Here is a 288,358-nt window from a genome sequence, read left to right on the forward strand (position 1 = left end):
CCTCGGGTTTCAAGTGTGCGACTTCTGTGCAGCGATTTGCTTCCCCCAGACTCTCTCCTTTGTCCTCCTTGGAGCCCAGGGGCTTTTCCCGTTTCCTTCTTCCTCTCCGCATTCTCTTGCAAAGGCTCCGTGCCTCCCTCCCCCTCCAGCCTCATGCTTCCTGCCCCTGTTGAGCTATTGCTGGGCTCTGGCGGATGAAGCTTCTTCCCTTCCCCGGGACTAAAGGCTGGGTCCGGTCCTGCAAAATCACGCTCTGCTCCTTCGTGACCTGCCTGTCTTTGGAGATGATCCCTTTTCACTCGGGAAGAAACGCATGCTGCTGCTTCCAGAGACTGAACCCCCCCCCCACTCCCCCCAAAGAGGGGTTTGGTTTTTTTACAGTGAAAAGAAGCCCCCATATACAGAAAGACCAGCCTTTAAAGCTGGGGGGCAGAGCAACGCTGATCTCCAGGAGTTTGAGCAGCTGCATTTCAAAGGGGGGGGGGTTGTTCTTGTTCCTGCTGGGCCACTGGCAGGGGAGGGGGGGAGAGGGGGGCCAGTAAGGGTTGCCATCCTCCAGGTGGGGCCTGGAGATATCCCCGAATTACAACCCAGAGGTCAGTTCCCCTGGAGAAAAGGGATGCTTTGGAAGGTGGACTTTATGGCATTATCCCCTCCAGAGGCCCCTTCCCAAACCCTCCCCTCCCTCGGCTCCATCCCCACATTGCCAGGAATTTCACAACCAAAAGTTGGCAACTCTCGTGCCAGGTTCAGATTGGGGAACTCCTGGAGATCTGGGGAGGGCAGGGACCTCAGCGAGGTGCAGTGCCACAGAAACCCACCCTCCAGAGCATCGATTTCGCTCAGGGGAGATGATCTCTGTAGCCTGGAGAGGAGAGGAGCTGTAGCTCTGGGGGATCTCCAGGTCCCACTTCCAGGCTGGCATCTCCAGTTCCTTTATTAACTTTCAGGAGGGTTTCCTATTTACTCAGTATTATGCCATCCCTTTGCTTTCTCATCTCACTTGCTAAAGGTAAAAGTAGTCCCCTGTGAAAGCACTGAGTTGTTACTGACCCCTGGGGTGATGTCACATCATGACGTTTTCTTGGCAGACTTTTTACGGGGTGATTTGCCATTGCCTTCCCCAGTCTACACTTCTCCCCCCAGCAAGCTGGGTACTCATTTGACCGACCTTGGAAGGATGGAAGGTGGAGTCAACCTTCAGCCAGCGACATAAGAACATAAGAGAAGCCATGTTGGATCAGGCCAATGGCCCATCCAGTCCAACACTCTGTGTCACATAAGAACATAAGAGAAGCCATGTTGGATCAGGCCAATGGCCCATCCAGTCCAACACTCTGTGTCACACAGTGGCCAATATGTGTGTGTGTGTGTGTACACACACACACACACACACACACATATATATATACTGTGGCTAATAGCCACATATTTTTATCCAATCCAAGCTGTTTATGCTTGTAGCCGCCACCACCTCCTGTGGCAGTGAATTCCACATGTTAATCACCCTTTGGTTGAAGAAGTACTTCCTTTTATCCATTTTAACCTGACTGTTCAGCAGTTTCATTGAATGCCCACGAGTTCTTGTATTGTGAGAAAGGGAGAAAAGGACTTCTTTCTCTACTTTCTCCGTCCCATGCATAATCTTGTAAACCTCTATCATGTCACCCCGCAGTCGACGTTTCTCCAAGCTAAAGAGCCCCAAGCGTTTTAACCTTTCTTCATAGGGAAAGTGTTCCAACCCTTTAATCATTCTAGTTGCCCTTTTCTGGACTTTTTCCAATGCTATAATATCCTTTTTGAGATAAGGTGACCAGAATTGTACACAGTATTCCAAATGAGACCGCACCATCGATTTACAGAGGGGCATTATGATACTGGCTGATTTGTTTTCAGTTCCCTTCCTAATAATTCCCAGCATGGCGTTGGCCTTTTTTATTGCAATCACACACTGTCTTGACATTTTCAGTGAGTTATCTACCACGACCCCAAGATCTCTCTCTTGGTCAGTCTCCGCCAGTTCACAACCCATCAACTTGTATTTGTAGCTGGGATTCTTCGCCCCAATGTGCATTACTTTGCACTTGGCCACATTGAACCTCATCTGCCATGTTGACACCCACTCACCCAGCCTCAACAGATCCCTTTGGAGTGCCTCACAATCCTCTCTGGTTCTTGTTACGGGGAAACCCTGAACAATTTACTGTCATCTGCAAACTTGGCCACTTCACTGCTCACTCCCAACTCATTAATGAACAAGTTAAAGAGCATGGGACCCAGTACTGAGCCCTGCGGCACTCCACTGCTTACCGTCCTCCACTGCGAAGACTGCCCATTTATACTCACTCTCTGCTTCCTATTAATTAGCCAGTTTTTGATCCACAAGAGGACCTGTCCTTTTACTCCATGACTCTCAAGCTTACTAAGGAGCCTTTGATGAGAAACTTTATCAAAAGCTTTCTGGAAGTCAAGGTAAACAACATCTATTGGGTCCCCTTTGTCCACATGTTTGTTCACCCCCTCAAAGAACTGCAACAGGTTAGTGAGGCAAGATCTTCCCTTACAGAACCCATGCTGAGTATTCCTCAATAACTTGTGTTCATCAATGTGCCTACTCATTCTGTCCTTGATAATGGTTTCTACCAACTTTCCCGGTGAAGTCAGACTGATTGGCCTGTAATTTCCCGGATCTCCTCTGGAACCCTTTTTAAAGATGGGGGTGATATTTGCTACCTTCCAGTCCTCAGGAACGGAGGCAGATTTCAATGAAAGATTACATATTTTTGTAAGGAGATCTACAAGTTCAATTTTGAGTTCTTTCAGAACTCTTGGATGTATGCCATCCAGGCCTGGTGACTTATTAGTTTTTAATTCGTCAATCAGTTATAGGACCTCCTCTCTTGTCACCTCAATCTGACTCAGGTCTTTCAATACCCCTTCCAAATTAGTGGTTCTGGAGCGGGCAAGCCCTTCTCATCTTCCACAGTGAAGACTGAGGCAAAAAATGCATTCAGCTTCTCAGCCATTTCCCTATCCTCCTTCAGTAATCCTTTTACCCCTTGGTCATCCCAGGGCCCCACTGCCTCCCTGGCTGGTTTCCTGCTTCTAATGTATTTGAAGAAATTTTTATTGTTGGCCTTTATGTTTTTTGCAATATGCTCTTCATATTCCTTTTTCTCTGCCTGATCACAGTCTTGCATTTGATTTGCCATAGCCTGTGTTCCCTTTTATTAATCTCACTTGGACTAGCTTTCCACCGCTTAAAGGAGTCCTTCTTACCTTTTACAGCTTCCATTACTTTGTTTGTTAACAATGCAGGCCTTTTCTTATACCTGTTTGTGCCTTTCTTAACTTGTGGTATATATTTTATCTGGGCTTCTAGGATTGTAGTTTTAAATAGCCTCCAAGCTTCCCCAAGGGTTTTGACTGTATTTACCTTTCCTTTCAGTTTCCTCTTACATGCCTCCTCATCTCAGAGAATTTACCCCTTTTAAAGTTAAACGTGGTTGTGCTGGTCTTTTGGGGCAACTCCCTATTTATACAAATGGTGAAATCAATGATGTTATGGTCACTGCTCCCAAGTGGTGCGATCACTTTTACATCTCTCACCAAGTCTTGGGCAATACTTAGGACCAAATCCAGGATCGCCCCACCCCTGGTAGGTTCTGTGACCATCTGCTCCATAGCACAATCACTGAGAGCATCTAGAAACTCAATCTCTTTCTCTCGATCTGAACACATATTGACCCAATCAATCTGCGGGTAGTTAAAATCACCTATTACGACACAGTTTTTACATTTAGCCGCTATCTTTAATCCTTCCATCATATTATAATCATCCTCTATCTTTTGATTTGGTGGGCGATAGCAAACTCCCATAGTTCAATTTCCTTTTGGACCCTCTGTTTCTACCCAAAGCATTTCTAGAAGGGAATCTAATTCTTTGACCTCAGTCTTACTGGACTGCATACCCTCTCTGACATACAGAGCCACCCCACCTCCGACCCTTCCCTCCCTATCTGAACCCAGCTTCTGCTGGGAGGCCACTACAAATGTTCTTCTTGGTTTTTCCCAATCCATCCCTTCGTCAGGTAAGATGGCGCCCTCATTCCACAGCTGCCCAGGACAAAGTCCATCTTCCTGGGAAGAGAACAGGAACTCTTCAAAGATGGTGGCTGGGAGCACAGGCGGATGCTTCCCCACACCCCTCATTCCTTCCAAGCACCAGTTGGGGGTTAGTGGGAGTCAGGAAGGAGCCAGGAGTCCCATTAACTTTCAAGCCTATGCACGAGATCTCTGGGCACTGGAATCCAAGACTCCTAACTACCCACCAGACCCTGAAAACCTTGGAAGGTTAGGAAGGTGTTGTGTAAGTTCCACAACTGTGGCCTGCTCTGCCTTGTGTCTTAAACAGCAGCTGCCTTATGTGCAGCCGCCATAGAGAAGAAAGAAGGCCCCGTGAGTCAGAGAATGGCACAGATCTTGCTAATGGGTGAGTGCTGGGATAAACCAGGGAGCCTGGCTGGAGAAAAGCAGAGAGGGGTTAGGGAGGAGCTCCTGCTGAAAGTTCTGAAGAGTTGGTTGAAGGAGGGCTGCCAAAGCCAGGTTGGGAAATCCGCAGAGATGAGGGTAGAACTTGGGAATGGGAGGGACCTACAGTGCCGTAGAGTCCCCCTTCCAAGGCTTCCATTTCCTCCAGGAGATCTGATCTCTGTCATCTGAAGATCAGTCGAAATTCCAGAACTCTAGGTCCTGCCTGGAAGTTGGCAACCGTAGTCTCCAGCCAAATTGCCCTGGCTGTGGGTCTTGGTTCTGGAAGCTTAGGCGAGAGACATGGCATTTGTTAAGTGACCTCAGAAAAATGTCCACCATCTCAGTGCCATGAGCAGGAGAAAACAAAGGCTGGAGCGGAGAGGCAAAGAGAGGGAAAGAGAAGATGGCCGGGTATCACCACCTCAGCAGAGATAGACAGAGGAGAGATGCCATCCACCACGATTCTGGCTCTTAAACTTCCAACCATCTTGGGTGCCCATGCCAGCTTTGAGGATCCTCCAAAATTACAGTACCTCTGCAGACTGCAGAGATCAGTTCTCTTGGAGAACATGGATTTGCAGGGTAAACTCTGTGGCACCGTGCCCCACTGCGGTCCCTGTCCTCCCCAGGCGTCATCCCAAATCTCCAGGAGTTTTCCAACCCTAGATCTGGCAAACTTACCCCCACCAGTGGCCAAAAGGGACCTGGCAACCCTAATCTCGCCCCCCCCCCCCCATCTCCTTTTCGGTCTAAGTAGGGGGCAGCACAACCAACAGCAGGAAGAATACATTGTAGGTAGTTCCTGTTGGATATTGTAACTCTATCTCAGTTGGCCCCACCCTCTCATCAGCTAGATGTTGAGCCTCTTTGGCCCTTGCTTGCCTTCTGCGTTTCATCTTATATAGGACACCTCTTCTTCTTTTCTTACATGGTCTTGGAGCTGTAGCAAGTTAGCCTTTTTGAAGTTAATCTGTTCACAGCAAGTTAAAGGTATCTACATGAATATATCATGGAAGTCGTGCTTCTATTTTCGTAAATAAATTTCTTTCTCTTTTTACCATTGGAGGTAGATCATCTTTGTAATTTGTTTGAACAGCATTTTCCCTAAATGGAGAAATGGGGAGGATTGGGGGATACTGAGTAAAGCTTTTGTGCCGTCAAGAAAAATGATGTTTTTACATTTAACACAATAGTTCCCAGATTCTCCCCCCTCCCCTCCATTCTCCGCCACACCCCGGATTGCATCTGTGCAGGGTGTAATTTAAAGTAGTATTAACCCCCGCCCCCCAATCTTTTCTCCACTGAAAATCACCACTGCCCGGCTGTTTTTACTCCTGTTTCATTTCCTTTTGGATGAGACCGCTTATGATGCCTTTCAAAGACATGCTTTATTTATAGATGTAAAAGTAGAGCATAGTGGAGGCAAACTGGCACTCCTTCTGCAAAGGGCACATGCATCAGATCCTCCCAGCGCCACAGGTCATCCGCCCACCTAGCTCCCCCTGGGCCTTTCGAAACGGGAGCAGAGACTTTATACTCGGAGACCTTCACAATTTTAAAAACAAATTTTCCTGGCAAGCGGGGTGTGGGGTGTGGGGGGGGGGGTCCAGCACAAAAATTAAATTTTTCAAAATAGCTGGGAACTCCAAACACAGATTGATCTGGGAAAAGCCTTCTATCTGATTTCAAATTGGCATGTGAGCATTTCTCTCCTCCTTGCGCCTCCCGGCCCCAGTTGCAAGCCTGACTTCTACGGCTTTAGTGCCAGTGGCCTTTCAGTTCTACAGAGGACCATCTGGCAGCAGCCCCAACTTCATCTGACTGCAGCTGCTTCACAGGGACTTGGACCACTGGTCTGCCTAGCTCAGCCCTGTCCCTCTGCGTGGCTGTGGTGCTCCAAGGGCCGGCCCAGATCCTTCCCTTTCGACTAGAGATGGAAGGTGGAGTCTCATGCAGGCCCAACAAATACTAGTTCATAAATAAATGACAGCCTAGAGAGCAGAGCTGCGCTGCCATCTTTGTACCTGGCTTGCAGACCGGCCCGGCGCTAGGGTTGCCAATCCCCAGGTGGGGGCAGGGGATCCCCCGGTTTGGAGGCTCTCCCCCCGCTTCAGGGTCGTCAGAAAGCGGGGGGAGGGGAGGGAAATGTCTGCTGGGAACTCTGTTATTTCCTATGGAGATTTATTCCCATAGAAAATCATGGAGAATTGATCCGCGGGTATCTGGGGCTCTGGGGGGGGGCTGTTTTTTGGGGTAGAGGCACCAAATTTTCAGTATAGCATCTAGTGCCTCTCCCCAAAATACCCCCCAAGTTTCAAAAAGATTGGACTAGCGGGTCCAATTCTATGAGCCCCAAAAGAAGGTGCTGTTATCCTTCATTATTTCCTATGGAAGGAAGGAATTGAAAAGGTGTGCCATCCCTTTAAATGTGTTGGCCAGAACTCCCTTTGTTTAATTATGCTTGTCACAGCCTTGATCTTGGCTCCACCCCTAATGTCTCCTGGCTCCACCCCCAAAGTCTCCTGGCTCCACCCCCAAAGTCCCCAGATATTTCTTGAATTGGACTTGGCAACCCTACCCGGCGCTGAGGTTTCCAGGGCCCCAGGCCGAAATTTGCCCCCCCCCTCTCCTTTTTTTTCTTTATAAACTTTCACACGCAAGAGCACGCGCAGCCCGACAATGTCATGATGATGTCATCAGGCTGTGCGCAGCGCCTGTGGGCCCCCCTATTTTCGGCCCTCTCCCACTTTGAAGCGGGAGAGAGCCGGGCACTCCCCCTCCCTTGCTGAGGCTTGCCACTGGCTCTGAGCCTGTTTGCTCCCTGCCCCCCATCTTGCTGAGGCTGATCCTTACCCCCCCCCCCCGACAGGGCACACCCCCCGCCTGCTGCCACCCTCCTCCCTCCCTCCCTTCACGGCGCTGGAAGCCAGTGCCATGCTCTGCTTGCCTGGCTTCCCCACCCTGCTGTTGCCGTGGCGCCTAGGCTGGGCCTTACCAGCTTCAATGTGGCTGCGCGTGGCTTCTAAGTCTTTGAAGGGCCTGCGGGAGGAGAGTTCACTTCCCCTCCTTCCTGGAACCGGAAGTGAGGGGGATCACGAGCTCCTCAAAGGCTTAGAAGCCGCGCGCAGCCACATTGAAGCTGGTAAGGCCCAGCCTAGGCGCCACGGCAACAGCAGGGGGGGAGGCGAGCGGAGTGCTGCACTGGCTTCCAGTACCACGAAGGGAGGGAGGAGGGTGGCGGTAGGGGGGGTAGGCACCCCAGTGGGAGCTGGTGCCCTAGGCCATTGCCTAGTTCGCCAACTCCCACACACCGGCCCTGCTTGCAGACAGAAGAAGACTGCAGATTTATACTCTGCCCTTCTCCCTGAATCAGAGACTCAGAGTGGCTTACAATTTCCTATATCTTCTCTCCCCACAACAGACACCTTGTGAAGTGGGTGCGGTGAGAGAGCTCTCACAGCAGCTGCCCTTTCAAGGACAACTCCTGCGAGAGTTATGGCTAACCCAAGGCCATTCCAGCAGCTGCAAGTGGAGGAGTGAGGAATCAAACCCGGTTCTCCCAGATAAGGGTTCTCTGCACACTTAACCACTACACCAAACTGGCTCTGGTGAAGGGAGGGTGCAAATGGCAGCGTCACCAGCTCTGGGCCTTCAGGGTACCACTTTTCATTCCTTTCTCTTCAGCCTGAAGGGCAGCCTGTATTGTCCAGTGATCTTCCCAAGGTGTTTTCCCCCTGCCTGAATGCCATCGTCCCTGCTCTGCCACTCTGTTACTGACTGCGTTGAGAACAGACAGCTGATGCCACCTCGGAACAGTGTGGGGAGGGGAGTGTTGGATCTGCCTCTGTGTCCCACAGTGGAGGACGTTAGCCAAGCATTTGCCCCCAAGTGGCATCTAGTGCCGTGGGGGAGGCAAGGTCACTAGTACCTCCTCCTTCATTTGCACTATGCATCATTTGGCCAGCTATGCCAGCCAAGCGTTTGCCCCTAAGCATGGCAGCCGCAGCAGTGGAGAAAAGCACTATCGAAGAGAAGCTACTCACGATTTTGAATCAAAGCAACGGAAGCCAGCAATGCAATTGGTCAAAACGCTTTGGAAAGATGGCTCTATCACAGTGCAATTCTCTGGGAACATTTTTTTTTATTATTAACGTCAGTCATTTTAACCTGTCTTGCTCACCAAAAGCAGCTTACATCATTCTTCTCTCTTCTGCTTAATCCTCACAACAACCTGTAAGGTAGGCCAGACTGAGCATGTATGGCTGGCCCGAGGTCACCTAGTAGGCTTCCATGGCAGAGAGGGGATTTGAACCCGGGTCTCCTGAATCTAGTCTGACAACTATGGCACATTGGCTCTCTCTGGATAATTCTGTTGATTGGCAAGACAAACATCCCTATCAGAGCGATGGAGCCAGTGTCTCCCCCAACCCCTCTTTTGGCGTTCCTCTAGCTCTAAACCAGACAGGCAGGTTCCGGAATAACAGGGAGATCAAAGAGTTTTGAATATTGCTGAAAGCTGCTAACTTTTCAGGTCTGGCCAGCGGACCCAGCAGAAAACCTCCGCTGAAGTAAAGAGCTGTCTTTCAGCAGAGCAGGCCTTCCCGGGTTCTCCCTCCTGCTGTGGCCCCAAATGCTCTCCAAATGAGGGGGTGTAAGGTTCTGGCACTTATCAACCCAACAAACCCCTGCTCAGAGGAATGTGGTTAGGATTTATTAAAGTCAGATTACGAGAGCTCACCTTCTGCTAGGAAGCCATTGCCAGGAATGACCCAACAGGTGAAATGGTTACAATTATAAGCATCAAAAAGTGCAAGCTAACATCATCCCCCACCCCCATTGTCCACTGGTTCCCATAAAGGTTGGTACTTCAAGGTGCCAGGCATCTTCTGAGGCTCCCCGCCTCCAAAGTCACAGCTACATTCCCAGGCCAAATGGGCCCCCTCCATCCCGCTTAGAACACAAAATATATGGCTACATACAAGTATTAGAGAAACAAAACTTAGCATCGTTCACATGGCAGGCCCAACCTGACAGTGGGGGTGTTTCCTGGGTGAGCATGAGAGGAGAGTCAAAGGTCTGCAGCGAGAGGGAAAACTTGTTGAAACCCTCCCTTTTCTTCCCTTAGCAGCTAATTTCTGCAGGATCCAACCCAGTAATGTTTATTAATAGAGGGTTTTTTTTTCCAGATAGCATTTTTAAGAGTTACTGTATGCTAGGGGGGGCATTCAGAAGTCTGGGGGGCAAGTGGGGTGCTTGGGATTGTAGACAGCCCTTTCTCCCCATGTGCAATGGATTGATGCCCAGGGCTTTATTTGTAAAAAAAGCCCTGCAGGAACTCATTTGCATATTAGCCACACACCCCTGATGCCAAGCCAGCTGGAACTTCATTCCTGTGCATTCCTGCTAAAAAAAACCCCGTTGATGCCTAAGGAGAAGCATTGTTGTATACTTTGCACAAAGCACTATCTTTGCATCTTGCAGCAGTCAGGTTGGGTGTTTTTAAATTAAAAATGCTAGATGTGTAGACAGCAGGAAGCAATCAGCCTTGAACAGACAGAGAAAAAAAGTGTTAAAAATTTCAATATGATGCAGGTAACGGGAGGAGGGTTTCACTAGTCTCAGAAACTAGCAGTCACAGATACTAGCCAATAAGTGCTTGCAGTGCTGGAATAACCTCCCAGGCAGGGACAGGAAGTTCAAATGGCTCTGGAGGAAGCCAGGCAGAGTGGTCCCTGCCGGGTTCAGTGGAGCTACTGGGCTTGGTTTCAGGGCAGTGTAAGTGAAATGGCCTAGAAAGGCAATGACAACAGCTGATGTGAAATGTGGTTGGTTCTGACTGGCAGTGGCTCTCAGGGCTTCAGACAAAGAAGGGACCTCCCAGATCCTTTTAAATTAAGTTAGGGATGCCAGCCTCCAGGTGGGGCCTGGGATTCCCAGAATTATAGCTCATCTCCAGGCTACAGAGCTCAGTTCCCCTGAAGAAAATGGCTACTTTGGAGAGTGTGGCACTGTCCCTCACCCCCGACTGAGGTCCTTGTCCTCTCCAGGCTGCACCCCCAAATCTCTAGGGCAGGGGTGGCCAACGGTAGCTCGCCAGATGTTTTTGCCTACAAGTCCCATCAGCCCCAGCCAGCATGGCCAATGGCTGGGGCTGATAGGAGCTGTAGGCAAAAAACATCTGGAGAGCTACCGTTGGCCACCCCTGCTCTAGGGATTGGAGCTGGAGCCCCTCCCCCATCCCCTACTGGTGGCCAGTGGGACCTGGAAGCCCCTTTTAACTGGAGATTCCAGGAACTGAACTTGGACGTCCCCATAGCCAGGAACTTTTTCAGGAGGGGGTGCGGGGGGGGCACTGATTAACTTAAAATTAAATTGAAGAAGCAGGGGAGGGAGATTTAACCCATTTCTCCCCCCCCCCCCCACGGAATATACTCAAGTGTCTGTTGAACTCTGGAGGAGCCTTGCGCAGGGCCAGCCTGGGAGGCGGCAGGGTGTGAAAAGGTGGGTATGGCGGCCCAGGAGTGCAGAGCAGAGGGCGAGGCCTTTGGTGACGCTCTGCATGGCTCCTTGTGCTGAAGCGCCTGTGTGGCTGAATCCTGGGCAGGAATTCTTCGCATGGAAGGGAGATGGGGGGGGGAGGGGCTGAGAGGCTTTGAAGCTACTGGGTGGAAGGCGAGTGGGCGCTGCCTGAGGACAGCTGCTGAGCCGCTTGGCTTTCCCACGAGGCCCCTCAGAGATGTCTTGGAGGAGGGAGGGGAGGAGGACAGCAGGCTGTTTGCCCCAGACTCCCTCCCCCTCCCAGTCCTGGGTGAATCGTGGGGAATCAAGGCTACGGTGCTGGGTTAGTTGCAGACCCTTTGGGCCGGCCTGGTGGCACAGCTGCTACTGAATTAGGAATTAAAGGGGGAGATTAGGGAGGGGGCATTGGACGTTTGATAAACTGCCCCATGCACCCCTCTGCTGGCTATGGCCCTCACCTGGGACCTACTGTATGCAAAGCACAGGCCATAGACCCACCTCCCAAATTTCCAGGTATTTCCTAACCAAGAGCCAGCAACCCTCAGCTGTAATTCTGGGGAGGTCTCCAGCCCCCCCACCTGGAGGATGGCAACTGTACCTCAGAAGTGGAGAAAACCTGCTTAAATCTAAGTATTGGGCTTGTTTGGATCTGCTAGACTAGCTGGATATACAGGTAACAAATCCCCACCTTTTGTTTTAAAATGAAAAGCTACAGCTGAGTGGGGGCTCCTTCACCATTTCCGTTAGTAATTTTTAAACTCAAAATTGACCCCCCCCTGCTTTTCCAGGTGAGAAGGGTCAGCAAGGCCCCAACAGCTGAAATAAGGGAAACCTGGATTCTGAATAGGGGGGAAAAAGACACTTTTGGATCAAAGGTTAAGTATCCAGTCCCTCCACTCACAGTTGCAACTTCCTAAAGCTGCTTTTGTTCAAAAGTTGGGCTTTTGCGGCAAGCTTCCGTGCATCCAATGCAAAAATCCCTTCAGAGTAGGTCGGCATATAAATAATAGAATCATAGAGTTGGAAGGGACCTCCAGAGTCATCTAGTCCAACCCCCTGCACAATGCAGGAAACTCACAAACACTCCCCCTAAATTCACAGCATCTTCATTGCTGTCAGATGGCCATCTAGCCTCTATTTAAAAACCTCCAAGGAAGGAGAGCCCACCACCTCCCGAGGAAGCCTCTTCCACTGAGGAATTGCTCTAACGGTCAGGAAGTTCTTCCTAATGTTGAGCCGGAAACTCTTTTGATTTAATTTCAATCCATTGGTTCTGGTCCTACCTTCTGGGGCCACAGAAAACAATTCCACACCATCCTCTTCAAGTACTTGAAGATGGAGATCATATCACCTCTCAGCAACCTCCTCTCCAGGCTACACATGCCCAGCTCCTTCAACTTTCTTCATAGGACTTGGTCTCCAGACCCCTCACCATCTTTGTCGCCCTCCTCTGGGCCCATTCCAGCTTGTCTATATGCTTCTTAAAATGTGGTGCCCAAAACAGAACACAAGACTCCGGGCGAGGTCCAGAGCAAAGCGATACCATCACTTCATGTGATCTGGACACTATACTTCTGTTGATACAGCCCAAAATTGCATTTGCCTTTAGCCACCACATCACACTGTTGACTCATGTTCAGTATACGGTCCACTAAGACCCCTAGATCCTTTTTGCACATACTACTGCTAAGACAAGTCTAAATGTAGTTTTCTGAATTTTTTAACCCAGTGGAACAGTGTTACCACCCTCCAGGAGGCAACTGGAGATTTCCAGCTATTACAATGGGTCTCCTCCAGACTAGTGAGACCGATTCCCCTGAAGAAAATGGCTGCTTGTTTGGAGGGTGGACTCTGTTGGAACTGGAGGACTTTGTGCTGTCTCCTGTCTCAGACCCGAGAGATGGCACCAAAGAGTTTAGGCAGATAGAGGGGTCAGGACACATAGAACATCCTTTCCTTCCTGCTGTCTGATCCTTTCCTTTGAAGTAGGGGCTATTCTTAAGGCAATTTCCTCTTGTTTCCACTGCCTCACACTTCTCTCTCTCTCTCTCTCTCTCAGGCACACACGAGAAGGTGCTGAGCTCTCCCTCTTGCACCACGGCAGGCCGGACATGCGTCCAGCATCCACCACCATCGAGTTAGCTACAATACGTAGTCTATCCCTATCTCTTAGGGGCACTTTCCAGCATGGATTTCCTTTAATAAAAAATTGCTTATAAGTTTTAAATCTGATTGCTGACTCTGTGTAATTCTGTAAGTCCGCTGCCACACCTGGTCCTGGCTCTGCTGTGCTAAAGGTACTTTTTTGTGCCCCCCACCCCTGGGCAGTACCAAGTCCAGAACAGCCCACAAGCTCTAGGGCTGAGGCCCCTCCCCTCCTCAAACCGTGCCCTCCTCAGGCTCCACCCCTAAAGTCTCCGGCTATTTCCCAATCCACAGCTGGCAACCCTATTGTGGAAGAGGTGCCCTCGAGCAGCGGTCCCCAATCCTTTTTGCACCAGGGACATTTTGTGGAAGGTGATGAAGATATTGGATTTATATCCTGCCCTCCACTCCAAAGAGTCTCAGAGCGGCTCACAATCTCCTTTACCTTCCTCCCCCACAACAGACACCCTGTGAGGTAGATGAAGATATTGGATTTATATCCCACCCTCCACTCCGAAGAGTCTCAGAGCGGCTCACAATCTCCTTTACCTTCCTCCCCCACAACAGACACCCTGTGAGGTAGATGAAGATATTGGATTTATATCCCGCCCTCCACTCCAAAGAGTCTCAGAGCAGCTCACAATCTCCTTTCCCTTCCTCCCCCACAACAGACACCCTGTGAGGTAGATGAAGAGATTGGATTTATATCCCGCCCTCCACTCCAAAGAGTCTCAGAGCGGCTCACAATCTCCTTTCCCTTCCTCCCCCACAACAGACACCCTGTGAGGTAGATGAAGATGTTGGATTTATATCCCGCCCTCCACTCCGAAGAGTCTCAGAGCGGCTCACAATCTCCTTTCCCTTCCTCCCCCACAACAGACACCCTGTGAGGTAGATGAAGATATTGGATTTATATCCCGCCCTCCACTCCGAAGAGTCTCAGAGCGGCTCACAATCTCCTTTCCCTTCCTCCCCCACAACAGACACCCTGTGAGGTAGATGAAGATATTGGATTTATATCCCGCCCTCCACTCTGAAGAGTCTCAGAGCGGCTCACAATCTCCTTTACCTTCCTCCCCCACAACAGACACCCTGTGAGGTAGATGAAGATATTGGATTTATATCCCGCCCTCCACTCTGAAGAGTCTCAGAGCGGCTCACAATCTCCTTTCCCTTCCTCCCCCACAACAGACACCCTGTGAGGTAGATGAAGATATTGGATTTATATCCCGCCCTCCACTCTGAAGAGTCTCAGAGTGGCTCACAATCTCCTTTCCCTTCCTCCCCCACAACAGACACCCTGTGAGGTAGATGAAGATATTGGATTTATATCCCGCCCTCCACTCTGAAGAGTCTCAGAGCGGCTCACAATCTCCTTTCCCTTCCTCCCCCACAACAGACACCCTGTGAGGTAGATGAAGATATTGGATTTATATCCCGCCCTCCACTCTGAAGAGTCTCAGAGTGGCTCACAATCTCCTTTCCCTTCCTCCCCCCAACAGACACCCTGTGAGGTAGATGAAGATATTGGATTTATATCCCGCCCTCCACTCCGGAGAGTCTCAGAGCGGCTCACAATCTCCTTTACCTTCCTCCCCCACCACAGACACCCTGTGAGGTGGGTGGGGCTGGAGAGGGCTCTCACAGCAGCTGCCCTTTCAAGGACAACCTCTGCCAGAGCTCTGGCTGACCCAAGGCCATTCCAGCAGGTGCAAGTGGAGGAGTGGGGAAGCAAACCCGGTTCTCCCAGATAAGAGTCCGCACACTTAACCACTACACCAAACTGGCTCTGAAGACAATTTCTCCAAGGCAGAGGCGGCCGGGGGTGGGGGGGGTGCACACGATGGTTTCAGGATGATACAGTTGTGCACTTATTTCTATTAGTTTGGTGTGGTGGTTAAGTGTGCTGACTGTTATCTGGGAGAACTGGGTCTGATTCCCCACTCCTCCGCTTGCAGCTACTGGCATTGCCTTGGGTCAGCCATAGCTCTGGCAGAGGTTGTCCTTGAAAGGGCAGCTGCTGTGAGAGCTCTCTCAGCCCCACCCACCTCACAGGGTGTCTGTTGTGGGGGAGGAAGGTAAAGGAGATTGTGAGCCGCTCTGAGACTCTGAAATTCAGAATGGAGGACAGGATATAAATCCAATGTCATCTTATTATTGTTATTACTACATTGTAATATATAATGAAATAATTATACAACTCAGGGCCTGGCTGCTAACATGCCATGGACCGGCACTGGTCCAGGTATTGGGGGCTGGGGACCCCTGCACTAGAGGGGGAAAAGTGGGGGGGGGGGCGGGAGGTGTATCCTAAGCCTGTTCTCAAAATCAGGAGTAACTCGATCGAACCTCTATGTCTGCTTGATTTGGGCTGGATCCTCCCCAGGGATACCAAGCGGCTCTGTTTGTATGCGGGTGTGTGTGCGTGCTTGTAAGCTTTTGACTGTTGCCTTGAATGGGAATGGGGGGGGGGGGACGAGTTGGCGGCAAGCAGGCGGCCTTTCTTCTTCTTCTTCTTCGGGGCCTCTGGTCCGCTTCTCCCTTGGCGAGCTGGAGGAAAAACCCACTCAGCTGCCCAGGCCTGGAGGGGCTCGAGCCAGCGAGCAGCCGCGGAATAAAGGCAGGCAGGCCGGGCCTTGGGCCGAGAGGGAGGGAGAGGCGGGCGGGTTTCCGGGCCGGCTACAGCAGCAGCAGCCAGCGGCGGCGCGTCCCCAGAAACTCCCCCGACGGCGCGTTCGCGTCCAGGCTGCAGCGGCCGCGCCTCTAGACTTCCTCTCTCTTCCCGCCGCCATTGCTAGTCGGGAAGGTGCCGGAGCGGGGGGGGGGGGGCTCCCGAGGTTCGTGCGAAGGGCAGGCTAGTGGCCCGGCGCCTCCAAGGCGCGCCCCCGGTGCTGCAGGGCGTCGGTCATGTCGTCTCCCCGCCGTTGCAGGCCGGGCTGGAAGGAACAGGTGCGCTGGCAGCCCGCCCCGCCTCGCCTCGCCTCCTGCTGCCCCTGCCTTCCAGGCGCCGGGCCAGCGGAAGGAACTGAGCGGAGCGGGCCAGAGGGGGGCTGGGCTTGCTCCAGGGGCCCGGCAAAGGCCGCAAGCGGGGCCGGAATCCAAGCCGACGGGGCGGGCTGGGCAAGCGCCTTGCAAAGTCTGGGACTGAGTTCCGACGCCGGGCGGGGTGAGGCGGCCTGACCTTCCCGGGCTGGGCCTGGCCTGGCCGGGCTAATGAGACAGCCGGAGCCGTCCGCCGCCTGGCTGCGCCTGACCTCGTTCTCCGACGGGGGGGGGGGGGGGTTGTGCGTGGCCGCCGCCGCCTCCACGAACCGCCCTCCCGCCAGTTGCCGCTCGGCTAAGCCGGTCGAGGGGAGCGGCTGCGGCTGCTGTTAGCCCCGCGGGGGGCTTCTGGCGGCGGGGGCGGCTCCGCCTGGTATTTGAGGCCTCTCCAGACGTGCGCTGCGGCTTCCGTGTTCGGGGCGCCTTAACGGACGAAGGGCGTCTGAAAATGGCAAGGTTTGGTTAAAGCGCACGGCCGGTGGACCCACCGCGGGAGAAGCGCCGCCGAACACGGAACTCCCCGCCGCCCGCGCACGTCTGAAAAGGTGAAGCTGGAAGGCGCCGCCCTTGAACTCCTGCCCGCAACAAGAGGCTGCTTTGCGCATTTAGGTCCCCCCCCCCCCCCCGCCGAGCCAGCGGCTGATGGTAACCGAGGAGCCGGCAGGGACCAAGCGCTCTCCCTGCGGGCGGGCAGGCGTCTTTGCACGTGTGAGTGAGTCATCGCGCTGCAAAGCCCACTCGGGTTTCCAAGCCGATTAAGTTTCCTTTGTTGGAAACCCCGGAAAGGGAGAAAGCCGAGGCGCCTCCGCGACGCCCCCCCCCCCCTCCTGCAAAGCATCTTCCAAAGTTTGCGTCCTTCGCAGCAGCAGCCGCCGCCGCCTCGCTTGAACTGTGACTTCCAAGAAGGCAAAAAGCGAGGAAGGAGGAGAGAGGCTTGAAGCCGGAGGAGAGGCGATTAAAATCTCTCTCTCTCTCTCCCCGGTGCGCGCGCGTGTGTGTGTGGATGGATGTGTGTGACTGCGTGCTGGTGTTGCTGTGTTATTTTCCCCGGCCCTGCGCCTCGTCTGAGCAGCTCGATCGATTCTCATTGATTGTCCCTGACGAGCTGCTCCACTTTCCAGCCAATGTCAGCCTGTCTGCATTCGGGAAAGAGAGAAATTAAGGAAAATCTCTGCCGCCCTGGCGGTGTCATTTCCACACACTTCAGCTGGCGGGCTGCCAGGTGCTCGGCGGAAGCCAAGAGCTGGACCGGACTCCGCGGAGCCGGGGATTGGGATTCGCAAGGGAACAGGAGAGGAGCCGAAACCGACCGGGTTGCGGCAGCAACCGGCTGGGAGAACCTCCGGAACGTTTTAAACACTCGGCGAGGTTTTATCCCAGTTTGGCTGGACCGCAGCCGGCTTCTTGTCCTCTTAAAAACCTAGTACCTCTGTACCCCGCTTTGCCAGAGTGGACCTCTCAGGATGCTGTTGTTTTATGGAGGAAGTCTGAACACATGCCAGGTAGCTAGGGTTGCCAACATCCAGGCGGTGGCTGGAGATTCCCCACAATTAAAGCTGGTCTGCAGCAGACAGAGATCAGTGCCCCTGGAGAAAATGGCTACCTTGGATGGTGGACTGTCTGTATGGCATCATATCCCTCTGAGCCCCCCCCCTCCTGACACCCCACCCTCCCCAGGCTGTGCCACACAAATCTCCAGGAATTTCCAAGGTCTGGCAACCCTACAAGGGAGTCCCGGGGTCAGGAAATGCAGGAAGAACAGAGGGAACGGGTGTGTGTTTCTGTTGTGCCCTCAAGTTGCTTCTGACATACGGTGACCAAAGTTCCCGCTAAGCTGCGGAGTCTTGTGAGCAAAAATTTTACTTCGTGAGCTTCTGGCATGAAAATTGTGGGCTGCTGCATAAATTAGCTTGCTCTGGCGCCATTTTTCCTGAGCTGAGACACAAAATGTGTGAGCCAGAGGCTAAGAAACTGCGAGCTAGCTCACACTAACTCAGCCTAGAGGGAACACTGATGACTGGTGACTGTTCTCTAATCTCTCCCCCCTGCTGAGCAGACCACATCCTGAGCAGAGTATCACTGCTGTAGCCTTCAGGTGGGCCATCCGTAGCGCAAGGCCGTGCGCAGCTCCAGACTGCTGCTGAGCGGGGCTTCTGGCGTTAAGAAGCGGCTGCTCACAGAGGGAGCCCTGAATTGTGACTCTAGGAACAAATGCCTAGAGTGTCCTGTCATTAACAGCCATTCTCGGGGCTTGCAAACTGAGGGCCACTGTGGCTTCCCTGATGGAGTCCATCCATCTCATGTTAGGTCTTCACTTCTCCCTGCTGCCTTCAGCTTTTCCTAGCATTATTGTCTTTTCCAGGGACTCTTGTTCTCTCATTATGTGACCAAAGTACGATAACCTCAGTTGAATCATTTTAGCTTCTAGGGAGAGTTCAGGGCCCTTCCCTACCCACAGAAAAGCACCTCCAGGGAAGGACTGCGTTTGAAAAATAAAAACAAACATCTCTTAAAATGGTTCTCTGTAGTAGTTACTCGGCTGGGCACCTTCTCCCAGCATGGCAGAATGTGTTTGACCAGATGCCAGATTCCTACAGGGAAGGGGGAAATTTTCCCCAGACTGCTTCATGTCTCTTCAAAACCATTGTCTGTCTCCAAACGTAGAAACCCACCTGTGGGAGGAGGGGAAGTTCTCTTTTGAGCAAATTCAGGTGTGTTCACGCAAGAAACCTTGACCAGGTTCCCTGAGAATGTGCCAGCTTCACCAGAGCAGTTTTGCGGAAGACCTCTTGCCTCAGCCTGGATCCCACAAGGGAATAAATGGCCCCCCTCTCCCTCCTTGGCATGTCAACACATTATATTTTTATCCCTCTTTCCTTCCAGGGAGCTCAGAGCAGGGGTCCTGGTTCTCCGTTCCTCCATTTTGTCTGCCGAGTAGCTGACCCAAAGTCACCCTGGAAGCTTCCTGGCAAAGTTGGGATTTGAACCTGGGTTATCATCTGACACTGTAGCCCAGGGGTCTCCCACATGATGCCCAGGCACACCCTGCCTGACAACACCTTGCCTGGCATTCGTTTAGTGTTTTTAGAAAGGGGGTAGGGCTGTTGCCCAGCAGGGCTTCTGATGGGCCCCTGGAGATCCAGTTGGCTGGCAGATAAACATATTGTCATTTCTGCAGCAGCAGGCGCCACCACGGTGTTCTGTTCTCTTTCACTCTTCTTTTCCGATGTATTTTTTCTCTCTTTTCCCCTTAGGCCTCTTGCAGCTGGCATTGACCCTGTGTCAACATCCCAAAGGTGCCCAGAGGCCCCAAAAAGTTGGGGAACCCCCCCCCTGCTCTAACCTCTGAACCACACGAGATTCCCTCAGAGAAGTGGTAGATCCTCTCCTTTCTCGTATGGTTCCAGTGGTCCAGGTTGCAATGCCAAAACTAAAACTGTGGAATTCCCTGCGACAGGTGGTGGTGGCGGCCACAAGCATGGCCACCTTCAAGAGGGGGTTAGATAAAAATATGGAGCAGAGGTCCATCAGTGGCTATGAGCCACAGTATGTGTGTGTGTGTATATAAATGTGGGTTTTTTTGCCCCTGTGTGACAGAGTGTTGGACTGGATGGGCCATTTTGGTGTAGTGGAGAGCCAGTTTGGTGTAGTGGTTAAGTGTGCGGACTCTTATCTGTGAGAACTGGGTTTGATTCCCCACTCCTCCACTTGCACCTGCTGGCATGGCCTTGGGTCAGCCATAGCTCTGGCAGAGGTTGTCCTTGAAAGGACAGCTGCTGTGAGAGCCCTCTCAGCCCCACCCACCTCACAGGGTGTCTATTGTGGGGGAGGAAGGTAAAAGAGATTGTGAGCCGCTCTGAGACTCTTTGGAGTGGAGGGTGGGATATAAATCGAATATCTTCTGATCTAACATGGCTTCTCTTATTTTCTTATGTTCTTAAATGCAGCCTGAGTATTTTCAGAATTCATTGGAGTAGCTCCAGAGACACCTTTCCCCACCCAGGCTTTTGTCACAGAGGCCTGTGGACTTCCATGCAAAGCAGCAACTGGATCTCTTGGGCCCCTCCCCTCCCCAGTCCAGCCTCACCTGATCTCTCTCGCAGGGCCAGACAGTCGGCGGGCGTCCGATTCAATTAGGTCAGTCTGCTCCCTGCTCTAGCCTCCTGCTCTTTGTGTGGAGAGGAGACCACTCAGCTGTTCAGCCGCCACCTAACGTGACTGCCTTTTCCTTGTTGTGAACGTAGGAGGCGGCAGACCAAAGGTCCAGGTGGCCCTCTGCTATCAACTCCAACTGGCAGCGGAGCTCCAGTTTCTCAGGAAGCAGATGCCACCCCCCCCAGCAAGTCTGGAAGCCTCTCTGATTTGATCCAAGGAGTGCCAGATGGGGAACTTTGTTCGTCTGTAGCAGCAGAATAAAATGGGAGCAGGGGTCCTCCAGCGTTTTTTGAGACTGTGGGCCCCTTTGGAATCCTGACACAGTGGTGTAGGCACAGCTGCAACATGGCTGCCGCAAGAGGTGATGCCAACCACGAGATGGCTGCCCCAGCTTACCTTCAGTCACACAGCAAAGACCCTTGTGCTCTGGTGGCAGCAGCTGCCAAAGCTATCTTTTAAAAAAAATCTCCACAGCCAATCAGATCTTCAATGGCCAGTCAGCAGCCTTGCGGGGCAAAAGCCCCAACTCTCCCTGCCCACTTAATGAAAATGCCTGGCAGGCACCAGGGTGGGAATCATGGTCACCATGTTGGAGACCCCTGCCATAGAAACTAACAGAATTATCCCACCATAAGATTTTGGGATGCAAAGCTTGCCTCCTCAATTCAGTGATGTGTCTATCCATTAGGTGGATACATTTTTATGCATAACATAAGGATGGGGAGGGGGATGTTACAAAGAAAAACTAGTTTACAACAAGGCCTGATTAAACATTGGGCGTTTTCGCACTGACCTTCAAGTGGCGCGACCACCCTCTTCACACCGGAGGATCTGCGCGGATTTCGCACAAGAAGCGCCGGAGCACCCAAAAGAGCCGGCGACCTCCGTCGCAAAAGCCGCTCAAACGTTTTCCTGCTTCTTGGCGGTTTCCATTTGAGCGGGTTTTGCGACGGAAGTCGCCGGCTCTTTTGGGTGCTCCGGCTCTTCTTGTGCGAAATCCACACAGATCCTCCGGTGTGAAGAGGGTGGTCGCGCCACTTGAAGGTCAGTGCGAAAACGCCCATTTAAAATACTTGAATTTAAAATACGTGAGCCTCTGCTCACGACTTGAGTTCGATCCCAGCAGAAGCTGGTTCAGGTAGCCGGCTTCAGGTTGACTCAGCCTTCCATCCTTCTGAGGTCGGTAAAATGAATACCCAGCTTGCTGCGGGGGAAGTGTGGATGACTGGGAAGGCAATGGCAAACCACCCCGTAAAAAGCCTGCCATGAAAACGTGAAAGCAATGTCACCCCAGAGTTGGAAACGACTGGTGCTTGCACAGGGGTCTACCTTTACCTTAAAATACTTGAAGGCTGACTTGTCAAGATAAGTAGAACTTGTCTTAAGATACAGTGATTTGAATGTGTATATATCTCAGCTCCCTCTCCAAGGGGCATAGATGTATTCAGAAGATGCTTGGTTCAATCCCTGGCATCTCCCATGAAAGGGGTCTCACCAAGGCTGGTAAACGCCTCTCCTGAGACTTTGGAGAGCAACTACAAAGAGGCAGGAGAGGGCTAAGGGAGGCCTTCATATAGCATGGCCTGTTCATAAATTTTGGTAATTGGAAAAGATAAATGAGTCTTTTAAAATGAAGCTGGGCACAGGTAGCCGGCTCCAGGTTGACTCAGCCTTCCATCCTTCCGAGGTTGGTAAAATGAGTCCCCAGCTTGCTGGGGGGAAAGTATAGATGACTGGGGAAGGCAATGGCAAACCACCCGTGAAAACATGATGTGATGTCACCCCAGAATCAGAAATGTCTTGTGCTTGCACAGGGGACTACCTTTACTTTGACCAAGGTAAATGAACGGCCCAAGTGGTCTCCAGACAAAGAACAGGGGAGCCAGTTAACTGGACTTTGGGTTGGGAATGGGATCCAATGGCTCTTTGCCTAGAAATAAATTGCTGAAAATATTAGCAAGAAGAGGAGGGGAATACAGCATGGATAGAAAGGCAGAGTCGCTGGAGGAATGAGTTATAAAGGTTAACACTTTTATCCATGCATTTACAAACACTTGCCTACAAACTCATAAATTTTGCGTTGATGGCTTCATCTGAGGCCTGCTAAGGTCCCCAGTTTATATGCAGCAGTGGCCAGTGAGACGTTTCATGAAGCTTAGAAGCAGGTCATGAGGGTGAAGAGCAATCCATCACAGCTCCTCCCATAGCAAAGGTATGCAGCCTGCAGCCATAATACGAGCTGTCATAGGCATTGTCTTACAAAGCAGCATTTTGGATCCTGCGGGTCTGTTCCACTAGCCAAGGAGCTTTCCACCAGTGGATGGAGCCTTCTGATGCAAGAGGAAAGTGCCCCCATTTGCAGAACATACCTATGGAATCAAATCCCATGCTTTTTGATAGTAAGTTATGAAAATCTAAGTCCTTGTGTCTGTCTAGGGTTGCCAATCCCCAGGTGGGGGCAGGGGATCCCCCGGTTTGGAGACCCTCCCCCCGCTTCAGGGTCGTCAGAAAGCGGGGAGAGGGGAGGGAAATGTCTGCTGAGAACTCTTATTATTCCCTATGGAGATTTATTCCCATAGAAAATCATGGAGAATTGATCCGTGGCTCTCTGGGGGGGCTGTTTTTTGGGGTAGAGGCACCAAAGTTTCAGTATAGCATCTAGTGCCTCTCCCCAAATTATCCCCCAAGTTTCAAAAAAGTTGGAGCAGGGGGTCCAATTCTATGAGCCCCAAAAGAAGGTGCCCCTATCCATTATTTCCTATGGAAGGAAGGCATTGAAAAGGTGTGCCGTCCCTTTAAATGTGAGGGCCAGAACTCCCTTCGGAGTTCAATGATGCTTGTCACAGCCTTGATCTTGGCTCCGCCCCTAATGTCTCCTGGTTCCACCCCCAAAGTCTCCTGGCTCCACCCCCAAACTCCCCAGATATTTCTTGAATTGGACTTGGCAACCCTATGTCTGTCTATCCTGCACAGGGCTGGCCCTGGCACTAGGCAAGCTAGGTGATTGCCTAGGGCGCTAGCCTTCTGGGGGTGACAAATTGGGCAACCTCACGCAACTCGGTGATATTATCACTGCAGGGGGGGAGTGCCAGAAGTTAGCCTTGATGAGGGTGCCATTCAGTCTAGGGCTGGCCCTGATCCTGCAGTGACTGTCCATCATTTTCGTTGGGAGACTTCATATCCCATTCTGGAATGGAAACAGAAAAATCATGGTCACACCACTCACAATTTCCTAAATTCCCTGCCAATCTTTTTTTCTTTGCAAAAAGTGTTAATCTCTCCACTATTTGTGGGTAGGGAAAGTGTCGGAACACATTCCTAATCTTAGTTGCCCTTCTCTGTACTTTTTTTTTTTTAGCTCTCTAGATGAGCAAACAGAACAGTCCAGAGTATTCAAAATGCCCCTTATTGTGAATTTTGCTCCTTGGGAGGACAGCTATGGTGAACTTGGGCAGTATAATAAAAAGCAGAGACATCACCCTGCCAACAAAAGTCCGTATAGTCAAAGCGATGGTATTCCCAGTTGTAATGTATGGCTGTGAGAGCTGGACCATAAGGAAGGCCGAATGCAGAAGAATAGATGCTTTTGAGATGTGGTGCTGGAGAAGAATCTTGAGAGTCCCTTGGACTGCAAGAAGATCACATCAGTCAGTCCTAAGGGAAATCAACCCAGACTGTACCCTGGAAGGTCAGATGCTGAAGCTGAAGCTCAAATCCTTTGGCCACCAAATGAGAAGGGAGCACTCACCGGAGAAGATCCTGATGCTGGGAAAGACAGAAGGCAAAAGAAGAAGGGGACAGCAAAAGATGAGATGGCTGGACAGCATTACTGATGTAACTAACATGAATTTGGGCAGACTTCGGAGGATGGTGGAAGACAGGAGGGCCTGGCGTGACTTTGTCCATGGGGTTGCAAAGAGTCAGATTCAACTGTGTGACTGAACAACAACAAAAAATAGCATAACACTTGCTCTTTTGTTAATCCCTTTCATAATCACCACCACAATTTGCCTTTTACTTCGACACTTGGAGTTCTTGTTTTTAATGACCTTTCAACGCAGACCATTTAGGTTGGATTTTTTTTTGTCCACATGCATGCCACTTTGTACTTGTTTACATTGAATGTCATCTGCCCTTTCCCCCCTCATTCACCCAGTCTGGAGGGATCTATGAATATCTTTTTAGGATTTGACCATACTCAGTATTTGGGCTAAACTTGGCTACCACAGACTCTTAAATCCCATCAGCCAGTGTCACATTTAAATTAGGCCTCATCCTCTTGCATACAAAGAGGGAAGCAGAAAACTGTACTGTGCCTTTTACCTCAAGACACTCCTCCACCCCATCTCTCCCACGGCAGTGACTCAGCCACTTTGCAGGGGGAGTTTAAAAGGCAGGAGGACAAAAAAGAATCTCTTAACCAGTGCTTTTATTTAATTTGTGCACAAACACAGTAGAGATGGCGCCACACAAAATATAGTTCCAGTCTACAGACATTCACAGCTACCTACAGCTACATCTTCCTTCCTCCTTATAAGAAGCAGCTTACAAGAAACAGGGTGGGAATGGCCATCCTTAGGCAAGAGCAAGGAGGAAGAGGGGGCAGCTTGCCCCACCTTCCCCATTCCCTTTTCATTTATTTGGTCACCAATAGTGCATGGGCTGCATATGTAGTGAAGCTTTGCCTGGCAATGCAAGGGACCTCTAGAAACCATCAACAGGTTCTGTTTGAAGGCAGAAAAGGAGACTAGGATTTATGGGAAACAGTCATCTCTCCCCCACCCCGTTCCAGAGTTAACAGCAGTGTGTGTGTGTGTGTAGGAGAGTTGTAGTGAGATTGGTTTAGACCAGGGGTCCTCAAACTTTTTAAAGAGGGGGCCAGTTCACTGTCCCTCAGACTGTTGGAGGGCCGGACTGCCGTTACGTACAAGGCCGCGGGCCGTCAGTTCTCCGTCTTCTGCATCTCTCTCCCTTCCCCACACCACACACCCCGGCCTGGCAACTCACCTCACCTCGGTATCGCCTCACACTCTGTCTCCGCCGCCTCAGCCCAGTGCCGGAAGTGTGCATTGCTAACGCGAGTTTAGGTCGAATGTCACTTCCAGTCTGATTTTGCCATAACCCGGCGGGCCGCATAAACGTCCTCAGCGGGCCGCATCTAGCCCGCGGGCCGTAGTTTGAGGACCCCTGGTTTAGACTGATGAACAAGCTGGTTGGGAAAGGGCCCTGTGAGACTCTACTTAACAACAATACTGTGGAAATTCATTTGTGTGGTACCTTGTTTAGCATGGTCCTCAGTGTGCAACACACAAATACATGAAAACAATCCTATATTAATAGGGCTACAAGCCCTTTCCTTCCCAACCTCATTTCCTGGGAGAAGGAAGTGCCTGGTACTGCATCTTCAAATATCAATCTGAGGAAGTCTGGCCTGGTCACCAAGACTCGATTGGGCAGGCGGAAGGACTTGCTCTCTTTCGGCTCTTCCCATCAGCATCAGCCTAGACTAGACAGTTGGGGAACAGCCACAGCCAGGCATCACCACGACCTCAGGGACTGAAATAATTACTATCTCCAGCAAGATTACCATTTTTAGAAATCTGCTGTTGAGGGTCGGGGGTTGTTGTTTTGGAAATCTGATATATATTACCTGACTTTGAGGATGGATGAGGGATGTTGTGATATACTAACCATCTTGCTTGCTACGTGAGCTATTAGAAGTAGGCTTGGGCCTGGTATTGAGGTCTCACAGGTTTCTCCCTGCTTCTGCCCCCACCGCCTTAGGGACTTCACCATGAATGGAAGGACCCTCAAGCTGGAGCTGCTCAGGACTTCTTAATGCCCCCATGACAATCATGGTGCTGTCCAGAAGCTTTTTGGCCTCCCGACACATGCTTAATCTGGTTTTCAGTACTGACCAATTACAACATGCTTTGAGAGTGGAGGAACTTCCATTGACTCCTTGCCAGCCATTACCTGATAAGGATTAGATTTAGAAAAACGTGGAACAGCTGCATGGGTGTGGCACCAGTTAGGATGACTTGCCCCTGAAAGTCAGGTGAAAATGGGTTCTTTTCCTAAGGTTTTATGTCATCCCCATGATTTTTGTTTCAACTGCACTCTTCTTGGTTCATCTTTCCTGGCCGGTAGCTGTATTTTAAGACGGTTTCCCGTTATTAAGACTTCTCCTTTTCAGATAGTCTTCTCTTTGAGGCTGCTTTTTAGCTTTCACCATTCAATCTGTTCAGGGTGTTAATCTACTCAATTTTATTTTGCTCTTTCCTTATATTTTAGCTGCACTGTTTAAACCTGGGTAAACCTGAGCCTGTGTGGTGTCATAGCCGCTGTTTCAAGAGTCTGGCAGACTCGGGTTGGAATCCCCTCTAGGCCAGCCTCTCCTGCATCCCAAGTTTGTGGTTGTGAAGATGTGGAGAATGATTGTATAAACCACTTGGGGGCCCCGCTGGAAAGAAAACTGGAATGCAGGTATCTAAATAAGTAAACCACCTCAAGCACAGCCTTACAGAAATAGAGAGTATTGTATTTATGTAAGTGCCATCAAGTTGCAACACACTTATGGAGACCCCAGCAAGGAGCTTCAAGGCAAGTGAGAAGCAGAGGTGGTTTCCCATGGCCTTCCTCCGCAGAGTTTTCCTTGGTGGTCTCCCTTCCAAGAGCTGGACTGGTCGTGCTTAGTTTTTGAGATCTGATGAGATCAGGCTATACTATGCTGCCTTCCCTTCTGGAAGGCAGAAATAGTTAAAACAAATAAATGTTTGGCCATTTTTTTGTAGGAAGTCAGGATATTGAGGCCTGACCTGGACGGCCCAGGCTGGTCCAATCTCATCAGATCTTGGAATCTAAGCAGAGTCATCTGTGGTTAGTACTTGGATGGGAAACCACCAAGGAAGTCCAAGGGTGCTACACCGAGGCAGACAATGGCAAAACACCTCTGGACGTCTCTTGCCCTAGAGACGTCAGCTGTGACTTGAAACAGCACTTCACACACACACACACAGACCCCTGGGAGAGGCAGCTGTGGAGGGGGCAGGAACAAATAGCAAAGGGAACATTAGGAGACAGCTGACACAACCGGTGGATAATCACAATTGTCTTTCTTTCTCTGACCCACCCCCTTTCAGTTCTCTACATGAATGTAATCAGACTGGGCATCTCTACATGAATGTAATCAGACTGGGTCAGTGGATATGTCATAGATTCTCATGTAGCACCGATCCTGGTCCTATAAAGAATTGCGTCAATCAGCCCTGTCAGCCTTGAATTGCCACAATTTTTCACTCCTATCAGTGTTTGCAGGATGGGATACCTCTGACAAGTCTTTGAGTTCAGCGTCTGTACTGACCTTTTTCTCTTTAATCCTAACCTTTCCCTTCCTAAGCAGTCGTTGGGAAAATTGGCCAAACGGCAGAGTTTTAGGGTTTAGTGATGTCATACAGGCAGGGGTTTTGTGTCAGTTTTGCAAAAATTAAAAATAAATTGGATAATGAATGTTCATTAGTTTCATTGTTTCCAGTTGAGGGATTTTGTTTTAGCCGAGTGAGGAAATGGAAAATTGAGAGCAGAACAGGCTAGATATAAACCACCCACCCACCCCAGACAAACAAGGCGTTGCATCATATGGGGTCCATTCTGCTAATGACAAGACTTCTTCCAGTCCACACGGTGCCTTTCCCTGATGTAAGAACAAACAGTCTCTTGCACTGGGAAGGAGCCATAGACCAGAGAAAGATGCTGCAGTTGGTGGAATAGATTGGTAGGGCTTAACCCCCCAAAAAGGTCTTTTTTGACTTCAATTTCTATCCTGTTAACCTGGAGGAATAAACTGGAAATTCCTTTATGTTTCGTTGGGGGCAATGACATTTGTGTCTTTTATGGAGGGAGTCTAACAAAAGATTAATAATAATAATCCTCAGAAAGTTCCATACAGAAAAACTCTTAAGGGTAATTGTCACACTTTTTTGGTTATATTATGCCACAGATAGGAAAGAATTACAAAACTGGTTGAGATCCAAACATGAGCAGCGTCTGTTTGGCAAAGCTGCCTTATAATCAGGGGACTTTGGAATAAAACAGTATATAATATGTAATGAAATTTTAATAACTCTAGATCATCCCACTGAACCTGTATAAATGCATTCTTGGATCACTTGGATGGGCTAATGAAAAAGTGCAGGTTGGAGCCAGCACTACAGTCGAGCTTCCTTGCATCGCAGTGTCAGAATGTGCCTGAGAAGCAAGTGCGACCTTTAGCTTGTCCATCTGCACTTTGCTGTTGAAAGGGGATGTGCCCAAGCTGGACAGGTGAGTGGAAGAAGGTTTTTGTGGGGAAACTGTGGGCCAATCCCACATTCTCAGCCTAACCTACCTCACAAGGATGTGGTGAAGATGAAGTGGAAGGGAGGAGGAGAAGGATGTAAGCTGCTTTGTGTCCTCATTGGGGGAAAAGGTGGGTTATAAATGATGAAAATAAATACATAAAGAAATGAATTGATAACCATCTTAAGCCCAGAGGAAAGGCAGGTATATACTGTTTTCGCACACAGCTTAACTTGCAGTCACAATCCTGTTCCCTCCACAGCATCCGGTCGGATTTCCCAACATCTGTGCCGAAATTACAGGAAGTGCCGCAGCTTCTGCGTAGCAAACGTAAACTGGGTTTTAGCGGTTTACGTTTGCTACGCAAAAGCTGCGGCACTTCCTGTAACTCCGCGCAGATGGTGCGAAATCCGACCGGACGCTGCGGAGGGAACAGGATTGTGACTGCGAGGTTAGCTGTGTGCAAAAACGGTATTAAATATTTTAACAACTGAATAGAAAATGATCCTTCCATAAATGACATCCAGGCATTGTCCTTAATTTTTATGGTTCTCACATGAGATCCAAGTCCAGCCTTGGTCACAGCATATACTACAAGTGTGTGTATTGGTGTAAGTGGAAGGGATTACAAATTGCATTCTCTTGTTGTTATCTGGTAGCTGGTAGACATATTACTCCTCAAACACAGGTAATATCTTGTGGCATAAGAATTTAAGAACAGCCCTGCCGGATCAGACCAGTAGTGCCTCTAGTCCAGAATCCTGTCTCATACAGTGGCCAACCAGTTCCTCTGGAGCAGTGGTTCCCAACCTTTTTAGCACCAGGGACCGGTTTTGTGGAAGACAATTCTTCCACGGACCGGTGTGTGTGGGGGTGCTGGTTTTTTTGTCCCCCCCAGGCTGCCCCCCCCGTCCCCCATGGGGATCTTTAAAATTGGGGTAGGTGAAGGTCACTGTCCCAATACCCCTTCCGCTCACCCGGGACCCGGGCAGATGAAAGAGGTGGTGCTTTGGAGCTAGGTCACGCTGCTTCTTTAGTCTGCCCAGGTTCCAGGCGGGCAAAAGGGGTGACAAGGCTGTTCTGCCTCTTTTGGGAAAAGGGTTGGCAGGCTGCTCTGCCTCGCTCCATGGCCCGGTTGCTAACAGGCCACGGACTGGTACTGGTCCATGGACTGGGGGTTGGGGACCCCTGCTCTGGAGGACCAACAGGGCAGAGAGGCTGAGGCCTTCCCCTGAGGTTGCCTCCTGGCTTTGGGATTCAGAGGTTTAATGGCTCTGAATGTGGAAGTTCCCCTCAGTCACCATGGCCTTTGATAGACTTTTCCTCCATGGATCCATCTGATTCTGTGGCCATCACTATATCCTCTGGCAGTGTATTCTACATTTTAATCACTCTCTGTGTAAAGCAGTTCTTTCCTTTTGTCCATCCTAATAGTGGTCTTCCTAGAAGAGCCCTTTTGGGTCTCAGTATAAGGCCACATACCAGACCTGCTGATGGCGAGCCCCAACAAGCATGTTCTTGACAATGGGGATTTGACACGTACAGATATCTGCATCAGGTATCCTGTTCTGCCATTTTGGATTACAGGTGAACATTCGGCAGTGATGCTGGATGTAGTCCAGTTCATCCAATGGCTTCAGCATTGTGCCCAAGTCTCTCAGTTCCAAACAAGCAACCTACAGATGACAGCACGGCCTATTTTAATCTTGGCCCTAAGTAGCACTCCGTGCTCCTTCCAGAGCCTGTGGCTGAACCTGCCAAAAGCAGAACAGTCTTCTGCCAGACGTCACAGATGCTTACAATCCATCAGGGTATTGTTAGAATATATACTATCCAGACTGTGCAATTCCCTCATTGGATTATGGAGTTTGTTGTCAGTTGTGATGGAAGTATGATTGTGGTATTGGTGGCATAGTGCGTGTTGGTGCACTGCTGTGTCTTTGGCACACTGATTGCAAAGCTGAAGCATTTCGCAGCAAAAGCACACTTACTCACAATGAACTGGACATCCTCAAGTGTGTGAGCATTGAGGACAACCACCTGAGCAAACGGGAGCTCTCCCAAAACCGTTGTTGGGATGGGCCTTTGTCAACATCTTAGAGAAGACGTCAGCAAAGAGAACCTGCAAGATAATGCACAATGAGCCCAGTATTATTGTAGACAGGAAATGCTCTTGAGAAATCACAGCATGGCATAACTCCAGCCATTTATGAAACAAATGAATAACAGAAATCATCTTGTCTAGATAGGAAGATTTATGGAGAAGTCTCCATAGACCCTCTTGGTTCACTATGTCAAAGGCATCCTTGCCTCTCTAGGTCCTGTCATAAGAACATAAGAGAAGCCATGTTGGATCAGGCCAATGGCCCATCCAGTCCAACACTCTTGTGTCACATAAGAACATAAGAGAAGCCCTGTTGGATCAGGCCAGTGGCCCATCCAGTCCAACACTCTTGTGTCACATAAGAACATAAGAGAAGCCCTGTTGGATCAGGCCAGTGGCCCATCCAGTCCAACACTCTGTGTCACAGAAGAACATAAGAGAAGCCATGTTGGATCAGGCCAATGGCCCCTCCAGTCCAACACTCTGAGTCACATAAGAACATAAGAGAAGCCATGTTGGATCAGGCTAATGGCCCATCCAGTCCAACACTCTGAGTCACATAAGAACATAAGAGAAGCCATGTTGGATCAGGCCAATGGCCCCTCCAGTCCAACACTCTGTGTCACAGAAGAACATAAGAGAAGCCATGTTGGATCAGGCCAATGGCCCCTCCAGTCCAACACTCTGCATCACATAAGAACATAAGAGAAGCCCTGTTGGATCAGGCCAGTGGCCCCTACAGTCCAACACTCTGTGTCACATAAGAACACAAGAGAAGCCCTGTTGGATCAGGCCAGTGGCCCCTCCAGCCCAACACTCTGTGTCACACAGTGTCCTTTGCATCTTCCCAGCATGGCTGATCCCACCCTGGCTTGGAGATGAAAGCCAACCATAATGCTCCCATATTGCCCAGCTACATCCCTAAATGGGAGCGGCAAAGGGGCCCAGCCATAAATCCCAGAGCTTTAAGTTTCCAAGTCAATGACAGGAGAGTCTTCATCGGAGTCCCACTGGACTGGACTGAAACAGTTCCTCTGTCTTCTGGGAAGCTCACCAATAAGCCCTGTTCTCCTTGTCCTGCCACATCCATGCAACTGCCGTTGTCCATCATCAATTACCCAAGTAGCCAGGGGATACTTCCAGCAGCCCTTCCTCAGCTTTCCATATATGTAGGAAAGGAGAAACTGAGTAAGAAGCAAAAGCTCTGTCCGTTGCCAAGCCAATTTAGCTGGCCCTTTTCTTCCATGCCAAGCTTCAGAAGGGTCCGTGCGTAGGTCACAAAAGGCTTGGTGCGCCTAGACTAATCTCCCTCCTGGTGCTGGTGCAGGCAGCAGGCCGTCCTGCAGGGTGGGTGCAAGGTCACAGGCACAGCCTCTCCACCCCAGGCAGTTTTTGTCAAAGGGCAGGACGGCAGCCAAAAGGACATTTGCGTGGAGGCGCTGTGATTAGACGGGCAAAGCTGCCGAGCACCCAAACAAGGGATGGAGCAGATGTCCAGTGTCTGCTTCATGTCACGATTAGGAGAAACGAAGCTAAGCTCAACTAAGCCGATTGTGGAGCATCAGGTTCAGCGAGCGTTTGCTCTGTCAGGGGACCGCCCAACGGAATGAAGGGGCTTCACACCCTTGGGTGTCCTCTGTAGGTCTTGCTAGCTGCTGCCTTCATTCCCACTGTGAGGGAAAGTTCACTCGTCCTTTTCCAGGGTTGTGACCAACAGGTGTACAGCAAAGTGGAGAAGTGGCTGCTGCTGCTGGTGGTGGTGGGGCTGAAGGCTTCCTCTGCCTGTATTTTATCCCCCCCCCCCCATCTGTTTTTCTCCTGTTTTGGAGCCTAGCCAAGAGAGGAGCAGATGAGGGAATGGCATGGCAGGAGAATGGTTCAGCGCAGAGCCACTTCCAGATTTTGGGCAGCTCTGGGCAGAGAGTTTCCAGGGCCCTCTCCCCTTCTCTGCCCACCACCAGGCCCTCGTCATGCTACCCTCATTCCCACATCCTCATGTCTCCCACTTGCCTGACTCACTTCCCCTTGCCTGCCTGTGAGACCTCCCGCACCCACAGACCCCTGCACCACCCGCACCCCTTCCTGGTGGCACCAGGAGGTATATGCAGCTGGGAACACAGGTGGTAGGGCACTAGGAGGTGAGGAAGAGGGGAGGTTGGCAGCTATGGGCTCTCCCAGAAGCCCTGGCAGCTGCCCCACCTCAGGGTCTGCTGATGCCAGTTCTGGTTCAGCACCTTCTCCTGCCTGAGTGTCCATCTAAAATGACCCCTGGTCTACCTGCTCAGCTAACAGCCAACAGAGGCATAAATGGGCTTTGGCTTCCACTAGTCCAAATGAAGGGGGGGGGGGAAGACTTTTATCCTCCTTGTGTGTATCTAGCATCTGCACCGATTCTCTGTTGTGGCTCCCATCTTGCGGAATGGCCTGCCTGAGGAGGTCCGGAAAGCTCCCCTCTCCTGGCTTTCCGCAAACTGCGCAAAACTGAACTCTTCGAGAGGGTTTTTCTGCGCAGGGAAGAAGGTTGCACTGCACAAAATGGGTCTACAACTTGCTTGGATCAGTGATGAGGGACTTTGGCTAACACTGATGTGTTTAGCGTATTGCAGGGAGCATCCTATTTAGGTAATTTCTCAGTCACTGAATGTGTCATGTGAATCCTTCTGCTCTGCTTCAATTCTGTCTGGTGGTTCCAGACTTCAAAAATCCTAATGCACAGGTTGTTGAATGCCCCACTTGTTGTGATCGTACTGGCTCAGTACGCATCTGCCTTGAGTCTCTGCAGCCCAAAGGCAGACTATTCATAATGTAAATAAAAACAAATAAGTAGAAGGTACATATTTATGACCAGGTTCACCCAATCTCATCAGATCTCAGAAGCTAAGCAGGGTTGACCCTGGTAAGTATTTAGATGGGAGACCTCCCAGGAAGACCAGGGTCATGACACGGAGGCTGGCAATGGCAAACCACCTCTGAACATCTCTTGCCTTGAAAACTATATGAGGTCACCATAAGCCAGCTGATGGCACCTTCCACCACACAGCAGAGGGCATCTGACCAATACCGGCCGCTATGGATTTAGTTGACCTCTTTATTTCAGCCTTTCATCCTTGCTTTGCTTTTTCTTCACCCTCGCTTCCCCCCCCCCCAACCCCAACCCTCCCAATCTCTGTCTCATTTTGGAACATTTCAGACAGGTCCTGTCCTCCATTTTGTCTTATGGTATGTCATTTTCCAGAATGCTATCATATAAACATTTGCAATTATTTCAGCACTCGTCTAGAATGGGAAAAAAATGTGACCTCTCCTGGCTCAAGATCAGCCCCCTCCCAGTTCTAAAAGCAGCTGTGAGATTGGCAGGAATTATTTGCACCTCGTAAAGCACATGAAGCTGAATCAGACAGCTGGCCTAGTGAGTTCAGCCTTGTCTACTCTGTGTGGCTCTCAAAGGTCTCAGGTAGAGGCCTTTCACATCATGCACCACTGGTTCCTTTTAATTGGAGATGCAAAACAGATGCTTTGCCGCTAAGCCATAACCCCTCCTTCAGTGAAATTGCCTTCTACAGAGTCAAAGGAATGGTCTGTCAATGGTCAACACTGTCCACTCTGCCTCCATGCTTTCAGGTCAAGCTCTTTCATCACCTTCTACCTGATCCTTTGTTTAGGAAATGCTGTTGATTGCACCTGGGACCTTCTGTAGACAACACTGGGGCTTTTCTGCCTCTGAGCTAGTTGTCATTTTGTGGCATGTGTGTCTTTGTACACACTTGAGGAGAGAATAGATGCAGACCAAATCTTGGTGTGGGTCATTCAGCTCCTTCCTTCCCTTCTGAGAAGTGCCATACGCTGATGTTCCATGTCCATTCCACCACTTAGCCATTGTTTGCAGTGACAGATGAGTTGTCCTGTGGTTCTCCTTAAGTATTTAAGACACCCATCCTCCTGGTGCTGCGGATTTTTATCTGTTAGCTTTAAACTTTCCCTCTGAGGGCAGGTGGTAAAAGAGCAGTTCTAGAGAGACGGGAAGATCACAAAACTCACCAGAACGTTCCAATCCATTTTGGGCTGCAGAAACGCCGACGACTTTGGTGATGGATGACTCTCAGGGAATGGGGGGGCAGACAGCTTTTCTGCGCTGGCGAGATTAGATCTATCAGCCATTCCAATAACATTGATCACAAGCACAGCTGATTCAGCTCCTTGGTGTGCAGTGGTGTGCAGTAGGGACTGTGGGTATCCTGGCTGCTCACAGGTAAGTTGCTGCTTGAGGACATTCGAATCTCTAGTAGAGAAAGTGCCCAGGTGGAGGAATGGGGATTTCGTTACTATTGATATATGAATATGTATGAGTATATATTTCAAGGTCTTCCTTAAAGAAAATCTACATATATGTAAAAATACCGCGCCCGCCTTGCTAACCTTCCTTGGCCCACACTCTAAATCAGGCACTTTCAATGCACTTTGCAACTGGATTTTATGGTATGGAATGGCAAAAGCTACTTGCAAAAGGTTGCTGAAGTAGATTGAAACAGCATTATTTAGCATGTGTGAAAGTGCCCCCTCCTGTGTAACCAGGCCTCTCCAGGGATCCAGCAGGAATTGCCATGTGAGTGTGCAGAGTAGCCCAGGAAATCATTGCCTCTTAGCCCTAGAGGGGAGGAGCCATAGCTCAGCAGTAGAGCATCTACTCGGCATGCCACAGGTCCCAGGTTCAATCCTTGGCATTTCCAGTGAAAGGATGAACATGAACATATGAAGCTGCCTTATACTGAATCAGACCCTTGGTCCATCAAAGTCAGTATTGTCTACTCAGACTGGCAGCGGCTCTCCAGGGTCTCAAGCGGAGGTTTTTCACACCTATTTGCCTGGGCCCTTTTTTGGAGATGCCGGGGATTGAACCTGGGACCTTCTGCTTACCAAGCAGATGCTCTACCACTGAGCCACCATCCCTCCCCGTGGCAGTAGGTGGCGTGAAAGACCTTCCTCTGCCTGAGACCCTGGAAAGCCACTGCCACTCTGAGTAGACAGTACTGACTTTGATGGACCGAGGGTCTGATTGGCCGTTTTCCCACTCACGTTTTACTGGCGCCACGACCATCCTGACGCCGGCGAATCTGCCTGGATTTCGCATCAGAAGCTCCGGCGCTCCCAGAAGCGCCGGCTACTTCCGTCGCTAAGCCAGCGCAAACGGAAATCGCAAAGATGCAGGAAAACGTTTGCGCTGGCTTAGCGACGGAAAGCGCCGGCGCTTCTGGGAGCGCCGGCGCTTCTGTTGCGAAATCCAGGCAGATTCGCCGGCGTCAGGATGGTCGTGGCGCCAGTAAAACGTGAGTGGGAAAACGGCCATTGAGTAGAAGGGAGCTCCATGTGTGCACAAGAGTCCTTACAGCCTATGAGCCTAATAACAGGGAAAGGAGGGGAGTTATTGTACAGGAGATTCAGCAGGGGGATGCTGATGCCCTCTGTTTTCTTCATACACCTACTGCTGCTGTAACAGTTTTCAGCCCATTCCCCCACTCCTGGGCTGGTCTGGCTCAGCCACTAGGCAAACAAGGCAACCGCCTAGGGCGCTGGCCTTTTGGAGGCACCATATTGGGCGCCCTCCCATGTGACTCAGTGAAGGAGGTCTCCCATCCAAATACTTGACCCTGCTCAGCTTCTGAGATGTGACGAGATCAGGCGTGCTTGGCCTATCCAGGCCAGGGAGAAATGTCAAGTTTTGTGCTTTTCAATTTTCTCACCATTCATCTCTTTTTGAAAATTGGCTATCATTGGGGGGGGGGGGGGCGCCAGAAGTCAGCCTTGCCGAGGTGCCAGAGAGAAGAAGAAGAAGAAGAAGATATTGGATTTATATCCTGCCCTCCACTCCGAAGAGTCTCAGAGAGGCTCACAATCTCCTTTCCCTTCCTCCCCCACAACAGACACCCTGTGAGGTGGATGAAGATGTTGGATTTATATCCTGCCCTCCACTCCGAAGAGTCTCAGAGAGGCTCACAATCTCCTTTCCCTTCCTCCCCCACAACAGACACCCTGTGAGGTAGATGAAGATGTTGGATTTATATCCCGCCCTCCACTCCGAAGAGTCTCAGAGTGGCTCACAATCTCCTCTCCCTTCCTCCCCCACAACAGACACCTTGTGAGGTGGATGAAGATATTGGATTTATATCCCGCCCTCCACTCCGAAGAGTCTCAGAGTGGCTCACAATCTACTTTATCTTCCTCCCCCACAACAGACATGCTGTGAGGTAGATGAAGATATTAGATTTATATCCTGCCCTCCACTCTGAAGAGTCTCAGAGCGGCTCACAATCTCCTTTCCCTTCCTCCTCCACAACAGACACCCTGTGAGGTAGATGAAGATATTGGATTTATATCCTGCCCTCCACTCCGAAGAGTCTCAGAGTGGCTCACAATCTCCTTTATCTTCCTCCCCCAACAGACACCCTGTGAGGTGGGTGGGGCTCAAAGGGCTCTCACAGCAGCTGCCCTTTCAAGGACAACCTCTGCCAGAGCTATGGCTGACCCAAGGCCATGCTAGCAGGTGCAAGTGGAAGAATGGGGAATCAAACCCGGTTCTCCCAGATAAGAGTCCGCACACTTAATCACTACACCAAACTGGCTCTCCACACCAAACTGGCTCTCCGTCTAGGGCTGGCCCTGCCTGAAGGGGGTGATCTGGGGGGAGGCGGTTGCTTGGGGGAATCTACAGATGGGGGAAGAATTAAATGCCTTTTCCAGTCTGCTAGTTCTCCCCTGCAAACCCCTTGCTTCATTGGTGCTGCCTTTGCAAACATAGAGCTGAGCCCCCCCTATTTGCAGGAGTGACATAATTCTTTTAATAACAATAATTTGAAAAACGAAGGATTTCCCCCTGGTGCTGTGCCAAGTTATCAGATCTTAATACTCTTTAGCCTGAATGTGATAACAATGACGTGTTTTGCATGCATCCTTTCCTTTGCTGCGTCAAGCAAAAAAACCAACATTCCTGAACTGGGTGTCTCAGGTGAGCCTGATCTCATCAGATTTCCGGAGCCAAGTAGGGTCGGCCCTGGTTAGTATTGGATGGGAGACCACCAAGAAAGTCCAGGATTGCAATACAGGGGCAGGCAATGGCAAACCACCTCCGAACGTCTCTTTGCCTTGAAAACTTTACACGGTTGCCATAAGTCAGCTTTGACTTGATGGCACTTTCCAACATTGGCACCCTCTCCAACCTAGCCATGAACCCATGAGCAGATAGACATTTTGGATCTTTCCGTTCAGCACTGAGGATATTGATCCACAATCATTTGTAGTACTTGATCAACTACTTTGGGCCTCGAATTTCTTTTAAAATATGCAGTGTTTAGCACCTCTTTTTGTCCCTCCAAATGCACGTAGTAGTGTGCGGGATCAAATTTTGATTAGTGAAAGTAAGCAGAAGGTAAAGAGTTAAACTCCTCTCACTTCCCTGCATGGTCCCTAGGCAAACTGGGGCTGCACAAGCCTGCAGTTTTCATTTTACAGACAGAGATGCAGGATCTTCAAGGTGTTTCTTTTTTGGCCTGAGAACCTAACTTGTGACTAGAAGAAGAAGATGAAGATATTGGATTTATATCCTGCCCTCCACTCCGAAGAGTCTCAGAGCGGCTCACAATCTCCTTTCCCTTCCTCCCCCACAACAGACACCCTGTGAGGTAGATGAAGATATTGGATTTATATCCCGCCCTCCACTCCGAAGAGTCTCAGAGTGGCTCACAATCTCCTTTCCCTTCCTCCCCCACAACAGACACCCTTTGAGGTAGATGAAGATATTGGATTTATATCCTGCCCTCCACTCCGAAGAGTCTCAGAGCGGCTCACAATCTCCTTTCCCTTCCCCCCACCTAGGGTTCCCAAATCCCCCGCTAGGCCTGGAGACTTCCGATTTGGAGCCTCCTCCCCCCGCTGGCCATAAAAGGGAAAGCGGGGGGGAGGGGAGGGGGGAGAACGGCAGCCCTTCCCACCCAGCCCCGATCGGGGGGGGGGGTGGAGAGGGAAATGTCTTCTCATAGGGTATAATGGGGAATTGATCTGGAGGTTTCGGTGGCTCTGGGGGAGCTGTTTTTTGAGGTAGAGGCACCAAATTTTCAATATAGTAGCTAGAGCCTCTTCCCAAAGTATACCCCAAATTTCAAAACGATTGGACCAGGGGGTCCAATTCTATGAGCCCCAAAAGAAGGTGCCCTTATCCTTCATTATTTCCTATGGAAGGAAGACATTTAAAAAGGTGTGCTGTCCCTTTAAATGTGATGGCCAGTACTCTCTTGGAGTTCAGTTATGCTTGTCATACTCTTGTTCCTGGCTCCGCCCCAATGTCTCCTGGCTCCACCCCCAAAGTCTCCTGGCTCCACCCCCAAAGTCCCCAGATATTTCTTGAATTGGACTTGGCAACCCTACCCCCACCCCACAACAGACACCCTGTGAGGTAGATGAAGATATTGGATTTATATCCCGCCCTCCACTCCGAAGAGTCTCAGAGCGGCTCACAATCTCCTTTCCCTTCCTCCCCCACGACAGACACCCTGTTAGGTGGGTGGGGCTGGAGAGGGCTCTCACAGCAGCTGCCCTTTCAAGGACAGAGTCTCAGAGCGGCTCACAATCTCCTTTCCCTTCCTCCCCACAACAGGCACCCTGTGAGGCGGGTGGAGCTGGAGAGGGCTCTCACAGCAGCTGCCCTTTCAAGGACAACCTCTGCCAGAGCTATGGCTGACCCAAGGCCATGCTAGCAGGTGCAAGTGGAGGAGTGGGGAATCAAACCCAGTTCTCCCAGATAAGAGTCTGCACACTTAACCACTACACCAAACTGGCTTGTAGCCTTGTAGCTAGGAATTTTTTTCAGAGGGGGTGCCAGGGGTTGCCAATTAAATTGAATTAACATTAAATTAATGGAAACAACCCCTTCCTTCTCCTCCCCCAGTGGGATATATTCAAGTGTCTCCATTTAACTCTCAAGGTGCCTTGTGCAGGACCAGCCTGGGAGGTGGCAAGGTGAGAAAAGGTGTGCGTTGGCAGCCCAGGCAAGCAGAGTGGTTGAAGGCCTTTGATGCCATCCTGTGCAGATTATCCTGTTGAAGCTGCCAGGCAGAATGGAGAATGGGTGCTGCCTGAGGACAGTTGCCAAGCGCTTGACTTTTCTGCATGGCCCCTCCGAGATGGACATATGAAGCTGCCTTATACTGAATCAGACCCTCCTTGTGTTGGAGATGCCGGGGATTGAACCTGGGACCTTCGGCTTCCCAAGCAGATGCTCTACCACTAGGCCACAGCCCCTCCCTGTGTCTCTCCAGGGTCTCAAGATGAGGTTTTTCACACCTATTTGCCCGGACCCTTTTTTGGAGATGCCGGGGATTGAACCTGGGACCTTCGGCTTACCAAGCAGATGCTCTACCACTGAGCCACTATCCCTCCCCTCCCAGATGTCTGGGAGGAGGGCAGCACACTGCTTGCCCCAGGCTTCACCCCACTCCCAGCCATGGGGGAGTCACGGTGAATCAAGGCCATGGCCCTGGGTGAGTCAAGTGCTTTGGGTTGGCATGGTTGCGGCATAGGTGCTGCTAAGTTAGGAATTAAAGGGGGAGATTGGGGTTTGGCTTTGAAAATTTGATAGGGGCCCACTGCCCTGTATGCCCCACTGCTGGTTATGGCCCTGCTTGTGACGTTGGCTTACAGGCACTTACCTTTACTGTAATGTTAAGTTTGACTCCAGAGGCACCTTTAAGACCGACAAGTTTAATTCTGGATAGAAGCTTTCATGTTCTTAAAGGTGCCACTGGACTCAAACTTTGTTCTACTGCTTCAGACCAGCAGAGTTACCCACCTGAATCTATAATATTGACGAGTGTGTACAATAAAGGATGTGCGCCCTTTCTCTTCGGAGGTGGCTGCTACGCTATAACATTATGTGAGTTTCCTTACCCTGGTAGCCGCAGAGAATGATTCTGGGGAAATCACATCACACGAAGAGTTTCTCTGAATGTTACTGGAATTAGACACTGGCTTGTAGCCTTGTAGAAGAAGAAGAAGAAGAAGAAGAAGATATTGGATTTATATCCTGCCCTCCACTCCGAAGAGTCTCAGAACGGCTCACAATCTCCTTCACCTCCCCCCCGCCAACAACAGACACCCTGTGAGGTAGATGAAGATATTGGATTTATATCCCGCCCTCCACTCCGAAGAGTCTCAGAGCGGCTCACAACCTCCTTTACCTTCCTCCCCCACAACAGACACCCTGTGAGGTAGATGAAGATATTGGATTTATATCCCGCCCTCCACTCCGAAGAGTCTCAGAGCGGCTCACAATCTCCTTTACCTTCCTCCCCCACAACAGACACCCTGTGAGGTAGATGAAGATATTGGATTTATATCCTGCCCTCCACTCCGAAGAGTCTCAGAGCGGCTCACAACCTCCTCTACCTTCCTCCCCCACAACAAACACCCTGTGAGGTGGGTGGGGCTGGAGAGGGCTCTCACAGCAGCTGCCCTTTCAAGGACAACCTCTGCCAGAGCTATGGCTGACCCAAGGCCATGCTAGCAGGTGCAAGTGGAGGAGTGGGGAATCAAACCCGGTTCTCCCAGATAAGAGTTCGCACACTTAACTGCTACACCAAACTGGCTCTCCTTATAGCCAGGAATTTTTTTCCGAGGGGGTGCCAGGGGTTGCCAATTAAATTAAATTAACATTAAATTAATGGAAACAACCATTCCTTCTCCTCCCCCAGTGGGATATATTCAAGTGTCTCCATTTAACTCTTTTTGAAAATTTTCAGAAACAGCCTCATGTCTACCATAACATCTCACTCATTTGAAGTCGGTCTCTTTCTTACAGGCTTTTCCAAATGTCGCTACCAGATCCTCTGACATCCTGTCCATCTCTTTTAAAACGCTGATTTCTAGCCCCGTTTCGTTTCCATCGCTTTTTGCTATCCAGTGGAGTGTGCGGATTATTACCACCTGCCACAACGTTTCTGTTGAGTCTCTATCAATGCAACACCCTTCCTGTTGCTCATGCTTTCCCAGTTATGGCGCTTGAGAAACTGATCGATATTATTGCCTACCTGACCACAACCAAACCTTTTGGGGGCTGATCTTTCAAGGCAGGTTGCGACAACTCTTTACTCCCACCTAGCACTCATCCTATAAAAGAACAGATGGGTTGACTTGCAGGTTGTCCAGAGTTGAAAGAAGCTTCTGTGTGCTGGCAACACCGGCTGATTACAACAATTACGTGCTGAGCTCTGTTCCCTTGGCTTGGTTCCCCTCACGGTCCCCTTCCCACCTCACTATTCATTAGCTACTTAGTAGATGTTTCAGAGGCCTCTGTAAGTTGAGGCTTGCTTCATTCAAATAGTAAAGCAACTAATATTAAAAAGCTGCTGGATTTGAATGAATGACACAGCCAAGGAGATAAAATGTGTGGATTTTGCTAGCCCAGGAGCAAGGAGAACATCGGAATGCCCAGTTGGAAACTGGTGTGTGTCTAAAAGTGGAACCAAAAGTGAAAGATTTTTTTAAAAGAATAAACAGATTCTTTAGCACAGGAGTGACCTTAGTGGGTCTTTCTGTTGTCAAAAGAACAGGTGGTGGGGGAGAGAAGAAATATGTGTTCTCTTTGGACTGTGTGCTTTCCTGTTCCTCAGAAGGACCCTGGAATAAATATAGAAGCAGAGAGCTGGAGGGAACCTAGGAGGGTCATCTAGTTCAACTTCCTGCACAATGCAGGAAATTCACAACTACCCCCCCTCCCCCCAGTGTTCCCTCTAAGCTGTGGAGTCTTGTGAGCAAAAATTCTACTCTGTGAGCTACTGGCATTAAAGTTGCGGTGCAGAGTGGTAAAGCTGCAGTACTGCAGTCCGAGCTCTGCTCACGACCTGAGTTCGATCCCCGGCGGAAGCTGGGTTCAGGTAGCCGGCTCAAGGTTGACTCAGCCTTCCATCCTTCTGAGGTGGGTAAAATGAGTACCCAGCTTGCTGGGGGTAAAGTGTAGATGGCTGGGGAAGGCAATGGCAAACCACCCCGTAAAAAAGTCTGCCGTGAAAATGTGATGTAATGTCACCCCAGAGTCAGAAACGACTGGTGCTTGCACAGGGGACTAACGTTACCTTTTACTGGCATTAAAGTTGTAAGATGCTGCATAAATTAGTTTGCTCTGGGGCCTTTTTCCTGAACTGAGACAAAAATGTGCGAGCTGTGGGCTAAAAAGTTGTGAGCTAGCTCACACTAACTCAGTTTAGAGGGAACACTGCCCCCCTCCAGTAACTTCTGCTCTATGCCCAGAGTGGGAAAAAATGGTGTTGAGCTTTCAAGCCCTCGGTGGTCTGGGACTCACCTGCCTGCAGGTGGGGATAGGCGTGCCTCCTGCTTGTTCACATTCTGTCGTGGCGGCAGCCCCCATTTTATGGAACAGCCTTCCTGAGGACCTGCGGAAGCTCCTTTGCTTTTAGCATAGAGGAAAAGACACAAAGAGCTGCTTGATTTGTTTAGGATACAGTAGGAAATGCAGATTATTGTTGTGCTTTTAATATATGGTATTCATATTAATAGTATAAATTATGGTTTTATGTTATCTGACTTTTTATTTTTGCCTTGACTGCCTATATTTAGGGAGAAATGTCAGCAGGGAGACATGTGAGCCTGCATGGTGTAGTGGTGATAAGTAGTGAACTCTAATCTGGAGACCTGGGTTTGATTCCCCACTTGTCCACCTGAAGCCTGATGAGTGACTTTGGGCCAACCATGGTTTTCTCAGAACTCTCTCAGACCAACTGACCCCACAAGGTGCCTGTGGGGTGGCTAAAGGAAGGGAATATGATTGTATGCCACTTTGGGACTTCCTAAGGTAGATAAAAGCGGAGTATAAAAACTTCTTCTTCTTCTCTTAAATAACATTAAAAAGATCTGAAGGTCCTGTATGAGCCCATGTGACAACTCCATTCCTTCCAGCAGCTGCTAGGGTTGTCAGGTATGGTCTGGTAACCAATAGGAGACTGGGGTAGGGACGGGGTGGGTGGGTAACAGTGATGGTGTGACATCACTTAAAGGGGAATTCAGAAGTGATATTATGCCTCTCTAGGAATCACTGGGAGCTCTGTGGTTTTACCACAGGGTTTCTGGCAATTTTCTCAGAAGTGACATCATGCCACAGACCTGACAACCCTCGTCTATGCCCTCCCAGATACAGCACCTGTTATGGTCCCTTGTAGGACCTTTTCAGTAGGCTACTTTGTCTGTTTTTAGTAGAGCATGGGAGACTGTACTATTTTAAAGAGCCTTTTCTTGATCTTGCTGCTCTTTGTCTTGAATAAGACGGAGAGTGGATTACTGTGAAATTCTGGGAGATTCCAAGGCTCCACCTGGAAGTTGACATCCCTTAAAGGTTCTTAACAAATAAGGAGTATCTACTCAGCTGCTTGTGGCTGGGGGTGGCGGGTGGCGGCGGGGTGAGGTAGAATTAAAATGGAGAATGTAAGAATTTAAGAAGAGTCCTGCTGTATCCGACCAGCAGTCCATTGAGTCTAGCATCTTGTCTCACACAGTGGCCAACCAGTTCCTCTGGACAGCCAGTAACAGGGCATAGAGGCCGAGGCCTTCTCCTGATGTCCATACTGGTTCCATGAGAATTGGGGGTACAGTGGGCGAGCAGTTGTCTGTGTTGAAGAAAATGGACACAGTGGTGATTTAACTGTGAGGAAAAAGACGGGGCAGAGGAATCATTCATGTGCTGTGTTATTCCCACTGTTAGAACATGGGCCTCAGCAAACAAACGGGCAGAGTTCCCTGTCCTGGACATGATTAAGAACTCGGTCTGCGGTATCTTCAGCATATAAATATGTTCTAGTCCCACAAAGGTGGGATTTATCGGCCTGCCCAGGCACTGCTGTATTCCTTCCTCCTTGCAATGATTTATGGGAAAGAGAGCTGGTTCCCGGGGAAGCTGGCGTTTGACCTTTGTGTGTTCCTATTCGGTCTAGCCAGAATGTGCTGCTGCAGCTTTGTGCTACCAAGTTGGAGGCGGGCAGCTGGGGTTAAAAATTAACTGCTTCTTGTGCACCTTTTTACGGAATGGAATGTTTTGAGGCACAGACATATTTAAGAGCTCATTTACCCTGGCCAGATTCTGATGTGAACATTGTACTGCATAAAGATCACCACTTCGGAAACATGTACCTAATGTTACTGGGACATGCTAAAACAGGGATGTGTCACTTCAAATTAGGGTTGCCAATCCCCAGGTGGGGGCAGGGGATCCCCCGGTTTGGAGACCCTCCCCCCGCTTCAGGGTCATCAGAAAACGGGGGGAGGGGAGGGAAATGTCTGCTGGGAACTCTGTTATTCCCTATGGAGATTTATTCCCATAGAAAATCATAGAGAATTGATCCACGGGAATCTGGGCTCTAGGGGGCTGTTTTTTGGGTAGAGGCACCAAATTTCCAGTATAGCATCTAGTGCCTCTCCCCCAAATACCCCCCAAGTTTCAAAAAGATTGGACCAGGGGGTCCAATTCTATGAGCCCCAAAAGAAGGTGCCCTTATCCTTCATTATTTCCTATGGAAGGAAGGAATTGAAAGTTGTGCTGTCCCTTTAAATGTGATGGCCAGAACTCCCTTAGAGTTCAATTATGCTTGTCACAGCCTTGATCTTGGCTCCACGCCTAATGTCTCCTGGCTCCACCCCCAAAGTCTCCTGGCTCCACCCCCAAAGTCTCCTGGGTCCCACCCCCAAAGTCCCCAGATATTTCTTGAATTGGACTTGGCAACCCTACTTCAATGAATAACTTTCAGTGTAACCACTTCCCATGTGAAATGGGGGTAATGGAATGGGCAAACAAGCCCAGTTGGAACCAGTTTCTGTTCTCCTTGCACTTGAGTAAAGTGAGAATACCCCATGGCCTTCTGGGATTCTGTGACTATAGCTGGTGGCTGCATTAAAAACCCTCATTGTTTTGCATTTTCCTCAATCACCTACTTCCTAGTTTTTAAAGAAAGTTTCCCCATAGTATATATATTCATATTTTTATCATTTATCATATAACTGTAAATGATCAGTACGAAGAATATCTCACATACTTTTACAGCATCCATTTTATACTCTCTAATCAAAAGCAAGAAGTTGGAAAGAGATGTTCTGGATTCATCCCCCTTCCTGGTGACCCGATTTGAAATGCTACAAGGCCGATCAGAAGCCCTTCTGAGCAAGAGCCCCGCCTGGTTCTGCCCCCTTTCTAAACCCACTTGGTGGGTACCTGGCAGTCACAGACACCATGTATTGTGGAGGAGTCTCCTCTAGCAGAAGCGGTTCTTGTTCCAGAAAAAGGCCCCTCCGCTGATTTGAGCAGAGACAAGTGTAGCTGCGCAGAGACTGAGTGATCTCATTTCCAAGGCCCCTCCCCTCTTTTGGGCCATGCCTGTGGGGCAAATGAGGTGTTGTGGTGGGGGATACCGTGTCTTGTCTGCTGCTGCCCTAATCACATATAAAATGAGACATGGGTGTGTGTTTGTGTGTGCATCTTACCTATAAAAGGAACACGGGAGAGGACTATATCAGTGCCTCCTTTCTAGGGTTGCCAATCCCCAGGTGGGGGCAGGGGATCTCCCGGTTTGGAGCCCCTCCCCTGCTTCAGGGTCATCAGAAAGCGGGGGGGAGGGGGATGTCTGCTGGGAACTCCATTATTCCTTATGGAGAATGATTCCCATAGGGTATAATGAAGAATTGATCTGTGGGTGTCTGAGGCTCGGGGGGGGGCTTTTATTTGAGGTAGAGTACCAAATTTTCAACATAGCACCCAGTGCCTCTCCTCAAAACACCCCCCACGTTTCAAAAAGACTGGACCAGGGGGGTCCAATTCTATGAGCCCCCAAAAGAAGGTGCCCCTATCCTTCATTATTTCCAATGGAGGGAAGGCATTTAAAAGGCGTGCGGTCCCTTTAAATGTGATAGCCAGAACTCCCCTTGGAGTTCAATGATGCTTGCCACAACCTTGCTCGTGGCTCCACCCCCCAATGTCTCCTGGCTCCACCCCCAAAGTCCCCAGATATTTCTTGAATTGGACTTGGCAAGCCTACTCCTTTGTACCCTCAGTCTGTGGCTTTTCTCCATTCCTGGGTCACTTGTAATGCCAGAGTGAGTGGGAGCAACAGACGGAGGGGAGAGAAGAGATAGGAAGGGGAAAGGGTTCATCACCCTTCTTCCCCTGTGAAAGCACAGCACCACTTGCCCTGTGTGTGGATCAGGCAGACAAGTGAATATGAATAACAGCTCCACTACATCCAATTTCTCTCTCCAGTTGCTTTATTCCTAATCAATTTGAGTAGGTTCTTGACAATACTTACTTTTGATCTTACCCTTATCTCCCCAAGATGCTTAATTTGGAAATACTAAAAGAAGAGAGGGGCTCACGCTTGGTAATGTCTGCACAGCTAGTAATGGGGAGAACGGCCCCGAGCTTGCATTTGATTGCAGATGGGCGTGGCACCCTTCAGCAGTTCTGTTCCCCCCCTCACTTATTTAGAATGCTTGTAAGTGTTCCAAATGGTATCAAAAATGGCTGGCAAATGCGCATCCTCACGTCCCTCCTTTACGTCCTACTCGTCCCCAGTTTGACTGGCTCCACTAGGGTTGCCAAGTCCAATTCAAGAAATATCTGGGGACTTTGGGGGTGGAGCCAGGAGACTTTGGGGGTGGAGCCAGGAGACATTGGGGTGGAGCCAAGATCAAGGCTGTGACAAGCATAATTGAACTCCAAAGGGAGTTCTGGCCATCACATTTAAAGGGACGGCACACCTTTTCAAATCCTTCCTTCCATAGGAAATAATGAAGGATAGGGACACCTTCTTTTGGGGCTCATAGAATTGGACCCCCTGGTCCAATCTTTTTGAAACTTGGGGGGTACTTTGGGGAGAGGCACTAGATGCTATACTGAAAATCTGGTGCCTCTACCCCCAAAAAACAGCCCCCCCCCCAGAGCCCCAGATACCCGTGGATCAATTCTCCATGATCTTCTATGGGAATAAATCTCCATAGGGAATAATAAAATTCCCAGCAGACATTTCCTTCCCTCCCCCCGCTTTCTGATGACCCTGAAGCGGGGGGAGGGCCGCCAATCCGGGGGATCCCCTGCCCCCACCTGGGGATTGGCAACCCTAGGCTCCACACACTGAACATGTTTATATTAACTCACACTCTAAATTGGACTGAAACACTCTTATGTCTTATGTCTTGTGTCGCCATTTGGGAACTAGAGTCCCTGTCTAGTAAATTCTTAGCTTTTGCCAACATGATTTTTTTTTTGGCCATCAAGTCTAAGCCGGCTTATGGTGACATCGTGGGTTTTTCAAGGCGGGAGACGTTCAGAGGTGGGTCATGACCCTGCCATTCCTTGCTGGGTTCCCTTCTGAATGCTGACCGGGGCCAACTTTGCTTAGCTTCTGCAATCTGACAAGATGGGGCTAGCCAGGTCAGGGGACATGACAAATTCTACTAACTGATTAATAGAACTGTACAGCCCCGTGGGGCAGAGTGGTAAAGCTGCAGTACTGCAGTCTGAACTCTCTGCTCACGACCTGAGTTCGATCCCAGTGGAAGCTGGGTTCAGGTAACCGGCTCACGTTGACTCAGCCTTCCATCCTTCTGAGGTTGGTAAAATGAGGGCCCAGCTTGCTGGGGGGAAAGTGTAGACGACTGAGGAAGGCAATGGCAAACCACCCCGTAAAAATGTCTGCTGTGAAAACATCGCGATGCAACGTCACCCCAGAGTCGGAAACGACTGGTGCTTGCATAGGGTGCTTGCACCTTTACCCTTTTTTAAAAAATAGAACTGCCTGTGCATGTGCGAAATTGGTACATATACTGATATTGGTACATATACTTGAAGTGCAGCAATTTTCATGACCTGGGGGCAAGTGTTATCTAAGGAAGCCAGAGGATTGTGAGCATTAGACTTGTGCATGGGCGCGGGTTCAATTGCTTTAGTTTTTGTTATTAATTCCAAAAGGGGCTGCTCCGTTATTGAGTTCTTCCATATGGTTTTGCTTTGTTTTTTGTTTCTTTCATTCTGATTGTTTCATCTGCATAATTCTGTTCTGTTAGTATTTCCTGTAGGTTTCAGCAGAAAATACCCGTCCCCCCTTCTCAGGTCTGAACGTTCAGGGTTTTCCACCCAAGCTGTACAAACCTGTGGGAGATTGTAGCACTTCCCTGGGATACCTACATTGCCAAATTTAAGAGAGACAGGACAAAGAAGGCTCCTCCTGGAGACGATTAAAGGCACCCATGTTTAACATTAAAGCTCACGGGATCATTGACAGGAAAGGTTCCAAACAGTAACAGACAGTGCTGCATCCACTTAGCTTGAAGGACAGTAGCAACAAGGACAGGCAGGCTGTCAAAATAAGGTCATTTGGTGGCACATGGAGGGTGAGGCATCTTGGCAGGCAGCAGCGGGAGGACCTTAAGGCAGATTTGATTGGATGGGGGAGAAGGTTTTGAGTCTACAGGACCCTCCTCCGCTATGTCCCTGGAAGGGCGTTACGCTCCACTGGTCGAAACATGCCGGTGATCCTTGGCCCAAAAAAGGTCCAGCTGTCCTCAACAAGGGCCAGAGCTTTTTCAGTCCTGGCCCCAACTTGGTGGAATGCTCCGCCAGAAGACATCAGGGCCCTGCAGGGCCCTGTAAGGCAGAGATGTTCCGCCAAACCTTTGTATGAGGACAGCGATGGTTGTCGTGCTGGCACCTTTTCCTCTCCACCCCCTCTTGGAGGGAGGCGATGTCACAACTGAATAAGAGCACTTTAAAGATGTCATCAGGGTTTGCAATTTTTAATGTAACTGATTTTACATATATATGTATTTTTTAATGTTGTACATAGGGCGATTCATCAAATAATAATAATAATAATAATAATAATAATAATAATAATAATAATAATAATAATAATAATAATAATAATAATAATAATAATAGTCTGGAAAAACAGCAGGCAAGCAGACTGCAAGGGGAATTTTGGCACAGCAGGGCAGGCACGGGGAGGAGAGAGGAAGGTGAAAATCCACTCCATATCCTTCAGGACTAGAATACCTTACAAAGGGGTCATTTTGTAGAAAGAGGTGCCAGGGCTCATTAACATAACGCATTTGCATATGCCACACACCCCTGACATCACCAGAAGGTGTACTAAATTTTATCAGCATCTACCTTCAAATGCTTCTTGAATTATAATCGTCATCACAAAACCTTACTCCCATCATACTTTTAAAATTACTTTCTCCTATGTGGCCACAGTGGCATGATGAAGATTTCCATCTGTCTGCTTTATATGTTTTGGTTAATTTCTCCATTTTTTGTGGGGGAAAATGTTAGAAAGTTTGTCATGGTAAGTCAACTGTGGCTTGATGGCACTTTACACACACACACACACACACACACACAAATTGCAGTCAGTGAAGAAAACCCAGGACCTTTATCCCCACTCCCCTTAAGGAATGCAATGGTCTTGCTGTGCTCTTAGTAAAAAAATGCTGGTTGCTAATTAAAAGTGAAACTAATGCAGGCAGAAACTGCAATAATGAAAGAAACCAGAACAACGACAAAAAAGGCTCCTCTCTATAGGCTGCACAGATGAGAAATTTGTTTCATTTTCTTAATTACAATCATGTTAATTACAAGGCATCCTACTTCGTAATTATTTTAATTAATAACTAAAGAAATCTAGAAGTATACTGATTGTCCATCCAAGAGTCATTCTCTGTCCAGCTACCACAGAGATAGATCAGGATGGGTCACTGTGGTGGTCCATCTGTAGCAGTAGAAAAGAGCAAGAGTCAGGTAGTGCCTTCAAGACTAACAAAATCTGGGGCAGGAGAGGAGCTTTTGTGTGTGAGCAGCGACTTGTGAAAGCTCACCTGTGCCACTGATTTTGTTCGTCTTGAAGGTGCTACTGGACTCTTGCTCTTTTCTACAGCTACCATGGGGGAAATCCCATCAAACGACAAGTGCAGAACACAACTTGAATTGCAAAGAAACGATCAATTCAAGCACATCACGGGCTTGATTCATGAGGAAACGGATGTTGTGAGCAAGCCAAGTTCACTCTTCAAGTACCTGATTTGCCAATGTTAAATCATCTGTGTGTTCAATATTTTCATAAGAAACCATCTCATCATCTTGGAAGCATATTTTTAAACTTATGAAGCTTACAAATGATCAGTAGTGTGAAAAAGCCAAAGGTTGTTCAGTGTGGATGACTGAAACACAAACATGCCGACAAGACATATATCAAATTTCACCCAAGTTTTCAAAATCTGCATAAGAATCAGCTTCTTTCTGTTCATCTATAATCCTTTTGACTCTCAGGGCAATAATTCAGGTGTCCCAGAAATGAATTGTTATTCCAAGATCAACCAAGGTCTTATTATTTCAACATAAGAGCCATCTTGTCATCCATTTTACTGGGGCTGCCTCAGTGCGTTGCATAGGAGTACTAAACCACATCCTCACATTTATCTCCTGTTAAGGGGGGTGGGAAACCACCCATGCTTTCCTGTTTAAACAAATAACATCTATTATTGTTCTTTGCCAAGATTTTAAACAACATTTCCAAGGACTGCTAAAGGAATTAAGCCAAATGCAAATAAAAGTCTGGGTACAATATGACCCTTGATTGCCAAGATTCTACTAAACTATAATAGGTAAAAATGTTGGCATTTCTTAACATCTTCTCTGAGGGAACCACAATTCATAAGATTTTTGTTGTTCATACCATTAAAAATAGTGATTCATAACTGAATAAATTTTCTTTCAACTTCACCTTAAAGACCTACTTTTGAAAAATACATCCTTAAACCCCTCAATAGTTTGGGCAACATGTATCCCTGGGAAACTTCCTTCCGTGTTAGCCACATTGTCATCAGATGTGGCCCTGGTTTAAGTTATTTTCGCTGGCACAAAGCACACGGTATTATTGTCAAGGGTGTTTTATTTTCTGATTAAGGATGCCAACCTCCATGTGGATCTCCTGGAATTACAGTACATCTCCAGGCCGCAAAACTCAGTTCCCCTGGAGAAAATGACTGTTTTAGAGGATGGACTCTACGGCATTGTACTCCACGGAGGTCTCTGTCCTCCCCAGGCTCCATCCCCAAATCTCCAGGAATTTCCCAACCTGGATCCGGCGACTCTGCTCTCCACTGGTGGCCAGGTGGGGGACCTGGAAACCCTACAAAATTATGATTGATGAGTCTTCAGGAAACTACTTTAAAAAAACCCTCCAGGACTTATATGGAAGGTCTAGCTCATTCATTGCCCCCCTTGGTTTTCCTTATGATCAGTCTGCTGTTCCTGCTTTTCGTTTGGAATTCAGATTCTTCTCCGAAATATTATTTCATACCTTATTAACTTTATTGCTATCAGTCACTCCATTTTTTTTAAAGCTCCAACAGGATATCAAGCTCAAAAATAGATAAATATTTACCTTTACTTCTTTCTAGTTTTACAACCTAAGTCATAAACAGCAAACCCTCATCCCATGGGAAGAGAACCTAAAAGTTAGTTATCGTGTAACTTAACAGCTGCCAAAAATTTCATCACACACAGAATAATAGATAAACATTAACAAGGTGTCCTGAATACTGTTTTAAGTTCTTATTTCAAATTCTAATTAAAATATCAGTACTATTTTATTTTTCTGTTATAACATGATATCTTTTTTGTATTCTTCAATAATCTTGGGTTCTTTCAGTAGGTCAACCTGATTTTGTCATTAGATCAATATTATCTGCATATAACTTAGTTTTACTATTATTCACAGAAACTGCTGCTAATTCAAAGAACACACAGGGAAAACAGCCTTTCCAAGTACCAGCTGTTAAAAAAATCCTGAAGCGGAATTGATACATAGCTAAAATGGAATGATAAATCAGTTACCAGATCAATGTGTTAAAGTTACCACCATTCCAAGCCATTCAAGTGTTTTTAGCATGAAGAGCAACTCAACTCTGTCAAATGCCTCTTCAGAATCAATAAAATAAAACTTTTCCAACATATAACAAAAGTACTCACTGCTCATTTTATATTGCTATGCAGATTAATGAATCTAGACTGTTTCTAAACAAGTGACCAAAATTTTAGTCCATCTGTGTGCAAAAAAAAATCTCAGCCAAACTTTCATAATCTGAGCTTCAATTTGAGTAACTCCAGGCGTATTTCATTGCAGTTTCCTTTCGCGCCCTCTACACCTGCATGACCTGGTTTTGTCACTTGGAATGCAAAGCAAATGGCCTCTGTATTGCAATCAGTTCTGTACATGTGCTATTATAATACATACCATCAACTATGCATGCACAAAAAGCAATCTTCAGGAAATTTAAAAGATGCCTCTCACTGCATGAACACAAAGATGAGGCAAACAGCAAGTGATTCTGCACTTCCCTGACCATGATCCTGGCAAATATGTACCTTCTCTGAGAATTAAGAAGGTTTAGTCCACCATCTGCACAAATGTAAAAGAGGCCTGAAGGGACAGCAGTACACGAGCTGCAATGTATCTTTCTACCAAGCCATAACCTGACTATGGTCCTGTGGCAGAAGCAGCAACTGCCCAGGTTCAAAGCTGCGTACTGCAGTATTGAAACGGATCTTAGAGAAAGCCCATGGAGGCAGACTGGTGCAGGGGCTCAGCTTGTATGTACATGAGTGGCAGCGAGTTCAAATGGCAGGCATGCTTGCATCCCCTAAACTAAACTAGGAAGTTAACGCTTTTTAGATTTCCTCATTAAATTCTTGCATTTCAGTAACTGAACGAAAGAATATTTCCATTTTGCTATGAGATCCTATTAATAGATTGTTTAATGCTTCTTTGATGGCTTGTCAGAGTTATAATTACTGACAGTTTACAGTATTTTTAAAAATACTCTTTCTGTTGTCATAATTTCTTCACTGTGTTTTTCACTGGGTGGTATGATATATTTTATTATTAATTGACACAGATTCCAATAGCTTATCTGGCCTATTACCTTTTTAAAGGTAATTTTGTCTAGAATAAGAATCTCTGTGAAGTATGTTTTAATATCCAATTTTCCTTTGCTAATAGAGTGGTAAAGCTGCAGTACTGCAGTCTAAACTCTGCTCACGACCTGAGTTTGATCTCAGCAGAAGCTGGGTTCAGGAAGCCAACTCAAGGTTCACTCAACCTTCCATCCTTCCGAGGTTGGTAAAATGAGTAACCAGCTTGCTGGGGGGAAAGTGTAGATGACTGGGGAAGGCAATGGCAAACCACCCCATAAAAAGTCTGCTGTGAAAACATTGCGAAAGCAACGTCACCCCAGAGTTGGAAACGACTGGTGCTTGCACAGGATACTACCTTTAATAGCAGCTGATCATCTATTTCCTCAGCCTTTTTTCCTCCTTCTAAACTTTCACTTCTTTCAGGAGGAATGTAGGAGGATGGGAAGTGAAGAAAGAAGGATCCTGGGAAGGCAGAATCAACACTAAAGCAGGATGAGACAGTGGACAACAGGCAAAATGAACTGAAAAGGGGATGGATCCCCTTTGGAGATAGTGGTTATAGGACAGAAAGCAAGGGAAAGCAGAAAGTAGGGAAAGGGAAAAGTAGAGAACTCAAGAAAAAGGCAGAATGAATTTGAAGCTCTTGAGGGCCGGGGGATGTGTTAGATCACAACAACAGCTGCATAAATGTTAAAAGGTGTATAAATATTTTCTCATAATGTCACCAAAGTATGATAGCCTCAGTTTAGTTGTTTTCGCTTCTAAGGAGAATTAAGGTTTGATTTGATCTAGAGCCCACTTGTTTGTCTTTTAGGAGGTCCATGGTATCCATAAAACTCTCCTCCAACACCACATTTCAAATGAATCAACTTTCTTCCTGTCAGTTTTCTTCACTGTCCAACTTCCACACCCATAACATAGTCATGGGGAGTACTATGGTATGAATTATCTTGATCTTGGTTGCCAGTGACACATCTTTACTCTAAAGAATCCTTTCTAGCTCCTCAATGGAACTAGAGAGCCAGCATGGTGCTTGGTCAAGAGCAGTGGACTCTAATCTGGAGAACTAGGTTTGATTCTCCACTCCTCCACGTGAAGCCTGCTGGGGGACCTGAGTCACAGTTCTCATAGTTCTCGCAGAACTTATTCAGCCCCACCTACCTGACAAGTTGCCTTACAATGCAATTGTAAGCCAGTTTGATATTCCTTAAGGTAGACAAAAGGTAGACCCAGCCTCAATGTCTTGGTTGCTGTATCCCCCCAAAGAGGCACCAAGATCAGAAAAGGAATGGGGAGGAGAAAGCTGCAGTGAGAAAAAGAAGACAGCTAAATCCTCCTACATGAGTGATGTTAGGAGCTCTGTCCACAGAGTAAGATCTCATTTAAAATCCAGCCATGATTTAAGTAAGGAGGAAAAGGGTGTTTTGTTTTAAAATTTCCCCAAAGAACGAGAAAAAAGGGGGGGGGGGGGAGGACTCAACCCAAATCTAAACTGTAATAGAGGGTCAAGCTACCTATAACACAATGCATTAAAATGTATAACATTTATTATGAAGTGTACACAAAAATTAATTTTAAAACACTATATCTGACTATCTCACTGCATAAAATTTGCAAACCATATACAGTTTAACATATGCGTTTGATGGACTTCCAATAACCACAATAACCATATGCGTTTTGGCCCCTAAGGGCCTTCCTCAGTGATCAATTGATAAAATAGTACAAAGACACACATCCAGGAATAAAAATGATAGAAAGCCAGGTGTTGCTTCTTGTGTGGTTACTTAAAATTGTATAAAGTAAGACATAGCTGAGCAATCCTGAAACTTCACACACACACATCAGAATTTTCACCTTTATGGTTGTCTGGTGTAGAGTATCTAATATCACTGGATGTGAGGTAACACCATCAAAAGTTGCTTACTCAACTTAACATCCTTAAAAGATGCCTGCCTAAAATGGAAAGGTGGGGGGATAGTGGGATTTGGCAATGCAACTTTAAAAAAAAATCAAGAATCACATCACTAGGATCACATCAGAAACTAAAAATATAAAATGCTCTGAGCCTAGGAAAACATGAAAGGGCTGGGCATCACAAACTTCTCTCCTCACACCAGATCTACTCAGAGTGGCAGTGGCTCTCCAGTATAATATCCCTCTTTGGCTGTGGGTTCCCAGGTTAGAGTACTCACTCATGCACCTGTTCTCAGGTTTATTCAGCAGAGACAAGCTGGCTCAAAACACCAACCGTTTATTTACGAGACAACTCCAACAAGCAACAATTTCCGCTGGCATACAAGCACTGAAAACTGAAACTACTTGAGCTCTACTCCATTGAAATACATTGCAGCACAGACAAAGTTGCGAAGAAAATGTGAAATGGATTTTCCATTAAGGTCTCTGGGCCCAGACAGACTACTCTGGGACTGGAATGATGGTCCCTGGGAGTAGCAGAAGTGTACTGGGAATGGAAGGAGGGCCCCCAGAGTGGAATTCCATTCCCAGAACACTGCTAATACTCTCAGGGACCTGCCATTCCAGTCCCAGAACACAGATTCTATTGCTAAGGAACGTCATTCCTCTCCGGGGCTGTTATTCCAGTCCCAGAGCACTGTTTTTATGTGGGCCCAGAGACCTTAATGGAAAACCAATTCCACATTTTCTTTGCAATGTTGTAATCCCAGAAGAGGGAGCTGGGAATTTTGGCAGCCTGGAGCTTTGAAGTGTTAGGACTGGTGGGGAAGGAAGAGGCGGTGAGAAAAGTGCCATGGGCTGGATTAAAGCCTGTGGGCTGTACATTTGACACCTTTGGTCAAGTGGCATCTTGAAGACCAACAAATTTAATTCTGTATTGCTCACTGAAATTATCCAGGTGTGCGGGGCCAGCCCTAGACTATCCGGCACCCTAAGCAAGGCTGACTTCTGGCTCCCCTCCCTGCACGGATAACATCACTGAGTCACATGGAGGCACCCAATTCATCGCACCCAGATGGACAGCACCCTAGGCATAGGGTTGCCAAGTCCAATTCAAGAAATATCTGGGGACTTTGGGGGTGGGGCCAGGAGACTTTGGGGGTGGAGCCAGGAGACATTGGGGGAGGAGCCAGGAGCACGGGTGTGACAAGCAGAATTGAACTCCAAGGGAGTTCTGGCCATCACATTTAAAGGGACAACACACCTTTTAAAATGCCTTCCTTCCATAGAAAATAATGAAGGATAGGGGCACCTTCTTTTGGGGCTCGTAGAATTGGACCCCCTGGTCCAATACTTTTGAAACTTGGGGGGTATTTTGGAAAGAAACACTAGATGCTATACTGAAAATTTGGCACCTCTACCTCAAAAAACAGCCCCCCCGGAGCCCCCGATACCCGCGGATCAATTCCCCATCATTCCTTATGGGAATTGTTCATGGAGGTGCATAATGGCTGTGGGGGTGGGGCTTCCCCCGCCGGCCAGCTGGCTGGGGGAGGGGGGAAGCCTGTAAAACCGGGGGATCCCCCGCTCGGACCTGGGGATTGGGAAGCCTACCTAGGCAGTTGTCTAGTTTGCCTAGCGGCAGGGCTGGGCCTGCAGGTGTGAATAGCAGGGTAAGCAGCAGGGTAATTGGTGTCCGGGGAACGCACCGCTCTCGGCTGACTGCCACATGTGAAGGAAGAGAGAGAATGCAGAAGACGATGGAAGGACAAATAGCCTAAACTATGGTGGGCAAAAAGAAAAAGAAGAGGCGGAGAGAGACTGTGAAAGAATGCAGGTTGGAGTCCACTTGAGGAGCTCCACAGCTAGACAGCAAGAATACGTGAGCTGCTGAGACGGAGAGCAAAGTCATCCTGATGCTGATGAGGGCCGTAATCAATGCCGAAAGCCAGTGATTATCAAGTAGGCCTCGAGTGAGTGAGGTCTGCTTTGCAGCTCCCTGAAGTGACTGGCTGATGCTGGCACGATCTCTCTCGTCCACCTTGATGCCGTGGAATAGCAGGGCACGGAGTTGCGCACCGGCTGCAAACCTCCTTTGTCTCTCTGCACAACAGCAGCGTTTTGAGAATGTGGCCCCAAGCAGGCTTCATTCGCTCATTCATTGGAAGCAGTCACAAGTACCCCCTCTATGAAAATGCAGCTAACAATCCTCAATTAAAACACCGATGATAAAACAAACTGAAATGAACATAGTTTCAGTTTAATGGAAAAGTAAAACTAGCCGTACAATAGTCCTAGTCAGTAGCAACTATAATAACGTATCATGAGCTGTAAAGAACCATTACGGGTATTCTTCACTGACCTTGCTTTGATTGGATTCTCATGGAGTAACATAATAGCTTTGTCATGCTACCTTTGGTGCTTTTATGTGGTAATGAATCCATCCATCCATCTGGTTGAGTTGGAAAGGATCCCCAGAAATTCATCTTCAATTGGGCACCAAGGGTTTCTGACAAAGGCGCAGGAAGGAACTGGATTACAGCGAGAGAGTCAGCAAACCCTCAACCGAGCCACTAGGGTTGCCAAGTCCCCCCTGGCCAATGGGGGGCAGATGTGGGGTAGGGTTGCCAGATCCAGATTGGGAAATTCTTGGAGATTTGAGGATGGAACCTGAGGAGGACAGGGACCTCGGTGGGGCACAGTGCCATAGAGTCCACTCTCCAAAGCAGCCCTTTTCTCTAAGGGAACTGAGGTCTGTAGTCTGGAGATTATATGTAAGGGGATATCCAGGTCCCACCTGAAGGCTGGCATCCCTGCAATCCACTGGTTGAGGCTGGTTTCTCTGTGTAGCACAGGCCTCTGTCTGCATGGCTCCGGCAGTGGTTTTTCCACCTGCTGGAGGTATTTTCTGGAGAGAAGCAAGAAAGACTCAGGGAAAGAGGCTTGTGTAGAACCATGTATCTCATCAGTACACCTATAGCCCCCCAAGAGGACAAATAGTGTCCCTCACAGCCATTTTGGGTTGGGAAAACAGCATGGCTCTTTGTCCTGCTCCATGGCCTAATTTGAATTGGAGCCCTGCATGCTTAGGAAACAAGTTTCCTTGTGGCTGCTGGGTGACTGTATGAGTCAAACTCACATAGGAGGAGCTCGGATGTAGCATGTTAAAAATCATAACGTGTCGTTTTGGCCTGATGTCGTTTGCAGCCAAACTCACAAGCAACAACTTCTGTTTACCATTTTTCAGCCTTCAGTCTGACTGAAAAATAGTGAGACCATGGCAAATCATGCAGGGAGAAGAACCACAATTCCTGGGAGGGCATAAACAGAATGCCATGTTGACTTAAGCAAGTATATTATCTCACTCAGGCCAAAAAACCCAGACATTTATTACTTGTTGGAGGGCATGCCGACATTCTGGCCACCAAATGATGACACCCACTAAAGGGTTTTTTTTTGGGGGGGGGGAGGTTGGGGCACTCTTTCACATGTATTTGTCTTAAGTATAGATGGCCACCGTAGTCAGTCTTGACTTTTTCTATGGGGGTCTGTGCCAGAGAGGAATTACTTTTGCATAAAAAGAAAAGGAACATATTAAATCCCATCCCTGTAATTCCACTCAATGCTTTTCGGGCATTACTTTCAAAAGGGGTTTGCAAGACTGTGTAGCTCCTTTGTAGGAAAAAAAAAATCCTACGTTTCCTCTCTTCCCCTCACTTCCGTGACATCAGTCAATTTAGTTTAACAAACCTTGGTTAAGTGATGCAGTAAAAATTATCTTTAGACCACTAATCAACTTTTTTTTTAGTTACAGATGCTCTGGACATGATTCAGCTGCCCTTTGCATCTTCCCCAACCCATGAAATTCTCCAGCCATCAGCCCCCTTCTCCCAAGGGCAGACTTCCTGTGAACAGAGAGTTGTGCTTGAGTGACCACTGCATGAAGGATCATAAAGGACAATAAATGATGGTCTAAAGGACACTGGACCAGAGCTTTTAATACGTTTTGTTAACAATCTTTGCCATAACTTTAATTTAGACATTTCCGTTCTTACTGATATTGTTGGAAAGTGAAGAAACGTTGCGGGAATAAAACAATTTTGGCCGCTGAAGCTTGGCCCCAATCGATACAATTTTAACCACAAAGGGACTTGCTACTAGTTGGTGAAGTAGCAAAAAGGGCTTTTTTCAAAGCATGGAATTTAGCCTGGTTTAAGACTTTATGATTTACACTTCGGTAACTAACAGCGCTACAGTTCGTCCAGCGCTAGGCGCCTTCCTCTGATGCAAGAGGCTCATCTTCAAGCGCAGTTTCCCAACCTGTGGGTCATGAAGCCTCTGAAAGGGGTTCATGGGCCAGCCCTCCCTGCCCTTTCCATTGGTCTCTTCTGTATTTTCAAAACTAGGATCTGACCCTGGAACAGAATCTTCCGTGTCGTTTATTAGTTGGTGTTTTTTCTTCACTGCATCTGCATGTTGATCCTGTAAAATGTGTCCTGATGGTCACTAAAGTGAGTTTAATACAGTGCCACCCTGAACAGAGTTGCACTCTTCTAAGCCCATTGAAGTCTTCTAAACCCATTGAAGTCAATGGGCTTAGAAGAACATAACTGTGCTTAGGATCGCACGGTTAGAATTTTAGGGGGAGATTCTAGGAAGTGATGGAGAAGGAGAAGGTGGTCAAAGACTGGAATGGAACCTCCGCAGGCAAAGGCTGTGTGTGTCAGAATGCCACTTGCTTGGGGTTCACCAAGGTGGGGACAATTGCACCTTTTGTGCAGTGTCCATTGGTTTCTCAAAAACATCTGGTTGGCCACTGTAGAAAATGGAATGCGGAACTAGACAGGTACTAAGGTCATAGTTTGCCTGGGGCGTCCCAAAATCTTGGGTCACCTTTGGACAGGTGACTGTGCCAAGTCGGGTCACTATGGCAAGTTCAATCTGGGCTCATACTGAAAAGGCTGGGTACTGCTGTTCTAATGGAACAAATCTAATGGATTTGACCCAATATGCCTGTTTAATTTAGGAGCCCCGTGGCTCAGAGTGTTAAAGCTGCAGTACTGCAGTCCTAAGCTCTGCTCACGACCTGAGTTCGATCCCAGCGGAAGCTGGTTTCAGGTAGCCGCCGGCTCAGGTTGACTCCAGCCTTCCATCCTTCCGAGGTTGGTCAAATGAGTACCCAGCTTAATTGTGTTAGCAAAATAGAAAGAAAAACAATTTCTGCCTATACAAAGCTGCATCAATAGGGTGGCCAGACCGTCCCGGTCTCCCGGGACATTCCCGGATCTGGCCACCCAATCCCGGATCCCGGGCTGCCTATACCGGGACCATTAAAGGTCCCGGTTTAGGCAGCCCCGGAGCCGGTGGGCCGCGGGCGCGGGCGGGGAAGGCGGGGAGTGAGGGAGGGAGCGTCCCTGCGCCTGCGCAGGGCCCCTGCGCACGCGCAGGGACGCTCCCACCCTCACTCCCCGCCTTCCCCGCCCGCGCGCGGGGCCCGGCGGCAGTGGTGGAGGCCTCTCCGTGGCCTCCGCTGGTCGCTGGAAGCCCTCCAGAGACTCTGGAGGGCCTCCAGCGACCAGCGGAGGCCGCGGAGAGGCCGCGGGGCACCCGGCGCTGGTCCCGGAAGGCCTTCCAGAGCCTCTGGAAGGCCTTCGGGGACCAGCGCCGGCCAGCGAAGGCTTCCCCGCGGCCTCCGCTGGTCCCTGGAGGCCCTCCAGAGTCTCTGGAGGGCCTCCAGGGACCAGCGGAGGCCGCGGGGAAGCCGCGGGGCACCCGGCGCTGGTCCCGGAAGGCCTTCCAGAGCCTCTGGAAGGCCTTCGGGGACCAGCGCCGGCCAGTGAGGGCTTCCCCGCGGCCTCCGCTGGTCCCTGGAGGCCCTCCAGAGTCTCTGGAGGGCCTCCAGGGACCAGCGGAGGCCGCGGGGAAGCCGCGGGGCACCCGGCGCTGGTCCCGGAAGGCCTTCCAGAGGCTCTGGAAGGCCTTCCGGGACCAGCGCCGGCCAGCGAAGGCTTCCCCGCGGCCTCCGCTGGTCCCTGGAGGCCCTCCAGAGTCTCTGGAGGGCCTCCAGGGACCAGCGGAGGCCGCGGGGAAGCCGCGGGGCACCCGGCGCTGGTCCCGGAAGGCCTTCCAGAGCCTCTGGAAGGCCTTCGGGGACCAGCGCCGGCCAGCGAAGGCTTCCCCGCGGCCTCCGCTGGTCCCTGGAGGCCCTCCAGAGTCTCTGGAGGGCCTCCAGGGACCAGCGGAGGCCGCGGGGAAGCCGCGGAGCAGCCGGCGCTGGTCCCTGGAGGCCTCCAGAGGCCAGCGCCGGTAGCGGAGAGGCCCGGCGCTGGTCCCTGGAGGCCTCCAGAGGCCAGCCCCGGCAGCTCCCTCCCTCCCTCGCCGCGAGGCCGCCGCCCGAGGACTCCCCGCCGCCGCTGGATCCGCCGCCCTGGAATAAGGTAAGGGGGCCGAAAGCGGGGGGGGGGGGGCGGGGCGGCCTTCCTTTCTTCCCTCCCTCCTCCCTCCCTCCCTTCCTTCCTTCCTTCCTTCCTTCCTTCCTTCCTTCCTTCCTTCCTTCCTTCCTTCCTTCCTTCCTTCCTTCCTTCCCTCACTCCCTTCCCTTCCTTCCCTCCCTCCCTCCCTCCTCCCTTTCTTCCTTTCTTCCTTCCTTCCCTCACTCCCTTCCCTTCCTTCCTTCCCTCCCTCCTCCCTCCCTTCCTTTCTTCCTTCCTTCCCTCCCTCCCTTGCCTCCCTTCCTTCCCTCCCTCCTCCCTTCCTTTCTTCCTTCCTTCCTTCCCTCCCTCCCCCCTTCCTTCCTTCCTTCCTTCCCTCCCTCCCTCCCTCCCCCTTCCTTCCTTCCTTCCCTCCCTCCCTCCCCCTTCCTTCCTTCCTTCCTTCCTTCCTTCCTTCCTTCCTTCCTTCCTTCCTTCCTTCCTTCCTTCCTTCCTTCCTTCCTTCCTTCCTTCCTTCCTTCCTTCCCTCCCTTCCTTCCCTCCCTCCCTCCCTTCTTCCTTTCTTCCCTTCTTCCCTTCCTCCCTTTCTCCCTTCCTTCCTTCCTTCCCTCCCTCCCTCCTTATGTTGTTATGTGATGCAGAGTGTTGGACTGGATGGGCCACTGGCCTGATCCAACAGGGCTTCTCTTATGTTCTTATGTGACGCAGAGTGTTGGACTGGATGGGCCACTGGCCTGATCCAACAGGGCTTCTCTTATGTTCTTATGTGATGCAGAGTGTTGGACTGGATGGGCCACTGGCCTGATCCAACAGGGCTTCTCTTATGTTGTTATGTGATGCAGAGTGTTGGACTGGATGGGCCACTGGCCTGATCCAACAGGGCTTCTCTTATGTTGTTATGTGATGCAGAGTGTTGGACTGGATGGGCCACTGGCCTGATCCAACAGGGCTTCTCTTATGTTGTTATGTGATGCAGAGTGTTGGACTGGATGGGCCACTGGCCTGATCCAACAGGGCTTCTCTTATGTTATTATGTGACGCAGAGTGTTGGACTGGAGGGGCCACTGGCCTGATCCAACAGGGCTTCTCTTATGTGACAATACTGACTTTGGTGGACCCAAGCACTGATTCAGTGTAAGGGAGCTTTGTGTTTGTGTCTTCTAGTGCAATTTTGTTCTCAGATCCTGTATTTACTTCATCAGTATATGGGATAAGGCACTTTCTCAACTGTGCTGCATAATGCAGCCTATTTATTTTGTCCTGTTGGCTCTGTTGGCTCTATCTGCGCCACCTTCATCACTTTCGGGGTGTGGATCCCCCAGTGGAGTGGTCTCCCGACTCCCTCCGCCGGCTGTTTCTGATAGCCCTGCGCCCCCTCTTTCATTTGATATGTGTCCCGTGCGGGTGCCATCCTCCCGCCGGGAGATGCCGCAAAATGAGCCCCCTTGAGGCTTATGGCGGCAGGGCTCGGGGGAAGCGAGCTAGACTGCTGTTCTTTTGAGGGGTTATAGAGTGTTTCGAGCCCGTCCCTGTGGCATCGGTCCCATCATTGTGGGGCCCAGGGGGCCGGCGCAGCGGCACGCTGAAGCAGCCTGTCGGTCACTTCCAGGTTCCTGTCCTGCATCTTGACCGGTGTTATTAGTGACAGGCTGCTTCGGCGTGCCGCTGCGCCGGCCCCCTTGGTCCCACAACGATGGGACCGATGCCACAGGGACGGGCTCGAAACACTCTATAACCCCTCAAAAGAACAGCAGTCTAGCTCGCTTCCCCCGAGCCCTGCCGCCATAAGCCTCAAGGGGGCTCATTTTGCGGCATCTCCCGGCGGGAGGGTGGCACCCGCACGGGACACATATCAAATGAAAGAGGGGGCGCAGGGCTATCAGAAACAGTCAGCGGAGGGAGTCGGGAGACCACCCCACTGGGGGATCCACACCCCGAAAGTGATGAAGGTGGCGCAGATAGAGCCAACAGAGCCAACAGGACAAAATAAATAGGCTGCATTATGCAGCACAGTTGAGAAAGTGCCTTATCCCATATACTGATGAAGTATATACAGGATTTGAGAACAAAATTGTTTCCGGCGGTGATATTTGGGGGATTTTTGGGGACGTCACAGGAAGTGCTGTGAAGTCACTTCCTGTTTCCGGCAGGTGACGCGGGGGAAATGATGTCACAGGAAGTGATGCCTTCAGACATTATGGTCACCCTATGCATCAATGAGATTAAGAATGGACATTAAGAATAAGGGACCAAATATACTTCTTATCTGCCACAGAATGGAATAATTCCAGTATTTAACTAACGATAGTTTGCTGCTCCCAGACGCAGCAAATGAAACCCCATGTGTTGGATCCTACAAACCATGAGTGCAAGGAACTTATGGGGCTGGCTGTCCCTCAGCTACCACTGCTGACACTCCACAAAACAATGCTGAGCATTTGGAGAGAAGCAATGCCATGTGGCAAGGAGACTGCAACAAGATGAAACTGGGTGAAATCCCCCCCTTTTCCAGCAGGAGAGGATGCTTTCCTCTAGCACAAGTGGGGGTGTGTGTGCTTTTGCCCAATTCCCTCTCTGCATCACATGGCTTTTTGTCAGCTGGAGACCCTGGATCCTCAGCAGACTTCTGGGGAAAGGGAAGGTAGGGAAGATCCATTGCCACAAACTCTTACTGCTTGTAGTTTATAGGATCCCGCCCAATATATGCATATTCTTGTTTTATGTAATCCAGAAAGTTCTAAATGACCACCGGTCAATCCAGTAGCAATTAAAGGTCAAAAACCGTTTTTTTGTTTTTTGGCTAAAGGATTCTAGACTCCCTTAGTGATGAAAAAGTCAAGTGTTCATTGAAAATGGTGCTTATTAGCATGGCTGTTCATTTCAACTTTACAGCCTGAAATTTCAGAGTTTAAATGTTACAGGTGTGAACTGGCAGAGACTGACCAAGAGAGAGATCTTGGGGTCATGGTAGATAACTCACTGAAAATGTCAAGACAGTGTGCGATTGCAATAAAAACGGCCAACGCCATGCTGGGTATTATTAGGAAGGGAATTGAAAACAAATCAGCCAGGATCATACAGCCCCTGTATAAATCGATGGTGCGGTCTCATTTGGAATACTGTGTGCAATTCTGGTCACCGCACCTCAAAAAGGATATTATAGCATTGGAAAAAGTGCAGAAAAGGGCAACTGGAATGATTATAGGTTTGGAACACTTTCCCTATGAAGAAAGGTTAAAACGCTTGGGGCTCTTTAGCTTGGAGAAACGTTGACTGCGGGGTGACACGATAGAGGTTTACAAGGTTATGCATGGGATGGAGAAGGTAGAGAAAGAAGTACTTTTCTCCCTTTCTCACAATACAAGAACTCGTGGGCATTCAACGAAATTGCTGAGCAGTCGGGTTAGAACAGATAAAAGGAGGTACTTCTTCACCCAATGGGTGATTAACATGTGGAATTCACTGCCACAGGAGGTGGTGGCGGCTACAAGCATAGCCAGCTTCAAGAGGGGGTTAGATAAAAATATGGAGCAGAGGTCCATCAGTGGCTATTAGCCACAGTGTGTATATATATAAATTTCTGGCCACTGTGTGATACAGAGTGTTGGACTGGATGGGCCATTGGCCTGATCCAACATGGCTTCTCTTATGTTCTTATGTTAGGTGTAGATTAGAAGCAAACAAGCAGGGGACCAGCAAGGACTTGTGGGTGGGAAATCTCCTTTCCTCTCCCCCACTATTTCCCCCTTCCCTGAAAGCCCCCATACCTTCTCCCTTTCTTTGCCTGCTTCTCTCCTTCCCATCAACCCACTAGCCAACTTACCTTTTATCTTTCCCCCATCTTTATCTACATTTATTTACTTAATGTATCCCCTGCCTTTCCCCACAATGAGGACCCAAAGCAACGACATCATTCTCCTCCACGCTGTCTTCACAACAGATAGGACAGTGTGAAAGCATGTGACTGGCTCAAGGTCATCCAGTGAGCATCCACAGCAGACTGGGAATTTGAACCTAAGTCTCCTGCATCCTCGTCTGACACTCTAATCCCTACACCACATTGGCTTTCATAAGGTACCTGTTGAGCAGTAGCAAGCAGCTGGGCCTGAATGATTCAGGCAAGTCATGTGGTGGTGTGTTGCCTGGAGGTTGCAACCAGGCTGGACCCCAGGGAGTCCTCCCTTAAAGGCTAACCCCCTCCCCCTTGGATTGGATTATAAAAGTTATGCCATGGAGTGAAATGGACAAATTAACAAGAACATTAAAAGACTATGATTTAGAAGTTTTTAAGACGGAGTGGAAAAAGTTTAGAAGATATGTAGAAAAAGAGTGGAAAATAAAAGGACATCGGATAATTTTTGATAATGATTAAGTTTTCATTGTCTCTAAGCAGGACCCTTTCCAGTTCTGTTTGCTCGCGTCTAATTCCATCCGATTTAATATCATTTTCCATCAAGCTTTTAATTTGTTGCATTTGGACTTGTGAAAAAGCGAAAGAGTATTGGAAGATGATACAAAGAGAAATCTCCAAAATTTTGGGTTATGACTTCAAGAAAACTGCAGAGACTTTTTTGCTTGAATTACAATTAGAAACATTTCCAAAGGAAGACAGGACTTTAATTTGGTACTTGCTCTCAGCTGCTAGGACATTGTATGTGTAGCTGTGGAAACAGGGAAAAATACCAGAGAAATGGGACTGGATTGTGAAAGTTTTATCGTGGAGTGAGATGGACAAATTAACTAAAACTTTAAAAGACTATGATTTAGATATATTCAAAAAGGAGTGGAAGAAATTTAAAAGATATATGGAGAAAGAATGGAATATAAAAAGTCATTGGACAATTTTTTAGTAGTAATGAGAGAAGAAAAATATTGAACTTTGATTGGTATCTTTATAATTAAATTTAAATTTTCAACTTTGGGGAAGTCAAATATTGGAGGGAGGGGGGATTGAAATATCATATGGGTTAGTATAGAAAAGAGACAATTAATTACTGTAACCATATGTTATTAATAAATTGTTAAAACACGATAATGATTAAGTTTTAGGAAGAAGAAGAATATACGGTAAATGTTTGTTTTAATAGTTAAGGGTATCTTTAAATATTAGCATTTTAAGTAAATAACACCGGCAGGGGTCAAGTAACGGGGGGAGGGGTGGGTAGAAAGTAATATATGGGGTAGATAAAAGAAGTTGTTAAAGATGTAAGAAATAGATTTATTACCATATGTTACCAATAAAAATTGTTTTAACCGAAGGCTAAACCCTCTCAAAATGGTGCTCCCCTCCCCCACCTTCCCTGACAGAAACCAAGACTTGAATGCTGGCAGCAGTGTTGTAATTGCCTAGCAATAGCCACAGAAAACACTTGTTTCTAAAGCTACAAGTGCTGCTTCTATAATTTTGATGGGTTATAGCAGGGGTGGCCAACAGTAGCTCTCCAGATGTTTTTTGCCTACAACTCCCACCAGCCCCAGCCACTGGCCATGCTGGCTGGGGTTGATGGGAGTTGTAGGCAAAAAACATCTGTTGGTCACCCCTGGTTTATAAGAAAGGAAAGGTCCCCTGTGCAAGCACCAGCCGTTTCTGACTCTGAGATGAAGTTGCTTTCACATTTTCACAGCAGACTTTTTTTTACGGGGTGGTTTGCCATTGCCTTCCCCAGTCTAATTTTACACTCCCCCCCCCCCCCCAGCAATCTTGGTATTCATTTTACCAACCTCAGAAGGATGGAAGGCTGAATCAACCTTGGGCTGGCTACCTGAATCCAGCTTCTGCCGGAATCGAAATCAGGTCATGAGCAGAGAGTTCAGACCACAGTACTTCAGTACTGCTGCTTTACCACTCTGCGCCATGGGGCCAATGGGTTACAACCCTGCATTTAAAAAAAGATTTCAGACTTTTCTGCTGACCTGGGCATTTTTCATGTTTGTAGAAAGATCTGTCTAGTCCAGGGGTGGGGAACAGTGGCTCTCCAGATGTTTTTTGCCAACAACTCCCATCCGCCCCAGCCAGTGTGACCAAAACATCTGGAGGGAAAAAATTTGGAGATCCACTTTTCCCCACCCCTGGTCTAGTCCATACATGGCCCCAGTCTCTGGATTCATGTGTCCACAGATGGACTCATGTTGAGAATTAGATATATTGATCAAGAGAATCTTACAATTAACAAGGTTTGCCATGTGAAGTTGTAAACTTTTGCATTTTTATTATGGTACCACTCATGATGTGGGACATGTAGCCTCCAATGTTATTTTCACATCAGTCAGAGAATCTGTTTGAATATTGGTGAAAATGGATCTTCAATAGCCACACATTTCTGATCCCAATGCTTTATTTTTTTTATTACATCTCCTTTTCATTCCACATACTATCTCTGCTTATACAAATTCATCTGGAGTTTTCCCGTCTACATCTGATTACTTCTCCTAGGGTGAAGCTTGGTATTCACGATGTGGTGATATATTTGTTAGTCTTTAAAGTGAAATAACGCTCTTGTGTTGTTTTTCTCGCTGCAGCAGACTGATATAGATACCTCTTTGGAATGAATATCGATGGACAGTTTGTTGAGCATAAAAGCTTAACATATTTCTCAGGCTCTGAAAGAATTTCTCTGGTATCAACGGCATAAACTCCCCTGTTTTTCTTCTCAGAGAAACGGAACGTACTGATGATAATCCTTGATGTATTAAACTTATTGGGTTGGATCCTACCATTCCATTCTGCCAGTGAGGATATTTACTGCTAAGGGGGTCCCCCTTGTAGTGCTTATTCCTCTTGATACCATCCTTTTTTAATTTAAAGGAATTTATTTTCTGATAAAAGAAGTCTCCTTCAAAGTTATTTCAAGTGAAAGTGTTCAGCTTATCAAGGATTTCAGTTAGCTGTTCATTTCATGCTTGCCTTCAGTTTTACCTGTTTAATTCACCAAGAGCACAGTCCTAAGCCCCTTTCCCAAAGGACTCAGTATGGTGATTAAACTCTGCATTGGCATATCCTGGAGATACACAGGCAGCAGCGCCTGCTCACGTCATGCCAGTGGAACTATTATATTGGTGTAGAACAGGGTGGCATCTAGGGTGGCCATAATAGCTGGAGGCCAGGCAGGGACACCTTGAGGGGGGAATGATGTGAGAAACAGGAAGTGACGTCACTTCCAGTGACGTCATGCCACCGCCGAAGACAGGAAGTGACATCACTTCCTGTGACATCATTTCCCCCAAATGACATCATTTCCCTCCGCCGGCTGTTTCTGATAGCCCTGCGCCCCCTCTTTCACTTGATATGTGTCCCGAGCGGGTGCCACCCTCCTGCCGGGAGATGCCGCAAAATGAGCCCCCTTGAGGCTTATGGCAGCAGGGCTCGGGGGAAGTGAGCTAGACTGCTGTTCTTTTGAGGGGTTATAGAGTGTTTCGAGCCCGTCCCTATGGCATCGGTCCCATCGTTGTGGGACCCAGGGGGCCGGCGCAGCGGCCTGCCGAAGCAGCCTGTCACTAATAACACAGGTCGAGATGCAGGACAGGAACCCTGAAGTGACCGATAGGCTGCTTCAGCGGGCCGCTGCGCCGGCCCCCTGGGTCCCACAACTGGCCAGGAGGCGCAGCGGCGGCTGCTGCTGGTGGCGGCGCTGCTGGCGGGGCTGGCGGCGGCTGAGGAGGAGGCGGCCGAGCCCACCAACCCGGGGCCTCCCACCACGCTGCCGCCGCCGCAGGCGGCGCTGGCCCGCCTCCCGCTCCGGCCACGGCCTCCGCCGCCTCCTCCTCCGCCGCCTCCTCCGCCGCCTCCTCCGCCGCCTCCGCCGCCTCCTCCGTCGCCTCCTCCTCCGCCTCCTCCTCCGCCACGGCCCTACGCCAGCGAGAGGAGCCGGCAGGCCGCGCGGGCGGGGAAGGCGGCGAGTGAGGGAGCCAGTGTCCCTGCGCATGTGCAGAGCCCGCCACGCTAGCTCCCTCACTCGCCGCCTTCCCCGCCCGCGCGCGCGGCCCGCCGGCTCCCCGCTGGCTAAACCGGGACTTCTAATGGTCCCGGTATAGCCAGCCCGGGAGGCGGGAATTGGGGGCCAGAATCGGGACTTTCCCGGGTGACCGGGACGGTCTGGCCACCCTAGTGGCATCGAGAGTGTGCCATGGAAAGAGGAGGACTTAGGCTGTGGTCACATGAGCAGTTCACGTTGATATCACCATACTGCTTTTGCAGATTTAAAGAGGACCGACGTGTTTGCAGAATCATCTCCTCCATTATGCCCCTGGTAGAGAATTACGCTCCACTGGTAGCAATTTGCTGGTGATCCCTGGTCCTAAAGAGATTCAGCTGCCCTCGCCCAGGGTCAGGACTTTTTCAGTCCTGACTTCAACCTGGTGGGACTCTCCGCCTAATAACATCCGGGTCCTGCAGGACCGTATGTAATTCCACAGGGCCTGTAAGGCAAAGATGTTCCGCCAGGCTTTTGATAGAGGGCAGCAACAGCTGGTACCTTTCCCTTTTCCTTTCCCCCTCCTCCCTGTATCCTCTGGCGATCTGGATGAAAAACATTAATTAGTAAGATGCCATCAAGGGTTTCTGAAATTTTATTGCTTTAATCTATATTACTATGGTGTTTTAATATACGTATTTTTATCTGATGTATGTTTCCCAGAGCCTGGTTTGGGCCGCGATGGGGCAATTCAGTAAATGATGATGATGATGATGATGATGATAGAAGGAAGAAGAAGAGATTGGATTTATACTCCGCCTTTCACACGGAGTCTCAGAGTGGTGTACAATCTCCTTCCTTCCCCTCCCCACAACAGACACCCTATGAGATAGGTGGGGCTGAGAGAGCTCTTTCGAGAACTGCACTTGAGAGAACAGGTCTGAGAGTTTTGGCTGACTCAAGGTCACTCCAGTAGCTGCATGTGGAGGAGTGGGGAATCAAATCTGGTTTGCCCAGATAAGAGTCCGCACACGTAACTTTTACACCAAACTGGCTCTCACAACAGGTAGAGTTTTGTTGCTTTGGTGGACAATTTAGCAGAGCGGGGGAAAGGCTTCCTTGATACTTTGGGAAGTTGAAAGTTCCTGATTCACTGAGAAAGCATACATGGAACTGTCTTGAACTGAATCAGTCCATCAGTCTATCAAGGTCAGTTTCATTAACTTAAGGCTGGCAGTGGCTCTCCAGGGTCTCGGCAGAGAAAGGTCTTTCACATCGCCTTTTAATGGGAGATGCCGGGGACTGAACCTTGGACATTATGCATGCAAAGCTGAGGCTTTTCCACCGAGTGAGCCACAGTCATTCCCCAAAGCAGCAACATAGAAAATGTGAAATTTGCTTTCTTCCACGAGGTTGCTAAGTTTTCTTTTAAAAATGTATCCTTGGTGCTAGCAGAAAGGGAAGAGAACTGAGGAGGAAGAAAAAGCTAAACACAAGGCTGCTGGGGAAGGGGGAGGGGATCGCAGGCCCAACTATTCTCTATGGAAGCCCTGCTTGCCCTTATCCCCCAAGGCCACCCGCTTCTGCATTCCAGATGTGGTGGAAGTCTAGAGTTGCTGAGCGAGGAGGTACTCTGCACAGCCTCAGAAATATTCAGATGAGTTAAGTCCTTTTTCTTAGAAAGCTTGCTGTGTTTCCCTGTGAACTCATGAACTCCGCCCATTGGGGACAGCCACTCTCTTTTATATGATCATTCATCATGGGGTGAAATGGAGGGCAAGTCCAAGTTGCTGACATTCAGCTTTACAAGGTCAGTTTCTGGAATGACCCCCCTGCCCTGAGCCTGGGGGTGCTGTGGCACCTGCTGACACCTTTCTTCGTGTCCACCAAGAGGTTTTAGAAAGTGGATGAATTGAGGGGGGGCAGGACCAGATTAACAATTCGGCCAAGTAGGTATTGGCCTATGGGCCCCCATGCCTTTAGGGGCCCCGGGCTGCCCCCCCCAGTTTTCCCTCTGCTTGCAGCCCTCCCAGCCTGCATGCGCAATCAGCAATTGAGCCACTCTTTGCCCGACTTGCCTGGTGCGGCTACTGCTGGCATTGTTGCCAAATTTGCCTCTCTCTGCCTCTCCCCTGCAGCTTTGTCAAAGGGGCTTTTGAGAAGGTGCCTGCAGGGGTTGCAGGTGATGGGTAGGCACTCTGACTCTGAGATAATTTGCGAGGGGGCCCCCACAGAGTTTAATCCAGCACTGAGAGGGGATATTGGCCCCTGGAGATCTGATTGGCTGTGCAGATTTTTAAAGACACTTCTTTGGCAGCAATTGCCACCACAGCACTAGGTTCTTCATGGTCAGACTGAGGGTGAACTGTGGCAGCCATTTTGTGGCTGACTCTGCTTCCCTTGGCAGCCATTTTGCAGCTGTGCTACCACACTGTGTCATAATGCCAAAGGTGCCCACAGGCTAAAAAATCCGGAGACCCCTGGTGTAAGCAAAGATGACTAATACTGGATAAATGATCTTATGAAGCGCCAAGTGTTCCCTCGCTTGCTGGCTGGCCTGGGTTCAAAATTTGTTTGACTCAATTTTTTCCATGTTACCTCAGTTTACTTCTTCACTTCATTTATATTCAGCCTTTCTCCACAGTGGGGTCCGAAGTGGCTTACATCATTTTCCTCTTCTTCATTGTATCCTTACAACAATCCTGTGTGGTAGGTGAAGTGGAGAGCATTTGACTGGCCCAAAGTCACCCAGCAAAGTTTCATAGCAGAGTGGAGATTCAACTCTAGGTCTCCTAGGCTGTGGTTTGACACTCTTTCAAAACATCAGGGGTGTATCTGTTCAAATATTTGGCTGAGTTTTAGATAATGCCAATTAACAAGATAGGATTCTTTTACCTTGGGTAGTAAAATTACTCTCATTAATACTATGCCTGCCGATAGAACCAACACTCATTCCAATTTAAAATATAGGTGAGGTTTATTTACAAAGAGGTTAAAAAGTAAAAACATCATGTAAGGGAAAATGGAGTGTAAAGGATACAGAGGAACACACAAAATCACAAACCTCTCTAAACTACTCTCACCAACACTTGTTTTCAGCCCTCTCCTAGCTCAAGGTTGCAATAAAGACAACAGTAACTCAGCAATACTGTCTTCAGAGCCAGTTTGGTGTAGTGGTTAAGGGCATAGACTCTTATCTGGGAGAAACGGGTTTGATTCCCCACTCCTCCACTTGCAGCTGCTGGAATGGTCTTGGGTCAGCCATAGCTTTCACGGGAATTGTCCTTGAAAGGGCAGCTGCTGTAAAAGCTCTCTCAGCCCCACCCACCTCCCAGGGTGTCTGTGGGGGGGGGGAGGGAGGTAAAGGCGATTGTGACCACTCTGAGACTCTGAAATTCAGAGTAGAGGGTGGGATATAAATCCAATATCATCATCATCTTCTTTTGCTGCAATCAGCTTTGTAGAAGTTTGGGAGGAATTAAAGAAAAACCTCCCTTCGAAGCATTCAGATCCGGAGCTTCTAGTGTTGTCCCCTGGCAGAGCAGAGCTTCAGGATCTCTCTTCTCCCTGCTTTTAGATAAATGGATGATGATTCTGGATGGCGCTGACTGGGCTTCCTTTATACAAAGCTGGCTGTCATTTCATTAATTGAACAACCTATCACTGTGCCCAGCTAATTAAACAATTGATCTAAGGTGATCTAGATCTTGAACTGCCAAAGTTTGATGGCCAACTGTCAGATAGTTAACTGGACAGCTCCCAGGTGAACATAGTCCCAGGTGGATGCTATACAAAGCTGTTACTACCTAACCACTTACTATGTCCTGGATAAACATCCAGAAAATACTTACAGGGTGCGGTCACACGTACCATTAAAAGCGTGTGTGTAGCGCTCCAATCTGAACTGCTGAATATTGATTTGATGCAGGGCAGTTCAGACGAGCATCCGAGAATGCGATTCATTCTGTTGTGCGCGATCAGACATCCAATACTATCATGCTCCTTTCTTGGAGCATGCGTAATCAGATGGTGATTTCTGGGAGGGGAGGGGGTCCATTGAACATGCGCCCAACTGTTTGGAGCTGGGAAATCAAAACTTTCTTCAGAGGAAGGGGGGAAGGGCGAAAGTTTCCAGAATTAACGTTGCCGATCCAAACCACGGAACTGCCAGGAATTGTTTTTCTAGAAATCGGCAGTGACAATGATATCTTGAAATCCTCCACATTGAAAAAAAAAAAGATTTTTTTCCTGTTCTGAATAGTGGGATAACGTTTTCATCCCCCCCTCCGATCCTGTGTTGATTGGAGAAGCAGAAGCGTCACCTCAGATTCCCGGATGATCTGCCAATGCGCATGTCTGCTGGGGCTTTTTTTTTTTTTTAAAGGTGAGAGGCAGTATCGCGCGTGAGCTGTCCAAACAACAAAAAGCCGATCTTGTGCCGCTGTTTTGAAAAAGGGCCGGACTTTATGTGCTGTCAAATTAACGCGGCACTGATTCGCAGCAAGTCGGAATGACCCCGGATGATGCTCGATTGCCAGATGTGCATGTCTGAACGAACACATTTAATCCATCAGCCAGACGGAGCTGTGTCGTCACTAATGGTACGTGTGACCACACCCACAGAGGGTGTTACTCTTTACAGAATTAAAGTCCAGGGTACAAACAAACACTTACATACAAACAGTATGATGGAAGGTCATACTTGACACACTCTAACAATTTCACCACTAAAATGGTGGGGCTCATGTGATCTATAAATCTGGTTTATCGCAGTGGCTTTGTGTGATTTGCAGAGTCCCTAACTCCAATCTCAGTTGCCTGTGAACTCACAAGATGGTCTATAATATGGACTTTGTATCCCAAGAAAGTCCTCACAAAGGAATTTCAAAGGAAGATTAGAAAGAGAGGCTGCTGAATTGCAACTGATAATGAAGCTCAGGACAATGCATTCTCCTGGACTGAATCAAGACCTAGGTTTCCTGTCTCTTTACCAATGCTGATTTCTCCATGCCTACCCCCGCTCTGTATATCATACCTAATCCAATCACACCTGCTGTTGTCATTTAACTGCTATTGTCACTTGGCACCTGAAATCACTCCACTCTCCAATATAAAGGGCAGATGGATTCACATTCTAGCTGCATCTGAAGAAGTGACGAAAGCTCATTCTCTGCCACAAATTTTGTTAGTCTTTAAAGTGCTTCTGGACTCTCTTTTCTACTGCTACCAACGTGGCTACCTATCTCAATCTATCCCAAGAAAGGAGATTATCTTTCAAGAGTTCTTGGATAACAAAAGTCCTTACAATGCTTCTGATTCTGGCCCAGTTTAAGGCACTTTAAATGAAAGAAATCTTTAATGCTCTACATGCCTATATTAAGCACCCTCTCTCTGACCCTCTCTCCAAGTAGGGATGGGAGGTCTGCTTCTGAATTCCATCCATATAAGAAATTGGATTCCTTTCAGGGGGAAATGGGGCTATTTCCTTTGTAGCCCAGAAGGTGTGGAATGAGCATCTCCCTAAATGTGTTACTGCACCATTTTTTTTATGTGCGCAAGTTTTTTCAGACCGTCTTTTTTGGGGAGAGGGGGGATGCCACTTCTTTGCATCTTGCATTTTTATCTTGGATTCAGGGGGATGACAAACGCTTTTCTTATTTTGCATTTTGAATCTTGCTGTTATATTGTTTGGAAAAGGGGCATTCTTAGGTCCCCAACTGATTTAATATTTCCTGTTTTTGTCAGAAGCCTTTGGAGGAACCAAGATAAACAAATAAAAAAGAAAATCTACGTTGCAGTGAAAGATTTTAGCCATGTTGGATAACATCATTAATGATCAACAATTTTACATTTGACTTCTCAGATGAACACCATCCAGGCCTGGTGCCTTTACTTTTTTTTCAGTTTTAAAGCTTCATTGTCTTTCACATAGTTAACAAATGTTCCCCAGTTCATATTCCCTAGTATCCTTAATATCTTCAGTAATGAATTTGTGTGTGTGTTGGTTTGGATTTCTTCATGTACTCTCTCCAACTTTTAGAAGAAATTGCTCCTCAAATTCTTTTTTGGGCGTATTTTGTAATTGTTTGCTAGAATTTGAGCCGGCTTGAGATTGACTCAGCCTTCCATCCTTCTGAGGTTGGTAAAATGAGCCCCCAGCTTGCTGGGGGGAAAGCGTAGATGACTGGGGAAGGCAATGGCAAACCACCCCATAAAAAGTCTGCTGTGAAAACGTTGTGAAAACAACATCACCCCAGAGTCGAAAACGACTGGTACTTGCACAGGGGACTACCTTTACCTTTTGTAAGAGTCCCATGGTGCAGAGTGCTAAAGCTGCAGTACTGCAGTCTGAACTCTCTGCTCATGACCTGAGTTCAATCCCAGCGGAAGCTGGGTTCAGGTAGCCGGCTCCAGGTTGACTCAGCCTTCCATCCTTCCAAGATCGGTTAAATGAGTCCCCAGCTTGCTGGGGGGAAAGTGTAGATGACTGGGGAAGGCACCGGCAAACCACCACGTAAAAATTCTGCCATGAAAACATTGCGAAAGCAACGTCACCCCAGAGTCGAAAATGACTGGTGCGTGCACAGGGGACTACCTTGACCTTTTTAAAGATTCTAAGCAATTGGGGACATTTTGGATGTGCAGTTTCAAAGGCTCTCCATTAATGTGACTGTCCAGAAAACCACAGACTTTGCGCTGTGCATTGTAGGGACTTTCTAGAGACTAGATGGGCTCCTGAGGCTCCCATCTGGCCAGGGGTTCTTCTTGTTGTTTTGGACCTATGACCTTCTGCTGGAGGAGGAGGTAACTGGGCAGCAGAGAGAGGTTTGTATGACCTGGAAAGAATTTCTCCAGTGGCTTTTTCCAGCCTAGTCGATAATTTCTGGCACCAGCAATTATCGACTGGCTGCACATTTGCTGAGAGGAGGTCATGTGACCTTTTGACCTAAAACAAGAGAAGGAGAAGGGTGGAAATGTGGCGCTGCAAGCAAAACGTAAGGATTGGTGGGACCAGGTGAAACCTCTCATAATGCCCAAACTTGGGAGGCATCCAAGGAATTTGAATGGTAGGACAAAGGAAGCCCTTTTCTACCACATCACCACCTCAAGATTTGGAGATAAATGGAGATGGATTAAGATAGGGTTGTGTTTTGGGGTTATATTTGAAAAAAAGAGGTAACATTCAATTAATGAAGGATACATTCTTCAATTGTCATTTGCTGCAATGGTTAAATTGTACCTTTAAGTACAGAGGTGTACAATGGGGTCTAGTAACATGGCTTTTGTGCCTTTCTTGGGTTGGCTGTTACTTGGTCGACAGACCAAACATTTATTTATTTAATTTCTATCCTGCCCTCCCTGCTAAAGTGGGTTCAGGATGGGTTACATGGCCTTGGTTAGGTTTTTCTTGTGTTCCAGTGACTGCGTGTTGAACTTGGTGGTTTTTCATCATAGTTGCAAATATTGATATAGGATTAGGGGGAGTAGACAGATCAGCATGGGGGATACAGGTCTTCTTGGCAATTTTTGGTCAGTTCTGGCCCACACGGCTTCAGTTTAGCCCCTAATTTCCTCACACCTTTAGTTTTCACTTCACTTGTTTTGTTTTCCCTGTCCATTCCCCCCAGCTCTTTTGAGGCCATTTTTACCCCAATCTTTTTGGAATCTGATTTTGTGCCAGCTTTCCCCTAGTAGCACATAATTTTTCTATCTTTTCTTTGCCCCACCCACCTCTAGCCACTTTTCAACGACTGGAACTGTCATCAGGGCATTTTTTGGGAGGGATGTGGCAGAATGGAGTTCTGGAACCTCTTTGTGGAAAGATCTTGAGGCGCACCCATGTGTTTCTTCTTTATGTCCCTCTTGAGAGTTCCAGCACCTCTTTTTCAAAAACAAACCAACCCTATCATCATTATTAAACCCCTCCTCCAAGATAAATTTCAGTTTTTAAAAGTCCTCAAATATTGATACGCTACTGTGGTGTTGTAATGAGCTTAAGCAGGTTCTTTAAATTCCCAGCTTTTAAAAAAAGTAAGTCTCTATCATGTTCCCTTATGAAGATAAGTCCTTTCCATTATATCGCGACATGTTTACGGGATGGAGACTTACTTTTCAAAAATAAAAGCTGGGAATTCGGAGAACCTGCTTAACCTACCATTACAACACTACAGTGATGTATCAGTATTTGGGGGCTATTTTAAAAAAGTGTAAGGGGGAAATGCTCCGATACCACCAATAATGACATCACACTGAGCTGAAAATCCTCATTATTTAAGCCAGAAGAAAATGAACTGACTCCACAACTGTGCAGGGAAGGCAGATGTGCAGAAGAACCCTGCCCAAACCAATTCCAATGCTTGCGGACTGACTCCCAATAAAATTAGGAGTAGCCAAGGCATGCGGAAAAGTTCCCAGATGGAAAAACAACAAAAAGTATACTTAAAAAAAAAAATCCGGCCTGAACTGCAATACCAAGAGGGGCCGGAGGAGGGAGCATCAAGGATGGAGACTTCCAGCCCTCGGGTCTCCCGGGGTGGGCGCTGCCACGCCAAACAGCTCCCCCCCTTTCCCGAGAGTAAAGGATCCATCATTGAACTAAATCGTCAATGCATTTGTTTTATTAAAAATGTTTTCCCCGTGCTTAGACATTTCCGTTTTCTAAAAAAGGCACAAATAAATCTTTTAAAGGCGTCATCATCATTTATCGTCCTTCTGAATGCACCAGTCTTTGGAAAAGTTGTGGCCCTCGAGGTTGTTGCATGACATCCCTGAGGAGTCAACGCGGGTCAATCCCAAAGCCGAGTTCTTTGCAACCAGCGGAGCTGTAAAATGCTCCACCATCTCGCGCCCTTGCTAGGCTCTGGGCCTTTTGGATCTGCCCGGGAACACCCGACACAGGTGCTCTTAGCGCGTTTTTGGCCTCAGAAGAAGGCCTCCCGCCCCCCCCTCCCGGTCTCTTGTGCGTGGGGCTCTGCTGCGGGCAGGGCGAGGGAGGAGAGCGCGGGGAAAGTGGCGCAGGAGAGGGTCGCAGCCCGGAGACTTCAGTCTTCTTCTTCGGTTAGCCCGGCGGCGCGCCCCTTCGAGGAATCCGGGCAAGAGTAGCAGCCAGCCCCCCTTTTCCTCCTTGCAAGCGCAGCTCAGGGCCTGGCGGGTCGTGTGGCTTTGCTTGTTTCCACGCCGCCCCCCCCCTTCCCCAGCCCGGGGCCTCCACGAGTGTCCAGAGGGCCGCCCAGCCTCCCCCTCCCCGCAGCACCGCGCGCGGCTCCCAAGTTTTGTTGCTGGCTGGCTGGGGGGGGGGGGGGCGCGTTTAAAGGGGAAGTTGCCGCCCGAGACCAAGTTTTGGGGCGTGCGAAGCAGGCGCGCGTGGAGCGGCGGCCCCCGTCCCCGAGAAGCAGGCAAGCGGCGGGGATGGGCGGGCAGGCTTCTTCCCGGCGGGAGGGCGCCGAACACGGGTCTCTCCGGGCACGTCTGGAAGGCGCGGCCGGGCTGGAGGCTGTGGTGCGTAGGCGGCTCGGGCCGGCCGGCCTCCTCGGGGTGGAAGGGGAAGCGCCGGGGAAGGGCCAGCGGCAGCCCGAGAGCGCGGCGGCGGGCTGCGGGGTCCGGCGGCGCGCCGAGTCCGGTCCGGGTTTTGCCTGCAGCCGCGCTGGGCGCTGCGGTCCGCCCGTCTGGGTCCTCGCCGCCGCCGCCGCGCTCGGCTCTAGAGGTGGGTTCGCTGGCGAGGCGAGCGGAAGAGCCGCCGCTCCAACTTCGCTCCCGGCTCGCCCTTCGCGGCTGCTCGGCGGAGGTGCTGGGCGGGGCGGCGGCCGCCCGCGGGGGGCCTTTCTGCGCGGGGAGCCCTCGGGGGCAGGTGCTGCGGAGCCGTCGGCGGCAGCGCCATCGCCACTACGGCGCAGGCTCGTCCGGCGGCTGCTGCTGGGGAGCTTTAATCCGGCTGGCGACAGCGCGCGCGTAACACGCACAGCCCGGCTGCCCGCCCGGAGTGGCGGCGCCTCCTCGCCTCGCCTCGCCGCTCCGTCGCCGGTAGGTTGCCCCGGCTGCCCCCCCCCCCCCGCCCAGCCCAGCCTCGCCTCTTCCGTGGGGAGGGGAGGAAAGTCGGGCGGAAAAGTTTGCTGCTGCTGCTGCGTGGAGAAGGAGAGCAGAGGCTCGCCTGGCGCTTGCGGGGCGGGCGAGTGGCGCAGGTCCCCGGCCGGCCTCCCCCGCCCCCGCCGCCTTGGGGGCTGCCCCCCTCCGCTGGGCTCCCCTTCCCTCGCCGGCGCCTCCCGCCCTCCCTTCCTCCCTTCCTTCCGGGGAGGTGTTGCCGCCGCCGCCGCCGCCGCAGCCACGCTGGTCTCAGCTCAGTGGCTCCAGACAAAAAGCGAAGGCGAGCGGGCAGCGGGGGCCGAGCGCCGCGTGGGAGGCTCCCCAGCGCCGGCCGCGGAAAGGGCAGCAGCCGCCTCTGCCTCCTCCTCCTCCTCCTCCGGGGGACGCGGCTCGGGCTCTTCGGCCGCCGAGCGAAGCTGCCGCCTGGGCGGGTAAGTGGAGCCGGGCAGAGCTCGCCCCGGAGGGAGGGAAGGGCGGGGAGTTGCGGAGCAAAGTTTTGCGGGGCCGGTTGGGGGGCGACCCCCGGGGCTCCCCCCGGCCCCTGCGGCTTCCCAGCGCCCCCCCCCCCGCCCCGCTCGCCGTCCGGGCCGCCGGCTGCCCGCTCCGTCGCCCGGGTTACAGCAGCGCCGCGCTGCTGGCGGGGAGGCGGCTGGCTCGGGCTGCCCCTCGGCGGCGGATTAGCCCGCCGGGAGAGGAGCTGGAGCCGCCGCCGCCCGGAGCTGGGAAGGGACAAGACAGGGGGGGGGGGGGGGCGGCAGCCGGGAAGACTTTCTTTTTTGGGGGGGGGGGGTGGAGTTCTCTTTCACTTGGGCGCTTCTCGGTTCTGGAGCAACCCGACGGCAGCGGGCCGGGGCTTTGCCGGGGCGGAGTCTTTCGTGTCTTCCTGGTGGTGGGGTGTGTGTGTGTGTTGGGGGGGGGGCGAATTACTTTTTGCTGCTTCGCGGTCAACCATTTTTCGAGCCTGAGATCCCCCCCCCCATATATGACTTCTCCCCCCCCCCTGCAATGCTCAGTCTCCCCCCCCCCCGGCAGGGGGCTTCCGCTGGCCGCGGGGAAGGTCATGGGACAAGAGGGCGACGCCTTCCGGGCACCTGTGGAATTGCATGGCTAGGGCTGTCCTGGGGCCAGGGGCGGTGGGGGCAGAGCGGCAGATGTGGGGCCCCCCCAATGGCCTTTCCCTGAATCTTCCCCCCCCCTCCCGGCTTTGAGTTGGCTTTGCCTTCACGAAGCTCACATCCTGCCCTTGTCTGCTTCTAGCTCCCTGGTGTGTGATTTGTTCCTTGCCGGAGCCTCGCTGCCTGCTGAGACCAGTGGGAAGCTACAAGATGGGAAGAGAGGAGATCAGAGAATCTGGCGGAAATGGGCTTCTTTTAGAAAGCAGGAAATGGGAAACGGGTTGTTTGGGAAGGAGCATGTTGCAAATATTTGTATGCAAGCAAGGTGTGGACGGGAGGGGTGAGCATGGATGGGCGCAGTGTAGGTGGAGAGCTGTGGGGGTGGGAGGTTTCTGTTGCCTCTCTGAATGCTCTTGTGCTGCAGATTTTCCGCAGACCCTTTTGGGATGCAGGAACTTGCCCTTGCTGTGAGTGACCCCAAAGTGTGGGCCCCCGGCTTTCTGTCCTAGGAATGAATGGCTTTCATTTGCTCCTGCAGGGCAAGGTGACGCTGGGGAACGACGTTGGAGTGGTTCGGAATCAATTCCCTGGCTGCCCCTGGTGACCCCAAGCAATTAAAAACCAGGCCCATTTATCTCTGCGTGGCGTTGCTGGCTTATCTGCAGGGCCGCATCCTGCTTTCTGTTGCTGCGGACTGTGGCAGAATTTGGGAAGTTGTCTTTTTTGTATGTGTGTCTTCAGAATAATCTGATCCCTGCTCCTTTAAGACTGAGGCTTGAGATGACTTTTTTTGGCTGTTCCATAAAAAAGAGGAAGAGTCCGGTAGCACCTTAAAAACTAGCAAAATTTGTGGCGGGGGAGGAGCTTTTATGAGTCACCTAAAGAAGCAGTGAGCAGTGACTCCCGAAAGCTACATACCTTGCCATGAATGTTGTTAGTCTTTAAGGTGCTACCGGACTGTTGCTCTTTTCTACTGCTGCAGACGGGCTCCGCGTCTTGGCTTTTCTGGTTTACTTCATTGGGTGCCTTATTTCCCCTTCTTTGATCTGGTGATCTGTTTTTAAAAAATGTCAACAAAGCTGTATGCATCCACTGTTTGTGATGTTGATCTGTCTTGACCCTTCCCCCCCCCCCCCAGGTGATTTTTGGAATTCAAGGGAATTGGTCCTGGTTGTGGAAACACTACTATAGGGTTTGGGGACCAGCAAGCTTTGGATCAAAGTCAGAGCAGATCTTCATGTAAGTCAGAAGTCCTGATGTCTTCAGCAGTGAAGGCTCTGTTCTGTCCTCCACCAGAGTGAGTCGACCTGTTGCTTTTTTATATTCAGATCCCTTTAAGGATTGCTGTTCTGTGGGCGAAGCAGCAAGTTTGAAATGTAACTGTAAGAGCCTGTCTTCTAGATCAGGGGTGTCAGACTCATTTGGTATGAGGGCCAGATCTGACATAAAGGAGACCTTGCTGGGCCGGGCCATGTTGGACCACGCTATGTGTATACCTATTTAAGATTAGATAGTAGAGATACAAACTTTATAACAGACACAGACAAACACAATTGCAGATTTTTTTTTTTAAACTTAAAACATGCTTAAAACATTAGCACTTATTGGTCTTAAAGGTGCTTTCTTTCTCCCATTGGATCCAAGGAACTGAGCAAAGGAAGCTCTGGCTCTCTCCTGCCTTCCCCAGGGGATGAGGAGGGGGAGGAGCCTCAGCCAATAGGAAGAGAGGCTTGGCTCAGTAGCTCCGCTGTGTGATTGTGATAGCCTGGCAAAGCAAGCTCTTCCTTCTTCCGCTTCCTCCCAAAGGGAGTGGGGAGGGACGGTGGCTCAGTGGTAGAGCATCTGCTTGGGAAGCAGAAGGTCCCAGGTTCAATCCCTGGCATCTCCAACTAAAAAGGGTCCAGGCAAATAGGTGTGAAAAACCTCAGCTTGAGACCCTGGAGAGCCGCTTCCAGTCTGAGAAGACGATACTGACTTTGATGGACCAAAGGTCTGATTCAGTATAAGGCAGCTTCATATGTTCATATGTTCAAGGGAGGGGCCTCAGCCAGTGGAGAAAATAGAGGCTTTGCTCTAGCTCCTGTGCGATTGAGCAAGCCTGGCAAAGCAAGCTGTTACACAGAAGGAAGCAAGAGAGAGGCAGAAGGAAGCAGATGACAGTCAGTTGCTTGGGGGCCTGGTTTGGCCCCCAGGCCAGGTGTTGGACACCCCTGTTCTAGATGGTTTGTTGGCTTCTGCAGGCTCCTCAGTCTTCATCTAGGTGATGTTCCCCAACTCAGTGGTTACAGTTTTTAAACATTGGGGCTGTGGCTCAGTGGGAGAGCCTCTGCTTGGCACGCAGAAGACCCCCAGTTCTGTCCCCGGCAACTCCAGTTCAAAGGAGCAGGCAGCAGGTGATGGGAAAGGCCTTTCTCTGCCTGAGACTCTGGAAGAGTTGCTGCCTGCCACAGTAGGCAAGACTGACCTTGATGGACTGAGGGTCTGATTCAGTAGAAGGCAGCTTCATTTAGGGGGAGTTATTTGTGAGTTTTCTGCGTTGTGCAGGGGGTTGGACTAGATGACCCTGGAGGTCCCTTCCAGCTCTAGGATTCATATTTATATATGTATCAACAAAACATAATAGGGGAATATCATTTGTTAAATGGCCCGGATTTGCCAGATCAATGTGAAGAACTTGGTGGTGTGGTCTTTTTTGCAGTGGCTCCGAAATGAAATATCCATTATAGTGTATATGGGGAGGGGGAGACAAGGGATAGTCCCTTTAAAAAGCCCTTATCTAAGGGTTACCTGTGATATTTACATAGAGGAGTGCAAAATGAATGTCACTTTGTTGTGTACAGAAGTCCCTCCTGGAGAAGGTCAGGTCTCACTGCCCAGTTTGCCAGCCAGAATGCAGGCAGTGTGCTTTGTGTTTTTGTCTGACTACTCAAGCGTGCTTTGTGTTTTTGTCTGACTACTTCCCCCCCCCCCCCCTTTTTCAAGGGATTTACCAAACTACAACCATCTCAGAGGAACGGATACCTCACTCTTCCTGGGGCACTGTGTACTACAGTGCTAAATTGGTCACACAGGAAGGATATCCGTGGGTGCCCTGGAAAGTGCAGATGGGGAAGGGTCTCTGCTCTGGCAGCATTTGCATGACTTGGGCATCTTTATAAGACATTGGTTCCGGAATACAAAATGCATACAACCCTGCAGCAGTGGTGACGGCTGTCCACATGTGTCATCTGTTGCTGCTTTTTTTCCCATGCAGGGGATGCGTTTTCCCTCCCTCTGCCTTCCCCCACCCCACCCAGCAGCAAAAGGAGTGTGGCCATCAGTTAACTGTGTGTTTGGGCTGCTCCTTGTATCTTCCATTGGTTTCTGCTGGCCTGGGCTTGCAAACTAGAGTTCAGCCTTGGCTTGGGTAGCCGGAAGTGCCAGGCCAGACTGAAAGTCACCTGAGTGGGAAGTGCAATTCTGGCTGCTCTTTCCTTTTCTGCTCCAAGGAATCTCCAGGCACTGGACACTTTGTTTTTTATGCTTTGAAAAAAAAATCAAGTTGTAGGAAACATGAAAGAGAATCTTAAGAGGTCTTTCCTGCCTGCTTCTGTGTGTGGAGTAACCTTCAGGGGGCCGCAGGAAGCAGCCTCCCAGTAACCTTGCCTTTTCTTTCTCCAAGAACTGAATTCCTCTCTTAGAGGAAATCGTTCTGTGCATAAGAATATGGGGGATTATGCAGCCTCCCCCCACCCTTTTTCAAGGGATTTACCAAACTAGAACAATTTGCTAAAGAGAAAAAGAAAAAAGGCCCCAGGTGTTCCCCTGAAAACAGAGGTGTGAATGAAATCTGAGCTCATGGGACATTTGGTTGCTCCAAAACAGAGAGCTTCTTCATCAAAGGTTGCAGAAAGCCTTAGCGGTGAAGAGAGTGGAGCTGCAATTCAGCCCTTCTCTCCCCTGTTGTTCTAGTTAGAATTTGAATTTACCATAAACTTTATTTAGCAATTTGCTAAATTGCTAGTTTCCTTGTTACAGAAAGAAAGCTGTTTTCTTACCATAATCCAAAATGACCTGATTTTTTTTTTTAAAAAAAACTGTGCCATGATGGATACATTTAACTCAGTGGTCTGCAGTACTGTAAAGTTACAATTACAAAGAAAAACACTTAGAATCTGTTTGCCTAAAAGAGTCGAGTGCTGCAATCTGTCCATGGATTCCACGTGCTCGATGTGCTGCCTCAGTACAGTAAAGCTGGTACAGTACATTGCATGAGAAAATGATTGTTCGGAGTGCTGGATGAATGAAAGCAATGTCGCAAATGGGAGGAATGATTTAAACATAGCAGTCACATGAATGGGGGGAAAACCCCGCTCTTTGAATGAATGAACTTGCCTCAGAATGTAGTTGATATTCTGTAAATACAAAGCACGTGTGATAAAATATGAACGTTGTAACTGTTTGCATTTGCGCTGAAGAGCACATTTCAGACTCGCAGACAATATTGAAAATGAGGAGACCTCCCTCATAGAGAATACTTTATGTCTAGATGTCCTTTCTGCCTAAAAGCTTTATGGGAAAAAGAAAGCTCGCTATTGGGAGTTGATGGCTGCTTGGTTGGAGCAACTATAGCTATTTATTGTGAGTTGGAAGAAAGTCACTGCTCTCCGCTGGTCCGGGCTACCGCTGCTCCATCGATTCCACTGCTGTCTTCTCTGTCTGCTGGTGGCAGCTCTCTGGGGTTGGGGGTGTGACTTTGGGGCTCTTGGCATGCATCATGCATGCTCTGCCGATGGACCGTCGTCCCCATGTTGCACTCACTTATGCCAGAGGGAGCTGGGGGAGCACATATTTCGTTTGGAGCCCTGCCTTTGACTGGTAGCTCACTTCTGTGTTTCTTGGGGTGAGCTTCTGAAACCAGCAATAACTTCTCCATAGTGTATCTCAGCACAGTGTTTGGGCAAGCATTGTGGAGCACTCCTCTTTCTGGAACTACATTGTGGTCCCTCCTGCACTGTGACAATATTGGGTAGAACTATTTTTCTTTTAAAAAAAATGAATCCAGTTATACTTGGTAGTCCCTAGTAGGGTTGGGCATGGAATGTGAAAATGGTGGTTTGTTTCATTTCATGGTTTGTTGGGCTGCCCGATTTGGTGGCTCGGTTCATGTTCTTTTTTTTCAATTTCCTGAATATTTGTGGTTCGTTGGTTTGTTCGGTTCGGGAAGACGTACAATGGCCTCCAAGTGGGCTAGAAACGCCAAACTTAAGGCAAACTCTTCAGTGGACTCTTCCTCTGCCAGCTCTCCAAGTTTGATGTGAATTGGATTTTTTGAGGTGGGGGGGGTCAAGTTACATCTCCCCCAAAGCAGGTGCCCCCTGTCTAGTCCAGTTTCATTGGAAACTGACTAGAAGCACGGGACTGGAGAATCATGGCAGCTGTCTGGAAAGATGAACCAAACAGGAAGGACATGTCAAGAGAAAAATCCAGTTCATTTTCATGTCCGGGTGTGGGGGGATCAGATAAACCAGTTCAGAATGAACCACAAACTGGCTGTTTTTAGCATGAATCATGATATGTGGTTTGGTTCGTGTCCATTTTTAGTTGCTAGCATCTGAAGTGTAATTCTTTGTTCCTCAGCCCTTCTTTGTACACCTGTGTCTATGGCCTCAGGCTTCCCTAGCTGTTTTTCCTCCCCCTACTTTTTGTAGCCTCCAACAGTTATTAGTATGTATGTGCACATGATGGTATTCAGTTTGTGTGTCTATGGGTGTATAGCTATGTGCGCATTACTATATTTTTTAAAAGAAAGATAGATCATTCTCTGTTCCACGGAGGAGGGTACTACAGGCAGGAAATATATGCCACAGAGCAGTGGTACTCCCTCCATGGCTCAGAGGGCCACATTCACAATTACCATCGATTAAGGGAGCCACATCCACTAACATCCCTGGAATGAGGCTTGTACCTCATGGGGCTCACAGCTTACCTGTTCCTCTTGTGACGGCTGTTTCAAGGTGGGAGCCGATGACCAACCAAAAGCTGTTTTGGTTAATGGCCTTCTCTGCTTTCCTGAGATGCAGGGCAGGTGCCACGTTGGGGAACACAGCTCAGAAGAGCCAGAAGTCACTTGTCAGAGAGCCACATGTGGCTCCTGAGCCGCTTGAGAGCCACTGCCCTAGAGGGAAGCTGAGAACAGAGGTGGCAGGAAGTTTCTGACTGGCCCCAGACCATGTTACTGCTGTCGTCCTCATAAAACTGTGACAACGAAATAGTCACCCTTTTTGTGACCCTTCTTGTAGATCCAGGTGTGTGTTGGGCCCAGGTATGTCCACCCAGCATTTCTCCAGCAAGGAACAGCAGCTGCTTGATGAAGATAGAAGCCTCAACATTGGTCCAGCTGCAGTTTGGCAGCCAAACCTGTGATGGGAGCAAGCTTAGAAGCAGAAGAAAGTTTCCGTTTCCAACGCTTTCCCCCTCCCAAGTTCTGTCATTGTGAAAGGATGCCACTGTGGTGGGATATATGATTGGAGGGGGGGCAATGGCAGGAACACCAAAGACAGTAATTGGAGGTGTATATGCTGGTCTCTCACCAGATGGGTCACCCAGTGCTTCTGTTGTGTATGTTTTGGGGTGCAGGAAGAGCTCCTCTCTATGCTCTGGAAGACCAATAATTTGCAAGTTCATGTGCATGAAGTTATTGCCATTGCTTTTTTTTTTTTTAACCTAGTCACTTCGCAGCATTTATTGGTGGCAGCTGAATTCTTAACCAGTCACTTCCTACCCTGGCTCTGATAGTTAAATAGGGGAGCAGTTAAGCTAATGCTAGGGATTAGATTTTCAATTTCACAATGACAACCAAGGCTATCCCTGTGTTTGTATACAACGCTTATGTCATAACTTTGATAAAATTACAAGAGGATAGGTTGAGGCTGTGCGGTAGCAACAATTAGAAACTCTGGTAATTAATGTACAAAACTCTGGAGACTGAAAAACAAGCCTGGTGCCTGAATTTTTGGGCTGGCTCCTAGCAACGCGGCCAATTTGTCAGGCCCTGGGCTAAAAGTTCATCTGAGGATTATTTCTTTCCCCCAATGAAATATGTAATAAAAAATTCAGCAACTATCATCCCTGAACTTGAGATACAAACAAATGTTCATTTCCAACAATATTTGATAAGAGTATTTTATCTGTTTTTAATTGCTTTACCATTTGTGGTGAGCCACCCTGAGCCCTGCGTGCAGGTTAGGGTAGGATAAAAACCTAACAAAATAAAGAAATAAAAATGTAATGGCTATCAGTTGACATTTACTGCTGTAATACCTTTCGAGTTCCAGAACAGAATATGGCGAAGTCTACCCATGTTTGGAGCCTTCCAGGAACGGCTGAATGGATGTCTTTTCATTGGATAGGTTTTCTTGGGTCTTCCATCTGGATGTTCTGAAATATATAGGAAAGGTGGGGATTAGTAGAGTTTTTGGAAGTGTGACCGAAAAATATGGACCATTGCTTAGGGCATGAAAGGTATAGGGCAGTGGTCCCCAATGTGGTGTCTGTGGTGCCCACTGATGCCTTTCCTGGCATCTGCCAGGTGTTCCTAGAAAATATGCTGTGCCTGGTGTTGGTGCTGAGGGGGCGGGGCTTTGCCCAACACAGCTTCTGATTGGCCACTGAAGAGCTGATTGGCTCTGCGGATTAAAATAAAGCTGCCTTGGCGGCCGCTACTAACACACTGTTGGTTCTGTTCTGTCTCTCGCTTCTGTTTCCCAGTGTATCGATTAAATTATCTCTTTTCTTCCCTGCGCTTGGACTTTCTTTGGGTATGCGTGTGAGTCCACCTCCTGCAGCATCCATTTTGTGACTGTGCCCACCATTCTGGGTCAGAATTCCCAACAAGCCCACAGAGGCGGGGGATCCCTGGGTGAGGGTGGTGGTTTGCTTTTGTGACAACTCCACAGAAGTTTGCAGGCAGATATTCTGAGAACAAAACAAAAAGGATGTTGTGGCTTTAAATAGAGAATATCTTATTTATTTTTAAGTTTAGCCATTAAAATGAGAAGAATTGCTATTGAATTGCAGTGACATCCAGTCTGGAGGGGGTGAACCTTTAGATTTTACAGTACTGCAAGCACTGCTTATTTTATTTATTAAAATACCCATACCCCACCTTTCCTCCTGGCTCAGGGAATCTTGTGGGTTCAAGGCTTGCATGGACTTGGATCTGCGTTGTTTGTGATAATGTTCTTGTGTTCCTTAGGTCTTAAAGGTGCTTGCTTGAAAGCACTTTGCAACGAATGCATCATTTTGAGTTTATATTTTTCAAGCTGGACTTGAAGGACTGAGATATGGTGTGTTGAGGAAGATTGCAGGAATCTGTGGACATGTAGAAATGGCTGGAGCTTCATCTTGAAAGGGAGCAGAGACGGGACTCGAGAGTTGACTTGGTAGCTGTTGTTGGTTGTGGCGGAAGGATGGTGGCTCAGTGGTAGAGCATCTGCTTGGGAAGCAGAAGGTCCCAGGTTCAATCCCTGGCATCTCCAAAAAAGGGTCCAGGCAAATAGGTGTGAAAAACCTCAGCTTGAGACCCTGGAGAGCCGCTGCCAATCACGTGAGGGACGGTGGCTCAGTGATAGAGCATCTGCTTGGGAAGCAGAAGGTCCCAGGTTCAATCCCTGGCATCTCCAAAAAAGGGTCCAGGCAAATAGGTGTGGAAAACCTCAGCTTGAGACCCTGGAGAAAGAGCCGCTGCCAATCTGAGAAGACAATACTGACTTTGATGGACCGAGGGTATGATTCAGTAGAAGGCAGCTTCATATGTTCATATGATAAGTGAGAGAAAAGAACAATTGCCTCTGGAAGGTATGAGAGGGACACCTGGGACCTCTAGTTCGTGTGACGGATGCTTGGAAACACAATCAAATGTTGGTACAGGGGCAAATGAATGGCAGAAGCAAGATAGCCAGAAAGCAGGACTATGGCCATGAGGGCAGCCCGGTCCGGTCTCTCCTTACCTGGTGGCAGGATTCCAGTTACATCATAACATGTGTTGATGGGCCAGTCCAGCAGAGTCAGTGCTGGCTCATACACTTATTTCTGACGTGGTACTGCCTCAAAGTCTGCCATATTGGAGCATTTGTGTCAAAACATTGTTTTTGTACTTGAAGGTGCCAGAAACCATGGCACAACCTTTTTTGTGTACTTATTGTCAAGCATACCTCACCGTGCTGCTTCCAGGACAATAGGATATTCTTAATTTTGGGTGCTATGGAATGGCAGCTTGGCTTGTTTCTGTCATCTCACTGTTGTTTATTGTGGGTAGATGAATTGAGGACAAAGTAGGATGTTGGTAGATGCTGCTGTTGAAATAGCACAGGTGTGAAGTTGACCCGCATCATTTTCAGTTTTGACTTAAGGCTTGTGCAAGAAGCAACATATAGTGCTGTGGAATTCCTTATGCACATTTTAGTGGATTTCTGAAATCTGGTGAATTCACATGCAAAAGCTGGCAATCCAAAGTGAGTTATTAAAACTCCCGAGATATATTTAAGTTTTCTTTCAAACTTTCTGAAGCTGGACTCAATTGTAAACTTACTTTGCTAGCGGGTCTTGAAAAATACGGCAACTCCATGCTAGTTATAGTTAGTTCCTGTTTGCTGCCATAAAATGCAAGAGTCTCACATCAGTTGCTGCCAAACAAGTTAATATCTTCTCCCCCGTACCCTATGAGTAGTGTTTGTATTGCATTTCTGAGCCATAGGCTTCATTTCCTAGCCAGTTACCACGTTATGCAGAAGTGAATCTGTGTTTGCTGTTGTTTAGCCTCCTCTCCCAGCTCATCTATTTCCTTCCCTCTGATTTTGTGGCCCACAAGGGAGAGAAATGTGACCCTCTGATGGGGGACTGGCTTACAGTTTGAGAACCACCGGTTGAGGTGACTGTTTAGCATTCTCCAGTTTATGCCTGAAAAATGGGAATATCTTTTTTGGGAGGGAAATCATCGTGAACTGTAAGCATTCACAAATGAAGACTGACCTTTGTAAAATTTCAGACAACCGCTATAATATAATCATGGACATAAGAGCAATTTTGACAGGTTTCTAAACAGTGGAAGGTAGAATGGGGCTAGCAATATGGGGCTGTTGATGATTAGGCACATGGTTCATTGCATTGTTTCGAAAGACCAGTAGGAAGCCGAAGAAGGCTTCTTGAAGTTGCAGTGCATTCTGGAGGATGTTTTCATGTTCCACTTTTGTGGGGTGCTGGGCAGACGAGACGCAGGAGTGTGCCTGCTGACAGCATCTCCAGCAAATGGCATGAGCTAGAAGCGCCCTCCAGGTTGCTCTTCAGCATGGCTGGAGATGTGTGGTGTTCAGAGGCACATTTCAGAGTTTGTATTGGGCTGTGTGAGGGCTCAGTTCAGTTGCACTGGTTTGCTTGAAACCCAAGGTCCTTGCCGAAGGAGCACCGAGGCCCACAAGTTATTTCAGGCATGGTTGACCCCCTCCCCTCCCCAAGCTGGAACTGTTGAGTCCACACCAGAACTCTTTGTGGCATTGCATGCCTTTGATTCTGGCATGCTTTTGTGTCTGGAGGTCAAATTGTGGAGACTGAAAGAGGACTGATCAGGGATAAATAATTTTCATTTCTTATTGTGCACCAAAGTCTGTTTACAATCTGGAATTCACTGTAGGATTTGCATTTCTGATCACTGCTGAGCAAAGTTCGATGTTGGATGGCGAATGAGGGGTTCCCAGTCCTGCATATACTTCCAGTCTGCAAAGTATGCATGTAACACCATTGGCATGGAAGAAACAGTTGATAGTAAGCTGCAAAAAAGACTTTCTTCTAGGCCAGCCTTGCTCAAAAAATGGCCTCTGACCTCAGTGTAGCTGATCCGGCTACCTGGATCTATGACATGGTAACACTGAGACTAGACTACTGTAATGCACTGTGTGTTGGTCTCCCTTAAAAATGAATTTGGAAACCAGTTGATGCAGAATGCCATGGCACAGCTGTTATCACGAGCTAGATGGGGCATGCATATCACTCCCATTGTGCAGGCCCACTGCCTGAACATCAGTTACCAGGCTTGATTCAAGGTTATTAGCTATCACCCACCTACAAAGCCCTTCATGGGCTTGGATGCTCATACCCTGCCTTGAGACCATTTGCAGGAAGGAAGGAAGGGCTAAGAATCAAATCAAATATGTGTGAGACTGCCTCTTTCTCTATGCCTCTCCATGACGGCTTCTCTTGTCTGAGCAGGACCTTTTGCAGGTGCCAACCTGCAAAGGGGCAAAATCAGCAACTGTCTGTCCGTGTCCCTTCTCTGTTGTGGCCCCCACCAGGTGAAATGGGTCTGCCTGAGGAGGTCAGGAAGGCTCCCAACTCTCCCGGATGTCTGCAAACTATGCAAAATTGAATTATTCAAGAAGGTAATAGAGTTGTACTGTACTAAATGATTTGCAGAGCTATTTGGCTAAACAGTCAGGGATTGTGGCCTGTACGACTGCGGAGCTTGCTGTAAGTGGGGTCCTACTGTGTAATTTTGCTTCATTTAATGTGTCATGTTAATACTTGTGCTTTGCTTCGATTCTGTTTTTAGGCTTCTGATTGGTTCTCTGACCCTAATCTCAGGGCACTGTTTATTGAATGCCCCATGCAGTCAGTTGGATTGATTCACTCTGCATAATCCAACTCGAGTCCAAGTGAGAAGGAGGACTATAAATAATGTAGATCAAATAATGTAAATAAATAAGGGGGTGCAGAACCTTTCCCCTCCCCTTTTCCTGTTTTACCTCAAGCTTCATTCCAAAACCAAACTTTGTACTCTCAAGAAAAGACCCATTCAGTGGTCACTTCCAGGCTTGGTTACTGTAACTCGCTCTGCATGGGCTTGCTCTTGTCGTTGATCCGGAAACTCCAGCCGGTGCAAAATGTGGCGGCACACCTGCTGACGGCACTGCCGGTGTGGGTGCGCATTCAGCCGGTGTTACGCCAATTGCACCGGCTGCTGTTTGAGAACTGGAGCATTTCAAGGTCCTGCTATTGACCTTTAAAGCGTTGCGCTGCCTGGGGCTGACATACCTGAGGGGCCACCGCTTTCCATATTTGCCCCGGAGAGCCCTGCACTTTGCTGATCAAGATCTGCTTGCTGTCTCTGGCCCGAGGGACATCCGTTTAGCCTCGACCAGGACCAGGCCCTTTTCTGCCCCGGCCTGATGGAACATGCTCCCCCAAGAGGTCAGGCCCCTGCAGTATTGTTCCACAGGGCCTGTAAGATGGAGCTGTTTCACCAGGCCTTTGGCTGAGGCGGCAGGCATCCAATGAAAAAGTCTGCCCCCACAGCTGAAGGCACCACTCCTATATGGCCCGGAGTAAATAAATGAATTCCAGAGTCCAGCAGCACCAGTATCTGAGAATGTGCATACAACAAATTGTGCCAACTGTTTTTAATTATGTAATGTATTTTAATTAGAATCATAGAGTTGGAAGGGACCTCCAGGGTCATCTAGTCCAACCCCCTGCACAATGCAGGAAACCCACATATATCTACCTCAAATTCACAGGATCTTCATTGCTGTCAGATGGCCATCTAGCCTCTGTTTAAAAAACTCCAAGAAAGGAGAGTCCACTACCTCCTGAGGAAGCCTGTTCCACTGTGGAGCCACTCTAACGGTCAGGAAATTTTTCCTAATGTTGTTCCGGAAACTCTTTTGATTTAATTTCAACCCATTGGTTCTGGTCCTACCTTCTGGGGCCACAGAAAACAATTCCACACCATCCTCTATAGGACAGCCCTTCAAGTACTTGAAGATGGTGATCAGATCACCTCTCAGCCGCCTCCTCTCCAGGCTGAACATCCCCAGCTCCTTCAGCCTTTCCTCAGAGGACGCGGTCTCCAGACCCCTCACCATCTTCATCCCCCTCCTTTGGACCTGTTCCAGCTTGTCTGTATCCTTCTTAAAAAGTGGTGCCCAAAACTGAACACAATACTCCAGGTAAAGTCTTACCAGAGCCGAGTATTAATTGCTTATGTTTGCCAAATGGCCTCATTATGATCTGTGATCTGCCCTGAGCTCGCTTGCTGGGAGGGTGGAATATAAATCTGGAAAATAAAATAAAGGGGGGGGGGTGGATTGCAATACTTCCTCTGGAGAGTCTTGTGAGCAAAAATTCTTCTTGGTGAGCTACTGGCATAAAAGTTGTGAGCTGCTGCGTACATTAGTTTGCTCTGGGGCCATCCTTCTTGAACTGAGACAAAAAATGCGAGCTGGAGGCTAAAAACTGTGAGCTAGCTCACACTAACTCAGCCTAGAGGGAACACTGTTGGGTTGTAGAAGAGAAGTGGCAGCGAGGGACGAAAGGGCCGCAACCCCCTTCTTCCTGCTCCTTCTGCTCTGCAAAAGGCTCCGCACTTTGTGTGGTGCAGACAAAAACAGGTGTGGGGATGCTGGGAGCACGATCCCAAAGTGTGGGGCCGCGCAACGCTCTCGAAGTAAAGCAAGTCTCAGTTGGCTGTAACCACTTTTTATATTTAGGAGAATTTTTTAAGAAGAGCCTGACTCTTCATTACTTGGAGCTGCTGCAGTGAAAATGCCGAGGGAACCCAGAGCATAGTCTCCCTTTCTCCTAAGCGGTTGACTTTTCTGGATCCGGGCCATTGTGTGTCCCCCTCTCATTCAGTCCTCTTGCCTTTTTACTGCATCTGCTGGTGGAAAACAAAAGTTCCAAGCTACGCAAGGCTCGACGTGCCTTGAAAGAAAGTGCCTCGCAAAATTAGATTTGTGTAACTTTGGAGCAAAAACGGTCAAGTTTTCTGGGGGGGGGGAAGGGTGTTGTTTTCTCTTTGCAAAACGAATAAATGACCCTGGCTACAACCTTGCCTGTACTGCAAGCTCTGAGCGCAGCCCTTGGGTCCCTGACATTTGGAACTGAAAACCCTGTTTCCATCTTAAAATGGCTTTGTTTGGAAGAGCCCCCCCCCCACGCCCCTCCTCTGCCGCCCTTGGTGCTTACAGATTGCGCTGCGTTTCTGCTCTGCCTTTTTGGCCTCTAGCGTGGATCCCCTTCAGCATTCTCCTGCCGTTGCTATTCAAATGGCTTCTGTGTTGGGAAGAATCTGAATTTCCTGTCAGCAGTAGGTTTCCACGCTTTGTCTGGCTGCCACTTCGTCACATGCTTTAATCGCCACAGCCAGCCTTGCGACGGCGAGTAAGCTGGAGCCAGCCCCCCTCCCCCCTCAGTCCCCAGGGCCTGCGCCAGCCACCTCTTCGCCAGGGTGGGGTGGTCAGTCAAGCTGGCTTTGTTACCTGGTGGCTGCTCTCCTCTTATCTGCCTGCTCCCCTTTTGCTTGTTTTTGACCAACCTGGGGAGCAAGAGCAGCCTGGTGGTGGAGCAGGCACCCAGATGCGCATGGAAGCACACTTCCTGTTTTCAGGCCAGATGTTTTGATTTTGCTCCAGGATTTGGGTCCGGGCAGTCTGGTTCTGTGGGTCTGCGGGAGAAGGCAGGCTGTGCTCATCACGGATTGGCTAGTGTCCTGTCCCAATTCAGGTCTTTTCTGTCACCCCTCCCAGTGATTCTATGATCTTTTTTTTGGGGGGGGGGGAATTGATTACACTTTCTTTCCCTATTTCAGAAGGGTGTTAACAGAAGGGTGAAATTTGCAGGCTGTACTTAAAAATAGAAAAAGAGAGTTCGCCTGAAATGTTGGGGCAGGGAGGGTGAGTAAGTGGAGGAATTGCTGGTGGGAGTGACCATCTTCACAACAGCAGAAGTGGAAAGAAGCTGGGAAGAGGAGAAAGAAAGGTGCCGACTGCTCTTTTGATGTACGTTTGTGCGCACACCCTAAGTACATTAACAGTTAAACTTTCAGCTCATAGCTTAAACTCACCAGACCACGAAAAGCCTCCATTACTTACTTATGCTCCGTTGCTCAGCTAGAATATAATGCTGAAGGGTTCCCCCCCTCAACTTCAGAGGTGGGGGTTTTTTTGGACGCCTGAACTTCTGAGAAGTGGATTTGATGGCTGGGTGCTTCAGGCAGGCTTCTCTTTAGATCTTTCTTTGTACTCCCCCGCAGAAGGACAGTCTTTCTTCACATGGGCAGAAGCTAAATGTCTTCCTCGGTCGAGCTGAAACTCTCCCCTCTGAGGAGTTGTCTGAAGGCTGCTGTTTCAGAATGTAAGTGCAGGCAGAGCACAATCCTAAATGCAGTGGCTTTGCCACTGTCCCAGGATCGGGGGGAGGGGATGTTGTGTTGTTGTGCCCGATAGGCAGACGTGCCAGCGCACATGTTGCGATGGAGGCGATGGCAACTCCCCCCCCCTCCTTTGAGGGGATCCAGAGGGGGAGCTTCTGATGAAACCTCCTGCCGTGACCAGCAACATTCCTTAGTTCTTTGCCCATGGCAGCCATTGGGGTGGAGTGGGGGAGGGGATTTGGAGAGCACTGTGATTGCCTCCTGCAAGGTATGTCTCCCTGGGCACTCCCTGACCCCAGGCACACTGCCATCTTTTGCAGCGACCAGGATTTGTGTTGCATTTAATTTGGTTTTGTGCTGTAACCCTTTTTAGGATGCAAAAAAGCAGGATGTGGCGGTGGGGGGTGGGGGGTGGGGTGGGGAGGAGGAATAACTAAAAGGAATATAAAACCTCCTGAAATATGTGTCTCTTTCAAGCTTGTCAGGAGCTCATTTGCCAGGTAAAAACCGATTCTGGGCCCCAAGGCTTGTGTGGACTGGAAGGGAGTCGGTGTTTGTTTTTTTCTTTTCATCCTTTGAGGTCACCAACAGGAATAATTGTGCACATCGTTGACTAGTAAAACTGCGTTTGGGTGGTCAGCAACTTTGGAGGATTTGGGGCAGAAGTCCTTGCTTGTCTTTTTTAAAAAAATATATCTTGCCCCTTCAGCCCGTGAAAGGCATTCACAAAGGAAGAAACACTCTAGACAAATGGACAACTTGAGAGAGGCCTTGTTTTCCGTGTTGTCCTACAGTGTATTTTGCATGTTGTCCTCTCCCTTTCTTGTTCAATAGGGGCATATGGAGTCAGGTGGGTATTTGAATTTGAATTGATGGGGACTGTGTTGTAAGAAGGACAGGTGCCCCAGGAGAAGGAGAAGTTTGTGTTGCAGAGGGTTAAAAGGCTTGGACTAGGAGTCTGGGAGCCCCAGGTTGAATCCCCCCCTGCCATGGAAGCCTGCTGGGTGTTCTTGGGCTGGTCACATACTCTCAGCCTAACCTGCCTCACAGGGTTGTTGTGAGAACAAAATGGTGAAAGGAGAAGGATGCAAGGACACTTTGCGTCCTCATTGGGGAGAAAGGTGGGGTATAAAGAGAGTTTTTAAAATGGGTGTGAATGTTGAACTGGTGCTTTGAAGGAAGGTGGAATGTAGATCTGTGCCCTGAATGGGATGTTCTAAGGTTCCTTCTGGGTTCCAAGGGCGATGGTGCATTGCATTGTATTTTGTGTTTTCCTTTGCTGCCCCAGGAGCATGTGGTGTAGATCTGGAGCTGGCGTTTGGACTTGCAACATAGATTTGTCTCCTGAATGTGAGCACCACATTTTCATTTTGCTCTCTCCATGTTTAGTGGTGTCACAGGATCTATAAGAGGGTTTAGTTGGGTCTCCTGACCTTGCCTGCCCCTGGTCTAGGACTGTGGACAAAGCAAGCTTTCTGCAGATCTGAAGGCCCCCGGTGGGACCTGCAGAGAAGCCGCTCCCTACTCAACTGTGAGCCCCAGGCTGTGGGGGGTTTAAAAGACAAACTAGAAACTAGATTGGGTGTGTGTGTGTGTGTGGGGGGTGTCGCCGTTTTGGTCTGAAGCGAGAGAACAAAGTTTGAGTACAGTGGCCCCTTTTAGACCAACAAAGGATAATTCTGGTGTAAGCTTTTGTGTGCATGCACACGCAAGCTTATACCCAGAACTGAACTGTGTTAAAGCTAGAAACTGCAATCGAAATGGGATTTTAAAATCACATTGGCTGCTGAGGTGGGAAGGGGAGACACTGCATCCAGGGGAAAACCTAGACTTGGGGTCAAAGAAAAGTTGGGGTGCTTTTGGTGTTGGAGAGGTCATGAGGAAATCAGTCTGTAGCCTGCTAGTGACTCTGGGCCGGGCTGTCCAAGGCTCATGTCAGTGGGTGGCCCCTTGTTTTGGCTTGAAAAGCTGCTTCAGGAGGGGCTGATTGAGAGCAGTGAAGCAGTTGAGGGGAGCTGGGGCTGCTGGCTCTGGGTTGGGAAATATCCGGGGGTGGAGCATGAGGAGGCAGGGTTTGGGGAGAAGAAGGACCTCAGCTGGGTGTAAAACCATAGAGTCCACCTTCCAGAGGGGCCATTTTCTCCAGGTGATCTCAGTACTCTGGAGATCCATTGTAATCTCATAGAATTGTATAGTTCAGGGGTGGCCAGCGGTAGCTCTCCAGATGTTTTCCCCTATAACTCCCATCAGCCCCAACCATTGGCCATGCTGGCTGGGGCTGATGGGAGTTGTAGGCAAAAAAACATCTTGAGAGTTACCGTTGGCCACCCCTGTTATATTTGGAAGGGATCTCCAGGGTCATCTAGTCCAACCCCCTGCACAGTGCAGGAAATTCACCAATACCTCCCAGTGACACCTGCTCCATGCCCAGAAGAGGCCAAAAACCCTCAAGGACCCCTGGCTAAACTGGACTGAAGAAAATTGCTTCCTGACCCCAAAGTGGTGATCAGCATTTCCATGGGTGTGTAAGAAAGGGCCATGAGAACAGATGCAACCCTTCCTCCCCTTCTTCTCATGATCTGCCTGATTCACAGGCTCTTCATTGCAGTCAGATGGCCATCTAGCCTCTGTTTAAAATCCTCCAAGGAAGGCGAGCCCACCACCTCCCGAGGAAGCCTCTTCCACTGAGGTCAGGAAGTTCTTCCTAATGTTGAGCTGGAAACTCTTTTGACTTAATTTCAACCCATTGGTTTTGTTCTACCTTCTGGGGCCACAGAAAACAAATCTGCATCATCCTCTATTTGACAGCCCTTCAGGTACTTCAAGATGGTTAAATTATCTCTCAGGAAGAAGATGAAGAAGAAGATATTGGATTTATATCCCGCTCTCCACTCTGAAGAGTCTCAGAGCAGCTCACAATCTCCTTTATCTTCCTCCCCCACAATAGACACCCTGTGAGGTAGATGAAGATATTGGATTTATATCCCGCCCTCCACTCCGAAGAGTCTCAGAGCTGCTCACAATCTCCTTTCCCTTCCTCCCCCACAACAGACACCCTGTGAGGTGGGTGGGGCTGGAGAGGGCTCTCACAGCAGCTGCCCTTTCAAGGACAACCTCTGCCAGAGCTATGGCTGACCCAAGGCCATTCCAGCAGGTGCAAGTGGAGGAGTGGGGAATCAAACCCAGTTCTCCCAGATAAGAGTCCGCACACTTAACCACTACACCAAACTGGCTCTCCAGCCAACCCTTGGAGGTTAGTAGCCCTTGGGGGAGCTCACTGAACCATCTTTCCCATTCCAGAATGGTCCCTCAGTGGTGTTTTGCAGAATGCCATAAGTGGACATGGATAGCATTATATAGACATTGAGGAAAGCAAGGGGAACCAGGAGGGGATGGAGGTGGGCCAGTGGGAATCCAAGATGGTTTACATCCCCTCCATTTTATCTTCACAACAACCCTGTGAGGTAGGTTAGGCTAAGAGCATGTGACTGGCCATAGGTCACCCAGCAAACTTCCTTAGCAGAATCGGATTCGAATCCAGTTCTACCAGGTCCTAGTCCAACCCTCTAACCATGATACCACACTGGTTCTCTCCACACTGTACTTAAATTTCAATTTGGGGTGAGAATTAAGGGCCTTGGCCAGAGATTGTGCCAAAGAGGCGAGCCTAACTAAGAAGTTCTTGTAGAAAGAGTGAGCGGTGACCTTAGGAAACCTCCTCACTTGGTTTTTCCTGATGATATGTGGGGGTAGGGAGACAAAATATAGCTGTCTTTTTTGAGTTTAGAGTTTTAGTCTGCAAACGAAATGGAATCTTCTGAAAATGCTCACACTTTTTCTTTCTCACTTGTCATGTTAACATCAGTGTGGGATTCATCCCAGGGATTTTGGCCTCTGTGCATCAGCCAGAAGGGTAGTGAAGAACAGAAGAAACACCCTCCTGGATCAGACCAGTGGTGCGTCTAGTGCAGCATCCTGTTTCCCTGCAGCCAGACAAGCAGGACATAGAGGCTGAGTGAGGCCCTCTCCTGCTGTTGCCTCCCGCTACTGGTCATCAGAGGTTTATTGCCTCTGGAGTTTCCCTCAAGCCCTCAGGAGTAGTAGCCACTGATGGACACCTCCCCCTCCATGAATCTGCCCAGTCCCCCTTTTTTAAAAAAACTCTTTACTTTGAGTGTGGAAGTTAGTTCATGAGCATAACAATTGCCTTCTGCCAGTGAGAGCAATTCCCTTCTTCATACTACCCCCCAGCCTTGTTGGAAAGGGGTCTTTCTCTGCCTCCTCCTGGCTGTGTTTTATGCCAATAAAGGATTTCACGGCAGAAATTTGTGTTGGGGCAATCAAAAGTAAAAAGGGATACTTGCAGATGTTTGGAATAGTTAACTTGCTGTAAAGATTTCAAGTGTTAGGGGGTGGGATCTGGAGGGAAACGCCGTCTTTTACAGATGATGAGCAAAACAAGTGGGCTGCTGTGGATGAGAACCGAATGACGACATATCCCAATATATTTCAATAATTGTAATATTAATACCTATAATCACATAAGAAATGCTGTGTCAGCCATTCCCAAATAACATTCGTGTTACATCAATATCACATTGCACAAAATTGTTCCAAAGTAGAATCGCTTACAAAGCGTCACTTTAGTAGCTAAAGAGTCCGTATACAGTCCAAATTTCTAGTGTGTTGCTACCAGAGAAGACTTGCTGTCATATCAACACCAGATGACCAGCAATCAATATAAGAGCCAGTTTCGGCATCTTTTTTCTGAAGTTGATTAAGAAGTGGAGTAGTGTTCTCTCGACCTGTAAATCAGTTATTTATACAATGAATCCTTTTAGAATGGAACACCTTAGCCTCTTCAGTCTCTTAATGCAGTTCTTTGTTAACTTCAGCTGGGTGTGGCTCATTCAAATATATTCAGATACATGAGATATATTTGGTCATTACACTGGGTTTTGTTGTCATTTAGATCTTTACAGACGATGGCGGAAAAGCAAAAGGAGTCTTGTGGTTCGTTAAAGGTCACCACACTTACTTGTGTAGCTTTTATAGGCATGAGTCCATTTTATCAGATGCCTATGCTGAGGGATTTTGAGGGTTAGAGTTTGGGTACTTTGTGGTACTCTAGAAATTTCCCCTAGTCTCTCTGGTAAAGACCACTGAGACATGGTGGGAGTAAAATGGAATATATAAAAAAAAAAGCAGTCAGTGATAGCATTTCCTGGGAAAACCCACAGGTTACATCCTTCTTTCCTAGGAATTACTGGAAATTCTGTAGTTTACCATAGTGTTTCTGGTGATTCCTGGAGAGGAGTGACATCACTTCTGGTTTCCCCTGGAAGTGATGTCCCACCAGCGCCCACACCCCAGTCTCGTGCAGGTGGTCATGCCATGCCTGGCAACACTGCTTGGCAGGTTTTAGCCTTGGCATGGCCAGAGGTGAGAGCTGAAGGGCTGGAGCTGAAGGGGTCATAGTGCCTCCCATGTTGCTTGTGGCCTTGAGCGAACCTGCCCGGGACTTGCACAGAATGTGGCTATTGTGCTATTTCTTTTCTTTTTTGTTTCAGATGTTATGACTTCTTAATCTTTTGTGATTTCTGTAGTTAGTGATAAAACTGACTCTAGTTATGCTGAGCAATTTAACACACATAGAAGCTGAGAAAATTGTTAGACCTGTGGAGTCCCTGGCTAATACCTATTCAGGCTGCTTGCTGAATTCTGTCTTCGCAGTTTCCTGTTCGTGTCCCTTTGAAGTTCTTTTGAAGAATGTGGACATTCAGGTTTGCAGCAGCATGTGCTGCTAGGTTAAAATGCGCCCCCCCCCCCCGTTTCTGAATGTTTCGGCTTTTATGACCAGCTTGAGCCTACTTCTCCTTTTATGTAGTGACTGACCAGTTTTCCCAGTGCAGGACGTAACTGTTGGCAGAGGATATGTTGGTGGATAACAATGGCGTGGCAGCCATTAGCAGGACTTGTAATAGTTCTGGTCTGAGTGGACAGAGATTGTTCCTGGGCTTCTTGCAGGGTTTGATGTCTATTCCAGTGCTCTCTGTTGGACAGTGTGTTGTTTGTGGTGAAGATGAGGAAGCTGGCTGGAAGCAAATAAAACCTGTCTCCCTAAAACCACAGGAAGTGGTGGTGGCTACAAGCATAGACAGATTCAAGAGGGGATTGGATAAATATATGGAGCAGAGGTCCATCAGTGGCTATCGGCCACAAGGTATAGGTGGAAGATTATGTCTTGGGCAGTGATGCTCTGTATTCTTGGTGCTTGGGAGGTAACAGTAGGAAGGCTTCTGACGTTCTGGCCCTGCTAGTGGACCTCCTGATAGCACCTGGGTTTTGGCCACCATGTGAGTGTTGGACTGGATGGGCCATTGGCCTGATCCAACATGGCTTCTCTTATGTTCTTATGTGACACAGAGTGTTGGACTGGAGGGGCCATTGGCCTGATCCAACATGGCTTCTCTTATGTTCTTATGTGACACAGAGTGTTGGACTGGATGGGCCATTGGCCTGATCCAACATGGCTTCTCTTATGTTCTTAAGACGAACAGTTCTCCAGAATGTACTAGACTGTTTTTTGCTGGAAACCGTTGGTGACCATCCGTGGTGGTCTGTGGCTTTGGGACCTGTCTTGTAGTGGTCTATCCCATTTGAGACACAATATTCCTTTCCTTTCCTTTATTTGTTAGCTTCTTTGACCAATAGTCTTTGGTTCAGCATAATAAACAGGACGTTGAATGAAACTGCAAACAAAGGCAAATTTACAGAAACAAAATTCCACAACAGTTTAAAAATCAAGTTAAAATAAAAAATTACATCGCATAGTTATTAAATTTCTAAAACCCCTTGGAATTTAAAATTTTATTATAAATTTATAATGCGTAATATTGATGAGGACGGTTTCAGGAATGTTTTAAGGAAAGCACTATCTACAGGTATTTTGCCACCAATCGAGTTATTTCAGAGTTCATATCTGCCAGTATTCTAGGAGAAGTTGAAATCTCTGTAGTACAGACTGTCTTATGAACCCTCAGACTTCTGCCATTAATTCCATTTAATGTGAAGCACCCTTAAGCTTGATTTAGATGTGATGGTGGGTGAGCCAAAAACTCACCTCTGTGGGATTCTACATGTGTGTGTGTGCGCACACCCACCCACTATCTTGTTTAAGGAGCACTCCTGCCTGTTCAGAGTTTTGCCTGGCAGGCAGACCAGTTAAAACAAGATGCCTCTGTGCACGTGCAGAATGCCGCATAAGTATTCTTATTGCCTCACCCACCATAACATCTGAATCAGGCTACAGTTCCCATCAGTTTCAGTGAGAGACAGTCAATCATTTAGATTTTAGTGTTAACGTGGGCTAAATTATACCCATTATGGATAATTTAACAAAGCAATTGGCACATAGATCAATACATGCAGGGTATTTTAAATAGGGCATTTCAAATGGTTTTTAAAATTGCATTTTTAAACTCATTCAGTCAGGAATTACAAAAAAAATATGCTCAGTAGTAAGGGTGGAGCAGTAAGCTGCTCAGTGACCCCCCCCGGATTTTTTTCTCAGTTGGAGAATTGTGGGGAGGGGGGGCAGTTGAAAACAGAAATTACTACCATTCAAAACAAAAAGTGGCTATATTATTAGAAATATAATCTAGAACCAGGAAAAAACCCTTATCTCAAAAATCTCAAAAAAAATCTCTAAAATAATCTTGCTTATTTCCATTTTTCTCTTTGAAAAGGTTAATAAGAGGTCTTTGTGACTTCCCCTCCCAACGTGCAGTATTTCCATGCTTAGCCCTGGGGTTACCTGCTCTAGGTTGGGAAGTGCCTGGAGATTTAGGGGGTGGAGTCTCGGGAGGGCGGGGTTTGGGGAGGGGAGGGACTTCAGTAGGGTATAGTGCCATGGAGTCCACCCTCCAATGCAGCCATTTTCCCCAGGGGAGCTGATCTCTGTCCAGTGTTCAACCAGGCCTCACATGGAGGTTGTGCCTAATCAAAAACCAATTACTGTAATAGCGCCAAAATAATTCAGAAAACAGAACTCACAGGAATATATAACTGCCACAAAATACATAATTCCAGGTGTAGTACATCGGATTCAGTCACCATTTCACAGAAATCTTCTGATAATCAAGTCCCAATTACGCACTGCACAAGTTACGTCTCTGAATTCTTGCCGAAGTTCAAAAAAGTCTAAAGTTCATTCCAAAGTTCATAGAATCGTAGAATCATGAAGTTGGAAGGGACCTCCAGGGTCATCTAGTCCAACCCCCCGCACAATGTGGGAAACCCACAAATACCTACCCCAGATTCACAGGATCTTCATCGCTGTTCACACAAGAAATCCTGGGTAAGAGTCTCATTCCGGTCACCTTCATCAGTGAACCCACTTGGATGTGGTAGACAATTAATGACCACCAATACAATGCTGAATTCTGTGTAGTTATTCCACAGGAACCATCAATTTACTTTCTTATGGGCACCATCACAATTTTTAGAGCATAACTGAAGAAATTTCTTCCACCGTGGTATAGCGCCCCCCCCCCCCCCCAATACCTTCACATCACTGAGTGTGTTCAGTAAGAATTTATTGAGAACATTTCCCAACTCTCTGGAAGGTTTCGGGCCTAATCTTTACAACTCTGCAATGAGTCAACAAACAAGCACTTATCTCAAGTTGGGTTTTATTTCAGGCTCTTCTGCCACAGGGCCTTCCTGTGTTCCTGAGGCAATGAGGCAGCCAGCTTGGGACTGTGCTGGCCAGAGCGTCTGAAAGTTCGTCAAAGAACAGTAAAATAGTTGCAGAGCTGCCTGAGGTTCTTTTGTGGTGCAAACAAGGGAGGGTTGCCAATCCACAGTTGGGGGTAGGGGATCTCCCTGTTTGGAGGCCCTCCCCCCACTTCAGGGCCATCAGAAAGCAGGCGGGGGTGGGGGGAGGGAAATGTCTGCTGGGTACTCCATTATACCCTGTGGAGACCGGTTTTCATAGGACGTAACAGAGAATAGATCCATGAGTATCCGAGGCTTTGGGGCTGTTTCTTGAGGCAGAGGCACCAAATTTGCAGCACCATCTGGTGCCTCTCCTCAAAACACCCCCCCCAAAGTTTCAAAAAGATTGGACCCTTGGGTCCAGTTCTATGAACCCCCAAATAAGGTGCCCGTATCCTTCATCATTTTGAAACTGAGGGGAGGCTTTTAAAAGGCATGCAGTTCCTTTTAACTGTGATGGCCAGATGTTTGTCACACCCTTGCTCCTGGCTCCACCCCCAAAGTCTCCTGGCTCCCCCCCCCCCAGAGTCCCCAGATATTTCTTGAGTTGGACCTGGCAACCCTAAAAACAAGGTCATAATAATTTTTCAAAACATCAATCAAGAGACAACAGTGAGATATCCGAAAGATATGGCCAGAGTATAATAAAAAGGTAAAGGTAGTCCCCTGTGCAAGCACCAGTCGTTTTAGACTCTGGGGTGACGTTGCTTTCACAACATTTTCACGGCAGACTTTTTACGGGGTGGTTTGCCATTGCCTTTGCCAGTCATCTACACTTTCCCCCCAGCAAGCTGGGGACTCATTTTACCGACCTCGGAAGGATGGAAGGCTGAGTCAACCTGGAGCTGGCTACCTGAACCCAGCTTCCGCTGGAATTGAACTCAGGTCATGAGCAGGAGCTCTCGAAGTGGATGTGAGCTGTCCCGCATTTTTGTGTAAACTGTTACAGTTGCTGAAAGGAAAAGAAAAAAAAAATGTCAGTATGGAACTAGCGTCTCCTGTTGCCTAGAAATCCAGGCCTTCCTAGACCAGCTAGACTTTCACCCCTTGACCTGCTAATGTAAGATCTATCCTGGATTTCCGTAGAAGAGCCTGTTAGATCAGGCTGAAGGACCCTGTAGTCTGGCAACCAGCAGTGGCCAGTCAGATTCTTCTGTAAAGAGCAGTAGACTGAAGGCCAGAAGCCTTCTTTTTCTTATTAGCAACGTGGAGTTTCCTGTAGCCATATTGGTCTGTAGTAGAACAGTTTAGATAGATTCATGGAGGATAAGTCTATCAGTGGCTACTAGTCATGGTAACTGAGGGGAGCCTCCATGTTCTGTGGCAGTAAACCTCTGGATACCAGAGCCAGGAGGCAACATCAAGGGAAGGCCTCAGGCTCTGTGCTCTGTTGCTGGCCCACTATAGGAACTGGTTGGCCGCTGTGCGAGACAGGATGCTGGACTAGATGGACCACTGCTTTGATCCAGCAGGACTCTTCTTGTGTTCTTAGTTAAATCGGAGTCCAGTAGCATCTTAGAGACTGCCCTGAAAGTTTCTGAAACTTTTGTTGGTCTGCAAAGTGCTACTAATCGCTGTTGATAAGCTTTGTTTCCTAAATTTGCCTCATATTCACTTTAAAGCCATACCCCACCGCATCTTCTGGCAGGAAGCACCAAAAGTTGAGCAGCCTAGTTCCTGCATAATGCCCATAAAATTTATTTTTATTATTGATTTTAAATTCCAAACTCTCCTTTCTCTCCAAAAATAGCTGGGCTGGGCTGGCTGATCCATCAGGCTATGAGCCTGAAGGCAAAAGGGGTCATGCACTAACAATGGCTCATAGTCGCTCCGGACTGTGGTTGCTCTCCCCATCTCTCCCACTTGCACGTGGGCTTACACTGGCGTGACTTCATGTCGACACAGCAATGCTCAGTCAGCATATCTCCTTTCTGCAATGTGCATACTTACCTGTGTCACCCTCTCCCAGTTTTGGGGGAGACAATGCTAGCATATTGTGGACTGCCACGGAAACTGTGGACTGCCAAAAAGGCAAGTGGATCCTAGAGCAACCAAGCCTGAACTCTCCCTAGAAGCTATAATGACTAACCTGAGGCTATCGTACTTTGGTTACATAGTAAGAAGATGAAAATCACTGGAAAGGACAATACTGCTAGGGCAGGGGTGTCAAACATGCAGCCCGGGGGCCAAACCAGGCCCCCCAGAGGGCTCCTATTAGGCGCCCAAGCAACTGACTGTCATCTGCTTTCTTCTGCCTCTCTCTTGCTTCCTTCTGCATTGCAGCTTGCTTTGCCAGGCTTGCTCAATCGCACAGCTGCGCTACAGAGCATAGCCTCTATTTTCTCCCTTCAGAGCAAGAGGTGTCTTTTATCAGAGACTGTTAAATAAACAAAATACTGCAATGCTAATCTTTTAAGTTAAAAAAACACCTTTGTCTTTGTCTATGTGTTTTATAAAGTTTATATATCTGCTATCTGGCATTACATTTTATGACACACACAGCCCGGCCCAACAAGGTCTCATTTATGTCAGATCCGTCCTCGTAACAAATGAGTTTGACACCCCTGTGCTAGGCAAAGCTGAAGGAAAAGAGGAAGACCCAACCGACTCAATCAAGGAAGCCACAGCTCTCAGCTTGCAAGACCCGAGCAAGGCAGTTAATGATAAGAACGTTTTGGAGGTCATTAATTCATAGGGTTACCATAAGTTGGAAGTGACTTGACGAAACAACCCACATACACGATATTAGTAACTATAGAGGAAGGAAGAGTTGAGCCAGTACACAGTTGATAATGTTGTGTGTGAGAGAGATGTCTGTTCCTTCTTAGCCATCTGTGCAAGGTGCCCATTTTCTAGAATTCCAATCACCAAAGCGCCCCCCCCCCCCCTCATTTGTGTTCTCTGTGTGCACAGCTTGAAACCAGAGAAGCTGTAGCCCCATGCTGTGAGCCCATCTTCTGAGACTGAGGCATCCTGGCTGGAGTTTGTATCAGTGCTTAGGGGGGGACTCGGGGCTGACCAGGTCTCCCCTTACCACGTCCAGGGCTGGAACACCATGCTGGCTTTAATTTTCTGCTTTCACCTAGCTCATCAATTATAGGATTTGTTCTTGTTGGTCAGCGTCTTAGGAGGCCTGGAGGAGGAAGCAAGATTTTTTTTTCTTTTCTTCACAGAGCGGCATGTGTGCTGGCTGCAGCGGAAGTGCTGTGTGGAGCAGTTAAGTCCACCGGCAACAGACTAAATAAAGAAACGCAGACAGATTAATCTGAGTCAGAGCTTAGACCTGGAATCTGTGCTGCATGCCATGTGAACACTGAACTAAGGCATGCCTCACCGTTGTGCTACCGACATGAAACGAGACTTTCCTCTCTTGGGTTTCTTGGGACTCGAGAGTTTTGCACTGGAGGAGGGAAGGTTCTCCCTCTGGAGAAAGGTGCTTCCTCCGTTAGTGGAACAAATCTGTGGGATCTAGTCCAGTATGTTCTTCAGTGTCCACATTGCAGTATGTTCTTCAGTGTCCAATATTGCAGTATCACACTCCTCGAGTGTTACATTCCAGCGTCTTCTACGTGGCAAGATGTAACTTATTAAAAATGAGTTCCAGGTGACCCATAAGACACCTGCCCTAATTCTCACCTAAGACCCTTGCAACAATATCATTTCACAGTAATTCCACACACCCCCCCCCCCGCGGAAATCACACTTTTAAAGTAAAAGAAGCTGAGCATCCAAACTGACTGTGGCAATATTTCTGTGTGCCCATCTGGATTGTAGACTGTGTTGACTCTGCTTCCCTTACTGAAACGGAAGCGTTTCTAATCAGTCTAGGCAAACTGCCCCATTTCTGGCTTAGCCTTGTCCTTTAGGAGGAGACAGAGATCCTTTAAAGCGACACCTATGCCATAAACCTGCAATTGTTTCTGCATTTTGATAATGTACGGCTGATCAAGTGACATTTCTTGAAAAGATTTCCTTGTTGTGATGCTGCGAATTTAGATCATTTGAAATTTGTTACCTACTTTACTCTTTTACGGGGATGCGCATGTCCCATGCGCTGACGCTGACAGCCCAGAATCTGTCCAGATCGTGGAAGTTGTGCAGGGTCACTCCAGTCTAGTTCTTGGGAGACCTTCAAGGAATACTGGGGCCGCGATGCAGATGAAGGCAATGGCAAACCACCTCTGAACGTTTCTCGCCTTGAAAACCTTTCAGGGTTGCCATGAGTTGGTTGTGACAACGGCAGCAAGAGTATGCCCCATTGCATGATTCTTTCTATGATTATGTGGCATACAGAATACTACTAACCGGAGGCTATTGTGCTTTGGTCACATAGTCACTGGAAAAGACAGTAATGCTGGGAAAAGTTGGAGGCAGTAGGAAAGGAGGAAGACCCAACATGGATGGGCACAGTCAAGGAAGCCATGAAGGCCCTCAGTTTGCAAGGCCTGAGCCAAGGCTGTTAACGATAGGATGTTTGGTAATAATTAATTCATAGAGTTGCCATAAGTCAGAAGCAATTTGATGGCACTTGGTGCCCTCTCCCCCCCCCCCCCCCCCGACAGCCAGCCCCAATTCCAGCTCTCTTCTTTTCCTCTGTTGATCATTATTATTTAAACTTTTTGGGGTTTTTTTTGGGGGGGGGTTCCCCTCACTTTCCTATAAATGTTAGCTCTGAAGTGACTGTTTCTGCAGCTTTATAGCTAGGGTTGCCAAATCCAATTCAAGAAATATCTGGGGACTTTGGGGGTGGAGCCGGGAGACTTTGGGGGTGGAGCCAGGATATGTTAGGGGTGGAGCCAAGATCAAGGCTGTGACAAGCATAATTGAACTTTTAAAGGGACCTTTTCAGTTCCTTCCTTCCATAGGAAATAATGAAGGAGAGGGGCACCTTCTTTTGAGACTCATAGAATTGGACCCCCTGGTCCAATCTTTTTGAAACATGGGGGTATTTTGGGGAGAGGCGCTAGATGTTATACTGAAAATTTGGTGCCTCTATGCCAAAAAACAGCCCCCCCAGAGCCCCAGATACCCGCGGATCAATTCTCCATGATTTTCTATGGGAATAAACCTCCATAGGGAATAATAGAGTTCCCAGCAGACATTTACCTCCCCTCCCCCCGCTTTCTGACGACCCTGAAGCGAGGGGAGGGTCTCCAAACTGGGGGATCCCCTGCCCCCACCTGGGGATTGGCAACCCTATTTGTAGCTGTGGTTGCTTGACTGCTGTGAGGAAATAACTTTCCCATTGTTCCATAACAATGGAATTATTATTAGGAAGGGTGGTATTAGGACGGGAATTGAAAACAAATCAGCCAGTATCATAATGCCCTTGTATAAATCGATGGTGCGATCTCATTTGGAATACTGTGTGCAATTCTGGTCACCGCACAGCAAAAAGGATATTATAGCATTGGAAAAAGTCCAGAAAAGGGCAACTAGAATGATTGAGGGTTTAGAACACTTGGGGCTCTTTAGCTTGGAGAAACGTTGACTGTGGGGTGACATGATAGAGGTTTACAAGATTATGCATGAGATGGAGAAGGTAGAGAAAGAAGTACTTTTCTCCCTTTCTCACAATTCAATGAAATTGCTGAACAGTCAGGTTAGAATGGATAAAAGGAGGTACTTCTTCACCCAAAGGGTGATTAACATGTGGAATTCACTGCCACAGGAGGTGGTGGCGGCCACAAGCATAGCGAGCTTCAAGAGGGGTTTAGATAAAAATATGGAGCAGAGATCCATCAGTGGCTATTAGCCACAGTGTGTGTGTGTGTGTATATATAAATTATTGGCCACTGTGTGACACAGAGTGTTGAACTGGATGGGCCGTTGGCCTGATCCAACATGGCTTCTCTTATGTTCTTATGTTCATAACGTTGTGGCCACAGTCCGGGCACAGTCCAGCACAAAGTTAAGCACACCTCAAACCATTTGTTCAGCCATCTTAAGCATGCAGAATTTTATGGCCGAGCGTGATGGCCTCCAGTCCTTACTCTTTTGATCGGGTTTCCCCTGTGCGTTTTGCCTCCTAGCCATGTTTCTTTTTGGGAGGCATGCTGTAAACAGTTCAAAGTTATGGTTCTACATTGTTTCTCTGTAGTCCTAGACTGTACCTAATTTGTATTGGGTGCTGCTTGTAGAAAGACAGTTTCTACATATACATCAGCAGAGGACTTTGATGCAGTAGTTGGGGGAAGTCTGGACAGGGGTGCAAAGGAGATTTTAAAAGAAGCAATGCTGTGCCGCAGAACATCCAGGTCTGTGCCAGAAAGAGTTATTGACCAAATGCGTGTAATTTATTCTACCTTTTAACTGTTCTGAATAAGTTTTTCTGGTTATGCTAATTGTGGGGAGGGACATGGGGCTCTGCAGGATGCTGACCCTCTGCCCCAACAACTAGAAGCTTAATGTGCACATATTCATCCCAAATATTATTGCTGGATTTCAGCAGGTGTCACCCACACTGTCAAACACATTTTGCAGCCTTGAGGGCTAGAAAATTGCTTTTAAAATTAAAAAGAAGCTGGGATTCTCCGGAAGCAGAACGACATGCCCAGCCCCACGTTAGGTAAATACGCAACCCTGTCCATTGGAAGTGTGGGGCGCTGGGCACTTGGGACCTTAGAATGGAAAAAAGCCTGTACATCTCAGTCAAGGTACCCACCCCACCGGATTCAAGCCGGTGACTGCTACAGCGCTGACCTTCTGGGGCAAGGAGGGCCACGGGTTGAGTCTTGGTGTGATTCTTTGTTCCTGACCCTGATACCAGTGTCTTCATACTGACAGCAGTGTTGCAGGGAATGGAGCGTCTGGATGAGACCAGGGATGACTCCTTCCCATTTCCCCTTCAGAAGACTAAAAAAGGTGGGGTAGGGGAGTTGGGAGCAGTGTTCCCTCTAAGCTGAGTTAGTGTGAGCTAGCTTACAATTTTTTAGCTCCTGGCTCACACGTTTTTGTCTTAGCTCAGGAAAAATGGCCCCAGAGCAAGATAATTTATGCAGTCATTCACAGCTTTGGTGTCAGTAGCTCACAGAGTAGCATTTTGCTCACAAGACTCCACAGCTTAGAGGGAGTGTTGGTTGGGAGTGTGCCGCCCCAGAGGATGTGTTAGAGAAGTGCCACAAATGAGAGACTTATTTACAGTGTCCAGTTTCTGGATAATCTGCATATTCATGATGTTATTTCCTATTTGTTTATTATATCTTGTATCTCATTTTTCACACGGTCTTTAATGCAGGTTGTGTTTTCCACATTTTCCGAGTCTAGCAGGGTTTCCAAGTCCAATTCAACAAATATCTGGGGACTTTGGGGGTGGAGCCAGGAGACATTGGGGGCGGAGCCAGGAACAAGGGTGTGACAAGCACAATTGAACTCCAAGGGAGTTCTGGCCATCACATTTAAAGGGACAGCACACTTTTAAAATGTCTTCCTTCCATAGGAAATAATGAAGGATAGGGGCACCTTCTTTTGGGGCTCATGGAATTGGACCCCCTGGTTCAATCATTTTGAAACTTGGGAGTACTTTGGGGAGAGGCACTAGATACTATACTGAAAATATGGTGCCTCTACCTCAAAAAACAGCTTCCCCAGAGCCCCCGAAACCTCCAGATCAATTCCCCATTGTACCCTATGAGAATCTATCTCCACATAGGGAATAATGTTCTTCCTCCCCCCCCCCCCCGTTTCTGGTGACTCTGAAGTGAGGGATTGGCCTCTCTATTCGCGAGTTGCAGCCAGCTTCTTCCCAGTAACACAGACATCCCATCCCAAGAGGAAGCCTTTCCAATCGGAGCCTCCGGAGGGGGGAAGTCACATGGTGGCTTTGGGGACAGGGCTTCCCCCTGCCGGCCAGCTGACTGAGGGCGGGAAGGAGCCTGGGAAAGCGGAAGAACCCCCGCTGGGACCTGGGGATTGGCAAGGCTAGAGTCTAGGGTAGGGCAAGCCTAAGGTACAATTCCGTTTGTTTCGACAGGCTTCTGTTGAATGGTGGCAGATTGTTCTTCACTAGAGCTGAACTGAGTTATCTGAAGTCTACATAGTCAAATTTAATTTGTGCCAGTGGCCTGAATCCTTCCAAAATGAGTGATTTCTCTGATTTGTGAGCATCACAGAGGCAACAATTCTCCTGGGCATCTGCTAAACTCGATAGCTGGCTGAGGAGAACAAAAATGGTGGACCTGTTCTGAGAGACAAAGCCCTGATTGGTTGGCGCAGTCTGGCCGTCAAGATCATGCGATGTCATGGCATGCTGGGTCAGCTGGTGGGAGCCATGTTTTTTAACCAGCCCATGCTCCCCTCTCACTGTGCTGTCACGGGTTGTGATGCTCATGTGGCTTTTTGGCAGAAGCGGAAGGCTGGGTTGTGATACTGGCCTGAAGCAGATTTTTTTGTGAATCTTGAAGCATGTCATGTGGTGGATACATGGCTCTCTCAGCCCATGACTGACTTTAAAGCCACAGCCAAGGTAAGGCCAAGGCAAGGCAGTGTGAAAGATGCACCCCACAATTTTCAGGTGTTTGCAATATGGGAAAAGCCTCTATTGATCTTGACATTAATGGGCAGTAGAGACGCTGATTCCAGCTGACAGTGCTTAGTTTATGATGTGGAACTGGCTTGTTTGGTCTTGTCCAGTATCTGGTGAGGGACCGCTGAGGCCCACCCATATTCTTTTTCTTCTCAGCCATATGGCCTTTCTTGAGGGAGAGATTCGGGCCTCTGCATTCTATTTTTAAGTTTCCATCTCCGTGACTCAGTCACTGTCGCCTTCCCAACAACCTTGGCGGCTGCTGCGGAGGACAAAGCAGATTCCAGTGGACGATCTCCAGCCGCCGGCCTGGCCTTGTTTCTTGCATCAGCCTGATAAGGTTGATGGTGTGTGTGTGTGTGTGGGGGGGGTGTTCCCTTGTCCTGCGTCAACAGAACATTGCCGAGTGGAATGCTGGGGGTTTAGTTTTAAGAGCTGGATCCCCCCTGGTTTTCCTGCCCTGCTTTTTGGAAACCTTTGGCCTAGTTCGTGTCACTGCTGTGAATGACTGCAACTGCTGGCTCCAAGTATCAGTTCTAGTTGCCCTCTGCATTATTTTCTTCAGCTATAATCTGATAATGAGAAGTATGTAAAGCATTCCAAATACAGGCTCACAAAACTTGGCGTCTTGGGGGAAAAGTTTCCTTCACGGTGGCTATATTTATCCCTCTGTGTCTTAGAGAACCAGGTGCATTGAGAGCTCTGTCCTTATAGCATTCATTCGGGGCCATGATGTTTGGCATTCAAATCAAGCAAAATACATGTTCTGAAGCATCTCTGAGTCAATAGTGTGCAGCTTCACATGGCTTTTAAAATTATTGCCATTCCTGATCTCCTGTGCCTGTGGAACAAGAGAGACTCCTCCAGGTGAATAGGCGGGAAAACTTCATAAAAGCTGGTTTTTAGTTTTTCATGGTTGATAAAGAAGAGCAGGATTTATTCTCCATTTTTTTCTTTAAGGATTCTTGAAGTTGCTTACAATTTCCTTCCCTCCCTTTCCCCGCATTAGGCACCTTGTGAGGTGGTAGGTGGGGCTGAGATAATTCTGGGAGAAACTGTGATTGGCCCAAGATCACCCAGCAGGCTTTGTGTGGAGCAGTGGAGAATCAAGCCTGGTTCTCCAAGCCTGGTTCTCCAGAATAGAGTCTGCTGCTTAGCCATCAGACTGGCGAAGATAGGGCGGGTGGACAAGTAGGCCAATAAAACAATGGTGCGAGCCACTTTGTGGTTCCAAAATCATGCTCTTTTCTACACACGCTTCCTTCAGTGGCCTTACAAGGGTCCGTTTAGGAGGATTAACTTGGAAGCCTGTTCTGAACCTTCAAGACTGTTTTGCAACTCGAGAAGCTCAGGTGGGGCTTTCTGTTGCTTCTCTGGTCAGCCAGGATGATGGCTGTATATGGAGACGGTGGATGCTAGGTGAGACCAACTCCCTGGCTGTTGACTCTCATTATAGAGACAGAAGACTGAGGCATGGGAATGTTCAGTTTGAGTTGGCTTTGTGGGAGGAGGAGCCATACCTGTTTTGCTCTGCATGAAGGCTGCAGGCCTCATAATTCCCCTGTTCCTTATTGCATATAACTTTCGACAGGGTCTGAGTAGCTTAAGTCCATTGCTTTCCACAGTATTGCTGTTTGTGTCAATAATAATCATTAGCATTTGTATAGTGCTTTCAAGTGTTCTGCAGATCATCCGTAGTCCTTACAAGGATCCTATAAAGGTATTACTATCCCCTTATTATATATGGGGTGGAGAGTGAGGGGCTTGCAGAGGTAGGTTTCAATCAAGGATGTTAATGCATACCCCACTTTTTAAGCGACATTTCTCATCCACTTTTGCTCTAATTTTTCTGCTCCGAATTGCAGTTTAAACCTTCCTGCTCCTTGCTGAGCTTCTGAGGAATGAACCCTGAGCCACAGATCTGTGCCCTGTGCCCTCAGCCAGCACCACTCTTGCTTGGTGTACAAAACCTGAGAACTCTTTGATGTCCTCTCACCTTCTGAAACCATTTGCACCCAGAAGGAACCCTTGGTTAAGACGTCTGGTGTATCCTCTAGAACCATACTTCTGTTCTTCCATGTGGTATAAAATAGCTTTCTGACAGTATGCAGCTCCTGGTGGATGATGCTTCATTGCTGAGTCCGGTGGCATCTTTTTAAGGCCAAGTGGCATCTTTTGAGTCCAGCGGCGTCTTTAAGGCCAACAATAATGCTTCATTGCTGTTTTGAAAAACGTTTGATTTTGTTAGGCACATGAGCCATTTTATGCTTTGCCTAATTTGTTCTCACTTGTAGTCTGCTTTTCTCACTGAGACTCAATGAATTGAAAGTCTTATAAATGTTGTGTGTTTTCTGGAGGAGGGGGATTAAACATTGAAAGGGCAAAACAGTAAGAGAGATACAAAATTAATAAAAGGTTGAAGACTCTATTTTGTGGGGGACCCTGTTTCGATTGCACACTTTGCCCTGGACTGTGAGCCAAACACTCTCGGCCAAACCTGCCTCTCAGGGTTGTTGTGAAAATAAAGCAGAACGATGTAAGCTGCTTTGGGTCTCCAGTGAGAAGAAAGGCAGGATATAAATCTGAGCCGTCCCTAAAGATGGAGGCTCAGATAGCAACCACTGCCAAGTCCGCGTTCTTTCATCTTAGACGGGCAAGGCAGTTGGCCCCCTTCCTGGACCGCGACGACCTAGCAACAGTGATCCATGCTACGGTCACCTCGAGATTGGATTACTGCAATGCCCTCTACATGGGGCTGCCCCTGTGCCGGACCCGGAAATTGCAGCTGGTGCAGAATGCCGCGGCCCGGCTGTTATTGGGCCTCCCAAGGTGGAGGCACATCTGGCCAGGCCTTCGGGCTCTGCACTGGCTTCCAATAACATACCGAGTCCGGTACAAGATGCTGGTCATTACCTTTAAAGCCCTATATGGCCTGGGACCTGCCTACCTGAAGGACCGTCTCTCCCCACACGTTCCCCAGAGAGTACTGAGGTCTGGGACTCAAAACCTTCTCACCATCCCCGGGCCCAAGGAAGTCCGTCTCAAGACAACCAGAGACAGGGCCTTTTCTACAATGGCCCCCACATGGTGGAACCAGCTACCGGAAGAGGTGAGGGCCCTGCGGGATCTTACTCAGTTCCGCAGGGCCTGTAAGACAACCCTCTTCCGGTTAGCTTATGCCGACTAGATAAATGTAGCGTATCAGATTTTAGTGAAATATACTGGATAGTTTTAATGTTAAGATTTTAAGGTTTTTAGGTTTTTTAAATGTTTTGACTTTTAAATGTATTAACTTTGTACCTTTTTTATTGTTTTGTCGTTGTTGTGAGCCGCCCTGAGCCACTTTGTGGGAAGGGCGGGATATACATTATAGAATAAATAAATAAATAAATATAAATGAAATAAAAAGTCAGTTGGGGAAGCTGTGTTTTTTTGCAGCTAAAGAAGAATCTGGTGGCTTAGAAGTAAAAATCATTGGACACTGGTTAAAAGATGAAATCAGGAGCACTGAAGATAGAGCAGGTTTAATTCTCAGCGTTTTAAAATTCTTTAGTGTTAACACAGATTGAATAAGGTGATATTGTTATGTGGCTGTTCACAGAACAGAAAGATTCAGGTGGGCAGCCCTGTTGCTCTGAAGCCAGAGGACGACGGTCGAGTCCAGTGGCCCCTTTAAGACCAACAAAGTAATTCTGGGTATCAGCTTCCGTTGGCCTTAAAAGTGTCACTGGACTCAAACTTTGTTTCGTTCTGGTGAATAGAAACTACCGGTTAACTACCCCACACCTAGGGTTGCCAATCCCCAGGTGGGGGCAGGGGATCCCCCGGTTTGGAGGCCCTCCCCCCGCTTCAGGGTCGTCAGAAAGCGGGGGGAGGGGAGGGAAATGTCTGCTGGGAACTCTATTATTCCCTATGAAGATTTATTCCAATAGAAAATCATGAATTGATCCGTGGGTATCTGGGGCTCTGGGGGGCTGTTTTTTGGGATAGAGGCACCAAATTTTCAGTATAGCATCTAGTGCCTCTCCCCAAAATACCCTCCAAGTTTCAAAACGATTGGACCAGGGGGTCCAATTCTATGAGCCCCAAAAGAAGGTGCCCCTATCCTTCATGATTTTCTATGGAAGGAAGAAATTGAAAAGGTGTGCCGTCCCTTTAAATGTGATGGCCAGAACTCCCTTTGGAGTTCAGTTATGCTTGTCACAGCCTTGATCCTGGCTCCACCCCTACTGTCTCCTGGCTCCATCTCCAAAGTCTCCTGGCTCCACCCCCAAAGTCCCCAGCTATTTCTTGAATTGGACTCGGCACCCCTACCCACACTGCCTCAGCTTGCTTTGCTGGCTCCTGGCCCAGATCTTTGTGGTGCTGGGCTGACCCATTGATTCATACTAGGCTTTGGGGGAGCGTGATTTCTCTCAAGTAGACGGGTGGTAAGCACAGTCAGCCTTTCTGCTGCACCACCAAGTGGTCTCTCACCACTTTGCCAACCACAAGGTATCAAGGCCAGATGCCAATGGGGGCCAGTTTTTCAGAGGGTTAAGGGGAAGGAGAGAAACTGTGTGTTGTGTGTGCATTTGGCCTGCATGGGTTTGGAGTGCTCGGTGCTTTCAGTTCACTTGTGCTGGCTTTGGCTCAATGGGTCAACAGTTTTGAATACTTTGCTGTGGATTTTATTGACAACATTTGTATGCCCCATTTCCCACCGGAATTTGCAGAAAAAGCAATTTGCAGAAAAATTCCAAACAAATAATGCAGCAAAACAAAAATGCTCCTTGGGCTGGCCTGGATCAATGCGGTGGCCTAACACAATTCCTGTCCCTGCCCCTACCCTGGGCTGTGATCTTGGGGCTCTTCGGCATGTGCTCAAGGCTGCATGCCCTGGCGGCAAAGTGAGGGAGAACTCAGCTGCTGTTGATCAGTGGCCAGCAGGGTCTCCCTCCCTCCCTGTCAGGATCCAGCAGTTATTGTGGCATGTGGCTCGCTTTCTTGAGAGATCTACCTTAGGAGGATTGATTCTCAGCCATGGCTTTTCTGGTCTTAAAATGGATGAACTGGTTTGCAGAATGTGTCCTCAGACCTTTATGCTGGATACTTAATTTCTTCATCACGTATTACATACTTGAGTGTTCTGCATGGGAGTGAATGTGTAAACTGGCACTCTGCCACCTCTGTTTGAGTTGGTTCTTTGAGCTGTTCCTTTCTGCTTGTGTAAGGATAGGAATCTGGATTGTGGTTGGTTTACTTGCGTTGTCCTGTTATTGTCTTTAGGGATGTTGCTTGGGGTGACTTGCAAACACATGGACTGCTGGGCATCTTTGTACAGGGGTCCCCAGTGTGTGGTGCCCATGGGCACCATGGTGCTGACAGACACCTTTTCTGGCACCTGCCAGGGCTGTTGCCCAGCCAGACTCCTGTTTGACTACTGGAGATGTGATTGCCTGCACATATTTTTTTAACGGTGCTTTGGCAACAGCTGTCACCACAGCACAGGGATCTGCAGTGTGTGGCTGAAGTTAAGCTGTGGCAATCGTTTTGTGGCTGGCTCTGCCTCCCGTGGCAGCCATTTTGCTGCTGTGTCAATCATGCCATGTTGGAATCCCCAAATGTGCCCACAAGGCCAAAACGTTTGGAGACCCCTGCCTTAGTAGATGAACAGAGGGCTTTCTGTTGGCTCTTAGCTTTTATTCCTCCTCTCTGCCTTTAGGGACATGGTGTCCAACCCTTGACTCCACTGGCCTTACTGCTGGATGTCTTCAAAGAGATGGGACCGCTAGCCCTGCTTTGCCCCAGTGTTCAGTAGGTTAGTCCAACCTGCCTTCTGCACAGAACTCTTGCTCCATCTCTCCCACCCCAAATCACAGGGGATTTAATTTCAGCTTCCACACAACATCATCAATGTATCTTGTCATCCTTCTGAGATTTCCCCAGCTCCACTGTGACTCTTTGCAAACCTGTGTTGATATCCCTTTCCTGGAAGCTTGTACTGAAAATGGGTTTGGACAGTGTGGGATGGGTAGGGTCTTATTTCCCCCCCCCCTGCTGACCATGCCCACCCTCACTGCTGGCAGCTTCCTGCCATTTTTTGAATAAGGTAGTTGAAGGATTGCTGTAGCGATAAAATACTGTAGTAATAAAGTGATGACTGATGATGATTAAAACAAACGGGCAAAAAAAGCCTGCTGATAATGATGTCGGAGGTGGGAGGCAGGCAGGAGAGAACAGTTCAGAGTAAATGCCACACGGCTGTAGCCGCCTTGGCATTTCCAACAGGGATCAGCAGAATGCAACCTCTGTCTTCCCGTTGGCACAGATTAACATGTGGTTCTATGGAAGTCACCACTGGTCTGTAGAGTGATGTGCCTGTCTTTGGAAAATAATAATAATAATACTTTTTATTTGTATCCCGCCCTCCCCACAAGGGCAGGCTCAGGGCGGCTCACAACATACAAATATAATACAATAAAATCATACATAGTAATTACACTTATAAATATAAAATCATCATCAATCAGTTTACAAATTGTATTAAAATTAATCTTGGTGCTATAACTTAGATCTTTAATAAATTCAGTGGCTAAAAAAACATATCCAGCGGCACTTGCTCGGCATTAGGTGAAGGCTGTTTTGAAGAGGTAGGTCTTACAGGCCCTGCGGAATTGATCTAAGCATCGCAGGGCCCGCACCTCCTCCGGGAGTTGATTCCATAGCAGTGGAGCTGCAATGGAGAAGGCCCGATCCCGGGTGGTCTTCAATCTGGCCTCCCTTGGCCCAGGGATATTCAACCGGTTCTTCCCGGCTGACCTCAGCGCTCTCTGGGGCTCGTATGGGGAGAGACGGTCCCTCAAGTAGGCAGGTCATCGGCCATATAGGGAGATGCCCATTCTGTTTCCATTCATCAGCCTACTTGGTGTGAGTTAAAACGCTTCCCCTCCCCTCCCCTTAGCCAACTTGTACTCTACGGTTTTCAAGGTGAGGAACATCCAGAGGTGGTTTGCCATTGGCTGCCTCGGCATCATTCCCCTGAACTTCCTTGGTGGGCTCTCCCATCCACGTAGTGGCCAGGACCGACCATGCTTGGCTTCTACCATCTGACGAGGTCAGGCTAGTGTGGGCTATCCAAGGCAGGGATGAAATGTATCATGTAGTTGATCTTACATTTGAATGCTGTCAGAGGGAAGCAACATGCTCTCTTCCTGTTTTCCACTGAGTAGTGCAGTTTTATAGACTTAAAGATGCAGTTTTTTTTGATAATCCATTTGAGGTGAGCATTAATGGCCACTTCTAAGGACCTGAAAAATATGCTTTTTCCCTCCCTTTATTTATTTTTTTTCCTAACATCCAGCCTGAGGAAGAAGAGTTCTAATGAGCCCAAAAGCTTGCCAATGTTTTCTGTTGTTTTGATTAGCCTCGTAAAAGGTAGTGCGTGGATTTTGTTTCTTGTTCTGGATTTTGCCTGTGGCCCAGTATGGCTTTTCACAGCTTTTCCCATTTCCAAAGAGGAAAGTGAGTGGCATGGTATATTGTGGTGGTATTTGGCGCTCTCTCCTCTTGCTTATGCTTTGTTTTGTTAATAAGATCTTGGGATTCTTTTAGAGGGTTGTGGTGGAGAAAAGTTATTCTGTCTTTAAAGTGCTCATGGTCCCCTTGCATTGCTCTGTTGAATTTTTGAATGCACTGAGAGGTTTTTTTTTTTAAATATTTGTATTGACTGGTCAGGGCCTGATCCTGTGAGATGCAGGATCCCTCTCTTCCTTTTAAGGCTTTCCTTCATGCACTCAGTCTTGTAGTTGGATTTCTGAAGGCTTTGGGAAAGGGGAAGGATTAAGGAAAAGATAAGCAGATATGTCCTCAGGTAAAGATTAAAATGAATCAGCTCTGGGGTTTTTTTTGGGGGGGGGGATTTCTCATGGTGACATATAGGGAGGGCAGAAAGGGAGGTGGTGGATTTGCTCAGCTAGCAAATAAGTTGTTCTGTGGTGTTTGGGAAGGCAAAGGGAGAGCTGGATAAGAGGAGAAAGGACAGCTTGGGAATGAAAAGAAACCAGTTGGATTCCAAGTGGGAAGTGGGCTGGTGGTGAGAGAGACAGAAGAGAGTTTTCTTGTTTCGCCACCCTTCTCCAATCCCCAAATATATTCATTTACACATCCATTGTGCCTCTTCCATAGAGGACACCCACATGCTTTCTCTCTCCCCCATGCTCTCCTGTCAGCTCCCCCATCACAATCTTTTCTTTGCCCTCCTTTTTGTGTGAGTGGTGATCTGTGGAATGCTTTTTGACACCCAGGATGCCACTGTCCCGAACCAAACATAACTAAAATATGCCCTGTTAAAAATGGAAGGAAGCCACAGGTCTGTTCTTTCTGATCCACTCCAGGTTGCCTCCCTGATTTGTGGTGTTGATGGCTCCCACAAGAACCATGAACAAGGCATTTCTTGTGGTGATCTTTAGATGTAAAGAATTCACCAGGACAATCCACATAATTCCTGTTCTGTACTTGAATCTGAAGCTAGATTGAAAGCCTCAGCATGACTCCTCTAGGAAGTGGTGGAGTGGGATGGCTGTGGCTTACTTTCTCCGTTTTGTCCCCAAATGGGGAATTTAGACTGGCCTTGCTTTCAGCATGACCGAGATGCCCCTGGAGATTCCTGATCCCTTCATGTCCTTTTCTGCAAGCCCTTTTTACTGCCATTTTACCACAGGCCCCACACAACCCTTCCCTCTGCCCTGAGCTTTAACTCCTAGCTGGGCATTTGCAGGTGCCTTGTAATGTTAAGAGGAACTCGTATGCTGGCCTGGCCTGTACCATTTCCCCCAGGAACTCAAGCCTTAATAATCATAAGGCCTTGTGAGTAAGAGTACCAGGGCCCTGTTAGAAATATCATTATTTATAAAGACATCAGCAGTCAAGGTCAGAGAGTAATACAATTTGAAAGGAAAGGTCCCCTGTGCAAGCACCAGTCGTTTCCGACTGTGGGGTGACATCGCATCACAATGTTTTCACGGCAGACTTTTTAACGGGGTGGTTTGCCATTGCCTTCCCCAGTCTTCTACAATTTCATAGAATCATAGAGTTGGAAGGGACCTCTAGGGTCATCTAGTCCAATCCCCTGCGCAATGCAGTAAACTCACAAATTTGACTTAGGTATAAAATCAGATGCCACGTCCCTGTTCAAACAGGGCCAGCCTGCACAGCTTCTGGTGGCGTGCCCCTCCTTCTGCAGTCCCACAGACTCGTCTTCATGTGTGGAAGTCTCCTCTGCATGATTCATTTTGTCTTCCCTGAAGGGGTGGAGGGAAGGATGAGTTGCATTGTGGAAATGGGCCTCTGTGTGGAACCCTTTATGTTGTGTGTGGTGTGAGGTGCTTGTCTGTCCTCCACTGGTGGTCAGGGAGGCTTGGCAATTCTACTCCACAGCACAGGTTGTGCTTTTGGTCTGGTAAACATCTGAACCTGGCCACTGCCACACACTGGTGCCTTACTCTAAATGGCTGTTAGTGTAAAGGAACTCATTGTCCACTTTGGGTCTGAGAGCAAACACAGTAGAGGACAGAAACAGGTTGCAGGATGAACTTCAGGCTGGAAAACTGGGCTAAAATCAATAAAATGAATTTTAACAGGGATAAATGTAAAGTTCTGCATTTAGGTAGGAAAAATCCCATTCATGGTTATAGGATGGGGGAGACTTGTCTTAGCAGTAGTATGTGTGAAAAGGATCTAGGGGTCTTAGTGGATCATACGCTGAACATGAGTCAATGGTTTGATGTGATGGCTAAAAAAGGCAAATGCAATTTTGGGCTCTATCGACAAAAGTATAGTGTCCAGATCATGTGATGTGATGGTATCTCTTTACTCTGCTCTGGTAGGACCTCACCTGGAGTATTGTGTTCAGTTTTGGGCACCACATTTTAAGAAGGATATAGACAAGCTGAAACGGGTCCAGAGGAGGGCAACAAGGATGGTGAGGGGTCTGGAGACCAAGTCCTATGAGGAAAGGTTGAAGGAGCTGGGGATGTTCAGTCTGGAGAGGAGGCGGCTGTGATATGATCACCATCTTCAAGTACTTGAAGGGCTGTCATCTAGAAGATGGTGTGGAATTGTTTTCTGTGGCCCCAGAAGGTAGGACCAGAACCAATGGGTTAAAATTAAATCAAAAGAGTTTCTGGCTCAACATTAGGAAGAACTCCCTGACCGTTAGAGCGATTCCTCAGTGGAACAGGCTTCCTCAGGAGGTGGTGGGCTCGCCTTCCTCGGAGGTTTTTAAACAGAGGCTAGATGGCCATCTGACAGCAATGAAGATCCTGTGAATATAGGGGGAGGTGTTTGTGAGTTTCCTGCATTGTGCAGGGGGTTGGACTAGATGACCCTGGAGTCCCTTCCAATTCTGTGATCAGTGCTGACTTCTCACCAGTTGGCTGTCTTGCAACATGTGAGTCACCGTTACTGTGACCGCTGGCAGTTTTTCTTGTCGAAAGTACACAGATCAGATGGACCTGATCCTGCTTGCCTTGGGGGCCTCCTCTTGGTATTAGATTATCTTTCGCATGGAATTGTAACCTAAGAACAGCCACCAAGCTCACTTTCTTCCCGAGGACTTGTTATATGTATTTTTGTAACAATATTCAGTTGTCCGTTAAAAGCAATTAAAGCAGCCTCCCCGTGGCAGGAGCAGCATATGAGGAAAATAGAATAACAATAATTGGTTATTATATCCTACTTTTCTCTACCCTAAGCTTATGGCTGTCTTCTAAAACTGTTCTGCTGCGGGGCGTTCCCATGTTCCTGAGGTGACCAGGCAGCCAGCTTGGGTTGTGCTGGCCAGAGCTCTTGAAAGTTTGTTAAAGGGCAGCGAAATAGCTGCAGAACTGCCTGAGGTTCTTTTGTGGTGGAAACAAGGCCATAATGATTTTAAAAAAACATTAGTCAAGAGACAGCAGTGAGATATCCGAGAGAGATGCAGCCTGGCCTGAGGGTCATAAGGAGGGTCATATGTGAGCTGTCCCTCATTCCCCTGTAAATCGTTACAGGTTGCTGAAGGGAAAAGGAAAAAAATATTGTCTGTATGGAATGAGTGTTTCATATGGCCTGGAAATCCAGCCCTCCTTATACTTTCTGAACTAGCTAGACTTCCAGCCCTTGCCTGGATTTCACTGAGAGCCAGTTTGGTGTAGTGGTGAAGTGTGCGGACTCTTATCTGGGAGAACCGGGTTTGATTTCCCACTCTTCCACTTGCGGCTGCTGGAATGGCCCTGGGTCAGCCATAGCTAGCGCAGGAGTTGTCCTTGAAAGGGCAGCTGCTGCGAGAGCTCTCTCAGCCCCACCCACCTCACAGGGTGTCTGTTGTGGGGGGGGGGGGAGAAAATGTAGGAGATTGTAAGCTGCTCTGAATCTCTGATTCAGAAAGAAGGGCGGGGTATAAATATGCAGTCGTCTTCTTCTAACTAACACCCCCCCCCCCGGAAGAGCCTGTTAGATGAGGCTGAAGGGCCGTGTAGTCTGGCAGCCAGCAGTAGCCAGCTGGATTCTTCTGCGCAGACCACAAGAGTGCAGGTCCAGCAGGAGTCTTTGCCTTCTCCTTCCTACTTCCAACTGTTCTTCAGGAGGCTCATTAAACATGAAGAACAACAAAATAGGAGTCAAGTCGCACCTTTAAGTCCAACGTTTCATTCAGAATGTAAGCTTTCGTGTGCCTGCACACTTCTTCAGACAAGGAATATCCCTCTCCCCACAACAGGCCCCTCGTGAGGTAGGTGGGGCTGAGAGAATTCTGAGAGAGCTGTGACTGTCTCAAGGTCACCCATGTGAAGAGGAGTGGGGATCCGGATTAGAGTCTGTCACTCAAAACCACTACACCATGCTGTCTGCCTGCCATGAGATATCTGCCATGTAGGCAGGATTGGGAAAATGTGAGTTTTCCTCTGCACACAGAAGCCACTTAAGCATTGTTGTGACCTTTCTCAGAACTTTGCAGCAAAGCAGGTTTGGGAAAGATCAAGGAATAGCCAGGTAAATCCTAGGAGGTGAATGAATGCACCACAATGCTGTGGGCATGCAGGAAAAACCTGATTCCCAACAGCATTGAACCCAGGGCAGATAGCCTTTGTGGAAATGGTGTAGGCCACATAGCAAACAGAGAACCTCTTCCTTTGAAAGAGCCACGTCCTCCTTTTTTTGCCTGTGGTAGGGAGGAAGAAACCATTCCCGAGATGGAGAAAGTGCACATTTTGCACAACAGTTGGATTATATTTTAGGAGGCAGGGTGAGACCTCTTCAAGCAAATTTCCTGATTTTTTAAAAGTGCGTCTGAACTTTTGTTTCAGCTGCACTTTACCCAACCACCCATCCATGGGGAAAAGCCAGAGCAGTTCATCCACATGCGAAGACCTTCCATCACGAATGGCTGTCCATGCATAGTGTGTGGTAGGCAACGTTTTCGCTCCTGTGGGTTAGAATACAAATACCCAAAGAGTTGTGTGGGCAGGGCTGCCAGCCTTCATATGGAGACTGGAGACCCCCAGAATTACAACTGCTCCCCAGACTACAGAAATCGCTTATTGACTTATTAGTTATTTAAAAATTTTATTCCTCTTCTCTTGGAGAAAACTGCTGCATTGGAAAGTGGACTGCATGACATCATAGCCTACTGGAGTCCCTCCCCTCCCTACACCCCACCCTCCAAGGCTCCAGCCTCAAATCTCCAGGTGTTTGCAAACCTGGAGTTGGCAACCCTGCATGTGGGTTATTATGAGGGTCTGGGGCTCTGGCAGCCTCAGCTTAGCCTTGCTCTGCTTGAAGCTGCCGTGAGGTTTACCTCCGCTTTCAGCAGGAGGCAGTGGAAATCTGAAAGCGGCTTTAAGCCTAAGGGATGGTTGGTCAGAAAATCTGACTACCATCTGGCAGCCCAAAGCAATACCGGAGCTTAACATGGGAGGGCCACTCCATCAGATTACTAGATCTGGAAACCACAAAGCAGCCATTACCTCTTCCCCGCATTCTCCCCAACTTGGCACCTGATGCCAAGACAGGACTGTTACCTTTCTTTTCCTCAAACGTGGGCTCCAGGGCCCCACGTGCCCTTCCTTAGCATTTTCATTCAGGATTTCCCAGCTAGTTTTCTTGCCTTTCCAGCACAGATGGTTTTGCTCTGCTTTGGACCAACATGCAAATGATTTTACCACAAGAATGAAAGGTTACTCAGGCAGGAATAACAAATCCTGGGTGTGTTCAACACATCCTTGAAGCGGCATCAAGCTTTGAAATGTAGTTATTAAGGAAGGTATTCGCGGCAACATTGAGAAACCTCAAGATTGTGACATCTCCACACGATGCTGATTGAATTTCAGATTTCCTCCTGGCAGAAAGTACCATTCAAATTTATTTAAACATTTTTTGTGTCTCTTCTGTGGTTCAGCGCACAATTGGGGTGTTTCATGTCTGGTGTACGACTCTGTTAAATGGTCGGCACGCTAGAAAAAAGCAAGGGCAGCTGCATGTTGGATTTAATGGGATTTGCTGCGGAATAATCAGGAGTATCCCATTGGTTGTTTGATGACTGTTTGTGGACTTGTCTGAGATCTAAAATACAGCTAGGGTTGCATCCTGTGACCCTATTCTGCAAGTAACTGTGCCTTCTACCAGTGCTTCTTGTACTGGAGCGAGAGGCTTTGTGTAGGCAAACACAAGTGGAACAGGCTTCCTCAGTAGGATGGTGGGCTCTCCTTCTTTGGAGATTTTTAAGCAGAGGCTAGATAGCCATCTGTCAGCAGTGCTGATTCTGTGAACTTAGGCAGAATTTAGAGGGCAGGTATGAATTTAGGGGAGGTATTTGTGAGTTTCCTGCATTGTGTGAGAATGACCCTAGAGGTACCTTCCAGGTCTATGATTCTTAGTTGATGGAATGTAACCTAGAATCCAACTCCTTGTTTTTGCAAAACTAAACTGTTTGGACAGGGTTATTCCACCTATCCACAGTTGGCATACTACTTGTAAACAGGGACACCAGCCTGCTGCCTGGCTCTTCTGGAAGGATTTGGAGGTTGGGGACAGACAAACTGGCATTGCGCTGTGACACGCAATGTTGGTTCTGGTGAAAACCTGAAAGTGACAACATGACATAGGGGATGTTTGCCAAAACTCTGTGGTTAAACCATAGATTTTTTGGCAAATCTGAGAGCATTGCCTCTAACATCATGATGTCCCTTCTAGCTTTCACAAGAAGTGATGTTGCGCTCTGACAACCTCCCCCCTCCCAAATCTGTGGGGCATTGGTGGCAATGGGTGGGATGCCCAGGAAGTTTCCTGCCCATAGTGGGAGATCTGGCATCCTTAATTGTAGATAATCCAAACTAGCAAATAGCTGGAATGTTGAGGCCTTGACAAGGAACACGTGAGAATATTTATCTGCAGAGAATACTGGAGAAGAGAGAGGTGTCCTGTAGTAGTATATGGCTAACAAACTCAACAACGACACACCTTGAGACTCCTCCTGTCCAGCAGAAGGGGCAAATGCTGCCTGCTAAGCCATAGTAATCTGGCCTTTTTTATTTTGTACTCTGTGATCCCCCACTGGGTGAAGAATTTCAAGGATTAGTTGCGGGCCCAGTGATTGAGCTGCAGATTCATCAGCTAAGGCCTTTCTTCTCTTACCACCCCACCCCACAGCTGCTGAACATCCTCTTTTATTCTATAGGATGTGTGTGTCTGCAGTATATGTAGGAGAAGAGCTGAAGAAGATATTGGATTTATATCCCGCCCCCCACTCCGAAGAGTCTCAGAGCGGCTCACAATCTCCTTTACCTTCCTCCCCCACAACAGACACCCTGTGAGGTGGGTGGGGCTGGAGAGGGCTCTCACAGCAGCTGCCCTTTCAAGGACAACCTCTGCCAGAGCTATGGCTGACCCAAGGCCATGCTAGCAGGTGCAAGTGGAGGAGTGGGGAATCAAACCCGGTTCTCCCAGATAAGAGTCCACACACTTAACCACTACACCAAACTGGCAAATACTGTGCTTAAGGATGACATGGAGTGCAAACCCTTGGCATTATACTTAGGAAAGTTTTCATTCCGTTCATTTTTATAAAGTGCAAATGTAGAATAAGATGCAGGGACCACTAGAGTCGCAACGAGGGAAAGGACATAAGTTTTGGAGTAGGTCAACTTCCAAAATGGCTGTCCTTCCGCGTGTGCCGGAGGATGTGTAGTGTTAGTGTCAGACTAGGATCTGGAAGACCAGAGTTTGAATCCCTGCTCTGCTTTGGAAACTTCCTGGGTGATCTTGGGCCAGTCCCACATAGTCATCCTAACTTACCTCACAGGGTTGTGAGGATAACATAAAGAAGTGGAGAATGATGTAAGCAACTTTTGGGTGAAGTAAAGAATCCCACAATCTGTCTTTTGCTACTTGGGCATGCCATAGGACAGGGGTGCCAACATGCATTCCCAGGGCTGAATCAGGACCCTGGAGGGCTCCTATCAGGCCCCCAAGCAACTGGCTCTTGTCTGCTTCTTTCTCCCTCTCTCTTGCTTCCTTCTGCATCTCAACTTGCTTTGCAAGGTTTGCTCAATTGTACAGGAGCTACGGAGCAAAACCTCGATTTTCTCCATTTGTTGAGACTCCTCCCCCTCCTGGTCCCCTGGGGAGGGAAGGAAAGAGCCGGAGCTTCCTTGGCCCAGTTCCCTGAATCCCAGGGGAGAAATACAAAGAATGCACCTTGAAGACCAAAAAGTGCTAATCTTTTAGGCATGTTTTATTTTAAGGTGTTTTTTTAAAAATAAGATCTTTAGTTGTATTTGTTTGTGTCCTTTAAAAAGTTTATATTTCTGCTACCTAATCTTAAAATAGGTACACAAATGGCCCAGCCTGACATGGCCCAGCGCAGCCCAACAAGGTCTCATTTATGTCAGATCCAGCCCTCATAACAAATGAGTTCGACACCCCTGCCATAGGAGGTCCTGGTTGGTGCTTAACATAAGAACATAAGAGAAGCCATGTTGGATCAGGCCAATGGCCCATCCAGTGCTTGGAACATGCCTTGTATTCATGCGGTGAAATGGATTTGTGTGCCTTAATCTGACGTTATAGTACACTTGCTTTTTCTAACACACCTCTAGCCTTCTGCCGGAGCTGACATGCTCACTCCACCCTTTTCCTGCATACCTGCTCATTAATAACATGACAAATCAGTCCACAAATGTCAGTTGTCTATTGCTGCGCCTAAGAACAGTGTGAGAGAAGAGTGGGACATGACTGAAGCAAATGCGCTTCAGCCATAAATCTATAAAAAGAGAGAGGTCATCTGCATTGTTCTCACGTACGGGAAAGTTGAGAGTTAAAGCAGACACTTGGAGACAGACCATATGTGGGCTAGATAGGTAGGTATATTTGGGGGGGGGGGCTGAGAAAAGGCCTGCTGCTATAAAGAAACCAAGGCTGTAGGACAGCGGTTCCCAAACTTCTTGGGGCCAGCGCCCCTTGGGTCTGTGAACTCATGCCAATACCCCTACCTTACCCTACCCTACCCTGTAAAAACATTATTCAGAACAGCAGTTTGCCCAACCCACTGAGGAAGATAATAACAATAAAATTCAAAACAGTAGCAATTAATTGTGCATTTATTAAAAATTCAATTAAAACTTTTAGTTTAATGTATTCAACAAAATTGATGAACTTGATCTGGTGATACCAGCTTTTCAGAGTCTGATAGTCATTTAACAAGAATCTTAGATACCACATGTAGTAACTGCTTCACAGTTCAGTAACTTCTTAATGCAGTAGATGGGCTTGATGAAGTGATACCAGTTTCCCAATGCCTGGTTTAGTCACTTAGCAGGAGTCTTAAATCACCATGTTTAGTAATCTGGAGTTGATTTCTCGCATGGAGGGAAGTTGAATGACCACACTAAAGCCACGTTCTATCAAATACAATGTAGGAAATGCAACTAGGAGCTTCTTAATCACTGTCCATAACGCAGGATGGTGAACAGAGATTTCCTTCTCTTGCCAAACCTCTTGATACAATTTCTTAAACTTTGGCTTCAGTTCAGTGTCATTTAGTAGCTCAATTAGTTCTTCCTCCACTACCCTGGCTTCCTTAGTATCTGAAAACAGAGTTATCATCCAGTCTAGAATTTCCATCAAACAAGATCATTGAATTGCTCAGACATATCTTCATGCAGCATATCCGGATGTTCACACACTAAAAACTTGCAGATCATCATCTTGTTTCTCACCTTTCTCTTCTAGCTCAGACTGTCTTGGAAATTGTTATAGCTCATGGCAGCTGATATTGCATTTGAATAGCGTTAACTTTTAAATAAACCTAGAGATGGCAGATTTGGCCTTAATAAGACTGACCTATTTCCTTGCAACTGCAAATTCATTTAATTGAACTTTGCAAATAGTTCTGATCAGGGCTTTTTATTTTTATTTTTTAAAGCAGGAACGCAGTTCCACCTGGTGTGACCTAATATGCAAATGATTTCTGCTAGGCTTTTTCTACAAAAAGAGCCCTGATTCTGATAAATAAACGTCATACCTGATCTCTTTTTCATCATGGAGCAAAGCATTCATGTCTTCAAAAAATTAAACAACAGTGTCAAAAATGGTTTAAAAGCATCTTATGCGGTTGCCTTTTGATAGCCAACAAACTTCAGTAGGAAGTTTTTTAAATTTATCGCCTCCTTTCAATACTTTTATTGTTTTTTCCTTTTATTTTATTACTTCAAATTCTGAATAAAGGCAATGTGTTATATTTTCTTTATAAAAGTTTGTCTAAAATATTCAGGTTTTGTTAAAAATATACCCAAATCTCTCCCTTCCCCCATATTTCTATTCATTTACAATAATTTTACCTCTTATTACTGGAATTTTTCCTATTTATACCCTAAACCCCCCTTCGATTACCCACATTTTTCCTTTCCCTTCGTTTTTCTGATTTTTTTTTCCGTTTTGAAAACAGTTCTTGAGAAATTTTAAATCCATATATAACCTAGAAATATTAATACCGGGTAAATTGCAGCAAAAATAACACATAACTAAAAAGTGCACTTCCTAATCAACAGGTTCAGTAACTGAGAACACAGGAAAATAAATACCACACACAAAACTATTATGTTAAGGACTTTCAGTGAAGGAAAGGAAAGGTCCCCTGTGCAAGCACCAGTCGTTTCCGACTCTGGGTAACACTGCTTTCACGTTTTCACAACAGACCTTTTTACGGGGTTGTTTACCATTGCCTTCCCCGGTCACTACACTTCCCCTAGCAAGCTGGGTACTCATTTTACCGACCTCGGAAAAATGGAAGGCTGAATCAACCTTGAGCCGGCTACCTGAACCAGCTCCGCTGGAATCGAACTCAGGTCGTGAACAGAGAGCCCCAACTGCAGTGCTGCAGCTTTACCACTTTGCGCCATCGGGCTCTTTCACTTTCAGTGAAACAGTTTCTCAAAACATGGTATCCTGGTCTGACTAGAGCTTTGGTGGTGGATTTACTAAAAATTCCAATAGTTTCCACCAGATTTCAGCACTGTGCAGGGGCAGAAATTCAGTGCTATTTGCCGGCATGGTACCATAACCTGGCAAAGCATAGATACGTGAGCGACACGGTCAAAGGGGCCCACCTCAGCATCCCACTGCCAACCCATTGCCTCACCTCATCATGCCTCCTGAGGTAATCCCACCCCCTCCTGAGGGTGGTACCACCCACTTGGGAGCCGTTGCAGCAGGGAGTAGGTGGTACAATTAATAATAATGATAATGTAGGGAAAGGGAAAATTGAGGGATCGGGCGAAGCTACAGTTAGAACATAACTTTTCAGAAGCTCCATCACTAAAGGGCATGTAAGACCTGAAAACATAGAGGTGAGGCTGGTGTTTCTAAGCCTGGGGGTGGTGAAGGTGTGGGCAGGGAGGGGCAGGGTCCTGGGAAGAGGTAGGGCTGCAGGTGTGTTGGGCCAGGTCCGTTTGTTGTGACTTTAGTGGCTTGATGCTTCTCAGGCGCTCGTTCTTGAAGGCTGCTATGGTATTGGGAAGATGCTCATTGTCATGCCTGGTGAATTCCGTCTATTAGAAGCAGCCCATTTAAGCAGTCTCTTCCATGTCTGCATATCTCTTGCAGACCAATGGCCCCACTGTCAGTGGACAGGGATATCCGTGTGTGTGTGTGTGTGTGGATATATCTGGGAATTAGGACTGTTTTCCAAACGCAGAAAATGATTCTGCAGAAGCAAGGGCCTGTTTTCCTCTCATGCTGCTGCGAAGCGGTTTTTAGCACCTACTTGCAACCCAAGATGATGTAATGCTGACTGGCAGCTTTAATAACCAGCATGCCAATCTGCCCGTGGCATTTGGTTTCTGTTGGACACTGCTTGTCATCACGATGCCTCAGGACAGTGGGTCAAGCAAGTGTTGTGAGGTGAGAACATCTTCTCTGGCTTCTCAAGGAGCAGGAGGAACTCCAGGCTGGGAGGGGAGGGCTCCTGCCCCCCCCCCACTTCTCCTCTATCCATTTTTTTTTATTTATGGCCCGCACCTTCTCCTCAACGGAGGACTCAGGGCAGTTCACAACTTGCACAAACATTGTTTTAAAGCTTGCATATAATATAACATTTTGTAACTCTGAGCCCCGTGGCATAGAGTGTTAAAGCTGCAGTACTGAAGTCCAAACTCTCTGCTCATGACCTGAGTTCAATCCCGACGAGAGCTGGGTTCAGGTAGCCAAAAAAGGGTCAAAAAAGGTTGACTCAGCCTTCCATCCTTTCGAGGTCAGTAAAATGAGTACGCAGCTTGCTGGGGGGAAAGTGTAAATGACTGGGAAGGCAATGGCAAACCACCCCGTAAAAAGTCTGCCGTAAAAACACCATTATGCAATGTTACCTTAGAGTCAGAAACAACTGGTGCTTGCACAGGGGACTACCTTTACCTTTTTTATAATATAACATATAATATATGTAATCTAATCTACAAAATGACAGATTCTAGTTAAAATACAACCAGTCAACAGCTCTGGAATCAAATCTGGCCAGCCAACCAGCCAGCTCCCCCATACTCTTGGTTAGTTAAATGCTGGATGAAACCTGGCAGCCTTGCATGCTTTATGAAATTCTCACATATCTCGCATGGCACAAACCTCCTTGGGGTAGCTGGTTCCAGAGGGCAGGGGCAGCCACCAAGAAGGCCTTTGCTTCGGTGGATGATAAATGGGCTGTTTGTGGACCAGGCACCTGCAATAGACCCCGTGATGAAGACCAAAGGGGGCCAGATCAGGAGATTCTGGTACCTCTCTCATGTTACTGCCGCTCATGCTTTGCTCCCCTTGAGAGCTGAAGGGCTCACAGGCAGTGGGGATGAGGAGCAGCAGGTGGGAATTGGACTCAGTGTGCCCTACCGCTCACCACTGGCAGGCAGGCAGGGGAGCCCTGAAAGCAGCTAGTCCTTCTTCTGCCTGCAAGACTGGCACCAGACTCTTTCATAAGAACATTAGAGAAGCCATGTTGGATCAGGCCAATGGCCCATCCAGTCCAACACTCTGTGTCACAGAAGAACATAAGAGAAGCCATGTTGGATCAGGCCAATGGCCCCTCCAGTCCAACACTCTGTGTCACAGAAGAACACAAGAGAAGCCATGTTGGATCAGGCCAATGGCCCATCCAGTCCTACACTCTGTGTCACAGAAGAACATAAGAGAAGCCATGTTGGATCAGGCCAATGGCCCATCCAGTCCTACACTCTGTGTCACAGAAGAACATAAGAGAAGCCATGTTGGATCAGGCCAATGGCCCATCCAGTCCTACACTCTGTGTCACAGAAGAACATAAGAGAAGCCATGTTGGATCAGGCCAATGGCCCCTCCAGTCCAACACTCTGTGTCACAGAAGAACATAAGAGAAGCCATGTTGGATCAGGCCAATGGCCCATCCAGTCCAACACTCTGTGTCACAGAAGAACATAAGAGAAGCCATGTTGGATCAGGCCAAAGGCCCATCCAGTCCAACACTCTGTGTCACACAGTGGCCAAATTTATTTATTTATTTATATATATACACACACACACACACACACACACACACACACACACACACACAGTGGCTAATAGCCACTGATGGACCTCTGCTCCATATTTTTATCTAAACCCCTCTTGAAGGTGGCCATGCTCGTGGCCGCCACCACCTCCTGTGGCAGTGAATTCCACATGTTAATCACCCTTTGGGTGAAGAAGTACTTCCTTTTATCCGTTTTAACCTGTCTGCTCAGCAATTTCATCGAATACCCACAAATTCTTGTATTGTGAGAAAGGGAGAAAAGTACTTCTTTCTCTGCTTTCTCCATCCCATGCATTATCTTGTAAACCTCTATCATGTCACCCCGCAGTCGACGTTTCAACATGTTGGGGCCCTGGCAGCTGCTTGGAGATGTCGACCCTGAGTGCCTGTCCTGTCCAGAAGCTGTTGTTTAGGGTCTTGCTTGCCTTTTTTGGAAGCCCATTGTTTCTCTTTGCTGGGCAAGACCAGTAGATTTTGCAGTAGAACACTCTGCAATAGTTGTATTGGTGTACCTATTTCTACAATAGATTTAAGGAAGAAGTGGAGAGGGTATTCCTATCAAGCTCTTTCATACAGAACCAGACTGTTGACCCATCTATTTCAGTATTTATTTTTATTGATGATTTATGTTATTTATGGTCTTGCTGGGACTTAACCCAGATAAGACCCGATAAGGGATGAGACACGAATTCTGAATAATGTGAAGCTGTTAAGCTGTGTAATATTGTTAATCGGGACCCTGCAAGGAAGCTAGACACCAACTTTTATTTTGAAAGTGTTTGGAATGAGTATATGAAATAGTTAAGGAAATATACCTTACCTGAGGAAGGGCCACGGACTGAAACATGCTTCAAAATCTGGAAATCATGTAGTGGGGAATTATAATTTGAGGCTACTTCAGCGGGGTGGGTGGGATATAAGTCGAATAAATAAATAATTTTGAGGCTATTTTCCAAGAATATATTCTTCTGAAGACAACAGTGAACAACATTAAGAGACTGCTTGAGTGAAGAGACTGCTTGGTTGTAAGGACTTTATTGCATACAGAATTTGTATAACAAGGGTTGTGTTCATATTTGTTGAATATATTTCTTTGTAAATTATATATTTGTGTAGCGCCATTGAACGCAGCTGCTTGGGTTTGTTGTCTTTGAGATATTTTTACTGTGCTCCCCCCATTTGTTACTTGCTGGGACTTTGAATGAGTCAAAACAGTCAACGAGATGGGCCACTGATTCAACAATGCAATAGGACTTGGGTTCTGATCCAATCAGAAGTCTAAAAAAGAGAATTGAAGCAACACACAAGTGTTAACATGTCACCTTAAATGATGCAAATTACACATCGGGATCCAACTCACAGCAAACTGTCCACAGTAATACAGACCATAGTCCCCAACAATTTTATCCAAGTAACTTAGTGTGAAAGCCTTTTGTAACACTGCACCCCTGGGCTTTTCCTACAAAAAGCACTGTGCGAAACAGTGGTGACATCAGGGGATATGGCCTAATATTCAAAGGAGTTTCTGATGGGCTTTTCCGACAAAAATAGCCCTGCTGCACCTATTGACTGCATAGAAAAGCCCTCTTGAGCAATTCTGTTTTGCATAGTTTATGGACATCTGGGAGAGTGGGAGTCTTCTTGACCTCCTCAGGGAGGCCAGCCCACAAGGTGGGGGCCACAACAGAGAAGGGACATGTAGGGGCAGCTGTTGATTTTGCCCATTTGTAGGTTGGAATCTGCCAAAGACCTTGTTGGATGAATGAAACTGCTGTGGCAGAGGATAGGGGGAGGGATGGTCTCACAGATAGAAGGGAACTCCAACTACTCCCTGAGGCCTCCAACAAAGCGTGGACTCTCCCAATGGCATTTGACTGCTGGGTACTTACTTTGTCATGGAGTTGTCCCCCAACCCGTATTGAGGGCTGGGATCTGTCACTTCCTCTTGTTGACTTTGTGTGTCACTATTGGGAGTTCCACCTAAACCCACTTTTGTGAGCTAAGGAGGTTCTTACATTAACTCGGGTGCATCCTGGGGGATGCTTTAAGGTATGTGTTGGAGGAGGTAACATTTATTAATTTAGAAAATGTATACGCTGTCTCTCCAGATACTTGCTTGAGGCAGCTCACAAGGAAAAAAAGGTACAATAATAAAACCAGAAGCATTAAAATGACCACTATTAAACCCACAGCAATAAAACAAAAGGAGTCTGCTACAGGTATAAAAACAGCCTACGGACAGTATTCAGCGGTACAGAACGTATTCATAAAACAGCTGTCAGTGTAAAAGCGGGCCATAAAAACAACAGCTAAAAAGATGAAACCCTTCCAGTGGGAAACACTGGAACTCCGTAAATCTGTTTCAGAAACCCCCTTTTTTTTGCCCAGCTGTACAGAACCGTCGTTAGACTCTTTCCTGTATGACTGAGCTTATTAGTACATCTTCTTTTGGGGCTGATGTACTGACTGATGAACATGAGAATTCACAACACCTGAATATGGCCCTGAACTGAACAGATCAGGTGAGACCTTGCTGTGCCCTGACAATTTGTTGGTGGCTTCCCCTAGTCTTTAACTATGGCATTCAGATTCCAGGTTGCCCTGACTCCAAGCAGGTCAGGGAGTTTTACAGACACTATCATGTCCATCACAAAAAGTTACCAGCATGCCTGCCTATTTTCGTGTGTGTGTGTGTGTGTGTGATATGGCAGTTTTTGTGGCTCTTCCAACCATGGGTGCAGATTGATGGGACCTGAGAAGCTTGGGCAATTTAGAGATACCAGCCCAGCCTGCAGAAAACATTGGGGTGGAACCAACTTGTATCCTTTCCACTTCACTTAGCATAGTTATTCATTTATTTATTAAAATATTTGTGCCTCACCTTTCCTTTTTGCCTCAGGTCTTAAGTTGTTCTGCAGTCTAATGAAACTTTCTCCAACTTAAATGGCTGTTCTGTGGGAAGAAGGCTCCCTAGATGAGGATTGAAACCCCCCCCCCTCCATTGTGTTTTTCTAAGGTTAACAGCCATTATGTCCTCTACTACTGAGCAATACCATCCACACATGATATCAAGACACCCCTGTTAAGCCCAGCCATATGCCAGACAGCTGCTGTATCACAAGCTTGGAGCTAGGGCCAAAAGGTAAAATTTTATTTATTTATTTATAAATAGTGCATTCACAGTGGCTGACTCAATCAGGTGAGGCAATCCACAGGCTTAAAATAGGGTTGCCAGCTTCCAGGTAGAAGGACTCCTTTAAGTGGTGGAAAGCTAGTCCAAGTGAGATTAATAAAAGGGAACACAGGCAGTGGCAAATCAAATGCAAGACTGTGATCAGGCAGGCAAAAAGGGACTATGAGGAGCATATTGCAAAAAAACATAAAGACCAACAATAAAAATTTCTTCAAATATATTAGAAGCAGGAAACCAACCAGGAAGGCAGTGGGGCCCTTGGATGACCAAGGGGTCAAAGGATTACTGAAGGAGGATAGGGACATGGCTGAGAAGCTGAATGCATTTTTTGCCTCCGTCTTCACTGTGGAAGATGAGAAGTGTTTGCCTGCTCCAGAACCACTTATATTGGAAGGGGTGTTGAAAGACCTGAGTCAGATTGAGGTGACGAGAGAGGAGGTCCTACAACTGATAGACGAATTAAAAACTAATAAGTCACCAGGTCCGGATGGCATACATCCCAGAGTTCTGAAAGAACTCAAAATTGAACTTGTGGATCTTCTGACAAAAATCTGTAATCTTTCATTGAAATCTGCCTCCCTTCCTGAGGACTGGATGGTAGCAAATGTCACCCCCATCTTTAAAAAGGGTTCCAGAGGAGATCCGGGAAACTACAGGCCAGTCAGTCTGACTTCAATACCGGGAAGTTGGTAGAAACCATTATCAAGGACAGAATGAGTATGCACATTGATGAACACGAGTTATTGAGGAAGACTCAGCATGGGTTCTGTAAGGGAAGATCTTGCCTCACTAACCTGTTACATTTCTTTGAGGGGGTGAACAAACATGTGGACAAAGGAGACCCAATAGATGTTGTTTACCTTGACTTCCAGAAAGCTTTTGATAAAGTTCCTCATCAAAGGCTCCTTAGTAAGCTCGAGAGCCATGGAGTAAAAGGACAGGTTCTCTTGTGGATCAAAAACTGGCTAATTAATAGGAAGCGGAGAGTGAGTATAAATGGGCAGTCTTCACAGTGGAGGACGGTAAGCAGTAGAGTGCCGCAGGGCTCAGTACTGGGTCCCATGCTCTTTAACTTGTTCATAAATGATTTGGAGTTGAGAGTAAGCAGTGAAGTGGCCAAGTTTGCAGATGACACTAAATTGTTCAGGGTGGTGAGAACCTGAGAGGATTGTGAGGAATTCCAAAGGGATCTGCTGAGGCTGGGTGAGTGGGTGTCAATGTGGCAGATGAGGTTCAATGTGGCCAAGTGCCAAGTAATGCACGTTGGGGCCAAGAATCCCAGCTACGAATACAAGATGGGTTGTGATCTGGCAGAGACTGACCAAGAGAGAGATCTTGGGGTCGTGGTAGATAACTTACTGAAAATGTCAAGACAGTGTGCGATTGCAATAAAAAAGGCCAACACCATGCTGGGAATTATTAGGAAGGGAACTGATAACAAATCAGCCAGTATCATAATGCCCCTGTATAAATCGATGGTGTGGTCTCATTTGGAATACTGTGTGCAATTCTGGTCACCGCACCTCAAAAAGGATATAATAGCATTGGAAAAAGTGCAGAAAAGGGCAACTAGAATGATTAAAGGTTTGGAATACTTTCCCTATGAAGAAAGGTTAAAACACTTGGGGCTCTTTAGCTTGGAGAAACATCAACTGCAGGGTGACATGATAGAGGTTTACAAGATTATGCATGGGATGGAGAAGGTAGAGAAAGAAGTACTTTTCTCCCTTTCTCCCAATACAAGAACTCGTGGGCATTCAATGAAATTGCTGAGCAGTCGGGTTAGAACGGATAAAAGGAGGTACTTCTTCACCTAAAGGGTGATTAACATGTGGAATTCACTGCCACAGGAGGTGGTGGCAGCTACAAGCATAGCCAGCTTCAAGCGGGGGTTAGAGCAGAGGTCCATCAGTGGCTATTAGCCACAGTGTGTATATATATATATGTATGTGTGTGTGTGTATTATATATATATATATATATATATTCTTTGGCCGCTGTGTGACACAGAGTGTTGGACTGGATGGGCCATTGGCCTGATCTGACATGGCTTCTCTTATTTTCTTATGTAGTGATTAGAGCTCTCCTGGGATTATAACTGCTTTCCAGGCCACAGAGACCAGTTCCCCTGGAGAAAATGGCCACTTTGAAAGGTGGACTCCATGGCATCATACCCTAATGAAGTCCCTCCCCTCCCCAAACCCTGCCCTCCTCAGGCTCCACCCCCAAAATCTCCAGGTGCTTCCCAGCCCAGAGCTGGCAACCCTAATGGACTAATGGGTCACTCATGCATACTTATGCAATGTATTAGTAAGGATCTAACCCAGGGGTGTCGATCTCATTTGTTATGAGGGTCGGATCTGACATAAATGAGACCTTGAGGGGCCGAGCTATGTCAGGTCGGGCCATGTGTGTACCTATTTAAGATTTAGTAGCAGAGATATAAATTTTATAAAGAACAGAGACAGTCACAAATATATATTTTTTAAAAACTTAAAACATGCTTAAAACATTAGCACTCATTTGTATAGCACTTTCTTTGTATTTCTCCCACAGGATCCAGGGAACTGGACAAAGGAAGCTCTGGCTCTTTCCTTCCTTCCCCAAGGGGCTGGTGGGGAGGACTCTTAGCCAATGGAGAAAACAGAGGTTTTGCTCTGTAGCTCCTGAGCAAGCCTTGCAAAGCAAGCTGTTATGCAGAAGGTAGCAAGAGAGAGAAGGAGAGGAAGCAGATGACAGCCAGTTGCTCGGGGGCCTGATTCGGCCCCCAAACTGCATGTTTGACACCCCTGATCGAACCATTTAGAAGACATTCTAGAGAACAGTTGCCATTTTACAGATGATGAATGCTCAGACTGAAATTAGTCCCGGGGCAGAGGGATAATCAGAGAATCCATGGCAGAGCACATCACCTGTGCAGAACAAAGCCCCAGACTCCAGGTCAAATCGCACACATTCATGACATGGTCAGGGAATTAAAAATCTAGCAGATATTTATCCTTAAAACATATGCTTGGGGAATAGATGTTAAGGCTGAAACAGCCTCTGGACCACCCCTGGACAGCCAGACAGAAACACAAAGAGGGTGAAGGCGAGGGCTCCTCAAGACAGTGTGGTGTAATGGAGGAGTGCCGGATTAGAGCTGGAGAATCCCAGGTTTGAATTCCCATTTTCAGTCTTGAGGGGGGAGGGCATCTTCGTATGGATGATTCCCACCAATCAATTAAGGAGACAGGTCATAGTTTCAGATTTCCTGTCCCAGTAATGGTAGTCTCCCTACTCAGTTCATGCCTTGCCAAGGAGTGTAGTTTTGGGATGGGAGCTCTTGAGCCTGGTTCCCATAGCCTCTTCCTCTACCTTGTGTTTTGTCCCAGGTCTACTTTCTCTCATGCTCCCACTCCCTTCTGAGGGGTTTAGCCGAGGCAATGGACTTTCTCATTCCCACAGAGGATGGGAACACCATAATCCTCACCAAACAGGGAGGCAAGAGACTCTTTCCCCTATGCAGTTGGGCTGCTGAGCTCTGCAAAAGGGCATGAAGGTACAGGAAGCCAGAATCTCTTGGATGCCTCCCCTCTCTGGATGCATAATAGGAACTGTGGGCTGGGGGAGAGTGGCTTCAAATGCCAAAGCCAAGCCATCATCAGCATAGCCTAAGTGTGGAGGAGGAAGAGGGTGTGTTTTAGAGGGAAAATCCATACCAACAGATCTTCAAGAGCCTCTACTGTAGCCAGGGGTGGAGCAGGAGCTCCTTTGCATATTAGGCCACTTCCCTGATGTAGCCAATCCTCCAAAAAGAAGCCTTGTAAACTCTTGGAGGATTGGCTACATCAGGGGTATGTGGCCTAATATGCAAAGGAACTCCTGCTAGAATTCCACCGCTTACTGTAGTCAACTTGGCATGTTTCTCAGAGGTGCAGACATACACACACGGGGGGAGGGGAGAGAGCATATGCATGTAAGGGCTCAAGGGTTGCCAACCTGCAGGTGGAAGCTGGAGATCTCCAGCTATTACAACTGATCTCCAGGCAACCAAGATTGATTCCCTTGGAGAAAATGGCTCTGGAGTGTGGACTCTGGCATTACACCCTGCTGACATCCCTCCCCTTCTCAAACCCTGCCCTCCCCAGCTTCCACCCCCGAAATCTCCAGTTATTTCTCTACCCAGCATCGGCAGCTCTACCACAGCACTTCAGCGGTTGCCACCACCTGCAAGTAGCCATGTGGCTCTTAGAGATGCCAGGCTCCAGGTTGCACCTGGGGACTCCCTGGAATTACAGCTCATCTCCAGACTTCAGAGATCTGTTCCCTTGGAGAAAATGGATACTTTGGAGGGTGAGCTCTAGGGCATTATACCTCATTAAGGCCCCTGTCCTTCCCAGGCTCCACCCCCATATTGCCAGCCTGACTCCCCCATCCCTCGCTGGTGGCCGGGGTAGGGGGGCCTGGGAACTCTAAGCAGGCACAGCTCTGGCATTCTCTAGGAGGTGCCAGTGACATAAATCTACATTTCACTTTCTTCCCTTGCCTTGGCCCCTCCCTCTTTCCCCTTCAGGCCTCAAAATGTAAGGGTGGCCTCTGGGCTAAAGCTCACCATGAGGACAGACTGCAGGCCTGTCTCACAGCATTGAATCTGCGCCATGACGCAACCAGAGACAAGGATCCTCCCAACAGGAGTGCAGTTGTTGAACATCAAAACCTGGTTCTTTCTAATCTGTTTTGGGCAGAGAAGAGGGGAAGATCCCCTTGGTTCCTGGCAAACACCTCTTGATTAGTTACCAGAGCCTTGGTCTGGAGCAGTTGAGCACTATCATCTGACCACGGAAGCTAGTCCTATGACCAAGCCGAAGGGAAATGGCCTCCCAATTTCAAAGCAAATAAGGGGCAGTGCTTTTTCCTGCCCTCCTCAAACACACTCACTTCTCCAGAATAACTCTGCACTTATATTACCCCTTTCAGACAGCCGGTTGCTAACTTTTTTTTTGGCATTTCAGACACAACCCTTTTAGCAAGTGGCTGCTAATGGATTTTATTTACCTTTTCCTACAAAGTCGCTTGTGTGTTTGAATTGTTCTTGAGGTAAACAGCTTTCTTCCATTTCTACCTCTTCTTTGTGCTTCGGAATCGCTGTAGTGTGCTGTTTAAAATGTCTGCAGTGCTTCCAATAGTGCCACACATTTTTCCTGCCCGTTTTTGCTGTATGATTTTCTTCAGACTTTTTAAAAAAACTGAAGTGCTACAGCAGCATCATTGAGATGCCCTGGGACCACATATTGGTCTAGCCCTATAGCACTCAACTTAAAACATTCAAAAAAAAGAAAGGTGAAGGAAGATTATGTGGTGAAAAAGAGCTGGGGGAGGGGAAGTGTGGCATGGTTTGGAATGGCTGGATCACATCACAGCTGATTGGTGAATGAACTTTGCTGTTTGAAACTTTTGTTCCTGTGCTGCTTTACTCAGAACTCAGCCAACGGTGGATAACATCCAGTTTAGGATGGTAATGTGATTGGTGCCTACAAGTGGATGTGGCACAGGAGGCCCTTTACTTAACAGCTCTGGATTTCTCACGGGTTCTAATGTGGGTTGCACTTTTTGTAACCCTTCTCTCAGGAGTCATGAAATGTGAGAGACCATATGGTCCATCAACTGTAAGTCAGCATCCTTCAAGGAGTCCCACAGGTGTGTGTTTTTTGGTTCTGGGGCCCTGACAACATCATCCCTGTCAAGGCATGAAGTCTTGGATGTACACTGTACCCATGAGACAGTCACCTTCCTAAGGCTGACCAGGTGGAGGCCTAGTCAGGACTTGGGGGGGTGACTTTAACGGAACTAGCTTGAGTTCCATGATGAGGATGGTGGGATTAAAAAAGGGTTGGTGTGCTGACCACTTGTGGCATACAGCCCTTTCCCTTACATACCCCTTGGTGCACTCTGCCAACTAGAGATGGCACTGCTACCAGTTCAAACAGGTCCAGGTTGGTACCCTAGCACCCTTTAATTTTATTAAAGATGAAGTTGGGTCCATTTCTGTACCCCTCAATTCATGCATGAGATCACCAGGTATAGATTCAAAGCATGAGGCTTCTTAAATTCAGGTTTTCATTTTGGCTCTTTGGATCTCAATTTCACTGGTCATAGAATTTACCATATCCTGGCTCCCAGGATGTCTCTGTTCACACATCAGTACTGTAAACAGGCCACTAGGCCAGGGCTGGCGCTTCCGAGTAGACCAGGTAAGCGGCTGCCTAGAGTGCCACCTGGCCACAGGGTGGGCGCCCCCTCCACACCCCTGCCCTGCCACCCCCACTGCCCCCTCCCTGCTGCTGAGCTCTACCTTGGTGCCACCCTCCTCTCCACTGCCCTCCTCACTACCAGGAGTGCTGCAGGAAGGTGGTGGCACCGGGGAAGGGGTTGAGCAGGGGTGGCATGATGGCGGGTGTACTTGGAGGTACTCAGACCCTTCCCTCTCTTGCCGATGGGTTCAGAGCAGGGTAACTCTCTACAGGCCTCTGCTGTGAAGATCCAGGCCAGGCCCTGCTTTCCTCTTCCCACAGTTGCCCGGCAATAGCAGCTGGGAGGAAGAGGCCTGGCCTGCATGATAGCGGTGACAGTGATGTGACAGCCTCCGTCCCCTGACTGAGGATGGCAGCAGGGCTGCTGGTGGAAGTGGCGGCGGCAGCAAGCAGAGGCCCTGCTGGGCCGTGGCTCAACACCACAGTCTTCCGGGCACGCTGCCTCTGCCATCCCTGCTCCCCACTGGCAGCTGTCAAGGAGTTCCTGCCCTCAGGGCCTGGACTGGGAGGAACTATGGCTTCCCTAAGGAGTGGGCTACACAGGAGGAGCTGTGAGATCACCACATCAGTGAGGAGTGCTGCAGGAGGTGGGGAAGGGGCTGAGCGGGAGCAGGGGTGCCCTAGAAGAGCACCAAAAACCTTGGTGCCAGCCCTGATGAGGCCTGTAGCAGAAGGCCATATTTATAGTAAACTTTTGTTCCAGGATCTCCCTGAACAATCCATCAGTTGCTGATGCGTCTAAATGAAGGCACTGGTTTTAAATGAAGGCACTAACTCACTAGTTAGCACCCTCTACTTCTTGAGATAGTCTTACCATCAGCACTCTGTGGCAGCTGTTTAACATCGCTCTCCAGGTATCCATCTCCAGTCCATTTGCCATCACTGGAATATTCTCAAGACATTTTTACTTCCTAGCAGGAGGGCATCTTCTGGGGAGGGAGTGGAAGAACATATTTGGACTTCAGGTGACACTGTGATGAATTTGTCTGCCCTTGAACCCTGTTACTTTCAGGACTTATTTCCATGGTTAAGTCGTTCAAGGAGATTAACCACTTTTTGTGCTACCAAAACGGAGTGTATCTCCCTTCCACAGTTACATGGTACTCAGATAAGTTCTTCATGAAATACGAAAGGGCAGTTTTTAGCCTTAGATTTTGACTAGGGCAGGCTATTGAATTGTTCTCTCTTCAGCCTGGCAACATCTTTTATCTAGCTGCTGCCTGCACTGTGCTTGTCAGAAATAAGTTTAGGAAAATAAATAGTAGTGTGTTTTAAAATAAACCCTTTATCCTAATTTTGCTAGGTGACTTCCCCTGAATGGAGTATAGTCATGAAATTCTGTTGGTGGGCATTAGATGGAAGCTGACATCTGAACTTTTTTTTAAAAAAAAAACATCTCCGTAAATCCATAGGGCTGCATTAAGCATTTCCAATGCAAGGATGGAGACAAGAAAGTTGTGCTCCATGGGTAGAGATCCTTGTTCCTGGAGAAATGGCTAATCTGGGTCAAAGCCCTGGAAAACCCCTGGAATAGAACACTGAAAATATAATCGTCTTCATTTTGTATTTTAATGGCCCTGTATGTCTCTGTTTGTGATAGGGCTACTTGTGTAGGAGATCAGAACAATTTGGCCACCTTATCTTTGAAATCCATGTGCGAGGCTCCCTTTGAGAGAAAAAGATGAATTTTAAGTGCAGTTGATAGTGATAGTTTCTTTGTAGCTGTTAAAATCTGCCATGTACAAGAAATCCATTTTAGTTTGTAGACTATCAGTCCGATAGACTATAACAGTTCTACCAGCTCCTTCTGGCATGGTATATCCAGTGGCAAGCTAATGTAAGTGTGTGTGTGTGTGTGTGTATGTACCTTTTATTTCGGCTCAGAATTTTCCTAAGACATTCTCAGGCGATGTGTGTATACAACAGCTGTTGCAGGAATTTCAGACATTCAACTGCATTCTGTTCCCCCTTTCCCTATCTGCAAGAAGCTGAAGGGATGAGCTTTCCTTGTGGTGGCTCAGTATAATCAGATGTTTCATTTAAAAACAAAGAATACTAAGGGTTTGTAGAATCTTTCGGGATCAAGTGCCGTGTTCTACTGGAGAAAGTTTTTCTTCCAGACGTTTCGTTCTCAGCTGCGGAGAACATCCTCAGTGGCGTTGCAGCCGGAGCAGGCGCTCTGACCTTCTTGGCTGCTGTGCATTGAGTGAGGCCAGGGCTGCTGGAGAGCTGCTATTTCTAGGCTGCAGCCCTGGCCTCACTCAATGTACAGCAGCCAAGAAGGTCAGAGCACCTGCTCTGGCTGCAACGCCACTGAGGATGTTCTCCGCAGCTGAGAACGAAACGTCTGGAAGAAAAACTTTCTCCAGTAGAACACGGCACTTGATCCCGAAAGATTCTACAAACCCTAATGATGTTACCAGCCGTGAAAACCTGAAATCTCTGATAAAGAATACTAAGGTTTTGTGGAAGAAATTATCAATAATAATTATATCTATCAACCAAACTTTAAAACGTTTGCTGCTATCGGTTCCTGTCCCCCTTAGCCATTGGTTGGGCTGCTGTGATGTAATGCACTGTTCTTGAACAGTTGAACTGATGAAGGGAAACCACCTACAGTTTTCACTGAAATGCAAGGTCTTTTCACAGGTATGCCATCATTGTGGGGAGAGTGGGGCATAAATAGAAATAAAAACGGATGTGGTTGTCACTGAAATGCAAGGTCTTTTCACAGGTATGCCATCATTGTAGGGAGAGTGGGGCATAAATAGAAATAAAAAGCGATGTGGTTGTCACTGAAATGCAAGGTCTTTTCACAGGTATGCCATCATTGTGGGGAGAGTGGGGCATAAATAGAAATAAAAAGCGATGTGGTTGTCACTGAAATGCAAGGTCTTTTCACAGGTATGCCATCATTGTGGGGAGAGTGGGGCATAAATAGAAATAAAAAGGGATGTGGTTGTCACATGTTTGCATACAGGTTACAGCCATGTCCAGTAATCTTTTGTGTGTGTCTGTGTTAACATTTTAAAGGAGGTTGTCACATTCAGGGTCATCTTCCTTGCTAGCAAATGTGGTAATTGCATATATGAAATAAGGGCTCTGTTCAACAGGGGCTGTCGTTACAGACTCTTCCACAGTCACTCCTCGTGCCTGACGGATTCCTCTGCTTCCTTTTCACAGAGCAGCCTTTATTGTTTTATGCTGCAGGACTGATGTTATGATTGACAGCGTCTGATTTCAAAGATATTTGTAGCCAGAGGGAGGGTGTAGGGTCAAACTAGGCTAGGGAACTGAGTAAGAATAGGCCAAAGACAGAGCTTGACAATCTGGCATGCCATGAGTAGAATCTGTTGGGTCATAGGTACTGGTTGCATTGGGGAGCAAAAACATCTTCGTCGGGCTTGTTTTGAAGGTTACTGAAAGTTCTCCCCCCCAGACCCTAATAGCAATTGCATGTAAAAACATGGCCACACTAGTAGAGTGGTGTCTGATGGGCACCATGAGAAGCTGTCAAACATGGAGCTGCTACCTGCCCTTATACTGTCTACTCTGACTTGTTGTGACACATCTCCAAGACCTCAGGGAGAGGCATTAATAGTTTTGTTTTTATTTTCATGTGTTATGAACTGTTTTGGTCCCCACCCATTGTTGTTACCAGTCTGTGTCCTGACTCTTAAATAACATAGGAGAGACAACATAAATAGTATTTTATGGGGAGGGTGGTGGAAATCAACACAATGAAACAGAAAATGTCGCGGAAATAAAGACTCACAGGCCAGTATCCTTCCACTTTGCTCAGCTGACTTTGGAGCCTTCTTTTAGGTTAAAGAACTTTAGGCTTCTTAGGCTGGTGGAAGGCTTCAAAGTTGGCTGAGTAGAGTGGAAGGATGGAAGCCATGGGCATGATTTGTACAAGGGAGAAGCTAAATCAGAAAATGAATTCCTCAGGTCAAACTAAAGGAGATCAGAAATTCTGTAGCATCTCCAGTCCTTACTAGACTGCTACCTGCGATCCTTTGAAAGGAGTTGGCAGGGACTGAATGTAGGAACTTCTGTATTCAAAGTGCGTCTGGCTGAAAGATGATCCTGAACTTGCCGCATATCCCCTTGGGTGCTGGGTCTTGGATCCCACCTCAATTTCCACAGGTGCAAGTTGGGGGTGCTGATTTCCCCCAGTTTCTCTCTCCCATGGGAGCACAAAGTACATCTCAAAATGCTGCTTCTGTGGAATGAGGACCCCCCAGAATGGATGGGGGTAGAGAAGTCTCCTGTGGGGAGGATTGGTGAGAATTGCTGCTTTCCTTGCACTTGTGGAAATCTAGGCAGGATCCAGGGAGTTTTTTTTGAGCAGGAACGCACAGGAATGCAGTTCCGGCTGGCTTGGTGTCAGGGGTGTGGCCTAACATGCAAATGAGTTCCTGCTGGGCTTTTTCTACAAAAAACCCCCAACCCTGGCAGGATCCAAGCCTGTATGTCTGAGTAGAAACTGGAGAAGAATTGTGAGTATGCACTAAAAATCAGGAACCAGGACTAGGAGAACAAAAGAGGTGGGCAGAACCTGTCCTTTCCTGGCGTTTGCAGAATTTCCCACTGAAACAAGGCTGTGTGGACAGGGAAAAAGTGGGGAAGGGATGGGGAAGAGAAGTAGTTCTTTCCTCCATAACGGGTTGATTTGTAACGTGATCTGTTCTACCCTAGTTTATTCTGCAGGAGAACCTTCTCAATAGTGTGATCCTAGGCTGAGTTCCTCCAGGCTAGATGATTCAAGTGGATTTAAACAGGAGCAGTTTTGGACAGCAACTGGTCAGTCTTTTGAATCAAAACCTATAAAGAAATCAGGTTGGAGAAGAAAGAGGTCATGAGGTTGATCTTGATCATGATCCACTGTGGTCTGAGAGAAGGACTTCCGCTGAGGAGGCCACATTGTTCAACGGGTGACCTTAGCAGACAACTGATTTCTCATCCCCACCTTGGATGAATCCTTGTTGGGTAGCAGTTATCTTGGCTGGCCCAATAGAGACTTCCTCCTCAGATGCAGAGAGGGCTCAGAAAGGCATGAATATATCTGTCAGTTAATTTTGTTGTAAATCTTGGTCATATCAAGCTTTTGCTTTATATAGCAAATGCTTGGGTGGTTTTTGTTGCATAGGTGCCAGTTGTTCAGAGTTAAGGAAGCCAATGTGGGTATAGTGGTTATGAGTGACAGACTCTAATGTGGAGAACTGGGTTCAATTCTGTCCTCCTCCACTTGAAGCCAAGCTGGGTGACCTTGGGTGACCCAACCCCCCAGAATAAGCATAGTTCATTGCATAATGCTAAAAAAAAAAAAAAGAGCTAGAGCTTCAGGCTGCCAGACAATTCTAGGATCTCCTGGCTATGCAACACACAATACCATACAATAATTTAATTTTTTTTGTTCATCGTTAGGTTCCAGTGCGCTATAAAGATTGATAGGAGTTATAAACGTTCCACTTTCTTCTTCTGGTTTGCAAGGGAGCAGAGGAAAAGTCAGATACTGATTTATATTTTTCTATTTCAGTTTTACCAGAAAATTTTGCAGTGCTATATCTAACAAAAACATTTTTAAACCACCCAAACTAGCAATTATACTGAAATCACATTGACAAAACAAAGCAGAAGTTGGCCAAAGGCAGAGAACAACAGGGGCAAGTGGTCGAGTGTGTGTTTCTCAAGACCGACCATCTGTGGAACACCAGCAGAGATGGGACCAAACAGATTGCTTGAGTAAGAGAAGAAATGCCAGAGTTCCTGGTGGTTGCTTGGAGAAATCTTTGCACAGGCTACCTTGGAATGAGTTGGCAGCAGGCGCAGATCCTCCAGTTTTGGGAAGGTATACTGACAGTGGAATCCTAAGCAAAGTTGCACCGTTCACAGTCCATTGATCTCAGTAGCCTGAAAAAGGTGGGATTCTGCTGCACATTGGACTTAAAGACTCTGAAGGTGGGCAGAGTAGCATGACTGAAGCTTCTTGCCAGTTCTCTGCCAGTAACTTAACACAGTGAAGCTCGCTTAGTCACTTCACACAACAGGTGGAGAAAGTCTGACATACATTGGTATGTTTTGGACCAGCAGGGTTTCTCCACAATGAGTGGTAAGAAGATTTGCTGTAGAAGATCAGAAACAGTCTCTTGAGTGGTGAGAACTCAGAATTTCAGGGGCAAGTCTCTTTGGAGTCTACAACCATCTTTAACTCACCCCAAACATCGCCAGTTGCTCTCTACAGGTGACATTTTAAAAAATCCCTTTTAATTGCTCTGCATTGCCTCCCAGATGTTGGCTTATTTGTATTTTAATTTGCGTGATGCCAAGTCTTGGGGCGAAGAGCGCAGAATTAGGAATCTGCCCCAGGTGTTGAAATGGCAACGTGCAACACGGCAGATGCAGTCATGAACAAAGCAGTTGTGGCACAGCTATGTGCTCCTTAGAACACAGCTGCCCATTAGCCCCTCGTAGAGCAATTTTTGAGCCTTCTGCCCTGTTTCCATTTGGGAAATCGGGAGGAGTAGCTGCCTCTCTCCTCTGCACTGATTCAGAATGCTGCAGGTTGGATGCAGTCCCAGACAGAGTGGGAAAGCAGCCACCTCCTCCTCCAAGGTGACAGTAATGTGAACATTTCTTCTGCAGTGCCATCCACCGCAGGATCCTAGTCTTGTGAGCTGCATCACTCAGCAGCCTTTGTCCAACTATGGCTAACGGCTTGCGGCTTTAGGGGAGGCTTTCCCGCTGTGGCTTTTTGGGAGGGATGGCTTTTTTGGTATGTTCCCACCTGCAGGTGTTTTTTTTGGGGAGGGATAGTATTTTTTGGTACAGTCCCACCTGCTGGTGGGAGCTTCAGTCAGGTTTTGTTGAAGCAGAAAATCTTTGTTGTTCTCTCAGAATCGCTGTATCATTGCTGAGTCCAGGAAGCTAAAAGCACGCCCTAAAAGCCCCGAGACTTGGCCAGTCACCAGCTGTTGGAGGAAGCAGAGGGCTATCTGGCTGTATTTCTAAAAACATGTTTCCATTTCTTTATTTTTGAGACAAATAATATTTCCATTTTTTTAATTTTTGGGGACAAGCAAATAATATAAGAACAAAATACAAAAGGTAAATAGTAATTATATACCATAAGGAAAAACAGGTGTTTTCTCCCTAACACCCCCTTCATCATATGAGAAAAATAACTTTTGCAAGGATAAATTTATATTCAATTTTTAACATTTAGAACTACTTCTCATTCTTTTACTTCATTGCGATACAATTATATACAAGATTTTAAACTACTTATTCTAGATTTGCCTCCTGCTTTCCTATGAATAACACACGCTCCATCTCTCCTCAGATTTCGTAGTGGATCCGTTTCTCAGATAAGTGGTTAGTTTCTCAGTCACTGCATACTCAGCAAGTTTGTTTTTCTGCTCTTCTAATCTTGGGGCAAATATCTACTTTCCATCTTGCTGCATAAATAATTCTGGCAATTGTCTTCATATATCTAAACAATTCTTCCAATTTAAAAAAATTAAATTGTTAGGCATTTTTATGCTCCCCAGTTTAGAGTCCCCAAGGTGGCGAACAATAAGAACATAAGAACATAAGAGAAGCCATGTTGGATCAGGCCAACGGCCCATCAAGTCCAACACTCTGTGTCACACAGTGGCAAAAAATGTTATATACACACATACACTGTGGCTAATAGCCACTGATGGACCTGTGCTCCATACACTGTGGCTAATAGCCACTGATGGACCTGTGCTCCATATTTTTATCTAAACCCCTCTTGAAGGTGGCTATACTTGTGGCCGCCACCACCTCCTGTGGCAGTGAATTCCACATGTTAATCACCCTTTGGGTGAAGAAGTACTTCCTTTTATCCGTCTTAACCTGTCTGCTCAGCAATTTCATCGAATGCCCACGAGTTCTTGTATTGTGAGAAAGGGAGAAAAGTACTTCTTTCTCTACTTTCTCCATTCCATGCATTATCTTGTAAACCTCTATCATGTCACCCCGCAGTCGACGTTTCTCCAAGCTAAAGAGTCCCAAGCGTTTCAACCTTTCTTCATAGGGAAAGTGCTCCAGCCCTTTAATCATTCTAGTTGCCCTTCTCTGCACCTTCTCTAAAGCTATAATATCCTTTTTCAGGTGCGGCGACCAGAACTGCACACAGTACTCCAAATGAGACCGCACCATCGATTTATACAGGGGCATTATGATACTGGCTGATTTGTTTTCAATTCCCTTCCTAATAATTCCCAGCATGGCATTGGCCTTTTTTATTGCAAACGCACACTGTCTTGACACTTTCAGTGAGTTATCTATCATGACCCCAAGATCTCTCTCTTGATCAGTCTCTGCCAGTTCACACCCCATCAACTTGTATTTGTAGCTGGGATTCTTAGCCCCAATGTGCATTACTTTGCACTTGGCCACATTGAACCGCATCTGCCACGTTGACGCCCACTCACCCAGCCTCAACAGATCCCTTTGGAGTTCCTCACAATCCTCTCTGGTTCTCACCACCCTGAACAATTTAGTGTCATCCGCAAACTTGGCCACTTCACTGCTCACTCCGAACTCTAAATCATTTATGAACAAGTTAAAAAGCATGGGACCCAGTACCGAGCCCTGCGGCACCCCACTGCTTACCGTCCTCCACTGCGAAGACTGCCCATTTATACTCACTCTCTGCTTCCTATTACTCAGCCAGTTTTTGATCCACAAGAGGACCTGTCCTTTTACTCCATGATTCTCAAGCTTTCTAAGGAGCCTTTGATGAGGAACTTTATCAAAAGCTTTCTGGAAGTCAAGGTAAACAACATCTATCGGGTCTCCTTTGTCCACATGTTTGTTCACCCCCTCAAAGAAATGCAACAGGTTAGTGAGGCAAGATCTTCCCTTGCAGAACCCATGCTGAGTCTTCCTCAATAACCCGTGTTCATCAATGTGCCTACTCATTCTGTCCTTGATAATGGTTTCTACCAACTTTCCCGGTATTGAAGTCAGACTGACTGGCCTGTAGTTTCCCGGATCTCCTCTGGAACCTTTTTTAAAGATGGGGGTGACATTTGCTACCTTCCAGTCCTCAGGAATGGAGGCAGATTTCAATGAAAGATTACAGATTTTTGTTAGAAGATCCACAAGTTCAACTTTGAGTTCCTTCAGAACTCTCGGATGTATGCCATCCGGACCCGGTGACTTATTAGTTTTTAATTTGTCTATCAGTTGTAGGACCTCCTCATTTGTCACCTCAATCTGACTCAGGTCTTTCAACACCCCTTCCAAAATTAGTGGTTCTGGGGCGGGCAAAAAGTTCTCGTCTTCTACAGTGAAGACGGAGGCAAAAAATTCATTTAGCTTTTCAGCCATTTCCCTATCCTCCTTCAGTAATCCTTTTACCCCATGGTCATCCAAGGGCCCCACTGCCTCCCTGGCTGGTTTCCTACTTCTAATATATTTGAAGAAAGTTTTATTGTTGGTCTTTATGTTTTTTGCAATATGCTCCTCATAGTCCCTTTTTGCCTGCCTGATCACAGTCTTGCATTTGATTTGCCACAGCCTGTGTTCCCTTTTACTAATCTCACTTGGACTGGTTTTCCACCGCTTAAAGGAGTCCTTCTTACCTTTTACAGCTTCCATTACTTTGTTTGTTAACCACGCAGGCCTTTTCTTATGCCTGTTTGTGCCTTTCCTAACTTGTGGTATGTATTTTATCTGAGCTTCTAGGATTATAGTTTTAAATAGCGTCCAAGCTTTCTCAAGGGTTTTGACCGTATGTACCTTTCCTTTCAGTTTCTTCCTCACATGCCTCCTCATCTCAGTGTATTTACCCCTTTTAAAGTTAAACGTGGTTGTGGTGGTCTTTTTGGACAACTCCCTATTTATACAAACGGTGAAATCAATAACATTATGGTCACTGCTCCCAAGCGGCGCAATCACTTTTACATCTCTCACCAAGTCTTGGGCATTACTTAGGACCAAATCCAGGATCGCCCCACCCCTGGTAGGTTCTGAGACCATCTGCTCCATAGCACAGTCATTGAGAGCATCAAGAAACTCAATCTCTTTCTCTCGACCAGAACACATATTGACCCAATCAATCTGCGGGTAGTTAAAATCACCTATTACAACACAGTTTTTACGTTTAGCCGCTATCTTTAAGCCTTCCATCATATTATAATCGTCCTCTCTCTTTTGATTTGGTGGGCGATAACAAACTCCCATAGTTAAATTTCCTTTTGGGCCCTCTATTTCAACCCAAAGCATTTCTAAAAGTGAATCTAATTCTCTGATCTCAGCCTTACTGGACCGTATATCCTCTCTGACATACAGAGCCACCCCACCTCCAACCCTTCCCTCCCTATCCTTCCGATATAGCTTATATCCAGGAATCACCGTGTCCCACTGATTCTCCTCATTCCACCAAGTTTCTGAAATTCCCACAATGTCTATGTTTTCTCCCAGCACTAAACATTCCAATTCACCAATTTTACTTTGAACACTTCTAGCATTTGCATACAAACATCTATAATTTCCCAGGCGAGCTAGGCCCGCCACCTTCCTCCTGCCGCCTCGAGACACTGGCAGACAGTCCATATTGTTTGTCACCTTCACAGTGGACAACTCCGGTCCGTTACCCGGTAGAAAAATAGCAGCTAACCCTTCATCTCTTTGAGACGAGTCCTCCCGAACCAGAGACATTTCATCTCCTGTCGGCTTTCCCCCAAGATTTAGTTTAAAAACTGCTCTGCCACCTTTTTGATTTTAAGCGCCAGCAGCCTGGTTCCATCCGGGGACAAGTGGAGACCGTCTCTTTTGTACAATCATACATATTGCAACAAGTTTTTCCAACTACATAGTATGAAAATAATTAAAATTATGATTAAAATGTGCAGAGGAGGGTGGGTCAATTAGGGAAATGCCAGTTGAAACAGCAAATCATCACTGCCTCCCAGAAGACAATGATAGACAGGGGTCAGATAGATCTCCCTTGGGAGGAAACGGGATCATTTTGATGCCATGACCCAGAAGGCTCTTCCTGGGGTTGCCACTTATCTATAGCCTCAGACTGCAATGGCACCCAAGAAAGGGCTCCAAAGATGACCGGAACGGTTGGGTATGTACCTATGGGATGTGTGGCTCTAAGACGTATTGCAGCTCTGAAAAATATGTGCTGTTGAGCTCAAATATTGCTGTGCCTGCTTTTTTCTGAGTGTATTCCTGGATTGGGAACAATCATCCTTTAGATCTAATTTTGGCATTCCCTCATTAAACTGTAGTGTGGAAACCACACTCCTATTTTCTGCTTGAAGAGTTACCTGGATCTCACGGCTATCAGTTGCAGTAGTGAATGTGTGGGTGTTGAAATTATGGCAATTCTCAATGCATCTCAAACGAAGAGGGCCCATTAGCCTGGGATGACTCTCTACAGATTCCCCTAATCTTTCTGTTGCATTGCATGAGAATTCAGCAGCATATGAGTGGCTCCATCAAGAATGCTGGATCTTCAAGAGTGCTTTCGGCAGCATCTCTGCCCCTCAGGATATATTCCTAAAGGCAAAATAGCCACTCCTTTAAAGTTACATTCTTCAGTATATTGTTTTTTATTAGTCAGGTTCTGGGGTTGAGGAGGTTTGCAAGAATCCAGTGGTCATGAGTAATAATAATAATAATAATAAACTTTTATTTCTATCCCGCCCTCCCTGCTGAAACAGGCTTAGGGTGGCCATAATGTCTGAAGGCCAGCCAGGGACACCTTGGGGGGGGGGAAGGCAGGAGTGCGCGCAGCGCGAAGCGCGTGCGCCGCCAACAGGAAGTGACGTCACTTCCGGCGACGTCATACCACCGCCGGAAACAGGAAGTGACATCACTTCCTGTGACATCATTTCCCCCGCGCCACCTGCCGGAAACGGGAAGTGACATCACTTCCTGTGACATCATTTCCCCCGCGCCACCTGCCGGAAGCAGGAAGTGACATCACTTCCTGTGACATCATTTCCCCCAAATGGCATCATTTCCCCCAAATGCCACTGCCGGAAACAGGAAGTGACTTCACAGCACTTCCTGTGACGTCCCCAAAAATCCCCCAAATATCACCGCCGGAAACAATTTTGTTCTCAAATCCTGTATATACTTCATCAGTATATGGGATAAGGCACTTTCTCAACTGTGCTGCATAATGCAGCCTATTTATTTTGTCCTGTTGGCTCTGTTGGCTCTATCTGCGCCACCTTCATCACTTTCGGGGTGTGGATCCCCCAGTGGGGTGGGCTCCCGACTCCCTCCGCCGGCTGTTTCTGATAGCCCTGCGCCCCCTCTTTCATTTGATATGTGTCCCGTGCGGGTGCCACCCTCCTGCCGGGAGATGCCGCAAAATGAGCCCCCTTGAGGCTTATGGCGGCAGGGCTCGGGGGAAGCAAGCTAGACTGCTGTTCTTTTGAGGGGTTATAGAGTGTTTCGAGCCCCTCCCTGTGGCATTGGTCCCATCGTCGTGGGACCCAGGGGCCGGCGCAGCAGCCTGCCGAAGCAGCCTGTCACTAATAACACAGGTCGAGATGCGGAAGTGACTGACAGGCTGCTTCAGCGGGCCGCTGCGCCGGCCCCCTGGGTCCCACAACGATGGGACCGATGCCACAGGGAGGGGCTCGAAACACTCTATAACCCCTCAAAAGAACAGCAGTCTAGCTTGCTTCCCCCGAGCCCTGCCGCCATAAGCCTCAAGGGGGCTCATTTTGCGGCATCTCCCGGCAGGAGGGTGGCACCCGCACGGGACACATATCAAATGAAATCCCCCAGTGGCGGAGGGAGTCGGGAGCCCACCCCACTGGGGGATCCACACCCCGAAAGTGATGAAGGTGGCGCAGATAGAGCAACAGAGCCAACAGGACAAAATAAATAGGCTGCATTATGCAGCACAGTTGAGAAAGTGCCTTATCCATATACTGATGAAGTAAATACAGGATCTGAGAACAAAATTGCACCAGAAGACACAACACAAAGCTCCCTTACACTGAATCAGTGCTTGGGTCCACAAAGTCAGTATTGTCCACTCCAGTCACAAAACACAAAGCTCCCTTACACTGAATCAGTGCTTGGGTCCACCAAAGTCAGTATTGTCACATAAGAACATAACAGAAGCCCTGTTGGATCAGGCCAGTGGCCCATCCAGTCCAACACTCTGCGTCACATAAGAACATAAGAGAAGCCCTGTTGGATCAGGCCAGTGGCCCATCCAGTCCAACACTCTGCGTCACATAAGAACATAAGAGAAGCCCTGTTGGATCAGGCCAGTGGCCCATCCAGTCCAACACTCTGCGTCACATAAGAACATAACAGAAGCCCTGTTGGATCAGGCCAGTGGCCCATCCAGTCCAACACTCTGCGTCACATAAGAACATAACAGAAGCCCTGTTGGATCAGGCCAGTGGCCCATCCAGTCCAACACTCTGTGTCACATAAGAGAAGCCCTGTTGCATCAGGCCAGTGGCCCCTCCAGTCCAACACTCTGCGCCACATAAGAACATAAGGAGGGAAGGAAGGGAGGGAGGGAAGGGAGGAGGGAATGGAAGGGAAGGGAAGGGAAGGGAGGAAGGAAGGAAGGAAGGAAGGAAGGAAGGAAGGAAGGAAGGAAGGAAGGAAGGAAGGAAGGGAAGGAAGGAAGGAAGAAAGGAAGGGAGGGAGGAGGGAGGGGAGGAGGGAGGGAAGGAAGGGAGGAGGGAAGGGAGGGAGGGAAGGGAAGGGAAGGGAGGAGGGAAGGGAGGAGGAAGGGAAGGGAGGAAGGAAGGAAGGAAGGAAGGAAGGAAGGAAGGGGAGGGAAGGAAGAAAGAAAGGAAGGAAGGGGGGAGGGAGGGAGGGAAGGAAGGAAGGGAAGGGAGGGAGGGAAGGAAGGGAGGGAAGGAAGGGAGGAAGAAAGGAAAGAAGGGAAGAGGGAGGGGAAGAAAGGAAGGCCGCCCCCCCCCGCTTTCGGCCCCCTTACCTGCGGTGGCGGTCGGCGGCGAGTCGGGCGGCGGCGGGTCGGGCGGCGTCGGCGGCGGGTCGGGCGGCGGCGGCGAGTCCAGCGGCGGGGGCGGCGGCGAGGCCAGGGAGGCGTCGGAGAGGCCTTCCTTGGCCGGCGCTGGCCCGGGAAGGCCTTCCAGAGGCTCTGGAAGGCCTTCCCGGACCAGCGCCGGGTGCTCCGCGGCCTCCGCTGGTCGCTGGGGGCCTTCCAGACACTCTGGAAGGCCCCCAGCGAACAGCGGAGGCCGCGGGGAGGCCTTCGCTGGTCCGGGAAGGCCTTCCAGAGGCTCTGGAAGGCCTTCCCGGACCAGCGCCGGGTGCTCCGCGGCCTCCCCGCGGCCTCCGCTGGTCGCTGGGGCCTTCCAGACACTCTGGAAGGCCCCCAGCGACCAGCGGAGGCCGCGGGGAGGCCTTCGCTGGCCGGCGCTGGCCCGGGAAGGCCTTCCAGAGGCTCTGGAAGGCCTTCCCAGACCAGCGCCGGGTGCTCCGCGGCCTCCCCGCGGCCTCCGCTGGTCGCTGGGGGCCTTCCAGACACTCTGGAAGGCCCCCAGCGACCAGCGGAGGCCGCGGGGAGGCCTTCGCTGGCCGGCGCTGGCCCGGGAAGGCCTTCCAGAGGCTCTGGAAGGCCTTCCCGGACCAGCGCCGGGTGCTCCGCGGCCTCCCCGCGGCCTCCGCTGGTCGCTGGGGGCCTTCCAGACACTCTGGAAGGCCCCCAGCGACAGCGGAGGCCGCGGGGAGGCCTTCGCTGGCCGGCGCTGGCCCGGGAAGGCCTTCCAGAGGCTCTGGAAGGCCTTCCCGGACCAGCGCCGGGTGCTCCGCGGCCTCCCCGCGGCCTCCGCTGGTCGCTGGGGGCCTTCCAGACACTCTGGAAGGCCCCCAGCGACCAGCGGAGGCCGCGGGGAGGCCTTCGCTGGCCGGCGCTGGCCCGGGAAGGCCTTCCAGAGGCTCTGGAAGGCCTTCCCGGACCAGCGCCGGGTGCTCCGCGGCCTCCCCGCGGCCTCCGCTGGTCGCTGGGGGCCTTCCAGACACTCTGGAAGGCCCCCAGCGACCAGCGGAGGCCGCGGGGAGGCCTTCGCTGGCCGGCGCTGGCCCGGGAAGGCCTTCCAGAGGCTCTGGAAGGCCTTCCCGGACCAGCGCCGGTTGCTCCGCGGCCTCCCCGCGGCCTCCGCTGGTCGCTGGGGGCCTTCCAGACACTCTGGAAGGCCCCCAGCGACAGCGGAGGCCGCGGGGAGGCCTTCGCTGGCCGGCGCTGGCCCGGGAAGGCCTTCCAGAGGCTCTGGAAGGCCTTCCCGGACCAGCGCCGGGTGCTCCGCGGCCTCCCCGCGGCCTCCGCTGGTCGCTGGGGGCCTTCCAGACACTCTGAATGCCCCCAGCGACCAGCGGAGGCCGCGGGGAGGCCTTCGCTGGCCGGCGCTGGCCCGGGAAGGCCTTCCAGAGGCTCTGGAAGGCCTTCCGGACCAGCGCCGGGTGCTCCGCGGCCTCCCCGCGGCCTCCGCTGGTCGCTGGGGGCCTTCCAGACACTCTGGAAGGCCCCCAGCGACCAGCGGAGGCCGCGGAGAGGCCTCCCCCACCGCTGCCGGCCCCGCGCGCGGGCGGGGAAGGCGGGGAGTGAGGGAGGGAGCGTCCCTGCGCGTGCGCAGGGGCCCTGCGCAGGCGCAGGGACGCTCCCTCCCTCACTCCCCGCCTTCCCCGCCCGCGCCCGCGGCCCACCGGCTCCTGGGCTGCCTAAACCGGGACCTTTAATGGTCCCGGTATAGGCAGCCCGGGATCCGGGATTGGGTGGCCAGATCCGGGAATGTCCCGGGAGACCGGGACGGTCTGGCCACCCTAAACAGGCTCAGGGCGGCTCACAAGACATGGAGTGTACCATGATTATAATAAATACAATTAACAGTAAAATACAGTTAAAACACATTTAGATAAATAAATTAATTAAAACCACTACAAATTGAAGGTGCTACAGTACAGTATATATATATATCTCAAGATGGCTAGATGTCACTTCAGGATTCCATCTTATAAGCCAGTTGAAAAAGGACAGTTTTACAAGCCCTGCGGAACTGAATGTAGTCCCACAGGGCTCGCACCTCCTCTGGTAGTTGATTCCACCAATGGGGAGCCATTATTGAGAAGGCCTGCTCCTCGTTGTTTTCAGTTTGGCCTCCCTTGGTCCAGGGATTTTTAGAAGATTTTGAGAACTAGATCTCAGTGCTCTCTGGGGGATATATGGAGAGAGGCAGCCATATAGGGCTCTAAAAGGTAATAACCAGCACCTTGTAATGAACTCGGAACACAATTGGCAGCCAGTGCAGCTCCCGCAGCCTAGGCTGTACATGTTCCCACCGAGGTAGTCCCACTAACAGCCTGGCTGCCGCATTCTGCACTAGCTGCAGTTTCCGAGTTCGGTACAGGGGCAGCCCCATGTAGAGGGCATTACAGTAGTCCAACCTCGAGGTGACTGTTGCATGGATCACTGTTGCCAGGTCGCTACGTTCCAGGAAGGGGGCCAACTGCCTTGCCCCTCCTAAGGTGGAAAAAGGTGGATTTAGCCGTGGCTGCTATCTGTGCCTCCATTGTCAAGAAAGGCTCCAGTAGCACTCCCAAGCTCCTGACCCTGGGCACTGGTATCAGCGACGCACCGTCAAAAGCTGGTAGGGAGATCTCCTCTCCTAGCCTGCCGCGACCCACTCAAAGGACCTCTGTCTTCGCTGGGTTCAGCTTCAGCCCACTCAGCTTGATCCATCCTGCCACGGCTTGCAACGGCCCGGTCCAGATTTACAGGGACGTTGCCAGTCCAGCCGCCCATCAATAGATAGAGCTGGGTGTCATCAGCATACTGGTGGCAACCCAGGCCCATTACCTTCGGGCAATCTGGGCAAGGGGGCACATGTAAATGTTAAACAACATCGGGGAGCGAACTGCCCCCTGAGGCACCCCACAATTAAGTAAGTGTCTCTGGGACAGCTCTCCTCCAATCGCCACCCTTTGTCCCCGACCCTCAAGGAAGGAGGAAAGCCACTGTAAGGCTAGCCCCCGAATTCCTGCATCGGTGAGGCGGCGGGTCAGCAGCCGATGGTCGACCATATCGAACGCAGCCGATAGGTCCAACAACGGCAATACTGCCGAGCTGCCTCGATCCAGATGTCGCCGGATGTCATCCATGAGAGCGACCAACACTGTCTCCGTCCCGTGGCCCGGGCAGAAGCCAGACTGGTATGGGTCTAAGGTGGAAGCGTCATCCAGGAAGCCCTGTAACTGCAGCACCATAGCCCTCTCAATGATTTTGCCCAAAAAGGGCAAATTTGAGACCAGCCGATAGTGAGCCAATTCGGCCGGATCTTTTTCAAGAGAGGGCGGACCACTGCCTCCTTTCAGGGGCATTGGAAAAGAGCCCTCCAAAAGAGATCTATTTATGATGTCCCGTATAGGACATCTTAACTCCTCTGGCAGGCCTTGATTAGCCAGGAGAGGCATGGGTCCAGATCACAAGTAGTTGGGCATGCAGTGACAAGGATTCTGTCAACTTACTCCAAGCTGAGCGGGTCGAAGTGGTCCAGGATCAAACCAGAAGACACGCACGGGGCCTCGAGTTCACTTACTGTATCTAATATGGCAGGGCAGTCGTGGCGGAGCGACTGGACCTTGTCTGCAAAAAATTTCGCAAAAGCCTCAAAGCCTATCTCCAATTCCTTAACATTTGGTTTGCCTTGTGGCAATGTGGTAAAATTCCGAATTATTCTAAATAATTGTGCTGGGCGCAAATTTGCAGATGCAATCTTAGCCACAAAGTATATTTTCTTTGTGGCCTTGACTGCCATCTCATAGGACCTCATAAACTCCCTATAAGATGTTCTAGCTGCTTCGTCACGGGTACGCCGCCATTGCCTCTCTAGCCATCTGAGACCTTGTTTCAGCTGGCATAGCTCTGGGGTGTACCACGGAGCCAGCCTAGTCCGAGGTCGTAGAGGGCATCGAGGTGTGATCTCATCAATGGCCCTAGAGAGCCGGCTATTCCAGGTCTCAACCAGGCCATCGAGGGGATCACCAGAGGGCCAGGGATCCCGCAGAGCCGTTTGGAACCGTTCAGGGTCCATCTGGCTCTGCGGGCGAGCCATAATAGGCTCGTCGCCTAAACAGGTTTGGGGTGGCATATCTACACGAGCCTTAAGGGCAAGGTGGTCTGACCATGGCACCACTTTGGTGGTTATATCGTCCACCGTAACCCTGGCCGCAAAGATCAAGTCTAACATGTGCCCAGCCTGGTGAGTGAGGGCTGTAACAAATTGAGAGAGTCCTAGTGTCACCATGGATGACACTAGGTCTGCCGCCTGACTAGAGGCCGGGTCATCAGCATGGACGTTGAAGTCACCCAGGATTACCAGCCTTGAGTGCTCCAACGCCCAGCCTGTCGCCGCCTCGAGTAGGGACGGTAAGGCGCTGGCTGGTGCGTTAGGTGTATGGTATACCAGCCAGACCGCCAACCCCTCTCCAGCCTCCCACGCCAGACCGGCACATTCAATACCCTCGATCCTTGGGGCCGGGAGCGCCCTAAAGGAGTAAGCCTCTCGTATAAATAATGCCACTACTCCCGCCCGCTAGTCCGCGATTGGTGAAAGACCGAATAACCTGGGGAAGCTGTTTGTGAGAGGGCCACTGTGTCTCCTTCTCGGACCCAGGTTTTCGGTCACGCATGCCAGGTCCATGTCCTGTTCGAGTAAAAACTCTCGAAGAACTGAGGTCTTATTATTAATGGACCTGGCATTGCATAACACCAATGACGGAGGCGAGTTGTTCAACCTGACCCTACTACCTGTCACCGTTGGGATGGGACACAGATTGGAGGGTGAATGAGCACTAACTTGTCTCGGTCTCCCTTCCTTATGTCGTCTGCTCCCACCGCCATACCTCCCCAGGAGCACTGGGATCCCTAGACCAGGGATTCTAGGAGTAATTTAAGCCACGACTCAAGGAGAGGGAAAACTGGAGAAGATCAAAAAACATTCATTGAAATGTTTATTCTGCTGGGTACATCTCATCTCCAGTGTTTCTTCCAAAGTATCTCTGTCACATCATAGTAATCCAGGAAGCATCAGAAGGAGAGAGCCTGGGCTTCATTGCTTGCTAATTATGTTATAACTATGTTGGAAGCTGCACTGGCTGCCAATTGTGTTCCGAGTTCGTTACAAGGTGTTGGTCATTACCTTTAAAGCCCTATATGGCCGAGGACCTGTCTACCTTAGGGACCACCTCTCTATATATATCCCCCAGAGAGCACTGAGATCTAGCTCCCAAAATCTCTTAAAAATCCCTGGACCAAGGGAGGCCAAATTGAAAGCAACCCGAGAGCAGGCCTTCTCAGTAACGGCTCCTCATTGGTGGAACCAATTACCAGCGGAGGTTCGAGCCCTGCGGGACTATAATCAGTTCCGCAAGGCCTGCAAAACTATCCTTTTCCAAATGGCCTACAAGATTGAATCCTGAAATGACACACCTAGCCATCTGATATACACTGTCTGGCATTATAGCACCTTAACTGTAGTGATTTTAATTAATTAATTAAATGTATTTTATCATATAATGTATTAACTGTAATCGTGGTACTTTCCATGTCTGTGAGGCGCCCTGAGCCTGCCTCGGCGGGAAGGGCGGGATATAAATAAAAATTATTATTATTATTATATTATAGGGTGAAGATGCGAGTGAGGGGCGAACTGGCCTTACACAGGTCAACTTCCCACTCATTTTGGTCTCTGACATCCATTCTTTCCCCTCTTCCCCCTGCCCTGACCCATTCTTTCTTCAGGTGCCCTGGGAGTCTGCTGAAAGTTACATATTGTCCTAAAGAAAGAGACAGGACCGTGGCTTAGTGGTAGAGCATCTGCTTGGCATGCAGAACATCCCAGGTTCAATCCCTGCTATCTCCAGTTGAAAGGACCAGGCAGGAGGTGATGTGAAAGAGAGGTTTCTAGTAATTCCTTATAACTGGGAAGTGGTCCTGTTGTGTCCTGCAGACAAGCAGCAAGTATTTCTCCTACCAGTATTTTTCCCCATCAGTGCTGAAATTGCCATAAATAATTTATGCTCTGCATGACTCTTGTTGAACCTTCAGTGATTTAATTAAATCACTAAAAAAAAAAAATTCTCAATTTAGCAGGTAGGAAAATCATCAGTAATAATTAAACCAGCCATTAAAACCATCAAAAGAATGCCTAGCTGCCATAGGGACCCATGACTGCCATGGGCAAGAGTGTTTTCTGTGGCACCCTGTCCTTATGGAAGGGGCTGATAATTGAAGTATCCATTTGAGGTGGCAGCATGAGGCTGGGTGGGCTTTGATAGGCTTTTCCCTGATTTGGTTTTTATGGTGTTACTGTTTGTAATATATTGGGTTTAAAGGTCAGCTTTCCAAAAAGAACATGTCATGGGAGTGAAGGCTGTGTCTGGTGGCCTCCCATACTTCACCTCAATGGGGGGGGGGGGGACAGAAAGATCCCCAGAGCAAGGCCTCTTCAGCAAACCGAGCTGATGATGAAGGGGTCTGTCATGATCATGTCCATTAGCGTTCCAGTCTCCCGCAAAGATTAGATGGATTTGTGGGTGATTTTCATGTGAGTTATCATATGACCTGAGGTGATCTGATGTAGTCATTAGAAGACGACCAGTTGACTAGAAGAGAGCCAGTTTGGTGTAATGGTTAAGTGTGCGGACTCTTATCTGGAGAACTGGGTTTGATTCCCCACTCCTCCACTTGCACCTGCTGGAATGGCCTTGGGTCAGCCATAGCTTTGCAGAGGTTGTCCTTGAAAGGGCAGCTGCTGTGAGAGCCCTCTCCAGCCCCACCCACCTCACAGGGTGTCTGTTGTGGGGGAGGAAAGTAAAGGAGATTGTGAGCCGCTCTGAGACTCTTCGGAGTGGAGGGCGGGATAGAAATCCAATATCTTCTCTTCTTCTTCTCCTTTGCTTTCATGTTCAAGCTCTGACCCTAAGGCAGAAGGTTACTGCAGCCAGTTATGACTGCTTAAGTAAGTCACAGGATGGATTTCAGGCATCTGTGTTCAATTATCTTCTGTCTGGGCACACTGGCCTACCCAGGGAACTTCTACTCGACTTTAGGCCCTGTTGACACCACTGGGTATTCTGGGATAATGTGTTCCTCAGTCTCTGTGTGTTTACATGTTCCATGAGAGAACTGGAGAATGAAAGCACAAGCATGGCAAAACTGAGGCTCCTTTCATCCGTGTTCCTGAGGTTCTGTCTTTTTGCCATGCTGGTGGTTCCCTGAATGGCAAAGCAGTATTCCTTGTCGGTCAAGACAGGATTTGTAGCCAGAGACTGGCCCTAAGAGAGCCCTGGTGTTTTTAACTTTATTTTTTTTAAACATTGAGCATCTTGCAGATACTTTTTAAAAAGTTCCTTTGGTTTCAAAGAGTGTGATTGAAAGTCTGGGTGTGTAGTTCACACCAGAAAAGACTGCAGGGTCTTCCTTACCAATATCCTAGTTTTATTACTCACCAGGCCTTGTTTCAGTAATCCCGCAAACCTCTTGATTGCCTGGCAGGGAGAGGTGAAAGGGGGTCAAGTGATTGATGGAGAACTCATAGGCCGTGGACTGTTAATTTTAGGCGATGATCTTATTATTGTAAGAAAATCTCAGAAATCCAAGTTCAGCATTATTTAAAGCAGGGAAATAAATTTCACAGAATTCTGTTGGAAATTGACTGGATTCAGGAAGAATTTTTTTTCCCCCTGGTAACCTTCTAGAAGAGTATACTTAGCATTACTTAATCCAGATTAGTTATCCTGAACACTTTTTAACCATGCTATATAATACTCAAATGCAAAATAATCAGATGGAGAGAAAGGACAGAATTTTATACTGCCGTATATACTGCCGTTTCAGTGCTCATGGGTGAAGTCGAGGTTTTGTCTGTATTGCTGATTGGGAGGATTAAACCGGGATGTGGCAGCTACGCTGGACTAATCAATGCAGACTATATGAATATTGTCTTGTTTGTTGCATTCATTGACTAGGCAGCAGTCCTGAGCAGATTTCCCTGAGAATTCCAAGTAAGTATCCATCGATTCCAGCTCCCAAGTATAGCCAGCGGTGAAAAACTCAAATTGCATCACCAAATGTGCTGATTGCTGTGCCCAAGCGGAATCCTGCCACTTGAGTCAATATGCTGAAAATTGCAAGTTTTTTTATTTTTTAAAAAATTACATAATAGCAAGGGGAGGGCAACACTCTATTGTTGAAACAAGAGAAGGCTGGGGAAGAGATTTCTGTAGAACATTGCCCCCCCAACCCTTTTGGCACCAGGGACCGGCCCCAGGGCCAGCCCGCCCACCGCAGCCCCAGGGCCAGCAGGGTGGGGGCACAGAATGCAGCCTTCCCCACCCACAGTGCCTCTTCCCTCCGTTTTCACAACTTTAAGACCCGGGGAGGGGCGGGGAGGCGCTGCATTCCGGGGCTCTTTAAAGGCCAAAACCTCTGCAGCAGCAGCGATGAGCGACCCGCTGAAAAAGCGGTGCTGCCCTTGCCTCCTCCCCACTCCCTTCCCACACCCAGGAAGGAAGTGGGGAGGAGGCAAGGGCAGTGCCCCATTTTTCCAGCGGGTTGCTTGCACTGCCGCCACCGTTTCCCCCGCTGTTCAGCTGATGGGGGGGGGGGGGCGGTGTTGGCCTTTAAAGAGCCTGGGAATGCGGCGCTTCACCGCCTCTTCTTGGGCCTTAGAGTTGTGAAAACGGTGGGAGGAGGAGGCGCCACGGGGGGGGGGGGCGGGGCAGCAAAACTGCATGGCCTGGTTGCTAACGAGCCGGACCCCTTCTGTAAAAGAAAGCAGGACTTTAACTCAGCACCACAAAATTCTATTTACTTGCACTGTTAAGTAGGGTTGCCAAATCCAATTCAAGAAATATCTGTGGGCTTTGGGGGTGGAGCCAGGAGAATTTGGGGGTGGAGCCAAGATCAAGGCTGTGACAAGCATCATTGAACTCCAAAGGGAGTTCTGGCCATCACATTTAAAGGGACGGCACACCTTTTCAATGCCTTCCTTCCATAGGAAATAATGAAGGATAGGGGCACCTTCTTTTGGGGCTCATAGAAGTGGACCCCCTGGCCCAATGTTTTTGAAACTTGGGGGGTATTTTGGGGAGAGGCACTAGATGCTATACTGAAAATTTGGTGCCTCTACCCCAAAAAACAGCCCCCCCAGAGCCCCAGATACCCGTGGGTCAATTCTCCATGATGTTCTATGGGAATAAATCTCCATAGGGAATAATAGAGTTCCCAGCAGACATTTCCCTCCCCCCCCCCCCGCTTTCTGACGACCCTGAAGCAGGGGGAGGGCCTCCAAATCAGGGGATCCCCTGCCCCCACCTGGGGATTGGCAACCCTACTGTTAAGTCGCAGCTGATTTATGGTGACCTGGTAGCGTTTTCAAGGCAAGAGACATTCAGAGGTAGTTTGCCTTTGCCTACATCTGCGTCACAACCCTGGTATTCCTTGGAGGTCTCCCATCCGAACCCTAACCAGGGCTGACCCTGCTCAGCTTCCAACCCGGTGAGACTGGGCTAGCCTGGCCTATCCAGATCAGGCAACTATTTATTTAGTTACCTTAAAATCTTTCTAACCTGCCTTTCCCTAAGGATTTAAGGAAGTTAACAAAATGATGCACAATAAAATCACCATGTTTGAAACAGCTTCTCAAAAATTACGGGCATGAATTCTTTTGAATCCTACTAAATTCCTCAAACAGAACTTCAGAACAAACCTCCTCAGCTCAAGTCCTGTTTCAGTAGAATGGCTTGGCATACGTGCTTAAAAACATGCAACCGTGACGCAGTCCCCACTGGTCTTCCTTGGCAAACTGTTCCACAGGGTTGGTCCAAGCACACGGTCTGGGCTCAGATCTGTGGAGGGCACCATCCACAGAGCCAGTTTGGTGTGGTGGTTAAGTGTGTGGACTCTTATCTGGGAGGACCGGGTTTGATTCCCCACTCCTCCACTTGCACCTACTGGAATGGCCTTGGGTCAGCCATAGCTCTGGCAGAGGTTGTCCTTGAAAGGGCAGCTGCTGTGAGAGCCCTCTCAGCCCCACCCACCTCACAGGGTGTCTGTTGTGGGGGAAAAAGGTAAAGGAGATTGTGAGCCGCTCTGAGACTCTTCGGAGTGGAGGGTGGGCTATAAATCCAATATCTTCATCTACCTCACAGGGTGTCTGTTGTGGGGGAGGAAGGTAAAGGAGATTGTGAGCCGCTCTGAGACTCTTCGGAGTGGAGGGCGGGATATGAATCCAATATCTTCATCTACCTCACAGGGTGTCTGTTGTGGGGGAAGAAGGTAAAGGAGATTGTGAGCCGCTCTGAGACTCTTCGGAGTGGAGGGCGGGATATAAATCCAATATCTTCATCTACCTCACAGGGTGTCTGTTGTGGGGGAGGAAGGTAAAGGAGATGTGAGCCGCTCTGAGACTTTTTGGAGTGGAGGCTGGGATATAAATCCAATATCTTCATCTACCTCACAGGGTGTCTGTTGTGGGGGGGGGGGGGAAGGTAAAGGAGATTGTGAGCCACTCTGAGACTCTTTGGAGTGGAGGGCGGGATATAAATCCGATGTCTTCATCTACCTCATAGGGTGTCTGTTGTGGGGGAGGAAGGTAAAGGAGATTGTGAGCCGCTCTGAGACTCTTTGGAGTGGAGGGCGGGATATAAATCCAATATCTTCTTCTTCATCCATGATGGCTGACTGGCGGAGTGCAGCTGATGTACAGCATCCTTGGCGATGTGGGTTCTAGGTTACAAACGACTTTGAAAGCCAAGAAGCAGCACCTTAAATCGACACTGGGAGCAAGTAGGCAGCCCGTGAGGTAGTTTTGGAACAGCTGCCACGTATTCCAAGTGACTTGCCCCAGTCAAAAAAGTGGACAGCTGTGCTCACTGAATATGTTAGTTGAACATATGAACATATGAACATGAACATATGAAGCTGCCTTATACTGAATCAGACCCTCGGTCCATCAAAGTCAGTATTGTCTTCTCAGACTGGCAGCGGCTCTCCAGGGTCTCAAGCTGAGGTTTTTCACACCTATTTGCCTGGGCCCTTTTTTGGAGATGCCAGGGATTGAACCTGGGACCTTCGGCTTCCCAAGCAGATGCTCTACCACTGAGCCACAGCCCCATTCATGGCTCTTCAGGGTCTCAAGCTGAGGTTTTTCACACCTCTTTGCCTGGACCCTTTTTTGGAGATGCCAGGGATTGAACCTGGGACCTTCTGCTTCCCAAGCAGATGCTCTACCACTGAGCCACCGTCCCTCCCCAAGTTGTCTTCAAGGTCAGCTCCACTACAGCTAAGTTTGATAAGGAGACAGATGTAATGTGAAAGATGTAATTAAAAGGAAGAGCTCTTAGCAATAGGGCCAGCCTGATTTTCCTTTAAGGGTCCTAGTTTCAGCACCCCCCCCCCCCACTAGGTTGGGGGATGCAGACATTTTGGAAATAAACTCATAGATGTGTTGGCTAAAACCATACGTCTGAGTGAAACTTCCACCATTTGTTTGCAAAGCATGAATGAACTTCAGGAGTTCATTATGTTCCCCTGTAGTTTCCACACTCCGCTCGGATGGTAGGAGGAGGGAATGTTGTTTTTCATTTGCTGTCCTTAATGCCGATGGAACTGTTGAGATTTTATCTCACTAGAGGACATGCAGAAGAGGTCAGTGGTCTCCGAGTCTCAGGATGCTTTTCTCTTCTTCAGCGTCCTTTCTTTTCCAGCCCACTTTGGGTATGGTCTAGTATGGTGTTGCACCCCTGAGCTAAATGCACCCCAAAGAGAGCCCCACTTGGTGTTGTCTGGCCAAATGCAGATTCTCTGGTCTGTGTGGGTGTGTTTTCAAATTTAATCCCTCTCTAAATGCTTGATAGGCAGAGAACAGCCTGTGTGTTGCCAGATGAATAAAAGGCTGCTGTTTCTTTTTGGACAGCAGGAATGATAGGTGCCGTCTTTCATTTCCAGTGTCAGCCTTTCAGACTCCTGGCTGGAGGAGTGTGGCTGAGCTGCCTTGAGTTCTGGAATAGCTCTGCAACCTCCACAATTGAAGGTCACAAGGTGGCACAGATGATAAGTTGCAGGAGGAGGCATAGGGAATCCCAGGGGAATGGTTTTTGTTATGCCTGCCCTCTGTGCCTCAGGGACTGGAGCGGCAGGCCAGAAATGGATCACGGTTTCATTTTCCAGATGCTTGGCTGAGGGAAAGGTAGTGATTTGAGTTTTCTAGCTATTCTGGCACAGCACATGCAGATTGCACTATTGATGACACGTTTTGTGGAACCCTTCAAGGCTCCTCGTTTGGGTAGGGGTTGCCAAGTCCAATTCAAGAAATATCTGGGGACTTTGGGGGTGGAGCCAGGAGACATTGGGGGCGGAGCCAGGAGCAACGGTGTCACAAGTATAATTGAACTCCAAGGGAGTTCTGGTCATCACATTTAAAGGGACAGCACACCTTTTTAAATGCCTTCCTTCCATAGGAAATAATGAAGGATAGGGGCACCTTCTTTTGGGGCTCATAGAATTGGACCCCGTGGTCCAATCATTTTGAAATTTGGGGGGTATTTTGGGGAGAGGCACTAGATCCTATACTGAAAATTTGGTGCCTCTATCTAAAGAAACAGCCCCCCCAGAGTCCCCGATACGTCCAGATCAATTCCCCATACACTATGAGAATTGATCTCCACATAGGGAATAATGAAGTGCCCAGCAGACATTTCCTTCCCTCTCCCCCTCCCCCCCGTTTCTGGTGACTCTGAAGCGAGGGACTGGCATCTCTACTCACGAGTTGCTGCCTGCTTCTTCAAAGTAACACAGCCACACCATCACAAAGCGGAAGCCTTTCCAATCGGAGACTGAAGCCTCCGGAGGTGGAAAGTCCCATGGTGGCTGTGGGGGCAGGGCTCCCCCCCCCGGCCAGCAGACTGGGGGCGGGAAGGAGCCTGGGAAAGCGGAAGAATCCCCGCTGGGACCTGGGGATTGGCAAGCTTAAGTTTGGGACAGTGAGACGTACACATCAACCAACTTCCCAGCATCATATCTGTGGCCCACAAATTTTGACTGTGAAGATAACCCCAGGTGTGGTTCTGAATGATGCCCAGGATCTGATGTGAGAAGCAAGTGTCATTGCACCAATTGGAAACTGTGAACACAGTGATGTTAAGTTCCAGGTTAATATGACTTTTTGGGTTTCAAAAGAGGATATGTTTCACTGAAGCACTGGGGTCACAGGCTGGAAGTTATTTAAATGCACCAACAAAAGCTCGGATAAAATGCATACTGCAGATTAGGAGGGATGTCACCAAATCTTAAGAGGAGGGGCAGTATGGTTAATGAGCAGAGCTGAGAAGGCTTCCTTTAGAAAAATCCAAAGTCTTGCCCTGAAAGAGGTGAGCACGGGCTCTGGCAAACTGAATGAAAGCTGATGAGAAGGCAGATGAGAACAGAATATTTATTGTATTCATTTACATTATTTATTGTCTGCTGGGACTCAAGGCGGATTACACAAAGAAAGTCAATGCAATCAACAAGGCAAGACATTTAGTAAACAATGCAATGCAACAGTATTTGGGTGGTAGGACCAATCAGAGGTTTAAAAAACAACTGAAGCAAAGCACGTGTTGACATGACACGTTAAATGGTGCAAAATTACACAATGGGATCCAATCCACAGCAAATGAGGAACGTCGTGCTGGACAGGCAGGCAGTGGGGAATTTATGTGAGATACTGCCAAAGAAAGATGGGTTGTTCGTAGAGAAATGGAAGGAGTTTGTTTGGTGTAGTGGTTAAGTGTGCGGACTCTTATCTGGGAGAACCGGGTTTGATTCCCCACTCCTCCACTTGCACCTGCTAGCATGGCCTTGGGTCAGCCATAGCTCTGGCAGAGGTTGTCCTTGAAAGGGCAGCTGCTGTGAGAGTCCTCTCAGCCCCACCCACCTCACAGGGTGTCTGTTGTGGGGGAAGAAGATAAAAGAGATTGTGAGCCGCTCTGAGACAGTTCGGAGTGGAGAGCGGGATATAAATCCAATATCTTCATCTACCTCACAGGGTGTCTGTTGTGGGGGAGGAAGGGAAAGGAGATTGTGAGCCGCTCTGAGACTCTTTGGAGTGGAGGGCGGGATATAAATCCAGTATCTTCATCTACCTCGCAGTGTGTCTGTTGTGGGGGAGGGAGGTAAAGGAGATTGTGAGCTGCTCTGAGACAGTTCGGAGTGGAGAGCGGGATATAAATCCAATATCTTCATCTACCTCACAGGGTGTCTGTTGTGTGTGGGGGGGGGAAGGTAAAGGAGATTGTGAGCCGCTCTGAGACAGTTCGGAGTGGAGGGCGGGATATAAATCCAATATCTTCATCTACCTCACAGGGTGTCTGTTGTGGGGGAGGAAGGGAAAGGAGATTGTGAGCCGCTCTGAGACTCTTCGGAGTGCAGGGCGGGATATAAATCCAATATCTTCATCTACCTCACAGGGTGTCTGTTGTGGGGGAGGAAGGGAAAGGAGATTGTGAGCTGCTCTGAGACTCTTCGGAGTGCAGGGCGGGATATAAATCCAATCTCTTCATCTACCTCACAGGGTGTCTGTTGTGGGGGAAGAAGGTAAAGGAGATTGTGAGCCGCTCTGAGACTCTTTGGAGTGGAGGGCGGGATATAAATCCAATATCTTCTTCCAATATCTTATTGGTTTTCACTGTAAGACAATTTGGAATAGCTGCCTAGCCCAGAGGTGCTGTTTTCAAAGAAGGGTGCTGTAAGAACTACATTGAAGAGAGGTGATGAAAGATAAAGTCAGTGCTAGAGGACATATCCACAGGTGACCAGGTCTGGTTGGCACAGACCCAAGGGTTCTGAAGGACCTCCAATAGGAAATGGCTGATCTCTGAACGAAGATATGTGACTTGATGCTAAAATTGGGTCTCCCAGAGTATTGGAAGGCAGCAAAGGTAGGCAGAGGGGGAGTGAGTAGCAAAGGGACTAGGTTTGAATAAGAACAAAGTTTTAGTCCAGTTGTACCTTTAAAACCAACGAAGTTATATTCAAGGTATAAGCTTTTGTGTGCATACCCACTTCTTCAGGTACACACTTCTACAGAAACAAGACATCCTCAGCCATTATGGTGAGGGGGAGTTAGTTGCCAGGAAGGGCTAATTAGAATCAAGCATAAGTAACAAGGCAGTGATGCAGTATTTTAATGTATCTTTCTTACAGTATCATAATGCCCCTGCATAAATCCATGGTGCGGTCTCATTTGGAATAATGTGTCCAATTCTGGTCACCACACCTCAAAAAGGATATTATAGCATTGGGAAAAGTGCAGAAAAGGGCAACTAGAATGATTACAGGTTTGGAACACTTTCCCTATGAAGAAAGGTTAAAACGCTTGGGGCTCTTTAGCTTGGAGAAACGTCAACTGTGAGGTGACATGATAGAGGTTGACAAGATTATGCATGGGATGGAGAAGGTAGAGAAAGAGGTCCTTTTCTCCCTTTCTCACATGACAAGAACTCGTGGGCATTCGATGAAATTGCTGAGCAGTCGGGTTAGAACGGATAAAAGGAGGTACTTCTTCACCCAAAGGGTGATTAACATGTGGAATTCACTGCCACAGGAGGTGGCGGCGGCTACAAGCATAGCCAGCTTCAAGAGGGGTTAGATAAAAATATGGAGCAGAGGTCCATCAATGGCTAGTAGCCACAGTGTGTGTGTGTGTGTATATATATATAAAAATAAATAAATAAATAAATTTTTGGCCACTGTGTGATACAGAGTGTTGGACTGGATGGGCCATTGGCCTGATCCATCATGGCTTCTCTTATGTTCTTATGAGACACAGAGTGTTGGACTGGAGGGGCCATTGGCCTGATCCAACATGGCTTCTCTTATGTTCTTATGAGACACAGAGTGTTGGACTGGAGGGGCCATTGGCCTGATCCAACATGGCTTCTCTTATGTTCTTCTGTGACACAGAGTGTTGGACTGGAGGGGCCATTGGCCTGATCCAACATGGCTTCTCTTATGTTCTTCTGTGACACAGAGTGTTGGACTGGAGGTGATTTAAATTGCATGGGAGGCTGCCCAAGAGCAGCAAGTGCCCTTCCCACACCAGTGAAAGGGCTCACCAATCAGCTGATCAATGGGGCCTTTATATTGTGCGCTCAGAGGGATGGGGCCTGGGAGGAAAGCATAAAAAGGCTCGCTATAGGCAGGGAAGTGTTCTCTCTGGGAAATGGCTGGGGCTGGAGAGAAGGCAGCAGGAGGGTTCCTTCACCCAAGGAGTGATGAGTCTGTTGGCATTAGAGGAAGGGAGGAAGAGGAAGGAAGGGATTAGAGGAATGTCTAATGTCTGTTGGCATTAGAGGAAGGGAACATATGACTAGTTGCATTAGGGCTTTTATTGTTTCTTTGCACCACCTTTAGCAGGGCTGCCAAGCTCCCTGGTGGGGCGGGGGATCTCCCACTTTGGGGGTCCCCAACCCACTGGCCCACAGTGGGTTGGCGGGGGGATCCCCACCCGACGTCGCTGGCACGATGATATCACTTGTGACTCTATGGTTTTCCTGGAAGCTCCTAGAGCGGCTGGCGTGCAATGTTGATGTAGCGATGTCGTCACTTACAAGTGATGTCATTGCACCGTGTGTTCTATGCCCGCGTGAAAGCAGTCCCCCTCTGGAGGCCTCAGGGGACTTGGCAACCTTAACCTTTACTGTTTCCCCCCCAAACTTTAAGAGCCCCATGGCACAAAGAAAGCTGCAGTACTGCAGTCCTAAGTTCTGCTCACGTCCTGAGTTCGATCCCTGGCGGAAGCTGGGTTTTCAGGTAGCCACCTCGAGGTTGACTCAGCCTTCCATCCTTCTGAGGTTGGTAAAATGAGTCCCCAGCTTGCTGGGGGGAAAGTGTAGATGACTGGGGAAGGCAATGGCAAACCACCCCGTAAAAAGTCTTCTGTGAAATGGTCCTGGTGGAAGCTGGGTTCAGGTAGCTGGCTCGAGGTTGACTCAGCCGTTCATCCTTCCGAGGTCAGTAAAATGAGTACCCAGCTTGCTGTGGGGGGGGGGGGGGGAAGCATAGGTGACTGGGGAAGGCAATGGCAAACTACCCCGTAAAAAGTCTTCCATGAAAACATTGTGAAAGCAACGTCACCCCAGAATCAGAAACGACTGGTGCTTGCACAGGGGACCTTTCCTTTCCCCACTTCTACTGTTGCACTAATAATTAAAACCATTTGTTCTTTTTTCATATTTATGATTTATTCAATTTATATACAGTTTACAAAAATAAAGCCTATAATTCCATACATAAATATAAAATATAAAATGGAGATCAAAGGTAGTTCTATAAAAACCATTTGTTTTGAGCACTTACAATAAACTTATTGGTATACTGCCTGGGTCTTCACCTCTCTTTGGTCATGGGTAGATGTTTCATTAAGAAGGAAGACAGGGGTGGTTGGGTGTTCTGGGCCCTCCCGGACTAGGGTTGCCAATCCCCAGGTGGGGGCAGGGGATCCCCCATTTTGGAGGCCCTCCTCCCGCTTCAGGGTTATCAGAAAGCGGGGGGAGGGGAGGGAAATATCTGCTGGGAACTCTATTATTCCCTATGGAGATTTATTCCCATAGAAAATCATGGAGAATTGATCTGCGGGTATCTGGGGCTTGGGAAGGTCTGTTGTTTGGAATAGAGGCACCAAATTTTCAGTATAGCACCTAGTGCCTCTCCCCAAAATACCCCCCAAGTTTCAAAAAGTTTGGACCAGGGGGTCCAATTCTATGAGCCCCAAAAGAAGGTGTCCCTATCCTTCATTATTTCCTATGGAAGGAAGGAATTGAAAAGGTGTGCCGTCCCTTTAAATGTGATGGCCAGAACTCCCTTTGGAGTTCAATTATGCTCGTCACAGCCTTGATCTTGGCTCCACCCCTAATGTCTCCTGGCTCCACCCCCAAAGTCCCCAGATATTTTTTGAATTGGCAACCCTATCCCGGACAGACCCTTACAGGGAAGTGGCAGTTAGTAGAAGGCCCTTCCTGGTCCCCTGCTTGTGACACCTCTGCATAGCAGCAAATTGGCATACAAAGAGTTAACGATGGATGTGGGAACTAAATTTGAGTTCAGTGGCACCTTTAAGACCAACAAAGTTTAATCCTGGGTATAAGCAAGAAGGTAGCAAATTATTCAAGGCAGTATTAGGGTTTGTAGAATCTTTCGGGCTCAAGTGCCGTGTTCTACTGGAGAAAGTTTTTCTTCCAGACGTTTCGTTCTCAGCTGCGGAGAACATCCTCAGTGGCGTTGCAGCCGGAGCAGGCGCTCAGACCTTCTTGGCTGCTGTGCATTGAGTGGGGCCAGGGCTGCAGCCTAGAAATAGCAGCTCTCCAGCAGCCCTGGCCTCACTCAATGCACAGCAGCCAAGAAGGTCAGAGCGCCTGCTCCGGCTGCAACGCCACTGAGGATGTTCTCCGCAGCTGAGAACGAAACGTCTGGAAGAAAAACTTTCTCCAGTAGAACACGGCACTTGAGCCCAAAAGATTCTACAAACCCTAATGATGATGCCAGCCGTGAAAACCTGAAATCTTTGATATTCAAGGCAGTGACAAGTAGGGGGTCTGTGCTCTGATATACCCAAGCCAAAAATAAACTGGAAATTATCTGTTTTGGGTTGGGGATATCTGAAATTACTCCAAATGCTCACAAATTCTGGAAGTAATGAAAATTTATCTCCCAGGATTTGAAGAGTATTTTAGGATTAGGGCTCCATAGGGAAGGGTAGACTTGCTGTCTGTACTGCCCATAGGAAATAATGCTCTGTTATTTCCTGTGGGTGGTAGACCTGGCCACTGAGGCCAGTCCTACCTGATCAGCTGATAGTCAGTGTCTCTGGTCTCTTTAATTTTTCAAGGTCTGTTATTTTCTGTGGGTGTGAATCTAGCCTCCGATTTCAGCTCCAGGCATCTGGTTGGCAAGACTCTTCCTCCTTCCCTTCCTGCTCCTGCTTCCTATGGGGGGCAATTGCTGAAGTAGTCCTGGATTTTTTTATTCCCCCAAAAAAACTCCTGGGGAAAAATCCAGAAACAGTAAGGAGAGTCTCAAGGAAAAGCATGCCCTCCCCAAATCATTGTGCATGGACAAAAACATGGAGGACGGGGCCAACAGGGACTATTAGCATGATGACTGAATGAACCCTAAGTGTTCAAAACCAGTAATTTGCCGAACACTAATTCTGGGAGCTGCAATGGGCTGGCGAAACCTCTATATGCTTCTTGAGAAGTTTCTGGGGTCATCTTATTGAACACTAAGAAACAGGATATGTCTATAAGTGTGTGTGTGTATTCATCCTTTTGTTCAAGGAGGACCTTATAGTGGAGTACATGATTCCAACCATCCCCCCACCCCCCAGTTTTGGCTTCATAACAACCCCATGAGACAGGCTAAGCCAAGAGAGAGTCACCCAATGAGCTTCTTGGCTTTGAATCTGGGTTTCCTGTGTCTCAGTCAAACCCTTTCAATTGCTACAGCAGATGGAACTAGATGGACCAACACAGTTGCTCTTGTGTTTGTTACACACTGGTGGATCCTCCTCTTACTGTGTCAGTTGAAGTCTTTGCAGCCATAATGTTGTTGACCTACCGTGGGGTGGAATTTTGGCTTCAGTCACAGGAAACATTTAAAATTCCAAGTCACTATCCCACAATCCCATGGGCCCTTCTTTTTCCTGAAGCACCTGAATGAAGTTGGCATGTCTTGATCCTAGGAAATTTTGGACATTTCCTCCCAATATTCTGCTTTTTTGTTCTTTGACCTTTGCAGCAGACCCAGTAGGGATGCTGTGATTTGAATATTAGCATTTTCCCTCCAAGCATGATGGAAGGAAGGTGCTGAATAGTCAGACATGGAGAGAAGGCTGACTGTTCCCTCCCCTCTTCAAGGAAGGACGGTAGCTGTAAAGGTTGGCTCTGGAATCACTCCTGTTGCTTAGTTGCAAACCTTTGGGGAGGAGAGGCAGGGAAGAGGGTCCTGCTTCAGCCACCTCCGTACAGAATGCCGTTCCTGGTTCTAAGAAGCAAAAGTGCTGCGGTGTTTTGTTTGTATACTGATGGAGCTGGGGTTCAGTGGCAGAGCATCTGCTTTGCAAGCAGACGGTCCCAGATTCAATCCCTGGCATCTCTACTTAGAAGGCCCAGGCAGTAGGTGAGGTGAAAGACCTCAGCTTCTGAGACCCTGGAGAGCTGCTGCCAGTCTAAGTAGACAGTACTGACTATTCAGTATAAGGCAGCTTCATGTGTGATTTCTAAAACTTAAAGTTTTTATATTTATTATTGTATATGTATGAGATGTTGTTAGCCGCCCTGAGCCTGCCTAGGCGGGGAGGGCGGGATACAAATAAAATTTTACCTTACCTTACCTTAAATATCTACTAGGAAAGGAAAGGTCCCCTTGTCCAAGCACCAGTCGTTTCTGACTCTGGGTGACATCGCATTATGACTTTTTCATGGCAGACTTTTTTACGGGGTGGTTTGCCATTGCCTTCCCCAGTCATCTACACTTTCCCCCCAGCAAGTTGGGTACTCGTTTTACTAAAGGGGAGGGACGGTGGCTCAGTGGTAGAGCATCTGCTTGGTAAGCAGAAGGTCCCAGGTTCAATCCCCGGCATCTCCAAAAAAGGGTCCAGGCAAATAGGTGTGAAAAACCTCCGCTGGAGACCCTGGAGAGCCGCTGCCAGTCTGAGTAGACAGTACTGACTTTGATGGACCAAGGGTCTGATTCAGTAGAAGGCAGCTTCATATGTTCATATGACCTCGGAAGGATGGAAGGCTGAGTCAACCTGGAGCCGACTACTTGAACCAGCTTCCACTGGGATCAAACTCAGGTCGTGAGCAGAGGGCTCTGACTGCCGTACCGCAGCTTTTTCCAAAACCATACTACATAACCAATAATCCTACTCTCGCCAAGGCTTATCTGTTTATCCATGCTGATGTGTATCTGGCTGCTCTTGGATGTCTGATTTTATGTTGTATAACCTGACCTCTTCAGAGCACATGATCCACTTTTCTAGCAGAGGCGTTTTCCAGTCTCGGCTTCAAAGCTTCTGGTGTCAGGAAAAGGCTTCTTCTGCCAGAAGGAAGCCTCACCCCTCACAAAAGGATCTGTGGGATCCAGCCTACCAGATTCCTGGCTTTGGCAGGTGGAGGCTACAGCTGACGCTGGGCCATGTACTGTGAGGAGGGATGGTGTCAGGGGACTCTCTCAATAAGTCCGGTGAGGGTGTCCATGTTAGTTCATGGCAAAACAAAACAGAAGTCGGAACCCAAAAAGGATAATAAGTCACACTGCAATAAATGTTTTCATAAGGCAGAGCTCACTTCTTCAGATACAATGGGAAGACAGAAATTTATTTTACCTCATAAGCGGAGGGGAGAAAGGGGAGAGCTCACCAGAGAGAAGCCCAGTCTAATGAATCCGGCAATATTCTCTGTGAGGAGACTTGAACCATTTGGGTAGTTTAATGAGTGATGGGAAAGGGTCAGAGGTTCTGGCTTCCCTCATTCCCCCCTTCCCCTTCTGTAATTTGCTGTAAACATGGGGTAAGGAAGCTTCTTTCTTCCCATTGTATCTAAAAGATATGAGCTCTGTCTTACAAAAAGCTCATCCTGGAATAAACCGTGTTAGTCTTTAAGGTGCCACTGGACTTCTGTTAGTTTCATGGGTCTCATCCTTTCTCTGGTCTCTAATAAGGTGCCAACATAAGTGAGGGTGAACCTGCTGTGGAAGGGAGATAGTGGTCTTTTCGTGCTTGACAGACACTCATTTTGGCTCTGCTTCCTACCCAAGCTGATCCTGTCTGTTTTTCCAAGTCCAGAGGATGTGGGGAGGGGGGAGTTTGCCATACCGTACTGGGACTGAATCTGCTCCAGGTCTCAGCAGAGTGGCAGAAGAAACCCTTCACCCCTGCTACAAAGAGCATCCAGCCTCCCTCGTGGAGCTGACAGGGAGATTCCACTCCGTATGGGGCTGGCGAGTGCCCTTCTGAAGCCTGGGGCTGGGCCTGTAAGTCATTGGCCTAGATTAGGATTCGAAAAGGGGAAAGTGCCTTTCAGCTGAGTCCGTCTCTCTGGATGCACTCACTGTCTCTTTGGGCACTCCTGTAGCCATTCCTTCCTCAAGTGAACCTCTCTAGAGAGTGGGGTTGGGGGGCACAGTGGGGCAGGAGCAGTCTCTGTCAGCAAGAAGAGAAAGAGCCATGCGACAAAAGCTGCTCATCGGCATCTGCTGCTGTGAGACCTGCTCAGTGCCACAAAAACAAAAAATCCAACATGGCGATTTTTCTCCTTTTTTCCAGCCCTTTCTAAAGAGTCTGAGCAGGGTATTGCCAGCAGGGGCTGCGAACTGGCATAGGCAGGCGGTGGGGTGAGTGAGCCACAAGGAGGAGGAAGCGTCAGTAGAGACCAGCCTGCCAACTCGCCATTATCTCCATGATCACAGAATCGGTGCAGGTGCCAGGCAGCCTCTGAGGCTTACTCAAATCCGCTCTCTCCCTCCCCGCAACCTGTTTTATGGCCTCCTGAGTGCCAGCGCGGGCTGAAGAAAGGGGGGAGGGGGGGGGAAACAGGCCCTCGTCATTTGTCCACAGGGCAAGTAAAATATCTGAAATGGACATGTTAAAATGGCTTTATCTCTGTAACTCACTCGGGTCTTTGGACACCAGTTCTGCAAGTGGCTAGAGAGATAACTGAATTTCGGGACAGTTTCTGCATAGCTTGACATTTTTTGAACTCCATAAAATGGACTTTTAAATGGATGTATTTGCATAATTAAATCAAACAAATCCGAGCATCTTGGAGTGGGATCCTTGCATTGGCATGGCAACCACCACCAGATCGGAAGGTACGTCACTGGCAGCCACAGCCCATGGTATTTGGGGATCCTGGTGCTCGCACAGTGTATTCTTTCCTGGCTACCCCCGATGTCAGACTCTGTGCAGTTCTGAAATGTGCTCAGTGGGTAGGCCAGAGCTGAATTAACTGCTGCTTGTCGCAAGAACGTTTGGGGCTCCAGTGCACACCTTGTTCAGCATTCTGAAGGATGGACAGGAGTAGAAATGAATGCAAATCTCAATTGTTGTGGCATACCCCCGTCCCCCGATCCAACAATAGTTATTCACAAACTTTGCTGCCTGTTTGGGTCAGGTAGCCGCTACAACAGTGGTGTTGTCTTTGCTTCAGGAATGGAAACGCAACAGATTTTCATGGCATCCCTCCCTGCCTAGAACCAAAGGTTTTATGCATGTGTGTAGGATGCTGCTGCTCTCTCACACATGTAGAGCGTGCACCCTGTTAACGTTGGAGAATGCAGCGTTTGACCATTTGGAGCTTGTGGCGTTGATAGCAGGGCATTGTTTTTGTTTCTGCATTTTGTGCACCGCTCGGTGTGCGACGTGGTCCTTTCCCTTGCGTCGCAGCCGTAGACCAGTGTTTGTCACTTCAATAATAGATGAACCATAATGAATAGGTGTGCCCGTGGAATTAAAAATCCATTTAATTCAGCAGTGGTCTGAGGCAATTCTGCATATATACGCGCCCATGATATCTCCTGTTTCTAATGATACATAGGAAAAAAGAGGTTGGGGGGACAGAAATGGCCCTCTGGGAACTGGCTGCCCTAAGCGGCTGCTTCCCGTTGCTTCAGGATGAGGCCAGCTCATTGTCCTGACCAGGTATGCAAATATTGACAAAGGAAATGGGGAAAGGGAGGCCCCTCCTGCTACCTGCGGGGCTGGGGGTGGGAGAAGCGTGCCGCCCAGGGAGCTTATCAGTCCCCTGGTTTCGTTCCATGCCTTCGTACATGCTTTGTCTCCAGCACTTGCTGCCTCTGCACGGCTGTATGGCTAAGCAGTGACCAACCACAAGACCCCCCAACAAGATTAAACTCTGCCTCTTTGGGCCTCTTACTGTCCTTGAGGGAGTGGGGGAGTAGAACAGTTGGGAGAAGAGGGGCTGTGAAAACTAGCGCAAGAGCTCCTTTGCTTTTGCAGATACCGTTGACTAACTTGTCCCCTTTTTTACTTCCAGAGCTGAGCGTATTATATAGGACACCTACAAGAGACAATTATGGCCTTGGGACCGCACTGAAGACAGACCTGGTTCCTTCCCAAACCTTTTTTTGGGGGGGTTTTAGGATTATTACTCTGTTGCTTGGTTGTTTTCCCACAGCGAACAGGGCTTGTTCTGTTATTGGGTCTCTTGCTTTTGTTAAAAAAAAAGATGTCTGAGCCTGGCTCTCATCAATCCCCCGGTATCAAGCCGGGCTTATTGGAAAAAAACAGCAGCCCAAATGACTCTCAGCCCTCGGCCAATTCGGAAAGGAGGAATAAAAGTGGGATAATCAGCGAACCTTTGAACAAAAGTCTTAAGAAGTCCCGCCCGCTTTCCCACTACTCCACGTTTGGTAGCACCAGCTCATTAAGTGAACATTCCGAGAAAGGTGCGCCCCTAGCCAATGGCAATGAAGCCGCTCTGGATAAAAGCAACTCTACCTCAAAGCACAAAAGCATCTCCGACCTGCTGAGCAAATCAGATCTTTCTGCAGAAGGACAGAGCATCTTGCAGCAGTTTGCCCAGTCGACGGAGCTGCTCAAAAGAGTCGTCCAGGAGCACATTCCCCTGCCTAATGACCACGGGACGGGCATCTCCGACATGGAAGCGGTTTCGGCGGCAGAGACGATGAACAGCCCGTCCGATTTTCCTTACCTGGGGGCTTTTCCAATCAACCCTGGCCTTTTCATTATGACCCCTGCTGGCGTGTTTCTGGCGGAGAGCGCACTCCATATGGCTGGCTTAGCAGAGTACCCAATGCAGAACGAGTTGGCATCTGCCATCAATTCAGGGAAAAAGAAACGGAAACGGTGTGGCATGTGCCCTCCGTGCAGAAGACGGATAAACTGTGAGCAGTGCAGCAGCTGTAGGAACCGTAAAACTGGGCACCAGATTTGCAAATTCCGAAAATGTGAGGAACTTAAAAAGAAGCCTTCTGCTGCACTGGAGGTAATTGGGTTTGGTCAAGCAGCTCTCTGGGTCTCCCACTGCAGCTGTGTATGGAACCAGAATCCCCACTGATGAGAATTGGAAGTGGAGTGGCCGGGGGTCCATAGCTCTTAGCAGTTCTTACCTTTTGATACTGCACATAACGATCCAGTCTTCTCACCTGTTACACAGGCCTGCTATTCTGACTGGTAACCAGAAGTAACATGGTCTGCGAGGAGGGGTGGGGGGCTTCCTTGGAATGGCTAAGGGGGTTCTCTCTCTGTCCTTTGCAGGACCTCTCTTCAGTTGTTTGAACCTTAGACTTGATTCTTACAACCAGTGAGAACCACCGCAGATTGTAGGGGGGCGGTATGCGTGTATCACATGATGGAATGCATCTAGACAAAAATAATATTCCACCCCCACCAAAGAAAATAGCATTCCAGGGCAAAGGGCTGTAGCCTAGCTGTTTCCCCAAAATGCTAGCTTTTTATATAATAACAAATAATATTTAGTACTTAACTAATGTGTCGAGAGGATGCAGAGCACTTGACATACTTCAGCTTGTTGTAATCCGTACAACAGTCCTGTAAAGTAGGCCAGTATTATTAGTGCAGATGTGGGGGGGGAGGCCTGAGCGAGTGGGTTTGCCTGAAGTCAGCCAGTGGGTTTATAGCTGTGGTAAGATCTGAGTCAGAGAACTTCTGGACTCAAAGCTCATTCTCTTTGCCACAGTGATGTACCGAGTTGTTATCTCTAGGAACGTTCTTCCCCGTCAGTAATAGCTCTGTCAGAGCTGGGGAGGGGCGGTGGCTCAGTGGTAGAGCATCTGCTTGGTAAGCAGAAAGTCCCAGGTTCAGTCCCCGGCATCTCCAAAAAAGGGTCCAGGCAAATAGGTGTGAAAAACCTCAGCTTGAGACCCTGGAGAGCCGCTGCCAGTTTGAGTAGACAATACTGACTTTGATGGACCAAGGGTATGATTCAGTAGGCAGCTTCATATGTCCATATATCCTGCCCTGAGTAGGACAACATCCCATCCTGTGAATCCACCTGCAGACTGAAGTGGCACAGTCCATACACAAATTTAGCTTGGGCTTTTTTTGTAGCAGGAACTAATTGGCATATTAAGCCACACACCCCTGATGTAGCCAGTCCTCCTGGAGCTTACAGGGCTCTTAGTACAGGGCCTACAGTAAACTCTTGTAGGATTGGCTACATCAGGGGTGTGTGGCCTAATATGCAAAGGAGTTCCTGCTACAAAAAAAGCCCTGGATTTAGCTAATAATCTGGTCTTTGTAAGAACTAGGCTTTGATGCTCATGCCTTTTGTAACCCTGGGAGAGAAAAAGGCTCTCCTTACTTGACAGTTGAGTTAGGGCTCCCAACCTCCAGGTGGCACCTGGAGATCTCTTACTATTATAGTTGGCAATCAAGATTGGTTCCCTTGGAGAAAAATGGCTGCTTTTGGGGGGGTGGGCTCTCTGGCAATTCTACTCTGCTCAGGTGCCTCCCCTTCCCAAACCCCACCCCCAGGCTCTACCCCCAGAATCTCCAGGGATTTCCCAACCCAGAGCTGGCACAACCTGATCCATTGTCCCTTTCCTACATTTGTTTCTTCTAGCAAGGGAAGCTCATTCATTTTAAAACGAATTAATCTCCTTTCCAAGTTAATTTTCAGCTTGATGTAGGAGGCAACACAGAGTGTTAGAAACAAAACACCATTACTGCTGGCCTCTCCCAAAATTACACGGAATGCAGTGGATCATTCTAGTGACCTCCACAGATTGGTTATGAAGTCTGGCTTAGCATCTGAATATGTGAGGCTGCCTCTCCGACTCACTCTCTACACAAGTTACAGTGAATGCACATCCAGTCCACATCCAGTGCAACACCTGATTCATGTGTTGAGCCAGTTTGGTGTAGTGCTTAAGTGTGTGGAGAACCGGGTTTGATTCCCCACTCCTCCACATGCAGCTGCTGGAGTGACCTTGGGTCAGTCACAACTCTGTCAGAGCAGTTTCCATCAGAACTATCAGCCTCATCTACCTCACAAGCTGCCTGTTGTGGGAAGGGGAAGGGTTCTGTAAGTTGCTCTGAGACTCCTTCAGGTAGTGAAGGGCGGGGTATAAATCCAACCTCTTCCTCCTTTTTGTGTTGCAGTCAACACATTTGACACCAGAACTTGTGATTTAAACTCCACATTTAGGGACCGTTCCCTGGTTTCATTTGTAAAATGAGCACACATCGTCAATTTCTTACCAACAAATGTGTACACATGTGTTGCATTCACTGTGACATGAACAGGGCTACTGTCTGCTGCAAGTGAGGACATGCAAGCTCTTAAAACTAATGATGTTGGCGATTGAACTGGGGATCTTGTGCATGCAACGGAAAACGCTGTTGTCACTGGTGCATCACTCTCCCTTTTGTTCAACCCGCAGATGCAGGCTAATAAGAGGAAGGACGGTGGCTCAGTGGTAGAGCATCTGCTTGGTAAACAGAAGGTCCCAGGTTCAATCCCTGGCATCTCCAAAAAAGGGTCCAGGCAAATAGGTGTGAAAAACCTCAGCTTGAGACCCTGGAGAGCCGCTGTCAGTCTGAGTAGACAATACTGACTTTGATGGACCAAGGGTCTGATTCAGTATAAGGCAGCTTCATATGTTCATATGTTCAATAAGCATGTTAATATATTTCTGGGCTATATATATATATATATATATATATATTTAAGTTTAAACAGTTTTATTGGGATATAGATATAACTTACAATCAGTATAGAACTGGAAAACTTACAGATAATATCACCAAAAATATCATCATAAACTTAATCAAAAAATTTAACAAAGGCATAAAATAAAAATCAAGACAATCTCCTAAAATATTAATATTTAAATTATTACAGGACAATAAAATAAAATAAAATAAAGGAAAGAGCTAAAATAATATAATGTAAATATAATTAGTTATTACGACATTCCTCTATAACAATAAAAAATCTTTATACGTTTTGTTTTTAGTATAGGAATTAATATAAAACGGATCGCTGTCGAGTTTTTCCAAGATAGGAAGCCAAGTTGCCAGATACCTAGAATAGGCCTGATAGGGGTAATTGTGATCTAGAGCTGCCTGAATTTTGTCCGTTATGATGTGTTCCCAGACTTTAAGAAGCCAAGTATCAAGTGACAATTTGTTAGGGTTTTTCCCGGACTGCGCTATCGTTGTTTTTGCAGCCGTCAAAAGTTTGACAATCAAGGATTTCTTAAAGGATGACGAATTCCAGACCATTTCTGGGCATTATAGTATAATTCTTAAGGTACTTATTTTTGTCAAGAAGTAGATTTGTGGAAATGGCAGTACCCTCCCCCCGTTACATTTTTTAGAAAAAGAACATGACCCATGTCAAGATGTTAAATATTGTTTGCAGGGTTTTTCTTGCCAGGAAGCGTCCTTAGGAGGAGGAATCAGGGGCATCTCTTTACAGACTTTGGCCTGTCTTGACTCTGTCTAGCAGCTGAGTTTCTTGGAAGCCTCTGTAGCCTTTTCCCGGAGCAAATGCTTCTTGTCTGTGGGTCTTGACTTTGGAAAGACTGCTGAAATCTGCCTTAGGAAAGCATAGCCGCGTCTCTTCCTGGGAATTTGAATGGGTTGTTACGAAAAACAGTGCTTATGGCAATTATGTTAGGAAGGATTTCAAAAGAAAGGATGGAATTGAAGAATCGGATGCATCTGAAATGCCTGCAGAACAAAGTAAGGACTGAAATGCTGCCAGTAAATTAATCACTAGAAAAGTTAAGGACATTTATATCATCTCCTCTTCAGTGCCTGGTGGATTTTTACTTTGTTTCCTAGACGTTGAGGCAAGCATACCAGACTTTCTGAAGAGTGGTTTTGGTGCTGTCCTTTTAGTTTCTAGGGCCCCGTGGAGGTGCTGGCATGCTCAGATTTATGGGGTGTAATGGGAAGCTGTTCACCTGCTTTCCACTGGGAGCTTTTCACCGGAGAGCCAGTTTGGTGTAGTGATGAAGTGTACGGACTCTTATCTGGGAGAACCGGGTTTGATTCCCCACTCCTCCACTTGCACCTGCTGGAATAGCCTTGGGTCTGCCATAGCTCTGGCAGAGGTTGTCCTTGAAAGGGCAGCTGCTGTGAGAGCCCTCTCCAGCCCCACCCACCTCACAGGGTGTTTGTTGTGGGGGAGGAAGGTAAAGGAGATTGTGAGCCGCTCTGAGACTCTTCGGAGTGGAGGGCGGGATAGAAATCCAATATCTTCATCTACCTCACAGGGTGTCTGTTGTGGGGGAGGAAGGTAAAGGAGATTGTGAGCCGCTCTGAGACTCTTCGGAGTGGAGGGCGGGATAGAAATCCAATATCTTCATCTACCTCACAGGGTGTCTGTTGTGGGGGAGGAAGGTAAAGGAGATTGTGAGCCGCTCTGAGACTCTTCGTAGTGGAGGGCGGGATATAAATCCATTATCTTCATCTACCTCACAGGGTGTCTGTTGTGGGGGAGGAAGGGAAAGGAGATTGTGAGCCGCTCTGAGACTCTTCGGAGTGGAGGGCGGGATATAAATCCATTATCTTCATCTACCTCACAGGGTGTCTGTTGTGGGGGAGGAAGGGAAAGGAGATTGTGAGCCGCTCTGAGACTCTTCGGAGTGGAGGGCGGGATATAAATCCAATATCTTCTTCTTCTTCTTCTTGTTCTTCTTCTTCTCCTTCTCCTTCTCCTTCTCCTTCTCCTTCTTCTTCTTCTTCTTCTTCTTCTTCTTCTTCTTCTTCTTCTTCTTCTTCTTCTTCTTCTTCTCCTTCTTCTTCTTCTTCTCCTTCTTCTTCTCCTTCTTCTTCTCCTTCTCCTCCTCCTCCTCCTTCTTCTTCTTCTCAGTTGAAAGTTGTGTTCCAGATCCTAAAAATCCAGTTCTTGTCTCCATATGTTTATGTACAACTTTAGGGACAACATCATGCTTGCGATGTTCCCTAAATAATAGTACAGAAGACCATGAAGGCAGCAGAAGCAGGAGTCTTCTGGCAGAACTAGATGCTGCTGTGCTCCAGTTGCCACTGCCAGGGAAGGATACACTTAATTCTCTCCTTGCTTCCTGCTTTTCATCTCATGTCCACTGTTTTTAGCCTGGATGGGTTCTGGATTCCTGTCTGCCAGGGTAAATGTGTACCTGGAAGCCAGGGCAGGTGCATTGAACTGTGGAAGTTTAAGCACCTCCTCCCCATCCCTTCTCCACTCCATATTGCCCCTCCCACTGCCTTTTCGCAGAAGCTGCAGCATCCATGACTTTGGTAGCTGTGTTTATATTTAAGGGGCTCACATATCAACAGAGCAGCTGTGAGCTAGGATTTGCTGCATAGTTGTGGATTAATTCTCCCTGCCAACTAGATGTTCTAGGGTTGCCATCTCCCAGGCCAAGCCTGGTATTCTCCCATAATTGATCTCCAAGCTATAGAGGTGGTTAACTCTATGGCATAATACCCTGTTGATTTCCTGTGCCAGCATTGGCAACTCTTAAGTTTCATCTCCGGGTTGTGAAGAAGTCCAGTCAGAGTCTGCAGGAAGGCCCCGGTTTCATGGTGATTGTAGGGTTGGGTACCATCTCTCTCCCCAACACTGTTACGTGGTAATTTAATCTCGGATCCAGAATGTGCACCTGGTAGTCTGCATAGATGTGTCCCAACTCCTTTACAGGGCGAGTGGGCATACCATGGAGCACACCGTGGCCAGCTTTCTTCCTCATCATAAGTGTGGTGCTGGAAGCGCCACCCTTTCCCCGGCAGCCGCATAGGGGTTCCGGCTCATTTCTAGTCTTCATCCTGATATCTCCACTGTGTTGAGGGTGACTGGTCTGTGATCTGGACAGCTAAGTAATTTCAAGGAGCTGCAACTTCTGATGAAGTCCCATCTCAGTCCCACTTAATCTATGTTGTGTCAACATTGTGTTACCGGGCCTTGCTTCCTTTCCTCCTTCAGATATTTTCTGTGAAGTTGTTGAAGGCTATAAACATCACAGTCCCAGTGGAGACAGTGATAGTTACTCCAAGGATAAGATAACTTGCTGTCTTATTAGCCACATTCAAAGTTTTTCAATTAGCATCAGATTGGAATTAATACTTTTTAGGAGGGGGGGATCGATCTGGGGTGGTGGTGATGGGGGGGGGGATTGGTATCTTTCCAAAACTGCTGTATTGCTAAATTATATTCTTGTTCTAATTTGCTGAGTCAGTGATCTGGAAAAGGGGAGAGAGAAAGGTCCATCTCTCCTAAAGAAGCCCCAAAGCAGGGAAATTGATTCTGCAAAGTGTGCTAGACTAAATTATTTCTCTTTTTTTTTTATCCCTGCATTATTGAAGTGTGGGGAAAGTTGAATAATGCTGCAAAGCAATGGGAATATCTGGCCTTTGGTTGGTTTTGTACTCCATAATTGGCTGGGAAATTCAAATGGTTTAAACTCCGCCAACTGAATTGTTCAAAGGATTGTTCCCAGTTGGAACAGACATTCCAAAAGCAGGAGACAAGCTGCTCTCAAGTAAGGCCAAGGCATATTTTGAGGTAAGAAGAAATGGGTTGCTGTGTAATAATAATAATAATAATAATAAGTTTTATTTATACCCCGCCCTCCCCGCCGGGGCAGGCTCAGGGCGGCTTACAATCTGTCATGATATAGTATCATGATATGACAATACAGGTAAAATCAATTCACAATATAAATACAAATACGGATACAAATATAAATTAATGTTAAAAAGCTAAAAACTATATGGTGGTGCTACAGTCTCTATTTATACAGGCAGCGTAATATTCAGTCTGGTCACATCTTGAAGGCTTCTTGGAAGAGGACGGTTTTGCAGGCCCTGCGGAACTGGTTGAGGTCCCGCAGAGCCCGCACCTCCTCCGGTAGCTGATTCCACCATTGGGGCGCTTTTATGGAGAAGGCCAACTCCCTAGTTGTTTTAAGTTTGGCCTCCTTAGGCCCAGGGATTTCCAAAAGATTTTGTGAACTGGAACGCAGTGCCCTCTGGGGAACATATGGAGAGAGGCGGTCCCTGAGGTAGGCAGGTCCTTGGCCATATAGGGCTTTATAGGTGATAACCAGCACCTTGTAACGAACCTGGTACACAATTGGCAATGTAATGTAATGTAATGTAAGAGAAGTAAAAAAAAAAAATGTATGGAGATAGAAGACACAATAGCGTGGTTGGTTCAGCTGTCCTCCAAAGAGCATTCCTTTGGCCTAAGGAATTTTTGTCTAACTTAAGTCGCTCTTCCTCCAGTGTAATTAAATTGAAAGTCTCCTTAGATTGGAGGAAGGCTTCAAAATGGATGCAAAAGCAACGTTGGGTATAAGTATTTAAATAATTACATTAATCGCTAAATTCAGTGGAGTGGAAGGGTATGGTAGGCTCCACTTCAGTAAGTTCTTCGAATCCTGTGCCTCCGTGTCAGCGGGAAGCTTCCTGAACACAGCGGGACACCTCTGAGTCAGTGTGCAGACGACCGTGTTCCCTGAGTTCATGGAAAGCACTCTTCCCCTGGAATTGCCACCATAGGGAGGGGGGGGGGGAACAATAGTTGCAATTTGGTTTATTGCAAGTAAAGGAGGTAAAAAAAACCAAAAACCTTTCTTGCTGTAAAATAAGCTCAGTTGGGTAATAGAGCAAAAGGCTGAGGGGGGATTTAGAGACAGCTGCTGAAGTATATGGATGTTCTGGCAGCCAGGCTTTTAAGATGAAGGGTTTCTAGGAAGACAGTTTTTAGACTGTTCCCACCACATTATCCATTGTTGCTCATCTTCTGAGCTCCTTCAGGGCCAGTAGTCACTCCTTCACTCCAAGAGGGGAGGGGGGTTCTTGGAGCTTTAAGTCCGCTCAGTGGGGTTGTGGAGGCTGAGAGAGAGAGAGAAAGAGCAGCTGAAAGGCTGTGGGAAGGGCAACTTGCACTGGTCTTCCATCACACTTTACTGGCACTATCACATCTTGTGTTAGTTTTTTTTTGCCCTTTGGGGGGAACCCCCCCCCCCCTCACAATTGGCATCCAGTACTGAAATCAGACCTTGCAGCAGCCTCATGGCTTCCAAGAGCAGCCTTTTGTAATCGTTATTGATGCGAAATGCAGAGCGGAGTGAAGTCCTCACAGTGTGTTTCCCTGCCCTTCCTCTGCGTCACTGGGTGCTGTCTGGGGTGTGTGTGTGAGAGAGGAAACGAGCAGGACAACGGCACAACAAAGTTGCCCGTTTTGCATCGCCAGCTGTCACTAAGGTGATTGAGATGGAACTGCAGTTTTCAGCAGCATTTATTTAATGGCAACATTGACCTCCTGCTTTTCTGTCTGAGCAGGGCCACCCCCTTAGCGTCGGCCTTTATATCATGGATCTGTGGTCCCCATCCTGGGACCCACTCCCTCCCCCCCTTCAGTCTTGCAGCGGGTAAGGATGGCAGGACTCGCATTTCTGTATTTCGTAACATCAAATGCAATTCAGGCACGTTTCCGCCCAGAGGCTTGTGGCTCTTGCTGAAGGGGGAAAAATACATTGCGGGTTTTCCCCTTTGCAGGCTGAACCATGGGAAAGAGGCCCTTAGATTTGTGATTGGCTATTCTCCCATTGCAAAAGTAGGGATCCAGCCCCATTTGGGATAGAGTGAGCAATGGCCAAGCAGCTCTAAGGAATGAGAAGGTTGGTCTTGTGGGCCAGTTGTCTTAGTGGTTGGTGCTTCATAACAGGGTCATATAACCACATGTATTCCCCTGCAGCAAAAGAAAATGCACAGCGAGAGCTGTAGAAATGAGAGAAGGCACACAAGTAGCGACATTTCTTCTGTTATTGCCCATTTGCCAGCAGGACGTCAGTGTTAACCATGCATTGAGGGCCTCAGTCACCCCAGCAGCTCAAGTTTCACAACAGCAGCACCTGAGAAAGTACACACAGTTACACACATTGTACATGCCCACGGACTTCTGTTTGTGGCCCCTTCTGCTACCAGAGCCCTTCCGCAGAGTGTGAAACTCAAGCGCTTTCCAGGAGAAGGACTGAAACCTTGCAGCCTACTCGTTGGGCGTCTAGGGCTGCACAAAACTGATTGGGGTGTGTGTGGAATTTTTTGTCCTAGCAAGGGATTGGAGCCACAGGTGGATGCAGCATCTGCCTGGCAGCTAAGAATGTACCACACAGCCCACCTTTTGGTGGGTCTAAGGTCTGCTCTCACTGATTGCAGGCAAGGAAAGGGCTTGTGATGCGGCTGGGGGCATCTGTGGATGACCAAAACGTTTCCATGTCATAGTTTACATGAACAGATGCAAATTTACACAGTCACTACAACAACAGAGAGCCAGTTCGGTGTAGTGGTTAAATGCGCGGACTCTTATCTGGGAGAACCGGGTTTGATTCCCCACTCCTCCACTTGCACCTTCTGGAATGGCCTTGGGTCAGCCATAGCTCTAACAGAGAGCCAGTCTGGTGTAGTGGTTAAGTGCATGGACTCTTATCTGGAAGAACCGGGTTTGATTCCCCACTCCTCCGCTTGCACCTGCTGGCATGGCCTTGGGTCAGCCATAGCTCTGGCAGAGGTTGTCCTTGAAAGGGCAGCTGCTGTAAAAAGCACTCTCAGCCCCACCCACCTCACAGGGTGTCTGTTGTGGGGGAGGAAGGTAAAGGAGATTGTAAGCCGCTCTGAGTCTCTGATTTGGAGAGAAGGGCGGGGTATAAATCTGCAGTTCTTCAATTCTTGGGGGTTTTTTTTACTTTCCAATTTTTTTTAAAAAAAATATAGAATTTCACATTTATATATAAATAGAAAAATAAGCCTGGCATAACTCACGAGTACCAACTTCATCACTTCCCCAAATAAGTAACGCTCTCATTCTAAACCTTCCCTTGTTGTCCATGTACAACTTGAGGGGCAATTGCTTTAAACAAATGAAACCGTTGTTTAATTTTAAGCAACCAGCCTTCTCTAGTAGGAATAATCTTCTCTTTCCATAGCCTTGCATAAATTAGTCTAGGGATCAGGTATAAAGTGATCACCGGCTTTATCTGTGCACACATAGCTAACATAATCGAGAAGGAAAAATGGCTGTGACTGAAATAGGGGGAAAAGCCTCAATCTTACCAGCTCTGCCTGCTAGTGCTTAACATGCATGCACAGGCACATGTCTTGATGCATTCCTTAAAATGCAGCATGACAGTCAAGCTTTGGCCATTGTCCTCCCTGAGGGTACTGATCCATTCACGGCACGTGTAGCCTTGGATTCTGTTGTTTCCCCACCACCCTGTTATGCAGCATGTGGGGATCATCTTTGTGAGCATGGCAGCCAGAAAAAAGTCTTCAAAATAATGTCCTCTTGTCTTCTGCCCTGTACCCAGAAGCCCCTGTGTCTGGAAGACTCCTGGCATGCAATCGCCCTCTCAGCAGCCTGCCTTTGTCTCCTTGGTGTGCATACAGAGAAGCTTTTAAAAGATGCCGTTCGCTTCACATGGGCCACCCTTGGGACAAAGCAAGCTTCATCCTGTCGTGCAGAAGGCACGCAGGCTGCCCAAATATCGCATTATATTCCTAGGCTGCCACAAGGCTCTTGCGTTGTTTCAAAGTGATATATGTGGCCACCGTTTGTTATGAATGACATGAAGGAAAACTGATTTAAATTGGTTTAACAATGCGCACACATGCACACAAACAAACATCCTTGATTTAAAATCCATCATCCTGAATAGGAAGTCCACATAGCACCTCATAGCATAGCCAGTTTGGTGTAGTGGTTAAGTGTGCGGACTCTTATCTGGGAGAACCGGGTTTGATTCCCCACTCCTCCACTTGCACCTGCTGGAATGGCCTTGGGTCAGCCATAGCTCTGGCAGAGGTTGTCCTTGAAAGGGCAGCTGCTGGGAGAGCCCTCTCAGTCCCACCCGCCTCACAGGGTGTTTGTTGTGGGGGAGGAAGATAAAGGAGATTGTGAGCCGCTCTGAGACTCTTCGGAGTGGAGGGCGGGATATAAATCCAATATCATCATCTTCTTCTGTCGAGGCCCAGAATGTTGAATGAAACAAACTCCATTCCTAGGGTTGCCAGCTCTGGGTTGGGAAATGCCTGGAAATTTGGGGGGGAGGGTGGAGCCTGAGGTTTGGGGAGGGAGGGGCCTCAGCAGGGTACAATGCCATGCCGCCTTCCAAAGCAGCCATTTTTCCAGGGGAGCTGATTTCTGTTGCCTGGAGATCAGTTGAAATCCCAGGGAATCTCCAGCCATCACCTGGAGGCTGGCAACTGTTCATTCTGCTTAGTAGCGCCCCCTCACTTCTAGGAGGAAGCAGTGCTCTCACCCTTCAGCCATGGGGGGAGAGAGAAAGGGTGAACTTTACTTCCTTACCTCAATATTCCAGGTCCAGGAACCCCATCAAATGTTTATAATGAGCAGGGCTTTTTTGGTAGCAGGAACTCCTTTGCATATTAGGCCACGCCCTGATGTAGCCAATCCTCCTGGAGCTTACCGGGCTCTTCTTACAAGGCCTATTGTAAGCTCTTGGAGGATTGGCTACATCAAGGGGGTGTGCCCTAATAGGCAAAGGAGTTCCTGCTGCCAAAAAAGGCCCTGATCACGGGTGCCTGGGAAAAGCTCAGCTAGGCTGAGGGCTCCGTGGGAAGGACTATGCGAGTCTTCCCATTTCCCCCCTTCCAAACTCCAAGGGCTCCCTTTGTCTCAGCCGCTGACGGAGTGAGGGAAGAGTGTTGCTGCTTCTAGGGCTTGTGTTGCCAGAGCACCAACCCGGAGTGGGCTCAGCGATGCTGATCTAGGCTAGGGACAGTCTGAAGGGTTTCCTGCATCTCTTTGGTGTGGGGGTGGAGGGATGTGGGAGCTGTCTGCTTCAGAGGTGCAAAAAGAGCCCTGGTTTCCTGACAATCTGATAAAAAGGAAGGAAGACAAAAGCTCAAGAAAGACAAAGGCATCTGGGAACAGGAATCCTCAGAGCAAGCCCCCCCCCCCATGGCAGGTGTGGCTGCTTCCTGCTCTAGTAATCCTCCTCTTCTGTGTTGCCTAGCAACTGACCTGGAGTTGATCCCCTGGCCTGGTCACTTGCTCTGTTCCCCTACCTGCGGAGTGTGTGCGTGTGCAAGCGCGCGCACACAATATCTGTGCAGCAAGAGGCCCGGAGACATCTGCCTGCTGCAGAGCACTGTCTGTGAGACCTCTGTGTTTGTTCAGACGAATATCTTCAGGAATAAAAATGATAAGGGTCACTTAATCTAATAGATTTTTTAAAAAACAGCAAGATGTACCTCCTTCAGGTTAAAATCCACATTCCAAAAGCTCCCCGTGCACTTCAGGGATTCAACCTTGTTCTGGAAAGAGCGGGAGTCCAGGAGGAGCAGCTGAAAGGCTTTACGGCAGCTGTGGCAGGGAAGGAGGCGCTCTCTGAGGCACAGAAGAACATAAGAAGAGAAGCCATGTTGGATCAGGCCAGTGGCCCATACAGTCCAACACCCTGTGTCACACAGTGGCCAAAAAAAATTATTTATACACACACACTGTGGCTAATAGCCACTGATGGACCTCTGCTCCATATTTTTATCTAACCCCCTCTTGAAGCTGGCTATGCTTGTGGCCGCCACCACCTCCTGTGGCAGTGAATTCCGCATGATAATCCCCCTTTGAGTCCCTGCTCGCTGCCTCAGGTACAGCTAGAATGTGATTCCCTCTGTCCTATATAATGGAAAGTGGAGTGATGGACTCACATTCCAGCTGTGGCTGCAGAAGTGAGCAGTGACTCACAAAACTTCCCACCCTGCCACATGTTTTGTTAGTCTTGAAGGTGCTCCGGAACTCTTCCTCTTTTCTGCTGCTACAGAAACACGGCTAACACGGCTCGCCATCGCGTTTTGAAAGGGAGGGAGGATTCATCGTCTCTCTGGAAACTGGATTCTCCTCCCTGCCTATGTAGGGATGGGATTCCATGGTAGTGGATGTAGCTGCAGAACACCTCCTGTTCTTGCCCTATACTGAATTAGTCCAGGGCTGGAAGGAATCCTCAGTAGTGTCTGGCGGTGGGATCTCACAATTCAGAGCAGCATCCCTTTGCTTAGGTAGAGCCCAGATTGTTAAAAGGTTTCAAGGCGAATGCCTTTATTTGAAGCTAGAAACAAGCTGGTAGCTCATGCAACTGCTGATCTACGGGGTATTATTTGGCACCCTGCTGTGAAAAACAAGGCAGCAGCCACATTCTTCACTAACGTTTTGCACCCTCATTTAGAGCTTGTTGCAGGAAGCTTCTAGCACAGGGGTGGCCAAAGTTGAATAACGTAAGAGCTACAGAGAATAAACGTCAGATGTTTGAGAGCCGCAAGACATAAACGTCAGATGTTTGAGAATTGCAAGGGAAGGAAGGAAAACAGATGGGAGGGAGAGGTAGAAAGGAAGCAACTTTAATTTTAAACGCATTATCCAAGCCACCATTTAGCTTGGCTTGGAGAAGTGATTTAAAGAGACAAATGCATTTTCCAAGCTGGCTGACGGAGTGGGTGGGGGCTTTGAGAGCCGCACAATATGTGTGAAAGAGCCACACGTGGTTCCTGAGCCACAGTTTGGCCACCCCTGCTCCAGTGCATGGTTTTAGCATGACAAGATCAGCCCTGCTCATGACGGAAGAGGGTCTTCCTGTGAGGCGGAGATGGTGAAAGGTACTTTGTCTTCTTGGCTGTTTGTTTCTCGCAGAGGCTAAAAGGTCCTTTGCCTGGACTTGGTAAAGCCACAGGGGCATGAGCAGGCATAAAAGTCCCCTGGCCTCCATGGCAGCTGAAATAAGGCAGGGAGAGGGTGATGGCCCATAGAGTTGTGATCCAAGCTCTTTATTGGACAGAAGAGACACAGGTTCAAAAGAGAACACCAGGGGTGGCTTGCTTGATCGTGGTTGCTTCTCTCCAGCACCAATCGGCAAGGAAGACAGAGGTGGTCACATCCCCTTGGCTTTGAGAATCCCTCCCACCAAAAACAGAACTCTCACCCCCCTCACAGCCCCCAAACAAGAGCTCCTATAGGAACCCCAGAAGGAATGCTGTTTAGTCATATATGCACTGCACCAAAATTAAGTTCCATCTCTTTCCTGCTGCTACAAGCAGACTAACATGGTTCCCCAGTTTGGTGTAGCGGTTAAGTGTGCGGACTCTGATCGGAGAGAATCGGGTTTGATTCCCCACTCCTCCACTTGCACCTGCTGGAATGGCCTTGGGTCAGCCATAGTTTTCACAGGAGTTGTCCTTGAAAGGGCAGCTGCTGTAAAAGCACTCTCAGCCCCACCTACCTCACAGGGTGTCTGTTGTGGAGGGGGGGGGGAAGTTGAGGAGATTGTGACCGCTCTGAGATTCAGAGCATAGGGCAGGATATAAATCCAATATCTTCTTCATCATCATCTTTGCACAAATATCCATTCTGAAGAAACACCAGCTATGCTGATGTCATGTCAGGCATTAATACTACGTGTTGCAAATTGTATGCTTCCCTCACCGCCACTTGTGCGTATTTTTAGACATTATTTTGCTCTTTTGAAATAGCCATAGTTAAAAAAGAGTGTAAATCAAGGACATTTTGGAAGGTAGAACAAAAATACCCTTGCAGCTGGCAATGGGGACCCTGAAAATGCAACTTCTATGTGTCATAGATTTTTGCGAAAGATGCCATCGGACTGACACAGTTCTTCGACTGGCAGCAGAGAAAATGTCAACCAACAAAGGTCAACCAATAAATCAGGCAAATGTAGTACTTCTAAATATGAGTATTTTTATTTGTAGAAAGTGGGATTGGGCAGAGCAGTGGAAAGGTGCAGCTGTGCTTTGCACATTTTACAGAGCTGTAAGGTCACATTTACAAAGGCTTGGCAGATGTCTGTTCTTTTAAAGGGTTGTCCCAGCTGCCCTCCACCTCCCCTCCCCTTGATGTTCTTCTCCTTTACATTCATGTAGATGAACCTGCTGATTCTCAGGTGCCTTGCCATTCTGTCTCTCACCATCACTACTGGCCTGCATCCTGGTCCCCATCATGGCCATGCCCTTAATTGTGAATCAGATCTCGTCACTCTGAAGTTTCCTCTCCCCATCCATAACCTTGTCTCTTTCCCCCACCTTTCCCTCAGCTTCCATGACTTGTGGTCTGTCTATGGCTGTGGCTTTCTTACCTCTTCAGTTGCCACCAAGGTTTCAGTCTCCTCCTCTCTTCCTACTTCCCTTTTTTTGATTGCACGGGAAGGAATAGAACCTGCTTTTAAAATAAATAAGTAATTGGGCATATTTAAATATTTAGGTAGGTAGGCGTGTTGGTCTGAAGCAATAGAGTAAAGTTTGAGTCCATTGGCACCTTTAAGACCAACAAAGCATGAGCTTTTGTGTGCATGCATTCTAGAACCCCAAGAATTCCGTGCATGGCGCATCCTTCAGACAAGACATCTTCCCAGGTTCCCCGGCATTTCAGTTTTGATTGAGAATCACATGGAACGACTGAAGTTTTGTAGACAGGAATCTGTTGGCAGTAAAAACAAATCAGCTGCGTTGAGCTTCTTGACCTACCAATATGCAGTAAGGAATTGCAGTATTCTGTGCAAACAACAAATGCTGATTTCTGTGAACCCCCTGATATCAATTGTGGAAATTTAGCACGTCTGCATTGATGGAGGCTAGTTGCATAAGTTATTCTGCTCCCGGAGGAGAGTGCAATGCAGGGCGTGAAAAATCACGTGTCTTGTGAAACCTGCCCTGACTTCACCTACCTCCTTTGAATCAGTCTCCATACCTGGAAAGGCTAGAAATTGGGAGCAGGAGAAATGCTGAATGCGGTGGCTTTTCTGCTGCTGTGGAGCCGAAGGCTAGCTGTCAGCCTTCCCTATGAGAGAACCCTACCTGTTGGCCATGTCAGAAACTACCACCATTTTGATTGGCTTAACATGGATCTCCCTGCACCAGTGTCTGTGACTCTAAATTCTGTGGTTCACAACTAGGGATGAAGTCACTGGGGAAATCTTGGCAGCGGTGTTTTGAGTGGTGTGTGTGTGTGTGTGTGTGTGTGAAGTTGCCAGCATTGTTCGGTTCACAGCACAAAGCTGAGCCCCGCCCCCCTCCCCCCCCCCGGAGAGAGCAGCTGGCTTTCTGCAGCCATTTGTGTTCTGCAGGCCCAGTTTTAATGACTGGCCCGGTGGACAGTCTTGGGAAGGTCATTCCAGTGCTTTCATTTCTGACAAGACAAGCAGGTCATTTGGTGATTGGGTTGCATGCTCTGGAAAATGGTAGGAGATTTGTCTTTGGTTGCAGTGCGATGTGTATATATGCCAGAGATGCAAGATGAGCAAGCAGTTACTTTATCTTGCAAGACTTCTTAATTCTAGTCCCGAGACCTCCCTCTCCTGTTTGGGCTCCTCCTCAGCTCTAGAGAGCCAGTTTGGTGTAGTGGTTAAGTGTGCGGACTCTTATCTGGGAGAACCGGGTTTGATTCCCCACTCCTCCACTTGCACCTGCTGGAATGGCCTTGGGTCAGCCGTAGCTCTAAAAGAGAGCCAGTTTGGTGTAGTGGTTAAGTGTGCGGACTCTTATCTGGGAGAACCGGGTTTGATTCCCCACTCCTCCACTTGCACCTGCTGGCATGGCCTTGGGTAAGCCATAGCTCTGGAAAAGGTTGTCCTTGAAAGGGCAGCTGCTGGGAGAGCCTTCTCAGCCCCACCCACCTCACAGGATGTCTGTTGTGGGGGAGAAAGATAACGGAGATTGTGAGCCGCTCTGAGACTCTTTGGAGTGGAGGGCAGGATATAAATCCAATATCTTCTTCTTCAGCTCTGCCCTTCCGTGTAAAGCTCCCTGTATCTCACTGTGAGATGAAGCCGCCAGATTTTAAGGCACCAGATTCAAACGCAACGAAGCAGACGTTTGCAAAAGTCAAGAATTTTAAATAAAAGCCAGAGCTTCAGACTTTAATTTTGTGTGAATTCTTCGTTTCTGTGCGAAGAAACCTGCACTTTGCCACACGAATCCTGGATTGCCCCCCCCCCCTCCCAGCGTGTGACAGCCAGGCTGACTGAACAGGAAACCAGTTATTTTTTCTTTTAGATCACTGGGCAGAAAAATATCCTGAACTGCTTTGCACCAGGTATTTACAGCCCTCTTCCACTCACCCTGTTACTGCATGCTCCTGGGGGCAATGGTCAGGTTGTAAGAGATCATGTTGTTATAATTGATAACTGAATTATGATTACACTGCTAGTTTTGCCGCTGTGGTACTGTAATAACGAAGCATTGTACACCTTCCTATAAGCACAGTGTATTTAGGCGTGGGCATCACCGGGCAGTGGAGGCTGCTGTCCTCTTATGTGCAGGATTTGGCTGTGTTTTGGCGGAGCCCCGTCAGTCAGAAATGGGAGCCCCCGTTAACAGGCTGTCTCTGAACCAGATCGCCCAACAATGCAGAATGAGCTCTAGCTCTGCCATCATCTCTTATGGCTTCATAGAATCCAAGAGACAAGCAGCCATTATATGTGTTCTCTGGTTTGGGAGGCATTGACAGACAGGTGCTTTTGAGGTGCCTGCCTATCAGCACCTCTCCTCAGGGTGGGGCACCAAGCAGGCCGAATATCCAGAAGCAGCTGTCTGCGGGAGGCCCTTGGATAGCAAGGGGAGGATGGGGCGGGAGGTGTGCACATGACTTAAAAGATGTCCAAGCATGGTGGTGCCCACCTCTTCTCAGCATTAGCTATACATTCTGTGCAAGGCTCCCTAACATTCAGTTGTAAGGGCATGCACCGGAGGGGTTCAGCACTGCTTAAGATGGGGGAGGAGCACAACTCAGATGCCTCGTCAGCTGCTTCAGGTGGTGTCATTGCTGGGTCTTCTTGCACCTAGCAGTCTGCAGAGCATACGCGGCTCACTTCCCGGGCCTACTGCAAATCCCTCTTCGGAACAAAGTTTGAAACCAGCAGCACCTTTAACACCAAGCAGAAGCTTTCGTATGCATGCACAGTTCTTCACCTATGTGACGAAGGGTGCACGGGCATGAAAGTTTAGACCCAGAAGAAAACTTGGTTGGTCTTAAAGGTGCCCCTGGGCTCCAACTCACTGCTACCCACCTGAATCCAACGCCCTCTTCTGTCCTGACATAATCCCGCTGAGGTCAGTGGGGCTACTCTAGAGTAAGGATTTGGGACCGTTCAATTCCTTGTGCTCCAAGTGGTTGTGGAGGAGAGTGGTTGGGAGGGGCAGGTGTTTCTCTCCCAAAGATGTGCTCTGCCCAAACAGGGCCATTGAGCCCAGCTGCTCTGAGGTATGAATATCCAAGAACTGAGGCTTGACAGTGATAAATCAGCCACTGATTTTTTTTTTCATCCTGTAATCTCTTTCTCCTCCTTCCCCATCCCAAGAACATAAGAATGACCATGTTGGATCAGCCCAAGGTCCGTCGAACCCAGAACTCTGTGTCCAGCCAGCCAGATGCCCCTGGGATCTCACAAGCAGCGCATTGAGGTATTCCGCACCTGGTCCTCAGAAGTCTTATGCCCTTGTACATGGAGGCTCCATTTAGCTACAGGGGTCGTCAACCTCCCTTTCATGCATTTGTCTCTTTTAGCGCCATCTTGGAGAGATACTGGCTGTTTCTGCCCACCCACCCACCCACAAACAAACACACACGCACCAGATGTTAACCAGCATGCTAAGAACAATGCAAACAGATTAAAAGTATTTTGCAGCCCTCTTAAGTTAAATGTTGCATTTATCTGTGGTTCGCAGATAAATGAGAGAGCTCAGTGGGGGTTCCCACTTACGTTCCCAGTCTCAGTGATCTCTGATTTTATTTCTTTAGTCGTGTTCTGATTTGCGCAGCACTCTGGCCTAGTTCATTTGCCATGCGTTGAAGCGAGGGGGGGTGGGGGCGGACTGGGACAGGCAGCAGGAGGCCTGGGGATCTTTGTCAAGGAAATCAGTGCTGCTCTGCCAGTCAAACGGCACAGGCTCCTCCGCCACTTCCGTGGTCGACTCCATGGAAGTCAGACATTGCAATCTGGGTGGTGGGGGTGGGGGGGTGGGCTGGCTGCATTGTGCCTGGAACAGGGAGAAGAGGGTACCGGGAGAACAAGGAGCAGAGACTCTCTTCCCTATTGCTTTAACTAGCCTTTCAGGAGTGACCTCAAACACCTTGTTTGGCTCCTCTTCCCTCTAAGGCAGCAGTTCCCAACCTTTTGGGGATGGTAACCCAGAAGTCCAAATTTCCTTGATAAGTTGACCCATCCAGGGCTGGCCTAAGCCTTTTCCATGCTCTAAGCAGACTCTGACCTTGACATCCAGCCAATAGGGTTGCCATCCTCCAGGTAGTAACTGGAGATCTCCTGGGATCACAGCTGGAGAAAATGGCTGCTTTGGAAGGTGGACTGTAGGGCCCACTGAAGTCCCCCCTCTGCAAACCTCACCCTCCTCAGGCTATACGCCCAAAATCTCTAGCTATTTCCCAGGCTGGAGCTGGCAGCCCTAAGTAACTAACCAGATATTTTTGAGAAATCAAACAATGCAGATAAAGCACATCTGTCCCCACAGTGAACCCCAAGCAAGCGACATTCTGACATACGGCCGTTGCCTGTGGAGGTTCCGTTCCAGCCTTTGACCACCCTCTCCTTCTCCATCACTGCCCGTAATTCTCGGTTATTCTAGAGGCAATCAGGATGCATTTTAATCGATCAATGTATATATGCAGTGAAGAAAAGATGCCAGCTAATGTGCGAGATGGAAGACACTGTTTCCGGGATCAGGTCTTGCTTTCCAAGAGACAGAAGAGGAGAGCAGTGGAAAGGGCAGGGATGACCATTAGGCAGGGATGACCATTAGTGGCCCACAACCCACTTTCAGAAGCTTCGTGGCCCAAAACTACGGATTGGGAAGCCCTTGAGCAATGACCCCTTTCCAATACAGCTGCAAAAAAGAAAACAGCCTTAGGTCAGGCTAACCCTAGGAGGTTCAAGGAGCTTGTAGTGATCCAAAAGGCATGTCCATGTTACAGGCCAGCCCCGAGGGCCTCGGAGAACAGGAAGCTCTCTGGGAGAACTCTCTGGGAGAAGCTCTCTGGGAGAACAGGACTGCTCTGCTCTCTGGGAGAACTGAATACCTCAGATGCAGGTGGTTGAGATCTCTCGAGTGAGATCTGTTGGGACGCAGAACCGTTTGTTCTCAACCAGAACCGCTAAAGGGAGCCGTCACTCCCTTACTAGGGACTTTTAAAAGGCACGTGACAGAAAAGTGGCTTTTGGACAGCCACGTCCTTGAGAGAAGTAGGCTTAAGCTTGACTTTACTTCCAAGTAAACATACATAGGATTAGGCTAGAGGGTTACCAGGCCAGGCCATAGGGGATTGTGAAATGTGTTCATGTTCATAACAGGAGTGTTCCTGAGGTAGTTTTCCTATTACTTTTGCAGTGCATCTTTTTAAATGTGACAGAAATCATTTGAACACATAGCTGCTTCAATCGGAGACATTTGTTTTCAAAGCAGAAAGAGTGTTTGTGTTTGATTCACTTCACGTAGAGTGTCCATCTGTCTTTGTCCTTATTGTATATTTGAAATGCTGGCCAGTACTCTACATGTGACAGTTGCTGGATACCACATAGCTGCACATAGAATGAGGATGTCGCACGCCCTGGAACCTGCTGGTCTGTTCCATTGGCAGATGGTGCTTTCACCAGAGGAAAGCACCTCCCCAGTGACATGGTTGCCCACCTCCAGGTGGTGACTGGAGATCTCCTGGGATGACACCTGATCCCCAGGCAACAGAGATCAGTTCACCTGGAGAAAATGGCTGCCGTGGAAGGTGGACTCAGGCATTGTATTCTCTCCTCCTCAAACCCCGCCCCCTTCGGCTCCCACCTTCTCAAACTTTTCATGTGTTTCCCAACCTGGAGTTGGCAACCCTACCTGGTGGTTCTGACTGCAGGATCCAACCAGTTTGCATGTATTTTCAAAACTCATGAGTTAGAAGTTTCTTAAAACAAACTGATGTTTCCAATGGAAACAAGGCATGACTTAAACTTTTGCTTTAGCCCCCCTCCTTTAATATCTTGTTGACTAAATTACATTTTCAATTATGTGTAAATTTAAAATACTCTATATTTGAAAGACTGAGGTTGCTCTTTAGGGTATTATTTTTAGTTTTGAGGCATTCTTCTGTCTTAATTATTTCAATTTTTTAAAAGATAAAAAATTAGAGAAACAAGGGCAGGCACCATTAAGCGGAATGGGGGCTTTGAGGGAGTATCTGGTATGTTAAGAACATCAGAAGAGCCCTGCTGGATCAGACCAGTGAGGGTCCCTCTAGTCCAGCCTCCTGTCTCCCAGTGGCCAGCCAGTTCCTCTGGACGGCCAGCAACAGGCTGTGCTCCAAAGAAGTATAAGAAATTATTTCTGCTGAAGTTTGTTTGAGGTTTGGCTAAGTAGTGAAAAACAGTGACTAGTCTACGTTCTGTTTATACAGAAGGCTAGAACATTTTCTGACTAATGTTCTGAGGTCATGAATGATGGTCAGAGCTTTCTGGAATGGCAGTGGGAAGTATTTGGCCAAACTGTGGGCTCACTGACAATTTAAATCCCTTTTCCTTGCGTCAAGCCATGCCTACAGCAGTACCAAACTTTTTAAAGTCCTGGCACACAGAAACCATGGCATGGCTTTACAGATTCTTGGCTGTTTCATCAGCCTGACCCCTCTGAAATGTCATTTAATAAAAACAAGGAAGAAGCTACGTGTCCAGGGAGGGAATTTCCCTTCCTTGTATTGCTAGCGTTGGTTACAAGTTGAGTGGAACAAAGTTTTAGCCAGTACACTTAAAACTCATTTAAAAATGACAGGCTAGAAACCTGCAGATTCAAACAGCAGCTACAATGCAAAAACTAGTGCTCATCAAAGAACTTAATGCACAGACTTTTGTGAGTTGCTTGTAGAGAGAGCTTCATGTAATCGTGAAGCAACCATGGAGGATGCCTTGCTTCTGCCCCTTGACTGTCTTCAGATGCCTCCTAAAGACTGAAAATGAGGGTGCCATATGAACTGCTCTGGGGGAGGTTGTTATAGAATCGTGGGGCTGCCACTGAAAAGGCCCTCTCTTGTGTTTCCCCAAAACAAGCTTCTTTGATTGATGAGACAGTCAGGAGGGTGTCTTTCTGTAATCTTAATTCCCGGGCAGAAACATATGGGAGAAAACGGTCCTTCAGATATGCTGGTCCCAAGCTGCGTAGGTCAGCACCTTGAATTGGCCTCAGGAATAGATTGATAGCCAGTGTAATTATTGTAATATCAGGATCACATGCTCCTGATGACTGGGCCCGACCAGCAGTTTGGCTGCAGAGTTCTGAATTAGCTTCAGCCTTCAAATACTCCTAAAGGGTAGCCCCAAGTAGAGTGCATTGCAGTAGTCCAGTCCTAGGAATGGACACGGTTGACGCACCAGCCAAAACTGGGCAAAAGCACTCCGAACTACAGAAGCCACCTAGGTGACCACTGTCAAGTAGCCCTCCCGGGCTGTGAACCTGACTTTTCAAGGGGAGTATAACCCCATCCAAAAAAGGAGACAACTCTAGTCCCAGATCTGCCTTTCTACTAATCCAAAGAACATCAAGTCTTAACAGAATCAGGTTTCCACTTCTCCAAGGAGTCATCCAGAACATCACAGCATCCTTGGAACTAGGTGAAAAAGAAAGGTATTCATGTATTGGTGACACTGCAGCCCAGACCTCATGACCTCTCTCCTGTGGCTTCACGTAGGTATTGAACAGTATGGGCGATAAGATTGATGCTAGTCAGTAGCCACGGAACAGAGCAGGAATCATCCAGCACCACCCTTTGAGACCAGCCCCCAAGACAGGGTTAGAACACTGCAACGTGGTGCCCTGCGGTCCCTGTGCCGGCAAGTGGCTCAGTACGGTGCCGTGGTCAGTAGTACTGAAGGCTGCTGAGAGATCCAGCAGAACTAGCAGGGGCACATTTTTCCTCTCTGGTTTTCAGAGGGCTAAAGCGAGGCTACCAAAAGTGGTCCCTCTTCCAAACTGTGGCCTGAAGTAAGACTGAAATTGGCCCCGAAAACAAGTCTCTTCCAAGAGCCCCTGGAGCTGAGAAGCAACATCTGCTTGAGCACCTTGCCCAAGAATGGAAGACCAGAGGCTAGCTGGAAGCTCCTCCAACACAGTAGGGGTCACAGAGGTTTTTTTCTAAAACAGGCCCAATCACTGCATCCTTGAGCATGGATGGTACAACCCCCCACTGTCAAGGAAGCATTTACCACTCCTTTTGCTCACTCAGTCAGCTCCCCTCTGGCAGCTTCTATCAGCCAGGAAGGGCCGGGGTCAAGGACGCAGGTGGTAGATCTCACCTCTCCAAGCATCTTTTCCACATCCTTGGGCTCCACAAGTTGAAAGGTGTCCTTAAAAATCGGACAAGCAGGTGCTAAAGGCACATCATCTGAACATGCATCCACGCCAGCATCTAACCCAGTGCTGATCTGGGTGATTTTGTTTGCAAAGTAAACAGCAAATTGATCACAGCAGGCTGTTGTGTGGTCAGAATCCAGTTGCCTGGGGCTATGATGTAAAATCCCCTGGACCACACAAATTAGTTCAGCTGGGAAATTCCATGCAAATTCAATGGTGGCAGAGAAATAGTGCCTTTTCATCACCATCACTGAGTGAGCTTTAATATGGGCTTTATGCTGCGTTTGAGTAGTCTTGCTCTGACTCTTCCGCCAGGGGCCTTCCAGCTGTTATCTCTCCTGCTTCATCGCCAACAGGTTAACACTCTCCTGTCTTCCTCCCTCCCTCCTCCCTTCCCCATTGGTTAAGGCACTTCTCCCTGCCCCCCCCCATTTTATTACAAACCTCTTGTGGGGAGCATAGCTTGCCAGAAGCCCCCCATTCCCCCAGGGCCAGAGGTATGTATATAGGCGTCAGGGTGAGTATGCCAGCACAGTGAACGGTGCGTCCCCCAGACACTCAGCTCAGCTACATTTGAAGCCTTCCTCCATCTCAACAAGTGACCCTTCCCTTGGAGGATGAGCCGCTCAAGCTAGAGGGCAGCTCCTGAGACTGGAGGGCAGCTTCAGATGTCACTGAACAAAGCAGTTGGATCATCTACCCCACTGTCAGCATAGGCATTAGGTATGCTTCTCGTTCATGGGTTTTGCATGGCCTCAAACCGGCAACCTGTACTTCAGGGTGCCCAACCTTTTTTGAGCTTGCAGGCATCGTTGGAATTCTGACTCCAATGTGGTGGGTGCAGCTGCTGCCAAATCAGTCAAATCTCCAGTAGCCAATCACAAGCCTTGCTGTGCAAAAGCCCCTCCCCTGTTCCCACCCACTTTCTCAAAGCATTTGGTGAGCAGCAGGAGAGGTGTCTGCCTTGGGGATCCCAGCTGTACTCTGTCAAAGCCCTGTGCTGCTGGGAGCACCTTCACCCCTTGTAGGTGATGGGCCTCCTAGTCCTCCCTTCATTTAACATTCCCTCTCCCAGTTTGATCCTGCAATCTCCATGCTGAAATTGTGCCAAGCCATAGAGCAGGGGTGGCCAAGGGTAGCTCTCCAGATGTTTTTTTGCCTACAACTCCCATCAGCCCCAGCCAGCATGGCCAATGGCTGGGGCTGATGGGAGTTGTAGGCAAAAAAACATCTGGAGAGCTACCCTTGGCCACCCCTGCCATAGAGGGATTCCGATAACCAATGCATAGCTCCCTTCAAAGCAGCAGATGAAGCGCCAGAGATGTATTTTAGGTTCCTGAGCTCAGCTATTGAATTAGGGCTTATGTTTTTATTAATATAACAAAACTTCCAACTGGTGTCCACCACTCTCACCCACACACCCCGACGAGCAGCGCTTGGAAATATAGATGGAGCCATTTGGATACCCATTTCAAATATCTTGCTTGCTTGAGGCAGGAAGCCTCTCCGTTAAAGGGCTGAGAGTCCGTGCAAGGAGCTGGTGGATGCTGAGAGACAAAATATCAGATTGGCACACTGGTGGGGGTTGGGCTGGTAGAATGAGTAGCCTCCAGGCTTGTTCTGCCTTTGCACGATTATGGCAGCAGCCCAAATGGCCAGTGATGTCACCACCCCCTGTGCAAGGTTGGGAGTGTTATGAGAACTCCTAAAGAGATCACAGGCAAAAGGGGGAAGGGAAAACTTGGTTTGGGGAGGGAGGAGGTAGTATTTGGAATTCCCAGTGTATCAGGCTGCCAAATCAGTATTTGAAAAAAAACGAGGGAGGCAGATGGGGCACCCTCTGTTGGGTGTGGCTGTGAGCGGTCTTTAAGAGGCAAATGGGTGATCTTTGCTCAGGGCTTGTTCTTCTGTCCCTTCCTGACCTACTCACCATTTTCCTCTCTCCTGTTCTTTTCTGTCTCTGCAGAAAATGATGCTTCCTACAGGTGCGGCCTTCCGATGGTTTCAGTAGGAACAAGAATCCCAAAGCTCGGTCATCCAGTGCCATGTCACTGCTTGCTTGTGTTGTCTCAGGCAAGGAATTTTTTTGGCGGAAATGAATGGATGCGCCTGTGTCTCCTTTAGAACCAAAAATATTTTCTCGCAGATTTCATTCCTGTTTTTATAATTTTTTTTTTTTGGCATTTGTTTTAACATCTCCAAGTACTAGTAAAATAAACATTAACTGCTTTTCAAATAAATTTTTAAAAAAGGAATCCATAAAGTACCAAGATGTAATAGAGTATGGACAATCAACTGATCTTATTTTCTTGTGTTCTGGTGTTGACGTGGTTTATGTGTGGAAGATGCAGTTCTTGTGTAGAGAATGTAAATTTACAGTAACCTTTTAAAATCTAGTTACTAATAAGCACTACTGTAATTAGCACAGCTGTTTACTCATTCATTTTTTTTTACTTGATTAATTTCCATCATTAAAGAAAAATAGTGTGGATAGTTTCTAGAATGCCTCAATTTCATGTTATAAATGAAGAATATGTTTAAAAATAAAGTAGTTTCCCTTTTCCTAACCATACACATAAAATAAGGTTTAATCAGCAAGATGTTTGGTATTAAAAAGTGGAAGTATACTGCAAAACGGGCAAGATTTTTAAAGCAAAGGAAAAAAAAATAACTATTACATTTAGAAACAAGGAAGAAAAAAAACCCCAACTACTACTATACATTAAAAACAAACCCTGGAACTAATTGCAACAATTCAGTTTTAGAAACCATTTGAAAAAAAAACGTTACTGGAATTCAGATAATAAGCTATTGCAGGACCTGTGCTGAAAAACATTTGCAATGAGTCTTTTTCTTCTGTTCCAAGCCCTCCTCTCCTGCTTTTCTCACCACCACTAAACTGAAAGGCTGTTTGTAATGTTCTAGCAATTCAGGCTGTTTTGTGAATAAAAATGAAAGCATGTTTTGTGTCATGGTTTACATCTCTGTTATTCTGTCCATCGTGGTTCCCTGCAGTGGTTGTGGGGCTTGGGGTTTTGCAGGCGGGGAAGAGCAAAAGGAACCATTTGGAGATACGTTGGTTCATTCCATAATGCTTTCTGCGGTTTGCCTTTTTTTTGAGAAGGTTTAAATAGTGTCCAAGGGGGAGGGACTAACTTTTGCAGTTAGATTCATATGGGTAGCCGTGTTTGAGTCCAGGGCACTTTCAAAACCAACCAAGTTTTAGTCTGGGTGTAAGCTTTCATATGCATGAAGACTTCATCAGATAGGCTAAGTACATGTATTGATACATCAGTGTAGCTGAAGAAGTGTGCATGCACATAAAAGCTTACACCCACAATAAAACCTGGTTGATCTTGAAGGGGCCACTGGACTCACACTTTGTTGTATGTTTTGCAGTGCTTTCCTAGGCAGAGTCACACACTTCGAATTCTGTGGTGGTCAGTAGGCCTTGAAGGGTGCAACTCTCCTTAGAATGGCAGTGCTAGACCTATGCTATTCTTAATTTTTGAGAACAAGACAATGACAGCAGCTATACAGTGCCTGTATAATAACCAGCCATTTGTCTGTGTCATCTATATATGTTACTGGCTTGCTGAACGGTGCATTTTCAACGAGAAAAAGAAGAGCAGATTCTACACCCCGTTTTTCTCTACCTTAAGGAGTCTCAAAATGGCTTACAGTTGCCTTCCCTTCCTTTCCTCTCCCCACAAGACTTGTACTGTTTTCGCACACAGCTTACCTCGCAGTCACAATCCTGTTCCCTCCGCAGCGTCCGGTCGGATTTCCCACCATCTGCGCCGGAGTTACAGGAAGTGCCTCAGCTTCTGTGTAGCAAACGTAAACTGGGTTTTAGTGGTTTATGTTTGTTACACAAAAGCCACGGCACTTCCTGTAACTCCGGCGCAGATGGTGGGAAATCCGACCGGACGCTGCGGAGGGAATAGGATTGTGACTGCGAGGTAAGCTGTGTGTGAAAGCGGTAACCGTGTGAGGTAAGTGAGGCTGAGGGAGTTCTGAGAGAACTGGGACTGGCCCCAGGTAACCCAGCAGACTTTCTGTGGAGAAGTGAGGAATCCAACCTGGTTCTCCAGATTAGAGCCTGCTGCTCTTAACCGTTACCACGACACCAGTGCCGGGACTGGTACAGCTTTCTTAGCAGCTTCTGTGAGCTGAACAAAGCAGTCGAGAAGTGGGATGCTTGTTCAGATATGGAAACCGGTTGACTATGCACATTTCAGCGATCCTCGGACACAAGTTCAGGCACCACATTGAACTTTGACTTTATTGATACTGTCCAATAGTACTGGAAATGCAAGGCTTAGGGAAAGGATGCTGTGGGGATCCAGCTCTCAAAAGGCTGCTGTCCTATCATTGCTCAGGATCTTGGTCATGGCTAATGCTGCTTTGCTGCAATGGTTCCCAGCCCACATGCAGCCTTTCCAGTAAGGTTGTTCCCCGGTGAGACAGAGAGAGGGCACTCAGTTCCTCCAAATCACTTTATTCAGAGCAACCCCCACCCCCCATTACCTTCCAGTATGACCTGGGTTTAAATCTTTTTTTTCTTTCCTGGGAGAAATGATTGTCGCGGACGCTTGCATCTGGTGAGACAGCCTTGTTGTCCCACAACAGGAAACTGCATGAAGGCCTGCCCATGGAAACGTTAGGTGAATACTCAGAAACAGAAATTATTCCTTTTAAGTGTTGCTTAAGGGAGCGTATAATAAAAGCAAGCGGGTGCTGCAGTCATCGCTTGGTTCTCTCAAACGCATCATCACAACTGCGCACACAACCTGACTTGCACAAGATTACAGGTCTTGGGCGGTGAAGGATAGAGGAAAGGGGATGTGATCAGCCAGCGCCTCTCAAAGACATCCTACTCGGAGGTCATGGTGCCCTTCGGTCTTCCCTCTTGCTTTCACTTATAAAATAGATACACATAAAATTTTCTATTTTATAAGTGTAAACCAGGTTCTGCCAGCCTCCATTTGTCACATTATATTGCAGGCTTGCTCCTGATCGCCAGCGGCCCTCTGGAACAGCTGCCTGTTGGGAGATTTCCTGTCTATGAACCTGCGCCAGATCTGAAGAGCAGAGAATGGGCCCTTGTAACTGCCGAGCTGGGCTGAGAAGGTGCCGTCTGCACATGATGAAGCCTCAAAGCTCCCAGGGATGTTTCCGGGAGTCACAGGATAGGTAGGACTTCGTGGCTTTGCAGAGCTCCCTCTCCGTTCCTCTCCCCACAACCAGGCTCACCCATCGGCTCAAACTGTAAAAGGTATGCAGAGTGCCCAATTCATGTCCTCTCGGTGCCAAATCTAGGAAGCCCTTGGGGAGAATTCTTTTATTTCGCTGCAGGATACATAGAAGTCTTCCTGAGCACTGCTTGGGCAAAGTTCCTTTCAGAGGCAGAGAAAAGCTGGCAGAGGCCCATCTTCCAGCGTTGCACAGAGCAGCAGCAGGAAGTTCCCAGTGTGGTGCTCACGAGGGCCATGGCCCCCGCCCACCTCTCCTGGTACCCCCCCAAGTGCTGGCAGGAAGAGGGTGGGGCCTGATTGGAGCCAGTGTTGGTTGTGGGTGTTGTACCAACGGCAAGTTCATAGCATGCACCACCCCTCACATCCAGGTTGGCCAATCCCACCACAGGGGGGCATTTTGCCAAGCCATACAGCAGGGGTGGCCAATGGTAGCTCTCCAGACGGTTCAGACAGAGGCAGATGGATTTTCTGATGCAAACTGCAAATGGCAGTCTCTGTTACGGCAATGTTTAAATCTGTGTTATTCCCCACGCTCTATAGCAGGGGTGACCAAGGGTAGCTCTCCAGATGTTTTTTGCCTACAACTCCGCTCAGCCCCAGCCAGCATGGCCAACGGCTGGGGCTGATGGGAGTTGTAGGCAAAAAACATCTGGAGAGCTACCCTCGGCCACCCCTGCTCTATATCCAAGCCATGCCCCAGCTCTTAGAGCTGTGTCTCGTGGTAATAAAGTCGTTTGGCTGGGACCCTCCCCCGCCCCCCCTGCCCAAGCTGCTTCCTGAGTTCCTGCAAGTGTGGGGTGGAGCCAGAAGATTCCTCTTCATGCCAAACTACCCAGAGACTGGCTCCCCGATCCCTGCCGGTGACCAGAAGGTGAGTTGAACGAGCAGGCGGTTCAGCCCTACCTAGACAAGGGCAAGGTTAGCACCTCATGCAGGGATTGTTCACATAATTTTGAAAGGTTTGTGATGTCTCGTATGCAACGAGCTCCTTCAGAAATGGAGACTTTCAGGCTGACCCAGGCAGTGGCTGGGTTACGCGGCTCCAGTCACCTGACTGCATACACGTCTCTGATTGGTTTGTTGCATTTCCTCTGAGGAAGGCTGGCTCAGGGATCATCCCTGGCGAATGTCAGCACCAGCCCTGCTTCTCGGACTTGTTTCTTGTTCCCGAGGATCCAGCTAAGCCGAAAGAGGAGCCTGGATTCCCCAAGAGCTGTGGAGCAGAAGAGAACCTGCAGGCAGGCATCCATCACACCTGCATCCCTGGAGCTGGGAGCAGCACACCTGTGCACATCGGGGTTTACCCACACGACAGCCCTGTGAGCAGGGCCTTTTTTTTTGTAGCAGGAACTCCTTTGCATATTAGGCCACACACCCCTGATGTAGCCAATCCTCTTGGAGCTTACAGTAGGCCTTGTAAGAAAAGCCCTGTCAGTTCTTGGAGGATTGGCTACATCAGGGGTGTGTGGCCTAATATGCAAAGGAGTTCCTGCTACAAAAGAAAGCCCAGCCTGTGAGGGAGGTGGTTCGATGACAGCGGTATTCAGAGAGGAGCAGGGATTGGAAGGCAGGGCTCCTTGATTGGAATCCGGCATGTAACACTGAGTTTGATACTCCTATTTCTCTCCCCCCCCCCCGCCCTTTAAAAATGTTCATTTCCCATACTTGCAAAGTAAAGTGGTTTGGGCTCAAAGCAGCTTGGCTTGGGGCTTCTCCCCAAGCACTCCGGGTATCTCATGTGCATGAATGCAGCTAACGGCAACCCCCTCCCTGGCTCATCTGGACCTAGGTGGGCCAGACTAGCCTCCTCTCATGTAGGGTTGCCAACCTCCAGGTGGTAGAAGAAGAAGATGAAGAAGATATTGGATTTATATCCCGCCCTCCACGCCAAAGAGTCTCAGAGCGGCTCACAATCTCCTTTCCCTTCCACCCCCACAACAGACACCCTGTGAGGTGGATGAAGATATTGGATTTATATCCTGCCCTCCACTCCGAAGAGTCTCAGAGCGGCTCACAATCTCCTTTACCTTCCTCCCCCACAACAGACACCCTGTAAGGTGGGTGGGGCTGGAGAGGGCTCTCACAGCAGCTGCCCTTTCAAGGACAACCTCTGTCAAAGCTGTGGCTGACCCAGGGCCATTCCAGCAGGTGCAAGGGGAGGAGTGGGGAAGCAAACCCTGTTCTCCCAGATAAGAGTCCGCACACTTCACCACTACACCAAACTGGCTCTCCAGTTTGGTAGCTGGAGATCTCTTGGGATTACAACTGATCTCCGGGCAACAGAGAGCACTTTACTTGGAGAAAGATCCAAGCGGGCAGCCGTGTTGGTCTGAAGCAGTTGAACAAAGCAGGAGTCAAGGTGCACCCTTAAGACTGACCAAGTTTTATTCAGAATGGAAGCTTTCGTGTGCTCTCTAAGCACACTTCATCAGACGAGGGGATCAGGTATTGTGGGCTGAAATACCTGCAGTTTGTTGATTAAGAGGGCAAACCGCCTGGGATCGCATGGTGAAACAATGTGGCTTGGCCATTTGGTCTGGATAGCTAAAAAAGGTAATAAAGCTTCCTACCAGTTGGAGTTTCTGCAAATCTCGGCAAATCACGAAAGGACATGTATTTCCTAGTTGCAGTCCACCTAATTTACTTGCCAACATCAATCTTTACTTGGAGAAAATGGCTGCTCTGGAAGGTGGACTCTATGGCATTATATCCCATTGAAGTCCCTTCCCTCCCAAACCCCACCCTCTTCAGGCTTCACCCCCTTCCCAAATCTCCAGGTCTTTCCCAAACCAGAGCTGGCAACCCCTAGTCTCATGAGATCTCAGAAGCTAAGTAGAGAGCCAGTTTGGTGTAGTGGTGAAGTGTGCGGACTCTTATCTGGGAGAACCGGGTTTGATTCCTCACTCCTCCACTTGCACCTGCTGGAATGGCCTTGGGTCAGCCATAGCTCTGGCAGAGGTTGTCCTTGAAAGGGCAGCTGCTGTGAGAGGCCTCTCCAGCCCCACCCACCTCACAGGGCGTCTGTTGTGGGGGAGGAAGGTAAAGGAGATTGTGAGCCGCTCTGAGACTCTTTGGAGTGGAGGGCAGGATATAAATCCAATATCATCTTCTTCTTCTAAGTAGGGTTGGCCCTGGTTAGTATGTGGACCCCCAAGGAAGCCCAGGGTTGCGACACCAAAGCAGGCAATGGCAACCTACCTCTGTTTGCCTCTTGCCTGGAAAATCCGACGGGGTCTTCATACATCGGCTGCAACTTGACGGCGCTTTACAGACACTCAGCTTCTGGCCAGTTCCTGCAGTGCCATTTCCCCCACTGCTGAGGTGGGGCAGCCTCTGCATCCTGCTCTTGGGGGGGGGGGGTGAATTGTAAGCCAGGCTCACAAGCAGCTGCAGTACCCTGCACCAACACACACACACACACCCCTCGACAAATCTGATGACATAAAATGTTATAGCCAGCACCAATGCAAAAGCTGCCAGCTAGCCCTTTCAGGAAAAGATGGCCCCATCAAGGATGGGTAACTCCGCCTGCCAACTGCTACCTACCAGATTTCCTTTCATGGTGGTACGAAGGCATTTTAGTTATGCTGGATTTCGGACACATGGAAGCTGAGCAGAGAATTAAGCTGCAAAATGTTTAGGTCAAATAGCATTCCAGAGACAGTAGCTATTGTGCCATATTGTCATGGTACTGAAACAACCAATTTGGGCCTGCCAAAACTTCCCTGCTAAGTGTGAAGTGTTGGAGTGAGTGACTCAGCTTGCCTGGGGGGGATATGACATCATTCTAAGTATGTATAAGTGTTATATCCTTGAATGGGATGTCTCTCTCTTTAGGGACTTTCACACACACTGAACTGCATTTCAATCCACTTTGCAACGATTTTACTGTGCGAAATGCCAAAATCCACTTGCAAAACTGTCGTTGAAGTAGATTAAAATGCGGGTTTGGGGAAGGAAGTGGATTGAAATTGCCCCCCAATTCCCCTCCCTGTGTTCTTTGTTCTGCCCAGTTCTTCTCATGGCTCTTCATGGAGTCACACATCTCTACAGGTTTCTCCTTTAGAAACAATGCCCTCTTACTTCCACACATGCTTGGTGTAGTGGTTAAGAGTGGCAGACCTTAATCTGGAGAATCGGGTTTGATTCCCCCCTCCTCCACAGGAAGCCAGCTGGGGGATCTCAGGCCAGTACTTGAATGAATGCAAGTTTTTCTTTTACAATACACTCCAAAGCATCTTATCACGAACACCCTTCCTTGCTCAGACCTTGTAAACTGGAGCCAGTGGACTGAGTCCATCCATCTCACGTTGGGTCTTCCTCTTTTTCTGCTGACTTCAACTTTTCCAAAGCGTTATGTTTTCCCCCACCAGTGAGTCTTATGTTCTCATAATACAACCAAAGAAGGATAGCCTGAGTTTGATCATTTTAGCTTCTAGGGAGAGTTCACTCCTCTAGAAGAAGAAGAAGATATTGGATTTATATCCCGCCCTCCACTCCGAAGAGTCTCAGAGCGGCTCACAATCTCCTTTCCCTTCCTCCCCCACAACAGACACCCTGTGAGGTAGATGAAGATATTGGATTTATATCCCGCCCTCCACTCCGAAGAGTCTCAGAACGGCTCACAATCTCCTTTACCTTTTTCCCCCACAGCAGACACCCTGTGAAGTAGATGAAGATATTGGATTTATATCCCGCCCTCCACTCCGAAGAGTCTCAGAGCAGCTCACAATCTCCTTTACCTCCCTCCCCCACAGCAGACACCCTGTGAGGTAGATGAAGATATTGGATTTATATCCCGCCCTCCACTCCAAAGAGTCTCAGAGCGGCTCACAATCTCCTTTACCTTCCTCCCCCACAGCAGACACCCTGTGAGGTAGATGAAGATATTGGATTTATATCCCGCCCTCTGCTCCGAAGAGTCTCAGAGCAGCTCACAATCTCCTTTACCTTCCTCCCCCACAGCAGACACCCTGTGAGGTAGATGAAGATATTGGATTTATATCCCGCCCTCCACTCCGAAGAGTCTCAGAGCGGCTCACAATTTCCTTTACCTCCCTCCCCCACAACAGACACCCTGTGAAGTAGATGAAGATATTGGATTTATATCCTGCCCTCCACTCTGAAGAGTCTCAGAGCGGCTCACAATCTCCTTTACCTCCCTCCCCACAACAGACACCCTGTGAGGTAGATGAAGATATTGGATTTATATCCCGCCCTCCACTCCAAAGAGTCTCAGAGCGGCTCACAATCTCCTTTACGTTCCTCCCCCACAACAGACACTCTGTGAGGTAGATGAAGATATTGGATTTATATCCCACCCTCCACTCTGAAGAGTCTCAGAGCGGCTCACAATCTCCTTTACCTCCCTCCCCACAACAGACACCCTGTGAGGTAGATGAAGATATTGGATTTATATCCCGCCCTCCACTCCGAAGAGTCTCAGAGTGGCTCACACTCTGCTTTACCTTCCTCCCCCACAACAGACACCCTGTGAGGTAGGGGGGGGGCTGGAGAGGGCTCTCACAGCAGCTGCCCTTTCAAAGACAACCTCTGCCAGAGCTATGGCTGACCCAAGGCCATTCCAGCAGCGTCAAGTGAGGAGTGGGGAATTAAACCCAGTTCTCCCAGATAAGAGTCCACACACTTAACCACTACACCAAACTGGCTCTAGTTGCAGCTGTGGGCATGGCCTTTTTTTCACAGAGCCATAGTTTCCCAAAACCAGAGTTGGCAACCCCTAGTCTCATGAGATCTCAGAAGCTAAGTAGGGTTTAGTACATGGTTTTCACAGAGTTGTTCTTGAAAGGGCAGTTTCTGGGAGAGCTCTCTCAGCCCCATCTACCTCACAGGATGTCTGTTGTGGGAGAAGAAGATAAAGGAGATTGTGAGCCGCTCTGACTCTGATTCAGAGAGAAGGGTGGGGTATAAATCTGCGGTCTTCTTGATTTGATCTAGAACCCACTGATTTGTCTTTTCAGCAATCCATGGTATTCGTAAAATTCTCCTCCTACACCAGATTTCAAATGGATACATTTTCTTCCTGTCAGATTTCTTCACTGTCCGACTTTTACACCCATAAAAAGTCATGGGGAATCCTATGAATTATTTTGATCTTGGTTGCCAGCAATACATCCTTTAATCTTGAGGATGATCTTTAGCACCTTCACAGCTGCCCTTCCCAGTCTCCTGGTTTCTTGGTTACAGTCTCGCTTCTGGTTGAGGATGGAGCCATGGAATAGAAGACCTTTAACCAGTAAAGTTGTGTAATTCCTCAGTAGTCATTACTTTTGTCCTCTTGATGATCAGCCGTAATCCTGCTTTGGCACTTTGTGCATTCACCTTCAGCAGCAGTTGTTTCAAGTCTTCACTATTTCCTGCCAGTAACGTGGTGTTATCTGCACATCTCAAGTTGTTAATGTTCCTTCCACTAATTTTTACTGTACCTTTATCTAAATCTAACCCAGCTTTACTTATATGTTCTGCATATAAATCGAACAGATAAGGAGATAAAATACATTCTTGTCTGATCCTCTGCCGATTGAGAAGCATTCTGTTTCTCCATATTTTGTCTTAACAGTAATCTCTTGTCCACATCAAAACAATTAGATATTGTGGCACATTCATTTCTTTTAAAATCAACCAGTTTTCATGATACACACAATCAAAAACTTTGCTGTGACCTATGAAACACTAGCGGTTTTCTTCTGACATTCGCTCATGTTTCAGAGACCAGTTTAAATAGCGGTATGATCTCTGGTGCCTCTTCCTTTTGTAAGATCTGTAAGAATCCATTGACCAGGTCTGTCTATCTTTCTTATTCCCCAGTTTAGAGAGAAGGGAAGAAAAAAAATCGACCGATCAGAGATTCTGTTGGAGAGATGTTTATGGCTTACTGAAGCCTTTCTGCACTAGTGGACTGTTTCTGTAAAGCCTCCATCTCCCCCTCTCTTCAGAACTGGCCTATACATTAGAATCTCTGAGGGGTTTAGAAAACAAAAACATGGATCCTTTGCCCTCCCTCTTGCAAGAAGAAGGTGGCAGCCATTTTCTTTTAGTAAGAGTGGAAAGCCTGGAGAGGAGGATTCACACAAATATGGGGTGTGTGTGTGTGGCAACAGCAACCTCTCTCTTAGCATGCAGGGTGGCAATTGTCCTGCCTCTTTCCTGCTTCAAGGAGAGTGGAGTGGAAGGAAATTCCTTTGGTAAACCAGTCACTGAACAGAAAGGCAGAGCTTTTTCCTTCTCCCCCAAATGTCAGTGTCCCTCCCCAAAGAAAATCATGCTGACTTTAATCTAGTTTGCATAGCTGAAGAAGAAGAAGAGATTGGATTTATACCCTGCCTTTCACTTGGAGTCTCAGAGCAGCTTACAATCTCCTTTCCCTTTCCCTCTCCACAACAGACACCTTGTAAGGTAGGTGGGACTGAGAGAGCTCTTCCGAGAGCTGCTCTTGAGAGAACAGCTCTGACAGTTATGACTGCTCCAAGGTCACTCCAGCAGGTACATGTGGAAAAGTGGGGAATCAAACCCAGATCTCCCACAGTAGAGACTACGCTCTTAACCACTACACCAAACTGGCTCTCTGCCTGAGAATGAATCCTACTGAATATAGAAGGACTTGATTCTGATTTAAAATACATAGGATGGCCCATTAGTGGCAAATGAAAGCCATTCTGCAAATGCTCTCAATCATTTTGTTACCAGAAGCTCTGAGAAGTGTTAAGTGAAAGGCTCTTTTCTGGGCCCAGCCAGACTTCCTTTGGTTTGGGATGGTTGCATGTAGTTAATTATCCCATGGTGAGGGAATGCCTTCAACATAATTGTGGCCAAAAGTCTCCTTGCTTTATTAATTTATTTACTCCTTCACCCCCCTGCCTTTCTCCCCAATAGGGTGTCTGCCTAACACTCCACATTCCTCTGCTCCACAGAAAATAATTATCCAAATTGAGAATGATGTGCATTTAAACATCCTATTAACATTCATATGGCATTTTCCTGTGTGATCTCAGAATGCTTCCAAAGACTTGCCATGGTGGTCAGTGTGCATTCTGCAGGTGATGTGAGAAGCTGATGCTGAGAGAATGGATGGCTTGAGGTCACTGAACATAAATGTACCCCTTTTTTGCATAACTCATCCTTATGTTAAAATATGGATCCTTACTAGGGCATTGCTATGGGGAGTGGAATCCTCTCCCTTTAACATTTTTAGACATGCCAATGGATTCCTTGTATTCCCTTTCAAAAGATGCATGTCTTTTTGCAGTTTTCTGATACCTAACATATGCACCGTTTTGTAAATTTGGACTTCCAACTTTTGCTGATGGTACACATCGCAGGGTCATGGTCAAGCTGGGGGACAGGAAGGTTTGGTAAAACATTGCTTGCTCTCTGAGCATCTGCAGAGTGAAATTCTGCAGAACCTCCCTTCCTATCCCTCCTTCTCTCTCCACTTTTGATCAAAATGGAATGGATTTGATACAAACTCTTTTAACAATGCTAATCCTATTGGGCTAAATGTAAAAAAAATACAGAAGCCTGGATTTTGGAACAACGGAAGCTTTCTGCAGTATTCCTGATCCTCCAACTGCCAAGTGTACCTGAGCAGAGAATTCTCTTTCCCTCCCATTTCCTATTGCATGCAGAGTTACAATATGCAACCCCCCTTCTTAATGTTGCCATGCAAGAGTTCTCAAGCTTCAGCTTATCTGGCAGTTTTTCAAATCCGGGTCTTGACAGAGGGTCGGTCAGAATATTGGCCGCCATCTCTTCTGTTGAACAGTACTATTACACCATTCTCAGTTAGGACACACACTAAGTGAAACTTCACACCAACGTGCTTAGTGTGTGCAGCCATATTATCTGGCTGAGAACTCCTAATGCAGCTCTGGTTGTCGTCTTTAAGTTGAATTGGCTTGCGCTCATCATCACCTCCAAAGCTCTTTAGTAACTGGTCGCACCAGCAGAGCTCTTTGCATACTTCAGCAGGTGCTATATATTCAGGCTCTGTGGGAGACAAACCTACTGTAGCTTGCTTTCTCCTGGCCCAGGAGATTGGTCCACCTTCATGCAGAAGAAGGCAGCACAGAGCTGTGCTAGCAGGGAGCTCTCAAGTCTCCATCAACCCAGATGATCTTGGGCTGATTTCTTTTGCAACCTAGCCGAGGCAGCAGCGAGTACTTAGCTCCTCACCACCTTGGCTGACCTTTGGACTGACTTCTACAGTCCCTTGAAAATGTAAAAGAATTGCATACGCCTGCCCAACAAACAGGTGCAGTCTGTCCCTGCCTCTCAGCTGTTTTCAGATCTGAAATTCTTGACTATATCCAGGATTTTGGGGGGGATTTCTCCCCAGTAAACCCAGATCCACCCAGGAAGCTGAAATATACCCACAAAATCACTGGCAAAGAGGTTTAAGTCTGATAGGGTTGCCAGCATTCAGGTGGCACTTGGAGATCTCCTGCTATTAAAATTGATCTCCACTCAATGGCAGCTTTGGAGGGGGTCCTCTATGGCATTATACCCCGCTGAGGTCCCTCCCCAAACCTGCCCTCCCCGGGCTCCACCCCCAAAATCTGCGGCCATTTCCCAACCCAGAAGTCTGTCAATAAATGAAGAACTCCACCTGGCCCTGACAACTTCGGAAACTGCCTCAGCAGCATCTCTGAAGCCCTAGGAGATGAGAAAGTTCAAGATAGAGAGAAGTCAAGCCCTTCTGAGCAGGGGAAACAGGGACCTCATATCTGCACAACTGTCCCTTTTCCAAGGCCACCTCTGATAATGTGAAGTGGTTGCTTTAGACCACCCCCCCCCCTTTCTGTTCTCTTTTCTTCCTCTTCTTTATTCACACTGTGAATGCCTTTGGCAAGCAAAGAAATCGGAGTTGGGCAAACATCCTGTGGAGAAACGGCTAAACTCCTGCGTGGAAAGTTATATATAGAAGTATATATAAAGAGAAATAATAGTTCTGTATAAAAAGGCAATGTTTAATATTAAAGAGACTGTAAAGTTATGTATTAAATGTGAAGCGATTGTATTTCTGTGAGGGAAGTTTTAACGTAGGCCTCTGGACTGCCCACCGAGTGGTGGAGCTGAAACCTAGTTACTGTTTTTCTCTCTCTGTGGTACTATTCGGTGAGTCTCCTTGAGAGTGTTGTTTATGATGGTCACTTAGAGGATGATTTAGTTACTTTCGCTGGACTTGAGCTTAGAAAAAATGAGATGAGGGGCTGTGACATAGCGAACTAGAAAACCAACATCTCAGCTTCACTTTATAATGCAATCTAAGGTTGCCAGGTTACTTGCTCTGGTCACTGGGTCACCCCTGGTCACTAGCAGGGGATGGGAGGGCAGGGTTATCAGATCCAGGTTGGGAAGCTCCTGGAGATTAAGGGACGGCGCCTGGGAAGGACAAGGACCTTGGTGAGGTATGATGCCACAGAATCTACCCTCCAAAGCAACCATTTTCTCCAGAGGAACTGATCTGGGAGAGCCAGTTTGGTGTAGTGGTAAAATGTGCAGACTCTTATCTGGGAGAACTGGGTTTGATTCCCCACTCCTCCACTTGCACCTGCTGATGTGACCTTGAGTCAGTCATAAGTTCTCACAGAGCTCTTTCCTCTCCAGAGCAGTCAGAGCCCTCTCAGCCCCACCTACCTCTCAGGGTGTCTGTTGTGGGGAGGGGAAGGGAAAGGAGATTGTGAGCCACTCTGAGACTCCTTTGGGCAGTGAAGGGCGGAGTATAAATCCAATCTCCTCCTCCTTCTTTTTCTTCGCTGTAAGGCTGCCTTTCCTACAATCAGAATTATCTGTGACGGAACAGGCTTGATTTGCCTTGCAGGCCCTGTTCTGCCAATTGGCACTGCCAATTCCTGTAGGGGTTTACCGCTTCCTCCCACCAGAGTATTCACTGCCACCATGGTGGCTCAGTGGTAGAGCATCTGCTTGGTAAGCAGAAGGTCCCAGGTTCAATCCCTGGCATCTCCAAAAAAGGGTCCATGCAAATAGGTGTGAAAAATCTCAGCTTGAGACCCTGGAGAGCCGCTGCCAGTCTGAGAAGACAATACTGACTTTGATGGACCAAGGGGGGTCTGATTCAGTATAAGGCAGCTTCATATGTTCATATGTTCACCTGCTCGTTTTAGGCATTTCCCATTGGGAGGAACAGGACTCCCACTTCCTAGTTCTGAGACCTGGCCTCGGTGTCTCCCACTACTCAGTGACTGGTTACCATGGGGATAAAATACAACTTTGGGGCTCCCCTAGGGAAATAGCCATGTACACACTGACCTGGGGGTCTATCTTGCACTAGCATGTCCAAGACGGTTGGGAAATCTGGGTGGTACAGAGACTGAGAACCAACCTCCAAAGTCTAATAAGATACACTGAAAATATTTACAAGCATCCTTAAGCACAGCACTAGATCAGCTAATGGAGTTCAAAAGAAAACTGGTCATAAATGCAGTCCTCTTTCCCTTTTCCAGACATACCATAAATGATGTTAAAATAGGGCAGGCACTAACGATCTTGAAAAGTTACCGGCAAATGATGGCCGCCATGACTGACCATCACTCAGAAGTCTGTTCCCTTTAAAGAAGCAGTATCAAGAGACTCTCCTCAGAGCAAAGGTTTCTATCAGACCTCCACCCCCTTCTTGACCTGGTCAGCCAGGTCACAGGTGCATCCTGGGAGCCCTCCCGGAAGGCATTCTGGGAAATCTCCAGGAATTGTCCGGAGACTTCCTAGCACCAAATTCCTTTGGTGGTTTCCCTATAAGGTCCATTAGCATATGTATAGATGTAATCCAGCAGGTGACTGAAGTGGCTTCCAGCCACATCCAGAGAGGAGGAAAAAACCCCACAATTGTAAAGCTCAGGGTGTTTTCGCACTCACGTTTTACTGGCGCCACGACCCTCCTGACGCCGGCGAATCTGCATGGATTTCGCAACAGAAGCGCCGGCGCTCCCAGAAGCGCCGGCGCTTTCCGTCGCTAAGCCAGCGCAAACGTTTTCCTGCATCTTTGCGATTTCCGTTTGCGCTGGCTTAGCGACGGAAGTAGCCGGCGCTTCTGGGAGCGCCGGAGCTTCTGGTGCGAAATCCATGCAGATTCGCCGGCGTCAGGATGGTCGTGGCGCCAGTAAAACGTGAGTGCGAAAACGGCCTCAGAGAGAGGGGAGGAGGGGTTTCTCCACAGCATCCAAACTTGTTCCTGCCTGTGATCACAGCATTCTGTATCCACAACATGACCTGGAAGCACCTTCTTGCCAACCCAGATTTCTGCTCCAGATGAGGAAGCTTTCCATGACATGTTCCTTCCAGTGGCTTGGCAGTGTTTACTAACCAGACAACAGACAATTTTAAAATGTCTTCTGCCATTTTGAAGTGGTACCCATACTTCTGTTTCTTTGTGTGGCCTAAATAAAATCACATGTGCTGATTTCTCCTGGGTTGTCTATCCTAACTCTTCTGCGCCTTAAAATACTGTGACAAACTACTTAGCTATTCCATAGTCGTTGAAGAGTGGTTGTAGGCAGGGCCAGATTATCAAATAGGCCAAGTAGGCACCGGCCTATGGGCCCCCATGCCTTTAGGGTCCCCAGGCCAGCTTTACCCCACGGTTTTCCCCGTTTGCAGTCCTTCCAGCCTGCGTGCACACTGGTAGGGTTGCCAAGTCCAATTCAAGAAATATTTGGGGATGGAGCCAGGAGACTTTGGGGGTGAAGCCAGGAGACATTGGGGGCGGAGCCAGGAGCAAGGGTGTCACAAGCATAATTGAACTCCAAGGGAGTTCTGGCCATCACATTTAAAGGGACAGCATGCCTTTTTAAATGCCTTCCTTCCATAGGAAATAATGAAGGATAGGGGCACCTTCTTTTGGGGCTCATAGAATTGAATTTGGGGAGAGGCACTAGATGCTATATTGAAAATTAGGTGCCTCTACCTCAAAAAGCAGCCCCCCCCAGAGTCCCTGATAACCACTGATCAATTCCCCATTATTCCCATAGGGAATAATTTGCTAGTAGACATTTCCCTCCCCTTCCCCGTGCTTTCTGATGACCCTTAAGGGGCGGGGGGGGGGGGGAAGAGGGCCTCCAAACCTGGGGATTGGCAACCCTCTGTCTCTCACACACACTTTCTGGGTCTGGTTCCTCCACAATGACATCTGAAAAGAACAGGGGCTACGCTGCTCTCTCTCTCTCTCTCACACACACACTCACTTAGTTGCTCTGAAAGGAAAGCAAAACAAACCGAGGGACTGTGTTGTTGACCCTTCCGATGGAAGTACTTCCTGCTCAACTTTAAAGGCACACACACACATTTTGAAACGGACCTGTTTGCAGGTTTCTAAACCTGCCCAAGATCTAGAGCTGCCTGGTGGCTGTGGGGGCGGGGCTTCCCCACCAGCTAGCTGGCTGGGGGCAGAGGGGGGGGGAGCCTGTAAAACTGGGGGATCCCCTGTTGGGACCTGGGGATTGGGAAGCCTAATGCGCAGCCAGCAACTGAGCTGCTCTTTGTCCGACTTGCCTGGTGCGGCTGCTGCTGGCGTGGTTGCCAAGTTTGCCTCTTCCTGCCTCTCCCCCACAGCTCTGTCAAAGGGGCTTTTGAGAAGATGCCTGCAGGCTGCACTGGGGCAGGTGCTCTGACTCTGAGATAATCTGGGAGGGGGCCCCCAAGATTTTGACTGCCTAGGGGCCTCCAAAACGTTTAATCCAGCACTTGTTGGAGGTGCTGGATGATCATGTGTTTGTGTGCCTTAGGTGCCACCAAGTCAGTTCCAACGTATGGCAACCCTATGAGTTAATGTCCTCCAGAATGTCCTCACATTAACAGCCTTGCTCAGGCCTTGCAGACGGAAGACTGTGGCTTCCTCGATGGAGTCCATCCATCTCATGTTGGCTCTTCTTTTCCTGCTGCCTTCAACTTTTCCTAGCATTATTGTCTTTTCCAGTGACTCTGGTCTTCTCATAATGTGAACAAAGTAAGATAGCCTCAGTTTAGCTATTTTAGGTTCTGGGGATATTTCAGGCTTTATTTGATCTGAAACCCGCTTTGTGTGTGTGTTAGGGTTGCCAGGTCCAATCCCAGAAATATCTGGGGACTTTGGGGGTGGAGCCAGGAGACTTTGGGGGTGGAGCCAGGAGACACTGGGGTGGAGCTAGGGGGGAGGGGGGGAAACAGTCGTCTCAGAGCGGGCAACGCTGCTGCGTGGCTGCAGCCTCTTCTCCGTTTGCCGTGGCTGCTCCTCCGAGATGGGCTCAGGCTGAGCCCATCTCAGAGGAGCAGCTGCGGTGGGGCGGGGGGGGGGGGGCAGCGGCGCGGGGGCATGGCGAGCCGCAAGTCCGGGTCCTAGAAGGGCCCGGATTCGTGGCTCGCCATGCTCCTGGCCTGCCTTGCCCTCCCCTGCGCTGCTGCCGCCTCTTGGCTGCTCCTCCGAGATGGGCTCAGCCTGGGCCCATCTCGGAGGAGCAGCTGCAGTGGGCGGGGAGGGGGCGGCAGCAGCGCGGCGGCCTCGCCCGCTCCAGGATCAGGCGGCTCGCCATGCTCCCCGGCGCCGTTTCCCCCCCTCCCCCCACTTCCGTTTTTGGGGGGTGCGGGGGAAGAGGGTGGAAATCCAGGGGTCCCCCGCCAGGGCGGGAGGGTTGGGAAGCGTAGTGTGTGTGTGTTCTGTGGTAGCCATAAAACTGGACTCCAACACATTCCAAATGAATCAGCTTTCTTCCTGTCAGCTTTCTTCAGGGCCAAACAATCCCAGTCGAGAATTTCTCAGGATGAAATTCACCATTTCCATCCTCCAGTTGCCAGACAGTATGAGGAGCGTAACCCTTCCCCCATGGTCTGTTTGTGAGGACCACCGCAGTTGCTTTAGCATCTTCAGGGCTCTGTCACTCCACCCAAACTCTTCATTATGATAATGTAAAGGGGGAAAAAATATATGCAAGCAGCACGAATTCCTGAGGAGCCAAGTGGCTGCTAGGACAGAGCCGTTTTCCTGTTCCTCATCAGCGCTTTGATTGCACAGAAAGGCATGGAACGCCTTGATTCTGCAACAGGCACCCTGCAATTATCCAGATCTCAGTGGCAGAACGGAGTATCAACATAAAGTGGAAACACATCCACAGAAAGTACAGAAAACCCTCCTGGGTAGTCAACTAAAATTCTCCTTTTGGAAAGAGTTAACAATGAGCAAAGAGACTTCCATTTGCATAGCTGGTTCCATTCCTGCGCAGTCAAGCCCTTGGGCCGCACTGCCTCCTTTGGACTGATCTAAGTCCTCCTTTTTCTGATCTGTGCAGACACACCAGTTAATTTCCTGCCCAAATGCCTTTCCTCCAAACAGGACTAATTCCTTGCATTGCCATTTTTGTGCCATGGGGTAGATTTTGACTGGGTAATATTTGCTTCTTCCCCATTCCTTAAGATTCATGTGCACTTTGGGCCATAAGAGTAAAGATTAGTTACACTGGATTTGCTCTGGATCAAGAGGTGTAGTCATGTTAGTCTGCAGCAGCAGAAAAAAGTACGAGTCCAGTAACATCTGAAAGACTAACACAATTTGTGGCCTTAGTCTAATAGATTTCCCCTGAAAGCAAAGGTTTTGGGTCTTCTTTTGCATGTTGTCAAAGGATGGCACGGTGAACTGATTCATGTGTATGCATGAAGAGAAGACCATTGCTGGTGATGAATTACTGTGCTAGGACACTTATTGTAAGACCATAAATGGTAAAACACATGCTTTGCATATAGAAGTTTAATTTCCACTCCAGTGAAAAGCTGGGGAAAGCTCTTCTGACTGAGACCATGGAGAGCTTCAACAGGAGAGCCAGTTTGGTGTAGTGGTGAAGTGTGCGGACTCTTATCTGGGAGAACTGGGTTTGATTCCCCACTCCTCCACTTGCACCTGCTAGCATGGCCTTGGGTCAGCCATAGCTCTGGCAGAGGTTGTCCTTGAAAGGGCAGCTGCTGTGAGAGCCCTCTCCAGCCCCACCCACCTCACAGGGTGTCTGTTGTGGGGGAGGAAGGTAAAGGAGATTGTGAGCCGCTCTGAGACTCTTCGGAGTGGAGGGCGGGATATAAATCCAATATCTTCATCTACCTCACAGGGTGTCTGTTGTTGGGGAGGAGGGTAAAGGAGATTGTGAGCCGCTCTGAGACTCTTTGGAGTGGAGGTCGGGATATAAATCCAATATCTTCATCTACCTCACAGGGTGTCTGTTGTGGGGGGGGGGGAGGAAGGTAAAGGAGATTGTGAGCCACTCTGAGACTCTTCGGAGTGGAGGGCGGGATATAAATCCAATATCTTCATCTACCTCACAGGGTGTCTGTTGTGGGGGAGGAAGGGAAAGGAGATTGTGAGCCGCTCTGAGACTCTTCGGAGTGGTGGTGGGATATAAATTCAACATCTTCATCTACCTCACAGGGTGTCTGTTGTGGGGGAGGAAGGGAAAGGAGATTGTGAGCCGCTCTGAGACTCTTCGGAGTGGAGGGCGGGATATAAATCCAATATCTTCATCTACCTCACAGGGTGTCTGTTGTGGGGGAGGAAGGTAAAGGAGATTGTGAGCCGCTCTGAGACTCTTCAGAGTGGAGGGCGGGATATAAATCCAATATCTTCATCTACCTCACAGGGTGTCTGTTGTGGGGGAGGAAGGGAAAGGAGACTGTGAGCCGCTCTGAGACTCTTCGAAGTGGAGGGCGGGATATAAATCCAATATCTTCTTCTTCTAGAGTAGACAAGGTGGACCAATGGTCCAACTAGGGATGCCAGCCTCCAGGTGGGACCTGAGGATCCTCTGGATTATAGCTCCTCTCCAGACTACAAAGAGCAGTTCCTCTGGAGAAAATGGCTGCTTTGGAGGGTGAACTTTAAGGCATTGTCCTCCCCAGGCTCCACCCACAAACCTCCAGGAATTTCCCAACCTGTATCTGGCAACTCCACCCCCCAATCCCCTCCCAGCATCCAGGGGACCTGGCAACACTAGGTCTGACTCAGTAAGGCAATCTTATAAATTCAATATGTTTATTTCATTTATTAAATTATATATGCCCTCCCTTTCTTTGAAGAACCAGAAGAGCTAAAAAATGTCATCCTCGCCTGAAGTAAAATAATAAAACTGAATACCGGTAATTTCAACGTCATACACAGAAAAGCGAAACATTCAGTATACGATAACCATAAATGCTCCATCTAAGATCCACCAACTCCATCTGCTTCCCCAAAAAAGCTACTGAAACAGGACTCTTTCGCATGCCCTGCAACCACACCTCATCCAGAAGACTGGTCTGCAATGTTGGCTTTAGAATTGAAAATTCCCTCATTTGAGCTGAAGAGATGATCGGTTTGTAGGAAGGTACAGGGACGAGGGGGCCGTCTGAGGAATGTGGTGGACACATGGGAGTGAAACAGGAGATGTGGTTCATTGACTATGAGGCTGTGAAGAGTTTTATAAAGGAAAGAATCAATTCCTTAAATATGGTGAGAAGACTGTAATCCTTTTGAGGGAGGGGCTGTCTCTCAGTGGAGACTCAAAGCAGCTTACAATTGCTTTCCCTTCCTTTCCCCACAACAGACACCTTGTCAGGTAGGAAGGGCTGAGGGAGTTCTGAGAGAACCGTGACTGTCCCAATGGCACCCAACAGGCTTCATGTGGAGGAGTGGAGAATCGAACCCAGTTCTCCAGATTAGAGTGTGTGGCTCTTGACCACTATACTTGATAGCAGCAGTTCTCTCTTTTCCAGCCCGTTATGTAGTTCTTTTAATGAGAGATCTAAGGATTGAGCTTGGACATTCTACCAGCTGGTAGAATGTCCAAGCTCAATCCTTGGATCTCTCATTAAAAGAACTACATAACGGCCTGGAAAAGAGAGAACTGCTGCTATCAAGTAGTCCACACTGGATTGGATGGTGGTGGCGGCCACAAGCATAGCCACCTTCAAGAGGGGTTTAGATAAAAATGTGGAGCAGAGGTCCATCAGTGGCTATTAGCCGCAGTGTGTGTGTATGTATAAAATTTTTTGCCACTGTGTGACACAGAGTGTTGGACTGGATGGGCCATTGGCCTGATCCAACATAGCTTCTCTTATGTTCTTATGGATGGGCCAATAGTCTGACACAGTCTCATATGCCATATTTACAAGAAGAGCCTGCTGGACTCAACAAATGGTCCACCCATTTTAGCACTTTGTTTCCAAGGGGAGGGTGGGATGCAAAAGCAGGGCATGGAAAGGGGGCCTCTTTTCTCCCCAGCATCTGGGACACTGGGCCAAACTAATTGTCAAGCGAGAGATCTGCAATTAGACCCTCTTACTTTAAAAAGAATAGATTCAGGTGGGCAGCCATGATGGTCTGAAACAACAGAACCAAGTTTGAGTCCAGTGGCACCTTTAAGACCAACCAAGTTTTATTCTGGAAAACTGGGTTGGTCTTTAAAGGTGCCACTGAACTCAAATTTTGTTCTTTAAAAAAGTAACCAGCAGCTCCGTGCAGCTGTTTTATAGTTTGGGGAAACAGTTGGGGGGGAAAGGAGTATTTAAGTTTTCCCTCCCACGTTTCCATGATTTAAACAGCTGCAGTTAGCTCTGAGGGGAGGAAAGAAGACAGGTACAACATTGGGCAATGGCTGCGGCAGTATACGTGTTAAGCTGATTAAATGACACCAGAGTGGTGTTAGTGACTAGAAGGTCAGACTAGGACCTGGGAGACGCAGGTTCACATCCCCACCATGCCATGGAAGTTTCCTGGGTGACCTTGGGCCAGTCACAAATGTTGAGCCTCACCTACCTCACAAGGTTGCTGTTGTTGGATATAGGAAGAGGAACTGGAGGGAAATGGGTTAAGAGAATTGGCTCACTGGGGTACACCTTGCAGTTAGATGTTGAGCCTCTTTGTCTTCTGTTTTCATCTTATCTAGAACCTCTCTTCCATAGTTGGAAGCAAGTTAACCTTTGTGAAGTTAATCTGTTCACAGTAAGTTAAATGTACCAACATGGATATGCCATGTAAGATGTGCTTCTATTTTTGCAAGTAAAATTTCTTTCTCTTGTTTCTATTGGAATCTGATCATCTTTGTAATTTGTTTGAACAGCATTTTCTCCTGAACTGGGAAACATGGGGGATCAGGGCTATTGCATAAAGCTTCTGTGCTTCCAAGGCAAATGGATATATATAATATTTACATTAAACCCAATAGCTGTGAGGGTTAAATTGAGGAGAGGAGAATGATGCAGGCCACTCTGGGTCCCCTTTGAGAAGACAGGTGGGGTATAATATAAAATAAATGACTAAATTACCTTTAGTGGTTCCTGTGTGCCTTTGGCATCCCAGCTGATCTTGTGATCAGTTCTTGCACTCACCTTCTGAAATAGATGCCCCGGACCACACAGAGGGAAAAAGCAAGCAATGCTGATATTAATCACTTAAAGGATGAATTTAACCACACAGGTGCAAAGAAGGGGTGAACTGTGAGTGATTTCCTGCTTTACAGTTCACTTTAATGACAGCCATGGCTGAGTTGGGGAAATCTGTGCATGATCAAAAATCACTGAGAAAACATAGTTTTTGGACTGGGCAAAAGCCTCTGCAAGCTGTTATGACCTGGCTGTGTGGAAGTTACTGTGCAGGTGCAAGGGAACTCGGAGTGAACTTCTACAACCACCACTCAGGTAATCCAGTCAGGTGCTTGCCTTGTGTGATACTGGCAGCCTTGAGCAAGGTAAGTTCACCTGGTGATCACATTGGTCTTGAAGTTCCAGTATGTCTTAGGGGTTCCTTTGCCTGTACAGCAGCTCTCAAGGCCTGTTTAGAAGCTACCAGCATAGAATCATAGAGTTGGAAGGGACCTCCAGGGTCATCTAGTCCAACCCCCTGCACAATGCAGGAAACTCACAAACACCTCCCCCTAAATTCACAGGATCTTCATTGCTGTCAGATGGCCATCTAGCCTCTGTTTAAAAACCTCCGAGGAAGGAGAGGCCACCACCTCTCAAGGAAGCCTGTTCCACTGAGGAATCCCTCTAACGGTCAGGGAGTTCTTCCTAATGTTGAGCCGGAAACTCTTTTGATTTAATTTTGACCCATTGGTTCTGGCCCTACTTTCCGGGGCCACAGAAAACAATTCCACACCATCCTCTATATGACAGCCCTTCAGGCGCTTGAAGATGGTGATCATACCACATCTCAGCCGCCTCCTCTCCAGGCTAAACATCCCCAGCTCCTTCAGCCTTTCCTCATAGGACTTGGTCTCCAGACCCCTCACCATCTTCGTTGTCGTGCATCTCAGGGCTCAAAAATGATCCTTATCCATAAAATGTGAATTGCAGTCCCATATAGCCTCAGATTGTATTATGGCTGTATATGGAAGAGAGAAGTGGTTTAACTCCTCCTCATCCACTTGCTTTCCATTACTTGAAATGATAAATGCTTTGTTATTAGCTTTTTCAGTTAAAGAAATGTTTTAAAGTTTAAAGGGGATGGTTTTTGTTAGCAAAACTGTTTGGAAGATGAAGAGTTAAACATACCCTGCTTTCCCCATCAGGAAGACACCGAGGCAAACTGAGGCTGCAGGAGCATCTGCCATCTGAACATGACAAAAGGTGTGATCTTCACTTGGTCTGAAGGGCCTTCAGTAAGACTGTCTCCAAGGTGTCTCTCAAGAGACAATGAAATGCCTTCGTTGGCTACTTGAATGTGGAGGTGCAGAGGCCTTCCTTCCTTCCTTCCTTCCTTCCTTCCTTCCTTCCTTCCTTCCTTCCTTCTTTCTTTCTTTCCTTTCTTTCTTTCTTTCTTTCTTTCTTTCTTTCTTTCTTTCTTTCTTTCTTTCTTTCTTTCTTTCTTTCTTTCTTTCTTTCTTTCTTTCTTTCTTTCTTTCTTTGTAACTACCTGGTTTGGAATCACAAATTTGTCCATCTCATAAGGCTTGCATGAATTATTAATTGAGGGTCATTTCCCTCAGATGTTCTGTCTTGGTTCACAGTATAAAATGAGATTCTGCACATGCACCGTCAGCCATCGGGGCGAATGAGGTGGCTTTGCAGGTCGTCTCTGAATGTTCTTTAATGTGAAGTCCTTACTCTTACCATCCAGTTCTAAGACAACGCCTTGTTCTCACACTAGTTTGCTTTTGTAGGGGAGCAGATGAATTTTCCAGGGAGTCCTCAACCATAACGAGCACTGGGGGATCTACATACAGTTCCCGGGGGGCAACACAGTCACATGCATCCATGGCACAACTTTAGGAGCTGAGGGAAAACTCTCAGAAACAGATTTTTTTGGAAGTCTCACTGAGAACGCTTGTAAATACTGAGCTGATTCCTAATTGAGCTGAGGAGAGCTCATAACTACCTGCAATAAGGCATGATCTGATTTAAAAGAATGGCCCCCCTGATGGGGGCCTTTGAAATAATTGGGGGGGGGGTTGCCCCGGAGTGCTTTACGGTTAATCTGCCCTTGTCCACAGCTCATTTGAAAATGTTAATTTATTTAAATGTATGCGTGCTTACAGCAACCCACTGACAAGCATCCAGGGTGAACTTGGAAAAATCCAGGTGGTTAGAAACCAAGCCAGTCTGGATGGCTCAAATTAGGTTAGGGGACAACCCTAGCTGAAATAGCTAATTGAGGACTGTGGGTTTGACTCCACAAGACGTAACACGGTGCTAATCAAGGCCTGCCAGTGTTTCAAGCAGAAATTGTAGTGGGCAATACATGCTACCCAGTAAGGCTAGAAGAAGAAGAAGATATTGGATTTATATCCCGCCCTCCACTCCGAAGAGTCTCAGAGCGGCTCACAATCTCCTTTCCCTTCCTCCCCCACAACAGGCACCCTGTGAGGTGGGTGGGGCTGGAGAGGGCTCTCACAGCAGCTCCCTTTCAAGGACAACCTCTTCCAGAGCTATGGCTGACCCAAGGCCATGCTAGCAGGTGCAAGTGGAGGAGTGGGGAATCAAACCCGGTTCTCCCAGATAAGAGTCCACACACTTAACCACTACACCAAACTGGCTAGGTTATATGGCACCACGAGTCATAGTTATTCACATAACGTCTTCCATTGACTTTTAATTATCTACAAATTATGCCCTAGAAATTAAAGGAAATAATCCAAATCGCACTGAACCTACAGCCCTGTGCCTGTATGAGCCGTGAAAAAAATGACCAGTCTTTCTCAACAGACCAGCAGTCTATAGCTGGCCCTGTCCTTCTCTATAGAAAGCAGTTCAGGGCTTTCCCAAGAAAGAGAATCAACCAGGGAACGCTTCTCCAAGTAATCAGTCCTCTCAAAACTGGCACCTAACATGGAGGACGAATTACTGGGGATGCTCAAACACCTGTCAGCAGTTTGGCCCACGTGCTGTTTGTGAACAGGAGCCTGATTTTTCAACGACTGGTTTGACTGTTCATCGGCCTGTTTCTGCCTGTTTGGAAGGTGGCTTCACTGTATGCCTTCCTGACCATGCCATGCAAAGCAACCGGCTTTCTGTGCATGTGCCTTTACAGGCAACGCGATTGAGTTCTTCTATCCCACTTGTTGTGTAACTGCTCTGCTCTGCAGGCAATTGGTTAAATAGACAACTACATCAGTCTCAAAGCACAGAAATCAGTCATAAATATATACTGCATTTTAATAAAACCTCACCCTTCAATGTTCTTCTGAATAGACCCTAGTGAAGCTAATGGTGGGCAATTGGTTTGAATTGTCAGTGTTTCTGTGCATATGCAGTTTTGCCCCCCCCCAAAAAATCCCCGCACAAAACCCAATGCAATCCTTTTTTTGCAGGCATTCATGACTGTTTGGCAAGAACTGGACAGGCTGAATGACCAGCTTATGACAGATCAACTCCTTCCAACATTATAAGTTCTACTGATGAATGTGCTTGTGGTGAAATCTGCAGCACCCCTACAAATTATCCCTTATTTGGAGAGCCAGTTTGGTGTAGTGGTTAAGTGTGCGGACTCTTATCTGGGAGAACCGGGTTTGATTCCTCACTCCTCCACTTGCACCTGCTAGCATGGCCTTGGGTCAGCCATAGCTCTGGCAGAGGTTGTCCTTGAAAGGGAGCTGCTGTGAGAGCCCTCTCCAGCCCCACCCACCTCACAGGGTGTCTGTTGTGGGGGAGGAATGGAAAGGAGTTTGTGAGCTGCTCCGAGACTCTTCGGAGTGGAGGGTGGGATATAAATCCAATATCTTCATCTACCTCACAGGGTGTCTGTTGTGGGGGAGGAAGGGAAAGGAGATTGTGAGCCGCTCTGAGACTCTTCGGAGTGGAGGGTGGGATATAAATCCAATATCTTCTTCTTCTACTACTGTTTAGTATATTATCTGTGAACAAACCCACAAAATCCAAATCCACCACTTGGACAAATCAGCTTCAAGTTATGAACATCTGCCACTCAAGTCAGAATGCCAAGGTACATGGCTCCTTCACTGAGCAAGGGCTAGACTGTCAAAGCAGCATAGCCAATGTAATCTAAGAGGGGGTAGGGTTGCCAGGTGACCTGGAGAATAATGTCCTGCCTCTTTAATATGGGATCAATGGGATGTTATTTACCGCCATGCCATAAAAAGCTTCTAGTGCCAATTTCCATACATAAAGCCTCTATTAAAAGTACAGAACATTTTTCTTCAGATCACTTGACAGCCCTCGACACATTCGAGCTGTTCAAGTTGCAAATGGATTCACCATTTGGCTCCTGTGATCATTCACTACATGTGAGGACACAATCAAAATGGCAAATTATCAAGCACTCTTGGTTCTGAGTTCTCAATGGGACACTTTCATGGGGCACCTACAGCTCCACGATCTCTAGCAGAGTTGCTGAAGGCCCAAACAAATTAGACACTCTCATCTTTTCCCGCTTCTTATTGGTCCAAAGGAGGCAACAAGACTCCTTGGGGAAACCAGCCATTCCTGCGGCTTTCTGTTTGGTTTCTTAAGTATATTTACATTCTGAGTGATCTTGTGTGGTTTTTTGAGGATTCCCACCATACAAGAGTTTTGAACTGAAACTAAAAAAAAAAATGATGAAAATTAGGGAAATAATGTGTTCCGTTTCTTGAAATAGGAGACGAGGAGGGTCATTTGAGACAGGAAACCTGCATCAGACCCCTTCTTGCTTTCTCCATCCTGTGACCATCTTCATCTCTGTTGTATCTCCTCTCAGTTCTGTGTTCTATGTCCATACCATTAGCTATAAAGACACCAATATTAACTCTCAGCAGTGATAGTCACCACGGCAGTCAGGATTTGTGGAGAAGAAGAGAGGGTGATTTCTGTCTGGTGCTGGTTCTAGTGATGGAGGGAGGAAACGCTGTTGCCCCTCACTCTGCCCTCCAAATTTTCCTGACTGAAGGAGCAGACTAGGAACGGAAGCACAACAGATAGCAAGGAAATGAGATGTCAAAGGTCCCCCAGCAGATCCACAGAGGAGAGGGAGAGAGAATCTTCATTCCCTGAGACCCAGCCCAGCGTTGTGTTTGCATGAGCTGTTGCTGGACATATCAGGTCTAGGAGAGGTGCTGTACCAGGAGCCATCTGTTGAGTGGCAAGGCTGCGCCACTGGGATTGCAGCCAAACCGGCTCTTCGCTGAGCAGTCTTTATCCTGTGACTTCCACAGATTAGTTTTGTGCAAATCCAGATGGGAGGTTTCCTGTGATTTTCCTGGCTTACAGCTCCACAGACTGCAGTGAAGACTTTCTTCGCAAGGCTGTGATTGTACTGCACACTTCCTGCTGGGTTTTGGTCTTCCGGTGACATCCACTTAATTGTTGAAGGAATGCCAATGTCCTTCAAGTCCCCTCCCACCCAACAGTTCAAGCAGGCTGTCTGGCCTGTCCCCAAAATGTGTCTAAGCGCAAATAGATGGTCCACGTGCCCTTCAAAGCTACAGGATTGCTTCTTTTTGTCCCTCTGGTCTCTCATTATTCTAATCAAAGAGCAGCAAAGGAGCTGTTTTTTTAAATTTTTATTCCACCTTCTCAGACCCAAGGCAGGTAACAATATAGCAGCAAGTTGCAAGAACATTAAAAAGTTAATCATTGAGATTAACCGCCCTGAGCCTGCTCCGGCGGGGAGGGCGGGATATAAATACGATAGATAAATAAATAAATAAATAAATAAAAACATGCAAGGTAAAAAAACAGGGCTTTTTTTGGTAGCAGCAACTCATTTGCATATTAGACCACACCCCATGATGTATCCAATCCTCCAAGAGCTTACAGGGCTGTTAGCACAGGGCCTTCTGTAAGCTCCAGGAGGATTGGCTACATTGGGGTGTGTGGCCTAATATGCAAAGGAGTTCCTGCTACAAAAACAATGGAAAACAAAATGAAGACCAATACAAATTAAAAATGTAAAATTTAAGGTGTTCCTTATACCCACTCAGGTAGACTGATCCAGAGGACTAGAACTGCCACTGAGAGAATCTGTGTTCCTAAGAGAGGGTACCCCAAGGGAAAGGATGTCTGCAGAGAGTAACTGGCACATGGAAGTATATCAAGAGAACCAATTTTATTCAAGTTACTTACATTATTTATACTCTGCCTTTCTCACTGAGACTCAAGACGGATTACACAACGTAAGTCAATGCAACCAGCAGAATGAGACATCTAATAAGCAATGTGATAGGACTCAGATCACAGGAACCTTAAATAAAAGATAAATATTAAACATGACAAGTTAAACAATTCAGAAAATATATTAGATAATTAGAAATACATAATTAGCAGTACATACAGTTACAGATAATGTATTCTATGCACAGTAGTTTAGTCCTAACTCCTATTCCCTGTATAAAAACATCATCCTGTACCATTCTGTTATAACCGGGATCTGCAACATGGTGCCCTTGAGCACCATTGCACCCACTTGCACCTTTCCGGGTGCCCACCAAGTGTTCTGAGAAAGTGGCGAGGGTATGTTTTCTTTTATTTCTATCAATGGGAAACTATAGTATACATGGCAACAGTGACAATTGTACGTTACCTGACTGTGTACTACATCTCATACCACCCCACATTTGTTTGGAATGAAACAGTACCTTAATGACATAATTTGACATTTTAAAGGATTCCTCCCCCACAAAGACAATTTTCAAAGCCGCAGGAAGTCGAAAGGAGGGAGGGAAAATATTTTTTTCAGGGCTTTTTGTATAGAAAAAAGCCCATCAGGAACTCATTTGCATATTAGGCCTCATCCCCTGAAATCACCATCTTGAAGAAGTATTAATAATACCATTCCAAAAAGTTATGAACAGAATAAAGGGATAAAAGTACCTCTGGTGTGACAAGAGGCTTACATAATGCTAAAACATTAAGAGGAAAGTGATGCAGTCTTATAGACCTTGACTTCCAGAAAGCTTTTGATAAAGTTCCTCATCAAAGGCTCCTTAGTAAGTTTGAGAGTCATGGAGTAAAAGGACAGGTCCTCTTGTGGATCAAAAACTGGCTAATTAATAGGAAGCAGAAAGTGAATATAAATGGGCAGTCTTCGCAGTGGAGGACGGTAAGCAGTGGGGTGCCGCAGGACTCAGCACTGGGTCCCATATTCTTTAACTTGTTCATTAATGATTTGGAGTTGGGAGTGAGCAGTGAAGTGGCCAAGTTTGCAGATGACACTAAATTGTTCAGGGTGGTGGGAACCAGAGAAGATTGTGAGGCACTCCAAAGGGATCTGTTGAGGCTGGGTGAGTGGGCGTCAACGTGGCAGATGAGGTTCAATGTGGCCAAGTGCAAAGTTATGCACATTGGGGCCAAGAATCCCAGCTACAAATTCAAGTTGATGGGTTGTGAACTGGCAGAGACTGACCAAGAGAGAGATCTTGAGGTCGTGGTAGATAACTCACTGAAAGTGTCAAGACAGTGTGCGATTGCAATAAAAAACAACACAATGCTGGGAATTATTAGGAAGGGAATTGAAAACAAATCAGCCAGTATCATAATGCCCCTGTATAAATCGATGGTGTGGTCTCATTTGAAATACTGTGTGCAATTCTGTGCAAAAGGATATTATAGCATTGGAAAAAGTGCAGAAAAGGGCAACTAGAATGATTAAAGGTTTGGAACACTTTCCCAATGAAGAAAGGTTAAAACACTTGGGGCTCTTTAGCTTGGAGAAATGTCGACTGTGGGGTGACATGATAGAGGTTTACAAGATTATGCATGGGATGGAGAAAGAAGTCCTTTTCTTCCTTTCTCACAATACAAGAACTTGTGGGCATTCAATGAAATTGCTGAGCAGTCAGGTTAAAACAGAAAAAAGGAAGTACTTCTTCACCCAAAGGGTGATTAACATGTGGAATTCACTGCCACAGGAGGTGGTGGCGGCTACAAGCATAGCCAGCTTCAAGAGGGGGTTAGATAAAAATATGGAGAAGAGGTCCATCAGTGGCTATTAGTCACAGTGTGTGTGTGTGTATTGGCCACTGCGTGACACAGAGTGTTGGACTGGATGGGCCATTGGCCTGATCCAACATGGCTTCTCTTATGTTCTTATGTGACACAGAGTGTTGGACTGGATGGGCCATTGGCCTGATCCAACATGGCTTCTCTTATGTTCTTATATTCTTATTTCTCTGTTGAATGTATAAAATTTTGCCCCAACAATGGCAGAAAGATTAAGAAAACGCATACTGAATTTAATACACTCCAACAAACAGGTTTTGTACCAAAGGGGGACATGAAAGATAGTATACTATTTATGATAGACGTAACTGATTTTGTGAATAAGAAGAGAAAGAAAGCAGCATTTCTCTTTATAGACACAGAGAAAGCATTTGACAATTTAATATGGCCTTATTGAATGTTTTACATGATATAAGCTGTAGTCCTACATTTTGGAGCGGAATATAGGAAATGTAATTGAACAAATAAGCAAAGATTTTAATTAATGTGAAATTAGCAGATGCAATTTCAACTTTAAAAGGAACATGCCAGGGATGTCTTTTGTCCCCTTTATTATTTTTAGTAGTCATAGATATTTTAGCTATAAAGATTAGACAAGATTACAGAATTAAGGGAATAAAAGTGGATGATGTAGTGTTCAACATGAAAAGTTATGCAGACAACATGGTTCTAACAGAGAGGAAGAGGAGGAGGAGGAAGAAGAAGAAGATATTGGATTTATATCCCACCCTATACTCTGAATCTCAGAGCAGTCACAATCTCCTTTACTCCCCTTCCAACGGACACCCTGTGAGGTGGGTGAGGCTGAGAGAGCTCTTACAGCAGCTGCCCTTTCAAGGACAACTTGTACGAGAGCTATGGCTGACCCCAGGACATTCCAGCAGTTGCAAGTGGAGGAGTGGGGAAATCAAACCTGGTTCTCCCAGATAAGAATCCGCACACTTAACGACTACACCAAACTGGCTCTCCCATATCAGTTCCTCTTGAGAAAATGGTTGCTTTGGAGGGTAGATTCTGAATCAGAAATCACTGCAATATGTAATTGAACATATTGAAGAATTTGGATCCCTATCAGGCTATAAAATTAACAAAGGAACCCCCCCCAAAAAATGATAGTGATTAAATTTTTTACAAAAGAAGAAGACAAGATTAATAAAGAGCACAAAGTGCTCAACAGCTACTGGCTCTATTGAATATTCAGGAATAAATGTGATTTGGCAAAACTGTAATCTTTTAAAGATTACAGAAAATCTGGAAATCGATTCAAGCAGATTTATTAAGATGGGGGAAAAAACCTAAAAATCTCATGGCTGAAAAGAATCTCTATAATTCAAATAAATGTATATGGGTAACATTTGGAACAAAAAGTTTAGTTTTGAAGAAGAAGATGAAGATATTGGATTTATATCCTGCCTTATACTCTGAATCTCAGAGTCTCAGAGTGGTCAATCTCCTTTACCTTCCCCTTCCACAACAGGCACCCTGTGAGGTAGGTGGGGCTGAGCTCTTACAGCAGCTGCCTTTCAAGGACAACTCCTATGAGAGTTAGGGCTGACCCAAGGCCATTCCAGCAGCTGCAAGTGGAAGAGTGGGGAATCAAACCTGGTTCTCCCAGATAAGAGTCCGCCACGCACTTAACCATTACACCAAACTGGCAGTAATAACAAAACCCCAAAACCTCATCAATTCATCACCAATGTGGTGGTGGGGGGGGGGGAGGAATCCAGCATATGACCCTTCTCATGTGTTGGGCCCAACACAACTTGGAATAGTCCCATGGTTGTCATGGTGGGCACAAAGTCCTAAAGTGAGACAGTTAAGGAGGCCTCAGCATAGATATTGAAGTCTCCCAACACTATAAGATTCAGCGTTTGCAGCACTGCCTAGGAGATTAGCTCTGCCAGCTCAATCCATGCTGCAATGGGCAAGCTAGGCAGATGGCACACTATCAGCAGATGTACCCTGTCCTGGAGCACAACATGAAGTACGTGCAGTGAAAATTGGCCCTTTATGAACCGGGAACCTGCTCATTCTTAAAGGGAAAAAAAACACTTCCCCACCCCCATCCATCAGTTTGGAGTTGATGAAGAAGAATCATATGCTCAGCTGGAACTACCTGAGACAAAGCAATGTTTTAAGCCTTGAATCCTTCAACCAGGTTTTGATCAAGCAAAAGAAGATGAAAATTTCAAGGCCATAGGCTGAAAATCTTGACTGGCAAGTGGCACCTTTTGTGAACAGACAGCAGTCTGCTCTAGGGATTCACAGAAGATACCTGAAGTCCTCCAGTGGATAATGGATTCATGTGTGGCTGGATCCCATCCTCCGTGCTCACAGAGAGGGTGAAATGTGGCAGATCAGCTACAGTGAACTGACATACCCACCAAAAGACTTACAGACTATTCCTTTGAATACAGATGGAAAATGTAGGCTGAAAAGCTAGTTGGCATGCAAGATCTACTTAGAGCATCTGGCTTGCAAATGGAATTCATGGCAAGACGGGTGCCAGCTGGCAAATACCAAATTCTGAGGAATGCCCTCTGATATGTGGAAATGAGGAAGAGAGGAAATACCAGGGCAAAATACTGGAAAGGGTGGGGGAAGTCTCTTTTTAACTTTCTGGTGGAGGACAGTTTTGAGTACGTTCAGGGAGGTGATTTTAAGTTTGGTAACGGATTTAGTATGGATAGCTATGTTAGTCCAACAAAAATAAACATGGCACTTCAAGAGACTAATTACATTTTATTCCAATATAAACTCTTGTAAACTACAGCCTACTTCTTGAGATGCTGGGAGTGGATACTTACTATGTAGACACATATGTAGCAGATATGAAAAAAATAATAAACGGCAGCACCAAACGGCCATTAATAGGACTGTCAAGTGAAAACCTAGAAATGACATCACTGTGTTCAGCAATGATCTAGAAATTTCGTCAATATGGTAGACATTGCTGGTATTTCTAGAAAGTAAATACCACAGAGTATGGGAAAATTCATGGAGAGTTGCTTGATGCGATGATGTCATTTTCAGGTTTTTACCCAGAAGTGATGTGCTGGGAGATGTAATGTCCTCTCCCCCTCCCATTCCATCGAGTGGGCACAGGGGATGTGGAGCATCAGTGGGAGTTTACACTCCTCCCCATACCTGATAAGTGGCAACCTTGGGGCCATGGAATGCAGAAAGTATAGGATGAAATGTAATTATGCAAAAATTGAAATTTAATTAAGAAAAATATAGAGACTTAGGGAAGGGAAAAGCTGTACGTAGTCAGATTTATAGGTTGAACTTCAGAAAGGCAAACTTTGACGAACTTAGAACTATGCTGGGTAAAATCCCATGTCAGAAATACTTAGAAGGAAGGGGGTTCAGGAGGGGTGGGAGTTTCTTAAAAGCGAAATACTGAAAGCGCAATCACAGACGATTCCTATGAGAAGGAAAAATGGGAAAAGCCTAAAGAAGCTGAAGTGGCTCCATAAACAGATCTCTAAAGACTTGAGAAATAAAAAAGACTCCTTTAGGAATTGGAAGTAGGGCCTTATAACCAAGGATGAATTTAAACAAATCAGCAGTGCTTGTAGAGAAAAAGTTAGGAAAGCTAAAGCTCAGTATGAGCTTAGGCTGGCCAAAGATGCTAAAAAACCCAAAAATGTTCAGAGTAAAAAAAAGAGCAAGGACATGGTGGGCCCATTGCGAGGGCAAGAAAGTGAAATTGTAACAGGTAATGAAGAGAGGGCAGAACTGCTCAATTCCCACTTTTCCTCAGTCTTCTCTTCTGAGGGGAATGGTGCTCAACATGGCAAAAACAGAACATAAGGAGGGTATGAAGTTCCAACCTAGGATCAGCATAGGGGGTAGTACATAAACACCTAGTTTCTTTAAATGAAACTAAGTCCTCAGGGCCAGATGAATTGTATCCAAGCGTTCTAAAAGAGCTTGCGGATGTAATTTCTGAGCCTCTGGCTATTATTTTTGAGAATTCTTGGAGAACAGGAGAAGTGCTGGAAGACTGGAGGCGGACGAATGTTGTCCCCATCTTCAAGAAGGGGAAAAAAGAGGATCCAGGTAACTACCGATCCGTCAGCTAGATGTCTATACCTGGAAAAGTTTTAGAACAAATAATCAAACAGTCGGTCCTGGAACATTTAGAAAGAATGGATGTGATTACTAAGAGTCAGCATGGGTTTCTCAAGAACAAGTCATGCCAGACTAACCTGATCTCTCTTTTTTTGAGAAAGTGACTATCTTGCTGGATCAGGGGAATGCTGTAGACATCGTATATCTTGATTTCAGTAAGGCTTTTGATAAGGTTCTACATGCTATCCTTGTTAACACGCTGGTAAAATGTGGTTTGGATCTTGTTACCGTTAGGTGGATCTGTAACTGAAGAAGAAGAAGATATTGGATTTATATCCCGCTCTCCACTCCGAAGAGTCTCAGAGCGGCTCACAATCTCCTTTACCTCCCCCCCACAACAGACACCCTGTGAGGTAGATGAAGCTATTGGATTTCTATCCTGCCCTCCACTCCGAAGAGTCTCAGAGCGGCTCACAATCTCCTTTCCCTTCCTCCCCCACAACAGACACCCTGTGAGGTGGGTGGGGCTGGAGAGGGCTCTCACAGCAGCTGCCCTTTCAAGGACAACCTCTGCCAGAGCTATGGCTGACCCAAGGCCATGCTAGCAGCTGCAAGTGGAGGAGTGGGGAATCAAACCTGGTTCTCCCAGATAAGAGTCCACACACTTAACCACTACACCAAACTGGCTCTCCACTGGTTGACAGATCGCACCCAAAGAGTGCTTGTGAGTGGTTCCTTATCCTCTTGGAGAGGAGTGACAAGTGTAGTGCCTCAAGGATCTGTCCTGGGACCTGTTTTGTTCACCATCTTTATCAATGATTTGGATGAAGGAATAGAGGGAATGCTTATTAAATTTGCAGATGATACTAAATTGGGAGGGGTTGCAAACACAGAAGAAGACAGAAACAGGATACGGGATGACCTTGACAAGCTGGAAAGCTGGGCTAAAATCAATAAAATGAATTTTAACGGGGATAAATGTAAAGTTCTGCATTTAGGTAGGAAAAATCCAATGCATGGTTATAGGATGGGGGAGACTTGTCTTAGCAGTAGTATGTGCGAAAAAGATCTAGGGGTCTGAGAGGTGATATGATCACCATCAAGTACTTGAAGGGCTGTCATATAGAGGATGGTGTGGAATTATTTTCTGTGGCCCCGGAAGGTAAGACCAGAACCAGTGGGTTGAAATTAAATCAAAAGAGTTTCCAGTTCAACATCAGGAAGAACTTCCTGACCGTTAGAGCAATTCCTCAGTGGAACAGGCTTCCTCAGGAGGTGGTGGGCTCTGCTTCCTTGGAGGTTTTTAAACAGAGGCTAGATGGCCATCTGACAGCAATGAAGATCCTGTGAATTTAGGGTGGAGGTGTTTGTGAGTTTCCTGCATTGTGCAGGGGGTTGGACTAGATGACCCTAGAGGTCCCTTCCAACTCTATGATTCTATGTTTGGAAAGAGACTAAGTTGCTCACTTTCTTCTTTGATTTTCTTGATCAGATATTCCAAGCCTTCTTTAGTTTCCGAGAGAAGGGTTGTATCATCAGTATATCAAAGATAGTTGATATGCCTTCCTCCAATCTTTACCCCAATTTTTGACTCTTCCATAACTTCCTCGTGATTGTTTTGGCATACATGTTGAATAGGAAAGGTGAAAGAATGCAACCTTGTCACGATCCTTTCTCTATCTTGAACCAATCAGTACCTCCTTATGGTGTTCGCACAGTGGCTTCCTGGTTTTGTATACAACGATTACATCAACTTGACTAGATGTTCTGGCAACCCCAGATCTTGTAGATCAATTCTCCATTATTTTCTATGGGAATAAATCTCTATAGGGAATAACAGAGTTCCACAGCTTGTCATGATTGACACAATCAAAAGCTTTCTTGTAATTGATGAAGCAAAAATAGATAATCTTGATATCCATGCAATTCCTCCATGGTTCAGAGCATGGTCATGAGTGCCACACCCCCTTTGGAAGCTGGCTTGGAATGTGGTAATTCCCTTTCAATAATTGGTGCCAGGCATTGTTGTATAGTTTTAAGCAGAATTTTGCTAATGTGCGGGATGAGAGTGATTGTGTGATCATTGGAGCAGTCTCTGGGGTTTCCCTTTCTTGGTAGTGGAATAAAAACTGAGCGTTTCCAGTTCCTTGGCCATGTGATGGTTTCCGAAATTTTCTGACACAGGGTTCTGATGATTGCGGGTCACATAGGCCTCAGTAATTCCATGGAGATGTTGTTAACGCATGGGCCTTTGTTGGTTGGTAGTTGGCTCATTGCCCACATGATCTCGTCCTCAAGGATGGCTTGTTCTTTCTCAACTTTTGCTTTGCATCCTGAGGTTGGGCTTCTTTGCTACCAGCATACAGCTCTTCTGGGTATTTTTCTCATCATCTGTTTTTGGTAGGGTTGCCAATCCCCAGGTGGGGGCAGGGGATCCCCCAGTTTAGAGGCCCTCCCCCTGCTTCAGGGTCATCAGAAAGCGGGGGGAGGGGAGGGAAATGTCTGCTGGGAACTCTGTTATTCCCTATAGAGATTTATTCCCATAGAAAATAATGGAGAATTGATCCGCGAGTATCTGGGGCTCTTGGGGGGGCTGTTTTTTTAGGTAGAGGCACCAAATTTTCCGTACAGCATCTAGTGCCTCTCCCCAAAACATCCCCCAAGTTTCAAAACAATTGGACCAGGGGTTCCAATTCTATGAGTCCCAAAAGAAGGTGCCCCTATCCTTCATGATTTCCTATGGAAGGAAGGCATTGAAAAGGTGTGCCGTCCCTTTAAATGTGAGGCCAGAACTCCCTTTGGAGTTCACTTATGCTTGTCACAGCCTTAATCTTGTCTCCACCCCCAAGTCTCCTGGCTCCACCCCCAAAGTCCCCAGATATTTCTTAAATTGGACTTGGCAACCCTAGTTTTTGGCATCTTGTTGGTTGGACAGTTCTTTCCCTTGTTTGCTTTTGATGATGCCTGTACGAGCAGTAAATGGTATCAGAATCCTTTTGACTTGCATAAATGTGGCCCTTATGCAGTCCTCTTCTAGCTGTTTGCAGTGGTCATTCCAGTGACCTTCACTGCCATTCCTTGCTGCCCTCTGGAAATCTGCATTCAGTCTTCTTGCTTCTTCCCATATTCCTGCTGCTCTGGTTGCTTTTCTTCGCTCTGCTATTTTTATGGCTCCATCCAAGAGCCACTCGCACTTTTTCTCTGGCTTCTTGTATGGTAAATGTTCAGCTGCTATTTTGATGATTGTTGAATAAATTTCCTGTCGCAGTTCATCAGGCATTTTCTCAGAAGTGTCCAGCAGTTCAAACTTTTTTTGTTTTTTACTTCAGCTGTGTATAGGGCATGTGTGTGTGTGGATTTGGGTGATGTCAAACTAATTTAGTTTTGATGTTCCACAGTTTGACTCTGATTTTAGCCACTAATCTGAACCACAGTCAGTGCCTGGGTATGTCTTGACAGCAAGTACCAAACTGGTCTATCTATGATTCTTGCTTCTATGCACTACTTTAGCCAAATCTAGGACTTGCCATCCTGTTACAGTGTTAACTACTTTAACACAGATTTGTATATTACATAACTACCTTTCACTTGGTCCTTCCTGCACTTCAGGGCTTCTTGAGGCCTAGAATCATAGAACTGGAAGGGTCCCCCAGGGTCATCTAGTCCAACCCCTTGTGCAGTGCAGGAAATTCACAAATGCCTCCCCCTAAGTATAGCCTGATGCTATTTTGTTTTTCATATCCCAGCATAAAATGACTGCCTAGTAAGCATACAATAATTTAAAAAAAAGGTAAAGATAGTCCCCTGTGCAAGCATCAGTCGTTTCCGACCCGTGGGGTGACATTGCTTTTTTACAGGGTGATTTGCCCTTGCCTTCCCCAGTCATCTACACTTCCCCTCCAGCAAGCTGGGTACTCATTTTACCAACCTTGGAAGGATGGAAGGCTGAGTCAACCTGGAGCCGGCTACCTGAACCAGCTTCCGCTGAGATCGAACTCAGATTGTGAGCAGAGGGCTCCGATTGCAGCACTGCAGCTTTACCACTCTGCGCCACGGGGCTCTTAAGGATGCAATCATAGCATGTGACAATTTAGTACTGGTCAGGCATTAGATTCAGGACAGACAAAAGGAAATGCTTTCTTACATAGTGATTAAAATGTAGAATTCACTGCCAGATAATGTTGTGATGGCTTTAAAAGGATTCATAGAGGACAGGTGACTATTAGCTATCAGTGACTACTAGCTATGGTGACTAAAGGAAAGCTCCACACTCAGAGACAGTAATCCCAATGCCAGGAGGCAACTTCAGGGGAAGGCCTCAGCCTTTATTTCCTGTTGTTGGACCACCAGAGGAACTGGCTGGCCATCATGTGAGACAGAAGGCTGGCCTAGATGGGCCACAGGTCTAATTCAGCAGGGCTCTTCTCATGTTCTTATTAGCTGAGGAGGGCTACTGCTTATCCAGATTTTTGCTTGTTCACTTCTGTCGCCAACGTTTGGTGGGTTTCAGCACTGGTGTGCCACAACTGTCTGCAGGGTGCATGGAGTTTGTGAATGTAATGTAGGCAGGTTTCTGTTGAAAGTGCTAAATATAACCTGATCCCTTATATTTATATTTATTTATTTATTTTATTTATATTTACATTTATATCCCGCCCTCCCCGCCTAGGCGGCTCAGGGCGGCTAACAACATTTCACTCCTGAGGATGACACCAAAAAGAGTTCAAGAGCAATAGATTTTGCTTTTCCAGTAGAAACAATAATGTAGGCCTTTCCCCAGTCTGCAGGATGGTACACTGAAGTCTGCTAGAACAGCATACTTCACTTCACCACCCTTTCTAAATAGGCTGCATAAAACTTGGAGTCATAATTCAGTCCCCAATTTTTAAAAATTTATATACTTGCTTAATTTTTATCCACTTGGTTACAGAGATTCAGGGTGGAATATACATGTTAAAACCATCAATAGGTCCAATAAAAACATTTACAAATGTTACCTCTGAATCAGCACAAATAATCAAAGTTTGTAAAACTTTCCACACAACTTTTTGCCTCCCCAGGAATAGATCTGAATTCAGTGCCCTGTTACTCCACATTTTCCGAATCTACTTTTCCTGCAATTGTTTCCCCTTTGGATCTGAAATCGCAGTTTTCCAGTGAGGAATTCCCAATTCTGAATTTTGTTTCCTGCTGCCCTTTTGTGTCACTAGGGTCCCGTGTTCATACCCCTCCAGCCCCTCTGCCCCCCAGGTTGCCCCCTGAACAATCCACTGTAATGTTGATTGTGTCATAACATGATTCCCCCATTATAATACAGCAATGTTAAAGATTGGTACAAAACAGGCAGCGAGGTTTCATGCAGCCTTCTCCATACAATTACTCATCCATGAAGTTCCTTTTCTTTCATTTTTTTCCCGTGGTGGTAGGTTTTGATGTAGGGTTGCCAAGTCCAATTCAAGAAATATCTGGGGACTTGGGGGGTGCAGCCAGGAGACTTTGGGGGTGGAGCCAGGAGCAAGGGTGTGACAAGCATAATTGAACTCCAAGGGAGTTCTGGCCATCACATTTAAAGGGACAGCACACCTTGTAAAATGCCTTCCTTCCATAGGAAATAATGAAGGATAGGGGTACCTTCTTTTGGGGCTCATAGAATTGGAGCCCTGGTCCAATCATTTTGAATCTTGGGGGGTATTTTGGGGAGAGGTACTAAATGCTATATGGAAAATTAGGTGCCTCTACCTCAAAAAACAGCCCCCCCCCCGCCAATACCTCCAGATCAATTCCCCATTATACCCTATGAGAATCGATTTCCACATAGGGAATAATGAAGTGCCCAGCAGACATTTCCCTCTCCCCCACCCCCATTTCTGGCGACTCTGAAGCGAGGAATTGGCATCTCTACTCACGATTTGCTGCCAACTTCTTCAAAGTAATACAGACACACCATCCCAAGAGGAAGCCTTTCAAGTGGAGATTGACGCCTCCAAAGGTGGAAAGTCACATGGTGGCTGTGGGAGCGGGGCTTTCCCCCGGCAGCCAGCTGACTGGGGGCGGGAAGGAGCCTGGGAAAGCGGAAGAACCCCCACTGGGACCTGGGGATTGGCAAGCCTATTTTGATGCCACATGTTTGTGTTGTTTCTTAATTCTTCCTCCCCCTGCTTCTCTTTCCTTATAGCTCCCAGTTCTCTCTTTTAACTCAATGCTATAACATTACTACATATGCAAAAAGAGGAGGCTCCATACAAGATGATACAGTTAGTGTGCTTCATAATCACTGAATAACATTGTTATGAATTGGGGTATTCAGTTCAACAATTGCCAGCCATTTTCTTAGGAAGCAACTATAGGGGAGGGGGAGACCTTTGAAATGGTGCTGACCATGCTGCTTCCTACTATACATCCGGACTTTTTACAATGTTATGATGTTATAACATTATTGCACGTGCACAAATAAAAGGTTCCATCCCCGCTGAAGAACATGATGATACTTCTCAAAGGAAGTAAAGAACATGTGGGAAGGGTTGGAACAGAATTCAAGAAAAAGTTTCCAAAAATAACTGCCCTTTTGCAGAAGGGTCACTACAAAGTCGGAGTATCAGCTGGGGATTCAACTCACTGTGAAACAGCAGCATTGCTGAGGTTAGGAAAAGGTCAGATACTGGTGTTGGAGCCTTCCTGGCTCCATAAGATCCCCAGACTGAAAGAGGTTTGACCTGTCCACCACCAGAGCCAGAGAGTTTTCAGTAATGGCCCGTTTTGTGGAATGCCCTGCCCCAAAACATCAGGGCTCTGCGGGACTTGCTAGTTTTGCAGGGCCTGTAAAACTGAATTATTTAAACTTGCTTTTAACGGTTGAAGGGGAGGTAGCTATTACTCCACGGCACCGATAATCCCACTGAATCATTATAACTGAATCAAGAACATCAGAGTAATCAGAAAAGCACATGTTGGTTTTAATGACTGTAAATTGTATGAATGATTTTTATTGTGTATTTTGTCTTTAATGTTTTATGTGGTTTAATTTGTTGTTGTTAGCCACCCTGAGCCCATCAGGGAAGGGTGGAATATAAATCTGATAAAATAAAATAAAAATAACCAGCACCTTTAACTGAATCCGGAAACGGATTGGTAATTAACAGAACTTGAAACTTGAAAGCCATTTGCATTTTTAAAAATCTAGTTTATGTGTTTTGGTTCTGAACTTTTAGCGCCGACTGCTATGAATGTTTCTTATCAGCCATGAGGTTTCTCAGAAACTGGGCTATTCAGGAGGTAAATGTCAGTTGCTGATGGCCACCTGCAGAAGCCTTGGGAGCGCCTGGAGCTTCGCTAGCCCTCAGCTGCATGGCCTGCACGGTCTTGTTGCCCAGACTGGACTGTTTATGCAGGCAGACCTCCCTACAACTGGACACTGATCCTGTGGATTGGAAAATTCTTTCACTAATAGCAAGTGAAACTCTCCAAAGCTCTTAGTTGGGCTCATGTCTTCCAAAACAGACTTTCGTCTTCTCCTAAAAGTGTCCTCTGAGACTATTAACAGGACACTATTAATTTATGTTAATAAGGAATTTAGTAAATGAGATCTTCAAGTGGATACAATTTTGTGTGTGTGTGTGCAGAACGGTATTCTGGAACCGATTTGGCACCTGCAGAAGAATGCCTTTGGGGAGTACCTCTAGCATGTATCGGACTTCTTGAGATTGTTCCTTGTGAGGTTTCCAGTTCATGTTTGCAAGGGTAAAAGTGCATTGGGACCCTTGTAGGGGTGGGGGAGAAGAAACCAAATTTGGGGGACACTGCAGCAAAAAAGTAACAAGGAAAAGATTCAGCTCCCCCACCATTTTCCCAGTGAAAATTCCCCACTCCAGATATGCTTTTTCAGCAAGGTGACTCATTCTGGTTCTTTTACCTGCAGCTGATTCTGACGGGAAGCTTGGAAATTCCAGAGATTTGGCCTTCTATATGTTGAATTTGCAGTAGTGAGCTAACATGCAAGTTAGGGTTGTCAGCAGTGTTTCCTCTAAACTGTGGGGTCTTGTGAGCAAAAATTCTACTTTGTGAGCTTCTGGTGTTAAAGTTATGAGCAAGACATTTGGGTACTGCATAACTTAGTTTGCCCTGGGACCATCCTTCCTGAGCTAAGACAAAAATGTGTGAGATGGAAGCTAAAAAACAATGAGCTAGCTCACACTAACTCAGCTTAGAGGGAACTGTGAGGAACCCCATCAGAAGCTTTACTCAGGAAGTGACCACTTTAAATTTCTCCCCGGTCACCTTCTCTCAGTTACACTCACAGAAATCCTGTCAGAACTATTAATAATTGACACCAGACGGTTTATTATACTTATTAGGTAACAACAGGCAAGGAGGGGGATGAAATAATATTGATTATAACTGCTCAATATAAAAAGGCAAATCAGTTGGCAGCTGGTTGGCAGAATAAAATAATTACCGAGAGTAGAGACTTTTTCAGGCTGAGGTAAAAATACAAGATGACTTTGGCAGAATATTTTTAAAATAAACAATAAACCAGGCAGGTTTCAGAGTCCCACTAGACTCTACTTCACATAGGCTGCCTGTGCCTTTTGGGCACTTAGAATTGTTAGGGAATTCTGTTTGAAATTCTATTTCTTTATCTCAAACAGTGCGATGGATCACTGGATCAAATAATCATTGAGAGGCCTTTAACATGAAAAAGCAAAAACATATTTATTTCTACAGGAAAAGGGTACTGGGAGGAGAAAATAACAAACATTAAAGAACTACATCCTCGCACTAGAAAATAATGTGCTTAATGGAAGACCACTTCCTCCTTCTTCTTGACCTCTCTGCCTGAACAAAGGAAGTCACCTGACTAACTGACCAAACAAAGAAAACAGGTTTTCCCGCTTCTAGACCTTGATGACAGCAGTCAGTATCTTCTTCCTCGGTCATGCAGACAATAGGGAATCAGGCACAGTGTTAACCCTATAATGACTGGAACTTTAGAACATTGCAAAGGACATACAGAACAGGTACATATTTCCAACACCTCTTCTCAGTGCCTAATGTGCAAGTCATTATACATTCAATAGCCATTACTCATTATTCACTGTAACATTCAAATCAACTAGATTCATCATTTCATGTAAACGTTCAAATCTAGCACAAGGTAATGGCTTTGTAAGTATATCAGCTACTATAGCTTCTGTACAACAATATTCTATTTTAATCAGCCCCTTCTGGTGTAGATCTTTCACTAGCTCACATTTAATACCAATAGATCTACTTCTGGCTTTTCTACTTTCTCTTTTACATATAGCAATACAAGCTTGAATATCTTCAAACATTACAATAGGTACAGGTTCTTTTATCTTGAAGTCTTTCAGCAGATGAAAAATCCATTCAAGTTCACTGCAGGCACTGGCTGCTGACACACACTCAGCTTCTGCTGTAGATTGTGTCACTATAGTCTGTTTTCTGCTAGTCCATTCTACAAGTCCATTTCCGTAGAAGAACAAGTATCCGCTGGTTGATCTGTAATTGCACGATTCTTCTGCATAGTTGGCATCCATGTATCCACCTAGTCTGGGATTCTCAGAAGGTTCAATGATCAGTCTTAAGTCCATAGTCCCTTTTAAGTATCTGGCAAGTTTCTTTACTGCATTCCAATCATGGTGATTAGGCGAACTTACTTTTCTGCTCAATATTCCAACAGCAGCTGTTATATCAGGTCTGGTAGTTTTACTCAGGTACAGGAGTTTTCCTATAGCTTCTCTGTATTCTCCAATGTCTTTGAGTGGTTGACCACCCTGAGCTCTCAGGTATGCAGGTTCAAGAGGTGTCTTAGATTCTTTACAGTCTCTCATGCCAAGAGATTCTATAAAGTCCATAATCTTTCATCTTTGGCACAGTTGAAAAATTCCATCCTCAAGTCTCTCAATCTGTATTCCTAGATAGTGTTTAATATCTCCAAGTCTTTTGACTTCGACCTCTTTGTTCAGCTTTTCAACATTGTCTTTAATGTCTTCTTTGTTCTTGCAGCTCACAACCAAATCGTCAACGTAAACCAGAATGTATTGATATTCTCCATCTTTAAGTCTAGTGTACATTCAGGGTTCAGCTTTCGCTTGCTCAAATCCTTGTTGCTGTAGTAGGCCAGTTATTTTGTCATACCAACCTTTTGCACCCTGTTTCAAACCATACAGTCCTTTGTTGAGTTTGAAAACATAGTTCTCCTTGCCAGGGACTTGAAAATCTTCAGGTATTTTCATATAGATTTTCTCTGATAACTCACCATTAAGAAACGCTGTCTTAATGTCTAGGTGCTCTAGATGATGCCACACTCAGTAGTGTTTTAAGTGTAGCACTATTGATAACTGGTGCAAAAGTCTCTGAATAATCAGTTCCAAATTCTTGTGCATAGCCTTTGGCTACTAGCCTTGCTTTGTACAAGTCTATAGTTCCATCATCTTTGTATTTTATTTTGTAGACCCATTTGTATCCAACAGGCTTTCTTCCTGCAGGTAGCTTTGTAAGAGTCCATACATCTTTTTCATAAATGGATAGTATCTCTTGTTCCATTGCTTGAATCCATTTCTCCTTTTCTTCATTAGGTAAATCACACACTTGTTTCCAGTTCTTGGGTTCCTCTTTAGATCTCACAGTCTCTATAGATCTCACAGTGTCACAATATCCATATTTCTGTGGTGGTTGCCCTTTTGTGCTCCTTTCTGATTGTCTTAAAATGAGTGGAGGTGCTATCGCTCCCTGCGGTGCGGTCCCCATTTCCCCTTCAGAAGGTAGAGTCTTCAGAAGGTAGACCTACCGGTTCACCGGTGATCACTACAGGTAACCAGGTACACCAGTCTTCAGAAGCATCATCATTAACCTCAGGATCAGATTCAGGTATACAGGGTGCTCTAGGCAAATTACTGTCATCCACAAACACAACATTACAATGTTTGGTCTTATTCAGCTTTGGATCATAGACTCTGTAGCCTTTTCCCACTGAGGGATATCCTACTATGAATCCAATCTCAGTCCTTGCATCAAGGTTCCCTCTATTTTCTCTAGGAACATATGCATAGGCTTTTGCTCCAAAATTTTTGATATTCTTAAGTCCTGGCTTCTTGCCAAACCAAGCCTGGAACGGAGTAATTCCTGTTATTTTTGAAGGTATTCTATTGTGGTATACACTGCTCTATTTACAGCTTCAGCCCACAGACCTTTAAGTAATCCAGAATGCATGAGCATTGCTCTGATCATTTCTTGTAACACACAATTAAGTCTTTCTGCACTCCCATTCTGCTGTGGACAGTCACTTTGTGTTCAATTCCTTCTGCTTTCAGAAATTTCTTGAACTCATTGTTGCAATATTCACCACCTCCATCTGTCAGCAAGCTTTGAGGTGCACACCCAAATCTGTTTTTAACCATGGCAACATAGTCTTTAAATTTATCAAGAGTCTCATCTTTTGATTTGGGCATATAGACAGTGCTATATTTTGTCTTCGCTTCTGTGAAAACTGAAAAATATTTATTTTTCCCAATTGAGGCTGTTATAGGCCCAACAATATCACTGAATATTGTCTCCAAAAACCTTTCATTATGCACACTACTTTTCCCACTGAAGCAAGGTGCTGTTCCCTTTGCTCTCAGACAAACATCAGATATTTCCTTGGATTTATTACAATGCACAACATCAAGTCCACAAACCTTTAGCAACTTCTCAACACTCTGCATGCTTCTGTGTGCTAACTTTACATGCCAAGCATAAACACATCTCCTATGGTCACACTTTCTGCCTTCAGTATGGCAAACAGTCTTTTCCACAACATCAACAGCATCTGACTTTTCACTTAAGTCCATAATATGAGATCCATTTCTTTCATCCAGTTTAAAACTAATTCCAGAATTCTTCTGAACAATTTCACCATCATCTCCTTTATCAAGATATATAGCATAATTATTTCTTATAAGCACTTGGCTTGAAAGTAAATTCTCAATTGATTCAGGTGCATAAGCTACATTTTCCAGTCTTACTGGCATTAAATCTCCATCAGTGGTAAGCAATTTCATTTTGATCTCACCCACACCCACAAATTTGTAAGGGTTTCTGGTTGGCACCTATCATTTCAGGTCTGACTTTCATCCAACTCTGAAAACATGCCTTTATATCAACAAATATGCATAGAGGATCCACTATCAATCAAAAATCTTCCTCTTTCATCAATAAAATTCACATTATTAACATGCATGGTACTTTCTCTGTTCTTTTCTTTGTTCCCACCTGGGCCATGTGACTTGGAAAATTTCTGGTTTAAAAATTTCTGGCTGCTATTATTTCTATGACCATGAGATGGCGCCCGTGTTTCCTCAATTGAAACATGTGCTTTAAAATTGCTATTCCTTTGTTCAGTAGCAGCATCACAATTATTACAATACCTTGCAATATGGCCTTTTTGCCCACATCTATGGCATATTATATCTCTTCTTGACTTATTCCTATATTGTGGTTTCAGGCTTAAAGCAGACATAGAATCAGACAGTTCAGTGTCCTTGTCCCCAGATCTGGAGGCTGCTTCCTCCTTGATAGCATTTAACAGGCCTTCCAGACTCAAATCTTTTTGCAGTCTAAAAATCATCTTAATTGGCTTGTAAGTACTGGGTAGAACTTTCAATATAGTTGAGATTAAGTCTCATTCTGCAGTAGCCTCACCAAGCTCCTGTAGTCTGGATTGCATGCACATAAATTCCTTCAGACGTTTAGTCACATTCTCCCCTTCTTGCACTTGAAAACCAAATATTTTGCCCTTTAAATCATGAATAGTGCTTATGGGAGTTTTGTTATATTTATCTTTAAGGCATTCAAGCATTTCTTTTGCAGTTTTAAGAGTGTGCAATTCAGGCATTTCATATGCCTCAACAGACTCTAAAATGAGAGTTTTTGCAAAACTATCTAGCTATTTAAAATTTGATTTTTCTTGCTCATTCTCAGGGGGATTTTCAGACAAAACTCTTTCAGCTCCATAAATCTCAAATCTTTGCATTAGGAGTGAGAGCCAGAATGAAAAATTATTCTTAGTTAACTTCAGGGCACTAAATCCTATCATAGGTCATTTTGGGCGATTTTAATGCAAAAATGGGTCGAAGTGATCTAGAGTTGTTTAGCAAATTTGGTTCATTCCCCCCCCCCTTTCTCTGACCCTCCTCCCCTGTGTAAGCGGCTTTCCAACGACCACAGGTGTAATCAGCAGGGCTTCTTGTTGGCTAAATGTTGTATCAAGTATGATTTGTTAATCTTAAATGGCTCCTGGCCGGAGGATCACCCTGCTGTTTGCTCCTACTGGAAGGGAATCAAGCCCTCTTTACTAGACTATGTTGCTACCTCCAGAGCTATGCTTACAGAAGTGCTGGATTTTAGGGTTATCAGTAGATCTGAGAGCGACCACCTCCCACTGTCACTCAAAGTCTCAATTGCCTTGCCGTTTAAGTCTAGAGAGATCCATCACCCTTCTGACCACTTAAGCCCTGTGACTGGCTGTGTAAAATGGTCCAGCAGAGTCAGTGCTAAGATCAGGAGTCTCCTGGGGTGTGAACAGATGATAGGCCTCAGGAAAATGATAATGGAAAAGGAGGGTAACATTGTTTCACATTACAATGACATAACTGCTGCCCTAAAACCTACTCTCTCCTATTATATGCACAATAACACAGTTCTGAAAAGACGATCTTACGAGTGGTACGACTCAGAATGCAGGTCCTTAAAGAGGCAGGTTACAGCTGGCCTGATTCTGGCAAGGGAATCTCAACTGACGGCTCACTATATGCAGTTAAAAGTCCTAAAAAAACAATTCAAGGAACTTACCCAACATAAGAAAGAAACTTTTATTAAGAAAAACTGGGAGGCCCTGATTAATGCAGCTAAATCAAACAATTCATCGCTTTTTTGGCATACTATAAATCCACTATTGAAAGTTTTCCCCTCAGAAGCTTCAAATCATATTACTGCTGCAGAGTGGGTGGAACACTTTCAGAGGATATATGCCTCTGAAGAGCCCTCTTGCCCCACCCTACGAGCGAAGTTGCTAGCAGAGGACATTCCATCCTGGGATCCTGTCACTTGCGAGGAGGTGAACTCCCTTTTAGGGAGGGTGAAAAGCGGGAAAGCCCCTGGGGGAGATTACATTAGGTCTGACCTACTTAAAGAGCATCGGGATTGGTGGGCTCCAACGTTGGCTTCCCTTTTCACATATATAGACGAGACAGCAAACATGCCAGCCGACTGGGGCTGGGCGATTATTGTGCCCATTTACAAAAGAGGGGGCCATGAACTCCCCTCGAACTATAGGCCAATTAGTTTGCTAAGTGCTATTAGCAAACTGTATGCCTTACATCTGAGGGACAAACTTACGGCCTGGATGGATTCTCAAGGCATTATTGCTGATGTTCAGGCTGCCTTCTGCCCTGGAAGATCTCACCTTGACCAGACTTTGGTGCTGCAATTTCTGGTTGATAAATATTTGGCCACAAAGGGCTCCAGACTCTTTGCAGCCTTTGTCGACTTTAAGGCTGCCTTTGATCTGATACCCAGATCCAGGTTATGGGACAAGCTTGCAGCTTCGTCTATCGACAGACGGCTGTTGTTGCTTATGGTTAGCCTTTATAGTAACTCGGGCATCAGGATAAGATGCTCATCTCAAGGCCATCTAACCCAACCAATTTTAGTGAACAAGGGTGTCAGACAGGGTTGTGTGCTCGCCCCCTTGCTTTTCAATTTCTACATAAATTCACTTCTAACCTCCTTTAATGATTTGGCTTTACATCCTCCCAAGCTCGCCGATCGGCATATTCCAGTTCTAGCGTATGCTGACGACGTGCTTATACTATCCAGGACGCAGATTGGTATGCGAAGGGCCCTTCGCCACCTAACCCAGACCAGTCTGCAGGAAAAGTTGGAAATTAATCTAGATAAAACCAAGGTTTTAGTTTTCACCAAACGATTCAAGGCTCATTGCTGGTTTCTAAATGGCAAACCCATTGAGCAAGTAAAAATTATTAAATACTTGGGGGTGATTTTTCATTATCAGGGAAAGCGTTTGGCACATAAGAACTATGTTGCACAATCTGCGCAAAGAACAGCTGATGCCATCTACCGTTTTTACATCTCCAAAGGGGCCAAATTCTTGCCTGCAGCACTAAGGCTGCATACTGCAAAGACCAGGGTCCAGTTGCTCTATGGCGCTGAAATTGCCCCTTACTCAACCACCAAGCCGTTGGAGATAGTACAAACTAAACTCTTGCGCAAGCTTCTGTCTGTTCCCAGATGTGTGCCGAACACTGCCATCAGGTTGGAATCTGGCGTCCCAAGCATCGAGACGTCAATGTGGTTAAATACCCTTTGTTACTTTCTGAGGGTTCTCTCAAAGCCAGGTGGCCTTCCCCATCTGATTTTTTCCGACTCTTTTGTGGGAACTTGGGAGAAAAGGTGTCTAGATTATTTTAGACTCTGTGATCTCTCCCCTGAGTCCCTAGCAATGATGGAACTGAGGGATGCGAAAGAACTTTTGCGCCTGAGGTTGGTTGAGCTTGAACTGAGATCTGCTAGAGCTAGTCTTTCTGCGCACATTTTCTTAGGGAAGCAAGCCGAAGTACTGTCCCCAGCCAGGTATCTTTTCAACATCACTATCCCAAAATATCGGATAGCTTTCTCAAAAGCACGACTCAACGCACTTTTCTCTTCGGTGCTTTTGGGACGTTACGCTGGGTACCCATATCTGGAAAGATTGTGCCCCTGTAATTGCAATGAGGTCGAAACAACTCTCCACATCGTTTTGCGGTGCCCTAATTACAACGACTTGAGGGCAAGATTAATCTCTCCAATTCTTGGGTCCTTGGCGGGCAGGCCGGAGGATGAGCAGATTGCCTTCCTCCTGTCTGATGCTCATTCTGATGTTTCATTTAAGATTGCCCGTTTTTGTTATGTTGCTCAGTTGGAAAGGAGGGAAATTGAGAGTGTAAATCTTGCTTATGAGTTTTAACAATATGTGCAATAGTTGGTGTTAGGAATTTTGTGTAAGAGGTGATGGGTTTGTTTTTATGATTTTGTTTTTGTTTGTATTAAGCTGGTCGGATGACCGTGAATAAAGTACTACTACTATCAGTGGTAGGTTACTCACGGTACCAAAACCAAGATTTGCAGTGGCTGTTCCTGAAAACGTGGAAACAGAAGATCCAGTGGCTCCTCTCTCTGGGTTTGACATTTTTCACAGCAATCAAGCAGGGCAGGGTTAAAGATTTTTCCTTCCTCACTGGAGAGAAAAGGCGGCTGAATGTACGCGCGTGGTTGCAGCAAGGCTCTTCCAAGGTCTCCGACGTAATCCACAGAAAAAGGGTTAAAAAGCTCCAAAAATTCTCTTTCTAGCACATCTGAGGCTTTTAGACAAAAGTAGCAGCGTTTCCAGATCGAGACAATCTGAATTCAATGAATTCAAAGCTCATTTGAGTCAGAATGCTCTCAGTAATGGCAAGAGAAAAAAAACACGTCATTTTAAAATTGAGGCTTGACTAGCTCAGAAAGAGAATGCCTATTGTTTTCTAAATGCTCTCAAAGGCGATCCAGATTAAAATCATTTAGAGTTCAAAAAAACAGTCCATGCTATAAGCTACCAGTTTGATGGCAAAAACCCTGCTTCCTGCTACCAATTTTGTTAGGGAATTCTGTTTGAAATTCTATTTTGTTATCTCAGTGAGATGGATTACTGGATCAAATAATCATTGAGAGGCCTTTAACATGAAAAAGCAAAAACATATTTATTTCTACAGGGAAAGGGTACTGGGAGGTGAAAATAACAAACACTAAAGAACTACATCCTCACACTAGAAGATCATGTGCTTAATGGAAGACCACTTCCTCCTCCTTCTTGACCTCTCTGCTGGAACAAAGGAAGTCATGACTAACTGACCAAACAAAGAAAACAGGTTTTCCCACTTCTAGACCTTGATTGACAGCAGTCAGTATCTTCTTCCTAGGTAATGCAGACAATAGGGAATCAGGCACAGTGTTAATCCTATAATGACTGGAACTTTAGAACATTGCAAAGGACATACAGAACAGATACATATTTTCAACAAGATTCCTGTTTCTTCAGAAGCTTTACCCTAACTTAGGCAGTGCCAAATCATATAAATAACAAACTTCAACCACTCTTCCACACACACATAGAGAACTCCTGACTGGTGTAAGTATTCTCCCTCACAGACCCTTTCACACTAGCTATCTTCCAGGACTTGCACCCCTCAATTCCGATGCATCTCACCCCCACAGCTAGTCCTCTGGTCTGAGTTTTGGGCAACCTTGTTGACCACCAGAATCCAGTTCTCCCCTCAGTGTGTATTTGTGTGATCTTGTTTGTACTTGGAGATTGCCTGATGCACTGGCAAAATCTCCCTCAGAGTTTCAAACCGTCTGAAAACTCCCTCTTCCAGACAGAGTCTACTCAGCTCTGTCTCCCACAAGGAGCTCAGCCACTCTGGCCGCTCTCAGCCCCTCATCCAGTTGGTTTTACAACTGCCCGGCCTAAGCCCATTGTCTTCACTTCAAACTGGTATACATAAGACTTCTCTCGAAGACCCCCCGGCTCCGACTAAAAATCCTGAAGTGATTTTCTGCTGAGCAAACCTCCAAAAGATACTTTTCTGTTGCTTGGGCAACATTCCAGCCAATCGCTGCAAGCCTGTTTCTCAGCTACTCAGGCTAAGGGTCTGAGTCCGTCACAGGAACATTGATTGCTAGTTCTGGCTTTGGAAATCTTTAGAGATTTGGCGGTGAAACATGGGGATGATAGACTTTGGAAGGGAAGGGAACTCAACAGGGATATTATTCCATAGAGTCCACCCTCCAATGCTGCGGTTTCCTCCAGGGGAACTGATCTGTTGCCTGGAGTTCAATTGTAATTCCAGGTGATCTCCAGCCTCCATCTGGAGGTTGGCAAACCTAATGCAAGTAGAAATTGCTGTTGTTAGACAATTAGAGATATTGGCGACAACCGAGATGGAAAGAGGAAACAGGGATCTCGTAGATGATATTGTAGACACAAAGAAAGAACTGAAGGGGCAAAGATGGAGAATGTAATGTCAAAAAGAATGAGCCAAAAAAACCTGAGCCTTGGGATATAAATTTCAAGACAGGGATTTGATGAAGAAAAATCCCAGCACCACTCAGCTCCAGAGCGCACAGAGAACTGACTCTATGAAGAACTGGAGAGTGATATTAGTGTGTCAAATCCATCCCTTCCCACTGAGAGAATCATAGTGAAATTAGAAGAAGAGGCCATTTCATTCAGATTTGAAATGAGGGATGGGACCCAGAAGGACATCTCCCCCCCACTATTTCATCTTTCCTTTTCCTGAAAGCCTCCATAGCTGCCTTCCTGCTCCTTTCTCTCCTTGCCACCCATCAGCCAACCTACCTTTATCTGTCTCCTTGTCTCCAGCTTTCCCTCCTTCCTTCCCCCAGGCAGCCTCTACTCAGGGAAACCCCGGCTGAGTTGCAAGGTGCCAGTCACTGAGACAAGCTGGCCTGAGTTGCGAGGTGCCAGTTGCACAAGGGGAACCAGCAAGGATTTGCAAGGAGATCTCCCTTCACTTGTAAGCCCCTCCCTACACTATTTGCTCTTTCCCTTCTTGAAGGGTTGCAAACTCTGGTTTGGGAAATTCCTGGAGCTTTGAGGGAAGAGCTTGGGGAGGGAAAGGAGCTCATCAGGGATTTGTTGCCATGGAGTCCACCCTTCAAAAGCTACCCTTTTCTCCTTAGTCTGGGGAGCTCCAGGCCCCACCTGAAGGTGGACAAGCCCATTCTCCTGACAGTTCCCATATCTTCCTTGTCCCTTTCTCTCTGCCCTACGCATCCATTAACATACCTTTTATCTTCCCCCACATCTTCAGCTACATTTATTTATTTATTGAATTTATAGTCCAACTTTCTCCACAACGGGGTCTTAAAGTAGGGTATATCATTCTCCTCTCCTCCATTTCATCTCCACAGCAGCCCTATGAGGGACGTGAGGCTGGGAGTGTGTGACTGGTCCAAAGTCACCCATTAAGTGTCCATGGCCGAGTGGGGATTTGAACCTGGACCTCCCAGATTCTAGTCTGAAATTCAAACGACTATACCACACAGGCTTCCATGCGATGGCTTTTGTTAAGCATCAGTAACCAGCCAGTCCAGGGTAAGTCGTGCAAGTTGCATTGCAGTGTGAATCCTGATGGCTGCTGTAGGGTCTGGCAGCAATGAGTATTCCCTCAAAGGCCAAAAGAACTCTAGAAATGGCCCTCCCCCGCCACTCACTGGCAGAACCAAAGCTTGAACATTGGCAGTATTGTTATGGTTGCCAAGCAATGGCCATAGACAGCATCCATTTCTCAAGTGCTATTTCTATTAGGTTTTATACACACACACTCCCCTATTTTTTTAACAGTTCAAATTTTTCTGCAAACCTGTGACTTTTCTCAAGTTTGTTGAAAGATCTATCTTGTCTGCCCTTGGCTCCAGATTTAAGTATCCACAGATTTAGGCATGTGGAGAACAGGTATAATGATTGCCATCCCCACCTCACCCCCTTTGGCCTACTCTCCCACAGCCATTAGTGAGCATGTTCCAGAAACTCCAGAATTCCATTTACTTAATCAACTCCTCTGAATGATATGCAAAATACTAGGATCAAAGAGCTCAATGAACGGTAGCTGTCATCTCTAGTTCTCACAGCAACTTATTGAGTGTTGGCTAGAACAGGTGTTCGCTATACATAATTATATATATATATATATATATATATATATATATATATATATATACACACACACACACACACACACACACACACATACATACATATATAAATTTATGAGCCAAAGAGGGTAAAATTTTCACCGGAATGGTGGATTTTCAAATTTGCCTAGGATGTTGCTCATGTCTGGGAGAAATTTATTTTAAACCAGTGCTGCGAACCTGTCTGAAGGTCAATTGACTGCGCACCTGCCTTTCGTCACCTTCGTGAAACTTGTAATTTTGATATGACGCAGTCTAAACAAATACCTGACACCTACCACTTTTCTGCAACTCAAGGGCTCCCAAAACAGTTCTCCTCAGCTAAAGATAGTATTCAGCAGCAACCCAAAGCTCGAAACGGGAAGGCACACAAACCGCAAGCATAAGGATGAGGGTAACCCAATAAAACCCTCCACCTGGCTATACAAGCAGATTTATTCCTTATTCAAGCTACCCTCAGCCTGGTGCAGACTGCAGAGCTCAGCGACAACAGCATGGAGCCAGTGCACAACAGCACATAGGCAGATTTGTGCTCATGCGGAAACAAACACCCTCAGCACAACAGATGTAACGCTGAATCCGAGCGTCGAAATACTAGGCGAAGAGCAAAGCTCATGAGAAATCAACTTCAGAAGGCTCCTGTTTGTCTTGCAGTTTGGATTCCAAATTCTCCCTGGTTTTTCGTCAATGGATCACTGCCAACCTTCAGAACTTCTCGCACATAACCGCAGCTGCCAGGATTAGAATTCCCAGCGGCTGCACATCCAAATGCTGATGGTTGTTGTTCTGCCTTTCCTGTGGGTATCAAGGCAACTGACCAAAGGCATGCAATTCGAGGACTGTGACGCTGTCACTGCAGGGACCTAAAGGGCCATAAGTGATGTAACATGGCCAATGAATTCTAGCCCTCGAGTTCTATGGTTTTCCCCACTTCCTTAATTTTATTCGGTTGGGCACTTTTATGGCAGAGTAGGGCAGGGCAGACTGGCTTTGTAACTTACCAAGGAAGTTCGTGTCATGTATGGAGCAAGCAAAGCCAAACGGCCCATGGGTTGCTGTTCAGGGTGAGATTTCCCCCTTTGTCATCATGACTGTTCTCAAGTACAAGCTGGGCAGCCTCTGCAACATGGCCAACAACACCAAAGCTCCAAAGGAGAAAGAGTGTGCATGCAGCTTAAATGGATTCCCTCAGCTAGGGTTGCCTCTATCTGGCAACTGCTGGGGATGGGGACGGGCTTACCAGGAGGAGCAGGGAGGCCCATCCAATGTACAGTTGGGGACCCCTGCCTCCACCAGGAGCTCTGGCAACCTCACATTCAGCTTGCTCAAGGGCTGTTCTACCCTTGAAGTAGGAGATAGTCATGCTGGATAATATAGCTCCCGAGAGCAGATGCAGAATTTGTCCTTAGAATCCTGCATTAAGCATTCTCACAAGGGCTGATGAGAACCATGAAAGGTCCTGTATGAACGAGGCTTCGGGTTCCAGTTTATCTGGCACCGTAACCACCAGCCCAGTAGGTGAGAAGCCACTAACAACCTCTATCTAACAACCACAGCCTGTAATATAGGGGATAAAAACCTCATCCTTAAGACTGTTAAGATTACTGATATAAATTATGATACTTTCTTATTCCTTTAAAAAAAATTAAGCACACCTCACTTTCTTGAGTGCAAGCATAGTGGGAGCGAGCGGAGCACTGCAGCAGGCCACAAAATCCTGCTTCCCCCCCACCCCCCTCCTTGTAGCTACTGGCCTGCACAGGGTGATCCTGGGGCTTTCCTGTTTTCCTAAGCAGAGGCTGATGGAGTGGGGTGAAGACGGAGGGGCAGATAAAGGTAGTACTCTCAATTTGCTCTTTATTTTCTTGGCAGTCGATCCACAAGCCCTGGAATGGGTTTGGGCAGGGCCCTTCCACACATTTGCCCTCCCTCTGCATTCTCACAGTTGTGGTGTCACTCAGTTTATTTCCTTCTGCGCAGGCCTTAAATGATCAGGATTTCTGAGAAAGGTTAATGTTGTCATCATCCACAGCATCACAGCACACACATCCTTTATTTTTTTGCACATGTTTATAAGAATATCTTGATATCACTGCTGAGTATTTTAAAAGACCAAAAATGAACACATGGTTAGGGAGGAAGAGAAAGAGCAGGGGGCGGGGGGAGGCTTTCCATTGACACATGCAAGGATGCTGGGGGAAGGGTAGCTTTCCTGGGGTGGGGTGGAGTGCTTCTGAGGAAGGTTCTTTTTTGAGAATTTTGCTTTGTGCCTTGCAGATCTGAGACAAACCACCAAGGGAGGCTTCATTGCAGTGGGGCTGTCATCAATACCATCAATACCATCGCCATCACCCTTGCTTCTGAGGAGGGTTCTTGCACAGGGAAAACTAAAATGGGAGCATCTATGCCACCCATCTATGACAGGTTGGTGATTGGCTGCACTGGCCACCCTCACAAACACATCAGGGTATTTGCATGTTTTAAAATTGGCACCAAACTATTACTATATCGCTATATTGTTGTAATGATAGGTTTAGCAGATTCTCTGAATTCCCAGATTTCATTTTTTAAAATGTAAGTCTGTATGCCCTTCGCATGCAGAGATATGCCTTCTTCATTGTATCTTCGGATAGTTCTAAGAATGAAAGCAGAGAATTCAGAGAACCTGCTAAAACTACTTTTTGTGCATGCTTGCAGCAATATAAGCATTGTATTTTTTTTTAAATTAAACCACTCATCTGCAGGGCGGGAGAGGGGAGGGAGTGGCTTAGTGATCATAGAATCATAGAATTGGAAGGGACCTCCAGGGTCATTTAGTCCAACCCCCTGCACAATGCAGGAAACTCACAAACACTTCCCCCTAAATTCACAGGATCTTCATTGCTGTCAGATGGCCATCTAGCCATCTGATTGATGACAATAGTTCAATCATCAAGTGGACTGGAAATGAGTGGGAAAAACTGAGGAAGAAAAATGACAGAAACATTACGCATGAAGAGAAAGACAACTCATAATCAGCTTCCAGAAAAAATATCAGGATAAAAGTGATCTCAAAGGAACTGTGGGAGACCTGGAGAAAAAACACAAAGAAAGTTGAACCCTAAAGGCACAAAAACGCATGTGGAAATCAGGGGATAATCTGAAGTTGTATAGAACAAATAGGAAAAACAACATGCAGAAAAAGCTCTAGTCTGTATAATCCCAACTATAAACTCAGTGCCTCTTGCTATACCAAATACAGAAATGCTCCCAAATTATGTATCTATTCCTCCTGCTAGTTGAAGGCTGAAGAGAGAGATTGCAGATTCTTAAATAAATCTTCCTCAGTAATTTGTTCCTACTGATAAAATATCAACTGATCACCCAAGACAATCAGAAAGCAACCAGTGTAACAAAGGAGGCACCAGAGCACAGACCCACAAAATGCCAGACATAAGCCCTATTCACATGTTACAGTGAACATATTACGTCTACCAGCTCTGTACATGGAAATATCTGGAGATCTGAGGAATGGAGCCTGAAGATGGTGGGATTTGGGGATGGGGAGGGACTTCAGTGGGGCACAATGTCACAGAATCCACCTTCCAAAGTGGCCATTTTCTCCACGTGAACTGATCTTCAGTTGTAATCCTAAGAAATCTCCAGCCACCACATGGAGATTGGTAGCCCTAGAACACATAGACATCCTGCATATGCACACAATACATACAGGTGTAAGAAAGAGCCAATGTGTGTTCGCTTTACAAGTGAAACGGGACTAGAACCCAGATAAATGTGGGGTCTGAAACACACACTGAACTGAACATGCATTTAATATAACGTGAATTATTCACTGTACTGGACACTGTGCGTTCACTGTCACTTGTGAACAGGGCTACTGACCCAGGAGTTTGTTCAAAGAGCAGCAGCCTTTCGTTCCCCATATCAACAGCCTGTTTCCCTCCACACTTATGAACATGTTCACCAAGTAGAAAAAACCAGTAGCATCTTAAAGACTATTAAAATTTGCAACCACCAATTTAGTCCTTAAGGGGCTACTGGATTCTTGCTCTTCTCTAGTGCTACAGACAGACTAACATGGCTACCCATCCTGATCTATTTCCATGTTGATGAAGATGGTGGGACAAATGAAAGCAGGGACAGATCAGCAGTTCCTGAGAAAGATATGATCCTTAGCTGCTCATAGAGTTTGTAGAAAGCACCGTTGAGGAGGACGCTCCCATCAAGATCACCACGGATCAGATACCAGCTCTTGCACTGATGGCCTCCAGAGATGGGAAGTACTGTAATGCGAAGCCATGGAAACAGCAAGGCAGGATACGGAACAGTAATTGGGTGACTTCTTTGTGCACAGCAGCTGCTGGGGAAGGGAGGCCTCTCTCTTTTGGTGTGAGTCTAAACTATAGTTGTAGGGCAGAGGAGCAAGAAAAGAGCAAGAGAAATGTCGCTTCTGGTAAGCAACATGTCCTTTTTGTTTTCAGATGACAGTAAAAAAAAAACCAGGATACCAGTTTTCTTACCTTGTCTAAGGGCTAGGAGACACGTCAAACTGATACAGGTAAAACAATGTGCGAGGTTTGCTTTGAGTATGTTCCAGATCTGAAACAAATGACTGTGAAGTTATCAATACCTGAGAAGGCATTCAAAAGCAAGCATGAACTTGCTGGCCTCCCGAGGCCAGTCAGCATTCCATTTTATGCCCAAGATTCCAGGTTTTCAGGCACTGTACCTGTTCTGGAACATTAGAACACTTTGCCAATTGCTTTATTAATGATTTTTTAAAAAAATTACCGATGTTATTTATAGTCCACCTTTTTCGTAGAGACTCAAAGCGGATTACACACGGCGTAATAGATCACAAAACTCGGGACATTCAGTAAGCAATGCATTAGGATTGTAGAGTTCTGAAACCAGCCAGTATCACAACGTTCTCGTATAAATCGATGGGGCAGCCTCATACTGTGTAGAGTTCTGGTTGCCACACCTCAAAACAGATATTGGGAAAAGTGCAGAAAAGGGCAACTAGAATGATGAAAGTGTTCGAATACTTTCCCTATAAAGAAAGGTTAAAGCGTTTGGGGTTCTTTAGCTTGGAGAAATGACAACTGAGGGGTGATATGATAGAGGTTTACAAGATTATGCAGGGGATAGAGAAGGGAGAGAAAGAAGTACTTTTCTTCCTTTCTCACAGTACAAGAACTCATGTGAACTCAATGAAATTGCTGAGCAGATGGGTTAGAATGGATAAAAGGAAGTCCTTCTTCACCCAAAGGGTGATTAACACATGGAATTCACTGCCACAGGAGGTGGTGGCAGCTTCAAGAAGGGATTGGATAAACATCTGGAGCAGAAGTCCCTCAGTAGCTATAGCCACAAGGTATAGATGGAACTCTCTGTGTGGGGCTAGTGATGCTCTGTATTCTTGATGCTTGGGTGGGGGGGGGGACAACAGTGGGATGGCTTCTAGTGTCCTGGGCCCACTGGTGGACCTCCTGACGGCACCTGGTTTGTGTGACAGAGTGTTGGACTGGATGGGCCACTGGCCTGATCCAACATGGCTTCTTTTATATTCTTAAGAGCTATGGCTAACCCAAGGCCATTCCAGCAGGTGCCAGTCTGGTGTAGTGGTTAAGTGCGCGGACTCTTATCTGGGAGAACCGGGTTTGATTCCCCACTCCTCCACTTGCATCTCCTGGAATGGCCTTGGGTCAGCCAGAGCTCTGGCAGAGGTTGTCCTTGAAAGGGCAGCTGCTGTGAGAGCCCTCTCAGCCCCACCCACCTCACAGGGTGTCTGTTGTGGGGGGAGAAGATAAAGGAGATTGTAAGTCGCTCTGAGTCTCTCATTCAGAGAGAAGGGCGGGGTATAAATCTGCAATTCTTCTTCATAATGTAAACAGAGCATAAGTATTTACATGACACATTCAGCAGTAGATAAATTACCTAAATAGAATCCTGCTTACCACACGCTAAGCACAACAGTATAGACCACAATCCCTAATCATTTATCCAAGCAAAGTTGTAAAACCATTTTGTGCAATGCAACCCACTCACCTGCACAGAAAAGCCCTCAGCACATATGGACATATGAAGCTGCCTTATACTGAATCAGACCTTTGGTCCATCAAAGTCAGTATTGTCTTCTCAGACTGGCAGCGGCTATCCAGGGTCTCCAGCTGAGGTTGTTCACACCTATTTGCCTGGACTCTTTTTTGGAGATGCCAGGGATTGAACCTGGGACCTTCTGCTTCCCAAGCAGATGCTCTACCACTGAGCCACCGTCCCTCCCCAAAGAATATAAGCCACCAAATTCATGTGCCATTTTGACATCTTCTCTGGTACTGATGACAGCCCCACTGCAATGAAGCCTCCCTTGGTGGTTTGTCTCAGATCTGCAAGGCACAAAGCAAAATTCTAAGCCATTTAAGGAAAGTTGTATGCGGGGTTCTCACAGGTGGACTCAGCTCCAGCCTCAGATTCTCCTTTTGCTGAACATTTGGACAGGCGCTTTCCCTGGCATAAGCTAAAAATATTGCAAGAGTTGGCCCTGACTAGGCTAGCCTGTCCTCATCAGATCTGATACTAAGCAGGGTCAGCCATGGTTAGTGGTTGGATGGGAGACCACCAAGGAGGCCAGGGTTGCTATGCAGAGGCAGGAAAGGGCAAACCACCTCTGTTTGTCTCTTGACTTGAAAACATTATGGGTTTGCCATAAGCTGACTGTGACCTATGGCCGTTTCCACTACCATCCTAAAAGTTATGTTTAAAAAAAAGGTAGTCCCCTGTGCAAGCACCAGTTGTTTCTGAATCTGAGGTGACATTGAACCGCAATGTTTTCACGGCAGACTTTTTACCGGGTGGTTTGCCATTGCCTTCCCCAGTCATTTACACTTTACCCTCAGCAAGCTGGGGACTCATTTGACCAACCTCGGAAGACTGAGTCTACCTTGAGTCGGCTACTGAACCCAGCTTCCGTCGGGATCAAACTCAGGTCGTGAGCAGAGCTTGGACAGCAATACTGCAGCTTACCACTCTGCACCACGGGGCTCCTTAAAAGTTATGTTAGCATCTGATTAACCAACCATGAGTTAGAGACCTTTCAACACATTTTGCTTACGAAGCTTGGGAAGGTGGACTCTAGGGCACTGTGCCCCACTGGGGTCCCTGGCCTCCCCAGGCTCCACTCCAAATCTCCAGGAGTTTCCCACCCTGGAGCTGGCAACCCTACCCCCCCATCCCCCACCAGTAGCCAGGGGCGATCGGCAACTAGGCTTCCCAATCCCCAGGTCCCAGCGAGGGATCCCCCAGTTTTACAGGCTTCCCCCGCCCCCAGCCAGCTAGCCAGCAGGGAAGCTCCACCCCCACCATGCACCTCTAGATCTCCAGCAGGTTTAGAAACCTGCAAACAGGTCCCGTTTCAAAATGTGTGTTTGTGTGTGTGCCTTTAAATAAGAACAGGAAGAAGATGAAGAAGATATTGGATTTATATCCCGCCCTCCACTCCGAAGAGTCTCAGAGCGGCTCACAATCTCCTTTCCCTTCCTCCCCCACAACAGGCACCCTGTGAGGTAGATGAAGATATTGGATTTATATCCCGCCCTCCACTCCGAAGAGTCTCAGAGCGGCTCACAATCTCCTTTCCCTTCCTCCCCCACAACAGACACCCTGTGAGGTAGATGAAGATATTGGATTTATATCTTGCCCTCCACTCCGAAGAGTCTCAGAGCAGCTCACAATCTCCTTTCCCTTCCTCTCCCACAACAGACACCCTGTGAGGTAGATGAAGATATTGGATTTATATCCCGCCCTCCACTCCGAAGAGTCTCAGAGCGGCTCACAATCTCCTTTCCCTTCCTCCCCCACAACAGGCACCCTGTGAGGTAGATGAAGATATTGGATTTATATCCCGCCCTCCACTCCGAAGAGTCTCAGAGCGGCTCACAATCTCCTTTCCCTTCCTCCTCCACAACAGACACCCTGTGAGGTAGATGAAGATATTGGATTTATATCTCGCCCTCCACTCCGAAGAGTCTCAGAGCGGCTCACAATCTCCTTTCCCTTCCTCTCCCACAACAGACACCCTGTGAGGTAGATGAAGATATTGGATTTATATCCCGCCCTCCACTCCGAAGAGTCTCAGAGCGGCTCACAATCTCCTTTCCCTTCCTCCCCCACAACAGACACCCTGTGAGGTGGGTGGGGCTGGAGAGGGCTCTCACAGCAGCTGCCCTTTCAAGGACAACCTCTGCCAGAGCTATGGCTGACCCAAGGCCATTCCAGCAGGTGCAAGTGGAGGAGTGGGGAATCAAACCCGGTTCTCCCAGATAAGAGTCCGCACACTTAACCACTACACCAAACTGGCTCTCCAAGGACTCCATGGGGAAGGGTCAGCAGCAGTTTCTCCATTTCTTTTGCTTTCCTTTCAGAGCAAGTGGGTTTGGGTGGGTGGGTGAGAGAGAGCAGCATAGCGGTTCTTTTCAGATGTCCTTGTGGAGGAACCAGACCAAGTGTGTGTGTGCGCCAGAGAGAGAGAGAGTTGCCAATCCCCAGGTCTGGAGCCCCCCCCCCCCCCCGCCTTTAGGGTCATCAAAAAGTGGGGAGGGGAAATGTCTGCTGGGCACTCTATTATTCTCCTTTTCTCCCTGGGGCGTTTTCCCCAGCCCAGATGCCCCTCCCCGCGTCTCTTTGTTCTAAGAGGGCAAATAAGGGCAAGGGCCACCTGTTCCCGACGTGCGGGAGAAAACACAGGCGGCCGTGTGAAATCGCCAGCAGAAGTCCAGCAGACCGTGGGCCCAGCCATGGCAAGCGTTTCGGGTCTTTCACGCTTCCCGATTTGGACTGCCTTTGGCGCCTCAAACCCTCGGCTGGGTGGCGGCCGCGCGCTCGCAATGCTCCCCAGCAGGAAGGCCCCGTCCCCACGCCAGGGATTCCCCGAGGCGCGGCTCCGGCCAGGCAGGGGACGCGGTTCCTGTAAATACGTTTGCATTATTTATTTCCCACATTTGGATAAATCATAATAGGAGAGACATCTGCTGTTAAAACGTGAAAACTGCATTTGTGCGGGAACTGGTCGGAGGGGAGCGAGGAGGCGGCCGCTCGGCCAGGGCTCGGGGGAGACGGGCAGCGTCGCCCCCTCGGTAGGCCGCGCAGCCCCAGGCGGCCGCCCCATCTGTCTGCACCCTCCGCGGGGCTCCGGGCGCCGCTTGGCCGAGCCGGAGCTCTGCCGCCCCCTCGGGCCGAGGCAAAAGCTCGGGCAGCTTCGCTCGCCGCGTCCGCTTGCTCTCCCGGCAGCGGCCCGTTTGGTTGCAAGCGGCGAGCGAAGGCGCCGCTGTCGGCCTTGCGCGCACATCTCCTTGCAAACGCCGCCGCCGCCGGCGCCCCTCAGACGTGACTCCTTCATTTGTTCCTCCTCCGAATTAATATCTTCCTAAGCCTGATGGCATTTGAAAGCTCCCAAAGCTGAGATTAACTCCTCGGAGCTGGATGGGGCGGCGCGTCTCCTTGCCAAGGCCTGCTGGGCCGCTCGGGGGCTCCTCTGCCTCCCTCGCCGCGGCGGCGCAAGATTCATTGCTCCTTCCCTCCCTCCCTCCCTCCTCCCTGGGCCAGCTTCAGCACCGCCGCCCGGAGCCGCCTCTGCCGGCCGGCTTCACCTTTCCCGGGCGCCTCTGCTGCTCGCCAACGTTTCCAAGCGGAGCATCTGCGCCTGGTGCAGGAGGAGGCCGCGCCAGCCAAGGCTGCCCTTCTGCGGGAGGCTGGCTGCGGCGTGACATTTCTCCCAGCCATCTGTGCCCAGCGCTGCTGGGGCCCGGGAGCAGGAGGGGCGGGGGGGAGGCGACACCAGCTTTTCGAAAAACTTGCCAGGCAGGCGGGGGAGGAGAGGAGAGGAGCGGCAGGAGCACTTTGTCAGCTGCGGACCAGGAAGGAGGAAGGAGAGAGGCGCTGCCCGGGAGCCTCCTCTTCTTTGCCAGGCGCCCCCAAACCCTCCCAGGCCTGCGCCTCCCTTTTGCAGAAAGCCTTTCCTCTACCCCTCTCCCAGGGTTGCCACCCTCCAGGCAGCACCTGGAGGTCTCCCGCTATTACAGGCAGGGGTAGGGGGGGTTTAAGAAAAGGTGGTGGAGCTCATTAGCATAACTCATTAGCATATGCTGCCCCCCCAGGCAAAAGCAACACGATACAAGAAAAGAGAGCCCTGGGCAATTGAGGCCTGTTCGGGCTGGCTAGAGATCCAGCCGGCCCAAGCAGGCTTCACCCGCCTCCTGCTCCCCCCAAAAAACCCAGCAAGCCACCCGCTGCCCAAAATCACATAAGAAGTGGAGAAAGGGTGGAGTGGACTTCTCCAGGGGTTAATGAGAGCTGCTGGGGATGTGGCAAAGCTCTTGGTGGCTGCCTAGCTGCCGGCTCTCCTGATGCAGGGATTGTTACGCAGCTGCACCCAGGAATGCAGTTCCGGCTGGCTTGGTGTCAGGGTGTGTGGCCCAAAATGCAAATGAGTTCATGCTGAGCTTTTTCTACAACCAAAGCCCTATGTGAGACAATAGTGAATTAGCGGGTGTGGCCTAATATGCAAAATGAGTTCCTGCTGAGCATTTTCTACAACAAAAGGCCTGGCTGCACCTCCTATTCAAGGGACAAGGGAGGTGGGGAGGAGGAGGGGGAGCCCTCAGAAAGGTTCCGGAGCTGGGATCCTGGGAGCTCCTGCTGAATCTGAGGCCTGATTACAGTTGACTTGCAGACAACCAAGGCCAGTTCCCCTGGAGACCGTGGCTGCTTTGGCAGGATGCCCTGCTGTGCTCCCCTTCCCCAGGCTCCACCCCTCATTCCCTATCCGGAGGGGCAGACTCTCCCCTCTCCACCTCTTCCAGGCCCAGCAGCCAGGGATCAGAAGAGAGCCCCGCAGGGTTTTGCTTTCCTCCAGAAGTTCCTTCCTACTTCTGCCCAGTCTAAGCGATGCGAATCCTGTGAATTTAGGGGGAGGGATTTGTGAGTTTCCTGTATGGTGCAGAGGGTTGGACTAGATGACCCTGGAGGTCCCTTCCGACTCTATGATTCTAAGTACTTACTGGGTGGCTTTTTTAAAAAAAATATCTCTTTTGCATCATTTCCAGTTTGCCTTTCTCATTGGACTCAAGGCAGATCACTGCATAGAGCGAGCCCATCCACAGGAAGGATGGGGTATTCAGTAAACAATTCAATACAATGCAGAGAAGCCCTGCAACCTCAGACTCATAGGATCGCCAACCTCCAGCTGTGGCCTGGAGATCTGGAATTTCAGCTCATTCCCAGACTATAGAGACCAGTTCTCCTGGAGAAAACGGCAGCTTCAGAGGATGGACTCTGGGACGTCCCATCCCTGCTGGGGTCCCTCCCCGCTCAAACTCAGCCCTTCCCCAAATCTCCAGTAATGTCTCAACCCAGAGTTGGCAACCCTAGGCAGGTGAGGAAGAATTTTTGCTTGTGCCTACTGGAAGAGCCCCGTGGCGCAGAGTGGTAAAGCTGCAGTACTGCAGTCGGAGCCCTCTGCTCACGACCTGAGTTTGATCCCAGCGGAAGTTGGTTCAGGTAGCCGGCTCCAGGTTGACTCAGTCTTCCATCCTTCCGAGGTCAGTCAAATGAGTCCCCAGCTTGCTGGGGGGGAAGTGTAGATAACTGGGGAAGGCAATGGCAAACCACCCTGTAAAAAGTCTGCCGTGAAAATGTGAAAGCAACATCACCCCAGAGTCGGAAATGACTGGCGCTTGCACAGGGGACTACCTTGACCTTTTTACTGGAAGACAGAAAAGGTAGAGACACAGAGGCTGAGCCTCCTCCCCCTGTGATAAGTAGGCAGGGCGAGCTCTTCCACAGGTCCTGAAGGAGATAGAGGGGGATTTTTCACTAGTGCAAATTAACCATGGGGGCAGCAGAATAGAAGCCTTTCCCCGTGATAAGCACCTTACCCATCCAACAGAATTATTGGGTGTTGTTTTAAAGTGTAATGATATTTTTATGTGCACGTATGTGTGTGCCTGGAAGTCATGGCAATGTCTGGTGACTGACCCCTTCTGGGGGCATGGAGGATATTCAGAGGTAGCTGAAATAAAGCCTGCCCCTGCCTCCAGACTCTGGTATTCCAAGGAAGCCTCCTATCCCAGCATTTGCCAGAGTCAGCTTAGCTTCTGACATGTGATGAGATTGGGTTTGCCTGGGGTGCGAAATTCCTTCATTTACTTAATGCAATACCCCTCAAGTTCTTGAAGCGATTAGGCAGACAGATGCAGAAGCTAAGCCCAACCTCCCTGGCAGACACACACACAAAACCAGGAGATGCAACCCATCAGCTGTGTGTGCTCCCGAGCAAACCTTCAATTCAAAATCCAAGATCCCTTGGGGCCAAAAGAGAGGCAACAAACATTACACTTGGTCATGATTTGGACTGGGGAGCGGAGAGGAGATTTAATGCTTCAACCTTTGCTCAGTCTCACTCTTTGATACTGAGCTCCCCATGCTTTTATTAGCATTTTAAAGAGGGAAAAGACACGCTTTTAAAGGGCAAATTCCTTTTCCTTTAAAATGCTAAGAGCGTAGGAGCCCCAGTTCTCCACTTGCCAACCTAGGAGAAATTTCTTCCTCCCTGAGAAGCCTCCTCTTATGGGCTGGGTTTGTACAATCACAGTATTGGGTTAAATGTAAAAAAAATATATACATATCATTTGCCTTGGAAGCACAGAAGGTTTTTCATAGGATCCCCGATCCTCCGCATTTCCAGTTCAGGGGAAAATGCTGTTCAAACAAATTACAAAGATGATCTGACTCCAATAGTAACAAGAGAAAGAAATTTTATTTACAAAAAAATGGGAGCACGTCTTACACGACATACCCCCATAGGCACATTTAACTTATAGCAAGCAACTTACGTAACTTCAAAAAGGATAACTTGCTACAGCTCCAATCTCAGGCAAGAGAAAGAAGAAGAGGTCCTATCTAAGATGAAACAGAAGGCAAGCAATGGCCAAAGCACATCTAACCCAGGGGTGTCAAATGTCCGACTCACCCAGGGCATTAATCGGGCCCCCAGAGCTCTTTTCTTTCCCCCTCCTCCCTCCTGTCCTCACTGTTTGAAGCTGCAAGCCTTACAAAGTTCCCTGCTCTTTCAGTTCCCTGCCTTTCCTGCTTGGTCTTTGCAGGCTGCAGCACAATGGAATGGGGTACAGTCAGGCCTGGCGCATGGGGTTCTGCCACCTGAGAGAACCCCAATAGGCGCCCACCCCCAGTTCATTTTTCGCACACGTGGCCTGATGACATCACCCAGAGGTGATCTCATCACACCGGCACTCAGTGCATCCCCTTAGCAGTGCTTGCCGCGTTCGGCAGGCGCTGCGGACGAGAGGCGGTGTTTTTTCTTGGCTTTAAGGGGCAGGGGAGTTGCCCCACCCCTTAAAGCCAAGGAAAAACAGTCGGCACTCCCCCTCAGTAGCTCTTATAATAATAATACTAATACTTTTTATTTATATCCCACCCTCCCCGCTGAGGCAGGCTCAGGGCGGCTCACAACACATAAATACAATGTACAATAAAACCATACACGATAATTACAATTATATAAAACCATCATTAAATCAACTTGAATTAAAATTAACATTATGGTGCTATGACTCAGATCTTCTATAAAAATCAGTGACTAAAACATATCCCGCGAAACTTTCTTGGCTCGGTATTAAGTGAAGGCTATTTTAACGAGGTAGGTCTTGCAGGCCCTGCGGAATTGGTCTAGACATCGCAGGGCCCGCACCTCCTCCGGGAGTTGATTCCACAGCAGTGGAGCTGCAATGGAGAAGGCCCGATCCCGAGTAGTCTTCAATCTGGCCTCCCTTGGCCCAGGGATATTCAGTAGGTTCTTTCCAGCTGACCTCAGCGCTCTCTGAGGTTCATATGGGGAGAGACGGTCCCTCAGGTAGGCAGGTCCTCGGCCATTCGGCAGGCACTGTGGACGGGAAGCGAGGCTCAGGGATGGCGCAAGTGGGGAGGGGGCAGCCATACCCCGCCCCTGCTGGGAGCTGGTGCCCTACGCTGGTTTGCCTACTCCCACGTGCCGGGCCTGGGTACAGTGAGCAGAGCTACATATAGCTGGTGGGCAATGACGGTACAGTGTAGCTCTGCTCACTGTGCCCCATTCCATTGTAGCTCTGCTCACTGTGCCCCATTCCATTGCCTGGAGAAGTCTGCATGCATACAAAAGCTGACATTCTGAATAAAACTTGGTTGGTCTTAAAGGCGCCACTGGACTCTTGCTTTGTTCTGTTGCTTCAGACCAACCCTTCTGGATCTACCCCTTCTTAATGTTGCATGCAAGAGTTCTCAAGTTTCAGCGTATCCGGCAGTTTTCCCAGAGGGTCGGTCAGGATGTCGGCCACCATCTCTCTGTCTCTACTATGCCATTCTCGGTTAGGACACCCATTAAGTGAAATTTCACACCAACGTGCTTAGTGTGTGCAGCCATATTTTCTGGCTAACTCCTAATGCAGCTCTGGTTGTCTTCTTTAAGTTGAATTGGCTTGTGCTCATCATCACCTCCAAAGCCCTTTCGTAACTGGTTGCACCAGCAGACGTCTCTGCATACTTCAGCAGGTGCTATATATTCAGGCTCCGTGGGAGACAAAGTTACTGTAGCTTGCTTTCTCCTGGCCCAGGAGGTTGGTCCACCCTCATACAGAAAGAAGTACATAAGAACATAAGAACATAAGAGAAGCCATGTTGGATCAGGCCAACGGCCCATCAAGTCCAACCCTCTGTGTCACACAGTGGCAAAAAAATGTTATATACACATATACACTGTGGCTAATAGCCACTGATGGACCTGTGCTCCATATTTTTATCTAAACCCCTCTTGAAGGTGGCTATACTTGTGGCCGCCACCACCTCCTGTGGATTCCTGTACCTACTTGTGGATTCATAGGGTGCAATCACAGGAGAGATTTGGCCTGACCAAGCCACCCCTCCCATCCTGATTAAAGAGGCTGGATCACCTGCGCACAAGTGGCTTCCAAGCCACACCCATTCTTACCCCATCCCCAGATGCCTCCTATTTGGATTAAATAGCCACTGGGATCTTCCTGGTAGCTTCCCCACGAGTCATATCTAGGTCACATATTCAGTTGCTGATTGCCCCAGTGTGACTCATAAATGGAAGAGTAGTGTGATTGCGCCAAGCTGTTTCTAGCACGTTGGGGTGGGGGGTTCCCGTAACTCCGCTCCAAGGAGCACACGTGTTTCTCTGCTCGAGTGCATGCACCAGGGGACTTATATCTGGTTCAGGAAAAATGAAACATCTTCCTCCCTTTGTCTGTAAAAATCCAATGCTTTTCTGTATCTGGTTCCTCCCTTTTAATTTGTATGCCCAGGTAGTAAGAAATATCTCCTAGTACCTTAATTTGACTTCTTTGTGTAGGCATTTTACCACACTGTTATAGTCCATTTCCCTGCCATAACCCAGAATCAAGTCATCAACATACGCAAGAATAAAAACACCATGTCCATCGTTGTGTTCAGTGTACAGTCACGAATCTGCTTCTCCTTGCCTCAAGCCTTGTGCTTTTAGCACTGCATGTACCGTAATTTTTGTTCCTGGTATGTGCTGCCTGTTTTGGTCCATGCAGCCGCTTCTGCAATGTGCAGGTTAAATCTGGTTGTTTGGAGTCAACTTGGTGTAGTGTTTAAGTGCGCAGACTCTTATATGGGAGAACCGAGTTTGATTCCTCACTCTTCCACATGCAACTGCTGGAGTGACCTTGGGTCAGTCATAACTTTCTCAGAGCTGTTCTGCTCAAGAGCAGTTTCTGTCCGAGCTCTCAGCCCCACCTACTTCAGTCACAGGGTGTCTGTTGTGGAGAGGGGAAGAGAAAGGAGATTGCAAGCCACTCTGAGATTCCTTCAGGTAGTGAAGGGCAGGGTATAAGTACAATCTCCTCCTCCTCCTCCTCCTCCAACCTTCAGCTCTTCCTTGATCTCCCCATGAAGAAATGCTGTCTTTACATCTAGATGTTTGACCTGCATCTTGGATGCTGCTGTGCTCAAAAGTAATCTGATTGTACTATGCATCAGAGGTGTGGTCCTGGATTTTCATCCGCTGTCACAGATCTGTGCAGTCCACCTATCTTCTCACCTGTCTTGGTTCCTCTTCCTGTGTTGTGCTCCTCTGAATCACTGGCATGATTGCCTTGGAATCTGCCTTCTCAGATTGTGTATCTTGTTCTGATGTTTCAAGGTCCAAGAGCTGGTACTGATCATATGCCTTTCATGTGCCCTATGATACAGTTCCTTCTCTTCTGGCTCTGCTTTTATCAAAGCGAATCACATGCCTGACATAGCCTTCACCAGTTTCTGGGTACAGCTCTCTATATCCCTTACTTCCAGAATCATATCATACAAAAACCCTTTCTCTAGTTCTGGGATCTAGCGTTTGTCTTTTCTCCTTGGGTTCAAACATCTTGCTGCCATATATTCTAATGTTGCCATGCCATATTTGTTAAGGTGTATGCATAAGAACAAAAGAGAAGCCATGCTGGGTCAGGCCTGCAAGGGACCAAATGGAGACCAAGCTCTTTGCTGTGTGCAGTTTATTCACCAAGTGCCCAACCACAACCTGACATAGGCCCAGACTGTGTTACAGAGAAGAGCTGGCCAGTTCTGATCACCTGTGATCGGAAGGTTGCCAGGAAGACAGTTGGCTCTCCAGGCCCCGTTCTGTGGGACTGGGGTCATCTCTCTGCACTCTGTGGTCTTCAGGAACTTCCTGGTCAGAATCCTGGCAGCCTCCTCCTTTGGCTTCCCTCCTGCTGCCTCCCAGCTGAGCTCCCTCTCCCTGTCTCTTAACTTCAGCTGAGAAGCTGCGGACCCTGCAGCCTTCAGGCGCTTACTCTCCCATAGACTCACTGCCTCCGTACAAGGCCAATATCCCATCCAGTCCAAAATTCAGTGCCCACAACCCAGGTTCCATCAGGAAGTCTCTAGTAAAAATACTAGTTTTGTTTCAGCAGTGCCATTCTGCTCAGGTGTAAAGTTCACTGTCTTCCTGTGCAGGAGGCTTTCCTCTGCCGGGAAGGTTTGTGTGTGAAGTGATACAAACTCACCACTGTTATCTGTCTGTAGCATTTGAGGCTTTCTTCCAAGCTTGTTAGAAACCATAGCGACATATCTCTTGAGGAATTTGTGAACTTTGCTCTTTTGCCTCAGCAGGTATGCAACTGAGTACCTTGAGAAATCATCTAAAAGATACCTATTTGCATCATTTAATGTTACATGTACTGGTCCAAGGACATGACTATGAATTAATTCTAATGGCTTGCTAGTATGTTTCTCCGTTCTGGGTAGAAATGAGAGTCTAACTCCTTTTGCTCTTATGCAACATGTACATTTACTTATGTCACTGATGCCACGTGGCTTTACCTTAATGCCTTTGGCGAGGCCCTTGTGCTGAAGGTCTAGGATTCCTTTTGGATTATGATCTCCCAGGCGTCTGTGCCACAGTTCCAGGATCTCTTTGTCTTTTCTTTCAAGTGCCAGGTGTACCTGTTCACTTGCAAGACCTCAATTCATGTACTTCCCCCTTTCGCTTACCTTACGCGTACACAACATTGTCTTTGCCAATAGTACATTTCTTCTTTCCAAAACATCTGTCAGAGCCTTTGTTGTCTAATGCAGCCACTCAACAAATTACAGCTCGATTCAGGTGCATACAGGACATCTCCAACTTCATTTAGGAAATGTTTGTGAGGCGTGCTACAGTATAAAGTGCCCGTACCTACGCCTTGAATATGTATGTATTCACCATTAGCCATTTTGATTGCTCCTTTCTCACTTTCATTAAGTTCATCAAAGAAACCTTTGCAGTGTGTGCTATGGCTAGATGCTCCTTTGCCTATTAGCCACTTATTAAATAAGGCTTTGCTGATGATTTGGGGAAAAAAACACATTTTCCTTTGTATGCTGCATTAGGACCATCATGCTTTTGATTTTTAAAATTGCCTCTCTGTTTTGTTTATAGTGTGTGCGCTATTCCTGTGCATCTTAGAAAAATTACTGTTAGCTAGTGGCTCTCCACAGCCCTTTGCAAAGTGACCCCTTTTGTTGCAATTAAAGTAACATAGCAGTCGGGTTTTCTCCCTTTCTTTGGGTGGGACTTGCTCTTCCAAGTTCTTTCTAGAAATGTAGCTTGAGCCATTCAGTGGCTCAAATTCAGTAAGCCAGTTTGTGCTTTCCTCCTGCAAATCTTTTAGTGCATGATTGAAAGTATCTGCATCTTTCTTTTGGCTTTGAGTCTAGACACTCACAAACACAGAAAAATCTTCCCCCAAAATCCCAAGCATAAAATGTGACTTTTGTTCATCAGTTAGATTAAAGTCACAGATTGCTAGATTTTCAAACACCTGTCTTAGTTCAGATATACAGGACTTTTTTTTTTTAGCAGGAATGCACAGGAATGCAGTTCCGGCTGGTTTGGCATCTGGGGTGTGTGGCCTAATATGCAAATGAGTTCCTGCTGGGCTTTTTCTATAAAAAGCCCTGTATGTATATATATATATATATATATATATATATATATATATATATACACACACACACACACACACACACACACACACACACACACACACACAGAATGTTTTCTATGTAACTTTTAAGTTTTCTTATCCATACTCCTTGTGATTTAATATTAGTAAACCCAAAAGACTCTTCTAGGGTCTTAAGCATTTATTTTGCTGTCTGGGAATTTTCAAACATGAAAGTCTCTCTGTCATCCAATGATCCCATAATAATGATCTTTGCAATCCCATTTTTGATTATTCCTTGCCTTCTCTGTTGGTTTTTCTTCCTCTAGGATTCCAGCAGCTCCTTTTGCTTCAAGGAGTATATGAAATCTTTTAAGCCAGCTTCTGTCGTTCTCAGCAGTATGTTTTGGGATCTCGCAAATATCTGCTTGATTCAGCTATCCCTTATTGCAGCAAAGTGGAGAAGAACAATGGAGATTTTTTAAAAGATCAAACCAGCAACAGCAAGGGGATCTGCAAATCAAAGACTTTTAGACCTTTGTAAACGTTAATCTTAATCTAAGCTTCTGATAGACTCTGAGCCCATAGCCTATTGGGTTAAATGTAGAAATATAATTTGCCTTGGAAATGCAAAAGCTTTTTCGCAGTATACCTGATTCTCCACATTTCCTGGTATAGGGGAAAATTTACAAAGATGATCTTACTCCAATGGTAACAAGCAAAAGAATTTTTACTTACAAAAATAGAAGCACATCTCCTATGACATATTCATGTAGGTATATTTATTGTGAGCAGATTAACTCCAAGAAGGTTAATTTGCTACAGCTCCAAGTACACCTAAGAGAGAGAAGAACAGAGGTCCTATATAAGATGAAACAGATGAAAAGCAAAAGCCAGAGAGGCTTAACATCTAACTGCCTCCAAGTGAGAGTTCTCTTAACTCTTTCCTTCCCAGATCATCCTCTATGCGGAGTTACAATATCCAGCAATCACAGAAGGGGGCAATCTAGGGCAGAACATGGTTCCAGAAAACGAGGCAATTCTCTCAAGTATGTTCCTGATCCAGATCAGCCTATTCCCTGAGCAACTGCTTTCTCATGGCCAATGACATACCAGGGAACCCAGCATCACGAGTAGGTTGCCCCTTGATGGCGATGGTCTCAGCCATTCCTTTAGGATTTAGTCATGTTGTGGTTGTGTTTAATTTGCTTACCTATTTTATTTACTTCATTTATACCCAGGGCTGCCAACTTGCAGGTGCGGCCTGGAATCTGTTGGAACTACAGAGACCAGTTTCCCTACAGAAAACCGCTGCTTTGGAGGGTGGACGGGATGGCATTATTCCCCCCTGTGGTCCCCCCCCTTCCTGTGCCCCACCCTCCCCAGGATCTGCCCCCCAAATCTCCAGCAATTTCCCAACCCAGAACTGGAAACTCTACACGTCGTTTTCATCCTCGATGAGGAGTCACAGTGGCTTACAACAACCCCCCCCCCCGCTACATTTTATCCTCACAAGATTCTTGTGGGCTAGGCTGAGAATGGGTGACTGTTACTCCCAAAGCATCCACGGCAGGGGGGAGGGGGTTCAGACCCGGATTCTAGTCTGATACTCTTAACCAGGGGTCCTCAAACTTTTTAAATAGGGGGCCAGTTCACTGTCCCTCAGACTGTTGGAGGGCCGGACTGCCGTTACTGTACAAGGCCGCGGGCCGTCAGTTCTCCGTCTTCTGCATCTCTCTCCCTTCCCCACACCACACACCCTGGCCTGGGAACTCACCTCACCTCGGTATCACCTCACACTCTGCCACCTCAGCCCAGTGCCGGAAGTGTGCATTGCTAACGCGAGTTTAGGTCGAACGTCACTTCCGGTCTGATTTTGCCATAACCCGGCGGGCTGCATAAAAGTCCTCAGTGGGCTGCATCTGGCCCGCGGGCCGTAGTTTGAGGACCCCTGCTCTTAACCATCGCACCCAACTGGTATCATCATGTAAGGTCCACATTAATGTATCAATAAAATGGTTTCTCTTTCTGCTGACAGAATATTGAGAGGAAGAGGGTAGGAGATGTAAGGAAGGACTAGGGCTTCGAAGGAATTTCTGTGTTGCCCATTTTAGCTGGTAGCACAGTTGGGGGGAAGGGGCTGATCCTTCCTGTACAAAAGTACTTCCTGACTCATGCCTTTCTCACAAGTGTCCTCTGGCTTCAGGGTTGCCTGGTTACCTCTGGCCACTGGCAGGGGCTTGGGGGGAGGTAGGGTTGCTGGATCCAGGTTGGAAAACACCTGGATATTTGGGGGTGGAGCCTGGGGAGGACAGAGACCTCAGTGAGGCACAATGCCATACAGTCCACCCTGCAAAAGCATCCACTTTCTCTAGAGGTACTAATCTCTGTAGTCCAGAGATGAAGTGTAATTCTGGGGGATCCCCAGGTCCCACCTGGGGGCTGACATCCCTACAAACGGAGAAGGAATCTACCTTCTGCCCCTGGCTGTGATTGATCAGCGTAGTCAAGGTGTAGACCGTTGTCTCAAATCATTTTGACAGGTTCCCGCTGTAGGTGATTTAGTTGTGCAAGGAGGTGTGTTTGGTTTTCCCTTCCTAGGGGAGGGGCCAGCGCTGGTGCAGACAGGTCTCTCTTGGTGCTTGCTGCATCAAACTGCAGACTTTCAGGGCAAACCATTTGCTGGGGAAAAGCCGTCTTGCTTCTAACAGGATTGCTGGACAGCTGCGCTTTGAATCCTGCCCTATTTCACCAAAGGATGTAGGGCTTTTTTTTTTTTTTGAAAGGGATCTTTGCACTGGTCAGACGCCTCTGTGCAAATGGTGGAGTCTCCCTCCCAACTGCACGCAGCCGCTCACCCGCCGTTCCTCGCTGAACTCGCTGGCCAGGATGTGCACCCTGAAGGCCTCTGTGGCATCACACTGCAGGCTCAGTCGCACAGCTATAGATCGGCTGGATGCACCCGACACCTGCAAGGAAAAGTCTATATATAGATCAAAGGAGCCTGCTGGAGGAGTCGCAACAGCATGGGGGGATCTCAGTTGGCAGAAACCAAGGCAAAAGCAAGAGATGGGTCTTGAGACAAGAACAGGGTGTTGTGATTCCCTGGTCCCACCTTGAAGAGCATCCTGGCCCCCTCCGTGCCGCAAGTTGTGGGCTGCTATTTCCCACTGTCACCTAGGGTTGCCAAGTCCAATTTAAGAAATATCTGGGGACTTTGGGGGTGGAGCCAGGAGACTTTGGGGGTGGAGCCAGGAGACATTAGGGGTGGAGCCAAGATCAAGGCTGTGACAAGCATAATTGAACTCCAAAGGGAGTTCTGGCCCTCACATTTAAAGGGACGGCACTCCCTTTCAATGCCTTCTTTCCATAGGAAATAATGAAGGATAGGGGCATCTTTTTGGGGGCTCATAGAATTGGACCCCCAGGTACAATCTTTTTGAAACTTGGAGGGTATTTTGGGGAGAGGCACTAGATGCTATACTGAAAATTTGGTGCCTCTACCTCAAAAAACAGCCCCCCCAGAGTTCCAGATACCCACGGATCAATTCTCCATGATTTTCTATGTGAATAAATCTCCCTAGGGAATAATAGAGTTCCCAGCAGACATTTCCCTTCCCTCCCCCCGCTTTCTGACGACCCTGAAGCGGGGGGGGGGGAGGGCTTCCAAACCGGGGGATCCCCTGCCCCCACCTGGGGATTGGCAACCCTACTGTCACCTTGCTATGGAAAGAAGAGCCCCTCCTCTCTGCATGCTTAGAGTTGCCAGGGCCAGGTTAGGAAATCTCTGGGTATTTGAGGGACAGAGCCTGAGGAGGCCTGAGCTGGGGGAGTGGAGGGACTTCAGAGAGTATCATGCCATGCAGCCCACCTTCCAACGCAGCCATTTCCTCCAGGTGAACTGTTGCCTGGAGATCCGTTGTAATCCCAGGAGATTTCTCGCCACCACCTGGAAGCTGGCAACCCTACCCATGCTGTCGGCAAATCATATTCTGAACTATATTTTAGAAATGAGAGGGACACTGGAAGGGAGCAGAATATTTCGCCCAAAGTATCTAAGAGCCCCAGAACTGGATGTCAAACTCCAGAGACCAGAAGTTTTGGTGTGCTTGGAATTGGAACCACTTATAAGTTGGCAAACAGGCCCACTTATCTGACTGACCAGCTAATGCCTTGTCAGACCTTTACACACCAAGAATTAAAAAAACAATTCTTCTGTGACCTCCTTCTTTTCTCCTTTCAGCCCTTCCCTTCACATTCCACCTATCAACACTGGGCAGATTCTTTTCCACTCCAGTGTCAGCATTTCCTCCTGCCTTCCTGTCATGGGAAATAAACACAGACCCTCCCCCACCCCCCACCCCTGCCTTCTGTCTCTATCCTTCTACATGTCCACTGGCTTCTTTTTATCCTTCCTTTCATCCAAGGAGCTCAGGGAAGCATCCAAGAGTCTCTTGTCCCCATTTCTAGCCTCCCAACCATTTTGTATTGTGGAGAGCCAGTTTGGTGTAGTGGCTAAGTGTACAGACTCTTATCTGGGAGAACCGGGTTTGATTCCCCACTCCTCCACTTGCACCTGCTAGCATGGCCTTGGGTCAGCCATAGCTCTGGCAGAGGTTGTCCTTGAAAGGGCAGCTGCTGTGAGAGCCCTCTCCAGCCCCACCCACCTCACAGGGTGTCTGTTGTAGGGGAGGAAGGTAGAGGAGGTTGTGAGCCGCTCTGAGACTCTTCGGAGTGGAGGGCAGGATATAAATCCAATATCTTCATCTACCTCACAGGGTGTCTGTTGTTGGGGGGGGGAGGGGGAGGTAAAGGAGATTGTGAGCCGCTCTGAGACTCTTCGGAGTGGAGGGCGGGATATAAATCCAATATCTTCATCTACCTCACAGGGTGTCTGTTGTGGGGGAGGAAGGGAAAGGAAATTGTGAGCCGCTCTGAGACTCTTTGGAGTGGAGGGCGGGATATAAATCCAATATCTTCTTCTTCTTAGGCTGAAAGAGTGTGACTGACCCTTTCACACCCGCAGACTAATGCACTTTCAATCCACTTCCAGTGTACTCTGCAACTGGATTTTACTGTGCGAAATGGCAAACTCCACTTGCAAATGATCCCTAAAGTGTGTTGAAAGCGGATTGAAAGTGCATTATTCAGTGGGTGTGAAAGTGCCCCTTTATAGCAAGCAACAATTTGAAAAGTGGACTGACGACAATCTGACACTCCACTCCAACCATGAGAATCCACAGGTTCTTCAAAACGCCTCCTAGGGTTGTTGAGAATTTCTCCTTGAAAAGAACAATCCGTTCCTTGTCCTTTTCTTGGGAATTTGGAGTCTGTTTTGAATCTATAACATTTCCATCAAAATTGACGTTTGTAGAGACAAAGGGCAGGAAGGGAGGTGCTGCAGAATTTCAGAATTTTACTCTGTCGCTCGGGGTCCCCAACGTTTTGAGGCTGTGGGCACCTTTGGAATTCTGACACAGGGGTGTGTGCACAAAATAGCTGCTGCAGGAGGCAGAGCCAACAAAAAAAATATCAGGGTTATATATATAACTCTAGTAGTAACTCTTTGACATTTCAGGTAGAAACTGTCTAACAAGATGCCTGTCTAACAGCCAATCAGAAGCCCCATATGGAGGCAACTGATACCATCAACTGCAGAAATGGAGTTTGTTTTTAGACTGTTATATTGCTTTTAGATTGTATATTGTTTTATTATATGTATCTGATTTTAACCTTGTATTATTGACTGTTGTTACCCTCTCAGAGCCCATTTGGAGAAGGGCGGGCTATAAATTGAAATAAAAAAAAAATGTCATCATGGGTCAGCCAGGACTCTCAGGAGAAGGGGAGCCTTGTGTAGCCAGCCTTGAGTTAACAGAAGTTGACCAGCAGGAAAATGAGCTGTAGGATTGTTAGAATTCACAGCCAACAGCTGACACCCTCCAGCCCTGAATCAGCAGGTGAAAGTCAGCTGGCAGTTCCCAGTCTTCCAGTATCACCTACACCCTTAGAGCACCACAGACAGAGGCTGCAAACAGAGCTACAAGCAAGGAGGCAAAGTGCACATCTCCTGGCCTGACGCCAGCTGTCTGTTAATAGTGATGAGTGGTTGCAGGGTTGGTTCTGAGCAGCTGGCCATAAGCATAGTCCTTAGGCATGTGATTATAAACACATCCCATGAGAAGCTATTAGTTGTGGAAGCAACATGTACAATAGATGCATAAACCACTGACTCTGCCTTGCCTGTTTTCTGGAACTGCCCCTTGGACTCAACAACTTATATCTTGTTTGACTCCTGGATCCCTGACCTTTGGACTGAATGACTTTTCCTGACTTCTGGCACCCGGACCTTGGGCTGAACCTTACTACATTGCTCAACTCCTGATATTCTGACTCTGCAAGTCAGTACACCCCACTGGGCAAAAGGCCCACCTAGCTTCACCCACTTTGTAAAAGCACTTGGTGGGCAATAGACAAAGTGTTGGCAGGTCCCATGGTGCCCACGGGCATCATGTTGGGGACCCGTTCTGAAGATGC

General features: G+C 47.7%; 1 protein-coding gene across 3 annotated transcripts; it reads left to right on the top strand.

Moving 5' to 3' along the window:
- The first annotated feature begins 80,012 nt into the window (after nt 1-80,012).
- On the top strand, nt 80,013-209,725 carry CXXC5 (CXXC finger protein 5). 3 transcript variants are annotated; one of them, XM_060253711.1, is made up of 4 exons: nt 80,112-80,124; nt 182,399-183,370; nt 201,726-201,828; nt 208,730-208,803. In XM_060253711.1, exons 2-3 carry the CDS (start codon nt 182,591-182,593, stop codon nt 201,825-201,827), a joined length of 882 nt encoding a protein of 293 aa, XP_060109694.1. In that variant the 5' UTR covers nt 80,112-80,124; nt 182,399-182,590; the 3' UTR covers nt 201,828; nt 208,730-208,803. The 3 variants fall into 3 exon arrangements, with proteins under 3 accessions (XP_060109696.1, XP_060109694.1, XP_060109697.1); XM_060253713.1 differs by lacking the exon at nt 201,726-201,828 and having other exon boundaries at nt 80,013-80,124; nt 208,730-209,725; XM_060253714.1 differs by lacking the exons at nt 80,112-80,124; nt 201,726-201,828 and adding an exon at nt 80,478-80,615 and having other exon boundaries at nt 208,730-209,725.
- The last annotated feature ends 78,633 nt before the right edge of the window (nt 209,726-288,358 follow it).

This window comes from Heteronotia binoei, chromosome 14 (genome assembly GCF_032191835.1).
Source record: "Heteronotia binoei isolate CCM8104 ecotype False Entrance Well chromosome 14, APGP_CSIRO_Hbin_v1, whole genome shotgun sequence".
Classification (NCBI taxonomy): Eukaryota; Metazoa; Chordata; class Lepidosauria; order Squamata; family Gekkonidae; genus Heteronotia; species Heteronotia binoei.

Excerpts from the sequence above, each read along its gene's own strand:
- CXXC5 (XM_060253711.1), top strand. The coding sequence starts at position 182,591 with ATGTCTGAGCCTGGCTCTCATCAATCCCCCGGTATCAAGCCGGGCTTA. Across the intron at positions 183,371-201,725 it reads AGCCTTCTGCTGCACTGGAG|AACATAAGAATGACCATGTT; the intron begins GTAATTGGGTTT and ends CCCCATCCCAAG.